The sequence below is a fragment of the Leiobunum rupestre genome, chromosome 2 (genome assembly GCF_980474605.1).
Source record: "Leiobunum rupestre chromosome 2, qqLeiRupe1.1.hap1, whole genome shotgun sequence".
Lineage (NCBI taxonomy): Eukaryota > Metazoa > Arthropoda > Arachnida > Opiliones > Sclerosomatidae > Leiobunum > Leiobunum rupestre.
In genome coordinates, this window is record NC_143385.1 from 57,738,631 (window position 1) to 58,012,788 (window position 274,158).

General features: G+C 32.0%; 2 protein-coding genes and 1 long non-coding RNA gene across 3 annotated transcripts; 1 reads left to right on the top strand and 2 right to left on the bottom strand.

Moving 5' to 3' along the window:
- Positions 1 to 78,751: 78,751 nt before the first annotated feature.
- LOC149958540 (uncharacterized) lies at positions 78,752 to 79,440 on the top strand. The gene is made up of 3 exons (XM_090167210.1): positions 78,752 to 78,762; positions 78,821 to 79,376; positions 79,432 to 79,440. Coding segments are annotated over exons 1-3 (567 nt in total). The 5' UTR covers positions 78,752 to 78,760.
- Positions 79,441 to 85,951: 6,511 nt separating this feature from the next.
- On the bottom strand, positions 85,952 to 86,762 carry LOC149958541 (uncharacterized). The gene is made up of 2 exons (XM_090164969.1): positions 86,674 to 86,762; positions 85,952 to 86,613 (listed from the first exon to the last, which is right to left on the bottom strand). Exons 1-2 carry the CDS (start codon positions 86,744 to 86,746, stop codon positions 86,078 to 86,080), a joined length of 609 nt encoding a protein of 202 aa, XP_090021095.1. The 5' UTR covers positions 86,747 to 86,762; the 3' UTR covers positions 85,952 to 86,077.
- An 18,744-nt stretch (positions 86,763 to 105,506) lies between these two features.
- On the bottom strand, positions 105,507 to 231,558 carry LOC149958542 (uncharacterized). The gene is made up of 2 exons (XR_016478299.1): positions 231,235 to 231,558; positions 105,507 to 105,610 (listed from the first exon to the last, which is right to left on the bottom strand). It is a non-coding gene; the product is annotated as an uncharacterized LOC149958542 (long non-coding RNA).
- Positions 231,559 to 274,158: the final 42,600 nt, after the last annotated feature.

Sequence of the window (274,158 nt, forward strand, 5' to 3'; positions counted from 1 at the left end):
ATATATAACTTAAATAACTAATAAATAAATAATAACTAATAACTAATAAATAACTTAAATTACTAATATATAACTTAAATAACTAATAAATAAATAACTTAAATAACTAATAAATAACTTAAATAACTAATAAATAAATAACTTAAATAACTAATAAATAAATAACTTAAATTACTAATTTATAACTTAAATTACTAAGATATAATTTCAATTACTAATATATAACTTAAATTTCTAATATATAACTTAACTAATAAATAACTTAAATTACTAATATATAATTTAACTAACTAATAAATAAATAACTAATAAATAGTAAATAATAAATTAATAAATAATAAATAACTATATAACTTAAATTATTATTAAATAACGGTTACATAAGTAACTAATAAATAAATGAATAAATAACTAATAAATAATAAATAAATAACTAATAAATAAATAATAAATAAATAACTAATAAATAAATATTAAATAACTAATAAATAAATATTAAATAACTAATAAACAAATAACTAATAACAAATAACTAATAAACTAATAATTAAATTAGATAAAGTTCCGACAAGGCGTACAAACGCCACCATTGCAATTACGGCTATTACAAGCGCCTTAAGAATAGTGACATGGTTTGAGTAAATGTGAACCGCTGTCGTTGGAGGGCAAGACGCGCGATCATGCTAAACGACTCAATCGAGGCGCCATTAACGGCAATAGAGCTATTGACGTCAGTTGACCTATTAGGACATTGCACGCGGGGCATCAATGGGGTCTCGGCTCGTGCGTATTATGACTAGTTTCGCGTTGGCTCAATTCTATCTGGCAGACAACGTACTTCACGGATTGGGCCGCACTGGTCCCGGATTAAGGGTCATTTATATCCGCAACACCAATTGATTCTTCAGCCGCTTCTACTACTACTCCTTCGATATCTTCAAGCGCCGACTTCGAAACAATTTAGACCTATTTCGAGACGGCTTTACCATAATCTACGTTCGAGATTATTTGCATCCATGATAATTTCGGTAATTTATACCGATATTACTGAGCATTATTCAATTTAAGCGTGTTTTTGTTTGGAGATATCCTTAAAGGCCTAGGTTTTTTCTGCCTGTCCCTCTTTAAATTAACTTAGTGGGGCACCCGATAAAGAACTTTTTTAATAAATTTATCGTGTAGTTTATAGGTCTGTGGCTGAATCACACAAAAAAAATTGTGATTTAAGTGACTAACAATTTGACGAATAGTGACTAAAAAAGGTTTAAAAAGTTGAAAAAAAAATGCAAATTCTGATCACATTTTGACTAGTTTCAAATAACACTCAAACATAGTAACTATTCAACACTAATACTTTTGTTAAAATTAGGCTTTTTTTTTCTATTTTCAGCGTTGCCACAGTTTTTTCACAATCAAATTCCTTGACTTTTCCAGGTTTTCCCTTATTTATTTTGTGGCCCGATTGCGTGTTTTCTAACCTATATTTCAGAAAAAGTTTCCTATTTGCAACCGAAATTAAATTCCCTGACATTTCCCTAGTTTTTAGACCAATTTTTAATTTTCCCTGATGTTATCCTAATTTTTAATCTATTTATAAAATTCCCTGACTTTTCCCTGATGTTTAGACTAATTTATAAAATTCCCTGACTTTTCCCTGATGTTTAGACTAATTTATAAAATTCCCTGACTTTTCCCTGATTTTTAGACTAATTTTTTAAATTCCCTGAATTTCCCCTGATTTTTAGACTTATATATAAAATTCCCTGACTTTTCCCTGATTTTTGGACTAATTTTTAAAATTCCCTGAATTTTCCCTGATTTTTATACCCAAATTCAAATTCCCTGACTTTTCCAGGAATTCCAGGTTTTCCAGGGACCGTGGCAACCCTGAAATTTTTTTTCTGAATAATATCTGCAGATTTAAAAATAATGTTTTCCCTCTAAATAACATGGAGCTCGTTTCAGTTTGGTTTTTATAGACAATTAATATTAAAAACGCCAAAATCCCAAAAAAGTGATAAATAGTGACGAATTTTCGAAAAAGTGACATTTAGTGACAGAATTTAAAAAAAAATGACTTTTAGTGACAGAATTTTAAAAAAGTGACTTTTAGTGACAGAATTTTAAAAAAGTGACTTTTAGTGACAGAATTTTAAAAAAGTGACTTTTAGTGACAGAATTTTAAAAAAGTGACTTTTAGTGACAGAATTTAAAAATTATGACTTTTAGTGACAGAATTTTAAAAAAATTACTTTAAGCGACATCACGGCATTTATTAATTAAATTTTGTACACTTGATTACCGATTTTTGCCAATGGTATTAATTCAAAATGCATTCTCACGCATTTTTGTAACTAAGTGTTTAATTTATCTCTTAAAAACCGATTACTTGAGTAACTAGAAGATAACTTTACTACGATCCCTTCCAGGGTTCATACAACTATTGGGAACCCGATTTCCCTGATATATCTAGGTGTTCCCTGGGATATTTCCCTGATTTTTCCAGGTGCAAGATAACCTTAAAAAAACGAAGATTTAAGAGTAAATTATTTCATAATCGTCGAATTAGTTAAATTGCAATAAAGTCAAATCTTGAATAAGAAAAACTTATTGGTGTAAATTTGTATTCATCAGGGAAAAGTTTCTGAACCCTCCTAAATTTCCCTGATATTTCTGTCGACAATCCCTGATATTTCCAGGTTTTCAAGGTTTACCAAACCTGTATGAACCCAGCATTCGTAGCAAAATAGTGACATATTAAAACCAATAAATTGCAGATCGAATATTTCAACGCTTAGAACTGTGGCATTGGCAAAAATTTTCCTAAAAGCGTTTTAAATCTACATATTAAAACCATTTACATAAATTAGTATTAATGTATAATAAATACCTATTTAAATTTGACAATAGAACATTTTAAATAATAAAATGTAATACCATCCACCGGACAGATTTAATTAGCTATTCTTCGAGATAAAAATGAAGAAAATTAGTTTTGAATATAAAATCAAAAACGTTCTATTAGCAAACGGTACAAAATGGGAGTCATATTATTTCTAATTAATCGACACATTACTCGCGGGTTGGTGGTCTTTTGTATTTCACCTTAGCGCCCTGGGCGAACCCTGGTTTTAAACGGACAACGCAACAGGCAGACCGAGGCTAAAAGAAATACATCTGTTTCCCGAATAATATTATCCCCGTTTTATTGAACGAGCGATTGCTAGAGTCTTAAACGAAGTTTGACTTTGCAGCGAAGCTAGTAAATTTCGAATCGTTTCGGAAAAGGTCGGGCGGAGATACTAGACTTAAATGTTCTAATAATAATTATTAGCTGGCTTTACAAATCTCTTTAGATATTTAGTGTTCCGGCTATTCGGACGATTAAAGCTATAATGTTAAAACTATAAAGGATTGGAACAAATTAGGGAAAATACTGTCCAACTTACAACGTGAGTATCAATTATTAGTAGGCGGTTTTACGGAATGGTAAAATTATCTAGAAATTCCATAGAATCAGAATTCTATATGAAAAAAAAACTCTTTTTTTATTAGATCTATAGAAAATTTATTAAGATTTTCTATTGGACCTAAATAGATATTATCCCAATTTTCAATCGGATCTATAGAGGTAATATCCCATTTTTCAATCGGATCTATAGCGATAATATCCCATTTATCAATCGGATCTATAGAGATAATATCCCATTTTTCAATCGGATCTATAGAGATAATATACCATTTCTCAATCGGATCTATAGAAATATTATAAAAATCTCTATAAAATCTATATAGAAATATGGATAGTTTTACTATAGAGGATGGGAAAAAACTAGAAATCAGGACCTTTTCATTTAGAAACTTCTAATAAAATTTTATGGAAATATATATAGAAATTTTATCGAATCTTTATAAATAAATAAATAAATCTTTATCTTCTATATACATTTGAAATCTAGCCTTTTATGGTATTTTCTAACGAATATTTTATAATGCACTCAATAGAAAATATAAAACCTTAGAATTCTGTATACGGCCAGGCTTTAAAAATGTTTTGTAACAACGGCGTATAGTCAAAAAGGATTACAGTTTTTCCCATTATCTAAATTGCATCCATTAAACTAATTTTCACGTATATAGAAAAAAGTTTAAACAACATTATACTCAACAGTTAATTGGTTGCAACGTACTAAAGCAAAGAAGTATCCCAAAACACAGTCACTAAATCGTCTAAAAATGAAAACAATTTGAAAGCACCAGAGGAAAGTTTGATCATTACGTCCAAAACTACTTTTGGAGAGCAAATGTTAAATCAAAGTGGCTACAATTAGATTGTACTCTTGAAAATTAACATTTTCATTTTACTGTTAATTTCGAACACCAAATAAAAGTTTTAATTTTAAAAAATTTAACGCTCCCCAATACCAAACATAAAATAAAATTAGACAATGTAATTTACTACTGTTTTATCTAGTTTAATAATACATAATTATTTATTATAATATAATATAATATAATATAATATAGTATACTATTTTAATAAATATTAATACGCGTTTATTGCAATACCTTATTGCTATAGAAATGTCATCGATATCACACAGAAAAATGTAATAAATATAGAAATTTTGGTCGTGTTTCTAAAGACATTCCAAAAAAAAATTTTAAATTTATGTTTTTTATTGCAGAAATATTTATTGACCATTCTATAGAATATAGAAAACCTTAATATTTTTATTTAATTAATAGCAGCAATTTTTCGGTCTCGGGGGCTATTTATAATTTATTTGACCACTTAATGAGGTGGTATTTTCAGAAGCTAAATTAAATTTTAAAACCAATCAATTTCGATAAGTAATTAAGGATAGCATTTACCGGGAGTGGACGTATCTACCGTAATTACGGCTATTAATTATCCACTAAATTGCATTTCAACGCTGTTGTTTATTCATATAGGTATGGCCATGTTTTTAACGACTGAGTTACCGTTAAGTACCAAAATATTTACATCATTATTTTGACCAGTGGTCCAAATGCGTGAAATTTTGACCAGTGGTGCAAATGTACGAATTTTTTAAAAGTGGTCCAAAAACACGAAATTTTGACCAGTGGTCGAAATACCCGAATTTTTACCAGTGGTCCAAATGCGCGAAATTTTGATCAGTGATCGAAATACTCGAATTTTTACCAGTGGTCGAAATACTCGAATTTTTACCAGTGGTCCAAATGCGCGAAATTTTGATCAGTGGTCGAAATACTCGAATTTTTACCAGTGGTCGAAATACTCGAATTTTTACCAGTGGTCCAAATGCGCGAAATTTTGACCAGTGGTCGAAATACTCGAATTTTTACCAGTGGTCCAAATGCGCGAAATTTGACCAGTGGTAATACTCGAATTTTTACCAGTTGTCCAAATGCACGAAATTTTGAACAGTTGTCCAAATACACGAAATTTTGAACAGTTGTCCAAATACAGGAAAATGTGACTAGTGGTCCAAATGCACGAAAATGTGACCAGTGGTCCAAAAGCGCGAAATTTTGACCAGTGTTTCAAATACACGGAATTTTGGCCACTGGTCGAACAAAACGTAGCGTCTTAACAAACTCACATTGGGTTGGTCGAGTTCCAGTGGACATCGGCCAGTTTGGTACACGTGATAGGGGTCGGCAGGGCATCCAAGACGCTCACGACCAGGGCGCAGAGGCACAGAACCCTCAAAATGGGACCCCACGTCATCTCGATTCGGATATTATAAAAGTGTACTTGCAAATCCTCGATACAATTGTCGCGTTAAGATCCAAAAAAAGTTGACGCGCACCAAAAACTTAAAAATCGTCTAAGAACACGCCGTTTATTTTTCAAGAACACATCGGTAGGCTTTCTATACTGTTTAGAACACTTCCAAAACGTGACGTATGAACGCCAACCGTCAAAAACTTTCAGCGGGACCCTGGGCAACTTTTCCCAAAAAATCACTTTTACCGAAGAACTTGAACCATTTTTGCTAAACCGGGTACGTTTAGCAAAAAACGTAAAAACATAATATGAACTAAAAATGGAAATTTCGGAAACACCACGCTCGAAATTTTGTTTCGATTGAATACGAACGAATCTGAGATTGGAATTAAAAGAATTTATTTCGCTGCGAGAGGCACGGAGCCAGCCGACGACATAACCGCTCCGCCAACACTTTGAGAGTGAAAATATCGCGGCCCAAGTTACGTTTAGTTCGGCGAAAATACGCTAGGGGGCACCGCTTTCTCCGGCCTAACGACGACGCGCCGAAGGTGGATACGCTCCCGAATTCGAAAAACTAAAGCCGAGGGGGGCGTCATATTGGGGAGGCTTAGCGTGGATATTAACAGGGGGGTAACGGACGGAAAAAAAATTATTATAACCAAAGATTCATATTTAATATTTCTGGATTTTATAGAATCGATAACAATAGTACGGATATTTTCTGGTGTTTTGAAGTTCTCCGTTTCATGAATATTTCATGAATAGAATTTTCGAAAAGTGGACGATTGATTCGAATTTATCCACTGAATTATTTTCCTAACCTAAAGAGGAAAAATAATCTAGCTTATTTGTCAAAATGCGTAATAGTTATTTAAATTTAAATCGCTTAATTAGACCATATTTCAGTGTGATTTGTTTATATTTTTCCGTAAAAATTTTAAATTTGATTAAATTGATGAGTACTTTTAGATATTTCCTATTTATTTCCATATTATTCATTCATAATGATTTAAATACTATTTAAATAAGTTTTATTTAATATTTAAATACGATTTAATTTTATTTAAATACGATTTAATTTTATTTAAATGCGATTTAATTTTATTTTAATAAGTTTTAATTATTATTTAAACAAGTTTTAAGTAATATTTAAACAAGTTTTAATAACTATTTAAATAAGTTTTAATTAATATTTAAACATGTTTTAAGTAATATTTAAATAAGTTTTAATTAATATTTAAACAAGATTTAAGTAATATTTAGATAAGTTTTTAATAACTAATTAATTAAATGTGTTTTAATGACAATATAAACTATTTAAATAATTGCCTTAAATATGATTTAAATGATTAACATAAATATGATTTTAATGATTAACATAAATATGATTTAAACGATTAACTTAAATATGATTTAAATGATTTATTTATGAAATTATTTCTTACAGTAAAGTGTTTAGGTAAATAATAATAAATTTCGAATACTTTAGAATAATTAGAAATCTCAAAAGTTTTATTACAAAATATAAAATATTTATTTATATATTAAGCACAAGATGTTTGAATGGGGCTTCCAGTGCTTTGCAGATGTCTAATCAACATACGTCATTGGGAGTAAATTTAAGAATTGTAATAAAATTAATATTTCAAAAACCGATACTTTCTAGCGAAATATTTTTATAGAAACATTTAGGAATAGACTTTTTCGTATCCAAAAAAAGATCATACTTTCGAACGACAACTAATTTCTAACGCCGACCCTTTGCATCATCGTTATGGTGAGCTTAAACGCCATGCATTGAGACTAAAAAGGGCCCAAAGACATGTTATTTAGGGGCCCATCGCTTTGCCCTTTACCAGCACCATGCCTTAGTATTTGCCCCTGGGCCCGAGCGCGTGCATGAAGCCGTTATAACTATCATTAATGATTAGGACTAACTGCCACACTTATAATAGCTCTAGACTTATGGTACTACTCTTTAGTAAATAACATTAAAATATTCCTGGTATGACGTAAGCTCTACGTCACTCCACATAACTATCATTAATGATAACGACTAACTGCCACACTAAAATAATTATAAACTTATGGTACTACTCTTTAAAATAACATCAAAATATTCCTGGTATGACGTCAATACTTCGTCACTCCACATACAACTATCATTAATGATTTCGACTAACTGCCACACTTAATATAATTATAGACTTATGATAATACTCTATAGTAAATAACACTAAAACATGCATTTTATTCCGCGACTGAATAAACGAAATAAAACGGACACTGACCACAAGTCGACTCGTGTGGTCATTTAAGCCCCGACCAAAGTGTTCAACGTGACCACTCAATATTCATCCAGGTACATAAAAAACATACAAGCGGTCAAGCGAAACTGACCAGGGAGGAGAAGATCAACCGAGAAAACACGTCCGGTAAAAGACGAGACCGAAACACTATCTATCGGCTAATAAACATCGCCATTCTCGGCCGGCACTAACATCAATCTTTGGGAGTGGTCGGGAATCCATCGGGGTGTCAGAGGAGAGGTGTGGTCCAAGTAGGTTTCCCTTCACACGTCGAGAAGCGACACCTCTATGGTTCGACCCCTCGCCGCCAGGGGGGGCTGGCGAGACCGGCTCTCCCAAGTCTAGTCTAACACATAACCTGGTCGGCTCGGTACAACTTCAAAAATAAAAATTCCATCCAAACCCACCTTACCCGACAGCGCGTACAAAGACGGGGATTACGTAATATTAAGCCCGTCGACTACTAAAGCCAGGTTCACACTTAGCCCTCAAATCGCTTCGTTTTGGATAACTATTTTAGCAACTCGTCCAAGTCGGTTCGCTTAGAATAATTTTCAAGTAAAATTGCTTGTATTTTCCAAAATAATGGGAATAAAATTCTAAATAATGTCAAATAATATTAAAGTATGCATAATAAACATGATTAACAAATGGTTTTGGGATACATTTTAGTATTTTCAAAATTCTTGTCAAACGTTAAGCCTTAGTGATTTCGCGAACCCAAGAATTTTCATCAGCGGTCAAAACTGGCATTCAAACTGACTTAAACTATGTTTTAAGCTCTAGTGTGACCCTAGTTTTAGAATCGCTTTCAAACGACAAAGCGGGGAAACAAAATTGCTCGTATTTTCCAAAATAATGGGAATAAAATTCTAAATAATGTCAAATAATATTACTATATGTCGAGGGGCTAACCACTTCCTGAAATTCTGTACACCGATCACAGCGAGTACAGCCTGTAATCGATTACGTTATCACTTTAGTATCTCAAATAATATTACCGTATGCAGTAGCGTAGCCAGGATTTTGTTTCGGGGGGGGGGCACACCATGGAAAAAAAGTAAAAAAATAAAACTATTTGTACGTACGACCATACGTTTCGGGGGGGCATGTGCCCCCTGTGCCCCCCCTGGCTACGCCACTGACTGTATGTATAGTAAACATAATTAACTAATTGTTTAGTAAAACATTTTAGTATTTTCTAAATTCTGGTCAAACGTTAAGCCTTAGTGATTTCGCGCGTGTGAGCCCAAGAATTACCATCGACGGTCAAAACTGGCATTCAAACCGACCTAAACTAGGTTTTCAACTTTTAATCCCTAGTGTGACCGTGGCTATACCGTACCGACTTCAACGACGGTACTTGGTGAGGAAAGATTGGCAAGAAACGGGGGGGAAAGGGAAAGGGGGTCTTCAAGGTAAAAGCGTAAAATGAATGGGGGTCGACAAAAAAGGGGTGGAAAAATCTAGCGTGAGTCGGGAGGGGGAATGCAGGGGGGCTGAAACGAGCCGAGTGGAGAGAAAGGTGGACGCTGAAGAGGGGTGGAAATTACGTGTGGAATCGTTGCGCGGGGGGGAGTGCAGTTGGAGTGGATTGTGTGGAAGCGGTAGGATAAGAAATGCTCGCGAGGCGTGTGGGGGGGGGGGGGGTCGACACGCTTTCTATCAAAAAGGGTGGAAGGGGGGGGGGGATTCTGGCCATACATATATACCATCCATTTTCAGGGATCATCTAGATTATAGGTTACGGATTGTCGGGGTCTTCCACCACGGGATAATATTTTTAACCGTAAAATTCTTTCTTATGAATAAGAATTTCGCAGGTATAGTTTAGGTTTGAGGTGGCAATAAATATATTTTAAAATAATTTTTGAAATGTAATTTTAAAATAATTTTGGGAATATAATTTTAAAATAATTTAGAGAATAATTTTTAGAACATAATTTTAAAATAATTTAGAGAATAATTTTTAGAACATAATTTTAAAATAATTTAGAGAATAATTTTTAGAACATAATTTTAAAATAATTTAAAGAATAATTTTTAGAATATAATTTTAAAATAATTTAGAGAATAATTTTTAGAACATAATTTAGAGAATAATTTTTTGAACATAATTTAGAGAATAAGTTTTTGAACATAATTTAGAGAATAATTTTTAGAACATAATTTCAATATAATTTAGAGAATTATTTTTTGGAATATAATTTTAAAATAATTTAGAGAATAATTTTTTGGAATATAATTTTAAAATAATTTAGAGAATAATTTTTTGGAATATAATTTTAAAATAATTTAGAGAATAATTTTTAGAACATAATTTTAAAATAATTTAGAGAATAATTTTTAGAACATAATTTTAAAATAATTTAGAGAATAATTTTTAGAACATAATTTAGAGAATAGTTTTTAGAACATATTTTAGAGAATAATTTTTAGAATATAATTTCAATATAATTTAGAGAATAATTTTTTTTAATATAATTTTAAAATAATTTAGAGAATAATTTTTTGGAATATAATTTTAAAATAATTTAGAGAATAATTTTTTGGAATATAATTTTAAAATAATTTAGAGAATAATATTTAGAATATAATTTAAAACCAAAAATTTTGAATATAATTTAAAACAAAAATTTTAGAATATAATTTAAAACAAAAATTTTAGAATATAATTTAAAACAAAAAATTTAGAATATAATTTAAAACAAAAATTTAATAAATTTTTTTAGAACATTAAACATTTGAAAATATAAATTAAATAAAATTAAAAATACAATTTTAAAATAATTATAAGGAAAAATTTTTAAAATGGTTTTGAGAATAAGTTTATAAATATTTAACAATACAATTTTAAAATAATTGTAACGAAAAATCTTTTAAATAATTGTAACGAAAAAATTTTAAAATAATTTTGCTATTATAATTGTAAAATAATTTTGCTATTATAATTGTAAGATAATTTTGATAATATATTTGTAAAATAATTTTGATAATATATTTGTAAAATAATTTTTATAATATAATTGTAAAATAATTTTTATAATATAACGAGTTAGTGCCATTTTCGGATCAATAGTTTTGTAAATATAAGGCCAAAACTATTCACTCGCTTTGGGACGAAATGAGTACACCTTTTACCCCAAACTACCAACTTCTTCCATACAATAACAGCCAAACTGTATTTTGAAGTTACTCGCTGTTTCCTAAAAATTACTCCAAAACTAGCGAATAGTTTTCGCCTACTATATACGAATGGTTAAAAAATTTAATGGTACTATTTGCGGGCGAGGTCTTTTTTATTTTTTTAAGCTCTTTTTGAGATATATATATATATATATATATATATATATATATATATATATATATATATATATATATATATTTGCAAAATAACCAAACCGATTCTAACCTTTTTCAACCAACCCAACCTAACCCAATGTTTAAGAACATTGGCTTACGTCCAAAAACAACAATACATTTTATATCAAAATAAGAATAAACAAATAAATAAACCGTTTGTCCGCAAATGGCACTGCTTTTCCAAAATCAATTAATTTTTAAATTAACCAATAACATACAGTCCGCATATGGCAGGAAAATTGACCTGTCCCAGTGGCGTAGGAACGGGTGGTACAGGGGTACAATGTACACCCCTTGAAATTGGAAAGGGGCGCCAAAGTGGTATGAAAAGTGCGCCAAATTGTTTTAGAAGGGGCGCAAAAAGGATGCTGATGAGGGGGCGCCAAATTTAGCATCCAAGCTGTACTCCCCTTAATCCAAAACATTCCTACGCGCCTGAGTCCTGTCCGCAAATGGCACGACAATTGACCTGTCCGAAAATGGCACGTCTTCAAATGGAAGGACACCATTATTACAACTACCAAAGAGGATTAAAAATGTATTACGAATAAATTTTCGAAATTTCTAATCAAGTTGAAATAATTCGTTTCAATAGCGACTTCCTGTTGATCCCCGGCAATTCATTCTTGGAGCGTTTAAATATTTACGTCAATTGTCGACTGAAACGCAAACTCCGTTTAAAATTAATACTTTTATCCACTAAAACGAAATCAATACGCTATAAACGCGTTTCAAGTTTCAAACTCCTTTATATATATAAAATTTAACGACCCAATTAAATATTTAATATCACGCTGCAAACCGTAATTAAATTTAAAAATTAACGCGAATTTTACCTTTCCAAACGTTTGCGGTTAAGAACTAAAATTATTTAATCTTAGCGAAGCAACAGACGAGGAAATATTTGACATTTATTAAATATTAAAAAAACAATTATCAGTAGCAGAACTAAGCTTGCAGTTAAAATTAATAATTAAAAGCGCGGAGAAAGCGCAACTCCCGGTGGATCCCTGGAGAAATATTTGTTCCTTAGGGGACGAGCCCCCCAGATCAGTTATTTATGAACAGGACGCTATTGAGTATCGGTCCCCCTCTATCTCTGGTGGCAGTTGTAGGATGGAGAAGTTCGTCTCATCATCGACGCTTTCACGGGTCTTATAATAATAATAACGGCGCCGTTGCTATAGACGAAAAGTCAGTTTCTATAGAAACACGAAGTTCAGCTCGCTCGAACTAATACGGGGACTTCTCCGCGAAGGTGCACTTTTAGAAAAGAAATATTTGTCTGCCTTCGATGGGATACAAACATCAGTGTTGGCGATTTTAAAATGGAGGAACATATATAATTTTGTTTAGAACAATTCGACGAATGTAGATTTGTAGTATATTTATACTGTTAAAATAAAAAATACGCTCGAAAAATTTCATGTTTTAATTATATTTAATTCAGGTTTGCCACAATAATTTCATATTCAAATTCCCTAACTATTCGCTGTTTTCTTTGACCATTTTAAGAGATTTGTCCCTGACTTTTAAAAACCAAAATTAGACCAATTTTAATTTTATAATTTACTTTAATCACAAGTTTATAAATTGAAATGAATCTACATTTCAGTAGAAAAGTATTATTGCAACGTTAAAAAAAATTAGCAAAACTTTAACGGAACTATAATAATAATAATAATCATAGAATTTGTCAGAGATAACTAGTGTAAAATTACCTTCAAAAAATGTCAAGATAAAATTGAATTCCCTGACTTTTTAGGCCCATTTTTAAATTCTCTGTGTGAAAACCCGGTAAGTGAAACTAAATTATTTCGAATATATAATTTGTTTCTAAATTTTCCGTACCAAAAGTCGGGGATATATGAAATTAAATATATAAAATTAAAAAATATTGCGCACAAAGATCAGAGTCGCAAAAGGGGTCAGGGGTTGGGAACTATTCAAAATAATATGATAATATGCTTTTTTACTGCAAAAGAACTTCAAAAGTAAAATTATTAGCAACATCGTTGAACTTGCAAGAACTATTCTGTGTTTGGTTGTTGGGTAATTTAATTTTTTTTACCAATTAATATTTATTCTTGAAGGGATTTTCATAAACTTTATTTTTACGACCTTGTCTATTTTGTTGATGCAAAAAAATACTACATTTTGATCTTAGTCAAAGAACGAATTACCTTATTGCGAGTGGATTATTGTTAAATATCTACAAACTTTATTTTTACGAACTCTTCTATTTTGTTGATGCAGAAGTACACTTGTAAATACAACACTTGGATTTTAGTTGATCGACGAAAAGCCTTACTTTTAAATTAAAAAAAATGTTTAATAAGTAACAAAGTCTTTTATTTCATACAAAATATCCACAGAAAATGTTGAATAAAATTTTTAAAAAAATGATTTATACGGAGTTAAGTATTTTGTTTAAAATATTCTTTTAAGTATGCTACAGAATTTCACAAAAATGAAATAAGGCCAAGCAAGTTATACTCATTGATGTATCGCTAAAACCAAACACAGAGAAACCTTTAAAAGCTAATAAAATAAACTCAACTTCAAAGACATAACTAATCAAATCGTTATAAATAATATCCCGATAATAATTTTAGTACCAAAATAGGATTATTTTTAAAAGTTTATTTCAAGTCGTAAAAAATGACTTCAAGCCAGACATAACCTACTTTCTCTCAGTTTCTTAGAATCCCCGGAGAATAACGAGCAATTCGAGACAGAAGACAACATCATCTTAAAAATTCCATTTGAACAATTTCTTTCGGGACGTTATTGAGTTTCAATGTGGGCTTTTTGAAAAAAGTCGAAAAAAAATCGATTTATTTAACTTAAATCAGATTTTATTTTACAATTTAAAAGATGTTGTTATTTTATTGATTGTTCAACATTTAATTCCTCTATTTCTTGATAAATTGATTAATACGTTACGTGCATCGGTTAGTAAAATTTAAAATAATTATAAATAAGTTTAATTATTAGTTGTCATATTGTTGGCTTCGAATAGACCCATAACAAAAGAGGGGCCGCAGACGAGGCTTAAGTGAGACCTGTGGACGGAACATCCTGTTTGTGACGTTTTGAACCACGTGACCGCCATTGAAATATACAGGCGGAAGTAAGGGAACGGATGTTCCGTCCAAATGCTGAGTTGCCAGGTAAAAATGTTAATTTTCGGCCCCCCAACTTTCAACATGGGTCTATTGGCATTGCAAGGTTGCCACCAAATTTTCAGATTCAAATTCCCTGACTATTCCCTGTTTTCCCTGACCATTTTAACAGATTTTCCCTGACTTATTAAGGCCAAAATTTTTCTTTAATATTTTACTTTTATCAGAAGTTAATAAATTAAGATGAACTTATATTTTAGTAAAAAGGTTATTTCAATGTTGAAAAAATTTGCAAAACATTCAAGGAAATAAATGATAATCATAGAATTTGTCATAGATCTAGAGTTGAATTACCTTCAACAAGTGCCAAGATAAAATTGAATTCCCTGACTTTTCCCTGAATTTTTACCAATTCTTAAAATTCCCTGACATTTCCCTGACTTTTTAGGCCCATTTTTAAATTCCCTGACTTTTCCCTGATTTCCCTGTTTTCCCTGACGTGTGGCAACCCTGCATTGCTAAAGAAACTTATTTCGTACATTTTAAAGAGTTTCAGAAATAATTCAATCACTACAAAATATTTCATGGAAATATTAAATTTTCACGATGCTCAAAAAGTACACCTTAAACAGTGTTTCAACAAAAGTTTAAAATATTTACACGAAATGTCTTTACTAAATACTAAATACAACAAATAAAAAAGTGTCCAAAACCATACATATCAATCCTTCATAAAGAGTCCAAACCATGAATCATAAATTATCCGTAGCAAAAACTCCAAAACCATAAACATGAATCCTCAATAAAGAAAAGTCTAAACAATAATTATGATCCCTCCATAAAGAGAAGTCATATCCCATAATAACGGATACTTCATAAATAAATGTCATAACACAAAATCATGAATCCTCCATAAATAAAAGTCATAACACATAATCATGAATTATCTGTAAAGAAAAGTTATAACCTTAACATCAATCCTGCATAAAAAATGTCATAAACCATAATAATGGATACTCCATAACGAAAAGTCATAACAATCATGAATCCTCCATAAAGAAATGTCATAACACATAATCATGAATGCTCCATAAAGAAAAGTCATAACCCATAAACGTGAATCCTTCATAAAGAAATGTCATAACACATGATCATGTATCATCCATAAAGAAAAGTCATAACACATAATCATGAATTTTCCATAAAGAAAAGTCATAACCCATAATAATGGAAACTCAATAAAGAAAAGACATAACCCATAATAATGGATACTCAATAAAGAAAAGACATAACACATAATCATGTATCATCCATAAAGAAATGTTATATAATATAATCATGAATCCTCCATAAATAAAAGTCATAACCCATAAACATCAATCCTCCAACATTTCTAACACAACCAAACTTTATAGAAACACCGCCACGAAAAATAAAACCATCCTGAAAATATAAGTCAGTCTGCCTGTACATATAATACCGAGGAAACAGTAAATATAGTTGGTAATGTTGATTGTAGGGGGCGACACCGGCGTCGCTGGCCTTATTCCACTGAAAGTGAAATAACAATCGGGGTAAACAAAGGGGTTCGGACCAGAGGGAGAGAGCGGCAAATTTCGCATAGATCAAAACGGGGTCGTCTACACTCCGCGGCCCAAGACCCTCTTCAGCGAAGTCAAAGGGCTGCCGGGGACACAATGGAACCCAACACGGTGTCGGACACAGTTTGAGATTGCCAATGTCAATTTATACCATAGAAGTTTACATTGGACTAAGAGGGGTTTCCGGAAAAAGAGGGGTTTCACCCAGCACTCGACGCCTCGGGACTAAAAATGTCGAGCCCGCCATCTATCGGAATTTATTTCTTAATTTTTTTATCTTTATCTCTTTGGAAAAGGTTTGTGTTTCGTCGTTGACACATTTTTCAACTCGCGTGACCCCCCCTCCCTTGCGAGCGTCATATAGCGACAAGCCTTTCCACTTCTCAGTAAATCTCTCTATTTTTGGATTACAGGGACGGTCCATACAGGCTTGCTTCGATCCGGAATGAAGCAACATACTTCGAACGGTCGTACAGATATCAAATTGTGGTAATTATGGTAAATTTAATAATTGCAAATGATTTATACGGGTTACAATCCTGTACGGGCGTTCAATAACTCGGTAAGTTTAAATTAACACGTTAAAGGCCTAGATTTTCTTCTGCCTGTCACCCTTTAAATTTACTTTCCTGCCAAACAAATACCCTGGTGGTAGGCCAACGTGTTCTGCTGTTGGCCTACCACCAGGGTATTTGTTTGGAAGGAAAGTAAATTTAAAGGGTGACAGGCAGAAGAAATTTTTTTTCGGGGTAAAAATTTATTTTTAGTGGTAGAAATCATTGTTTTATTATAAAAGGTATCGGAGTATGGGGTGCAATCTAACAGAAACAACTTCGTCCCAAAGTTACACAGTTTATGCAATGAAAAATACTTAATATTCCAAAGTTTTTATAATTTTAATTTAATTGTAGACAGGTTATATACGTTCCTAAAAATATTTATTATTCCAAAACTTTTATAATTTTAATTTATTTAAAAAAAAAAATTTGATACCATTATAATTTTAGACCAGGTCACGTTACCAAATTTATTTATCATCAAAAACAAAATTGAACACTATGAAATTTTAATTAAAAACACTTTCATGATATGTACCAAAAACAAACTAAAATTTTATTTTAATTTTAGATAGGTAACGTTGTTAAAAAGTACTCTTTAAATTTGCTAAAAATAATTCAAATTAAAGGATATTGCAATCGATGAAACAAAAAACAAAATTAAATTTTAATTAAAATCAATTAAAACCACCTCCAAGTTACGTAGAAAAATTAAATTATATTTTATTTTAATTCAGGATAGGTAACTTTACCAAAAATTACTCTTTAAAAATGCTAAAAATAATTTAAATTAACGTATATTGCAATCGATGAAACCCAAAAGAAAATTGCGCACTTCGAAATTTTAATTAAAAACCATAAAAATCAACACCACCTTCATGTTATGTACTTAAAAGAAATTATTTAATTTAAGATAGGTAACGTTATCAAAAATTACTCTTTATATATGCTAAAAATTAATCAAATTAACGGATATTGCAATCGATGAAACGAAAATCAAAATTGAACACTATGAAATTTTAATTAAAAACCATAAAAAATAAATAAAAACCATAAAAAATCAACACCACCTTCATGTAACGTACCAAAAATAAATCATAATTTTATTTTAATTTAAGATAGGTAACTTTATCAAAAATTACTCTTAAAATATACTAAAAATAATTAAAATTAACGGATGAAACTGAAAAAATTGCTGAAATAATCCCTTCAACCAACGAACCGATATGGGCGATCCCTGGTCTAACTTCATAAGCAACTTTTGGTGTTTGAAGGAGAAGTCAGCACTTGAGACACGGAATCGGGGGGAGGGTGACTCCTCATCCCCCCCCCCCAATGAGCTCGGAAGGGGGAAGAGACGAAGCAATAAAGTTAGGAGTCATCTTCGAGGATAAAAGATGGTGCGAGAAGCAAGTACACAGTGACGGATTGGACGAGACGGGACTTGGCGGGGGTGCAAACCCCACCTTCGGGGGATGGGGGGGGCGTTAACGGGGGAAAAGCGTCAGTAGGGTTAAGGGATGAGACATAACCGGGGGAAGGGAGTGCGCAGTTTCCCCTTAAGGACCCAGAAATGATAAAAGAAAACACTCGTAACTCTTTAACAATCTACTCGGACAGCGTGCGGGACTTGGCCCTCTGAATTCGTCTACCGTGATATTTTTATACATTTTGGATTGACCGTTCATAGGTTGTTGCACCGTTGTTATGGCAACAACAAAAACATCGTGCTTTTGGTTGGATAAACTTTTATCATTCTATGAAATATATTTAAAGAAAAAGGATCGTAACGACAAAGTTTCATTTTATCGCTACTCGGTACGGAAAAACAAACTCCCCTTTCTGATGATAAAATTATAGAACGTTTATGGTAATGTAGAATACCTGACGGCACGAAACTAATTTTAGACTTGACTAAACGATTCATGTTAAATTGAATTATAGCGTGATAAAAGTTTAATTTATTTGAAATTAACGTTAAAATTTTGCTAAATATTTATTTCTATGAAAAATTGTTTCTGTTGCAATTCCGCTTACAAAATTAAATATATATTTAATATACACATACATATATATTATATTTATATAACATTAATAAATTAAAATATAAAAATTAACGCATGAAAATAGCACAATTTTAATAATTAAAGCGTGAAAATAGCATCATTTTAATAAATTTAAATAAATTTAAATGAAATATATAATATTTTGAAAATCATATTATTATTAAATAAATTTTTGATATTATTTTTAGTTTATATTTTAACATTACTGCCTTTACTTAAGAGTAGATTTTAATATAAATTATTATAATGAAAAATATTTGACACTGTTTTTAGACTATAGAGATCGGGAAAACGGATAAATTAACCACCAAAATTCCAATTAATCATAAAAAATTCCATTAACTGTTTAATTATGGATATTATTCACGACTTTTATACGATTTAATATACAACAAAAAAGATTTTAATCGGAAAATTTTCGGATATGGACCTAAAAGAAATGAACTGGAAATTTAATTTAATTTAATTAAATATTAAAACAGTTAAAACATTGTAAATATATTTTACCTTAAAATACTAGTATTGCAGTTGAAACCATTTTACTGGGGCTCTATACTACTCCTATATACTAACTTCACCCTGAACACCAAAGCGTGGCAGTAGAGGGTCCCTCTACATAAAAAGTCCACTTATATACATACCAACCTACATTTCAAGCGAAGATAATTTAGCAAAAGAGATAAATTACAGAAATTACTTATCTAAGAAGTCTCTAATTAACGCAGAGACTGCCGGGATGAAAAAAAAATTAATCCGCTATAGGAAAAGCCCAAAAAAAGGGGAAGTTAAATTTTCGGGAAAATAGCCTCGCCGGTCGTCGCTTTGGCGAAATTTATTCAAATTTTATTCCTTTAAGGATCAAAGTCTAATCAGTGCGAACGCGAACTAATCAAGCGCTTAAAAGCGCCGTCGGGAAACGGCCAGCGCCTTTTATCAAGCTTTCAAACCTGTAATACTTAGCGACTCGTTCAATTGGCTAGAAAAAGAAAAGAATAACTTTGAATCATCCCGAGTTCGCACTGCGCAGTCAACTAACGTTGTCACTAAAGACGGGTAAAAGGTGGCCGGTGTCAATGGGACTTTGCCACGGCTTTGGGTAGCTAGTCCAGGTTATAGCTTAAATAAGCGCCTTTTGCCTTATGGTGGCCATTGTAATTACCGAGCCACCAAGAATGTATTCAGGTGAACTGAGAACACGCGAGAATCTCCTTATGATTCCCGTCAGAAAAACCACGCCCAGACAATGATTTAATACCACTATTAAACATTTTATATTGCCTTCAGATTTTTTATTATTAGATGTTTTTTCGACGAGACTCATTTCCGTAAGTACATCATAAACTCTTGAAATATGAGCGCCTTAAAATCACTTAACTTCCCAAGAAACCCTTATTGGTTTCAACTCCAAATTATAACTTTTCTTTATTACTTTTTAAATTAAATGCGTTTTTTTTAAACTTCTAATTATGTTCTATAGGATTTACGTTATGTAATGTAATTTGTTTGGCTTAATTATTTGTTTAGATATATTTAAGGTACCAGCTTATTAAATATTAATATTATTAAATAATTATTAATATAATCAATTAATTATTAATATTATCAAATTAATTTTTAATATTATCAAATTAATTTTTAATATTATCAATTAATTTTAATATTATTAATTAACTAATTATTAATATTATTAATAAATAATTATAATTATTATTAACTAACTAATTATTAATATTATTAAATAATTACAATATTATTAATTATTAAATAATTATTAATATTATTAAATAATTACAAATATTATTAATTAATTATTAATATTTTTAAATAATTACAAATATTATTAATTAATTAATAATTACAAATATTATTAATTAATTAATAATTAATATTATTAATTAAATAATTAATATTATTAATTAATGACTAATTAATATTATTAATTAATTAATAATTAATATTATTAATTAATTAATAATTAATGTTATTAAATAATTACAAATATTATTAAATAATTACAAATAGTATTAATCAATTATTAATATTATTAAATAATTTTTAATAATAATAATTAATTAATTATTATTATTAATTATTAATTAATTATTACTCTAAAAATGGTCAGCATTATAAACGTTGCATTTGGAAGCAATTGGTTAGATTCCTTTTGTTGATTTTCACTATTTACTAAATTATTATATTTAAAATAAAACCTGATTTTAATAACAATATTACGGTTATTGAAAATCACAACTTAAAAGCTTAAAACGGTTAAATTTTAAGCCTTGGTTTTCAATCAAGGTTATTATAAATGTGTAAATATAACCAAGTTTTGGTTTTCAAAATTTAATTACTTTTAACCCTACTAGGCCTTTTAACCCGGCTACATCAACTAAAAGCATTAAAAGTCCCTTGATGGCCTGGGCCTAAGGTGGTGGCCTTGAATATTAGCCTAGGTGATTATAATTATTTTTAGTAAGAGCATTCTATAGAGAGAAAGTTATTGCAAACGGTTTCAACACCACCTTAAAACATTCCTAAATTTTATTACAATTCCACCTCTATAAATTGTTAAAATTATTAATAATTTCTATTTAAAATATTCTATTTACCGTTTTACACTAACTACACTTCACCGTCAACTATCATCTAAATTGTAGTTTGCTATAGAAATACGTTTGATGTATCCCGTTGAATAAGCTAATGCAACAAAATAACACTTTTAGGTAGTGAAATACTTTTGGTTAAACTTTGACGTCATTTTGGGAACTATATTTGTTTGAGAATAGTCAAATCAGACGACAGGTAAATATTTGAATTTCGCGTTTACGTTTGAATTAATACATTTATTACGGGGTTTGCTAAAACTACATTAAATCGCATCTTCGACTAATGAGCCTTCTCATTTTAAATAGAGCCACGTAGCGGCCAACCCGATTAGTTCATAAAAAACTGCATATTCGTCTGCTAAGCTGATAATTCGCTTAATCAAATTACAAAGCGTCCGCAGACGAAAATATTTACAGAAAAAAAAAGGAAATTTGCAGTTTATGTTTAGGATTTTATATAGGAGACTCGGAGAGATTAATGATAATTAGGGTTGAAAAGACCGGATAATATGCGATAATATATGATAATTTAAGTTGATATTACAACAAAATATACGAAAAATTATTTTTGAATTATAGGACAATATTGGAAAACATATGTTGATATTACAACAAAATAAAGGATAACATATGTTGATATTACAACAAAATATAGGATAATTTACGTTGATATTAAAACAAAATATAGGATAATTTATGTTGATATTACAACAAAATATAGGATACATTATTTTGGAATTACAGGATAATATATGATAATATAGAAAAATTAATGTTGATATTACAACAAAATAAAGGATAATTAATGTTAATATTACAACAAAATAAAGGATAATTAATGTTGATATTAAAACCAAATAAAGAATACATTATTTTGGAATTACAGGATAATACATGATAATGTATGTTGATATTACAGGAAAATATACGATAATTGAGTTTGAAATTACGGGATAATGGGATAATTTATGTTGAAATAGCAAGAAAAAATGTAATAATTTATGTTGAAATTAAAGGAATATATAAAATAATGTATATTGAAACTACCCGAAAATATGTTCAAACTAGCGGAAAAATATAGGATACTGAATGTTAAAATTTCAGGAAAATGTAAGTTTAAAATACTTATGAACTGAAAAGTAAACGTCTAATAGCTGAAGTAACTTGGTTCGAACCGCTTTTTAGCTTTGAATATTTTGAAAAATAGGGTAATGTATTTTTATATAAAGTAATATATAATAATATATACAAATATTAAAATAAAAAAGGCTAATTTTGAGACCTCCAAAAATCAAAGCGTGCGAAAAGAAACCAAAACAAAGTGATTAATTTTGCAAAATTCATTACATACAATGGACGTAGGGGTGGAAGATTTAGGTGGCGGGGGGGGGGGGGCGCGATTGTAAAGAGGGGCCCCGTTAAGGGGCGGTTCAAGGGTGCCTTTTTTCACACTTAGGGAACACGCACCCCCTCCTAGTACGTTTTTTTTAAAATTTGTCAGGTTTAGCGTCTTCGCCAGATATTCTTTAGTGTAGGTGGGAGGAGTGTTTCGCTTCAAAAAGAGGCTCGAAAAAAATTAGAGTTTTAGGGGGAGGGGGGCAAAGTAGTCTTCTAATAAATAAGCTAATGAGGCGGGGCCCTCGCTCGATTCTACTTCCCTCTGGCGGATTTACCGGCGCTAAGGAAAGGAGCTAGAAGTGTTAAAACTTCAGTTTTTACAACAGGTAATTTTTAATGGTGGAATTTTCTTAGCGAAAGTATGGGGGTTTTACGTAAAGCTATTTCTGAATATTTTAATTTTGTTTTACCATAAGTAACGTAATATAAATAAGTACGACGCTATTATCCCCAGGCTAACGTTATTTTGTTCTATCGTAAGTAACGTGATATAAATAAGTATGACACTATTACCAACATGCTAAAGTACTTTTGTTTTATCATAAGTAACGGAATATCAATAAGTATGACATTATTCTCCCTATGCTAACGTAATTTTTTTATCATAAGTAATCTGATATAAATAAGTATGACACTATTATCCCAATGCTAACGTAATTTTGTTTTATTATAAGTAACGTGATATCAAGAAGTATGACATTATTATCCCAATGCTAACGTAATTTGTTTATCATAAGCAACGTGATATAAATAAGTATGACACTATTATCCCAATGCTAAGGTAATTTTGTTTTATCATAAGCAACGTGATATAAATAAATATGACACTATTATCCCAATGTTAAGGTAATTTTGTTTTATCATAAGCAACGTAATATTAATAAGTATGACACTATTATCCCAATGCTAAGGTAATTTTGTTTTATCATAAGCAACGTTATATAAATAAGTACGACACTATTCTTCCTAGTTTTTCAACCTGTGCCACAAGCTGTTATTGCTTGGAATGCTTATCCTGCCGTATCGCGTATGGTAAGATCACTCTGACGGCTTTAGCCCCGCCTACGAGAGACAAAATCCCCTTTGCGCGCGCTCCCCTCTCACGTTGTTGTTTGTTAAGTTAACATTGTGACGTCAACAAAACCGTCAGGCACATCGAGACGAAAATCTGTCGCGATAAGCATTCCAAGTAGAGCTATATGGATTCTTGCCAAGGGTAACGTCATGAACCCAGAAAATATAGTCTACCTATTCTCCGTTTAGATAAATCCATTCTTGGTAAAACCAACGCAATCTATTGAAAAGCCCGTCGCTATAGATACTTCCAAAACCTTCAGAAAACAAAATTCTGCAAAAATTGCATTGTTAGAACGAAGCGAGTGCTAATGGGAGATTTAATTTCTAGCAGGCCAAAGGTGGTGGAAAGCTCTCCAATATAATGAAAAGCGAGCGAACTAAGTGCTCTCTGGTGGGCGTCGACGAAACAGATAGTCCAAAAGGATCTTTTAAAACCTTTAAAATACTAGCCCTATTGTTAAAGCTAATGAAGTTGAAAAATACATTAAGAGAACTCCACCTGAACCAGGTTCTTCTGACCGGAGCTTAGAGGAACAGGTAGAAAAATTAATGAAGACACAAAAGAATCTCCCCCTCACGCTGTTTTCCCCTCGACAAAAGGTTTTAATTGCTATACCCCGAAGCGAACGTTTCCTTAGAAAGATGATTTTAATTATATATTCCATCAAGTTTTTAGGGTCTATTAATTATTATTTTTATTTCTTACCACCTATGATTATTTTTATTATTTTATATTTCTGTAATATCGTAATTCAAGTTCTTACAAACCATCTTTCTAAAACGTTGGCCCTGGACAGATGTTCCGAACTTCATATACAAGGATGAAAATATCTTCATTTGTCGTGATGGTTTTTCGTGGTATTGTATTTTTCTCGGTATTATTATGATGATTATCTGCGGCTGGGATTCCCTCAGTTGGTGTCGGCCTTAATTGAATGCAGGGTGTTAATGATAATGCTCACCTGGTCTTTTGTGTTGAGTTACCCGTTAAAGAATCGGAAGTTTTAGACGTTTCAAACGAACCCCTAACGTCTACGCCTGAGTGATTTATTGAAATTAATTGAGAATAAGGATAGATTATGGTTGTTAGGTTTAAATAAAAATTGGTTTGGTTAGGGTTAAATCAAATTAAGTTAGTATAGGGTAATATAAAAGTAGGTTAGTATAGAGTAGTATCACCTCGTAGCTTTGGCCATGGCCGCCATTTTAGGCGCTTTTTTTTCTCTATAGGAAAAAGCATGGGTGACGTTGCGTGATGTAGCACTGACACTACTCTATAGGATAATATTAAATTAAGTTAGTATAGGGTAATATCAAATTAGGTTAGTAGAGGGTAATATCAAATTAAGTTAGTATAATGTAATATCAAATTAGGTTAGTATAGGGTAATATCAAATAAGGTTAGTATAGGGTAATATAAAGTTAGGTTAGTATAGGGTAATATAAAATTAGGTTAGTATAGGGTAATATCAAATTAAGTTAGTATAGGGTAATATCTAATTAGGTTAGTATAAGGTAATATCTAATTAGGTTAGTATAAGGTAATAAGATAGCTTAGGGTAATATATAATTAGGTTAGTTTAGGCTATAGAAATATTAGGTTAGTTTTGATTATAAAATATTTAGGTGACATTAGATAAAATTAGGTAAGATTAGGACCAAATGAAACTACGTTAGGTTAGATTTGGACCAAATGAAATTACGTTAGGTTGGATTAGGAGCAAATGAAATTACGTTAGGTTAGGCTTAAACAAAGTCAGGTTAGTTTGCGCTATAAAATATTTAAGTGACATTAGGCCGAGAAATAAAGTTGATTTTTTTGAATAAAATAAAGTCAAGTTAGTTTGGGTTAAATCAAAAAGAGTTTAGGATAGGTTTTAACAAAATTATGTAATATTAGGTTAAATTAAACAACGCGACTAGGATAAATTAAACAGTTTAATTACTTTTAGATAAATCAGGACATCTGAAGCGATATTTCGATATTTTAGATCAAATTTGAATGCAATTTCGATATTTGCAACAATATTCAGAAACTTAAATTCGAACTTACGATAATAAATCTTCAAATGTAACGTATGGATTAATGGAGGAAAATGATAAGAGCATAAATTTGTTTAAAAAATCAATTAAGATAGCGCCACCTAGCAGCCAACGTCAGAACTTCATTAACATTTTAAGTTGTAAAATTTTCATCTGCTAAACAGACTTTTTTTAAAAGTTTAAACCGTCCGCTTAGCAGACGACAATCACGCAATCAAGTGAACTCCACGGGTTGGCCGCTAGGCGGCTATAGGTTAACATGTTTTAGCTAAATTATTAAGAAACCCATTGTTTACATTGTACTTCTAAAAAAATTAAGCGTTTTTGTAATATTCTAAAGAGTAATTAAAATTTAAATAAAAAGTACGCAAAGTATAAAATTTGAAGACTTTACTTCGCAAATCCCACCGACGTATCCGAGATAATTGAAAATTTAAAATTTAAACGGATTCTTAACACGTCAGCAATGTGCCAAAATGAAATATACAACAAAATAGTAGCCGTATTTAACAACAGAAGGCGCTGTCATCTAGCCACGGAGAAGATAATCTAGCAGAGATTAAGAGAAATGATTTATAAGTCGGAAAATTATTATTTCTACGAAAGGTCCTCGCTAAATGTAAAAGCGAGTTGAATTCGCGATCTTTTCCTTATTTGCAAATGAGGGCAGAGTCGTACCACGGGGGGGGGGGGGGGGGCTACCCCGCGGCGCTACGGTCTGAAACAACTCCACAGGATGTCTGGCTCGCTAGATCCCCGGAGAAACCCCATTTAATGAATTGTTAATGAAGGAGTGTGGCGCCCCCCGACGACGAGCAACGGCACTTTGACTTTGTATCAGTTATGGCCATTTTCGTTAAACATCCGCTCAGCTCGCGTTGGCTGGTTTGATGTCAGCTCACGCGAACGCATTTTTGAGGGGCGAAATATTGGAGCTCTTTTCTGACATTTTTGACGTTGAAATTGGTGCTCTTATCTTTTCGCAGCTTTATGAGCGACGAAATATTGGAGCTCATCTATTTGCACTCTTCCTTGAGCGGGGAAATAATGGAGCTCCTCTATTTGCAATCTCTTTATTGAGTGTCTCCATTTGAGATCCATTTTAACGCTTATTTTGAGCGGGGAAATATTTGAGCTCCTTTATTTGTGCTCACTATTGAGCAGCGAAATTTGTACTCCATTTTAATTCTTCTTTTGAGCGGGGAAATAATGGAGCTCCTTTATTTGTGCTCACTATTGAGCAGCGAAATTTGTACTCCATTTTAACACTTCTTTTGAGCGGGGAAATATTGCAGCTCCTCTAATTGTGCTCATTATTAAGGGTGAAATTTGCACTCCTTCCATTTTCCCTTTTCATTTGAGAGGAGGAAATCGACGCTCCTCTTTCGTTTCGATCTCAATTGTACAGCTCAAATGAGAGGAGAAAGCGCCCACCACCCTTCTATGAAACCGGAGATATATTAAGTCGTTAAAATTAAAAATATTTTCAAGATAAACAAACGTACAATTCCACGGACCAATTAGCCTTCAAAGTTTTGGACGGCCGCGATTTGAGCATTTCCGTTTCTCGAAATGCAAAGTAACTTTAAATATTGAATATTTAGGTCAGAGGCGCCGCTTCTAAGGGCTCTTTTATGTTTATGCGCGAAATTGTTTAGATTCGAGACTTTTGCCAAAAAGGAGTTTCACTATATTTATTTTTCTAAGCTTTATATTTTAACGCCAGGGAATTTAATTTAATAAAATGTAAAATTTAGTTATTCACAAATTACGTAAGGGGAAAATCCACATGGGGTCTTTCAACTGGTTACGTTAACAGGAAAGATTCACTACCTTGTTGCAAGTTCTCTCTCTCTCTCTTTAATGGTTAAAGGCCGACTACATAAATCTTCGGTTTACTCTGTCTTTCACTGGAAGTAGGCCGACTGCATGGCACACGTGTATTGCAGTAAGCCTACTTCCAGTGAAAGACAGAGTAAACCGAAGATTTGTGTAGTCGGCCTTTAAAGGGGTTTTCACTCGAGTTCTTCGGTTTATCTTTTCATGAAACCTTGTAAATGTTAACGGTAATAGTTAGTGTAGGGAGCTGTTGGCACGCGTAGCATGAAGCATTGTTGGCTGATTTAAATTAATTTGATTTAAATAAAGTGATTATTAAAAACAAATCATTGATTTAATTCACATAATATTAATTTTATAAGTTAAAATACAAAATTAAAAGAGTTCAGCTTGAAATAGCGCGAAATTAGACAATGGCCACTGTAGTGGGTGGGGTGGTAAGCGCTTTCGCCTCGCAGCAAGAGGAGCCGGGTTCGATCCCAACTTGTAGCACTGGGTGAAAACTCGAAACTATACTCCTTCCGCGTTGAATTTGCAAGTTCTCTCCCCACTGGTTTAAGGGGTTTTGCCCCGTGTTCTTCGGTTTCCCCTTCCATAAAAACTTGTTGAGGTTAACGGTAATAGAAAGTGTAGGGAGCTGTTGGCTCGTGTGGCATGAAGGGCTTGCCACCACCCTCCTACGCATTGTAACCCGGCCACCTGAATTAATGGCTTTAAAAGTCGCTCGATGACTTGGATCTAAGGTGGTGCCTTGGGTATTAGCCTAGCTGATTATTATTTTTATTATTATAAATATCCTTGATTTCCCTGATTTTTACAGAAAAAAAGGTGAATTTCCCGGACTTTTCTGTCAAAAATCAAATTTTCTGATATTTCTATGTTTTCAAAGTTTCCCAGGTCTGTATGAACCCTGATAATGTATTTCAATGCAGAAATAAAAAATATATAGATTCTTAAAAATTAAAATACATGGAAAGTTATTAAATATTAATTAAATTTAAATCAGATTTCATTTAATTCAAGATTAGCTAACTCATAAAAGTAAAATATCAATTTATTATACAGAAAAAGAGCCATTAATTGTACAAATATTAAGAAATTCAATAAACAAAATCAGATTTATATAAAAAAATCGATTGATTTGATGTTTATAAATAATAAGGACAACCTGAATAGAGGTCGGTAACGGTTAATCATTATCCATGATTAAATAGATTTTTTTGGGGGGAAAATGTAAACAAAACATTTACCGGTTAATATTTCGGAAAATGATTAAATAATATGTATTATTCGTAAAATTTGAGCTTTTTATCGAAAAAAACGTCGGTTTTCCGATTAATTTTACTAATTTATAAAAAAAATAATCGGATAATACATAAATATAAATTACTTGATCAAAACGTTTTACGAAAAACTTTGAGAGCTTTATCTAGTGAATAAAAGTTAACCATCCCCGACCTCTAACCCTGAACTTGGTTTTCCAGCATAACTATTTTTAAAACCGAATTTAAAGAAACTTACACGAGTTTGTGTTTGTCAATATTATCGGCAACTTAAAACTATTTAATATCCCTTAACATCGACCACAGTCGTTTACAATATAATATTAATATTAATATACATTTCAAATATTTATTTACTTAAAATATTTCTAGAACTGCCCTATTCAATCCACAACCCTGAAAAGGTTCGTTGAAAAAGTCAAAGAACAAATCCCCCTCCACCACCAAAAGAAACAAAAATTGCAAAATCAAATAAAAGGGTTTGCCATGAACAGAGAAATATAAAATAACAAAAAATGTTTGCTCGTAGGAAATAGAACTTCGCGAGAAGAGTTGGAATATAGAAGAAATTTGTGAAAAGTTCAATTTTTTATTTTCCGATATTTTTTACTGCCTCTTTTTAGTCCGGCACCTCATAGATGGCGCCAGAATTATACTCTGATAAATGGACGAAATTCCAAAATTTCGTTTGTATCTGCAAACTGGCTTTCACTGTATAAAGTTATCATAGCTGTCTGCTCTAGGAATATGGTGCCCTCTATTTAGTAGGGCGGTTGGTTAAAATTAAAATTTAGTTTGAAATTAATTTTCAACTAAACTTATGAATTAAATTAATACTAATCTGAAAAATTACATGCTGAAAATTTTCCTCAAATCGGAAAAATAGAAAATTGAAACATATATTACTTTTTAAGGGTTTTTATTCTAGACTAGTGTAAGTATAGTTTTACTTTTGGATTCCTCAAAATGAGACGAAAATGTCGCGAAATTTAAATTTACGAACATTATTAGGCTAATCATGGATTGAAAACTATTTTCTTTTTTCTGGAATAAAGACCTCTCTAAATGAATATCAATCAGAAATTATGAATTGAATTGAATATTAATCTGAAAATAGGAATTGAATTGAATATTAATCTGAAAATAGAAATTTAATTGAATATTAAGCTGAAAATAGGAATTTAATTGAATATTAATCTGAAAATAGGAATTGAATTGAATATTAATCTGAAAATAGGAATTGAATTGAATATTAATCTGAAATTATGAATTGAATTGAATATTAATCTGAAATTATGAATTGAATTGAATATTAATCTGAAATTATGAATTGAATTGAATATTAATCTGAAATTATGAATTGAATTGAATATTAATCTTAAATTATGAATTAAATTGAAAATTTATTTATCTGAAATTATGAATTAAATTGAAACTTTATTAATCTGAAATTATGAATTTAATTGCAAATTTATTAATGTGAAATTATGAATTTAATTGAAAATTTATTAATCTGAAATTATGAATTTAATTGAAAATTTATTAATCTGAAATTATGAATTTAATTGAAAATTTATTAATCTGAAATTATGAATTTAATTGAAAATTTATTAATCTGAAACTATGAATTAGATTAATTTTAGTCTGATATTATGAAATAGATTAATTTGAATTTCAAATTCAATCAATACACTAAATTAAGAATTAAATTAATAAACTAAATTATGAATTAAATTAATATAAAATTAAAATTAAGAAATAAATGAATACTGAAATAAAATTAACAATTAATTAATATAAAATAAAATTAATATGAAATGAAGAATTAATTTAATATAAAATGAAGAATTAAATTAATATACATAAAATAATTTAATATCAACGAATGTAAATGGCGACTTGAGCGCCGCACTATAAATCACCCTTTCGGCTACCTTGTTTTTCTATTTGGTCAAGCTGAGAGCACGAGCCGCGGTCGGGGTCGGAGTTAGGGGCAGTCGTAGGTTTTCTCGTAGCGTTCTATTCTTGATGATTTGCGCCCGGCTACGTGCCCCGAACGAGGTTAGGGCCTCACCAGGTTCTCGCTCCGCAAGTACCAGCAGAGAGGTTTCCCAATTCTACAGTTGTTAGGCGCTCGGGGGTCCCGGGGTCGTCTATTGTATCGCGGATTTGGCGTTGGGTCAACCCTCAAAAAATATATATATTTTTTCGGGATTATTCTAACAAGAGGGTTATAAAATGGGCCATTGTGATCGTGATCGAAACGTAGATTAAATTTTTAAATTTAAATAGGAAGGTGATTTCAAAATATTCAAAATAGAACTGCGAAAATTTAACGAAAACGATGTACATTTTTTTTAATCCCACATAGATTTGGAAAATTTAATACTGGTTTAAAATTTTGAATTAAATTTTGGTAATAGTCAGTACGATTTGGATACGTATTTCAATTTGAATATTTTAATATTAATGCCTTTTTCATTTTAGTATAGTCTAAATGTGTATTCTAATAATCTTGAGTCCTATCGCAACTCAAACGAACAGTCCATTGCGAGGAAAAATATGTAGATTTTGTGCTTAATAGTTATTTGGTTTAGTATAGTCTAAATGAGTATTCCGTTATTCGCGAGTCCTATCGCAGCTCAAACGATCGACCCATTGACCATGGTGAGAAAAATATGCAGTTTCTTTTATTTGATAGCCATTTGGTTTAGTACAGTCTAAATTTCTATATCTTTAGTCGCGAATCCTACTGTTCCTCAAATGAACGCCCCATAGATCATGGTGAGAAAAAATATACAGTTCATTATTTTATAATTATTTGGTTAGTGTAGTCTCAATTGTGTATTCCGTTAGTCATGAGTCCTACCGCAGTTCAAATGAATAACCCATTGAGAATGGTGAGAAACATATGCAGATTTTGTGCTTAATCGTTATTTGGTTTAGTATAGTCTAAATGTGTATTCCGTTATTCGTGAGTCCTATTGCAGCTTAAACGATCGACCATGGTGAGAAAAATATGCAGTTTGTTTTATTTGATAGTCATTTGGTTTAGTACAGTCTAAATTTGTATACCCGTCAATCGCGGGTCCTATTGCGGCTAAAAAGAACTACTCATTCATTAACCAGTGCTAAATTTATTAATTTTAAATAACTGCAACTACAATAAAACGCCATAAGTCACATAATATTAACTAAGATACATTTTCAACTACATTCTTCACAGTGACGTCAAAAACAATAAAATAGCGCCATCCGGTAACGACTTCATGAACTCATTTTGATTGGCTTGTTTAATTCATCGCAGAACTAACATTTTCTCGAACGTTGTTATATTAATAATTTCTAGCTCGCGTAATTAATATCATCGCATCCCCTTGCATTTCGCCTTTAGGGTCAAGGCTTAGCGATATTTAGAACTCTTTCAAAATGAAAACTAACGCTAGCAAAATAATTATAAATTTTTGAATAGGAAATATTGGTTATCACAAACACTCGCTTCGTCTCAGGAGGGAGTCTGTTTGAATTTCAGAATTAACCCGGAATTAGAATTACTAAATTTCCGGGTTGTTGATTTGCGAAATCTGTTATCATTCGACCTGGCAATACACCAATAAGTGATTTTTAAATATATTAAAGAGAAATAGATGTACCAAATCATGTGACCACCAGATATTTTTGGAATGACTTATATATAGATTTTGTTTAAATTTTGTGTGGTGAGCAGTTTTAGCACTTTGGCCTGGCAGCAACCAGCAAGAGGAGCCTAGTTCGATCCCAGCTTGTGGCACTGGGTGAAAACTCCGAACAAATTCTTCCACGTTAAGGTATGTTAAATGGATTTTCTCTTGAGTTCTTCGGTTTCCCCTTCCCATAAAAATATTAACGTTAACCTCGTCAAATTAAGTGTAGGGAGCTGTTGGTTCGCGTGGCATGAAGGGCTTGCCACCACCCTCCTACCCAATATAACTCGACCACCTGAATTAATGGCTTTAGAAGTCGCTAGATGACTTGGTCATAAGTAAGGTGCCTTAAGTATTGGCCTAGCTGATTATTCTTATTATTATCATAAGTAACATAATAGACAGAAGTATGACACTTCCTATTCACCCATTGCAAATTTTTAAATGATAGTCTGTTTCGCCAATGACAACGTAAACCATTTCGTACCGACGGACTGACAACTCTCCACGAACTGCTTCTAGTATTTGGAGGATGACCGGTAAATCGGCGATGTCCCGGCGGCCACCTTTTCGACGGACCAGCCAAGGCCTATGTTTTCAAAAGTGTTCATAGCGCTTACTTTTGTAAAATAATGATTCATTATTGAATTGGAAATAACTATTATAAACACTGACACAATTTCAGAAGTTAGTTCTTTTTAGAATTTCAAACCTAAACGCGTGTACGCTCGTATTTCTCGCCATCGAACTAACCAACTATTTTGCCAACGGAAAGAGTAGGAAGGAGCGAGCTTCCGGTTCGGAAACTTCCTATTTCGCCACCACTCCACCATCATTAACCGAAGTCATTCTGTGCCATACTTATATTTATTACGTTACTTAAGTTATTATTAAAAATCTGATCAGTTGGCCGTCATACAACCGTCATACTTATAATGTTTACGTTACTTATGAACACAGCAGGCCCAAAACAAGACAGAGTTGGCAAAAAACCGCCTTTTTTAAATTTAAAAATACAGTATGATTAAAACAGGTTGTAACCGGTCAAGAGGTGCTCACGCTTGATTTGAAATTGTCATTTTTTTTTCTTTTATGTTTCAAGGGTCTGACACCGACGTCACGATTTAAAAAAGTTGTATTATGTCCTCGGATTATATTTGCTCTGACTTTTGACTACCTAATCAATGTATTTTTGATATTTTTAGCGTACTTTATTACCTCTGAAACTCTAATCGATTGTTTTAGTGACGTAGTCGTCAGACCCTACCACTTTCTTTTTGTCTCGTATTTCAAGGCTTCAAAAACGTCCGCGCGAGCAAACCTATATTAGCGTCTCTAGCAACCTTGGTAACCGGTGGCTTAAACGGTTACAACCATTAATAAAAAATGGTCAAATTGCTTATATCTAGCCATCATTAATATCTTCTAAAATGCTCAAATTGACCGATTTCAAAATTAAGTTTTTGCGCGTGACAGTACCTTTACATAGTGAGGTATATTTACCCGCTTTTATACCCTAACATGGCGGCGTATTTTCACGCGCAAAATTAATTTTAAGATCCCCCAATTGCCTATATCTATCTCTCATTACTTACGACAAAAAGTGAAGGTTAAGTTTTAGTTTTTTTCAATATTTCTAATTTATTTCTCAATTTGTTTAATAAAAAAAGGATTTATAACCCTGGATTTTATTCGGTGGTTTAAACCAGTCTGGCTGGTTCTTTCCAACCCCGAAACAAGCACTGGGTGTGTTCATGGTCGCTCTGCGCGAAGAAACTTCTGGGGGAAAGTACGGTAGCGAGGAAATGTTATTTAGGGTCGCAACTCGCATTAACTCGGATCCGGGTCGTCACCACAATACAGAGCCCGCGTGCACCCGTCCCTTGATTATTTCAAGCATTAGGCCTAAAGAGCGGGACTCGTGACGACCCCACTATCAACTTAATGAAAGTACCGACGTTAACCAGCAGAGGGCGACACCTAAGGCCTCCTTAATCCCAAATAGTCATCGTTCCAGATCGCCCACCTCCCTATAGTTCCCTTCGCCGTTTGACCCAACTCCTAGGACCCCTGCCTTCCCCAAAGCTAACATTCTACGTTCACGAAATAGCGAGAAACGTGTGACTTTCTGCTAATAGAATTGCCTCGCAAATGACAATTTTACCGACACGACCTAACCTGACACCAAACTCCCATAGAAAACCGGTTTTTACAACGTTAATACGGTGTCAGGTGACGTGACGGGTTATTTTAAGGTTAGGGACCTACTGAGAGACGTTCTCAGAAAGTTTTTTTTCGTTTCGAATCTCGCTATTTCGTCAACATGCTTATATAAAGATGGTCTTTGTTCCAAAAAGTTAAATCGGGAATAGACCAAAACATGCCACGAATCAAGTCACCAGGACTTGTCCCCTGGGACTCCGGCTAATGAATCTCTAGTTTAAGCCTCGATTTAACTGCCCTGGAAGACTGACTAACTCCCGTGTTTAAAAACATAACTGAGAGTAATCCTCGTGGCGCGCGCTCTTGACTAGAATCCAACGCGCTCAACCGTGAAGCCAACCTAACTTGTCCATATTCTAACGTTGAAAAAGCAGGGTTATGAATGTGATATTTCGGACCGGTGTGCCTGTCTCGAGTTCCCTAAACCCTCATTCAGCTCATACCATGCCATAATTAAGTCTGCAATAATAAGGCTAGAAAATTTCCTATAATTCTCAGGACCGAAAGTTTTAGTTATCAGGATCGAAATTTGTTATTCGTTATAAAGCTAAGAAAAATTTAAAAATAATTATCAGAATTTAAAATTTGTTAAAAGTTATAAAGCTGTAATTTCTCAGGATCAAAAATTATAAATAATTTTTCAACTAGAAAATTTTAAAAATAATTATCAGGATCGAAAATTATAAATAATTTTTCGACTAGAAAATTTTAAAATTAATTATTAGGATCGAATTAAAAAAAGTAATCAAACCCGAATATGTAAAAAAAACAATTATCATTAAGGGAAATCTGAAAAGGTTATAAAGCTCTATAATTTTTAAAAAAAGGCCATCTGAACATTTTCAGAAACGTCAAGCTGAAGAATTTGTAATGTTATCTGTCTAAAGAGTTGGTAAATGTCAGTCCGAAAAATTGGCAAATATCAGCAACCAAAATTGATAAATATCAGTTCGAAATACTGGTAAATATCAATCCGAAATATTGGTAAATATCAGTCCGATAAATTTTAAAATATCAGTCCGAGATATTGGTAAATATCAGTCCGAGATATTGGTAAATATCAGTCCGATAAATTGGCAAAATTATTAGGCTCCAATTTATAAAGATGGGAACTTCAATTTGAAAAGCAATAACAACCGCGTAAAGCAAACAAAATTATTTCTAAAGACCTCCGAAAAGCAAGGAAAACCAGGATCCGTAAAAACCTGATAGAATTCGTAACATCGAAAAACCGAAACCGATGCCGATTAGGAGCGAAAGTTAAAAGCGAATTCCGAGACGATCAAAAAGAGGAGAGACGCGACTAAAGAAAAACTGAAAGCGGGAAAAAAAGGAAGAAATCTTTCAAAGAAAAATCTTGTTTCAAATCCAAACTCACTAGACTCGAACCTTTGGGGAACCCCGACCAAGGCGGGAAAAAAAGAATTTTGCTTGGAACCCTTCAAGAGAGCTGGAGCTATATTTAAGTACTTAACCTTACTCGCACTCAATAATGAGAAACGAAAGAATAGAGAATCTCTTTCACGGACTAAAAAGCTCCCACTACACTCGCTAAGCCTTGGTCTACAATCGCCAAGGCTTAGGAAATCATCTACTAGTACGGTCGCGAGTTACTCGAGAGGGTACGAGCTAAATAATACAAGCGTATAGTAACGGAGGGAGCTTTCGCGATGGTAAAGATCGTTTCTTCTATTTCGGACTCGGGTCACTTAACAGAAATGGTGGACAAAAAATACGTCAGGAGGCGCTGCGATCATGAGGCGGAACCTCGACGGGTAAGAGGAACCTCCAGGGGAATATATGTTCTATTCCCTCGATAGACACCAACTTATTTTTTCACGCTTTCCTCGCGAAAGTCGGAGTGTGGGGGTGAAATTCTTGTACCAATCTCCTCCCCCTTTTTTTGAGTTATCTCCGAAGAGGGGGAAAGTATGTTTACGATACGGGCGCGGTTTTACCGAGTAAACGCACGTGGAAATATTTATTTTAAAAAGCGCGCGCTTATTTCGCGCTTGATTTCCCACCAATAGCCGTGTACGTAGTTGGCGCCATCTACCCGTTACCTGGGTTTAAATTGAAAACCTTCGCTATGATGGACTCTTTTCAAAGGACTTAATATAAAAAAATACAAAATGTTTACCTTACTTTAGGCCAAAAAGTGCAAAATCGAATGTACTTACCTGCAAAATAAAAATAAATTATCATTAGAAATCTACTTTGAAAAAATAACATTAGTTTAAAACATTTATTGTTTTCGTTCGTGACTGGTTCTTAAAAATTTTCTTACTCGGTATGGAAAAGGTAGCGCCATCTTTAGACGAACACTTGAACTATTTATTTTAATACTGATTAAGTGGTGGTATTTATTAGAATTTAACGTGTAGCTTTTTCAATATATAATTAGTTTTGACCTAAGTTTATAATTATGTTTACTCATAAGTATGTTACTTATTTATCATCACTGTGTTTAATATTTACACTTTATTTTGGTTGACTTTGAACTTAGGCCGTTGTCATAGTGACCGAGTAGAGTGAGATCGGTGCGTGAAAAATAGGTTTTTTAGCGTACTTTTTTCGTTAGAGTCGCTTATAATAATAAATAATCAGCTAGGCTAATACCCTTTTTAGGTATTAAGTCACTCTACACATAGTCGAAATAATTATCGATATCTAAGTGTCACACTTATTGCGATTACTTATAGACTTATGGTATTATAATTAAGGATGAAAAAACATAAAACGTGTAAATGCAGTTTCTCACTGACTTTTGAGGCTGGAGTAAGTTGTAAATTATTTGTAACCAACTTAATTTTGTTATTAAATGAAGCGCTTTCATTTAAAATACCCAATTATGAAGTTTCGTTGCTTTCCGTGACGTAGTGAATTAGAAATAATTAGCAGAACGACCAAACAATTTGAATTTTATCTTGGTGATTGACGTCATTGACTACTCGTTATTTATCACTGGCCGCTATCCCCAACATTGAGTTTAGGCTTGCGTATAAAATGTAGATGCTACTGATTCCGGGGCCGAATCCGAAAAATCTCCAACAGAATTGACTGATTTTACAACCGAATTATGTACGTGGCTGCTTAGCAAAGCATTAAAGTACGTTTAGTGCTCGGAATTGTTTATTCATTATCCACAAATTTTCCGATTTATTTAAAAAACTTTGGTAAAAAGAATATCATTTTAACTTATTTAATTATGTTTTTTACGCAACCAAGCATTTATTTGAATAAAAGTGGCATTTAGTTAAATAATTGTTTGTTTTATTTAAATAATAGGCTTATTCACTTTCGATTATTTAAACATTTTACAATTTTTATTCAACTATTGGTTATTTAAATAAATATTATTTAAATATCGCCGAGCTGATTTTATTCATGGATAAAAATTAATCGAAATCCGAGCACTAAGTACGTTTGCAATCGAATTTTAACAAATTGCACACTTTTCGCTATAAACCGCGTTCACACTAGAAACTTTGACAACGTTTTAAAACGGTTTCGAAATATCAAATTGAACATTTTCGGTGTCAATTGTATACATAGGCCTACGATAAATACTAAACAAATTTGTTTAGGGTTTAGCTTTATTATCCCTTTTAATAATGGACTAATCTACTTATTCGCTAATTTTATCATCCTTTACAATGCAGTCCATAAGTGGTTCCTTTTAACTTAAATTAAAATTTTACAATTTGATCTTTCGAAACCTTTTCAAAACGTTTCCAAAGTGTCTATTGTGAACTCGGCTTGAAAAACGTCGTTTGAATTGTATTAAAACAGGCGTTATGTTTGGATGTTAGTGTGGTCGAAACACAATTATTTGTATCTTCGTGTGCCCGGGTGCACCTCAAATGTTTCACATTGTAGATTCGTTCTTATTTCGCCAAATTCTTCTTAATTGTACAATTCAAACAAGTATTTACGGTTTTTAACCAGTATGTTGTTATATAAATAATAAGTTTTCATAACTCTGTCTCGATTTGTTGATTTGGAAAATTATAATTATCAGTATTTCTATTTAAACACTATAAATATATTAAGAAATATGGTGTGGTTTTGAAGTTGTTAAATATTCGATTCCGCAAATCATAGTTTCTCTCTTTTCTCGCTCATGGCGCTAGTTTAGAACTATAGTAGAAATATCCAATTCTATTAGAGGAAGCGTGCCCGCCCTGAAGAGGTTTTCTCACTTGAAACCTTTGTTGTTTCATACTTAGTGTTTCTTTTTTAAACGCACCCTTAATTAACGTATAAAAAACAATATCCGAGCTAAAAATTTATTATTTTCATTATAGTTTGGATATTTATTCAAATATAATTCCTTAATAATGAGGTACGTGGTTTTAGGCTTGGATACTAAATGTAGATGCTACTGATTCAGGGGCCGAATCCGAAAAATCTCCAACAGAATTGACAAATTTTAGCCATGAGAAATTAAAGCAACATAGCAGAGATACTATTAGTGGGATAATTCCCTAAAAACCACTATATTTCACACTACGTATAACACATAGTTAGTAAAATGAGGGAAGGGAATTATGTATTACCCCAAATTCCTGAAAAGGTTATATTCCCTTTAAGAAACTATAACGAGTGCCATACTTACGGTTATTACGTTACTTATGTCAAAAAAGTGATATATACGGCGTGCTACAAAACGTAGAGACACATGTAGTAACGGCGCGCGACATCAAAGACGCTTGTAAAGGCAAATTGCGCGTGCAAAATTAATTATCAGGCGGTTGTACCGTCTCAATCTGTCGACATCCTTCCCAGCCCCCCGTTTTCCCGTCATATTTTAATTCGGCGCGAAAAAGCTCGCGCCAATTCGAACATGCGGAAAATTGAGGCGCGCGCGTTCAACCCCCGTAAACCCCCCCCCTCCCCGAAGAAACCATATTTAAGAGTAAAAAAATATATCTTTCAAGCTAATCTCGGTCTTAAAGAAATAAAAAAGAGGTCACCTGGTGGTGTACTCGAAAGCTAGCGATGGGGTAAAGTAGACGTGAAATATAGGGGGACACGGCGGCTTTAAGGGTTGTCTTTTAATCGACTGCCGCTTATCTGGAGATACGCCATATGTCCACCAGATGGCGCGGTTCTCTCTCGCTCTACGAACGACAATCACGAGTCCGTGTCTCCTTCAGGGGTTGCGTCTTCTCGCCGCTAGGGGCGCCGGTGAGCGAACATCATCTTTGAGAGTCGTGTTTCGTCACGGACCGTCAACAGCGCCGCCAAAGGAGAAAAATTATACCGCGCATATTTAGGAGATAGTTCTCACTGGAAATGACGACCGCTCTTTTAGTGACATAGTCAAGTATCTGACAATTTAAGCCATATTTCAACGATTGATACAATATTTTCCGGTTTAGATTCATCAAAACGTTTTTAGAGACTTTCCGTGACATTTTTACTATTACAGGTTTTAAAATTTTATTAAATTTATAATTTATTATAATGGCGAGTATTTAGGTAAAGTTTAAACTAAATTTGTTTTATTTAATATCGAATTTAATTATCAAAATATTTAAGAAATTTTATAATAATCAGACCTATTTTAGACCAATAGAATTACTTTTTATTTTACTATTAAATGTTATTGAAATTATTACAATTTATAATTAATTACAATGGATACTCTATTGGCTATGTTTGAACTTAATTTGTTTTATTATATATCGAATTTAATCATCAAAATTATTAGGAAACTTTATAATAATCAGTCCTGTTTTAGATCAAAATTTATTATATTATATGGTATTTTACTAATAAATGTTACTGAAATTAATTCAATTTATAATTTATTATAATGGATACTCTTTAGGTAAAGTTTAAACTAAATTTGTTTTATTTAATATCGAATTTAATTATAAAAAATTTTATAATAATCAGACCTATTTTAGACCATTATTTATTATATTATATGGTATTTTACTATTAAATGTTACTAAAATTAATTCAATTTATAATTAATTACAATGGATACTTTAGGCAACATTGGAATTACAACGTTTAAAAATGACCAGAAACTTAACGAACCAAAATGGAATAATTATATCGGAATAAGATTCATTTATGAAATTAAGGAGTTACGATGCTTAAGCCTTGGAGAAAATATGAAAAAATGGAACTCAATATATCTAAATCTAAAAAAAAGTATTTTATAAATAACGTAACTTTTATGACTATGCTGCAAATAATTTTACTCTGAAAAATAATTTAATGACACGTGATAAAATTTAATACCGTTCAGAAATATATTTTTACTTTCATTAACTAAATATAAATATAAGGCTTTAAATAATTTGTTCTTTTTTAATATAATCGACTTTATAACGGCATCCACTTCTCTATTGAAACTCTATGGAATGGTAAACGGAATTTTATTAAAAAATTACCTACATTTCTATAAAGCTTACCGAAATTTTTATTTTTTGATAGCAATTGCAATAGAACATTACAGAATGAACAAAAACCCTAGATTTCCATAGAAAGTCTATAGAAATGTTAAAACCATACGTACTAAAGAAATGTGTAGACCACTCTTTATGATTATACAGAAAGTCTATAGAAAATATTTGAGTGTGCGTAAAACATGGATTTCTATAAAAACATTTGATAGGGAAATTTCTAGACTTTTTATAGATTTTTATATGAATAAAAAAGAACCTTTAGAAAAAGAAAATCATAGAATTTATTCTACAGACTTCTATAAGATTATATAAAAATCCATAGAATATATTTGATTGGGTTTGCCTTAAAACATGAAGTTCTATAGAAGTATTTTATATGGAAAATTGTAGACTTTCTATAGAATTCTATAAGATCCTACAAAAATTATATTAAAAGATATAATTATAGACATTACTCTATAGACTTCTTCAATTTCATATAGAAAGTCTTTAGAATATTTTTGAAAGAGAGCGCGTTAAAACCATAAAATCTATAGAAATATATTTAACACTTTAGAGCGGCGGGAAAGGCTATTTCGGAGAACTTATTACTCAGCTGTGAGTGTTATGAATAAACAAGAGATGGCGCTAGAATAGGTCCCATTAATGCAGGTGTTTTAGTGATACTTTTCACTTTGACCCCTTTGCCCAAACATCATTTTAGTTCTACTGATATAACAGCTTATGCCCCAAAACCCAAACACAAACAGATGTACGTTAGAGCATAAGTAACATAATAGTCATAAGTATGACACTTCTTTTAAGAATTGTATTATGATCCACTAATAAGGATGACATTTTATAAACCAATGTTTAGTTTATCTTGATTTTAGGTCTAGAGCCCCATCTCTTGAAATAATACGAAACATTATTCATAAGTATTAATAAAATATTAGAAATATATAAGTTTTTTTAAATACGTTTTAATTTTGTAATAATAATATACAGAATATTATATTTAATTCATATTATTTTGTTGCTTTTAATTTTTTATGTATAATTTAATTATAATAATTAATTATTAATTTTATAAAAGTACTCATTTTCGATAAAACCTCATCGTTATTGTATTTTCCAAAAGCAAATTTAGTATTTGGTATTTATACGAGTCTTTCAAAAATAATTAATTTTTTTGCCGGTTCCGTAATTTTGCCAATGAAGAGCATAGTGACCAATATTTAAATCAATTTGATCTAAATTAAGGGATTGTTATTTCAACGAAGTAATAAAAATTGGCCAAAAGTTAAACAAAATACAAACCACATCTGAATAAATTAAAGTAAAATAATATAAATAATAATTCAAATTAATTCATGTCATTAGAAATCATATAACCTAAAGAACCAAGTCCATTATTTTAAGAAATAAATAAAATAATATAAGAAATTGAAAAAATAATTTAAGAATTTAAAAAAATAATTTAAGAAATTGAAAAAATAATTTAAGAATTTAAAAAAATAATTTAAGAAATTGAAAAAATAATTTAAGAAATAAATAAAATAATTTAAGAAATAAATAAAATAATTTAAGAAATAAATAAAATTACATTGGAAATAAATAAAATTACATTAGAAATAAATAAAATTATTTAAGAAATAAATACAATCCGAAACGGGAAATTTCCCAGTGTCATACTTAGGCGTATTACGTTACTTATGATGGACTATAACAAGAGCAGAATGCGGAACGACGGGGAGAAATCTTTATTAGAAAAACATTGACTCGGCGTAGTCTAAACAAAAACCTCCCTTTGCCGAGTCGTAAAAAATAATAGATTGAGATGCGAAAGGGACTAAAAACCGAAAAGGAATCCAGCCGACGTTAATAACATCATCCCGTAGCGTCACTCGCTGCCGGTGGCGCCATCTATTACGACTAAATGGAAACAATACGGCCGCAGCTGTCGAGACTTTTACCTAGAAAGTGAAATATTAGTAGCGACGCTACTTTTACTAACTTAACACGCCAACCTCGCCTTTTTGCGGGAACCAATAAAAACGCGTTTTTACTGCCATCTATAAATTTTAAGAGGCGCTTTTAAACTTAGAGCGGGTTGTTTTTGGCAAAGTCAAACCTATAAAACTTCTAAAAAAGTACTATTATTTTCCTATTATTATCGAAGTACCGCACGTGGTGTCATTCTAAGTAGCGCTACTGTTTTAGGCTTAGCGAGAAAAAAATTAAAAAAATTAAAAACGAAGACCACGTGGTGGTAAGACCACGTGGGTTTCTAAGACCGTTTACCTTTTCAAGTTTATGAAGCACCACGTAGCGGCTAACGCGAGAAGATCGAAAGTGGAATTTTAGTCTCTTAAGCATAAGCTTTGGGTCTAAAGAAATTATAGGAAATTTATCAGCGAAATATAGGAAAATATAGGCAGAAAATTGGTAGAAAAAAAGAAAAATAGTAGAAAATGAATTATACAATATTAAGATAAAACGGTTGTCGAAATTGTTCAAAGGTGGTATAACCTTTAAAATAAAGTTGGTAAGCGATATAAATAGACGAAAACTATCGGCGAACAGTGTTGGGAATAAGCATCTTTAAAAACTAGGACGTTTTAAAGACTTTTAAGGGTAAAATATCAACTATCTTAATTTCTTTAGACTTTTGAGTTAAAATTTAGGCTATTATAGGAAATTTTATGAAATTATAGGAGAACGTTAAATTATAGGACAAAATAGGAAGTATAGGAACTGTGGTCATCCGATATAACGTTGAAGCATTCTTTCCAGTAATTTTTATTAGAAAAAGAGTAATTTAAATTTGGTTAAAGGCTGTTCGTAAGTAATTAATTGGGGTTTATTTAATGTCTAACAATTTCGTTGAATATTTTTGGTTATTTTCTATATTTAATTTTATTGATTAGTTTTTGGTCGAGGTCTAATGATAATAATAATAATAATCAGCTAATTCAAATAACGTATGTTATTCTACGGTTTAATTTTTTATATTTATATTATACCATTGTAATTTACCGATTTCAAAATTACGTTTTTGCGCGTGACAGTACCTTTACATTGTGAGGTATAGCAGGCTTATTTACCCGCTTTATACCCTAACATGGCGGCGTATTTTCACGCGCAAAATGAATTTTAAGATCCACCAATTAATAAGTTAAATATTTATGCATTTAATTTCATAAAACTTTATGGAAGCAACCAGGTATTTGACTGCAATGATTGATATTTATATAAATACATACTTGATCAAACAAAACAAGTTTGAACACCGACCACAATTTTACCAACACCTGAAAAACTTACAGCAAGATATAAATTTATATTTGTCTACTATTTTTTAGACTGTCGTTCTACAAGAGAGTATTGAACGGAAGCTTGACCTTCCCCCGCTAGGGTTATAGTCCCTTTAAGAAATTAGATAATCATAGTATACATCGAACAAGAGGCACAAAGAATCCCGCACTGAAAGTCCTTAAGCCATCTAATAGCAGGGTTCGTACAAAATTTCCGGAATTAAATTCCCTGACAATTTCAGGTTTTCCCTGACCAAATTGCCAAATATTCCCTGACCATTTTTGTATTATAAATGAATGTTTTGAGGTACAATCTTGAAAAATATTGATAATGTATTTTTAATGCATCTTTCAAAAATTTATTTGCCTAATTAATTTTGGGGTCATTTTAAAGTTATCTTACTTTTTTTAATTATTTTTAAATTCCCTGACTATTCACTGACCATTGGGAAATATTTTCAAATTCCCTGACTTTTCCCTGACCTTTTGGAAACATTTCCAAATTCCCGGACGTTTCCCTGACCTTTGGAAACATTTTCAAATTCCCTGACTTTTCCCTGACCCTTTGGAAACATTTCCAAATTCCCGGACGTTTCCCTGACCTTTGGAAACATTTTCAATTTCCCTGACTTTTTCCTGGCCTTTTGGTATCATTTCCAAATTCCCTGACTTTTCCCTGACGTATTGGAAACATTTTCAAATTCCCTGACTGAAAATTCACTGACCATTGGGAAACATTTTCAAATTCCCCGATCTTTTTGGAAATATTTCCAAATTTCCTGACTTAAGCAGTTTTTCCAGTTCGTGTACGAACTCCGTATATTAGAAAATCCGTTACTATGACAACCACGTTTCTGATTTTGGGTTTTGACGGGAAAGAATGTCGTTCGCAAATTAAGAAACTGGATATTCCATTTTGCAGGAATAGGAAGCTCGCGTCGGAACCGAATCCAAGGATACATTTGATCCCCGGCAGGTTAACGCGACGGTCAGGGCCCTAAGGGGGGGGGGGGGGGCTGGTACTAATACAAGGGAATGGGAAACATTGGAGGGGGGGGGGGTGAGCTGATTTGGTTTTTCGGTACCATGCAGAGGGGTCAGGTTGAGTGGAAGGCAATATTTGCGGAATGAGTGGATCCACTTGAAGGAGCCCAGATGCGAGGAGCGAAAGGCGTCGAACGTATTTACGAGAAACGACGACCGATGGCGCCACGTGTCAACCAGACTAAGAGAGACAGAGACATACGCATTCCACCGCCAGGGCGATTCGAACCTTTCCTATCTCTTCACTCCACTCTACTCTACTCCTCTGTCTAGGATAAGAGGATCGTTTCGACCAAAAAACAGGAGGACGAGTTCGCACTGGTTTTAACCCTAGAAAAATAATTTTCTTGAAATCGGCTTGAAAATCTCCAAATTTGGGGGAAAATCAGTTTCAAAATCTTGAAATCAGTTTGTTTAGATTTATAGTTTAGAGATATAGTATTTTCTAAGCTCTATAGTTCATATAAAATTTTAATTATATTTTAAGCTCTATACTTCATAGAATTGTTGTTCTTAAGCTCTATAGTTCATTAAATGTTGTTCTGAAGGTTTATAGTTCACAGAAAGGTAGTTCTGAAGCTCTATAGTACATTAAATGTTGTTCTGAAGGTTTATAGTTCATAGAAGGGTAGTTCTGAAACTCTATAGTTCATAGAAAGTTAGTTCTGAAACCCTATAGTTCAGAGAATTGTGGTTCTGAAACACTATAAGTTCATATAATTGTGGTTCTTAAGCTCTATAGTTCATAGAAATATTGTTCTTAAGCTCTATAGTTCATATAAATATTGTTCTTAAGCTAAATAGGTTTGCGTAATTGTTTGTTTGAAATGGTTTAACTTAAGTAAAACTAACTGTAAACATTTCAATATAATATTAGAATCCTAACCACTAATCGAAAAAATGTTTTATTAAATTTTTTTAAAAGATTAAATAAACCCAAAGACCATTTCACAACTGAAAAAAAAACAGTCGAAATTTGGTAATAAAGCCTACAATTTCAATACGAAGAAACACGACAATCATAAGCGAGTTACAATTTACAATTTAATATAAAACAGAACGCTAGAAGCGTTAACAAGAATGTCGTGTAACGCTCGAAAGATAGCCTCAAGGGGGAGATAAAGATTAGCTTCCTGCGGGGATGACGTCACCGCGCGCCTCGATTCAAAACAGCCCCGCTAGGAGGCGCCACTCGTCGATGAGGAGAATGCACTCCAAGAAGGGCCCACTCGAAAAGGCGCGAGGACTTGAGAGGTTTGATTCGCGCGTGTGGTCGCCTCCTCAGTCAATCTATTTTCCCTCCACTTTTTACAATATTGCAATGGCGAAATACCCTCACGGAACATTTTCGATGTACTTTGTATAAAATTTCGTATAAATATGAATAAAGTTTAAGGTTTTATATGTCTTTAAATATTCTTTTAGAAAACACCTCGACTTTTCTAGTTATTTTCTATATAATACTTTATAAATCTTTCTATAGGAAATACCTCGACATTTCTGGGTAAGTTAAATAGTCGGGTATAAAAATAGTTTTATAGAAAACACCTCAACATTTCTAGTTAATTTCTATGGAATACCTTATAAATATTTTTATAGAAAACACCTCGAAGTTTCTAGTTATTTTCTATATAATACTTCATGAATATTTCTTTAGGAAATGCCTCGACATTTCTGGGTAAATTAAATACTCGGGTATAAAAATAGTTTTATAGAAAACACCTCAACATTTCTAGTTAATTTCTATGGAATACCTTATAAATATTTCTATAGAAAACACCTCGAAGTTTCTAGTTATTTTCTATATAATACTTCATAAATATTTCTTTAGGAAATGCCTCGACATTTCTGGGTAAGTTAAATACTCGGGTATAAAAAAAAGTTCTATAGAAAACACCTCGACATTTTTAGCAATTTTCTATAAAATACTTTATAAATATTTGTATAGGAAATACCTCGACATTTCTGGGTAATTTATATAGTCGGTTATTAAAATATTTATATAGAAAATACCTCGACTTTTCTAGTTATTTTCTACGGAGTGCTCTATTTATAATTCCATAAAAAATCCTCCACATATATCTAGTTGTTTTCAATAATGTGGTCTAAAATATTCCTATAGAAAATACCTCGAAACGTCTGGGTATTTTCTTTGGTGTACTGTATAAATATATCTGTAGAAAATACCTAGAAATTTCTGGATAGTTTTTATAGTGTACTCTATAAGTATTCTTATAGATAATACCTCGATATTCCTAGGTAGTTTATGGAGTGCTCTATAAATATTCCTATAGAAAATACCTCGATATTCCTAGGTACTTTATGGAGTGCTCTATAAATATTCCTATAGAAAATACCTCGATATTCCTAGGTATTTTATGGAGTGCTCTATAAATATTCCTATAGAAAATACCTCGATATTCCTAGGTACTTTATGGAGTGCTCTATAAATATTCCTATAGAAAATACCTCGATATTCCTAGGTATTTTATGGAGTGCTCTATAAATATTCCTATAGAAAATACCTCGATATTCCTTGGCATTTTATGGAGTGCTCTATAAATATTCCTATAGAAAATACCTCGATATTCCTAGGCATTTTATGGAGTGCTCTATAAATATTCCTATAGAAAATACCTCGATATTCCTTGGCATTTTATGGAGTGCTCTATAAATATTCCTATAGAAAATACCTCGATATTCCTAGGCATTTTATGGAGTGCTTTAGAAATATTCTTATAGAAAATACCTCTAATTTTCTAGGTAGTTTTATGGTGTACGCTAAAAATATAATTATTTAGAAAATAAGTAAAACTTTCTTGGAATTTTCTATGGAGTGCTCTATAAATATTCCTGTATAAAATAACTCGAAATTTGTAAATTTTCATCAATGCCTATAGATAACATTAGGCGAGTGGCGTAGCCGGTGGGGGGTCACGTGTCCCCTGGGCGTTAGGCCTATTTTACGACCGGTTAAGACTTTAAATAGTAAAAAAAGGAGACCGTCTGATAGGGAAGTTTCTGCAAATACAGAACGAAGAAACATCTCGAGGGAATTCAAATAGTTCGCTTATTTGGCAGAACGAACTCGGACTGGAGGCTAATGACCAAGGAACAAGCAGCAGACAGAAAGAGATAGATACATAAAATTGGACCCGGGACTCCCACGTCGACGCGCTCTTGGCCCGAACTATTAACGGGAAATTAATAACGAAAATGGCCCGGGGGGGGGGGTGTCAGGGGGCCACCCCGCAGAGCGACACTTCAAAATTCTCTCGCCTCAAATAATAACCATAAAATTCACGATGTATTAACGGAAATACTCAATTGGTTGATTGAGTTACCATTAGCGATAATCACTCTTAAGTATGTCATAACAACATTTTATTTATTGTTTTTATTGTTATGAACTTGTTTACGGGATAGAAGAGAGATGTGATTAACTTCTGATATGACGAATATTTAAGAAATTATTAACTTTTGATAATACGAATATTGAAGAAATGGTTAACTTCTGATAATACGAATATTGAAGAAAATATAAACTTCTGATAATACGAATATTGAAGAAATGATAAACTTCTGATAATACGAATATTGAAGAAATGATAAACTTCTGATAATACGAATATTGAAGAAATGATAAACTTCTGATAATACGAATATTGACGAAATGATAAACTTCTGATAATACGAATATTGAAGAAATGATAAACTTCTGATAATACGAATATTGAAGAAATATGTGATAAACTTCTGATATTACGAATATTGAAGAAAATATAAACTTCTGATAATACGAATATTGAAGAAATGATAAGGAAATCCTATAGGGATTCCATCGAATTATAAATGAAATCCTATAGGGATTCCATAGAATTATAAAGGAAATCCTATAGGGATTCCATAGAATTATAAAGGATATCCTATAAGGATTCCATAGAATTATAAATGAAATCCTATAGGGATTCCAAATAATTATAAATGAAATCCTATAGGGATTCCATAGAATTATAAATTAAATCCTATAGAAAAATACAAACAACATTTCTCTATAAATATTAGAAAAACCAAAAAATTTGGCTTTTGTCTATAGACTATCAATTTCCAATAAATTTTTTAAATTCCAGAAATATATACTTTTTCGATATCAATATTTATAAAGCACTCTATAGGCTATAGAAAACAATAGACTCAAAAATAAACTTCTATAAAGTTTTATAGAAAAGTTAACTTAGAGCCAACGGTAAGTAATTGAAATGATATTTAATATGAAGAAGGGGTTCAAGAGACGACCCTGTGACACGGCGGGATGACCCTTCGTTTCGGTCAAAAGCGGGTAAATGGGAATCGCGAAGATATATAAATCCTTTCTTTGACATTGATTAATCAGCCCGGGCTAAGATAAAGAAAAAATAATAATTTTTTTACCCAGCCGATGCCACTAGAACAGAGTTTACAGAAAAAAAAAACTCGAAAGAGGATCAATGCAGGAAACGGAGAAATAACTTTTCGTGTAATTACATCATTTAAAAAAAGGGCTGAACTCAAATTTGTACGAACATATGCCCGTGCACCCAGAAACAGGTATCATTGAATGGTTCAATGGCCTTCCAAACGAGACCCAAATATTGAAATTGAAACAATAATTTTTTATTTCATTCGCGCGATAAAATTGTTAATAATTTGTAATTTAATTAGAAGTTTTGGATGGACGTTTTCGGGGTATATTCCCGTTGGATAGAATCCTATTGGGTCGAATTCCCAATGAATCGAATCAAAAAATATACTTTCCCAATTGATCGAATTCTAATTTTGCAAATCCCATTGGGTCGAATCCCATTTATTCGAAAAAGTTTATAGAATATTTTTACCTATCCAAATTGAAGTAAAAAACAATACCCGAATAATTCGATATAATACAAAAGTCAATAAAGAAAGCAATATAAAATTTAAATATGTTTATTTCGTTAGGTTAAGTTAGGTTACGATAAGTTAAGTTAGAAGAAACCACATATGGACGGTGCGAAGGATGATAAAATACGCGAAAAAGTAGATTAGTCCATAATTAAAAGGGATAATATAGCTAAATCCTAAACAAATTTGAAGAAATTAAAAAACTTACTAATAACTCGTACCAATAGGTCTTCGAGCAAACAAAAAACGCGAAACTCGGATCAAATAGATCGAAGACCTACGAGTTATTAGTAAGTTTTTTAATTTCTTCAAATTTCTTTAGGAGTTAGCTATATTATCCCTTTTAATTATGGACTAATCTACTTTTTCGCGTATTTTATCATCCTAAGTTAGGTTAGGTTTGGTTAGGTTAGGTTAGGTTAGGTAAGGTACGGTTAGGTTAGGTTATGTAAGGTTAGTTTAGGTTTCATGCTTTCACTTGTGTGCAAACAAAATGTCGGTCGAATGGGATTCGGTTAAATGAGAATTGACCCAATGGGCACCTACCCAATGGGACAAAAGCATTTAATTAGACGTTTTGGACGGACGTTTTCGGTATATCCGCTATATACCAGATTCTAGACTTTGATCTTAGCCAAAAGACAGAGTTTCTTAATTATTTAGGCATACACACTAAAAAAGCTTAAATTATAGCAATTTTTTTTAAAAGCCTTCTTCCATAGACACTAGGCTGTATAATAAAAGGCGAATTATTATGTAATCAACGTATAATTGGTTAATATTGTCATTAACCAGTTGGTTATATTGGGTACGGTGCCATGCGTGGAAACAGTTACTCCAGCGTTCTATTTTTAGGTTACACGTGTCGGAATTTATAATTTAAATGTATATAAACAAACCAACCAACCAGCCAACAAACTAATTAAATTTAAATTATAAAATCTGTTAATATTGTCATAAGAAGAAATATTTGCTCGGGAAATATCGGGTACCCCAGCTAATATAAAATATAATTAGCGCGACAAAATTTTTACGTTATTAGTAATTTAATTAGAAGTATAGTTTCCATTTTTCAATTATTAACCAGTGAGGTTAATATAAAATCGATCGAAATTTAGTAAATATCGTTAAATTGGAAAGAGCCCTTTGGTTTTCAAAACATTTAACTTATAATTGGTGACTGGCGATAATGGCTAGGCCTAACGTTTAACAATTTCTAATTTTCCATTACATCGGTTCTTAAGGTACAATATTTATGGAAATTCGACCAGTAAGTAAAATTTTATAGCCAAATCTACCAAGTTTCTCGATAATAAAATGTTTTAATCCCCCTTAAGCCTTGGTGTAAGTTTGTATTTTCCACTTACGATTAAATCAAATATTTTTATTCAAAAGTCTACCTTAAGTTTGGAAAGTAATTAATTTTAAAATATAACCAGACTTCATTTAGCCAGCTGTACCACATAAAATAAACATTTCTTTTTGTTTAAAAGGACCTCTGTCCATACTATTATGAAATTACTTTCACTTTTTTGATTTCCTAATTTTTCGATTTTGGGAAGTAGAAAGATATTAAACTTCAAAAAACGTTGAAAAAGTCTTGTAATTTAAAAGTATTTACAATTGAGATAAATTACTTCACGTGTAATTATTTTATTTAATATTTTACCAATTTATTTATTTCTTACATGGATAATAATAAAAAAATACATTATTTCTTTATATTCTATTAAAAATTTAGTAATTTTTCTATAGGATTCATATCACAATTCTATAGAATATCTATAGAAAAATCGCCAAATATCTAAGGTTTTTCAATGGCTTTAAAAAATTGACATAATTTTCTTATATTCTACAGAAATTTGGGTTATTTATCTATAGGATTTGAATCACAAATTCTACAGAATTTCTAGAGCCAAAAACTATAAAATTTCCAGGTTTCTTCCAATGGCTTTAGAAAATTGTCATAATATTCTATAAACATTTGGATCAATTTTTCTATAGTATTCAATATCTAAGCTTTTTTAAATCTTTAAAGAAATTGTCTTTTTGCTTATGCTCTTCATAAATGTGTTATTTTTCTAAAGGAACCGAATCGGAATACTATAGAATTTCTAAAGCAATAGTTTGTACGGTAATATCCTATACGCAGTCTAATTATAACATTTCTAACTTTAATAAAATGCGTATTTATGTACTTCTGGTATAAACGATTATCTTAATAACTTTTAAAATTAAAACTCACCACTTTCTAAACAATACATATACCGTCCCTTCAACCCCAAAAAAACTAAGCAAAAATGTAAATAATAATATTTAATATTATCCAAATATTTCACGAACACTGCGATAGATGTCGCCACGTACTTCGTAAAGAAATCAATACCGATGGCGAACAATGGGAATCTCCAGTGCGAACGAAACTTTATCTCTCTCTCTCTCTCTCTCGATCGAGGAGGAAAAAAGCAAGTGAAAAATAACAATAAAAAAAGTAAAGGATCCACGAATAAACGCATTATTATGTAACAGAAGTAACGCATTCAAAAAGGTGTGTGTGCATTTCTCGGCTTTTGTGTGCAGGCGATATTTGGAACAGATATAACCATCAGAGCCTACGTTATATCAAATACGTGGCTTTTCAAAAACGACCTACGACTCACCTTACCTGGTATTTAGAGGACTTGATTTGAAATCGTTTGTCTGCCGCATTCTCGGTAGTGTTAGGTAAGGTGCCGAGTTTTAGCGGAGCAGTGTGGGTGTCATTGAAACAGCGCCGCCTGCTGGAATTAGCGGTCGCTAGATCTAAAGGGAAAATTACCGGGGGAGGGGGGCGACGAGGGGCAAATGATACACCCGCGATTCGCGCCGAAACCAGTTACGAGAAACTAACCCTTTATTTATTGCGTTTCGCGGACTGCAATTTCATTTTAAATAAATTTGATTTTTGGAATTTAAAGCGACTATTCTTGTAGATATTTTGTTTTTAAGGGCGGCGTGGTTACGAATTATCTTCAAGGAACACCGTGAGGGTTCGGGATTGTTTGGGACGGTTGGTAACACCGCGAGAGGGTTCGGGATTGTTTGGGACGGTTGGGAACGCCGCGAGAGGATTCGGGATGGTTTGGTACTGTTGGGAACACCGCGAGAGGGTTCGGGTTGGTTTGGGACGGTTGGGGACGCCGCGAGAGGGTTCGGGATTGTTTGGGACGGTTGGGAACACCGCGAGAGGGTTCTGGATTGTTTGCGACTGTTGGGAACACCGCGAGAGGGTTCGGGTTGGTTTGGGACGGTTGGGAAGGACACGATAGAGTTCGGGATTGTTTGGGACGGTTGGGAACGCCCCGAGAGGGTTCGGGTTGGTTTGGGACGGTTGGGAACGCCGCAAGAGGGTTCGTATTGGTTTGGGACTGTTGGGAACGCCGCGAGAGGGTTCGGGTTGGTTTGGGACGGTTGGGAACGCCGCGAGAGGGTTCGGGTTGGTTTGGGACGGTTGGGAACACCGCGAGAGGGTTCGGGTTGGTTTGGGACGGTTGGGAAGGACACGATAGAGTTCGGGATTGTTTGGGACTGTTGGGAACGCCCCGAGAGGGTTCGGGTTGGTTTGGGACGGTTGGGAACGCCGCAAGAGGGTTCGTATTGGTTTGGGACGGTTGGGAACGCCGCGAGAGGGTTCGGGTTGGTTTGGGACGGTTGGGAACGCCGCGAGAGGGTTCGGGTTGGTTTGGGACGGTTGGGAACACCGCGAGAGGGTTCGGGTTGGTTTGGGACGGTTGGGAACGCCGCGAGAGGGTTCGTGTTGGTTTGGGACGGTTGGGAACGCCACGAGAGGGTTCGGGTTGGTTTGGGACTGTTGGGAACACCGCGAGAGGGTTCGCGTTGGTTTGGGACGGTTGGGAAGGACACGATAGAGTTCGGGATTGTTTGGGACGGTTGGGAACGCCCCGAGAGGGTTCGGGTTGATTTGGGACGGTTGGGAACGCCGCAAGAGGGTTCGTATTGGTTTGGGACGGTTGGGAACGCCGCGAGAGGGTTCGGGTTGATTTGGGACGGTTGGGAACGTCGCGAGAGGGTTTGGGATTGTTTGGGACGGTTGGGAACGCCGCGAGAGGATTCGGGATGGTTTGGGACTGTTGGGAAGGACACGATAGAGTTCGGGATTGTTTGGGACGGTTGGGAACGCCCCGAGAGGGTTCGGGTTGGTTTGGGACGGTTGGGAACGCCGCGAGAGGGTTCGGGTTGGTTTGGGACGGTTGGGAACGCCACGAGAGGGTTCGGGTTGGTTTGGGACGGTTGGGAACGCCACGAGAGGGTTCGTGTTGGTTTGGGACGGTTGGGAACGCCACGAGAGGGTTCGGGTTGGTTTGGGACGGTTGGGAACACCGCGAGAGGGTTCTGGATTGTTTGGGACTGTTGGGAACACCGCGAGAGGGTTCTGGATTGTTTGGGACTGTTGGGAACACCGCGAGAGGGTTCGCGTTGGTTTGGGACGGTTGGGAAGGACACGATAGAGTTCGGGATTGTTTGGGACGGTTGGGAACGCCCCGAGAGGGTTCTGGTTGGTTTGGGACGGTTGGGAACGCCGCAAGAGGGTTCGTATTGGTTTGGGACGGTTGGGAACGCCGCGAGAGGGTTCGGGTTGGTTTGGGACGGTTGGGAACGCCGCGAGAGGGTTTGGGATTGTTTGGGACGGTTGGGAAGGACACGATAGAGTTCGGGATTGTTTGGGACGGTTGGGAACGCCCCGAGAGGGTTCGGGTTGGTTTGGGACGGTTGGGAACGCCCCGAGAGGGTTCGCGTTGGTTTGGGACGGTTGGGAACACCGCGAGAGGGTTCTGGATTGTTTGGGACTGTTGGGAACACCGCGAGAGGGTTCTGGATTGTTTGGGACTGTTGGGAACACCGCGAGAGGGTTCGCGTTGGTTTGGGACGGTTGGGAAGGACACGATAGAGTTCGGGATTGTTTGGGACGGTTGGGAACGCCCCGAGAGGGTTCGTATTGGTTTGGGACGGTTGGGAACGCCGCGAGAGGGTTCGGGTTGGTTTGGGACGGTTGGGAACGCCGCGAGAGGGTTTGGGATTGTTTGGGACGGTTGGGAAGGACACGATAGAGTTCGGGATTGTTTGGGACGGTTGGGAACGCCCCTAGAGGGTTAGGGTTGGTTTGGGACGGTTGGGAACGCCGCGAGAGGGTTTGGGATTGTTTGGGACGGTTGGGAAGGACACGATAGAGTTCGGGATTGTTTGGGACGGTTGGGAACGCCCCTAGAGGGTTAGGGTTGGTTTGGGACGGTTGGGAACGCCGCGATAGAGTTCGGGATTGTTTGGGACGGTTGGGAACGCCGCGAGAGGGTTCGGGATTGTTTGGGACGGTTGGGAACGCCCCTAGAGGGTTCGCGTTGGTTTGGGACGGTTGGGAACGCCGCGATAGAGTTCGGGATTGTTTGGGACGGTTGGGAACGCCGCGAGAGGGTTCGGGATTGTTTGGGACGGTTGGGAACGCCCCTAGAGGGTTCGCGTTGGTTTGGGACGGTTGGGAACGCCGCGATAGAGTTCGGGATTGTTTGGGACGGTTGGGAACGCCGCGAGAGGGTTCGGGATTGTTTGGGACGGTTGGGAACGCCGCGAGAGGGTTCGGGATGGGTTTGGGAGGGTTGGGATCCCGTACCAAATTGAGTTTGCCATGTTTTACAGCATTTGACTTACCAAGTTTTACAGCGCTTTTTTTATGCTATAAGATTGTAGTATATTTTTAAGATACACGTTTTGTACGTATACTTTAGATCACCAAGTTGAACACCCCTCAGTTTCCGAAACTGAGTCCTAAGATCGCCCAAAACACCAACATGGATTGCTCAAACGTTCAAACGTAACCAACGAGAAATCTTTTTATTTTCAAAAGGGATCACGGAGCCCTTTGTAAACGGTAGCTAAGATAGATTTGATAATGCGAATAGATCCCGTTTAATCGCTTCTGAAAGGCAAACGAGTTACGGCTGAGGGGGGATTGAGCAGGGGGAGGGAGATATTTAAATATTGCTTCGGGGGAAGGGGTAGGGAAGGCTAGAAAGAAACTTGAAGATAAATCCCAGTTCATCCCTGCATCGAGGAGACGTTTAATAGCCTCTGTTGGTGAGCGGGAAAAAAAAAGAAATTAAGGAAAAACTATAAAACAAGAAAAAAAAGAAGAAAAAAAAAAGAAAAAAATAAAAGAAAAAAAAGAAAAAAAAAGAAAAAAGAAAGAAAAAAAGAAAAAAAATAAAAGGAAAAAAAGAAAAATTCGTAGAAACCAGCCGCCCTTTTATTTGATACAAGGGGTTTTCTTTTGGAAGAAAAACCCGCCAAAGGGGCGGAGTCAAACATCGCGCCGTAACCGTCCCTTCTAACTTCGCCGCCATTTTAAACGGTACAGTCATTTCCTCAACACCCACCCCTTCACGGAGCACGCTTTATCACATTCCCCTTTTCTTAAAACGAATTACGTAAAAATATAGAAACGGCGCGCGCGCGCCTTTAGGAGAAAAAGCACGTGCGTCTATCGCCAAAAAATTAATGAAAAGAGAAACAAGATGGCCCTTGGTTGTTTATTGTTTACGGATTTTTGTATATTTTGGGTTTATTATCTAGGATTTTAGTAGATGTTGGGTTTATTGTCAAGGATTTTAGTACATTTTGGGTTCATTATCTAGAAGTTTAGTATATTTAGGGATAATATCTAAGATTTTAGTTAATATTGACTTTATTATCAAGGTTTTTAGTAGATTTTGGGTTTATTATCTAGGATTTTAGTAGATTTTGGGTTTATTATCTAGGATTTTAGTAGATTTTGGGTTTATTATCTAGGATTTTAGTATATTTTGGGTTAATATCTAAGATTTTAGTAAATTTTGGGTTCATAATCTAGGATTTTAGTAGATATTGGGTTTATTATCTAGGATTTTAGTAGATATTGGGTTTATTATCTAGGATTTTAGTAGATATTGGGTTTATTATCTAGGATTTCAGTAAATTTTGGCTTTATTATCTAGGATATTAATAATTTTTATAGGTTTATTTCCTAGGTTTTTGATTTTTTAACGTTTTCAGTAGATTTTGGGTCTATTTTCTGGGATTATAGTTTTATTTTTAGTTTTTCGTTGGATTTTACTTCTTGGTTGGTTTACCTAATTTTCTATAATCTCATTATCAAATTCGGGTTGGAAAGAGCTTTGAAAAATTCTCGAATTTATGGATTTTTTAATTTTCCTTATTTTCAAAACCGAAATAAGTTTTAAAAATTATCGGAGTTCAAAATACGCGGGTTTTTATCATTATAATTTTCCACTTTTTTCCCAATCCCCTGTAGCACATGAAGTCGTTTTAGGGTCGGGTACGGTCGACCAAATGCCGACCTAAAAACGTTCGAACATTTTTCGACACTAAAACCGCAAATCCTTTTTTTGGGACTATTTATGGTCGGTATGCCGACCATTATCCGACTTAAAATAGACCTTGTAATGTATTATTCGTAAAATTTGAGCTTTTTATCGAAAAAAAAGTCGTTTTTCCGATTAATTTTACAAATTTATCAATAAATTAATCGGATAATAAAGAAATATAAATTACTTGATCAAAACGTTTTAAGAATAATTTTGAGAGCTTTATCTATTGAATAAAAGTTAACCATCCCCGACCTCTAAATTTGCTACAGGGGATTTTGTTTTAAAAAAGACAAAATTATTAGTGTTAAACCCAAACTAGCCACGTTAGAAACAGTTGGTATTTTTTTTAAATATTAAAAAATACGCCGTCGACAACACCCTACTCCAATCCATAAACATTCCATAAAAGTATAAATTTAAAAAAATGTTTCAAAGGCTAAATAAAACATAGATGGCGCTCTTTACAAAAGCGATCGTGCGCGAGCGACGCCCGTTTAAATCTGCGAACTCTTCAAGTATCAATTTACGCCAAAAAGTATTTTTTTCCTTTTCATAGGCGAAGGGGAAAAATAATAAAAGATACAAAATTCTTCTCGGAATAATATATATATATATGGTAAAAGGTGGGAGATATAATATAATCACACCTATTATATTATATATACAGGCAGATATGAAAGTAAGAAAATTCGTGACATCGCGGATAAAAAAATATTATCAACAACAATAGCGGTCGTGGATTTAAATTCAATTTCCAAGTCAGGTTCGAGTCATTATTATGCCACGTAATCTTCTTTTTCCTTTCCAGCCTTGGCCGTGACTATTTTCAAGGTGCGCTGCGGAATAGCGGACAGGTAAAAAGCATCAGTGAGGTTAAGCTGACGCTCGCGTTACACGTCTACGGGAAAGTTTTCAAAAAATAATTTAAATATAAAATTTCAATTTAATTTTTATAGGAACTAGCAATATTTTACTATCGAATTAAAATAGTGAGTCATAGTAATTAATAATATTCCCGTGAATTAATTCAAAATTAATGGCTTCAAAAGTCGCTTGATAACTTAGGCTGATTATTATTATTATTATTATTATTATTATTATTAAATTTATTCTCGTGAATTAGTTTAAAATATATTGCTGTGAATTAATTCAAAATATATTTAAGTGAATGTATTCAAAATATATTCCCGTGAATTAATTCAAAATATGTTCCCGTGAATTAGTTCAAAATATATTGCCGTGAATTAATTCAAAATATATTCCAATGAATTAGTTCAAAATATATTGCTGTGAATTAATTCAAAATATATTTAAGTGAATGTATTCAAAATATATTTAAGTGAATGTATTCAAAATAAATTCCCGTGAATTAATTCAAAATATATTTAAGTGAATTAATTAAAAATATATTTAAGTGAATTAATTCAAAATATATTCCCGTGACTTAATTCAAAATATATTCCCGTGAGTTAATTTAAAATATATTCCCGTGAATTAATTCAAAATTTATTCCCGTGAATGTATTCAAAATAAATTCCCGTGAATGTATTCAAAATAAATTCCCGTGAATTAATTCAAAATATATTTAAGTGAATTAATTAAAAATATATTTAAGTGAATTAATTCAAAATATATTCCCGTGACTTAATTCAAAATATATTCCCGTGAGTTAATTTAAAATATATTCCCGTGAATTAATTCAAAATTTATTCCCGTGAATTAATTTAAAATATATTCCCGGGAATTAATTCAATCTATTCCCGTCAAATAATTCAAAATATTACCGCCAATTAAATCATTGTATTCCCGTCACTTAATTCATTGTATTCCCTACTATTAATTAATAATATTCCCGTCAAGTAATTAATTATTATTTCCGTCAATTAATTATTATTCTCGTCAATTAATTATTATTCCCGTCAATTATTTCACTATTTTCCCGTTAATTAAAAGACGATAAAGTTTTGAATACTCTTAAAATATTTCGTAGTGGTGTCTTTAAACAAATTCTACAAAAATAACTAAAGAAATCCTATAGTTTCAGTCATTTTTTTAAACAATATTTACTTAAGAATACCTTTAGAATAACTTAAGTTTTGTTAAAAAATGTCCACGAAATATTTTATTCTGTTTAGAGCTCTAAAAGTTTCTTTAAAAATTCAGTTGGAACATTTTGTTCCAAAGATCGAGATTTCTACTGAACTATGACCCTCATAGTATTGAGTTCAGCCACTAAATTTAAATCCTTTATAAGAAAATTATGATAATTTTGGTTAATTTATTAGAGTATACAAGGCAGAAAAATTTATCATATAAAATAATATTGAACAAAATTTTCTCAAATAAAGAATATTTTTTGCAAATTCCAGGTTAGAAAAGCGCAATAATGTTTAAAAAAAAAACAGAAATTTAAAGTCTAGTTATATTTTGAATTATTTTTGTCACCGAACCGAGCATAGATGGCGCTTACAATCGTCGACGTTAGTTGGCAAGCATCACGAAATACGAAACTAAATTAGTAAATATTTTCAGAAGCATTCTAACTAAAACTTATAGAACTTAAGAGAACATTTCAAGAAATGGAAAGATAATATAGGATAGGTTTAAAAAGGTAGGATTATAATGGAATTCATATTTCAGTAATATATACCCCCTCAAAGTTTTAGGACTTTATGAGATATTTCCAAAACAATAAAATTTAATATAGGATAGGTTTAAAAATATAGGATTATAAAGGAATTAATATTTCAGTAATATATACCCCCTCAAAGTTTTAGGACTTTATGGGATATTTCCAAAACAATAAAATATAATATAGGATAGGTTTAAAAATATAGGATTATAAAGGAATTAATATTTCAGTAATATATACCCCCTCAAAGTTTTAGGACTTTATGGGATATTTCCAAAACAATAAAATATAATATAGGATACGTTTAAGAATATATGATTCTATAAAGGAATAGGCGACAGCATTAATTATTTTGTTGTTAGCTAACTTGTTAAAATGACCTCGGAAAATGGTCATAATACTGCCAACTTCAATAACGCACTTCCGCGATCGGGGTTGGCCGTGGTACAAAAAATAGTGTTTAATTTTTTTTGCAATTTTCTAGTCAGAGACTGTTAACATCACTATCACAATAATAATACTAATGACCAAGTCATCGTTAAATTAAGTGAAACGAATTAGTAATTTTGATTAAAAAGTACAAATATTTAAAAAATAACTTACCACCAAATTTTAAGTATGACTTTCTTTAAAAGTTAATTTTTTAAAGATTTATTTAACGGTAAACTTTAAAGGAATTTTATAACCACGTGACTATTTTTAAAGGTTTCTGCCGTTTGAATGAAATTTTACCCAGTATACCAAGAATGTATTGAAGTTACTAAGAATATTTCAGCATCGCATTAACCTCTGGTACCATCCTCACAGCTTTTGTGGATAAAGTTCGTCTGCATTTAAGGGGCATTCAAGGTCATACCATATAGCAAACTTAGTAACTTCAATATATTCTTGAGTATACCTAAAACAGGGTTGCCACAAAATTTTCAGATTCAAATTCCCTGACCATTCTCTGACTATTTTAACAGATTTTCCCTGACTTATATTAAGGCCAAAATTTTTCTTTAATATTTTACTTTTATCAGAAGTTAATAAATTTACATTGACTTATATTTTAGTAAAAATGTTATTGCAATGTTGAAAAAATTTGCCAAACATTCAAGGAAATAAATGATAAACGTGGAATTTGACATAGATCTAGAGTTAAATTACCTTCAAAAAGTGCCAAGATAAAATTGAATTCCCTGACTTTTCACTGAATTTTTACTAATTCTTAAAATTCCCTGAAATTTCCCTGACTTTTTAGGCCCATTTTTAAATTCCCTGACTTTTCCCTGATTTCCCTGACGTGTGGCAACCCTTAAAAATGTCTGTTATCGCCTATATTAGAACCGCTGGTCTGCCTGCTGTCAGCCGTTCACGTTCACGTTCACAAGACGCGCATTCAACCTCGAGTAAAATATGAAAATTACCAAAGATAATATAGGTGTATATAATAGTGGGAAGCGCATCTACTCAAACCAGGATAAAAAAACGGAATGGGAAAATTACGTGTTCCGCATCCTAGATGGCGTCCAAACAGTTTGTTCGCACCTTTACAGGGCATCAGACACCATTTTTCCCCGACGCGCCACCCCATTATTTAAGCTTTGGGTGAATTTAGTTCGGTTAAACGCCGGCAGATGTCACTCCCTTCGTATACACGACCCCCCCCCCCGCCCCCCCCGGTTAATGTATTTTGTCGTTATATTTTTGGGGTAAAAATTACTACGCTATTGGACGAAGACTAAAGTTTTTAAGGCGCAAGAAATGCAAACCACGATTTGACGCCCAATAATTTTGGGGGATATTTCGTCTGTCGTTTCGCGAATTGCCAAAAAAACATGTTTAAGATGATTGGCTTTTGATGGCTTCCTTCAGTCACTCATTTTTCGAATTAAGTCATTAGTCAGCTATTGGGTGTTCTTCGAGAGTGCATTTTCATTGTGAATTCAGAATGAAACTGTAACGCCTTGCTATTATGGATTCCGGTGGTTTTTTTTAAACGCTGTTTCACTAATTTTCCAAGAACACTAGAGCCGTTGATTTTTGAACAGTTACCCTATTTAGGATAATTTACAGCGAAATGACTTCATTTCTGACAGATTTCTTTCTACGTATTGGTGGAGCCCATATGATTTACTTCTGCGCGTCAGTCCTGGTTGTTTTCGAAATAATCGAAAATATTGATTTATTTTATTTAAGTCGAATTTTATTTAATCGTTTTTAACTAATATTGCATTTTAATAAATCATCATTTATTTAAATTGCATTTAATTAAATCATCATTTATTAAAATTGATCATCTTTTATTTAAATTGCATTGAATTAAATCATCTTTTATTAAAATTGAATTTTATTAAATCAATTTTTATTAAAATTTCTTTTTACTAACTCATGTTTTAATAAAATGGCATTTTATTAAACAATTAGATTATTTAAATGACATTTTATTAAACAATTAGATTATTTAAATGGCATTTTAATAAACAATAAAGTTTATTTAAATGTCATTTTATTAAATCATCTTTTATTTAAATTGTATTTTATTAAATATTTTTTATTTATGTAAACTAAAATTTAATTAATTAAATTTAATTAGTACTGGTAATGTAGTTAGCTTTGAATTAGCAACTACTGATACTTCTTTTGTACGTATTCGAAAATATATTGAGAAATCAGAGGCGATTTCAATTAATGATCATTTAAAAACATTTCATTTAAATTGTTTATTTAACTGAAATTGAAAGATATAAAAAAATCGTTTTAAAACAAAACGGTAAGAATCTTAAGTAACAAGTTCAGCCACTAGATGGGGTAAGAACTCCATCAGCATTTCGTCACGATAAATTAAGCTTTAATATCGGGATAATTTGCCGTTCAGGTCAAAACCAAACAAGTATAAAATCATATTTTTTAATCGATATTGGTAAGTCTGTAGTTTCAGTCCAAAATAACAGAATAGTTATATCTTCAGAATGACCTGTTAACTTTAACAGATAACAATTTATGAAAACTACTACATCAATAAAATTGATTTAAATCAATTTTATCCATGTAATAGTTTTATTATTTATAATTTTAACCAGTTAAAATATTTAACATAGAACGTGATTCACGGATAGTTTCAGTTTTAACAATTATTTTTTTTGATATTTTAGGTACTATATTTTTTTTATCTGAATTCCGCATTTATAAACTTTTAATTCGTCAAAATTTATAATATTTGAGCTATAGTGTTTTAGTTTAAATAAAGCGTAACTTTATTATCCTTGAACAAGCTTAGTTTCTTCCATGAATAAACATTAAAAAGTTACTATTGAATTAGGATGAATCATTTTTCTAAATGAATTTTATTTAGAATACCTTAGATAACTATAGAATAATTTGATATCTATAGAAAAGTTTTAGAAACATTCCAAAGAGTTTTTTTCTAAAGCTATACATTTCTTAGAATTATCTATATATTGCTTTAAAATTAAATATTTAAATCAATTTAAATCAAATTGTTTCACATTTTCGACACCAGGTTTAACTGCCGCTAGTTACTTTATAAAAACAAGTCTGTGTTGCGTATAAGCAGACAATTATTTCAGACTTAAAATCTACTCCCTCTTGAAGAATCTCTACACCCAGCAATTAAAATATTTAAAATATAATATAACAAAGTCAGTAATATGGTTTGATATATTGTAATAACAAAAAAATTGAATTAATGAGGAAAAAAAGACAATTTGAGAACAATGTAAAAAAATGGAATTTTAACCCTAGCGTTACAAAAAGGTACTGTCTATCCGAGCAAGCAAAACCACGCCTACAATAATGATACCCCAAAATAAAAAAATAAAAACGATTTAATAATAAAGAAACAAGAAGAAAAAATATGGTATCAAAAGAAAGTAGCGAGCAACCTGTGTGGTCGAACAGAGCACCCTTAAATTTCCACCCGCCCTCTGGTGGCCCTCGAATTTTCCCCAACGCGCCTTTCGGGACGTCGATTCGACGCCGATAAGGGCTGCGGGGTGGCGCTGCGATCGCTTAATGACCACTTTCGACGAAAGGAGATCGAGGACGCCTCCATTAGTATTCGACAGCGCCCCCTGTTGCCGATAAAGAATAACACCGAAATGAAATGTCGTATTATCGCTTTCTGATATAAATGCTTTTAAATGGAATTTTAATTTTTTATGTTGAAAATCTTGCTACTGATAATTTAAGTTTGTAATATCATTGTTAATTTAATCTTTTACTCAATAATTTAGGTTTAATTTTTGTAATATCATTGCTAATTTAATCTTTTACTCAATAATTTAGGTTTAATTTTTGTAATATCATTGCTAATTTAATCTTTTACTCAATAATTTAGGTTTAATTTTTGTAATATCATTTCTAATTTAATCTTTTACTCAATAATTTAGGTTTAATTTTTGTAATATCATTGCTAATTTAATCTTTTACTCAATAATTTAGGTTTAATTTTTGTAATATCATTGCTAATTTAATCTTTTACTCAATAATTTAGGTTTAATTTTTGTAATATCATTGCTAATTTAATCTTTTACTCAATAATTTAGGTTTAATTTTTGTAATATCATTGCTAATTTAATCTTTTACTCAATAATTTAGGTTTAATTTTTGTAATATCATTGCTTATTTCATATTTTACTCAATAATTTAGGTTTAATTTTTGTAATATTTATCATTGCTAATTTAATCTTTTACTCAATAATTTAGGTTTAATTTTTGTAATATCATTGCTAATTTCATGACTGATATTTGAATTAAATTCGTTCCATGTTAGTATATATAAAATAAGTAATAAAAGCAAATCTTCAGTAAGCCAAATTCATTAAATTAAACTTATATTGAATGAAAAGAAAATATTACATTTCTACTTTTTAGGGAAAATTTAATTGAATGAAAAGAAAATATTAAATTTCTACTTTTTAGGGAAACTTTAATTGAATGAAAAGAAAATATTAAATTTCTACTTTTTAGGGAAAATTGAATTGAATGAAAAGAAAATATTACATTTCTACTTTTTAGGGAAAATTGAATTGAATTAAAAGAAAATATTACATTTCTACTTTTTAGGGAAAATTGAATTGAATTAAAAGAAAATATTACATTTCTACTTTTTAGGGAAAATTGAATTGAATGAAAATAAAATATGATATTTCTACTTTTTAGGGAAAATTGATTTGAATGAAAAGAAAATATGATATTTCTACTTCTTAGGGAAAATTGAATTGAATTCAAATAAATTTCCCCTGATTTCCTGGTTTTAAATGTAATTTTAAACTTTTATATAGAAGACTTGAAACATGGATTATCTATCTTGCTGTTGATAATTTATTTATAATGTTTGTAATATTAGATATTTTAGTTTTGTCGAGAATGCACAAGATCAAATTATCTACTGCTCTAACGCTTTGTTTAGAAACGTTTCTATAGAGTTTCTAAATATATTTTTTATATAATAAATTAATATAATATAATATAATATAATATATATATATATATATATATATATATATATATATTATAAATAATGAATTTTTTCAAATTTATTTTAAGTTATAAGAATATTTTCTATTTAAATAATAGATATGTTTAAGGTTTGTGGTTTTCATCGTATTTTTTTAAATATTTCTATTAGTTAAATTAGATCACGAGTTTAATTGTATTAAATAAGTTATGTAATGCGAAATATATTAGTTATTTTAATTTAGCTGAACATTAAAAATTTTTATAGCAGGTAATTTAACTTAATTCATATTTCGACAAAATTAACTTAATCCAAATTTAGACAAAACACCAAATTTAAACTTTAACAAAATTAAAGCCTTTTCTTTGGAAATATTCGCTGGACGAGTATTTCTGTGATAAATTTGCTATTTAAGCAGTGTTTAACGTTTCCATAGCAAATGTTTAAAATATTATAATTAACCTAGTTCACGATTTTAATTGTGTTGTAGCGAAGAAAACTAATCTTCTTCGACGCTCTATAGTTAAATTTATCGAAATAGAAACGTTTATATTCGCCCTGGCGTCGATTTCAAGAACCATAAAAGTAAAACCAAATACACAGGGATTTTTGTTCAAGCCGACTTCACTTATCTAGGCAAAAACCATTAGTTTCCGATAAATATTGCAAAATAAGACCATAATAACCTTCTAAGTGGCTCCATCTAGAGAGTGATAGTGCAACGAAACCATTCACGTTCGATTTATCGATCTCCCTTTAATTCCACCAAGGATGGATTCGGGTTAACGGAGAATGTGCAACTACGGACTTCAGTTTTGTACTCCGCCTTTAGGGAGGGAGTCTGCGATCGTAAGGGAGTGGCAGAAAGTGAGAACGATTACACAGGGTTGCCACAATGTTTTCAACTTAAAATTCGCTGACTTTTACAGGTTTTCCCTGTCCATTTCCTGAGAGTTCCCACGACTTATTTTAAGCCAAAATTAGGTAATTTTTAACTCATATTTGAGTAAACATTTTCTATTAGCAACCAAAATTAAATTCCCTGTTTTTCCAGGAGTTCCCCAAAGGTTCTTCGGTTTCCCCCTTCCATAAAACTTGTCCAGGTTAACGGTAATAGTGAGTGTAGGGAGCTGTTAGCTCGGTTCATCACGATCCTGTATATTGTAACCTGGCCGAATGAATTAAAGACATTAAACCTCGCTAGATGACTTGGGCCTAAGGTGGTGCCAAGGGTATTAGAATAGCAGATTATTATCATTATTACCCTGTTACAATAATAGTAGAGGGGCGTGACCCTGTTAAAATAGTATTGTTGAAAAAATTTATTTTAGTGCTACAACTAGCTTTTGCAACGGGAAATTTAAGTGAATATTTAAACTCAAAAGGAAGCCTGGAGCGTTCCGAAACTGATATCACCAACGGGGAACATGCATCTACAGGCGCCATCTAACTTTGTTACCTCAATTAAGCCTAAATAACTTTGGAAAAAATCAAGGAAAATATAAGAATAAAATATTAAACGAATAGTAAAGAACGATATCGGAAAACCAACGTGAACAAATTCAATCGTATTGGAACCAATGACATACAAGCTGATTTGATTTTACTTACATCTTCAAAATTATCAAATTTTTAAATACAAACAACGCTTAAAATCCAAATACAAGTTAAAACTAAAATCGTACATTTCTATTTTAATTTGCCACATTGGCAAATCGATTCATCAGTTTTCACGCAGGTATTTGATTCAAATCTAGTAACTCAATAACACAATAATATAATAATAAAATAATAATATAGCCAATTGTATAACTGCAGTATTATACGTGAAAATTCGTTAATATAATAATATAGTAATATAATAACATAATATAATAATATAGTAATATAATAACATAATATAATAACATAATATATAATAATAATATAATAACATAGTAATATAATAACAGAATATAATAATATAATAACATAATGTAATAATGTAGTAATATAATAACATAATATAATAACAATATAATAATGTAGTAATATAATAACATAATATAATAACAATATAATAATGTAGTAATATAATAACAATATAATAATGTAGTAATATAATAACATAATATAATAACAATATAATAATGTAGTAATATAATAACATAATATAATAACAATATAATAATGTAGTAATATAATAACATAATATAATAACAATATAATAATGTAGTAATATAATAACATAATATAATAACAATATAATAATGTAGTAATATAATAATGTAGTAATATAATAACAATATAATAATGTAGTAATATAATAATGTAGTAATATAATAATGTAGTAATATAATAACGTAATATAATAACAATATAATAATGTAGTAATATAATAATGTAGTAATATAATAATGTAGTAATATAATAACATAATATAATAACAATATAATAATGTAGTAATATAATAACATAATATAATAACAATATAATAATGTAGTAATATAATAATGTAGTAATATAATAACATAATTAAATAAAAATGAAATGTGATTTGAATGTGCGCCAAAACAACCCTTTTTTACAGTGTCAGCTAGTTGGTACACAGTTTAATTCGTACATATACATATTTACATAATAATATTATAATAACATAATAACATAATAATAATGTATAATAACAATAATAATAACATAATATAATAACATAATATAATAACATAATATAATATTAAATCAAATGGTGGTTTAAAGTGTATCAAAACAAAACAATAAGTATTAACTTTCTGAAACTCATTGTGGTTTTAAGGTATTAATATTAAAAGAAATATTTACATATTCGAAAACTAAGTATTTGACATTCTTGGTAAAAATAAAAAGTCCACTCAAACATCAAAGGTTTGCGGGTATGATCTTAAACTATTCTTGAAGTAGACAAAACCAATAAAGACAAACCGTGAGAAAAACCGTTAAAAGATATCGGCTACAGGGATATAAAAATAACGCATTTTTTCCTTACAATATAAAGACAATTATAATTACCGTTCCAAGCCGCCCCTGCAATGAAAATCGAAAGTATACACTAAAGCTCGCTCACGCAACCCAATCGACGCATGCGCTCAGGACAAACGGTTAGTAGCCAACAATGGACTGAAAGGTTTTTTTTTTTAAAAAGCGACCAATCAACGGCGTAGTGAGAACTTATTAGCTCGGGTACACGGCGTAACGCTTAAGCGGTCTTGCGTGCCCAAACTATTTAACTTCATTACCATGACAACGCTTTTTTAGACGAATAAAGGAAGCTTTTCGTTAAGCCTATTGTGTCGATTAGAGCCCCCCCTACTTCTACCCCCTCCCCATTCACGCGCTGTAATTTTTTATTCCCGTAAATAGGGTCTCGCGCGCCACTACGTCACGGACTAACCGGCTTTTCATGGCTTTGTTCGGCAGGGATTTAGCCAATCGCCGCCTTTGTTGCGTACCTGTTAATTAATGGCGGCGATTCCTTATCCGTTTTCACGGCGATACGAACACGCCTATTTCAACAGGTCGTTTTTAGACGAAGTTTTCAGATTTTATTGTAGTGAAAGGATTTCAAAGGAATTACGTATGCCATATCGTATTGAAATTATTTTTTTCTAAATATGTTTTCTTTAACTTAGGCGTGGGACGATACGAAAAATTGGATTTGATAATTTATTAGCGTTCGTTATTTAATTATTGAATTATTTAATTCTATAGATTAAAGTTGTAATTTCCAATTAAAACCACATGTGATTAAAATAATTGTAATAATTTATTTTGTAAAAATTATTTAATTGCATACATAAAATTTAAAATTTATATTGAAAACCAAATGTTATTAAAATAATTGAAATAATTTATTTATTAGAAAGTGTTTTAATTGCATAAATAAAATTTATAATTTAATATTAAAAACAAAATATTATTATAATAATTGTAATAATTTAGGTATTAACAAGTGCTTTAATTGCATACATAAAATTAATAATTTAATATTAAAACAAAATGTTATTAAAATAATTATAATATTATAAAGTGTTTTAATTGCATAAATAAAATTTAAAATTTATAATTTGAAATAAAATACAAAAGCTGATTATAATGAATTAATTCAAACGTTATTATAATGAATTAATTCAAACGTTATTATAATGAATTAATTCAAACGTTATTATAATGAATTAATTCAAACGTTATTATAATGAATTAATTTAAAAGTTATCAATGAAATTTATAAACATCATTTCATCAGAATATGATAAAATTTAATGTGATCAAATAAATTAAAAAAAAATTTGTAGTCCCGATATTGAATTCATTTAATTTTTATTTGACAAAAAATATATTTGATTAAGTTTTTGGGTCCAATTTTAAATAAAATCATTTGATCAAAATTTAATCAACCATTTTTCGTAAGGGCTACTTTTCCAGCATGTAAATCTTTCCCGACAGTAGAAATGAACACATTCTTGATCAAATATTGAAGAATTCTTAAAAAAACCCGGACTAAGTCGAAATCGTGTCCATACAAATTTTATTCCTTTCTCAGACAGACATTTTTGGACATAAAACTTTTTTTAGACGTCAGTCAAGAACGAATTCTTTTTGTCGGCCGTAGTTCGTGCCGTCGCTAAGAGATGGCTCTGTCGTGACGAGATTATTCACTTTCAATGGCAGAGAAGAGCCCAACGGATTTCGTGCTCCCGGGAGAGCGCACAGAAAGGTTTTGACTTTCTCTTTCAGCTTCGGAAATGTCAAAAAGCGACATCACTTCGAGATTTCGAAGATCATTTTAAAAACCCATTCCACATATACTTAAAGTTCGATAATAAACTTCAAGTTGGCTTTGGAAAATGGTTTTCTGTACAGAACGGATTTAAGCGTATACATTTTATATATTGAAGGACATATCGATACTTCTTTAATCGGGGTTATCACAATTCTTCCAATTAAAATTCCCTGACTTTTATAGCATTTCCCTGAAAATTATCAAATAATTTACCTTATTTTTAATCCAAATTCATTTTTTAAAATTCCTTGCCTTTTATAGAAATTTCCTAACAATTTTCAAATAGTTTACCTTACTTTTAATCCAAATTTCTTAAAATTCCCTGACTTTTATAGAAATTTCCTGACAATTATCAAACAGTTTACCTTATTTTTAATCCCAATTTATTTCTTTAAATTCCCTGCCTTTTATAGAAATATCCTGACAATTATCAAACAGTTTATCTTATTTTTAATCCAAATTTATTTCTCTAAATTCCCTGCCTTTTATAGAAATTTCCTGACAATTATCAAACAGTTTACCTTATTTTTAATCCCAATTTATTTCTTTAAATTTCTTGCCTTTTTTAGCATTTCCCTGACAATTATCAAAAAATTTACCTTATTTTTAATCAAAATTTATTTCTTAAAATTCCCTGCCTTTTATAGCATTTCCCTGAAATTTATCAAATAATTTACCTTATTTTTAATCCAAATTATTTTTTTTAAATTCCTTGAATTTTATAGCATTTCCCTGACAATTATCAAAAAATTTACCTTATTTTTAATCAAAATTTATTTCTTAAAATTCCCTGCCTTTTATAGCATTTCCCTGAAATTTATCAAACAATTTACCTTATTTTTAATCCAAATTATTTTTTTAAAATTCCCGGACATTTCACTGACGTTTTCAATATTTCTTAAAATTCCCAGACATGTTACATAGTTAAGACTCCCTGACGTTACCCTGAATTTTGCAGGTCCTACAGGTACTGTGAAAACCCTATTAATGGTTAACGTAATTAGAAAATATACTACACTTTCTTGAATTTAAAAATTTTGTTCCATGGTTCTATTTCAATTTGTTGTAATGATTTATAATAAAAAGTACTGCTACTTCATGGAATTTAAAAAATGATTTTATTAAAATAAAATGATCGAGAGCTTTCGGACCGTAGAATATTGTAGCAGCTGACGAAGGACTACGGTCCGAAAGCTCCCGATCATTTTATTTTAATAAAATCATTTTTACCTCTCCGAGGGGACAAAGTCCCCTAGGAGGGGTTATACAACCACCGTGTCTGTCTGTGGGTCTGTGGGTCTGTGGGTCTGTGGGTCTGTGGGTCTGTCAGGCCTGCGAACGCATTTTCGGTGCAAAGTGTAATCACTGCGTACGCAGTTTCTCAAAGGGTTGGCAAAACCACCGTGTGACGGTGAGCGTTAACGGATGGTGTTTTTTCGCTCACCGTCGTGACGGTTTGGTGTATTACGTTTTTGTAATGTTTATGCGTAGGTTGTGAGTGTTGAATTTGTTGTGTTTGTGTTCTGATGGTTGTGCATGTTGAGTCTGTTGTGTTTATATAGGCGTTTTCTCTCCAACTTCTTCTTAATGACTTTGGGACGGACCGAGTGCTGAGTGTAATGCTACCTCTCAACGTCCAATGGCAGGGTTTCCACCAGTTGTACACGGTATTCGTCTTAGTATCAATTTGCGATCGCATCGGACGGGATTTGAACCCGAGACCTCCGGCTTGACAGGCGGACGTTCTACCACAGAACCACCGACACTTGTTACGCCTTTTTGAAAATTAGACCTTCAGCTTTATCGGAAGCGTATTTAATAGAGTACGAAATTTTGGTTTAATTGAAATAGAATTGAAATTGAAATTATTGCATCGAAGAAATTCTAATTTAGCGTTTCTCTATTGATTAAAAACAAATGCGCCACCCAGGTTTCGAACCCAGACCATTCGGCTTGGCAGTCGAGCGCTCTACCACAGAACCACCGATAGCTGCTTAGATTCACTGAAATTAAGACAGGCATCGTAAGCATAATAGGTAATAAAGTCTTTTTTTATTAATGAATTTATGAAGGCCTAATCTGGTTTTTTTTTAAATTTTAAATCTTGTTTTAGCGCAGTCAGCCGAGATTAGAGGGTTAAAGGGTAGACCCTGTGGGTGGTCCACTTTGTTAGTTTTTTTTGTTATTTATTTACGGATTTTTTAACCTATATTTTAGTAAAGGTTTCCTATTTGCAACCGAAATTAAATACCCTGAAATTTACCGGTTTTTAGACTAATTTTTGAAATTCCCTGACTTTCACACGCATATTCAAATTCCCCGACTTTTAGCGTAATTCCAGGTTTTCTAGGCACCGTTTCCACCCTGAGGCTGACGGTAATAGTACGCATTGTAACCCGGCCACCTGATTTAATGACATTAAAAGTCGCTCGATAATTTAGGCCTAAAGTGTTGCCTAGGGTATTAGCCTAGCAGATTATAATTTATATACATATATAATTGGGAATGGTAATATATAATTGGGAATGGTAATATATAATTGGGAATGATAATATATAATTGGGAATGATAATATATAATTGGGAATGGTAATATATAATTGGGAATGGTAATATATAATTGGGAATGGTAATATATAATTGGGAATGGTAATATATAATTGGGAATGGTAATATACAAATTTAAATGGTAATATACAAATTTAAATGGTAATATACAAATTTAAATGGTAATATACAAATTTAAATGGTAATATACAAATTTAAATGGTAATATACAAATTTAAATGGTAATATACAAATTTAAATGGTAATATACAAATTTAAATGGTAATATACAAATTTAAATGGTAATATACAAATTTAAATGGTAATATACAAATTTAAATGGTAATATACAAATTTAAATGGTAATATACAAATTTAAATGGTAATATACAAATTTAAATGGTAATATACAAATTTAAATGGTAATATACAAATTTAAATGGTAATATACAAATTTAAATGGTAATATACAAATTTAAATGGTAATATACAAATTTAAATGGTAATATACAAATTTAAATGGTAATATACAAATTTAAATGGTAATATACAAATTTAAATGGTAATATACAAATTTAAATGGTAATATACAAATTTAAATGGTAATATACAAATTTAAATGGTAATATACAAATTTAAATGGTAATATACAATTGGTAATGGTAATATACAATTGGTAATGGTAATATACAATTGGTAATGGTAATATTCAAATTTAAATGGTAATATATAATTGGTAATGGTAATATTCAAATTTAAATGGTAATATATAAATGGAAATTAATGAATTAAAATGTTCCTCTCTACCTATGATCACTAGACATATTTGGCTCAGTTTGATCCAAAGAACTCGCCCTTGAAATTAAGAGTCAGACACCAAAACATTAATTTTAAAAGACGTAATTTTTCGATTTACGTAATATTCGCTTTTAATAACATCCCTCGCACGCGCACGCGCGAGGTACTTTAGAAGCAAATCATATTTAACAGATCCCCGTTAAAGAATATTTCATTTTTTCATACCCTCTTCATGGCCGTCTCGAGTTTTTTTTGAAGGTTATGAAGATGAAGATATTAAAAAAGTAGACAATGAAACGCGGTATAGTAGGGGTCCAGCACCCGTGAAATTTTGACGGTTCCTGTCACCTAAGGCGGCCATCTCTCGGGGGTCATGGACCGATGTTGCGCCACCCGAAATCGCCAAAAAACGTACGTCACTCAAACGGCTCGCAATTTACCCATCGTGTTCTGCTATCTCGCGGGGGATTCAGTTTCCAACCCCCCTTTTTGGTTGGGCTTTGTCACGTTCTCCGCGATGTGAGAGGCGACGCCCAACGGATTCTTACCGAACTTGAAAATACCTGTCAGTATTCCTTTAAGATTTGATTTTTTTCCCAACTATTAAATTACTGAGAAATTACGCAATATTGGAAATGCCTTAATAGTTTTGAAATGGTTATATAGTAGGTTTTTCAAGAGTTAGAATTATCTGTCAATACTTCTTAGTGTTGTTAATTTTCCGGAAAAATAAAATGCGTAAAAATTTCCGTAAAATTTTCCGAATTGCGGAAAAATAAAAAATTGAAACAGAAATTACTTTTTAAGGGTTTTTAATGTTTCTAACTTTTTATCGATATAAAATGTCTAATATCAGTAAACATACTACAAAACATTAATAGTGTTACATTGTTATTCAGTTTAATCTAGTCTAGAGGTTTAGTTTTACTTTCAGATTCAAAACAATTCAGCGAAAATGCAGCTTTATTTAAATTTGCAAACAATGTATTAGAGTAATTACGGAATGAAAACTTGTTTTTATTTTTTTCGGAAAAATACGGAAAATTTTCCGGCAAAAAGACCACTAAATTCATAAACACCCCACACAGTAGTAATAATACCAAACCGGGAAAATTTCCACCATTAACTCACAATCCAAATCAACATAAAATTAATAATACTGCTAAATTCAAAGACACTCCTCACTGTTGTAATAATACCAAAATGGTACTTTTCCCACCATTAACTCATGATTTAACCGTTGCCATCCAAATAAACCCTAAAATTAATAATAGCCCTAAATTCATAAACACCCCATACAGTAGTAATAATACCAAAATGGTACTTTTCCCACCATTAACTCATGATTTAACCGTTGCCATCCAAATAAACCCTAAAATTAATAATAGCCCTAAATTCATAAACACCCCATACAGTAGTAATAATACCAAAACAGTACTTTTCCCACCATTAACTCATGATTTAACCGTTGCCATCCAAATAACCCTAAAATTAATAATAGCACTAAATTCATAAACACCCCATACAGTAGTAATAATACCAAAACGGTACTTTTCCCACCATTAACTCATGATTTAACCGTTGCCATCCAAATAAACCCTAAAATTAATAATAGCCCTAAATTCATAAACACCCCATACAGTAGTAATAATACCAAAATGGTACTTTTCCCACCATTAACTCATGATTTAACCGTTGCCATCCAAATAAACCCTAAAATTAATAATAGCCCTAAATTCATAAACACCCCATACAGTAGTAATAATACCAAAACAGTACTTTTCCCACCATTAACTCATGATTTAACCGTTGCCATCCAAATAACCCTAAAATTAATAATAGCACTAAATTCATAAACACCCCATACAGTAGTAATAATACCAAAACGGTACTTTTCCCACCATTAACTCATGATTTAACCGTTGCCATCCAAATAAACCCTAAAATTAATAATAGCACTAAATTCATAAACACCCCATACAGTAGTAATAATACCAAAACGGTACTTTTCCCACCATTAACTCATGATTTAACCGTTGCCATCCAAATAAACCCTAAAATTAATAATAGCACTAAATTCATAAACACCCCATACAGTAGTAATAATACCAAAACGGTACTTTTCCCACCATTAACTCATGATTTAACCGTTGCCATCCAAATAAACCCTAAAATTATTAATACCACTAAATTCATAAACACCCCATACAGTAGTAATAATACCAAAACGGTACTTTTCCAACCACAAACCCATAAAAAGGACTATAAATTTAAAACTAAACGCAAAATAATGGACTTTCTTTAAAACATGAATATAAATTACAGCGATAAAACACACCTAGCCTATTGTAAGCGAGGTTGGGCGGAAAAACCTTTACATGAAATTTCATGATCTAAGGTAAAAACGGCCAAGGAGGGGTGGTGACCCCCGCGAAAGGGGGGGTTTTCAAACCACGACTCAGATGAGGCAGATCCTCTTTTGGGGTAATAGGCGTTCATAAACATCAGAGGAAGAAGTTAAGAAGAAAAAACCGATTGCTATATATAATTAGAATGTAATCTTAGAGTGTTCAGGGCGGAGTGCTCTTAATATTTCTATTAAGTTATAAATGGTGTTGCAGATAAGACGCCGCCAGAGCTAAAACGTGCCTTTTGGGCGGCACGATAAGAATGCACGCGGGTCCACGGAGAATACCTTGATCGCTTCGTGATTAGAATAAGGGCTATAGTCGCGGCTATATATTCTCTGTTGACACAAATACATCCTTGCATTCACGCCATGTATGAGAGTTTAAGAAGAAACGATTTGGAGAAAAACGTTTAAAATATTACCGTATTTTTGGTACTTCGCTTAAGCCTAACTAAAAGTACGTAACATTTTTACCCGTTTCTCGTTACTCGTTTCGTCACTCGGTGCTTAAACTCTGCGCGGTCGTAAATATGGAGCATCAATTCGAAACGAGAAAACGGTCTGGGATGGGAAGAAACAAGTTGGCTCCCGGGGGGCTTAATACGTTTCACAGAAACAGAAACAAACCGTTCAAATGGAATAAAGTAATCAGTTAAACACACGTAAAGCTTGTTTTCCACTGGCGCGCGCAACGACGCGTTTCTCAGCTTTGAAACGTTCAAACGTTTTTACGCGCGTAAAGAAAATAACATTATGACGCGCGCTAGTGGAAAACAAGCTTTACAGTTGGGAACGTCAAGGACGGTTTTCGTATAGTCCCGGTTGTGAAGAATAAGTTCTGTATGGTCCCGATTGCCACGAATAGGTTCTGTATGGTCCCGATTGCCACGAATAGGTTCTGTATGGTCCCAATTGCCAAGAATAACTTTTTTATGGATCCGATTGACAAAAATAGGTTATGTATGGTCCCGATTGCAAAGAATAGGTCCTGTATGGTCTCGAGTTCCACGAATAGGTCTTTTATGGTCTCGAGTGTCACGAATAGTTTCTGCATGGTCCCGAGTGCCACGAATAGGTTTTGTATGGTCCTTATTGCCAAGAATAGAATCTGTATGGTCCCAATTGCCAAGAATAACTTTGTATGGATCCGATTGACAAAAATAGGTTCTGTATGGTCCCGATTGCAAAGAATAGGTCCTGTATGGTCTCGAGTTCCACGAATAGGTCTTGTATGGTCTCGAGTGTCAAGAATAGGTTCTGTATGTTCCCGATGCCACGAGTAGAAGGAAAGTGAGGGTGTGGCATCGATCCCGGGTTCGGGTTTGGGTTCGGGATCGAAATCCGGGATTTAAGGGATGAAATGGGGGTAAAATCGTCAAAAAGTCAATGTATTTAGGGTATTTCTCGCGACGATTTGTTTTCCCGTATATCAACATATTGTGTCCAGGCCAACTTGTTCATTTATCTACGCTTATCTCGAAAGATACTTGAACGTATATCTTATCAAGTTTTATCGTACGGAATAAGTTGAAATGATGTAAAAATTGATAACCTAGGCGGCGCGTGCGCAGATTACCCCGGGGGACGCGGTTAATTTGAATTTAAGAGTTTTTTGACGTCATGGAATATGGGACGCGGTTAACGTGCGCGGATTGGGGCGCGGTTAATTTGAATTTAAAACATAGATTTGAGTGTTTTGACGTCATGGAATATTCGTTGTTAAAATGACGTAGAATGGAAATATTTTTAAACTTAATTTTAATATCATTGTAGTACTTAAATATGCTTGACACTTGAACCTTTCTCACGAGTATTTCAAACGAATATCTAAAGTTTAAGTATGAGAAACGTATCGTTCTCAAGTATTGTAATTGTACACGTGATTCCGTATGAGAACCGGGTAAATTCCTATATACGTAACGCGATACACTTCAAAATGCGTATACGTAGAATGGAATTAATTTTAAACTCCATTTTAAAAAATAAGATATCGAAGATAAATAATTTCAGAGTATAAAAAGGGAAAACCGTATAATAGTAAGACCATATTTAGAAAGTTCACCATCTGAATTGTATTGGAAGTGACTTCGAGGAACCTTAAAATGTAAGTAGGAATACTCAGTGATAATTCTTAACTTTGTCTTAATGTATTTATTTTATAGGAATTGTTCATTTCCTGTGTCTGCTGACAAAGGGTTAATCGTTTATGCAGATGAAACCATCTACTGCGGTCTATTAGATTTAACAAAGGGTATCAAACTAACAGAAGCGGAACTGCAAGAGCTATGGACAAAGAAAGATGCCATTGAAGCTTATTTCAATAACGAAGCTGAAACTTCGTGGGTTTTCACAGGTTCTGAAACTAAACGGTTTTCGGTTCATAGATTTGCCGAACAAAAGGTTTTAGATGTTAGACAAATGTACCATGGTTATGGAGTAAACTATGGAAAACTGTTACCGACTAAAGAGGGGGTAGCTTTCGCTCAATCTTCTTGGTTGAATTTCCTCGACCAGTACAAGTCTATTCAGAAGTGTTTAAAGAAAATCAAGGAAATAAAGGAGGCGATGACTAACGTTGTAATTAAACAATTACACGAAGCTCTTAAGAAAGCGTGCAATGGCTGTCAAATTGATCATCCATCTCAACTCCAGCATGATTGTATCATGACGGATTATTCTAAGCGCGTAGATTTGCATTTTTATGAAATAATTATGTCGGTAGATTGTGAAAATATTATTGAAATGTTTACTATTCGCTGTGAATTGTCGAAAGAAATTTTAAATAATATAATGTCACTAATAATATGCAATGCTAAAAACTTGTTAAAAAGTTAATAAAATTGATTGCACTAATGTTCCGATTCTCATTTACCATTATGGATTTAAGCTTACAACATCCAATGAATGGGCTTGTAGCCGGGTCCACCCAATGCGGAAAGTCATTCCTGGTGGGACGGTTGATTCAATATAAGGAGACCTGTATATCCCCTCCTCCGGAGAGGATAATATGGTGTTATACCGAGTATCAGCCGAAACTATTTCAATCAATATTAGAACACACACCTTCAGTCGAGTTTCACGAAGGTTTACTCGATGTTAATATATTAAACCCGCAAATTAGGAATTTAGTTATTTTAGACGATTTGTTATGCGAGATATCTAATAATAAAGATGTAACTAATTTATTTATTCGTGGATCTCATCACAGAAACACCTCCGTACTAATTTTAATGCAAAACCTTTATTACCCCGGAAAAGAAATAAGAACTTTAAATTTAAATGCTCATTATCTATTTATTTTTAAATCACCACGAGATAAATCAACAATTTATCATCTCGCGAGGCAGATATCTCCAACCAATAGCAAATACGTTATTGATGCGTTTCAACAAGCTACGTCACGGAAATTTGGGTATTTATTAGTTGACTTGAAACCTCACACCCCAGATCAGTATTTACTACGAACAGGTTTAATACCGGGTGAAGAATCGGCTGTCTTTATTCCAAAATGAAGTGTATTATAGAAGGGAATTTTTTTAGGGTTAATCGAGAGTGGATTATCAAAGAATTAGCTTACGTAGTATTAGAAACTGAAGAATCGGAAGTGTTTACTTTCAAATCTCCATGCCCTTTCAAAGAGCTTTCAAACGAAAATAAAAGACAATGCAGATGGATATCTCATAACATTTGTCATCTTCGATGGGATGACGGCGAACGTCCTTACAGAACGAGACGTGACATTTGCAATCAGATAGCGGAAAAAGCTACTTCGTTTTTCACCAAAGGTTTAGAAAAAGCTGCAGTATTATCGACACTCCTCGGTGTTCCAGTAACTAACATCGAAGATACCGGTTGTCCTAAATTATCAGAACTAGAAGACGTTGAATTAAACTGCCCTTTTCATTCCGAAACTGTTCATTGCGCTTTAAGAAAGGCTAAGAAAATCTCTAAATGGATGTCTCAAAACGAGTAAAGGAAAACCTAGACTTTCTACGTTTCCTGACATCCTGTAATCTAAATCAAAGAAAGACAGCTATTAAATACGCTAGCAAGGAAGCTATACTGGCTCTCGTTGAATGTTGTATAAATGTATTACACGGAACAATTGAACTGTCAGAACGTCATCGTAAGCGGTTAAAGAAACATAGCGCGGTTATACGAAACGTGTCGAAGAAGAATCCTATATCAAAACGACGAAAGATACTGGTACAAAAAGGTGGTTTTCTTCCATTTTTATTAGCGCCACTGCTATCTATCGTTAGCTCAGTCGCCGGAAGTGCAATAAGCCGAGCTATAAACCGATGATGGCTCGAAAAATGCTTCTAGTACCTGAAGATGTAATGGAGAGATTAAAAAACACTCCACCTTCCAAAACAGAAGAAACACCTGAACTTCAAAAAGAGAAGACACTCGATGATGAAATGAAATCTATTCTAGATAATCCAGATTTAAACGAATCAGAGAAATTAGCATTATACAATCAAACTCTCCAACGACGGTTAACTTACGTACGTAAAGAGCAAATCTCTCCCGTTATTGAAAACTCTGAACGGCCTAAAACCTGGTTCGCGCAAATATCTTATTCTCTACCTGCAACTTATGTTAGTGATGCGATTTCATTATACCGAGCGACTACGGAAGATCCGAGATATATTAGATGGACTAACTCAGGAGAGCTTTCTATTCGAGGACAAGTGATTGGAGGATCTAATATAATCGATCTTTTGTATGACGCTGTGAGAAAAACGCCTGGAACAGCGATTGATCCTATAGGAGTTACAGAGTTTTACGAGGGCATTCATAAGTCAAATATTTCAAAACGTTTAATTAAAAATCCTGTAAGATTGACACTGTTAAAAACATTCGCTGTATTTCATACACCACCAAGTAGTTCAATGTTATCATCATCTTCACCTAGTCCTCTAAGATCTTGGATACATACTAAATAAAATATATTAACCTGATAATTTTGTTCTCATTTCATAGTATAAGCCTACAATGGAAGGTTGTACAGAAACGGTCTCTTTAGGACTTTTAGCCTATTTATCACAATCATTTTCAAAATCACCGAAAATTATCACAGCTGTATTAATTATCATAGTTATTATAATATTAGAATTATTTAATTTCCTTTTTTGGCGTTACATGCCATTACATCAAAATATTACCCAATATGGAGAAAGAACTTGAGCAGATCTATACTAACCCCGCAGACCCAGGGTCATTCGCTGGAGTTCAAGCGCTCTATAATTCAGCTCGACATAAAGGTTTAAAGGTTTCATTGGAAAAAGTAAAACAATTTCTAATAAAGCAGGATACATATACGCTGCATAAACCTGCTAGAAGACGATTCAAACGAAATCGAACTATTGTTTATGGAATTGACGAACAGTGGCAAGCGGACTTGGCAGATTTTCAGAAGCTGTCTAAATATAATTCAGGATCTCGCTACGTATTATGTATTATCGACATATTTAGCAAATACGCTATGGCTGTAGCGGTTAAAAATAAGAAAGGTGTAACAATTTTAGAAGCGTTACGTAACGTTTTTGAAAAAGGCCGTCAACCGAAAAGAATTCAAAGTGATCATGGAAACGAATTTGTCTGTCAAGAAGTGCAGAGTGAATTAGAAAGAAGGAACATTAAATTTTTCGCTACCCGATCGGAAATGAAAGCGTCCATTATTGAAAGATTCATTAGAAGTTTTAAATCTCGTTTATATCGCTATTTCACGCAGAATAACACCCTTAAATATATCGACGTTTTAGATGATATTATAAACGCTTATAACAATAGTTATCATAGATCAATTAAATGTAAACCCGCGGAAGTTACTCTAGATAACTCTGCTAAAATATGGAAAAATCTTTACGGTTCGGTAAATTTTTCTCCTCCGTTAACATACGCGTTTGAAATTGGAGATATTTGTAGAATAAGTAGAAATTTATCAATTTTCGATAAGAAATATAACCCGAATTTTACTACAGAATTGTTTAAAATAGCTGAGAGACTACCACGTGACCCACCTGTATATAAGCTGATGGATTTAAATTCTAACCCCATTTTAGGAGTATTCTATCGAGAGGAGGTTCAGATTGTTGGTCGAGATTTAAAAGACTGTTACTTCATAATCGAAAAAGTAATAAAAAAGAGGAAAAAATCGGACGGCCGCGTAGAACTGTATGTCAAGTGGCAAGATTACGACCCTACATTTAATTCTTGGATACAAGAAGTGGATTTAAAATGAGTTTTTACGTAACGCTACCTTCAGATTCCTCGTCATTATATTACCAAGATAATAGCGTTGGTAAATTTCGAACGTATTTAGCTGAACCGTTAAGATTTGAGGAACAGTACGAAGTTGGGTTAGCGGAAATAAGCTATCCTCGGACATGGCATAACGTTCGAAAACCTAATCTATTGGTTATTAAAGACCCTCTCGAATATGATAAAATGACTGATAACCCTCTAGTTAAAGACCCTCTCGAATATGATAAAATAATTGAAGTTCCCGCGGGTTTTTATAAAACTCCGGAAGAACTATTACATGTTATGAACGTCCACAACCAAGAAGAAGAACAAGTTACATCCGCTTATTTAAATTATTCTAATCGAATTAAAGTTAAATTGCAACCGAAAATCAGAGCTGTAATTGGCCCCGATCTATCGATTTTACTAGGTTTTAAGGATAGAAGAGATAATGATTTCACCATTTTAAATTCAATGATAACCCCCTACCCAGTTGATATGAACGCTGGGTTACATTCCTTATTCGTTTATTCCGATCTGGTTGAAAATAGCGTTGTTGGGGATAGTTTAGCACCTCTATTAAGAATCATAAGCGTCGAAGAGAAAGCCGAGTCTAATGGGAAAACAACTACAAAAATATTTTCACAACCTCATTACCTACCAGTCGTGTGTAATAATATTAAGACTATAGAGATTAATATAACAGATGATTTAGGTGAGCCAATACAGTTTCATAGTGGAAAAGCTCACGTTGTATTACATTTTAAACCCCGTAAAATGTGGACTTCACTATAAACCTTTAATCATTCAGGACACACCTTCATTCTAGCTTAAGAGAGCGAACAGTTAACATCATGAGGTCTGAATATTCACCTTCAAGAACTGATTATGAAAGTTACTATTTAAACCAGGTTGGTTTCGGTGGAATACCTGTATATAGAGGTTTAGCCGTGCAAAGAGGACATGGACTAGGAAATATATTATCTTCAGCGTTTAGATTCGCGGTACCTTTACTGAAGAAAGGCGCTACTTACTTGGGAAAAAAACTTTTAAGTACCGGAGCGAAAGTAGCGACCGATGTTGTTAGCGGAGTCCCAATTAAAACAGCGCTTAAATCGCATTCTATTAACGCTGGAAGGGAAACTTTAGCTTCAGCAGCTGATGAAGCCATGAGACTAACATCTTCAGCTACGGATCATATTAAAAGAATGACGGGTTCCGGAAATAAAAGGAAACGAACTCAATCGAAAAGCGCCATTTCAACAGCAGGCAGGATAGCGAAAGGACGGTTCCCTAAACGTTCCGATATATTCTCATAATGTCCCTTTTACACCCGCACTCAGTTGAGTGTATAAATTCCGAGCTAGATTTGTTTCAAGTACCTATGACACAATCTTCGATTATTGGTGGAGAATGGGTTGAGTATAATCCAATATCAAATATAGTTGATAACGCATCAATTACATTTTCTATCAACGGTAACTCTGAAACGTATATAGACCTTTCACAAACTTTGCTGCACGTTCGAGTTAAGGTAACTAAAGATAATGGTCAACTACCGCAACCCGCGGTTCCAGGTGTTGCGGGTGGGGCCGCCGGAACTCCAGCCGACAATATCGCCCCCGAGAATTTGTTTCTTCATTCGCTTTTTAGCGACGTCCACGTATTTCTTAATGAAAGATCAGTAACACCTTCCAGTCAAAATTACGCTTATAAAAGTATGATACAAACTTTATTAACGTTCGGAGATTCTGCGAAAAAAAGTTATTTAACGAGTTCACTTTTCTATCGGGATACGCCTGGAAAGTTCGATTCATTTTTCGATAACGATGGTTTCTCTAAACGAGCGAGTTTAGCGCAAAAAGGGGCGATTGACTTGTTAGGCGTAGTCCATACTGATTTATGTCAACAACCACGCTTTTTATTAAATATGGTTGATTTGAAATTTAAATTCGATAAAAATAGAGCAGCTTTTTGCGTTCATTCCGACGTAAAATGTAAAGTGGAGATTTTATCAGCTTCCCTTTATCTGAGGAAAGTTAAAGTGATACCGGAACTATCGCTCGCTCAAGCCAAGGCGTTACAATATGGAACCGCTAAATATCCTGTAACTCGTTCGGAGTGCACCTCATTTTCTATACCCGCTGGACTTATGGCTAGTGTGCAAGATCATTTATTTACCGGACAAGCACCTAAGAAAGTTGTTATCGGGTTTGTGGAACAAAAAGCGTTTCTAGGAGATTTGAAAAAATCCCCGTACAACTTTCAACATTTCGATTTATCAAGCATTGGATTGTACATTGACGGTAGCAGCGTCCCTCATAAGGCGTTATCTCTAAACTTTGAGGAAAATCTATATATTCAAGCGTATTGCAATCTTTTCATTCAAACTAATCAGTGGAACGTAGATGAAGGGAATCAGATAAGTCGGGAAGATTACCCTAACGGAAATTGTTTATTCGCGTACAATTTAACCTCGGATCTTAATAACAACGCTAATCACTTGCATCTTGTAAAAAACAGTAACCTGAGATTAGAATTAAAATTTGCAAAACCGTTACCGGAGACGATTTCCATTCTAATTTACGCCGAGTTTCAAAATTTGATTGAAATTGATAAAAATCGAACCGTGATTTTCGATTACAGTAATTAATGGATTCGCTACAGATAACTAAAATACTTGAAAAAGATTTAAGTACTAAAAGTATATTTCAAGGCGTGTTCGCGGCTGACAAGCTACCTAAATACGTAAAAATATTCCCTTCTCTATTTATTGTAAATACCGATACGAGTGCTGAACCTGGAGAACACTGGGTTCTAATATATTTTTCTAAACATAAAAATTGTGAATTCATGGATTCCTTTGGAAACCCGCCAGATTATTTTAAATTTAATGACTTTATTGAACGAAACAGTAAAACTGTAACTTTTAATTCTAATCAATTACAGAGTAATTCTAGTAATACGTGTGGAGCATTCTGTATCTATTTTGCTATAAACAGGTGTAAAGGAATAGAAATGTATAACATTGTGTCTAGGTTTAAGAAAGATAAATATGTAAACGATAAAATGATTAAAGAGTTTATGTGCAAAATGTATTCAATAAAATAATTTTTTACAATTTATAGCAATAGCAGTTTTTTTTATATATACATAAATACAAGCATTCATTATAATTTTTCAATATCTTTATGACCGTGCGCTAATGTACGAACCCCGCAGGGTAGAATGTATCTCTTATCATCATTTGGTGATAAACAAAGTTTTCTAGTATTTATAGTAAATAGTTCATGCTTGAAACTAGCTATACGCATCATCTCGGCTGACATGGTTTCTTGATTAAAAAGACAACGTTCATAGTCTTCGTGGCGGATGACGTTTCTAATAACGTTCATGGCAACGCCCTTACAAACCTTTTTATGGTTTAAAATTGACTCTAAAGATTTCCCCAATCGCAACTCCTTTTCTATCTCTTCAGCGGTCTTAGACTCCCCGTACAATTTAATAGAATAAAGCTTTGGACGAAGTCCTACAAAGCTTTGAATTAACTGCGAATTTGTCTCGTCTTTAAAATAACCGAGAGCTTTTTTATTCTGATTAGAATGAAGGAAATGCGAAGGTGGATAATCAGAGAAGTCAAAGCGGTTTTTATGAACTTCAAAGTCTTTATAAACATCATCCGTCTTAATGTTGTACGTTAAACTGTCTGTAAATATTTTATATATTAGTACTATTTAAATAAAAAATGCATATTAAATTAAATTACCAGTGTCTGTAAATAATAGTGATGCTTTGTCCCCGTACGTATTTTTTATGAATCCATAATGGAACCGATACATGAGCTCCTTGGATAAATCTAGAATGGTGAATCCGGTAAATATAGGCCGGTTAAGAACAATTTTAGCTCTCTTCTTATGAGCGCCGGCTAACTCTTCATTAAAGATGGTAAAGTGTTCAAACTGCGGGGAACTTGTAACTTTTAACATTCTTTCTGGTTTATGAATCAACTCGAAATTTATATGCTTCCGTAAATTTTCCATTGTTTTTCTAAAGAATTAAATGAAGTAAGGGGAAAAAACAGCAATAAATTATTTAAATTGATTTACCCGAAAACAGAGTTAACCATTAGTTTCCAGAAATTCTTTTCAAATGAACTCTTGGATAATTTCCTCTGTTCAGTGTTGAATCTAACATATTTTTCTAACCATTTTCCTTGAGTGAAGGTTAGAGCTCGATGAACCTTGGTTATTTTCAAACCTAATTCTACATAATATTTTAAATTGCGGTAATGTACTATGTATTTCTCTTTATTATTTAAATTAGGAAGAAGTTTTGGTAGACTTTGATTCTCCTTAATATTTAATTTTCCTAAGAGATCTTTGGAGTATGGAGATAGCATATCATGTGTAATAACTTTAGATTCCGCCGCTACTGGGAGATCGTTATGTAAGTCATGCAACTCTGGAGGATATTCAAGATCCACCTGCAAAGGAAACAATTCTTTAAAAATATAATTCAATAATTATAACACTTGTTATTTACCTCTAAAATGTATCCGTTTTCAACGTTATTGGGAATACTCAGAATATTTTCACTGAGTGTTTGCAAATCATCCTCCTGAACCCACTGGAAGTCGCCTAGCGGTAGTGGTTCACACATAACAGCACCGTACAAATTATTAGCATCTTCAATTAAGTTAAATTAAGTTAATTAATATAATAAAAATAAAAATAATTAAAATAAAAAAAAATAAAAATAAAAAAAATTATTTATTTTTTTTAAAAATGTAAATTACCTAAATAGCATATATAACTGCTCTCTTTAGACGAATCATATGTGTCGGCCATATATTTGTTATTCGCTTCAGAATAACGAGTTGAGATCATTGAAACACCGCCTCGAATCCCTAAAAATTCAATGTAAATACAATAATATTTAAAATATCACAAAAGCGTTACCCTTTTCAATAAATAAGTGTTGATCTATATCAAGTATGAGATCGAGGCGAACATCGGTCATCTTCAAAGCTGCTTGCCAGGCTAAACCTGGTGCGGTGTAAGCGTGAGCGGGATCTAATTTATAATGGGTTATAGATAATGTTCTAAAATTTTCAAAAACGTCGGCTAAGAGCAACGCATCGCTTTTCACATAGAGGTCGGTGTATTCCCCTACGAAAACCGAGGTTAAGAGATTTGAAATATTTATACTATAGTAATTTTACCTAATGTTTGAATATTAAACGCTGTCCAAACATTTTGGGCGTGTAAATAATCAGATTCTAAAATATTTTGATTTTTCAATGAACTGAAAAACGCTTCTCTAGGTGGCAGCATCGTCTCGTCAAATTTCTTTTCATCGTCCATATACTCGTATGGGTAGACCCCCTTCCGCAAAAGCAGTTGAACTTTCTCACTTTCAAAATATTTCTTAACAATCTGGAATTTACTGGCTCCTTCCAAAACGAGATTAGATACTAGAGCATCGAGGCTATCACTTAGAAATCGATAAGAGTCTAAAAACCGAAATCTCCCTAAAAAACAATAAAATTAATGTTAAGGTTAAATTCATAATTAAATATATTTTACCTAGTTTCAGCGAAATATAATTTTCGCTAGTGGAAGGAATACAGTCAAGTGTCTGTTCCTTAAAATGACCAATCTCCTGACATATAAGATGTAAATCGTATCTATGAAGATTTATTATTATTAGGTTTATTTCCTGGTTAATTAACTTAATAAATTCACCTGCTAAGGTTATGAAGGAAAATAGGGATAAATTCTGGAACTTTCTTTTGAAGATTACAGACGTTATGCGCTGGCCCCCTATATTTGCCGCTGAAATGGCAATGATCTCGAACAGCGGGCATATTTCCCTGATTTAGCTGCTTCTGACAAATGTAGCAATGCGTAGCAGCTTGAAACTGTTCCTCCTCCTCCGGGGTAATAATCATTGGTACATTTGTCTCAATGAGTTCCATCAACTCCTTCTCTAATTCCAGAATAGACTCCAGAAATCTTCGAGTTGCATCTTGTCCTCGATAGCAATCGGTTCGAACAGGTACACCTATAAGTATCCTATTGTAATATATCTAAAAGGGAATTTTGTCAAATAACTTACCGTCAGGTCCAACAAACACCCACGAATACGCACAGCTGATGTGCATGTTTACTTTGCTGGTATTTATATCGGGATCTAGATCACATCCTTGAACTCTCGGTAGGATTGCTTCAAAATCGGCGTAAAATACATACTGCACCTAATAATTTCATTTCATTAAGAGTTAAATTAAATAATTTTTATTTTTACCTTTTCTGTCCACTCATATTTATCAAAATAAACCGTCTTCTTCTTAGTAGGGAAAACTGTTTTTTGGACGCCGTGAGTGGCGCATTCTTCGATATGCGCATCACGTCGCTGTTCAGCGTTGCTTCCACTGAATCGGTGAAGACACATTCTAATACAGAAAATAATTAGTATATTTCAAACTAATATATTGGAAACTAAATTACCTGCAATAATAACTTGTATTTCTGTGTTTTGTTAGATGCTGTAGCAGTTTTCCTAGGTCTCGTATAAGACAGTAATGTCTATTCCCATCGTCAATATCTTTAGTTTCGTCGGTGATGTATAGCAAATCAACCTCCCTTTCCTTACAACACTTGTTAGCGCTTACGTAAAGGGGGAATATGTCTCCCGAAAAGCCGAACACAGATATTGATAAATTATTCATTAATTCAAATTTTTTAAGTTCCGTAGCGTTTAATTTGAAAGGAAAAGATATATCACTGGTATCAAGTTCATTTTCATAAGGTGTATATTTGGAAACACGATTAGCGTTTTGAGTCCGAGGAACTGGGTGAAGTTTAGCGAGAATTGACCAGAGAAAACATTTCTCGTCATTTTCGTTTCTAATATTAAGAATCGCGTGACGTCGAGATAGTTTTTCAGGTAGTTCCATATACGATGACCCTCGCAACGGTTGGTAAGATGCTACATTTAATTCTACATACAGAACACGGTCAATTACCCAACCCGATCCTATCAAAAATATAATGTTTTAGTTCAAAATATAACTTATAAATTTTAGTACATACCTGTCGCTTCAAAGTTTTCCGCTGCTGACTGTATTGTTTCAAGACATTCATTCAGCTGGCTTTCAATGACATCGGGCGTTAATGTTGTTTGCATAGTGCTCCGGAAATAGGGTCGTACTTCCGCTCTTTGTTCCTCACCCCCTAAAGGTCTCATATAAACAGATCTTACGAGTAGGAACCATTTAATTCCACGTTTACTGGTGAGTCTTTCCATTAGAAATTTACTGAAAGCGGCTCGGTAACGTCCGATAAACATCCCCGCATCAATATCATAGTCTTCAGCATTGTAACGGATAGATGCTAACGTATCATTCAAGGCCTGGACCATACTTGGAGATGCTGGTGGTGTTTCATCAAGTATTGATGAGGCGGGAACAGGTGATGGCGTTGGGTTGTTGGGTAAATCCGCTGTAGATGGTTGGATAGATTCCAGTTGAATTTCTTGAAGCAGACTAGGTGAAGGTGGACGGTATGGCGATGGTGGACGGAAAGATGCTAGCGAACGTTGCATTGGTGACGGTGTGCGAGACAGGTCCATGGGTTCGGAAGGGCCGGGTGCGTTCAAGTCATGAGTTCGTTGATGGCTCTTGAAATGTCCCAATCTAGCAACATTCTTACCACATACTTCACAGACAAACGTATGTCTATCACCGTGTACTTCTCTAACATGCCGATTTAAGGAGGACTTGGTAGCGAAACTTTTCGCGCACGTAGGGCAAATATGTTGGGCTTTAGGCATCTTGAATATAGCTACCGCGGTTAACCGTGGAATGACCTCCTACAACGCTATACAACCTCTTTTATAGTATATTCAAGTATCATTTGAGAACAATACGTTTCTCATACTTAAAATATTCGTTTGAAATACTCGTGAGATAGGTTCAAGTGTTAAGCATATTTAAGTACTACTTACGCGTTAATGCTATTAAAATGAAGTTTAAAAATATTTCCATTCTACTTTAACAACAAATATTCCATGACGTCAAAACACTTCAATTCAAATTAACCGCGCCTCCCGGGGAATCTGCGCACGCGCCGCCTAGGTTATCAATTTTTACATCATTTCAACTTATTCCGTACGATAAAACTTGATAAGATATACGTTCAAGTATCTTTCGAGATAAGCGTAGATAAATGAACAAGTTGGCCTGGACACAATATGTTGATATACGGGAAAACAAATCGTCGCGAGAAATACCCTAAATACATTGACTTTTTGACGATTTTACCCCCATTTCATCCCTTAAATCCCGGATTTCGATCCCGAACCCAAACCCGAACCCGGGATCGATGCCACACCCTCACTTTCCTTCTACTGCCACGAATAAGTTCTGTAGGTTATATCCCATACAACCGAATTCCCATTAGACCGAATCAATATATAACCAATATATTTAAAAAAAATAGCACGAAAGTTGGCGGGGTCCCATTCAACCGAATTAAGTCATAAGGTTAGGCTGGATTAATATCGGATTGGACAATACTAGGTGCGTTTGGCTAGGTACTGTCCTCTAGGTTGCGTTTCAGACGGCCAATCGTGATAGCAAGAATGGGGATGGGGTGGCGCTGCGCGGTGCCGTCAGGCGCCAACACTTAGAATACATGGCACGTTTTCCGACACTAAAGACATAGTATAGGCTATAGTTCTGGTTGAGCTTAGGTAAGTTTAGGTTAGGTTAAAATCCCTCAAAATCGTATGATTCGGCTGAATGGGAATTCGGTCAAATGGGAATTCGCTTGTATGAGTTTTCCCATACGACCGATTTCCCATTTGACCGAATGTATAGTAGTTGTATGTATTGTATCTTTTATATATTTATATAAAAATGTATCCTTAAAATTAAATCGACCGAAAAAGTGGTTTTCGGTCGATTGGAATGCGGTCCAATGGTATACAATCAGTTCTGTATGGTACGAATGCCAATAACGCGTTCCGGGTGGTCCCTCGATAACCGATCTTTGACTACGTAAAAAGGGATGCCTAGATATGTTATAGCTCCTATGACGCCATCTATCTAAACGGTGTTGGTCCATTTGATCGAAAAATATGTGATCGACAGTCGATCATTATACGTTGCAATTGATCGATATTCCATTTGATCGAATCCCATTTGTCATTTGTTTCATAAGATCGAACCTTCAAATGATCGAATACTATTTGATCGAATTCAAAAGTATTTTTAGAACCAGTTGGTATGTTTTTATTTTACCGAATGTCAATATGAAGTGCAGAAGGAATAATGATGGAATAATTCATTGCTTAAGTGCAGAAGGAATAATGATGGAATAATTCATTGCTTAAGTGCAGAAGGAATAATGATGGAATAATTCATTGCTTAAGTGCAGAAGGAATAATGATGGAATAATTCATTGCTTAAGTGCAGAAGGAATAATGATGGAATAATTCATTGCTTAAGTGCAGAAGGAATAATGATGGAATAATTCATTGCTTAAGTGCAGAAGGAATAATGATGGAATAATTCATTGCTTAAGTGCAGAAGGAATAATGATGGAATAATTCATTGCTTAAGTGCAGAAGGAATAATGATGGAATAATTCATTGCTTAAGTGCTGAAGGAATAATGATGGAATAATTCATTGCTTAAGTGCAGAAGGAATAATGATGGAATAATTCCTTGCTTTAACTGTATTAAGCCACAAAGATGAAGAGATTTTTACTTTATACACTATATGATGGAATTTTTTATGACATCGACGATAACGGCCCGTTGTTTTTGATATATATAAATAGGGTCAGGTTAGGTTAGGTTGATGTACGCGTGCCGTAGGCGCGTATGCACCGTTGCCTTTTCAATTTACTCCCAAAAACTAGTAGTTTTACCCTACAGTAGCTTTCGATCAAATTTCGTTCGATCAAATGCCATTCGATCAGATGCCATTCGATCAAATGCAATTCGATCAAATGGAAATTCGATCAAATGGGACCCGTTCGATCATTTGGGAATCGATCAAATAGACTCAAACCATCTAAACGTATCCCAATAATAATAATTAAAATAAATTCAAATTTTGCTGGATGGGTCGGCATTTTTACCTACCTTTAAATATAGGCGTATAGTATAACTAATAGTTGTACGATGCATAATGTATCTACAACAACAGCAACGTCGTGACACCTCCATAACCTACCTCCCAAATTAACCAAAACAAACCAGGCATTAGGTGGAAAACGTTAAAAGCCTCGAGAGCGAGATTCTACGAGAGAGAGAGAGAGAGAGAGAGAGAGAGAGAGAGAGAGAGAGAGAGAGAGAGAGAGAGAGAGAGAGAGAGAGAGAGAGAGAGAGAGAGAGAGAGAGAGATTTCGAAGGGAAAACTAAGCCGGGCATATCTTATCACGCGTCAGTCCTCAGAAGCGGCAATCTCCCGCCAAGCGAAAAGTTGATGAGAAGGGATGTTGAACGTGATCCCGACGCCAGAAGAACTACACAACATTTTTTTTGGAAAAAGCGCGAGCTTTTAAAAGTAAGGGGGGTTACGTAAGATAGGTTTTTTTTGCCATTTCTGGGGAAGAATTTTTCTTACTCATAAGAACGTGTCAATGGGGGGAGATGAAATCCTCCCCTCCCCCTTTTTCTCGCGCAAATATTTCCCCGTTTTTACACCAGAGGGTTCCGCGGACGTGATTCACTTGGGCGCTTAATAGCGTAGCCAGGCAGGACGCTTACGACAGTGACACTTGTCCTTTCTTACTTTTCTCTAAAACAAGCGATGATTGTTCTATAAATGGAAACCGGGTGACGTCACGCGTAAGTTGAGAAAATTAGCTTGTAATGGGTCTTTATTCGAAAAGAGATTATTGCAAAAGGACTAATTGTATTGTAGAAAGTCAATCTGGTGAAAATGTCATTAAACTTTGGGTTGAAATCTAGTTTGTTTATTATTAAAAGTTTCAAAATTATTTCTTGAATCAGTTACTCGTTAAAATAAAAAAATTCATTTAAATATAATATATCAATATAAAATTCAAATGACCAAGATGTTTGTTAAAAACAATATATGCGCCCTAGAAATTTTCGGACATTTATGACCATTTGCATACACGTCAAAGACGATTACGAACCTCGACGACCATTTGCATACGAGTTAAATAAGCTTCACTGATGACCATTTACATACGGGTAAAAGGGCTTACGGACCTCGACGACCATATGCATACGGCTAAAAAGGCTTTGGACCTCAACGACCATATGCATACGGGTAAAATGGCTTACGGACCTCAACGACCATTTGCATACGAGGTAAATAAGCTTAGGATCACCGACGACCATTTGCATACGGCTAAAAAGGCTTACGGACTTCGACGACCATTTGCATACGGCTAAAAAGGTTTACGGACTTCGACGACCACTTGCATACGGCTAAAAGGGCTTACGGACACCGACGACCATTTGCATACGGTAAAAAGGCTTACGGACATTGACAACCGTATGCATACGGGTAAAAGGACTTGCGGACATCGACGACCATTTGCATACGGGTAAAAAGGCTTACGGACCTCGACGACCATATGCATATGGGTAAAAAGGCTTACGGACCTCGACGACCATATGCATATGGGTAAAAAGGCTTACGGACCTCGACGACCATTTGCATACGGGTAAAAAGGCTTACGGACCTCAACGACCATTTGCATCCGAGTGAAATAAGCTTAGGATCACCGACGACCATTTGCATCCGAGTGAAATAAGCTTAGGATCACCGACGACCATTTGCATACGGCTAAAAGGGCTCACGGACCTCGACGACCATTTGCATACGGTAAAAAGGCTTACGGACATTGACAACCATATGCATACGGGTAAAAGGGCTTACGGACATCGACGACCATTTGCATACGGGTAAAAAGGCTTACGGACCTCGACGACCATTTGCATACGGGTAAAAAGGCTTACGGACATTGACAACCATATGCATACGGGTAAAATGGCTTACGGACATCGACGACCATTTGCATACGGCTAAAAAGGCTTACGGACTTCGACGACCATTTGCATACGGCTAAAAAGGTTTACGGACTTCGACGACCATTTGCATACGGCTAAAAGGGCTTACGGACATCGACGACCATTTGCATACGGTAAAAAGGCTTACGGACCTCGACGACCATATGCATATGGGTAAAAAGGCTTACGGACCTCGACGACCATATGCATATGGGTAAAAAGGCTTACGGACCTCAACGACCATTTGCATCCGAGTGAAATAAGCTTAGGATCACCGACGACCATTTGCATACGGCTAAAAGGGCTCACGGACATCGACGACCATTTGCATACGGGTAAAATGGCTTACGGGCCTCAAAGACCATTTACATACGGGTAAAAAGGCTTACGTACCTTAACGACCATACGTATACGAGTGAAATAAAATTAGGAACACCGACGACCATTTGCATACACGTCAAAGAAACTTCCGAACATCGACCACCATTAGAATATTACCCGATTCTATCACGAACCACGCTTCACGGGTTCTCTAAACCGTGACGCAATCATCCATTAAAAAAACGGGAATTTTGGCTAAACAATTACCGCCCCTCGAGCCATCACCAATTGAGCCGCTTCTAATCTGAATATTAAAAAGTATACGATGCCAAATGCCACCTTCACTTCCAATCAAATGTAATGTCTTAAAAACCCGCCAGAGGGGGCTGCTTAAAAGCATTTCGGAGAGAGGGCTGGAAGTGTTATACCGAATATATCCGAGCCGCAAAGTAGGAGGAGCCGCGAGTGCCATGCGCGCTGAGAGCGGATGTCAAAATACATATTCCCGGATGACGTGCGGCTCAACGCGGATTTGACCCCGACACAATTTAACCTCGTCTTTAATTAACACTTCAAAATTCAATTCAGAGGGTGGAAACACACTCGCATTTTACCGTCAAAAGATTCATCTGCCCATTTCAGCCCCCAACGATAATTTCGGGGTCTATGGTGCTCTTTCTTTTAGCTATTTTATATTCTCCATTAAATTATGAAATCATCGGATACAACATTTTATCGGCCTCCGAAAATTTCCTACAAATTTATCGGGCTCGAACTTTTCAACATTTTATCGGGTTTGAAAATTTGCAGAATTTATTCCGGCTCGAAAGTTTGCGGAATTTATTCCGGCTCGAAAGTTTGCGGAATTTATTCCGGCTCGAAAGTTTGCGGAATTTATTCCGGCTCGAAAGTTTGCGGAATTTATTCCGGCTCGAAAGTTTGCAGAATTTATTCCGGCTCGAAAATTTGCAGAATTTATTCCGGCTCGAAAGTTTGCAGATTCTATTCTGGCTCGAAAATTGTCAAAGTTTTATCAGATTCAAATATTGGTAACACTTCATCAATTTATCGGGTTCGAAAATTGGCAGCATTTTATCGGGTTTGAAAGTTTGCAAATTTATTCCGGCTCGAAGATTGACAACATTTTATCAGGTTCGAAAATTAGGAGCGTCTTATTGGTTTCGAAAATTGGAAGCGTTTTATCGGGTTCAAAAATTAACAGCATTTTATCGGGTTAAAAAATTTACATTTTATCGGGTTAAAAAAATTAACAGCATTTTATCGGATAAAATTTTTTTCATTTTATCGGGTTAAAAAAATTAACAGCATTTTATCGGGTTAAAAAATTTACATTTTATCGGGCTAAAAAAATTAACAGCATTTTATCGGATAAAATTTTTTTCATTTTATCGGGTTAAAAAAATTAACAGCATTTTATCGGGTTCAAAAATTTACATTTTATCGGGTTAAAAAAATTAACAGCATTTTATCGGGTTAAAAAATAGACAGCATTTTATAATAATAATAAATAATAATATAGAAAAGTTTGAAATCGGTCTATTTTGCAACAATAATTTGTGACAATAAGAAAGAATTAGTAATATCTTGTGTCTTTGAAAGAATGGAGATGATAGAAAAGCCCTCCTCCGAAATGAATCATCGCGGAACTACCGAAAAGTGACATTTACGAGGGCGACGACGATTCGAGCTCGTCTATCAGTTGTCATCTTTTCATTGCGCCATGAAAAGCGTTGCCATGACGACCCGTTTCACTTTCAAAAGACGACGTACAAAAGATGACCAAAATACAGCTCTTTATTATATTTCTTTGGCCAAAATGAACGCTAGGGTACTCTTCGCTACCACCCAACGCGTCACCCGATACTATTGCCCGATATTGACCGCCTTCACCGTATGTCGACTACAAGTACCAACTAACGTTGAACGAAAAGGAACAAAAACTAGTTACACGGATCATGAGGTAATAACATTAAACTACAAAAAGAGAAAACAAAAAAGGATTGTTTTCAATTACATTCCAACAAATCCAAAGAGACTCGCGGGGAAGCTATTTTAGACACTGTCCACTCTCTAAGCTTTTTAGGATTTTTCCAATCTGCCTTTATACACGCAGCCCCGAAAGCAACCAAGTATTTGGCCGAAGTTGGGTTAGCTCAAATACAGTTTGGGTTCTAGTTTTTGTTTTGTAATACCGTCATCAAATACTAGATGGCGTTTTAGACGGATAAATTGGGTGATTTTAAGCGTGTCTAATTGGATCGGAGATACTTAATTCTATCCATTATACTCGCATTCTGTGGGAACTAAATTCTAAGTATCTTGCAATAGAGTTTTTGGTCCGATATACCGCGTGCAGTGTTGCCGGGCAGTTAGGGCAATTGGAACTAATTGTAATGATAAAAATATTTTTCTCTTCGTAAAAATTAAAGATACCGATTATCACTTCATTTATGCTTGAAAATAAATTGCGCAAAATTTTCAAATTCAAATTGTTTGACTTTTTTCCTAACCATTTCTACTGATTTCAAAATGAGGTTCTTCCAAATTATAGAAAAATGGGAATACCTGTTTTATAAAATATTTTTGTTTTCAAATACGCCCGGAATAAATTTTACTTTATTACTCATTAATAAAAAAATGTATCTAGATTTTACGCCATAAAATATATGATTTTGAGTTGATTCGTCAAATTTTAGATTTGTTTAAAATATAACTAGTAGGTTAATTTAAAAAATGCACCAATCTAGCAAAAACCATCGCCTTTAAAACTGTTTCGAAAATGACCATATTAACACGTTTAAAAATTGTCGACTATGTCTCAAAAACATGCCTCTTAAAAGTAAAGATAATTATCACAATAATTTAACGTCAACTCATTTTCTAGCTAAAATTTTAGTTGGTCAAAATTAAAGAAATACTAAATTTTATCCCATCGCTATGGGGGAAATAAAATGAAAAAAAAAACACACTTTTGGGAACCCCTGTATGTTTGAGATATTTTTAAAAAGTCATTCGAGAAACGTTTTACGCAGCATTTTTATTCCGAAAAGTATTTTGAAGCATCATTTGAACCCTGCAAAAGCGTTGGGTGGAGCAAGATGACCCCGGGTTCGATCCCAGATAGTGGCACTGGCTGAGGACTCGGAACTTCTCCTTCCGCGTTTAGTTTCTGAGTTATCTCTCAAATAGTAAAAGGGGTTTTCTCTTCAGTTCTTTGGTTTCCCTTTTACATTAAATCTTGTTAAGGTTAACGGTGATAATGTTTCAAAGGAATTAAAAGTCGATAGAGGGCTTTGGCGAATCCCAAACTGATAAAAGCAGGGTGACCACAGAAAACCCTTCAATTTATTTATAGGAAATATAACAAATATTTAATCATTTTATAGGAAATTCTACAAATAATTTTTACATAAATATAGGAAATTCTAGGAGTAACTTGTATATAAATATAGTAAATTCTACGAGTCATTTTTATATAAATATAGTAAATTCTACGAGTCATTTTTATATAAATATAGGAAATTCTACGAGTCATTTTTATATGTATAGGAAATTGTACGAGTTATTTTTTATATAAATATAGGAAATTCTACGAGTCATTTTTATATAAATATAGGAAATTCTACGAGTTATTTTTTATATAAATATACGAAATTCTACGAGTTATTTTTTATATAAATATAGGAAATTCTACGAGTAATTTTTATATGTATAGGAAATTCTACGAGTTATTTTTTATATAAATATAGGAAATTCTACGAGTCATTTTTATATAAATATAGGAAATTCTACGAGTAATTTTTATATGTATAGGAAATTCTACGAGTTATTTTTTATATAAATATAGGAAATTCTACGAGTTATTTTTTATATAAATATAGGAAATTCTACGAGTAATTTTTATATGTATAGGAAATTCTACGAGTTATTTTTTATATAAATATAGGAAATTCTACGAGTTATTTTTTATATAAATATAGGAAATTCTACGAGTTATTTTTTATATAAATATAGGAAATTCTACGAGTAATTTTTATATGTATAGGAAATTCTACGAGTTATTTTTTATATATAGGAAATTCTACGAGTTATTTTTTATATAAATATAGGAAATTCTACGAGTTATTTTTTATATAAATATAGGAAATTCTACGAGTCATTTTTATATAAATACAGGAAATTATTTGAACGTCCAGGGGAATTAATAAGAAATTATAGGAATAATTTTGAATAATGATAAATCAAATGCTTTTAAAGGAACTTTGATTGAATAGAAATATTACATAAACATTAAAGTTTTTATTTTGATCCAAGGAAATATATAATGAAAAAAATTTAAACGGAGTAACACATGGATATTTAATTATTAAAGATTTTTTAAGTGAGCTTTCAACCCTTAGGTTTTCGTCAAATTAGAAATATTACATTTAATACGAAAACATTACAGACTGACTAGATAAATCTATTAAAATAATAATACATTTTCATTTTAAAATACCAGCCAGCCGTAAAAGCCAATGAGATTAGTACTTTAGTAGAATGCTGGCTTCTAATGAATTTTAAAACTATATTGAAATCAAATACGAAAAAAAGGAAAATATAGTAAAATTGTCAAATTATAGGAACTTAATAATCAGCTAGGCTATTACCCAAGGCACCACCTTAGGCCTAAGTCATTTAGCGACTTTAATTGCCTTTTAATTCGGGTGGCCGGGTTGAATTGCGTAGGAGGGTGGCGGCAAGCGAGCCAACAATTCCCTACCCTTACTATACTAACAATTGTAAGTTATAGGATAACAATCAAAATATAGGAAAAATTCTAAATTATAGAAATGTGGTAACCCTGTAAAAGATGCTCTTTCAAACATTTGCAATATGAAAATTATTTCTTTTAATGGTATTCTATTTATTTCTAAAAAAATGTAACCGTACGCAATTAAAATAATTGCGGCACCCAAGTTCAAACTTTAAAATAAAGATTTGATTCCCATATTTTATATGTATAAAAAAAGTGCGTATGCCAATCATTCGATGTGTATCAATTCAATTAAGGTGCTGGGCGTTCTAAAAATTAATTAGATCCATCTACCACGTACCACGACTGAATTTTAAACAGGACTAATTTCTAAGAGGGGGGTGAATAACAGGAGAAAAGGAGAACATCTCGACCAGAACTTTTATCGTTCGGTCTGTATAATTAAGGAAACTATTTCTAGATTTTTTGGGGATGGGGGGGGGGGGGGGGGGGTTGGTTTTCTGAAGTCTAACGAAACCGGCTCTGGGTGAATAATTTTAATAACTGAAATTCAATTAGGATATCCGCGAAAATAAGGAAAATTTAAATCAATAATAAATTTGAAATTTTGAGGGAAGTTAGTTAAAAGCTAATATTCCAAAAAGATTATCTGGATAGGAAGTTAGTAAATAATACTTTTTTTTGCCCAACTTTGTAGGTGAGCACAGTTTGCGTCTCGACTTTGTAAAACACGCTTAATTTTCGTTCATACGCTCCACGAAAAGTGGCGTTAGCCGGGAAATTAAATTGTATCTTCTACTACAAAAATGTCAATTTACATTATATTTTATTCTAACATATGTACAAAAATATTTAAATTTACATCATATTTTATTCTAATGTATGAACAAACATATTTTATTCTAATGTATGAACAAAAATATGTCAATTTACATTATATTTTATTCTAATGTATGTAGAAAAATCTGTCAATTTACATTTTATTTTATTCTAATGTATGTACAAAAATATGTTAATTTACATTAAATTTTATTCTAATGTATGAACAAAAATGTGTCAATTTACATTATTATTTAATAACAACTAGTTAATTTTCTTTAATAACCACTAGTTGATTTTCTTTAATAACTACTAGTTGATTTTCTTTAATAACAACTAGTTAATTTTCTTTAATAACCACTAGTTGATTTTCTATAATAACAACTAGTTAATTTTCTTTAATAACAACTAATTTTAAATGTATCAAAATCAGACCAACCATTTTTTGAAGAAAATCATAACATTAAAATCAGCCGAATTTACAATCTATTTTTACACCGATTTATTAGCTCAAAAGGTAAATATAACGTTTACTTTACATGAGGTAATGCGTTTAATAAAAAGGAAATTTATACTAAAATTGAAAAATTGTTTTTGATTAACTGATTAGCAGATCAGTTAACGTATTCAGATAAAACTAACATATAATCTTATCAGATAAGATACAGGGTTATGAATGTTTTTTCTCTGCCATATCTTCTGTATTCAATAACAAGTATGAGAAGCAAATTCAGATATTTAAATTGATAGAGGTCAGGGATGGTTAACTTTTATTCAATAGATAAAGCTCTCAAAATTATTCGTAAAATTTTTTGATCAAGTAATTTCTATTTCTGTATTATCCGATTAATTTTTTTATAAACTTTGAAAATTAATCGGAAAAACGACGTTTTTTTCGATAAAAAACTCAACTTTTACGAATAATACATGTTTTTTAATCATTTTCTGAAATATTAACCGGTAAATTTCTTTGTTTACATTGTTATCCCGAAAAAAATCAATTTAAACATGGATATGATTAACCGTCCCCGACCTCTATAAATTGGAACCACATGTCACTTATGCTACAAACAATTTAAGGATAATAATAGCAAATTTTAAATAAAATGACCAAAAATGTAATTTAGATCCTTATCACGAATATATTTATACTTGGAAGAATGTTAAAGCGATTTCTAAACCCATTCTGGTTACAAATTACATTAATAATTCTGTGAACCGCCTACTCAATACGGGAAGTTTTCCCCCAAAAAAGGCCCAGCCCTCATTTTAGAGTTAGAAAAATTCCTCATCCGGTAGAATTGCGATTACTTAAAAAAGGCCCTCTAATGTGCTCATTCATTCCAAACGAAACAGAAAGATCAAAGACACGAAGCCGCTTATAAAAAGTCCGGAAGTACTAAGAGTAGAAAACGGAAGTGACGCCGAATACCGGAAGCGTTTGGTTTTAATTTAAAAAATACGTAAAACTATTTTGTTTTACTCATCAAATTAAAATACTACCAGAAGTAATGTTGATAATAGGCTGTCATAGACTAATCGGAAGTTTAAGAACCGGAAATTATATTTATGTCTTATTCAACTTGTTAAAAAAAGTCCCACGTGCGTCTTGATAAATTTTAGCGTAAACGGGCTCGAGCGATTTCGCGCGAGCTCCCTAAAATGAAAAAAAAGTGCGCGAGCATTTTACACGTTAGAAAAATATAAGTTTTTCTAGCGCGCGTGCGAATCGCTCGTGCGAAAAATATACTAATAAAGCTGTGCCTTGTGACGTAAGAGCAACATTTTAACAAATTGGGCAAGACCACTTTTTATTTTATAAAATTAATTATTTCCAATAGGCATTGGCTAGTGAAGTGTTTAGTTTTTAGGTAGATATTGATTTAAACAGTCATTATCGAAACAAACTACATTAAAAAACATGAAGAATCATATTAGCCCAATATCTCAAGGGTTCACCTAAATATCACTTAAATCATATTAGCACAATATCTCAAGGGTTCACCTAAATATCACTTAAATCATATTAGCCCAATATCTCAAGGGTTCACCGAAATATCACTTAAATCATATTAGCCCAATATCTCAAGGGTTCACCTAAATATCACTTAAATCATATTAGCCCAATATCTCAAGGGTTCACCTTAATATCACTTAAATCATATTAGCACAATATCTCAAGGGCTCACCTAAATATCACTTAAATCATATTAGCCCAATATCTCAAGGGCTCACCTAAATATCACTTAAATCATATTAGCCCAATATCTCAAGGGTTCACCTACATATCACTTAAATCATATTAGCCCAATATCTCAATTGTTCACCGAAATATCACTTAAATCATATTAGCCCAATATCTCAAGGGTTCACTTAAATATCACTTAAATCATATTAGCCCAATATCTCAAGGGTTCACCTAAATATCACTTAAATCATATTAGCCCAATATCTCAAGGGTTCACCTAAATATCACTTAAATCATATTAGCCCAATATCTCAAGGGTTCACCTACATATCACTTAAATCATATTAGCCCAATATCTCAATTGTTCACCTAAATATCACTTAAATCATATTAGCACAATATCTCAAGGGCTCACCTAAATATCACTTAAATCATATTAGCCCAATATCTCAAGGGTTCACCTACATATCACTTAAATCATATTAGCCCAATATCTCAAGGGTTCACCGAAATATCACTTAAATCATATTAGCCCAATATCTCAAGGGTTCACTTAAATATCACTTAAATCATATTAGCCCAATATCTCAAGGGTTCACCTAAATATCACTTAAATCATATTAGCCCAATATCTCAAGGGTTCACCTAAATATCACTTAAATCATATTAGCCCAATATCTCAAGGGTTCACCTAAATATCACTTAAATCATATTAGCCCAATATCTCAATTGTTCACCTAAATATCACTTAAATCATATTAGCACAATATCTCAAGGGCTCACCTACATATCATTTAAATCATATTACCCCAATATCTCAAGGGTTCACCTAAATATCACTTAAATCATATTAGTCCAATATCTCAAGGGTTCACCTAAATATAACTTAAATCATATTAGCCCAATATCTCAAGGGTTCACCTAAATATCACTTAAATCATATTAGTCCAATATCTCAAGGGTTCACCTAAATATAACTTAAATCATATTAGCCCAATATCTCAAGGGTTCACCTAAATATCACTTAAAATATTCTTGATATTACGTTACGCTAAAAAAATTCCAAAAGAATTCCAATGAAATATATACCCAGTGACCAAATAACTCCAGACTGAATAATTCCATATCAATAATAAGAAGCCAACGATTAAGAAAAAAAACTTAATTTCTGGAGTAATAGAAAGTCGTAATTATACGAATTTTGGGGTGCATTTTTAATCATAATGGCCCGAAGGTAATTTTGTATCTTTCGGTTTAGAGAGGTGTCTGTTAATATCAAGAATTTATTTATCACTAAGAGAGGATGACTATATTGAGCATCATGAACTAGAATGTGTCCTTTAATAGAATACGTCATCCACGTGATCTTCACTAGCGTTTGGTAGACGTCAGTTATAGGGAACCAATGAAATACAGAGCTGATTAAATTTCTTTTAGGGGATGGAGTTTACTCTTCGAGTGTGAAGTGGATTAGGAGCCACATATTACCATAAGTAACATAGTAACAATAAGTATGACACTTCCTATTGCTTTAATGGTAATTTTCTAACCGAACCTTTTTTTCGGCACTGATACTCTCAAGGTGTGACTTGGACTCGCGACTTACCGTTTTGGATGACTACTTTTAATCCTAATATCGGAGAGCACGTTCTGGAGTCGCGAGGGGCTTTGGCTTTGTTTTGAGGCCCGCGTGCGAATCACGCGTGATAAAAAAACGTGAGCTCGTGGCGCCGAGAAAATCTTTTTTAATTTTTATCATATTAGCCTAATTGCCCGATTTCAAAATTACGTTTTCGCGCGTGACAGTACCTTTACATTGTGAGGTATAGCAGGCTTATTGACCCGCTTTTATACGCTAACATGGCGGCGTATTTTCACGCGCAAAATGAATTTTAAGATCCCCCAATATTCCGCCTATCTATCGGAAACCAGATATTTCGGCTTAGCGGAAGTCTCGCGTATTTTAAACACTAGAGGGCTCTGGACTGAGAAAACATAGTGATTACGCAGTAACTAGGAAAATCAGTTGGGTTGTAAATCTCGTTAATTGTCATACTTACCGTTATTATGTTACTTATGATATTATAAATATATTCATTCTTGGCAATCTCAAAATGAAACTTGAACGCTGCAGCTCGAGACTATTGAAATCACAGACGGAATAAAGTGTCTTAAATAGTATCCATGGTTTTAATGGGCCGTTGCGGGTGGCCACGAACAAGAATTTTTACGAAAAAAAAAACTCGAAGCAATTATATAATTTCTGGCGTTTTTATAATTGTTAGCTACCGTGAATTATGACACCGCATTCCGTTCGTTTAAAATGCAATCCGAGTTTTCTCATTATAATAGCTACAACACGAAACAGCGGGTAGACTTAAAATTATAAGGGCATCCCGTCTATAATTAAATATTAATTATTTCGCTTACCATAGTTTTGAAAAAGCTACCAGCGTTTTAAGTGTGGATTATTTTTTCAAATCCATATTAAGAACCAGTAACGAAGCCACTTTGTAATTTGAAAGACATTGAATACTTACCTAGAAATAGAAAAAAATTATTAATTTAAATCTCATGAATAAATTTAAAAAAAGGATAGGCTTAGAGTATAAATACCGCGTTACGCAAGCGCTGTTTTTTTTTTTATAAAATTGATAGTTTCGTGAAAATCATTTTTGTGATACATAGCAATTTGTTTAATTAATTCAAACTTAATTTAGAAGATTTCCCTTCTGTCCATGGAAAATCCCAAAAAAATATGTATTATAAATCAACAAAACCCAAGATAAATCCGTAGATTTCTAAATACAGATTTTAAGACCATAAACCCGTAGATTTCTAAATACAAATTTAAAAACCGTAAATCCGTAGATTTCTAATTACTGATTTGAAATCCATAAACCCGTAGATTTCTAAATACAAATTTAAAAACCCTTAAATCCGTAGATTTCTAATTACTGATTTGAAATCCATAAGCCCGTAGATTTCTAAATACAGATTTTCAATCTATAAATCCGTAGATTTCTTAATACAGATTTTAAATCCATAAATCTGTAGATTTCTTAATACAGATTTTAAATCCATAAATAACAACTAGTTAATTTTCTATAATAACAACTAGTTAATTTTCTATAATAACAACTAGTTAATTTTCAATAATAACAACTAGTTAATTTTCTACAAAAACAACTAGTTAATTTTCTATAAAAACAACTAGTTAATTTTCTATAATAACAACTAGTTAATTTTCTTTAAAAAACAACTAGTTAATTAATTTTCTATAATAACAACTAGTTAATTTTCTTTAAAAAACAACTAGTTAATTTTCTAGAATAACAACTAGTTAATTTTCTAGAATAACAACTAGTTAATTTTCTATAATAACAACTAGTTAATTTTCTATAATAACAACTAGTTAATTTTCTATAATAACAACTACTTAATTTTCTATAATAACAACTAGTTAATTTTCTATAAAAACACCTAGTTAATTTTCTATAATAACAACTAGTTTTTAAATCCATAAATCTGTAGATTTCTTAATACAGATTTTAAATCCATAAATCCGTAGATTTCTTAATACAGATTTTAAATCCATAAATCCGTAGATTTCTTAATACAGATTTTAAATCCATAAATCTGTAGATTTATAAATACAGATTTTAAATCCATAAATCCGTAGATTTCTTAATACAGATTTTAAATCCCTAAATCCGTAGATTTCTTAATACAGATTTTAAATCCATAAATCCTTACTTTTTTAGATTTCTAAATACAGATTTTAAATCCATAAATCCTTACTTTTTTAGATTTCTAAATACAGATTTTAAATCTATTTTAGAAAAAACACCCGAAATTCCACCAAAATTACAAAATAAAGATAAAAAATCCATAAATCCAAAATCAATAAAAATCGATTATTTTATAAAAAAAAATAGTTTGATTTTTGAGAAAAACCACGAATCCAGAAAAAGTCCCCATCATCGCCTGAATTTGTAAGTTTTTTTGTTCTGAACGACCTACTTTTTCTTCTTAGTAAAATATATTATAATGTACCAGTAAATATTTTACTGATAGGTATTGTTGAAAGTTGTAAAAAAAAACTGAGTTTATAGAATTAGTTACAACTATTGAAAAAATCTCCATGTCGTAAAACCGACCGTTATTCAAAAGTGAAGCAACCCAAGCCAAGAAATGTAGACTTAGTATTTCAACTTACGAATAACCAAAAAAAAAATAAGCTGGATGAAGGCAGATAACTTCGGATTAAATCGTACACAAAACTAGAAAACCCTCCATGAAATATCTAAATCCAACAAATACATCAAAATGTAAAAAAATAAAAATAAAAATTTAACCCTTATATTAAAAATAAAATTTATTGCGATTTGCTTATACTGTATTATTCTGTTTATTTTATTGTTGAAAATCAAGTTTGGTATATTTCCAGCATTTACCTCCCCTCTATAAATCAGGATATGGAAGTTTTTGCGCAGGCGGTTTACAAATTTCACGAAGGGTTATCTCTCCTTTGTTTTGGACCACCCTCTCGGTCTCTTGTTTATATCCGGAAAGGGACCATAAATAACATTAGGGTCAAGTAGAACCACTCCGATATATAATACCAGACAAATTTATTACCTTGTTTTATATTTATATTCCAGATCTCAACCTCCAGGAAAAGGAGCAGGTTTCTTCAAATGTGTGAATGTTTAATTAGACCACGTTGAAATTATCATAAAAGGCAAGAATAATTTAATCATATCGAAAATTAATTCGTCGTAATGTAAAAGTACGGACAAAGTACCCCAAAAGGGACTCGTTACCCAGGTATAGGAGCTAAGAATATTTATGTAGACCACTTTGAAATTATCACAAAAAGGAGAATAATTGAATTATATTGGAAATATCATCGTAGAAACATTCGTCATATAAGAAGGACAAAGTACCCCCAGGGGGACTAGTTACTTGTGAATACTTAAATAGACCACGTTTATTATTATCATAAAAAGATTGAATGATTTAATTTATATTGGAAAAATAGTGGTAGAGAAATTTATCGTAACACAAAACCCTGCTACAAGTCAGAGTAGTTGTCAACGATATACCGTCGCCATCTGTTGACACGCAATAAACTTAAATCGGTAAAAAATAAGTCATCGTCTACAGATTTTGAATTTTAGTTTCTTTTCTCCAATTGACGCAATAGCAAGAACATACTTAAATATAGTGAGAACGTATAAGTCGTTTACTGAAGTAAGTACTACCTAGGCGAAACTGAAAAGTAATATATGATAATCTCCTAACTATTTTGATATGGGACCCTTGGAATCGGATCCCATGTTATTTTCAATGGGAAAATTTCCATTTTATGTTGTCAAAAACATTTTTCGTTGCCATAGTAAAACCGTTGCCCATTGAATAAATTCCCTTTAGGATTTTTCAAGTTACATGAAGGTCTACCAATGCCCCGAGTTTGAACAAAATCGGTGTGTAACACCAGGGGTCGTCTCCTTGTAAGTACTACCTAGGCGAAACTGAAAAGTAATATATGATAATCTCCTAACTATTTTGATATTTATGATTAAAAAAATTAAATCGTTAAATTTAGTTTTATTATAAGTGTGAATCGAACATTTCCGTAACTAATTATTCACGTTTTCTCGAAATATAAAAGAAAACGTTGTTAAGACCGATAAAATGAATGATTTCCTTTCTAATTTTTAAATATCATACTTCATTTCAATAGCTGAAAGCAAATTGTCACCATTAAGGCGTTCGGAGCTACACCACTGCCAACTTTTTACATTCAGTTTCAGCAAAAATAGCTCGAAATTGTCCGTAAAAATATTTGCCCAATTGATGCTAATTGGAAAAGTCGAAAGGTTCTATTTCGCTGTATTAATTTTTACTTGGAAGAAATTTATAAATGGATGTGCTACAGTAACTAGTGCCGTTATTTATTCGCGACCAAAACGAGTCTAGGCGGCAAAACGGCATTAGTTTCTCCGAAGTAGCGCCTATAATCTAGCGTCTGCTACGGACAAATTAAAAAGTCATATGAACGTTTTATCTTAAATAAACTTATCAAAATCTAAGCATACGATGTAAATATTATATATAAATGCAAGTATCTTTATTTATTAAGTCAAATTTACTAATAACGACGAGGAATAACTAATAGCGTCTGCTTAAGCCGTTACCTAACTAGGTTTCAATGGCGAACTAAAGGGGGCGTAGCGATAAACAAATAAATAACGCGATAAATATACCGTGTAGCAAGTCCCTATGGAGGTAATTTGTCCATGATAAAAAGCTATTAAAAAAGCACGTGTGGTAGTTTTCAGTCGCAAATAATCCGATAAATGTACAATGTAGCAAGTCCCTATGGAGGTAATTTGTCCATGATAAAAAGCTATTAAAAAAACACGTGTGGTAGTTTTCAGTCACAAATAATGCGATAAATGTACAATGTAGCAAGTCCCTATGGAGGTAATTTCTCCATGATAAAGGTCCGCTATTTAAAAAAAAACGCACGTGTGGAAAAGCGTTTCAAATCGGCGCGTGAAATCGGCGCGCGCTCTCTGGTTTTGCTCACGCGCCCAAACTCCGTATCCAATCGAGCTCGCGCGAGGGGAAGGGGGGGGAGACAGAGGGGTATAAATTTGTCAACAGAGAGAAGAAAGATTCAGTAAGACGGATTTCCTTGACAACACACGTACGTATACAAACGTTAATAGTAACGGAGCAGATAAAAAGCCGCTACAGCGCCATCTATGATTAATGAATAAAAGGAGCGAATCATTAAGGGACTATTTCGGCGTGACCAATAAAATCGATGTCCGGGGCCCATAACCCTCACTTTTTACGGACACGCTGCTGTCTTTGCAATCTGTTCTGCCGAGTTAATTGAATCTGGATTCTTATCTTCGGTCGTAACGACGGGCTTAATTTAGACACGGTTTTTTCTTGACCCAATTAGCTTTGTGGGGCTTCTTTTTGATATGTTTTTATGACGAATTGTCCAGTGCTTCAATTTGTATGGATTTTTCAACTTTAAAAATAAGAAAAGGGATTTTTATTTGAAAAAAGGGAAAAAGGGAAAAAATGGGATTTTCCTATTTTTCTGGAAAACAATGTAAGGCTATTTTTAACAATAGGTACTTTCCGTTTTATTTTGTTTTTGTTTTTTTTGGTTTATTATTTGTCAAGGATTGCAATAATGCAAAAAGGTTTTAACCGCAATTTATTATTTAGAAAGATGTGATAAATATAAAATTGTTGCTTGTCAGCAATTTTTACCTCGGGAAATACGACATATTTCGAGACTTTTGTATACTTGTTGGATGAGGTAAGACTGATGACGAATTAGATTTAACGACAAGATATTACTAAATTTTTAAAACGTGTGCAAACCGAAAATGTGTTTTTTACGGCGAATTCAATTCGCTGGATACTAGGTACGATTTCACTGTATACGATGTCCGTCGGTGGGGTTATATTTAACTCGTATTATGTTAGAAATCAATAAGGATATTTTGAGGGAATTTCTAACATCAAAGAGGGGGAAAAAAGGGAATTTTTTGTTTACCTAATATAGAAAAAGGGAATTTCAAATTTCCCAGAGTGGAAGCACTGGAATTGTCTTACGCTCTCAGGGCAATCCGGGAACGCCCCGAGAGTGGTTAAAATAATTCGCCGTTGTGTATCTTATCGGCGGAGTTAAACGTAGTTTATAGTGCTTCGGGATTTCGGAGTAGGGTAAGGAGAGTAATTCTATGACGTCATTTTACTCCGATTCTGGGGTGGCGAATAGTTGGAGTCGGAGTAAAAACGTTTTTACAAAATGGCTGCCTGTGGCCTTTTTAGGAGATAAATTCTGGCTAGCAGACGACCAAATTTGATTTACTCTCTTGACACCTCCTTTTCATAAGGAGAAAAAATAGTAGCCCTAATACTCCGGAACCAGCGAATAGTTTATGGAATGGAGTAATTCTTATCCCGGAACAGGCGAATAAAACGTTTTAGTGTAAAAAGAGTACACTTTTAGTCCGAGAACAGGCCAAAAGAAACCACCGAGCAGCGTAGGCACACAGTTGGTTCAACGGGGCTCACAGTTAAAAAAAAAAAACAATTGTACAAAGAATCAAACTAGACAAATTGCATTATCAAAATCGCCTGCTAGCTAAGAGCAACAAACACAGCACCCCACTCAAGGAGTACGCAGCCCGTCCAAAGTCGTGCAATTTCTTGTGTACAGTTTTCATTGGACTTGACAAAAATCGCCTGAAAACAGCCAAATCTGCGCTTTATAATAATAGACAAAATAAAACGTATCTATCCAAATACATCACCAACAAAAACCGCTAAGAAAATGACTAAAATTAGATAGCAGACAAATTCATTAATCGTAGTCTTGTCTAGAATCACATCATTTGTAACGCAGTGAATGTTCAAAAGCCCCCAACCCCGAAAGAGACGAGAACCAAATAACATTTAGGGGGAAAGCAGTGGCATGACAAACAAGCATTTGGCACGGTTATATCTTTTAGCGGGTCTTCCAAAAAATTGTCCTCCCTCGTATCAACGCCCGACATTGTTTGGGGTGTTATATTTAACGTCGTCTGCTACAGCGCCGAGCCAAAACCGAGAAAATTCATCACTCAAAAGCGTTTCTTCAACAAGGATGACAAATGGAACATTGTCGACTGAACGTACGTTATACCTATCAACGCCGCGTACTTTACCCGTTTGAGCGGGCTTAGATACGGTGAAAGGTTAGATTGTGACAGTCGTTACGAGGCCAAGAATATGGCGTTAAGTTTACGATTTTTGAGGGTAAAAGTTAAATTTAGAGTTCCCCTCGATGATGAGAAGCTATTCGGGGGGCTATTCATTTGGTTTTACAAGCGCTTGTCTACCCGACCGACAATTATTCTCTTTCGTCGTAGCCTACAATATTTATTGGATTTGGTTTTTTCGGGGTTATTCCGAGAAGGTAGAAGTTGTTTAAATTGGTTCAAATACTTCAATTTTTATGGAAACTTAAAAAAACGTAATTTTGAAATAATCAGGGTTGCCACAGTTTTTTCTCATAAAAATTCCCTGACTTTTCCAGGTTTTTTCCTGACTATCTCCCGAGATTGTCCCTGACTTATTTTGTGGCTAAATTTTGTATTTTTAACCCTAAATTTTAGTAAAGGTTTCCTAATTGCAACCGAAATTAAATTCCCTGACATTTCCCTGATTTTAGACTAACTTTTAAAATTCCCTGACTTTTCCCTGATTTTTAGACCCACATTGAAATTCCCTGACTTTTCCAGGAATTCCAGGTTTTCCAGGTACCGTGGCAACCCTGATAATGGTTGCTCTATGGTTGGAAATAGCAATTGAAGTAAGTTCTATAGACAGGGTTTAACATTGAATATCAACTAAGATTATGGATTTAACTTAATAAATTCCGTCAATTATAAGCTAGAAAATAAATTTAGTTATATTCTTTTATAAAATTCGTCAATAACATCTTACTAAGAAAATTTGTCATAAATGTTATCAATAACGACCAAACTATGTAAAATGTAATTAATCATATTCTATTTTATGTTATCAACAACGAACAAATTAAATAAATTTATCACCAAAGACCCAATTAAATGAAATATCATCAAAAATACCTAAAATAGTTTAAATGTCGTCAATAACGAGCAACATAAACGAAATGTCGTCAATAACGACCAAACTAAACGAAATGTCGTCAATAACGACCAAACTAAACGAAATGTCGTCGATAACGACCAAACTAAACGAAATATCGTCGATAACGACCAAACTAAACGAAATATCGTCGATAACGACCAAACTAAACGAAATGTCGTCGATAACGACCAAACTAAACGAAATATCGTCGATAACGACCAAACTAAACGAAATATCGTCGATAACGACCAAACTAAACGAAATATCGTCGATAACGACCAAACTAAACGAAATATCGTCGATAACGACCAAACTAAACGAAATATCGTCGATAACGACCAAACTAAACGAAATGTCGTCGATAACGACCAAACTAAACGAAATATCGTCAATAACGACCAAACTAAACGAAATGTCGTCGATAACGACCAAACTAAACGAAATGTCGTCGATAACGACCAAACTAAACGAAATGTCGTCGATAAAATGTCCAAACTAAATAAAATGTCGTTATACTACTTAAATTTAGCAAATTAAAGTAGGTACGCCAATAAACATCTTACGGAATGAGCTAATAAAATTCAACTTGGTCTAAAACAACCAAATAACTCTACCCGCATTTTCACCCCAAAAGACGCGAAGCCCCCCAAACCATAAAACCTATAGTTGAAGCACTCGACTAAACACGACAAACACCATTTGAAAAACGAAAACAAAATTCAAATAAAACAAGTTAATCAGGCATCGACTAAACACTGAAACACCCGAAAAACAAGGTGAAAAAAATTTCCCCTCAAAAGACAAGACACAAGCGAAGGATCAAATAAACGCAACTAGACACCCCCGAAATTTCATCAAGTGACCCATCGGTCGAATCACGAGATATCAGCCCAGATTGGCGCGGCCTACTCAGACGGACCAAGTTATTAGTAAGGAAGCTTATAAGCAATCGGGGCCAACGCCATCTCGCGGACGCGTAGATAAGCATCGTTTCCGTTTGTCGTTTTGCGGAGGAGGGCTTCCAAAGGCGGACTTGACACCGCGTATTAGCTTAAACCGGTGAGTGCGGTACGTTTGGCGTTAGCTAGCGTTTACGTTAGCGAAGGTTCCAAGATTTGGTATTTTGGCTCGGGATGTTTCTGGGATGTCGTCGACGACGGTGTATCAAACCGCTTATCGTCGGCGAGGATCGCGGCGGTTCCGTGTCCTCTGGTTTCTTGGCTTCTGGCGCGAGGGAAGCGTTGTCCCTTGTCCAAATGCGTCGAGAAAGCCTCGCGTATAGTGACTAAGGGAGCTTCCAAAATACTTACTCCTCCGTCGGATACCGCGCCGACAGCGACACAGACATATCTCTGTATAGAATGGCTCCCCCGAAGGGCCACGGAGGAATGGCGGGGAGGACATGTCACTAAACGTAGAAGAGCTATTTTCTCATCTTTAGGAGTTTCGGTTCACCCGAGAGGTTGCGTTCGAATCTTTTTGTTTCGACGCGTAATCTTTCAATTGAGATGAAAATAGGAGAGGTCCAATGTAAATTGTGAAAAGTCTAAATCGGTGCAAATTTTCATTGAAATCGGTACAAAGTTTAATCGAAATCTGTGCAAATTTTCATTGAAATCGGTACAAAGTTTAATCGAAATCTGTGCAAATTATTATACAAATCTGATTAAATATTTATCGAAATCTGTGCAAATTATTATCGAAATCTGTTTAAATATTTATCGAAATCTGTCTAAATATTTATCGAACTCTGTCTAAATATTTATCGAACTCTGTCTAAATATTTATCGAAATCTGTCTAAATATTTTTCGAAATCTGTGCAAATATTTATCGAAATCTGTGCAAATATTTATCGAAATCTGTCTAAATATTTATCGAAATCTGTCTAAATATTTATCGAAATCTGTCTAAATATTTATTGAAATATGCCTAAATATTTATCGAAATCTGTGCAAATATTTATCGAAATCTGTTTAAATATTTATCGAAATCTGTGCAAATTTTCACCGAAATCGGTACAAATTTCCACCAAAAAAGGTCTTAAGTTTATCGAAATCGGTGCAAATTTTCTAAATAAACTTCTGCTAAAAAATTCTTTAGTTTAACATTAACCTTTACATTTTTCTAAAACCATTCTAGAAAATAATTAAGTTGTTAATTTTATGATGTAAAAATCGTTTTTGAAACATTCTTGAATACTAACTACCAAGGAACAAAATTGTCTACACATTACATAATCGTTTTTTGACGTAAATTTTTATGGTCATTGTGATTTAAATTAAAAATTTTAACAGCAATAAATGCAGAAAAACGAAGACTAAAATTGGACCGACAAGTGAATAATTTCTTACGTTATTTATTATTAATTTGTTTCTGGCGAGCTTTAGTTATCAATACGTAAATTGTAACGTCGTTGTTAAAGAAATTAAAAAATAACAACCATAAATGCAGAAAAATAGATAACGAAAACCGAGAAATTGAACTTACAAGTGAGGAAATTAATACGCAATTTCTCATATTCTGATGAGCTTCAGTTAACAATACGTAAATTGTAACGTCGTTGTTAAAGAAATTAAAAAAATAACAACCATAAATGCAGAAAAATAGATAACGAAAACCAAGAAATTGAATTTACAAGTGAGGAATTTCCTACTTAATTTATCATATTAATTGGTTTCTGACAAGCTTCAGTTAATTGTAAGGTCTTGGTTAAACAAAATAGAAATTTTGGCAACAATGAATGCAATGAAACAATAAATTAAGTGTGAATAAACAGAGAGAGAGAAAATTTCGTATGATGGGAACTGGGCCAGAACTATCATAGGATCTGTCAGTGGGGTTGATTCAGTCAATGTTTCAACTTCCTAACTGCCGAGTGTCGAAAGAAATCGAATCTCTCAGGGACAGTAAAGCTAAAGAGAAAACATTCCACCACCAACACACACCGCAGAAGCAGTTAGAAACGCGTATAGGAAGTGTCTAAATGCTCGCAAGATAAGAAGGAACAGCACCCTCTAGCGGGTTGCGAAGGAAAATACATTTTTCGATACGCTCAATATACAAACTTTAATACCACTGACGAGTTACATCGGCTACCGAGATTTACTTTCCGTTATAAAACCGACATAGCTTTACGGTTCCGATATTTAAGACGTATTGGGTCGTATCATAAGTAACGTAATAACCGTAAGTATGACACTTCCTATTCTCCCAACACGTTCATTTTGTTACTAGTCGATGCCAATTGAAATTGAAATAATGTTTAATTTACCAAAACAATATTGAATTGTTGAATCTGAAGGTAATAATATTGAATTGAGTCTGAGGGTAACAATACTGAAATGTTCAATTTGAGTGTAATAATATTGAATTGCTCAATCTGAAGGCAATAATATTGAATTGTTCAATCTGAAGGTAATAATATTGAATTGTTGAATCTGAAGGTAATAATATTGAATTGTTGAGTCTGAGGGTAACAATACTGAATGGTTGAATTTGAGTATAATAGTATTGAATTGCTCAATCTGAAGGTAATAATATTGAATTGTTGTGAATCTGAAGGTAATAAAATTGAATTGTTGAATCTGAAGGTAATAATATTAAATGGTTGAATCTGAAGGTAATAATATTGAAATAGAAGGTAGTTATAGTAATAATGATAGTCCCAATATCCTGGCAGTTGCTTTACCAACGACGGAAGATCATTAATCTGAATCGTTGAGTATCATACTTCAGGATGACCATGGGAAATAATAGGAAATTTAGAGCCGAATTATAGGAAAATCTGAGAAAAATAATCAAAATAAAGAAATCGTTTTGTACGCTGCTGTAGCGAAAATATTATAGAAGTACAAGTGCAGAACCACTTTCCCACTTTTTGGCAACCATGTACCATGAATTAAAAATGGTGAACTTATAGGAAAACTATAGGAAAATAGGTGAAATTAATGGAATTTACAAGAATATACAGGGTGTTTCAAAACATGATGCAAAAATTTGCAACAAGCGCAAAACCAAGCAACAGGGACTTTAAATACTGTTTAAGTTTACTTTTTTACACTGGTTACCTCAATTTGTTTACAAAGTCCTTTTTTACCTATCACACGAACCCAAACCTTAATGTTCGCGTTTCCCTGCTGCTTGGTTTTGCGCTTGTTGCAGCCTAATTCCAGGGGCTAGTAGGGCACACTTTGAAGCTCTCTGGCGCTCTTTTCACTCGTCGTTGAAAAATGGGGAAAAACAGGCATACTTCTCAACTCACCCTCTACCACTCCTTCACAATTTGGCACAACGTTTTGAAACGCTTTAGTCCCATTCGACCGAAGGCGGTTTTTGAGGTGTCTTATTCGACCGAATTCCGCCGAAACGTGCGGTTTTTATGTGTCCCATTCGACCGAACGCTTTTATGTGTCCCATTCGACCGAACGCTGCTATATAAATTGGCTTTTGCTATGTTTTCAATTTAGTTACTGAAGTCGTTTGCAATGGAGCGGATAGCTAATAAAGGAGGGTATTTATACATCAATAATAATTATTTATTCCGTCTTAATAAAAAGAAAGATACAAATTGCTATTTTTCTTGCCGAAACGCGATGTGTAAAGTCAAGAAAAGTAACTGAACCAAAACTGAAATAGTAAACTTAACCAACTCTAACCCAACCTAACCTAACCTAACCTAACCTAAACATGGATCTTCGATAGTACATACCTTATGAATAAAATACCAAATCACCCCGCCAATTGGGCTACATTTTAAAATTCTTTCGGTCGAATGGGATTTCGGTCGAATGGGAATAAACGTTTGAAACACGCTGTATAGAAAACTGAGCCAAATATTTGAAATAAATGAAATTTATGGAAAAATTTTAAATATAGAAAGTCAGATCACCCTGATACTTCTAACTATTACATTACTTATGATTATAGCGATAAGAAACCAAATGGGAAAAAATTGTCAGCGTCTCAAGATTTGTGGATGCCAACAAAACGCTTATTAGTCGGGTGGATGATGGATTTCCGAATGGGGGGTGCCCTGCAAAGGGGGCACGTTAGCCCCTGCCCCAACGGATTCGGGAGGGGACCCTCAGATGATCCTGCGAGGCGTCAAAAGCAGTAACAGAAGCTACTCGGATGAAATGTAAACACGGAGCATGTCGCTTTTCGGCGCATGTGGCAAAATAATTAACTTGTTTATAATAAACTATGGGGACCCTCGTTGAACGCCGATGACGTCATTGTTTAACCATTGCCCGTGCTAGGGGCCAAATATAGAGCAAAGGCGGGGACGGCGACGTCACAGACTGACAGTGCCCTTAGCAGCGTATAACTCCCCTCAAAATAGAAATGCACCGTAGCGTTGATTGAAAATAAACATACAAATGTTTTTGGGTGAAAAACATTCTACTTATGCTTCTACGCGAGTGTTTGTCAATTACCAGTAACGCCATCTATAAATTAATTAAGGTTGGCCCAAAATATCTCTGAAGCAAAACAAAATTACTAAAATAACGTAACTCGAAAACTCCAGTTTAATTCAATGAATATAAATAAACCTATAATAGTAAAAAAGACTAACAACGTTTGGGGAAACTAAAATATATTTATTTAATAAGTTAAACTAGTGTTGTGAGTCGGACAATTTTCCAGAAAATGACCGAAGTCTTTTTGCCGGAAAATTTTCCATATTTTTCCGAAAAAAAAATTTAAAAAGTTTTAATTCCATGATTAGTCTAGTATAGTTTGCAAATTTAAATAAAGCGGCATTTTCGCCTAATTTCTTCAAATCTAAAAGTAAAACTTAACCTCTAGACTAGTTTAAACTGATTAATAATGTAGTATGTTTACTGTTATTAGACATTTTATATCGATAAAAAGTTAAAAAATAAAAAACCTTAAAAAGAAATTTATGCTTCAATTTTTTTCCGATTTACGGTTACTACACCAAAAATACACTATACAAAAAAATTATCATATCTTTTATTCCAAATTACGAAGAAGCTAATTATTAACTTAAAAAGCATTTATTTTATATGAAATTTCTTTTTAAAATATTTTTAAAATATACATCAAGTATGTATTTATTTTCAGAGAATTATTTAAGAAAATAAATCAATAATTTGATTGACTTGAAGCCTCTTATTATTGACAAATTCACTAATAATTTGCATGTAGCGATAATGCAAAATTTCTACTTTCAATTTAGTTCACTCCAGACCTACTTTCGTACCTTGTCATAAATACATTGAAGTTTTAAATCACGGGATTTAATCGCAATAAGCGAGTTTCAATAATCGTACCGGCATATGTGGGCTTTAAAAATAACTATTAGGTCTAAAGGGGAGACGTCATAGGTCACAGAGGTCACGCTGGGGTATGCTTTTCGCCGAACTGCGCGTGTGACACATATGATTGAAACTCACTTACACTGAATAGCTAAAATTCCAGCCGTTAATGTTCTACTAAATAAGACTACAATATATTTTTAAACCGGTCTTATTTTGATACTATAAATCTGTGAAATATCCTATAGATTTCAGTTAGTATTTGTCTCCCGAATTCTTAAATAAACTATCGCTTAATCGGTTGCCGATAATTTTGATCCAAAATAATCGTCAACTCCTTATAAAAGATTTGCTCTTCTGAATTTTTTGAAATCATTATTCCGTTACTGTATTTATATTATAATTATCAGAATATGATACATTTTAGTCCTATATTTTTCTACAATATAAAACGTCATGTCATTGAAAAATATAATAATATTTTTCCTACAAGAAATTTTTCCTACAAGAAATTTTTATTTCTGTGAATTAAACGACCTTGGCTCTAACAGTTTTTATTTTATTGTAACATTTAAGGTGTTGTCGACTAAAAAGCTTGTTCATTGTTTTGAGAAGAAACAATTTAGCGAAGTCGGATCAAATTTAACTCAATTGTTCCGGCGATTTTGGTCGATTGAAAGTCGACACTTTGTTTCCAATGCAATGTCAATATTTGTCGCGCTCAATCGAGGCCTCCAAATTACAGATCTCCCTTCGCCGCCTTTTGTAGTTTGCCGCCCGGCTTCGTTTTATTCCCCCTCCCCTCCCGTTGCGTTCGGTTCTCAATGATAGACATTTCAATTGTGTCATTTTGTCACTAATTCTCTGGAAAATAGCTATTTCCCGAAAGAACTACTAACGCCCATAACAGCTTTTGAAAGAGGGGCCCATTTTTAAATCAAATTAGTGAACTTTCACTCCATATTTTTGTTACAAATGTGACTTAGTATTTAAAAATTATTTTGGTGCTATGTAAAATTAATATTATACAGGGTGTTTTTCAAAAGGTTATGTAAAAATTTGAAGGAGTTGTAGGGGGTGAGTTGAGAAGTATGCCTGTTTTTCTACCATTTTCCTACGATGAGTTAATAGAGCGCCAGAGAGCTTCAAAGTGTGGCCTACTACATCCTGGAAGTAGGCTGCACCAAGCGCAAAACCAAGCAGCAGGGAAACGCGAACATTAAGGTTTGGGTTCGTGTGATAGGTGAAAAAGGACTTTGTAAACAAATCGAGGTAACCAGCGTAAAAAGTAAACTTAAACAGTATTTAAAATCCCTGCTGCTTGGTTTTGCGATCGTTGCAGCCTACTTCCAGGGGCTAGTAGGCCACACTTTGAAGCTCTCTGGCGCTCTTTTAACTCATCGTAGGAAAATGGGGAAAAGACAGGCATACTTCTCAACTCACCCCCTACAACTCCTTCAAATTTTTGTATAACCTTTTCGAACACCCTGTATACCTTTATCCCTTATTTTTACAAATACGACGTTCTATTAACAGTATTAATAAAATACTAAGTAAAGTAATTATGTTTTTTATCCTAATTTTTACAAATACGACGTTCTATTAACAGTATTAATAAAATACTAAGTAAAATAATTATGTTTTTAATCCTAATTTTTACAAATACGACGTTCTATTAACAGTATTAATAAAATCCTAAGTAAAATAATTATGTTTTTAATCCTAATTTTAACAAATATGTTTTAGTTAACACTTTCCAAAAACACACGAATATTTTCCAGTGTCGTGTACTAGTGCGCGATACTTTGCTCAAACAGTTTGCTTTCGGCGCAACAGTAAATTTAAGTGATATAATTTATCACTGGGGTACTTCGGGACTTAAATATTTTGGAGCGTATCACTTGGAAAAAATCTTTTGAATTTTTCTTGCATAAGCTGGTATCTTTCAAAATTTTGAGCTCGTGACAGAATATATTTTTTTTTCAGATAAATAGGGTGGGGATAGAGCCTTCACTTTATCGAATTCTGGGGTAAAACCTTTTAAAACGAGATAAATATAAGACTAGTAAAAAGCGTAACCTCTTAAACTAAGTCTTACGAAGAATGCATCGTCTTATCTGTGGCCTTATGTCGTTTTTGTCTTAAAAGCCGTGTACGACTTCTTACGCCGAATGTTAAAACCAATCTTATTTCACATTCCTTAAGCCACTTTTAGTTCTCAGTGATAAAACTATTTTCAGATTTTGACATTCAATTTAGTTGGGCATATACACACCGGAAGCGATCCTGAAATTTTAAATAGTTGCGCCCAAGCCCATACCGTAAAGCTATCTTTAAATCTAAAATGTTGGTACCACTTCTATACACCCAAAACGATTTTGAAATCTGAAATAGTTAGGCCAAGCCGTTATTATTTATTGTACCGCCATCAGTTTTTCTTGCACAAGTAGCTAGATATATTTCTTAATTAAGAATCTTTTGTCATCAACAAAAAAAGATGACTTAATACAAAATTATCTTCATTTGGAAATTGTTTGGAGTATATTTAAACTTGTAAATAAAATTATACCATGAAGTAGCAGAACTTTGTTTTAAATTCTTTAATTAGTATTGTTTTAATAAGTTTCTTATTTTGGCTAAGATCAAAGTGTGGAATCTTTTCACATTATTAAAAAAGATGACTTAATACAAAATTATCTTCTTTTGAAATTGTTTTTTAAGTTTCTTATTTCGACTAAGATCAAAGTGTAGTATCTTTTAGCATTACCAAAAAAGATGACTTAATACAAAATTATCTTCATTTGGAAATTTTTTAATAAGTTTCTTAGTTTTTGTAAGATCAAAGTGTAGTATTTTTTCACATTACGAAATTAAATAAATTCGTAGCATTAGCAAAGACCATCCCCCTCTGGGACGACTCAGTGAAAAGGAAAGAGAGTCGACCCTTCAAAGCCTCTGTACCCCTCAGATACCCGTAGCTTGAACCCACGCGTTCTGGGGATAAAACGCGTTGGGTAAAAATTTAGAAACATCAAAAAATCAAAATAAGTGAACAAAATAAATCCAAATATGACAGCGCATTTTTATATTTTCTGTTAAAAGAATTTTCGCCCCAATAAATTTATCTAGAAAATGAGGGAATAGAAAAACTAAAAGCTTATATAGAAGAAAAATATTTCACATTTTACATATTTCTTATGATTCTTAGACATTTCGGTAGAGGATTACAAATATCTAAAAAATAATATAAAATTTTGTTAAATATTACAGATTGGTTTTAATAACGAATATTTTGTGTAAAAACTATTTTATTGGAATTTCTAAATAGTTTTATTTTGTAATTTTGAAATTCCACGATTTTCCCAGCTTTCCGCTGACCATCTAACATCAATTGACCAATCACGGTACTTCGTCCAGAAATACCTTCAAACCGGTATTAAATTTTATAACTACACCTAACCTAGGAGCCAGTGGCGTAGCTGAGAACTCAGAGGGCCCCCCACAAAAATCTCTATGAGGCCCCCCTTTTTAATTTTTTTATGGGTAGCGGGGCCCCCTTGAAGCTCGAGTCCCCCCCCCGCACCGCGGTCCCTGCGGACCATCAGCTACGCCACTGCTAGGAGCAACAAACACAACACCCCACACAAGGAGAACGCAACCCGTCAAAAGTCGTGCATTTTCTTGTGTACATTTTGCATTGGTTAAACGATTTAGCACCTGCTGCCGTCGGAAGGGGAAAATTCGGAAATTGTCTTTCCCCCTTCCGCAGCCTTAAGGCTCACCCAACGAAATTTGTACACAACACTGCCTTATCGTGTTTAAAGGCTGGCTGCGTTCTCCTTAGGTGTGTTGCTCCTAGGCCTAACATTTGAAATATAACTCCATTTTTAATTGAAAATTAATGCTTAATTGATAAATATTATACCGTCATGACTATAGTGGCTTCATTAATTTCTCAGATAACAGTTAGAAAATTCGCGACCGAAACGAGTCTAGATGGCGTAACGGCGCTAGCTTCACCAAGGTAACGCCTAAGATCTAGCGTCTGCTACAGACAAATGAAAAAATCATAAGAACTTTTTTTCTTAAATAAACTTATCAAAATCTAAGCAAGCGATGCACAAATTATATTAAAATGCAAGTATCATTATTTATAAAGTCAAATTTACGAATAACGATGAGGAAAAAACTAATAGCGTCTGCTTTAGCCATTACCTAACTAGGTTTCAATGGCGAACCAAAGGGGGCGTAGCGATAGTTTTCGGTCGCGAATCGATTTGATTTATTATTAGGAGGGGGAGCATACTATCAAGGTGGGGTGGCGGAGTGTTTAGCACTTTCGCCTCGCAGCAAGAGGAGTTGGGTTCGATCCCGGTTTGTGGGACTGGGTGAAAACTCGCATTAAGTCCTTCTGCGTTGAGTTTGCAAGTTATTTCCCCGCTGGTTGAAGGGGTTTCCCGTCCCGTAAAAACTTGTAAAGGTTAACGGTAATAGTTAGCGTAGGGAGCTGTTTGCTCGCGTGGCTTGAAGGGCTCGCCACCACCCTCCTACGCATTGTAACCCGGCCACCTGAATTAATGGCTTTAAAAGTCGCTTGATAACTTAGGCCTAAGGCGGTGCTTTGGGAATTAGCCTAGCTGATTATTATTATACATGATCTCTAGGCTAATACCCAAGTCACAACAATAGACCTAAGTCATCTAGCGACATTCAATACTATATATTTCAGTTTGCCAGGTTACAATGCACGCGCAATTACGTCAACTTGAACAAGCTTTTATGCAATGAGCAGAGAACTTGCAAACCCATTATCTCCTAAATATAAATAAATACATTATTGGTTTTATTAAAGATGCGTTGAGCATTTTGTCTAAATCGTTGAAAGGAACTGTAGAAAAACCCACAAAGTTTTCCGTTTCACGATTAAAAACTATCCCATTAATCACCCTGAACCCATAACAAAAAAGGCACCTTCACAAGCCCTTGAAAAGTGAGACGTCACATCTTTATATAGGTAATTTGAAATAGCCGTGAGAGTTCGTGATGGTTATTCAAGAGCGTCATAGCGCGTGTCAGACGAAACAGCTTTGACGGACGTGAAATTTATAGAACGCTCGTTGCGTTAAAATGCCTTTACTCAGACAATAGCCGAGGCCTCCGATAGATGTCTCTCGCGTCTTTCTACGTATCTTCAATATAGCTACTTGACTCACGATTACGTTACTTTCTTTCAAATACGCTTCGAGATCCTCTTCCAAGAGGCGAAACTATAAAATCCAGGGGGAATGGAAAAGATGGTAGTCACGTGACTTTGTGGAGAACTGCAGCGCCATCTATCCTAAGAACCCTTACAAAAATTGTCTATAAATATTCTATAAAATCTTATAGAGCCTTATGTAAGGTCTAGGTTTTTCTATACACTATAGACTTTTCTATAAAAATTATATTGAAAATAAAATATTTTTAAATCATAATTTCTATACAAATTTTATAGAATTGTTGCTATGGAATTTCTACAGATTTTCTACATAAATTATATATCTTATAAATTAACTTTCTATAGAATAAAAATAACTTAAGAAATTATAAATACATATATTTTTCTATATAAATTATGTAGAAAACACCAATAGTTCTATAGAAGAAACATTTGGTATTATTTTATTGACAGAAAATCCATATTCCTTCTATAGAAAAAATAATTTTCTAATAAAAATACCAAGAATTTCTGTAGAAAAGCAATATATTTTCTATAGAAAAGCTATTGATAATCTTAGTTTTATATAAAATCATAATGTTTTTTCTATAGAAAATATATAGAAAATTCTTGAGAATATATTTTATGTTCATAGAAAATTGACCCAATTTTCTATATAATTTATGTAGATAATTCCATTTTCATTTCTATAGAATTTCTCTAGAAAAATTTTGTAAGGGAAATACGAACTATTATTCATTTTATTTTGCTAATGGCGGTTTAAATTTTGATAGGTTCGTCAAAATTATCTATTTATTATTATTTAAAACATTTTGTAACAGAAAAGTGGAAGTTAATTATCTGTCTGCAGTATCTGGAAGGAATAATTTTTTCTTTTCCGTCGCACGGCCAACTATGAACACGAGTTACCGAATCGAAGTTGGCTGTGAAAAGGTAGTCACGTGATTTTGTTTTCCCATTTTACATAAGTAAAGACCAAATTTACTTTATAGTATCTCCTATTCACTACACAACGTTTTATTTGCGAACAAAATTAATTATTCTTTTTAAACGTAGATGGCGCGTTCGAATGCTATTTCTTTTTATAAATATTGACCTTATAGCGCGTCATTGGATATAGCATGAGTAACATAATAAACATAAGTAGTGTTGTAAGTCGGAAAATGACCGAGGCCTTTTCACGAAAAAATTAAAAAAACGTTTTCAATCCCAGTGTTGGGCATTTTCGGCAAAGAGCCGCTCACGCTCACGTCTTTTTGAGCGGTAAAATTGGCGCGCTCTCATTTTTGTTTTGCGCTCTTTTAAAAAGATATTTTACCGCTCATTTTCGCTCATAATAACAAATCCGCTCACAATGAGAGGAGCGGTGCCCAACACTGTCGATTAGTCTAATATATTGTTTGCAAATTTAAATAAAGCGGCATTTTCGCCTCATTTTTTCGAATCTAAAAGTAAAACTGAACCTCTAGACTAGTTTAAACTGATTAACAATGTAACGCTATTAATGTTTTGAAGTATGTTTACTGATATTAGACATTTTATATCGATAAAAAATCCTTAAAAAGTAATTAATGTTTCAATTTTAATTTTTCCGATTTGCGGGAATTTTTCCGCACTTTATTTTTCCGGAAAATTACCAACACTAAACATAAGTATGACACTTCCTATTCTCACAGCACTAACAAGGAGACGACCCGAAGTGATTTTCACTGATTTCGTTTAAATTCGGGGGTTTTAATTGGCTATAACCGGTTTTTATCGTGTATAACCGGCTAAAATATAACCAGTACCTTTTACTTATTTAAGTAGAAATTGTCTGCAGTTATTGTCGTAAATAAGAAACTAAACAAACAAAGCGAAATAACTATATAAAATAACTGAATTCTTTTGATTTCCTCGGGAAATTCCCCCCAGTTTTTGTGTATGACGCGCCGACAGAAGCGAGGCAGCGAACTTTCGAACTTTAAACCGACCAAAAAACTGGCCAAAGTAAACTGGTTTCTAAATATGAAACAAAAAATAAACTAAATTTCTAAATAAAAACTATTAATTTACTAAAATATTTATATTGTAATTTTTTTTAAAAAGCCAAAAAAATCCGGATTTTATCAAGTGGCTATAACCGGTTTTAACCAGGTGGCTATAACCGGTATGGCTGGTTATATGCCAACCCTAATGTATAGACCTTTATATAAATGGAAATTTCCCAAAAGGAAAAGGTTCGACGGTCTTTAGTTTTGCCATGACAACGAAAAATGTCTATTAGATTATATAGTCCCCACTTTCCTACCAAGATGATTCTTGTAATATCCTTGCTAGATAATATGGCGATGCCTATTTAGCGCGCGCTCTAAAACCATGTAACCACCCCCGTACAAAGTTCAGTATTATAATCCCATATGGTTCTACAGGAGATTTTTTCGGATTCGGCCCCGGAATCAGTAGCATCTACATTTTATACGCAAGCCTAAACTCTATGTTGGGGATAGCGGCCAGTGATAAATAACGAGTAGTCAATGACGACAATCAGCACACTAAAATTCAAATTGTTTTGGCGTTCAACTAATTATTTATAATTAACTACGAAACGGTAGCAACGAAACTTTATAATTGGGTACTTTAAACGTAAGCGCTTCGTTTAATAACAAAATTAAAGCGGTATAACGAATAATTTTTCAACTTACTCTTTAATCGATTTTAAAGAAGAACTACCAACGTTGTTTTTGAAACTTCTAGAGCGCTTTGCTTATTATCTCTTATAAGTTACGGGTCTACGAGTATTACATCAGTTTCTACTTAATAAAAGAATTCGTACACGACCTGGAAAACCTGGAAAAGTCAGGGAATTTCAAAATGATCCCAAAAAAAAACAAGTAAAAAATATTTTTTAAAGAAAATATTTTTCAAGATTTTTATCTCAAAACATTCATTATTCTACAAAAATGGTCAGGGAATATTTGGCAATTTGATCAGGGAAAAGCTGGAAATGTCAGGGAATTACAAAATGACCCAAAAAAAACAGGCAAATAAATTTTTGAAAGAAAATATTTTTCAAGATTTTTACCTCAAAACATTCATTTATCCTACAATAATGGTCAGGGAATATTTGGCAATTTGGTCAGGGAAAACCTGGAAATGTCAGGGAATTTAATTCCGGAAATTTTGTACGAACCCTGAATAACCTCCCAATATAACCACAGAAAAAGGTCAGGTTAAAAATATCTCTATGATAATTAAAACATTCGCGTGCTCATACAAAAATAATTTTGAAATTTTGCCAATCGTAGGTTAAAAACCTCGGATTGCGTTCAAATGCAAAAATATTAAAATGCTTCAGATAGCAGCAACAAAGTATTTATTCCAACTTCGTGAGAATGGCAATCTTGAGACAATTCCCGGGAATCAGTGTCGAATAGAAGGGGGCTTGGAAAAGGGGGGAAGGAAATACGTCACCGGCGTTCGCTTCAATTTCGTCAGTTTAGGGAGCCTATGAGATACAAGGCTGATATAATTTTTTCTAAGAGGGCAGTTGCTTATTGTTAGAGCGTGAGTTAAATTTGGGGAAAACGCTAAAAATCATCTCCCAGTTCGTCTAATTACAGTTCCTTTTCATAATTCGTGGTTAATTATAGTCGTTTTTGTGAAGATTAATATATGGGTAAAAAGTGGAGTCGTTTAAATTGAAGTACTGCCAACTGCGCTCTTAATGACGCCATTGTTTGAAGCGAACAGAAAATCCATTCATATATTTGTTTATCAAGTTGTCATTAAGAGAACTTTTTCCTACAACGGCGGGTACCGATGAGAATTGCAGAATAACTCATTAAAATGTCCCTAGAGCATAGCCCTTTAATGGCGCACTTTTCCGCACTTCCGGCGAAGAATTTATATATATTAAGGGGGAACGGGGAAATTGAAATTTGTTAACGCGAAAGACTGTTGACCCGACTTGCTTCTTAAATTCATCATTTTCCTGAACCGATAAATTTATTTTTATATTATTTAAATGAATTATTTATTATTAGCAATATTATGCATCGGCATATTTAGATTTTATATTATTTAAATGCATCGGCATATTTAGATTTTATATTATTTAAATGCATCGGCATATTTAGATTTTATATTATTTAAATGCATCGGCATATTTAGATTTTATATTATTTAAATGCATCGGCATATTAAGATTTTATATTATTTAAATGCATCGGCATATTTAGATTTTATATTATTTAAATGCATCGGCATATTTAGATTTTATATTATTTAAATGCATTATTTATAATTCTTTAAAGGATTTATTTATAATTATTTAAAGGAATTATTTATAATTCTTTAAAGGATTTATTTATAATTATTTAAAGGAATTAATTATAATTATTTAAAGGAATTATTTATAATTATTTAAAGTAAATATTAATAATTATTTAAAGTAAATATTTATAATTACATAAACGTATTATTTATAATTATTTAAACGCATTATTTGTAATTATCTGAATGCCTTTTTTGATAAAATTTGCCACAATTTACCAGACAATAAAATTTGCCACAATTTACCAGACAATAAATTTTGCCACAATTTACCAGACGATAAACTTTGCCACAATTTACCAGACAATACAATTTGCCACAATTTAACAGACAATAAACTTTGCCACATTTTACCAGACGATAAACTTTGCCACAATTTACCAGACGATAAACTTGGCCACTATTTACCAGACGACAAAACTTTGCCACTATTTAGCAGACGATAAACTTTGCCACAATTTACCAGACGACAAACTTTGCCACTATTTACCAGACGATAAACTTTGCCACTATTTACCAGACGATAAACTTTGCCACTATTTAAAAGACGACAAACTTTGCCACAATTTTAGACGTGAAAAGTTATGAGATTAGAATCCCGTTCAAAAGTCTGTCGTTAAAAATAATGGTATTCGGCACCAATCTGTATACAGTAGCTCACCCAGCAATGAATTAAGGGGGACACAGCTCCCCCCGGAAGTACTGCGGTCACCGTTTCGCAAAGCTAGCTTACCATGAAAACCATCCTATAGAATATCTATTAACATTAAGCTATCTATTACAAAATTAAAAGTTTATTAAATAGAATCAATTAAATGGTTAAAACGGAAAATATCGAGTCTATAAGTCGGCACTCTTTGAACCTGACGTTTTTTCGGGGATGGTTGAAAAAAAAATGACTTAATTTCGTCTCTAAACTATAATTATTTTAGCTACTAATGCCGTATGGCCAATTTCTCGTACGAAAAAGTTCAGCTTTGAAATGGCGTTGGCTCCAGGGTAGAAATCTTTTCTCGATCTTAATGCAGGCTACCGTTAGAATGACGCGTCAAGAGGGGGGTTAAAAGGCGTCATCAGAAGGGTGGGGTCGGTAATGACACCTCCGAAAAGAAGTCACTCTTTTACGAAATATAGGAAACTCTTAATGCTTTCTCAGAAACTAATGTATGTCTCTTTGTGATGAAGGTCACCTATAACGGTTTTAATAGATTCCTGATTGTCACAGGTCCCTTCTTTGTCGAAGTTTAGTTCCATTGACGAGCAATTTATTTTGATTAATGACGACTGTTACTCTTAGAAATATTTTCTGCAGACTTTCTGTGAAATCTTACAAAGGTCTATAGAACGTCTACGAATTTATATTAATCTTTAAATATTACTGAAGAAAATAATTAATTTTCTAACGTATTTTCTAATGGTTATAGAAAAATAACAATAATTTCAAAAGATACCAATCATGTTTCTGTAGAATTCCGATTGCAATTCTGTAGAAATTTTCTAGAATATTTTAATAATGGTATGATAGTTTTCTAATTATTATAGAAAAATAACAATAATTTCAAAAGATACCAATCATATTTCTGTATAATTCCGATTGCAATTCTGTAGAAATTTTCTAGAATATTTTAATAATGGTATGATAGTTTTCTAATTATTATAGAAAAATAACAATAATTTCAAAAGATACCAATCATATTTCTGTATAATTCCGATTGCAATTCTGTAGAAATTTTCTAGAATATTTTAATAATGGTATGATAGTTTTCTAATTATTATAGAAAAATAACAATAATTTCAAAAGATACCAATCATATTTCTGTATAATTCCGATTGCAATTCTGTAGAAATTTTCTAGAATATTTTAATAATGGTATGATAGTTTTCTAATTATTATAGAAAAATAACAATAATTTCAAAAGATACCAATCATATTTCTGTATAATTCCGATTGCAATTCTGTAGAAATTTTCTAGAATATTTAATAATGGTATGATAGTTTTCTAATTATTATAGAAAAATAACAATAATTTCAAAAGATACCAATCATATTTCTGTATAATTCCGATTGCAATTCTGTAGAAATTTTCTAGAATATTTTAATAATGGTATGATAGTTTTCTAATTATTATAGAAAAATAACAATAATTTCAAAAGATACCAATCATATTTCTGTATAATTCCGATTGCAATTCTGTAGAAATTTTCTAGAATATTTTAATAATGGTATGATAGTTTTCTAATTATTATAGAAAAATAACAATAATTTCAAAAGATACCAATCATATTTCTGTATAATTCCGATTGCAATTCTGTAGAAATTTTCTAGAATATTTTAATAATGGTATGATAGTTTTCTAATTATTATAGAAAAATAACAATAATTTCAAAAGATACCAATCATATTTCTGTATAATTCCGATTGCAATTCTGTAGAAATTTTCTAGAATATTTTAATAATGGTATGATAGTTTTCTAATTATTATAGAAAAATAACAATAATTTAAAAAGATACCAATCATATTTCTGTATAATTCCGATTGCAATTCTGTAGAAATTTTCTAGAATTTTTTAATAATGGTATGATAGTTTTCTAATTATTATAGAAAAATAACAATAATTTCAAAAGATACCAATCATATTTCTGTATAATTCCGATTGCAATTCTGTAGAAGTTTTCTAGAATCTTTTAATAATGGTATGATAGTTTTCTAATTATTATAGAAAAATAACAATAATTTCAAAAGATACCAGTCATGTTTCTGTAGAATTCCGATTGGCACTTTGAGAAATTTTATAGAATATTTTAATAATGGTATGATAGTTTTCTAAGTATTATAGAAAAATAACAATAATTTCAAAAGATACCAATCATATTTCTGTAGAATTCCAATTGCAATTCTGTAGAAATTTTAAAGAATATTTTAATAATGGTATGATTATGGCAACCAAATGAGTTTACTAAATGTTTAAATAATAATAATAATAAAATTTATTATTATCAGAAGAAAATAATATTTAAGATATAAGTATCTAGGTAGCGCTGAGGCTACAAAGCTTACTTGTTTTCAATAGTTTTCTGGCTATAAGTAGCGTCTGTTTAAACCGTACATCTCGAACACTTCAACATTAACTAATATCGTAAGTAAATAACTATTTTTTAATAAGTGTGCCAGTTAGCTAAGTGTGATGTGACGTACAACTGACGTCATCCCATAATTAATAACCACGCATAAACCAGGGTTGGCTGATTTCAATCAAATTGATTTAAATCATGATTAAAATCAACATTTAAATCAAGTTATTTTAAAAAAACGCTGATTTAAATCAGTGCGGAAATAAAAATTGGCAAAAATAGGTTCTTAAAAAAAATTAAAATACATAGAAAATCTGAGCAAACTAAAATATTAAATAGTAAAATGAAAAACAAAAAAAATATAACCACTATTGCACAATAGTTCTATTTATAAAATAACCTTGGCCATCTTGTTGAAATGTTGCCTACCCGCTTCAGCTGTGGATCCGTTTTCTCTCCCACTAAAGAGTTTATGAACTCATTCTTAGACATTGGCTGAGCTATTCCAGGGCAACATTTCAACAAGCTGGGCAAGCGTAAAGACATTTTATAAAATCAACTATAAAAAATTCCATAGTGCAATAGTGGCTATATTATTTTTGTTTCTAATTTTTATGCACAAGCGAGCCGGTAAGAATTTCATCATTTTAATTAAAAAGAAATTAAATTTAATTAAGATTTAATTTAATTCAAGATAAGCTAACTGATTACAGTAAAATATTCGTTAATTATACAATGAAAGGGCTATAAATTGTATAAAAATCAATAAATTCAATAAAATAAAATAAACCAATTGATTTGATTGTTATTAAAAAAATAAAAAAGTGGCAACCCTGCTATAAACGGGCTTCATGGTATAATAGAACACTCTATAAAATCGGTGTGGTGTGCTTTCCCCCTTTTGAGTTCGGAGGAGGTGAAGGTTTGGCCGGTTTTTCGTGTGAGAGAAAAATATTTATCTGGCAAACCCGTAAGAAATTGAGAGCAGTCGATTTTTAGGAGTAGCGTAGTTGCTTGCCTAGGCGTCACTAATTTCCGGCTTTCCGCGCCGTTTTTCTTATTTTAAATGATTTTTTGTAATAAATGTATTATGGCAAATAAGCAAAATACTAGTCTCAAATCCACGGGTTTAAAAATAAACTTAGATCATGAAAATATTCTTAACCCCAAACATACTTCAACACCTAGGGCCCCTCCTACAACTCCTAAAAGGTTCTTCTCTAAAATATTGATATAAAGACAGGATATATGCCGAATTCTCTTAAACCAAGAATAACAAATGTTGTTAGTCCTGCTGAACTAGCTCTATAGCTTGTATGAAAAGTTTGGCCGGTTGTGGACCGATTTAATAGAACGCTCTATTTAACGCAGACACGAGAAAGGGGGGAAGGAAAAACGACACCAAGGTGCACCTCAATAACGTCGGAAGATGTGAATTTTAGGGAACGGATTGATCAAATCAAAATCAAAATTAAATTAAATTATTTTATTTATTTGGATTCCGTTTCGAGCACAAGGTGAATAATTATAATAATACAATCTTGCTTACGCTTAAACACAAAAATTGAAGTTTTCGAAGACCACCGGAAGAGGGCATAGCGATCGGTTTTGAAGACCACCGGTAGAAAGGCATAGCGATCGTTGTCAGTCGCGAATACCGAAAATTACCAAAATTTTCTAAAGGGGTTAGCAGAGCTACGTGAGACGACCCACATTTGGTCGAAATTATACCTTTGACCGCCGAAAACATCGAGAAACAAATGACTGAACCATCGATAGCACCAACCTCTTCTTTATCATTCTAATCTCGTCTCTAAAACCCTGTTATTTCCAGCGTCAAGTATGGAAAATGCACTTGTCCTACACATCTATAGAGCTAATAGAAAATTACCCATACACGATATTCGGCCGTTTCAGAATTATTTTTTTCCTGGAAAATGAAAAACCATTTGGAAGGGAAGAAAAACAAGTGCCCAAAAAAGCAAAATATAGTTCGGCGCTTACGACGCCATCTACATTTGGTGAGAAGAGCATATATGTTCATTTTAGTTTAATTTAATTAATCGTTATTTTTAAATTAATTGAATTTAATTAATCGTAATATTTAAATTAATTGAATTTAATTAAACGTTATTTTTAATATTTATTTAATTTAATTAATCGTTATGTTTAATTTCACATTAATTAATAATAAATAAATTAATTTTAATCGTTATGTTTAATTTCACATTAATTAATAATAAATTAATTTTAATTGTTATGTTTAATTTCACATTAATTATAGATTTATTTTAATCGTTATTTTAAATTTAACATTCATTTAGTAATAAATTAATTTTAATCGTTATTTTAAATTTAACATTAATTTAGTAAAAAATTAATTTTAATCGTTATTTTAAATTTAACATTCATTTAATAATAAATTAATTTTAATCGTTATTTTAAATTTAACATTCATTTAATAATAAATTAATTTTAATCGCTATTTTTAATTTCACATTAATATTGATTTAATCTTAAACACGAATTTAATCTTAAACATTAATTTATTTCTAAAATTCAAAATTAACGTTAATTTGTTTCTAAAAATCAAAATTAACGTTAATTCGTTTTTAAAATTTTAATTTTGAAATAAAGCCCTACTAGACAGAATGATCCATATTCCTAGAACCGACAGCGACGAAGCGAAAAGCCCTACATATACTATCCCTCTACACCCTGGGAGCCAGTTCGCAAATATCCAAGTGCAGCTCCTACCTTTGTCAACGGTGTCAGTCATCACGTTAAATCTACGAAACGCGTCTCTTTAATCAGAGTATAATTCGGCGCCATCTACGCGCGGCGCCCTAAAAGATAATCAGTCGGCGCGCGGAGGTCACGTCGTGACAGCACGCGCTTCATGGCGGAATGTTACCCGTTGTCGGATGCGCGCGCTCCGTAAATTGCGGCGGACGAACCGGGCAACACAAACACACCGCCGACGGCTGTCGCGAGAAATAAACACCTTTAATATCCATGAATTCCAAAAGAACTGACTAATAACTGTTCTTACGGACTGGGCGGCATGGACTCAAGGGGTAATTGCAGACGCTGGAAATTAGAGGAGAGAGACCCTTCTGTAGGGGTGCGCAGGGGTACATTCCACCCTCGGCAGATTTCCGTTACGGGGTACAATCTATGTTTCATTAATCCGTCCCAAATCAGGGAAAAAGTTAAGGCCGATATTCAAAATTCATCAAAATAGGCACAAAAAAGTGGGTTACTACTACACTCTAAAAAATAAGGTGTATTTCAAAACCTTTTAGAGAACATTTTTTGGGTCCAAATTTGTTCTGTTTAGAGGTGTTAACTCACACCATTAAAGGTGTTAAATTACTTATTTTTACACTATTACCCAATCTTTAATACCTGTTTTACACCTTTTTGGTATATTTATCCTTCTTAAGATGCACCTTTTACTCCATTAAAGGTGTAAATAATAGTATATTCTTTTTTAAAGGTGTAAGTTTCACCAATTAATTTTGGCATAACATAATTTAAACAAATTGTTTTACTCTTACACGGCATATTAACACCCTTATGAGAAAACGTTAAATTCAGAGAGATGTAAGGTGTAAGTAAGGTGCGATTGTAAAATTACACCTTTACGACCCTATTTTTAAGAGTGTATAGATTCAACATTTCAGATTTTTCAGAAATTCTATAAAATAGTAAATCCTAAAAAATTCCCTGCCTGTTCCAGGTTTTCCAAGTCCAGGGCTCCCAGTGATTTTTTTTAAATGTTATAGGAATTAAAGGAAATTTCATAGAAAATATATTGATTTATATGAACATTATTAGTCAAAAAATAGGAATTTATAGGAACATTTTAGCTAAAAATAGGAATTTATAGGAGCATTTTAGCTAAAAATAGGAATTTATAGGAGCATTTTAGCTAAAAATAGGAATTTATAGGAGCATTTTAGCTAAAAATAGGAATTTATAGGAGCATTTTAGCTAAAAATAGGAATTTATAGGAACATTATTAGCCAAAAAATAGGAATTTATACGAACATTTTACCTAAAAAATAGGAATTTAGAGGAGCATTTTAGCTAAAAATTGGAAATTATAGTAGTATATTGAAATTATAGGAATTTATAGGAACTCTGTAAGCCCAACCTTTGATGTTTTCGGGAACACCGGACCTAAGCCAGAGCTAAGCTCTATTTTTAGAAGGCAAATTTTTCCCAAACGTTAAGGCTGTTTTCTAATACATTATTTTTAAAATTATAGGAAATTCGTCATCCCCAGCAAACGCTATTGTAAGTCAAATGGGCCAACGTATAAGCAAAAGAATGTATTTAACGGCACCAACGTTGGCTTCAAACCCGTCCAAAGACGTCACTCCTAAACCAGGTTCACACTTACCCCTAAAGTCGGTTCGCTTAGAATCGGTTTCAAAATGACAAGGCGGGGAAGTCAAATTGCTCGAATTTTCCAAAATAATGGGAATCAAATTCTAAATAATGTCAAATATTATTACTGTATGTATAGTCAACCTGATTAACTAATTATTTTGGGATACCCTTTAGTATTTTCAAATTTCTGGTCATAATTTGAAATGACGTTAAGCCTTGGCTATAAGTGAACCGAGGTGAAGCGATTTTACACGTGTGAACTAAGAATTATCGTTTGTGGTCAAACTGACATAGTGTTGTTAATTTTCCGGGAAAATAAAATGCGGAAAAATTTCCAGAAAATTTCCGCAAATCGGAAAAATGAAAATTGAAACAAATTACTGTTTAAGGGTTTTTAATGTTTTTATCTTTTTTATCGATATAAAATGTCTAATAACAGTAAACATACTACAAAACATTAAAAGTGTTACATTGTTAATTAGTTTAAACTAGTCTAGTCTAGAGGTTTAGTTTTACTTTCAGATTCGAAAAAATTAGGCGAAAATGCCGCTTTATTTAAATTTATATTAGACTAATCATGGAATTAAAACTCCTATTTTTCGGAAACTTTCCGACTTACAACACTAATATGAATATTAGGAGAATAGAGTAATTATTCTTCTGAGCAGAATAAAAATTCAAGTAAAATTTGTCTACAAAATAAAAATAAGAGAATAAATCAGTGATTTTTCAAGTCTCGCGAGGCTGAAAATTTTAGCCAAAAAATATTCCGGTTGGGCAGAGAAAGGAGGTGTTTTAAATTGAGCGTGTATAACTAAAATGATCTAAACCGGGTTTTAGGCTCTAGTGTGATTAGTGTTCGGAATTGTTTATTCATTATCCACAAATTTTCCGATTTATTTAAAAAACGTTGGTAAAAAGAATATAATTTTAACTTATTTAATTATGTTTTTTACGCAACCAAGCATTTATTTGAATAAAAGTGGCATTTATTTAAATAATTGTATGTTTTGCTTTGGTCCCATTCGACCGAAATCCCATTCGTTCGAAAACGATTTAACATTGAGTCCCAATGGATTGAAAATACCCCAATTTTGCCAGTTTATATTATTTTTTATAGTACATCAAATTTCGTTTTTATGAGACGTTTTTTAAATAGGTTTACTTCTTATATAAATAAGTGTTTCGAATTGTTTGAATTATTGTATTCTTGATATAAATAAAACGTTCAAAGCATAAATATATTTATAAAAGCGCGCCACCCTAGGGAAGTGAGAGACTAACCCAACCTAACCTAACCTAACCTTACCGTTAGTACACCTGTAGCAATTTTGTTTAGGTATAACGTTTTTTGCGTACCCTGCTATATCTCGGGGCAGAAGTAAAAAACAAAACAAAAGGTCCCAATGAACCGAATCCGCCTTTTGGGCTATATTTCGGAAACATATTGAATTCGGTCGAATGGGATTTCGATCGAATGGGAATATACCGTTTGGCTTATTTAAATAATAGGCTTATTCAGTTTCGATTATTTTAACATTTTACAATTTTTATTCAACTATTGGTTATTTAAATAAATATTATTTAAATATCGCCGAGCTTATTTTATTCATGGATAAAAATTAATCGAAATCCGAGAACTAACAATTGTAAGTGTGATCGTGGTTAATTTGATTTGGTCACACGGGGAAGCGGCTTGCTGTTAGAGCAGGAGAGGGTCATTCTGCAGACAGTAGAAATGAATAAATTCCTGGCCCAAGTATTCCCTTACGAGCGGGCCTCCTTGAACGCGAGAAGGTCCAAAGCGCGTTCACTCTTCGCACCTTCGAAGAAGTCAATTACTCGAAGACGATCCGAAGAGCGCCCGCGGCACATCGCCGCAGTTTCGGGGTGGTCCGACGGCTCTCGTCGTACCCACATAATAGGACTATGGCTTTGTGAAGAGCGTCATATATACAGGGTGTTTCAAAAGTGTATGCAAAGATTTTAAGGAGTTGTAGGGGGAGTTAAGAAGTAGGCATGTTATTTTCTCATTTTCCTACGATGAGTTAAAAGAGCGCCAGAGAGCTTCAATGTGTGGCCTACTAGCCCCTGGAAGTAGGCTGCAACAAGCGCAAAACCAAGCAGCAGGGAAATGCGAACATCAAGGTTTGGGTTCCTGTGATAGGTGAAAAAGGACTTTGTAAACAAATCGAGGTAACCAGCGAAAAAAAGTAAACTTAAACAGTATTTAAAGTCCCTGTTGCTTGGTTTGGCGCTTGTTGCAGCCTACTTCCAGGGGCTAGTAGGCCACACTTTGAAACTCTCTGGCGCTCTTTTCACTCATCGTAGGAAAATGGGAAAAAACCGGCATTCTTCTCAACTCACCCCCTACAACTCCTTCAAATTTTTGCATTACCTTTTGAAACACCCTGTATACTCTTTTTTAAAAGTAGCGCGCTTTCTATTAAACCCATTTTCAATATTTGATAAAGTTCACGCAACCAAACTAAGAGCAAAAGTGGAGTTTGCAAGTTCTCTGCCCACTGGTTTAAGGGGTGTTCCCCCGAGTTCTTCGGTTTCTCCTTTCCATAAAAACTTGTTGAGGTTAACGGTAATAGTTAGTGTAGGGAGCTGTTGGCTCGAACGCGTGGCATGCAGGGCTTGCCACCACCCTCCTACGCATTGTAACCCGGCCACCTGTTCTAAAGGCATTATAAGTCGCTAGATGACTTAGGCCTAAGGTGGTGCCTTGCGTATCAGCCTAGCTGATTAATAATATTATTTTTTATTGTACATCGATTATGGTCAGTGATTAACCTCATAGTTGTACACCAGGATTTTCTTTGAAGGGAAATTATAGTATTATAGGAGTTGTGTATTTTTACACACATTTTCTACGGGATTTTGTCAAATGTTCGACCACTCGAATGAAATACGGGATTTGGTGAAATGTACTAACACTATAAAGGCTAGAATGTTAATACTACCGCAAAGCGACTATATTATTTCGCAAACAATGAAAATATTTAATTTTGAAAATCAACAGTATCCAGAGAAGGCACAGGTTTGAAGCGAATAAAATAAAAATAAATAAATAAAATAATAAGAAAGATACTAAGAAAACCAAAAATTGCTATATGTCTTAAAATTCAGTTGAAAATCCCGAAATCAGGGTGAAAATCGATAACTCAGTTACGGATTTCGGAAATCACACCAAACACAGATTAATCGATTTCTCAGGGTGATGAATTTAATGTTAATTAACTACAAATAAAAATAAATTAAAATCTATTTTCATTGACGTTAATCAACCTAAAATACTCAGAAATCAAAACGAAAATCAGTTAAAAAATATCCAAATCATCTTAAAATCCGCATTAATCAACACAAAAATAAATTCTAATATCTCCAAACCAGCCTAAAATTCGCAGATATCAAGACGAAAATCAGGTCTAATATTTACAAATCAGCTTAAAATACGCATAAAGCAACACGAAAATCAGATCCAAAATCAGTCTAAAATACGCAGAAATCCCTACGGAAATCAGATCCAAAATCACAACATAAACCTAAAATATACAGAAATCAAGACGAAAATCAGATCCAAAATCACAACATCACCCTAAAATACGTATAAATCAACACGAAAATCAGATCCAAAATCACATCACCCTAAAATATACAGAAATCAACACGAAAATCAGATCCAAAATCAGTCTAAAATACGTAGAAATCAACACGAAAATCAGATCCAAAATCACATCACCCTAAAATACGTAGAAATCAACACGAAAATCAGATCCAAAATCACAGCATTAGCCTAAAATACGCAGAAATCAACACGAAAATCACGCTCTAAAAACCTTAAAATAACTTCTATTATTTCAATAAATTGTTGTCGTGGCGAGAGCGAGAGAGACTCCGTAACGGCAGCCACAAACGTCGAGGGTTTCGCTTCCATCCCTCATCCCAGTAAATTAAGACGTTAAATCTAAGAAGGGGAGTTTTTAATGTAAGCGGCAACTGTAACTACCAGCAGCGGCGTGGAGGTCTAATGAGGGGAGCCCGAAACCGGACCCCGGACGAGTACACATTTCAGGCGGGAAAACGACGTTTGCCGCGGGACCCGTTTCTGGCGAGACGCGAAATTCGCGTTTTGCCGACGCTATTTGGACGAAGCATCTTCTGCAAACTCTTATATACACACTCTATATCTATACCTTATGGAGTGATATAGGAAAAATCATATTCCTATAGAAATCATCCTATTGCTAAAGAAAAAAATCCTAATGCTATAGAAATTATCCTATTGCTATGGAAATTATCCTATTTCTATAGAAATTATCCTATTTCTATAGAAATTATCCTATTGCTATAGAAATTATCCTATTGCTATAGAAATTATCCTTTTGCTATAGAAATTATCCTTTTGCTATAGAAATTATCCTTTTGATATAGAAATTATTATCTTGCTATAAAAATTATCCTTTTGCTATAGAAATTATACTTTTGATATAGAAATTATCATCTTGCTATAAAAATTATCCTTTTGCTATATAAATTATCCTTTTGCTATATAAATTATCCTATTTCTATAGAAATTATCCTATTTCTATAGAAATTATCCTTTTGCTATATAAATTATCCTATTTCTATAGAAATTATCCTATTGCTATGGAAATTATCCTATTGCTATAGAAATTATCATCTTGCTATAGAAATTATCCTATTGCTATAGAAATTATCCTTTTGCTATATAAATTATCCTTTTGCTATATAAATTATCCTATTTCTATAGAAATTATCCTATTTCTATAGAAATTATCCTTTTGCTATATAAATTATCCTATTTCTATAGAAATTATCCTATTGCTATAGAAATTATCCTATTGCTATAAAAATTATCCTTTTGCTATAGAAATTATACTTTTGATATAGAAATTATCATCTTGCTATAAAAATTATCCTTTTGCTATAGAAATTATCCTATTGCTATAGAAATTATCCTATTGCTATAGAAATTATCCTTTTGCTATAGAAATTATCCTATTGCTATAGAAATTATCCTATTGCTATAGAAATTATCCTTTTGCTATAGAAATTATCCTTTTGCTATAGAAATTATCCTTTTGCTATAGAAATTATCCTTTTGCTATAGAAATTATCCTATTGCTATAGAAATTATCCTATTGCTATAGAAATTATCCTATTGCTATAGAAATTATCCTATTGCTATAGAAATTATCATATTGCTATAGAAATTAACCTTTTGCTATAGAAATTATCCTTTTGCTATTGAAATTGTCCTTTTGCTATAGAAATTATACTTTTGCTATAGAAATTATACTTTTTATATAGAAATTATCATCTTGCTATAAAAATTATCCTTTTGCTATAGAAATTATCCTATTGCTATAGAAATTATCCTATTGCTATAGAAATTATCCTATTGCTATAGAAATTATCCTATTGCTATAGAAATTATCCTTTTGCTATAGAAATTATCCTTTTGCTATAGAAATTATCCTTTTGCTATAGAAATTATCCTTTTGCTATAGAAATTATCCTATTGCTATAGAAATTATCCTATTGCTATAGAAATTATCCTTTTGCTATAGAAATTATCCTATTGCTATAGAAATTATCCTATTGCTATAGAAATTATCATATTGCTATAGAAATTAACCTTTTGCTATAGAAATTATCCTTTTGCTATTGAAATTGTCCTTTTGCTATAGAAATTATACTTTTGCTATAGAAATTATACTTTTTATATAGAAATTATCATCTTGCTATAAAAATTATCCTTTTGCTATAGAAATTATCCTATTGCTATAGAAATTATCCTATTGCTATAGAAATTATTCTATTGCTATAGAAATTATCCTATTGCTATAGAAATTATCCTATTGCTATAGAAATTATCCTATTGCTATAGAAATTATCCTTTTGCTATAGAAATTATCCTTTTGCTATAGAAATTATCCTTTTGCTATAGAAATTATCCTTTTGCTATAGAAAGTATCCTTTTGCTTCAGAAAATTTATCTTTATTTACAAAAAATCTATAGAAAATTATTCTTAATTTTCAAATATATTTCTATAGAAAATTAAACCCAATTTTAAAATATATTTCTATAGAAAATTAAACTCAATTTTCAAAAATATTTCAATTGGATATTTTTCCTAATTTTCAAAATATTTCTATAGAAAATTATTCTTAATTTTCAAATATATTTCTATAGAAAATGAATTTTAATTTTCAAAAATATTACTTTAGAAAATTAATCTTAATTTTCAAATATATTTCTATAGAAAAATTCGAAATTTCCAGGTTTTCAACAGTGCCTGTAGAAAATTTACCTGAACTTCTATAAATATTTCTGTACTAAAAGTCCACATCTATAGATTTTCCACTAATTCTATAGAAAATAGTTGCAAGGTTTAAAATATATCTATTCATATAAGAAAAAGTCCAAATTTCTAGGTTTTTCGGAAAAAAATTAAAGTGCTTTTTCAGAGATTTTAGAAAATTGTCTTTCTTCAAATATTTCTATAGATAAAACATAAGCATTTTCCTTACAAAACATTTCTATCGATTAAATATAAGTCTGTAGAAAGCCTAAGGTTTTCAATGGTGCTCTATTGAAAATATCTCAAAATTTCTAGGTCAATGTCTATAGAAACAATTATATCAAATTTCTATAGATTCTACAGACATTTGGGTTACTTTTCACAGGATTACATTTCTGTAGAATTTCTATAGAATATTTTTGGTAAATATCTCGTTGAACTTTCTTTACATATCTTATACGTCTAGACTCAACAACCTCCTATCAACAATTCCATTATGCCAATTCCGAAAATATAGTTATTTTAAGATATAACGTTAAAAATATTTCCTTAACAATGCATTTCAGCCACACAAAAAAAAACATTATATTTTTAGCAGAATCATCACGAATTTCCGCGAATACGAATATTACAAACAAAAAAATTATAATATAGAGAACTAGTTCTTCAAAGGTATTCTTAAAAAACATCTCAATAATAATTAAGGCCGACTTTCCGTCTACAAAATAAAATCGAATTTAAGGCTATTGAAAATCACGAATGAAATTTCCTCTAAAACACGCCATTCGAACCAACCATAAAATTATAAAATATCTTTTCAAATTCAAATATTATTTCGATTAAGTTTTCTTTTTACTGTAAAGTCGGCCTTAAAGAACACCATCGCGAGGTCAAACCTTTATAAAAAAGGTGTCACATTATAAAACTTATATTCTTAACTAATGACTTCTAAGTAAAAACAGTTTTGGCCTCTTTAGGTTAATTTTGGTTCCTCCGAGTCGCCCCTAGCATTAACCGCTGTCCATATTTTTATAAACTGGAAACTTTAAAGATTTCTTTCTTTGGGTTGGTTGTTGGTTCGTCAGAAAAAAAGAGCTTTTAATGGAGCTATTAAAACCACCGAAAGCGCCTCACAAACTTTAAATTTTACACGCTCAATTTAAAACACCTCCTTTTCTCTGCCCAACCGGAATATTTTTTGGCTAAAATTTTCAGCCTCGCGAGACTTGAAAAATCACTGATTTATTCTCTTATTTTTATTTTGTAGACAAATTTTACTTGGATTTTTATTCCGATCAGAGAAATATCCTATTCTCCTAATATTCATATAAGTGTTGTAAGTCGGTAAATTTTCCGTATTTTTCCGAAAAAAATTAAATTTTCATTCGACGATTAGTCTAATATATTGTTTTCAAATTTAAATAAAGCGGCATTTTCGCCTCATTTTTTCGAATCTAAAAGTAAAACTAAACCTAAAGACTAGTTTAAACTGATTAACAATGTAATGTTTTGTAGTATGTTCACTGTTATTAGACATTTTATATCGATAAAAAGATAAAACATTAAAAACCCTTAAAAAGTAATTTATGTTTAAAATTTTTATTTTTCCGCAATTTATATTTCCAAAAAATTAACAACTCTAATTCATATTCTGATAACATCTTTGTATGCATAATTATTACGATCTTGTAATAAGAAATAAACCAAACAAATTTTGGATTTTAAACCTTTAAATTACATTTTGAAATATTTCTCAAAAGTTGATTTATCAAAATTTATTTATGTGTAATCGGAATATAAATAGTATAAAATGGCAAAAAAAGTTGAAATCTAAAAGCAACTATTGAAATTGTGGATAAACAATTATATATATATATATATATATATATATATATATATATATATATATATATATATATATATATATATATATATATATATATATTCTATAGAAATTTGGAATAATTTTCGGTAGCCGTATTTCTAGGGATGCCTATTTTTCTAATATTGGTATCGACCAATATAGAAAATATGTATCACGTAAAATTAAAAGAATTATATTCGGATATGATGAACTTTTTTTCACGAAAAATGACAATAAAATGGTATGACAGTGTGATGATTTTATCATATACACTACTATTATGATAGACAACTTTGTTAATATCGGCCGATATATCAGCCACGAATAGCCAATATATCGGCTGTACCCATATTGGTGCATCCCAATAAATAAAAACAGAATAAAATGGTCGATAGAAAAGGTGCACGCGCTCGTTGGGAAATTAATGGTATCTATGGAAACCATAATTTAAAAGTTAGGTCCCTCCTCCGTGATTTGAGCCCGGTCCATGTACCCCGAAATTATTTCGACCTTGAAGCGCCCAACTCAATGTTCGTCGATTAAAATCTCCAGATAACACAACACATCTTCTCCGATGAGAAGAAAAAGCGGAAAAGATCTTAGGTAAATTTTAATTAACGAAATACAATGGACCGACGGTAGCGGTTTGCACAAAGGAAATTTACAAATTTTCACTCGACACATTCGATCAACGTAAACTTCACTCGGTTTCGTAGCTTTGCTAAGATTGTTAGGTAAGATCGCGATTAATTTCGCGGATAAACAGCATATACCAATGGTGATAGTTCCTAAATTGGAGTTCCTAAAATTATTTTAATTCGAACCGATTTTAGTTTTAAAACAATTGAAAACGTGATCGAAATTTTTATCTTTAAATATTTTTATTTATAATTACTCTCGATTGCTAATTATTTTAATTGCTGATAGTTAAAAGAAACGTGTAGATGTTAATTGTTGCTATTATTGAAAAAAATTAACTCTATACCGATATGCACTAACTAAATTTAAAAAATAAAGACAGAATTTAAAATTTATTGAAATTTAAAACACGTATTCCTAAATTTACAAAAGAAAAGATTTTATCATTCGAATCTTTAAAGGCTGTAATTTTGCTGATGAAATTTGAAGGAAATTATAGAAGCCAAAATTGTTAAATTGTCAAAAAATATAATAGAATCGAATAGTGCAATTTTCGTCAATAATAAATTGCCCATTTAATTTAAAATACGATTTAAATTTCAAAGAATTGTCCAGTAATATAAAAAAAATAAAAAATAAAATATTCTGTCTGATATTTTTATTTAAAACATAATTTTTCTATTTAACCTGAAATACTATTAAAATACCAAAGATTGTGCCATTAATTTAACAAATTAACATTTTCAATCATAAATTATTTATTTAAATTAAATTGCGAATCAAATATCGAAAAGAATGAGCAATTAATATATTATTCTATAAAAAGTTAATTTAAAGTTGAAATTCCAAAATACACCGTCTGGTAAAACAAAGGTACTTTTTCAATCATAAATTATCTATTTAAATTAAATTGCGATTCAAATATTAATAAGAATGAGCAATTAATATATTATTCTGTAAAACGTCGATTTAAAGTTGAAATTCCAAAATACACCGTCTGGTAAAACAAATGTACTTTTTAAATCATAAATTATCTATTTAAATTAAATTGCGATTCAAATATTAAAAAGAATGAGTAATGAATATATTATCCTATAAAACGTCGATTTAAAGTTAAAATTCCAATATACACCGTCGGGTAAAACAAATGAACTTTTTCAATCATAAATTATTTATTTAAATTAAATTGCGAATTAAATTAGGAAAGAATGAGCAATTAATATATTATTCTATAAAAAGTTCATTTAAAGTTGAAATTCCAAAATAGACCGTCTGGTAAAACAAATGTACTTTTTAAATCATAAATTATCTATTTAAATTACATTGCGATTTAAATATATACAGAATGAGCAATTAATATATTATTCTATAAAACGTCGATTTAAAGTTAAAATTCCAAAATACACCGTCTGGTAAAACAAATGTACTTTTTAAATCATAAATTATCTATTTAAATTACATTGCTATTCAAATATTAAAATGAATGAGCAATTAATATATTATTCTATTAAACGTCGATTTAAAGTTAAAATTCCAAAATATATCATCAAATAAAACAATTTATTTTGTATTTAAGGACCTGTGATTTTATAAGCAATTTCATCGGTAATTTTCAAAAATAAATAGGGCAAAATCATTAGGTATGAAAGGTATTGCAAAATATCGATAGAACGTAGAAGGGGTTAGCATTTTCTTTAATAAAATATAGAACCATTCAAATACGGCAAAAATAATAAAAAATATTTCTAAAAATAAAAAAAAAACGGCGGTTAGCAGACGGCGTCAATTAAAGGCGTGGTAGTTCTGCGATTCGTCGCCTGGGGGCGCTTTCGGATTCGCTTGAATAAAAATATGTATCTCGAGAGAATGCATTAAGGACTTTTTTAATTTTGATCCCCCTTACTAGAAAAAAGTCCAAGTCGTTTAATTCTTTTAACTTTTTTTTAAGAGTTTTGTAAAAATCATTAGTAGCATCTGTAGTGGCGTTTCTACTAATGACCAAGGCTTATTTTCCCTCCTTTTGTAAAGCTTTTTACGTCATTTTTTCATCTTAGCTTATAAAGATTTAAGAACGAGGAAAATAAAAATAATCGATAAATTTAAATGACGGTTACTCTTTAAAGGTTTCCGTGAGAGCTAGATCATTTCGATTATAAATGCATTATATGTTTCTTAAACGAATATTTAAGGTTAAAATTTTGGATAGCAAAATGCGATGATAATATAGCGCCACCTAGTATCAGGAAAAGGGATTAGCTTGGTATGTAATTTGCTATTGCTACCGTTTCTTTGGGAAAAACAGCCGAAGATGGTACTTCAGTGGTGCATTAGAAATAATATTCGACATTTCAACTTTATATTTTGAGAAGTCAACCAAAATATATACAAACAACACCGAAATCAGGAAAATATTATTTTCACGACAAAATTGAGAAAAATACAGATCAAATTTCTGGAAAAAATAACAAATTTTTTGGAAAATAAAAAAATTGAGGAAAAAAAGGAAGCAAATTTTTGGGAAAAAAGGAAACAAATTTTTGAAAAAAAAAAGGAACCAAATTATTGAAAAAAAAGGGAACCAAATTATTGAGAAAAAAGGGAACAAAATTTAAAAAAGGGAACCAAATTTTTTTATAAAAAGGAAATGTTTTGGAAAAAAACACTTTTTTAGAAAAATGTTTTTGAAAAACGACATTTTTGGGAAAAATTGAATATTTTTTTGCAAAATAAAGCATATTTTTTTTTAAAATGAAGCATAAATTTTTTTGGAATAATGGAACCAAATTTTTGGGAAAATAATGCACAAAATTATTGAAAAAAGTAACCAAACCGCACCACAATTTTGGACACTTTCCCACAGTGCTCTTCTATGAACGACATTTTGTAAAATTATTTACCTTATTGTAAAATTGTATCACATATTTTAATAATTTTAATAAACATTTAATATAGTTTTAAATGAAACCAATGTTAATCAAAATGAAAATCAGTTTATAATTATCAGATCCCGATAGTTGATATCGTTTGTAATTATCCCTAAAAAATGTGTTGTAAGTTGTAACTATTGCGTATTTGAACCGATAAAAAAATATGTATTTACTTAAATTGAGGAACTTTATGAACAAAATTTAATTAAGGGTGTCTTAAAAATATTATATGCCAGTGAATTAAAAAAAATCCCAAGTTCTCTATGATAAAATATTATATTCTTTCTCATGCCCGTATGTTAATTAAAACCGTTAATTAAAAATTACATAGAACCGTGACGAATTCCAATTTTCTAATAATTTAAGAAAAATGAGATTTGCATATCCCAAATACTAGAGAATTCCTAATAAATAATAACCCTTCATTAAATATTCATACGAAAAACATCGATTATTCTTACAGAATCGTACAGAAACAAAAAAACGATTTAGGTATCTTCTGTTATAATTTAAGAGGGCCCCCGGGGAGAAATAGGGCCCGGCCCCGAGGCAAAACTAATAACGGATCTCTCGCGTAATAGCCGTTGCGATAAACGACTTAAACTACACCGAAAAAAACAAGTTCGCAAAAGTCATTTTATAGTTCGACGCTTATGTCGTGAACACTGACATTTTGATCGAAAACCACGGTAATATTTTAATATTTAATTAATTTAACATTCATTTAATTCTTAATTTTAATCTAATATCAATTTCTTTCTGAAATTAAGCTTGTAAGTTTAACCTCCTGCGCCATATTCCTAATTTTTAATTTTAATTTTTTTGTTTAATATTAACTTAGTTATAAAATAAGAAGTTACTATTAATTTAATTATAAAATTACAATTCAGCATTAATTTTATTATTTAATTAGATGTTACCATTGGTATATTCCCATTCGATCGAAATTCCATTCGACCGAATTCAATATGTTTCCGAAATATAGCCCAAAAGGCGGATTCGGTTCATTGGGACCTTTTGTTTTGTTTTTTACTTCTGCCCCGAGATATAGCAGGGTACGCAAAAAACATTATACCTAAACAAAATTGCTACAGGTGTACTAACGGTAAGGTTAGGTTAGGTTAGGTTAGTCTCTCACTTCCCTGGGGTGGCGCGCTTTTATAAATATATTTATGCTTTGAACTTTTTATTTATATCAAGAATACAATAATTCGAACAATTTCATTTTTTAATGTGAATGGTTAAGTTTGTAGCAATTGCGTCGAGTAAGGCTAACGCGACGAAATTTGATGTACTATAAAAAATAATATAAACGTGCAAAATTGGGCTGTAAACCGCACAATTGGGGTATTTTCGATCGATTGGGACTCAATGTTAAATCGTTTTCGAACGAATGGGATTTCGGTCGAATGGAACCAAAGCGTTACCATTAATTTCAATTATAAGATAACAATTTAGCATTAATTTTTTTATAATATTACAATTTAGCATTAATTTAATTATAACATTACAATTTAGCATTAATTTAATTATAAAATTACAATTTAGCATTTAATTATAAAATTACAATTTAGAATTTAATTATAAAATTACAATTAAGAAGTAATTTCATTATAAGATTACAATTTACAATTAATATAATTATAAAATTACCGTTTAGAATAAAATTCATAATAAATTACAATTTAACATAATTTTAATATTACTCTTCAAGTTTGACATCCATCGCCACAACATTCGTAGAACAGACAGCGCCGAAGCTTTTAATACCCAAGCTTGCCGCTCTTTCTTCGGCGATAGTGTCAACCGAAATAAAATTTAAGAAATGCGTCTATTAGTCAGAGTATAAATCCGGCGCCATCTATGACGCGGCAGACTAAAAAGCGTCCCAATATTGAAATATAATTGTTTTCGGGGCAAACTGGTTTCGAGCTTCCAGCTATTTTGGACAATTTGCCACTGATGGCGTCTGAAATTACGATATCAAACCGCTCGGTAATTATTCCCACCGCTTCCCGAAATTTTCTTTAATTAAAATTATTTAAATTTCGCCCCGTCCACGAAGACGCGTTATTTTTCGTATAAAAATTCCCGTTCCGTACACAGGTGTCGCTAGAGTCGTTTATGGTTAGGTACGATATATTGTATCGTTATTTTTAAATATAACTATATATAATAACTGTAATTAAAATAATAGAAAGTTATGTCTCCATGGTATTAGTTAATTAGAAATTAGAAAATTGATTAAAAAGTCTGTGGCATTATGATTATTTTGGGTTTTTCAGGGCCGTCAAATTTTATTTCGCGATTATGCAAAAATGGTGTTTACGGACTTGGACCGATAATAAAAACTAATTTAAGAAATAATTTAAAAATCGCCAAAGATTGGTCAATTACATTTTAACCAAACTTTCTATGCAATCGAATAATAATATTTTGTTAAAGGTGCACAAAAACGTTTAAATAATTTTTATCGAATTTCTGGTAATTCCTCCTATCAGGCATACCTTTCCATTTCCTTATCACCCAAAAATGCATTGACCCTATGTGTCCAATTCCAATTATAATCTTGCTATACATTTAGCCAAAAATGTATATATTCTTAAAAGTATAAAAATAATGCATTCTTGATTAAACCAAAAAACCAAATAACTATAGAATTGGACACAAAAATGTAATTTAATTTAATTAATTTAATTACCAACATTCTCGATCAATTAGTATAGACTAGCAGTGATTTTAGATGGTAATTTTGTTAACTTTCTTTCCATGGTCCTACAAATCATTGTATTCTGCTTTTGAGCATGGTAGTACCACAAGTTTTGATCAAATTTGAAATGAGTAGGTTTTAGCGCAAAACCCTTCTTAATTATTATAGTTAGTTTTTTAAACTAAACCATTACATACAGTGGAATAACAATATCACAGTGATTGTGTTAATATTCCATACGTAGTATTGTTATATTTTAGAAAATGCACTATTAACGTGGCACACCTTAGCTTTATACAAACAATATAGGTCCATAACTGCTCACTAAGAGAATACCAGCGTTGCCAGACGTACCATAATTATTGTACAAAACAATAATTTTAGCTAAAAATTTTGGTCGTACCATAATTTTAGGCTTGTACAATATTGTACAATATTGTACGCTTATTTTCAATAATTTTAAAGTTGTGTACCATAATTTTAATAATTTTAGTTTAAGATGTTGTTTCATGTATCGTCAGTTTTTTATTTGATTATGGCAGTTCGGAGAACTTTGGCTTCGGCCTCGCCCATAGATCTAAGATGTAGATATATTTTGTTCGAAGACTCGCATTCCTATTTTAAAAATTTATATTTGTAGTTTTTTAAATATGTGCAATAAATTTTGGAATACTTATACTTTAGCGTTATAGTGTAAAATAAGTATAATGCTTGTTTTCCACTGGCGCGCGCAACGACGCGTTTCTCAGCTTTGAAACGTTCAAACGTTTTTACGCGCGTAAAGAAAATAACATTATGACGCGCGCTAGTGGAAAACAAGCTTAACGTAGATAGCTGAAATTTCAATATTTACTCTATTTTATTTTTGAATTTCCCGCGGCTAACGCTAAAATTGGCCGTGTGAGAATTGCAATAATTTCTCCCAAGAATCAATAATTTTTAAGCAAGAATACAATAATTTCGTTTTTTAAGTCTGGCAACGCTGGAGAATACTCTGTCGGCCCAGATTAAGGCCAAGTCTTTCCTAACTTACCCAAATTTAAATTTAGCAAATTAAACCAATATTTAAGCGATATTTAAATCTGAAATCAAAATTAAACTCCTAAACTATCCCATGTCAGTACCCATTTCTTGAAATTGCACGAATAGCCATGACCATTTAAAAAGTTCGTTGGCTGTTTACAAAACCAAAAATTGGGAAATATTTAACAATATTATAATAAACCTTATTTACATTTCCAAATAAAATGATAACTATTTCTTAAAATTACAAGTCTTTCACAGGTACTGTATCCTACTTCAAAATATTTGATTACCGGATACACAAATTCTAATATCAAAGAGTTGTTCACTGTATACTTTTAAAAGTAAAACATATTTTTAACATCAACTTTTCGTCTAGTTTCGGGAACCATTCAAATTACAAATAAAATATGAAAACCCGATATATTCGTCACAACGAAAGCGCGTGAGTTAAGCCCACTCGAACACGTATTCCGTTTTGAATAACGTCCTATTTTGAGAGCGCGAGCTTACGTGAAAACTTAATAATTTTGCCCACGTGTCCAATATTGGCGGTCACTTCAAAAGCCCTTCAACGGGCCGCCGAAGCAATTGGATGGAGGTTCCGGGGGAACTTCAGTGGTGTTAAGAAGGGATTGCTAGGGCCAAAATGGAGTCTTTTATATTAGACATTCTGCGTATGTATATAAAATTTTGGCAATATACGAGCAGTGTATAAAATATGTGAAGTGATACGCCAAAAATTCACAATTTTTGGCGGAAAAGCACGAATTTGTTATAGTTGTCATAATTTTATAATTAAAATTTCCTGACTTTTCCAAAATTCTGAAATTTTTTACGAATATTTTACTTTACGTTTTCCATTTGCAACTAAAATTAAATTATCTAGACTTTCTTTAATAGTTCTTAAAATTCCCTGACTTTCAAATACATATTTAAATTCCCAAACTTTTCCAGGTTTTCCTGACTTTGAATCAAAATTTTGATATTTTTTACGTATATTTTAGTTTGCGTTTTCCATTTGCAACTAAAATTAAATTTTCTTGACTTTCTTTAATAGTTCTTAAAATTCCCTGACTTTCAAATACATATTTAAATTCCCTGACTTATCCAGGTTTTCCTGACTTTGAATCAAAATTTTGAAATTTTTTACGTATATTTTACCTAACGTTTTCCATTTGCAACTAAAAAGTTCTTGACTTTCTTTAATAGTACTAAAATTCCCTTACTTTCAAATACATATTTAATTTGCGTTTTCCATTTGCAACTAAAATTAAATTTTCGTGACTTTTTTTATAGTTCTAATATTCCCCGACTTTCATATACACATTTAAATTCCCAGACTTTTCCAGGTTTTCCAGATAATGTGGCAACCATGTGTAAGCCCAAGTCTACATAGTATTCATCTTGGGATAGTTTATATTAAATGAAATCAAATCGAAATTTTTTATGTTAAATAATAATAACAATTTGCTGTGTTCAAGTTTGTTTGACATTTTTTAATCCATTTATTATAATACATAATGTTATTTAAATCAATGTTTGTATTTAAAAGACTACTTGATTTATGACATTTATTTGAGTCAGCCTAATTTATAAAATGAGATAATATTAAATATAAATTATGTTAGTTATATTGCTTGACACTATAAGGAGTAAAAACTTTATAAGACCCATTAATAAATTAACGAAATATAAACATTTTGGAATTTAAATTTAAAATTTAAGTAACTCCAAAAAAAACATGCGCTTTTACGTTAAAAATAAAATATTAATTCCGTTAATTACCTACACCCGATCAAAGTTTCAAAATGTACAGAAAACGTTGAATTTTTATAGTTAAAAATCCAGATTTAATTTTCCTTCGCGAGATTGAGTCGTCGAGGGTGACTATTTTAATGATAAATGCTTTTAACAACTTATAACCATAAAATACAGTTTAATTTAAAGCGAAAAATATCATTTAATTGTAACTCGTCTTAGATCGGCCATTTTGGTTTCAAAACTAAAACCTTTTTAAAACTTCCTTGACCGTTTGTAATATTCAATTCAAATACCCCGATTTTTCCCTGAGCCGTGTTGTCAACCGAGCTCTTTAAAATTCCCAAATAAATATTAAAATATCTACATTATTAACCGCAGCTTTCGAGGCAGCTTTTACGTAAAATTAAAACCTGTTGCATATCGGCGTTCCAATAATTTCACCTCTAAAAAATCGCCGACACGAGGGGGCGTGGGCCTAAAAGCGAGACGCAAAAAATAAATTGCCCTAACTCTACGACGGACGCGAAATAAAATAGCCCTACCTCTACGACGGACGCGAAAATTTGTCACCCGTAAACCAATGGCGGTAAATCTAAAAACTTTAGCGCCTCGATCGGTAAACTTTTACGTAAACTGAAACTCACATGGAATTTGTGCTGTTCCAATAAATGTCGAAAAGTTTCTTGGGTTGAACGTAACAGGGTCCGAAAGCCAAGTAAACGGTCAGTAGGAGGGCCAGATGACAGGTCAGACGTCGTAATCTCATGTTGATGTCCGAAAAAGGGGTTCCCAATCACCCGAGGCACGAATCCCAGCCGTCGTTAGAAAAAGTCACACGCCGATAAAGTTGTTTCCGTAGGTACCGGGTCCCGCGTAAAACAAAAACGCGTCTTTCCAAGTTTTTCGACGAAGTTTGATCGGTATAAATTCGAAATCGAAGCCGTAATACGACGCGGTAATGCTTATTCCTTAAGCCTCGGTCATTCGGCAACGTCAAATTAATGAAAATTCCTTGGGCAAAAACGTTGTTATTTCCTGGGGGGAAATTTTTGTAAGGCCAAACCGTAAGCGAGCAACGCCGGCTGTTGTGTTTTTTGGAACGCCGGGTCCGAGAGCGCTGAGAGACGGGTACACTTGGCCGCTTCGGAAGCCTTGAGCGAACTCAACGCAGAAAGCCGATGACGTCGGCGGCGCGAGCGTTTCGAACCGAGATTTTTTCCTCGCGCGGGACGGGGCAAGGGGGGGGGGATACTTCTTAAGGTGGCGGTAAGAGGGGGGGGGGCCGCGCGCTCGCGCCAAATGAATAGGGTGAAAACGCGCGCGGAGGGGAGGGGGGGAGGGAGTGGAGTGGGGAGTCGAGAAAGTATTAGAGGAAAGTAAAAGCCCGGAGGAGGGGGGCGGGAAAGAGACTTGATTTTCTTTGGGGGAAAACGAGACTGAAGTTTCAAAGAGGGCCGGACGCCGAAGCCGCGCGTGAAAAAGGCGGATGAGGAGGAGAAAACGACGCCAGCGCCTCCGGTGAAGAACGTGAGAACTACCAGGGAGGTGTTTTTTTTATGAATATCTCTTTTTTTTTAAACTTGCCGTTTTTCAAGATACGGGTCCCTTTTTTTAATATTAGACTTATTAAAAAATAAAACGTTGCATGGGAAAATAATTTTAGGGTTTATTTCAGGTTAGGTTTAATGACATGCAATTAATATGGGAAAATTTTATTTTGGTTAATTAAGGTAAATAGAAGTTGTGATAAATAAATTATTGTTTATTGTGACTTCGTATTAAGGTTCTTTAAATTAAGTACCTAGTTATGTTTTATGGCTAAGAAAAAGTGTAGGATTAGCTGTTAAAGATATTAGCAATTATTTTAATCGCACATAAAATTTATAATATTTGTTCCCTTCAAAAATTTCTAAAATTGGTTCCATTCGAAAATTTATGAAATAGGTTTTTCAAAAATTTCTAAAATTTGTTCCTTTCGAAAATTTATAAAGATTTTCTTCATTAGAAAATTTAGAAAATTAATCACATTAGAAAATTTAGAAAATTAATCACATTAGAAAATTTAGAAAATTAATCACATTAGAAAATTTAGAAAATTAATAACATTAGAAAATTTAGAAAATTAATCACATTAGAAAATTTAGAAAATTAATCACATTAGAAAATTTAGAAAATTAATCACATTAGAAAATTTAAAAAATTAATCACATAAGAAAATTGGTCAAATTGATGATATTCAAAAATTAAAAAAAATTCACTAGTAAATTTATGAAATTTATTGCATAAGAAAATGTATTAAATTGATTACATAAGAAAATGTATAAAATTAATCACATTAGAAAATTTATTAAATTGATCACATTACAAAATATGTCAATTTAATCGTAATCGAAAATTTATAAAATTTGTTTCATTCGAAAATTTATGAAATTGATTACATTAGAATTTACAAAAATTGTCACATTCGAAAATTTATAAAATTGATTACATTAGTAAATTTGTCAAATTAATCGTAATCGAAAATTTATAAAATTTAGTACAATCGAAAATTGATATAATTTAGTACAATCGAAAATTTATAAAATTTATTACAATCCAAAATTTATAAAATTAATCAACATCGAAAATTTAAAAAAAAATCAGTCAAGGAAATTTGACAAGTTTATTAAGACTTAATTTTTTTAAATATATTCATATTATTTATTGCTTGTTATTAAAAAAAGGACCGTCCAGTTCCCTTTAGATTCTTGATTCGTATATTATAGAAAAACAAAACTATTAACAATGTCTATTATGCAAAGTCAAGACATCCTAGACTCGGTACATCCTTATTGAAAAATACCATTGTATTGTAAGTAATAAAATGACATTGACCTGTCTAAGCAAAATCAACCAAATTGAAGAATACCCATAGTTAAAAAGAAAGTTAACCCCCCTTTTCAAATTTTAAATGGAGTATAAAAACATCTTAAAAAAATGAGTAAAGCTATTAATTTGAGTACAGAAAAGAAAATTCAAATATTTCAATGTTGTCTTACGGAGAGAATTTCATTATTGTTACGTAAGATTCGCGGGATAAAATTCTGCCACAAAGAGGGGGGGATAGTAAGTAGGGGGGTACAGTCGACGTTTGATTAATTTCGCTTCTTGGTCATAGGGGGCGGGACCTACCTACAGGGAAAAACGAGTTTACGATATAGACGCGTTTACGCTTTGCAGGAATGATATCTAAGAAACTAATTAAGGTTTTGAAGGGGGGTTAGACGTGCATTGCTTCCTTTTAAATTAAACACAAGACGATTGTCTATTGATGGGGTTGGAAACTGTTTCTTAAGACCGCCTATCCACCCCCCCCCCCTTAACAGTGTAAGTAGCTCCATCTGTAGACTATTAATGTCAAATTGAGAACAACTAATGATTGAAGATTTTCTTCTGCTTGATCGTTTTTTATTATCCTATGGCCCCTTTGGTCTGTTTTATGCGCGTGTCGTCAGCGTTATGAGGGTAAGCTTACAGTGTTCCACTTGGTTTTCGTAAGGGCCAGTGGCAAAAGTGGAAAATATGGTGAATTGTGGAAATTATGGCAAAAACTGGAAAATGAAGGGAATAAGTAGAAAATTCGGGCAAAAGGTTAAATTTATGGCATTTATAAATTAAAAAGTTTGACAAAAATTTAAAATAATATCAAACAGTGGAAATATGTCAAAAAGTGAAAATATTGTCTCTAATAGAGGAATATTATAAATAAATATAATTATATATATACAGGATGTTTCAAAAGTTGAGAAGTATGCCTGTTATTTTCCCATTATCATACTATGAGTTAAAAGAGCACCAGAGAGCTTCAAAGTGTGGCCTACTATCCCCTGGAAGTAGGCTGCAACAAGCGCAAAACCAAGCAGCAGGGACTTTAAATACTGTTTAAGTTTACTCTTGTACGCTGGTTACCTCGATTTGTTTACAGAGTCCTTTTTCACCTATCACACGAACCCAAACCTTGATGTTCGCATTTCCCTGCTGCTTGGTTTTGCGCTTGTTGCAGCCTACTTCCAGGATGTAGTAGGCCACACTTCGAAGCTCTCTGGTGCTCTTTTAACTCATAGTATGATAATGGGAAAATAACAGGCATTCTTCTCAACTGATCAACTACAACTCCTTAAAATTTTTGCATAATCTTTGGAATCACCCTGTATATATATATATATATAATATCATTATAATAAAAGCAATATCATTATATTTATATTTGCTATAATAGAACAAAAACAATATGAAAAGTACAAGTTGGAATGCAATGTATTAAAAACCTCTGATTTAGATTAATTTTAACGATATTTTCCTATATCACACCGTAACTGTGGTTATCACTGTCCAATGGGAAAAAGCATGAGTGATCAAAATATTTTATCGTGCACCTATTTTATTTTCCAACTGAATATTTCAACTACGAAACCACTAAGACAGTAATCGATTAGATAAAATACATAGTGATGAACGTAAGATGACGTACAGGCGGCTAATTGCAATATCGACTTCTCCCTGAAATTTCTTAAATTGCAACCACTTTGTACTTTAAAATAGGTAATGAAAATTAATTAAATTTATATGTCAAAATTAACATTAGTTTTAAAAGAGGCTCCATTATTTTTTTATTAAATTAAAAAAATAAAATGGTCCTGCTTAGGGCCCCACAACTTCATTTGATGCGGTTTTACCGGGCCCGATAAATTTGATTTAGTAGCCCCAAAGTATTTAAGTAAAAAAATTATAATGAAAAGTTAACGTCATTATCAAGAAATAACAAATTTAATTGAACAGGCTTTACCAGGCCCTTTAAATTTGAATTTTGGGCCCAATATAAAATGAAAAGATTTATAATGAAACGTCAGTGCCATTATCAAGCTATAATTAGAATAAATTAAAAATGAAAACAATTTATAGAAACTGATACTGTATTGTTAAAAAAAATATTAAAAAATCTTTGAAAACAAGTTTATTTTTTACCATACAGTGCTATTCTCTTTAAATTTGTTATTTTCTAATTTATGTATAGTTTTCTTATGGTTATTTTTTAAATAATGTATAGTTTTTTTATGGTTATTTTTTAAATAATGTATAGTTTTTATGGTAATTTTTAAATTATGTATAGTTTTTTATGGTAATTTTTAAATTATGTATAGTTTTTTAGGGTTTTTTTTTAAAATTATGTTTAGTTTTTTATGGTAATTTTTAAATTATGTATAGTTTTTTATGGTTATTTTTTAAATGATGTATAGTTTTTTATGATAAGTTTTTAAATTATGTATAGTTTTTTATGGTAATTTTTAAATTATTTATAGTTTTTTAACACATTTTAATCTTAACTAAGGCAAAATTAGTCCTAGAACCTCAAATTTTGGCCTTGGACCCACTGATATATGCTTTGAAGTGTACGTTTAATATTTAAATATTTTGAAATCACACAATTACTTTAAATCGGTTTGCAACTGCTGTAAAATAATACTTGTGATTTCAAAATATTAACGAAGTTGAATCTTATTCTCGAAATTTATTTGAGACATTAAATTTATGTAGGTCATCTTAGCTATTTAAGAAAATCTATTTTATTATTTTATTTATTTTCTGGCTGGCCGTAAAGAAATACTAAATTAAATTTTACTTTTCTCGTTGTGTCTAAATACTCAGATACAGGCTACCTTGAAGTCAAAGACAATATAAACCTTGTATACCCTAGATTCGAAATAACTGCCTCGCGCGAAGTCAGCAGCGTTTAATTCCATAGTTACCATGGCAACCAACTATACAGATAAGACCACGGCCAACTTTGATGAAAATTGGCCATGATACGATTATGGCAGCTAGGAGCAACAAACACAAGGAGAACGCAGCTAGCCTTTAACGCAGTGTTGTGTACAAACTTCAATGGACGAACCTTTACGGGGGAAGACAATTTCCGTTTTTTCCCCTTCCGACCACAGCAGGCGCTAAAGCGTCTATCCAATGAAAATTGTACACAAGAGAATGCACGACTTTGGACGGGTTGCGTTCTCCTGGCGTGGGGTGCTGTGTTGGTTGTTTCTAGATGGCAGCGACCACTGGAGGCCAATTTTTCGGAGGTCACGTGCTGGAAGTGGGTAAACGCTTCGTTACAAAACCGTCCACCAGATGGCTCTCAGAATTCGAACCTAGGCTATACGGAGTTCTATATTATATTTCTCTGAATATAACAACCATAATAGTCGGGATAGGATTTAAGATTTAAAATTTTTTTAATGACCTGTATCAAAAGAATAAAGCCATTTGGTAACAGGGCGGCGCACTTATTTAGTTAGGGAGCCCATCAAGCAAAACATCATACAAGAGCTGTACAATATGGCGGTGCGAAACAAGTGGTGTATGTCGTAGCAAAAGTGACGTAGTTATATAAGTATGTATATTATCACCGGAATGATTTTCAATAGTTATTACTACAGTGACCCCTAGTATCTAAAATACGCATAATCCGAAAGAGCCTAATTTCATAAGTATCATAATAGATATTAATAGGTTAATTAAATAATTAAAACCATAATGATTTTCAATAGGTATTACTTCAGCGACCCCTAAAGTCTAAAATACGCCCAATTCGAAATAAACTAATACCATAGGTAATATTATCACGATAAGTAGGTCAATTAAATAATTAAAATAAAATGAACAGTTTAGGTTTAGTTCTCAGCACAGAGCTCCATAGTTTCTAAATATGCATGATACGAAATATACTCAGTTCTAGATTATCAGACTGCTATACTCCCCATGTTGGAGGCGTTTTCCTTTGAAGTTACATTTTGACCTCGAATTTGAAATTTTGCGCGCTCTTAGGTCGAAAAAAAAACGTTTTGGTTTTTATGAAACCATTTTTAATTCATAGAAATAACTTTACCCACAATTCCCAAGCGCAATTTATCGCGTCAAAAGACGGGGATGGAAATTAACTTTTATTTGACTCGATTTTCTGATCATTTTCATCAGGAAAACGCAATCCGATTCTGAGCGCTATTTCGATAACTTCGGTTCATTTACTTCTGGTTCTAGTGCAAGAGAATCTCAGTGTCGAAAAATGGTTCGGTTAGAAAATAACCTTTAGATCAAATTAAATCAAGATTCACGGGCCCAAAGTCTTTAGCTTTATTAGGGCCCCATTGACCTCGCTACCTCTCACCTTGTCTCGGGCCCCTACCTATTGGTAAGATCCACGGACCTCAGGGCTTGGATTTTATTAGGGCCCCATTGACCTTGCCAGCTTTCACCTTCTCTCTGGCCCCATTGTCTCGGGCCTACTGCTTTTTAGGCAAGTTTCACGGGCCCCTAGGGTTAGGCTTTATTAAGGCCCCTTGTTTCGGGCCCCATGATTTAAGCAAACTCCACGGGCCCCTAGGCTTAGGCATTATTAGGGCCCCATTGTCTCAAGGCCCCTTCTTTTAGGCAAGGACCACAGGCCCCAGCACTTAGGCATTATTAAACCCCCATGGCCTTGGGCCCCCGCTTTTTAGGAAAGGTCCACGGGTCCCTCCCTAGACTTAGGCATTATTAGGGCCCCATTGTCTCAGGCCTACAGCTGTATATAGGCAAGGTCCACGGGTCCCTAAACTTAGGCATTATTAAACCCCATTGCTTCGGACCCCCTGCTTTTTAGGCAGGGTCCACGGGTCCATAAACTTAGGCATTATTAGGGCCCCATTGTCTCAGGCCTACAGCTGTATATAGGCAAGGTCCACGGGTCCATAAACTTAGGCATTATTAGGGCCCCATTGTCTCAGGCCTACAGCTGTATATAGGCAAGGTCCACGGGTCCCTAAACTTAGGCATTATTAAACCCCATTGCTTCGGACCCCCTGATTTTTAGGTCCCCTGCTTTTTAGGCAGGGTCCATAAACTTAGGCATTATTAGGGCCCCATTGTCTCAGGCCCCCTATATTTTTGTCCGATTGGTCAATCCACCACTAGCGTAAGTACACGTTTCATTTTTATAGCCAAGATTAATGAAATAAAATTCAAACTAAGGGTCACACTAAACTTCGCTATATTACTTATGGTTGTAGAAATGGAAAGATTTAACTGTATAAAGGCATGTACGCGAGGCTTAGCGTTAAGCGAAGGAGGTCTGTAGCGCGCGCCTCGTGTTCGTGCCCGCAGCTATTTCTCGCCTTTTAGACACGCGCCATAATTTTCGAATCTATCGTAGACACGTGCTTAGCTTCTCCGTACAAAAAAAGAATAAGATTATCATCTTTGCAGTGATAAGGGCGCCCAACAAAAAATAGTGTGAAACACACACACACGCAGAAGAGAAAGTGGACCTAAAAATTTATCAAAGGGTATTTTTTGTTTTACGCTTTTCAAATTATAAGTAGATTTTTCTAACTGCGGAGTGGAGGTTATTGTGAGTGAACCGCGTAAGAGAAGAGAAAACAAGCTGCTCAATAGGCCAAATATTTAGTCCGGCGCTTAAATCGCCATTCGCATTCGTGAAACCGAACATAGGGTGAAAATAGCAAGGTATTATTTGAAAATAATTTAATTTAATTCTTTATTGAATTTAATATGTTATTTTTTATTTCTTTTATTGGATTTAATATGTTATTTTTTATTTCTTTCATTACATTTAATATTAATTTAATTATAAAATAACAGTACAATATTAATTTAATTATAAAATAACAGTACAATATTAATTTAATTATAAAATAACAGTACAATATTAATTTAATTATAAAATAACAGTACAATATTAATTTAATTCTAAAATAACAGTTCAATTTCAATTTAATCATTATTTACGTAATTAATCAGCAAGGGCTTACTAGTCAAAAATGACTTAGCCCTAATCCCCTATGTAAACATACCCTTTGAATTTAAAATAAATTGAACTTGATAATAGTTCAATGTTAATTTAATTCCAAAATTACAATTTAATATTATTTTAATTAAAAAACAATTTAATATTATTTTAATTAAAAAACAATTTAATATTATTTTAATTAAAAAAAACAATTTAATATTATTTTAATTAAAAAAACAATTTAATATTATTTTAATTAAAAAACAATTTAATATTAATTTAAATATAAAATCAATTTAATATTAATTTAATTATAAAATAATTTAATATTAATTTAATTATAAAACAATTTAATATTAATTTAAATATAAAAACAATTTAATATTAATTTTATTATAAAAACAATTTAATATTAATTTAAATCTAAAATAACAATTTAATATTAATTTAAATCTAAAATAACTATTTAATATTAAATTTATTTCTAAAACAACTATTTAATATTAAATTTAATTCTAAAACAACTATTTTATATTAAATTTAATTCTAAAACAACTATTTAATAATAACTTTAATAATAAATTTAGGCCTTTAAGTTTAAAATTCATTCTACTAGATAATGTAAAAATATTTTATGCTGAATTTAATTTAATTAATTTAATATTAACCAGAATATATGTATTTATACTATGGCTGATTTTATTGATACGATCGACTGTCATCGTGGTTTAGATTTGCATCGGTACTAGAGAGGAAAGGAAAAACGGCACCTGCGTGGGCTTCAATCACATCGGATGACGTCAGTTTTAGGGGACCAATGAGATTCCGGGCCGATTTGATTCTTTTTAGGGGGAAGTAGCCAGTGACGCCGATCCCATGGGGGCGGCGGGGCCGAAGCCCCCATTGGGAAAAATCAATGGGGGCAGATGTTAAAGGCGCCACTGGAAGTAGCTTAGTGTTATAGTGCGCGAGGCGGATTGGACACAACGCTAATTATCTCTATGTATAAATAATTACATATTATTGGTATTAATATAATTATAAATAACGCTATTATGTTTAAACTCTAACCTTGAAATTTTAAAGGGGTTGCCAAATCCTAACAAGGATGCTAAAATTATTTTAAATTTAACCTTTAAATTTCTTAAAGGGTCTACAGAACAATATTACAGGTAGCAAAGAAATTTAAATTTTCTAATTGTCCAAAACTTAAAAAATTCTGGTTCCACCCCATTAGATTGAAGGCTACACATTCCTAGAACAGACAACGACGAAGCGAAAACCCACTATATAGTCTATCAGGAATTCATATCTCTACTTGGAATGCTTATCCTGGCGTATCACGTATGGCTAGATCACTCTAACGGCTTTGGCCCCCCCTACGAGAAAAAAATCCCCTCTGCGCGCGCTCCCCTCTCACGTTGTTGTTTTTTAAGTCAACATAGTGACGTCAAAAAAACCGTCAGCCACATCGAGACGAAAATCTGCCGCGATTAGCATTCCAAGTAGAGGTATGGATTCCTGAGTCTATCTCTATATCCAAACTTGGCGTTCTACCCATTGAGTTGGGAATAAATAGAGGTACAACTAAATCTGGCTGGCGCAGGACCAATTTCGTTCAATATGGAGACTTTATCAACTTTATCGTTCTACCGTGGCGGCATCTGTCTCTAGTGGTGGCAACTATATTTCAATTGAATTTTTTCGCGAATCTGATGCGAAATTGAAATGTATGATTACTCGTAACAAACAAACCTTTGAAGTTGTTTAAAAATAATTTTATTCTGTCAACACGATCCTTTTTAACTCAAGTTACGGTGAGTTAGCTATTAATTATTTATTTTTAGCCATATAACTTTACAAAATATAGATGGCGCTACAGCCTAATTATAGAGATGAATTTCGTACAGTCTTATCAGAACAGGTCCCGCGTAACCATGGCAACGAAATCGTAAGTGTAATTCTAGCAGTATTATTCCCAATTCAATGGTTCTACCTTGTGGCAATAGTGTGCCAACCAAATGGAAAGTCATGAAATTGGTCTCTTTATCAGAGTATAATTGTGGCGCCATCTATGACGCGCCGAACTAAAAAACCTAACGCTCTCCAAATTTGTTGGGTGACTCTATCCAGGCAACTCTCGTTTTTATAAAAAGCCACTTAGAAGAGAAATGGGTCGACGGATTTGGCGAATATTGCGGGCTGAGGGGTCCTATTAACGTTGTTTTGATTGAGGTGCGCATATCTGGGACGACATTCTTCAGGGAATTAATCATAATGGAATTTATATTTTTCTACTCTGAATATTTTTTTTTACTTTAAAGCAGTGGAATCGCCTTGTTCGTACTTTTCCGTACTGTGATCCTATTGAAAATTATCAAATTCAAAAACTTAGTTAGATGCTCAATAACTTAACATATTTTAAATTTTTACGTATAGATGCGAAATTATTTTAAATTTATCACATTAGAAATTATTTGATATTTATCACATAAGAAATTATTTGATATTTATCATTGTATTAGAAATGATTTTAAATATGTCACATTAGAAATGATTTTAAATATGTCACATTAGAAATGATTTTAAAATTATCACTTTTCAATTTTTCTTTTAAACTATCACTTTACAATTTTTCTTTTAAATTATCACTTTACAATTTTTCTTTTAAATTATCACTTTACAATTTTTCTTTTAAATTATCACTTTTGATTACTTTTAAATTATCACTTTTGATAACTTTTAAAATATCACTTTTGATTACATTTAAAATATCACTTTTGATTACTTTTAAAATATCACTTTTGATTACTTTTAAAATATCACTTTTGATTACTTTTTAAATATCACTTTTGAATACTTTTAAAATATCACTTTTGAATACTTTTAAAATATCACTTTTGATTACTTTTAAAATATCGCTTTTGATTCCTTTTAAAATATCGCTTTTGATTCCTTTTAAAATATCGCTTTTGATTACTTTTAAAATATCACTTTTGATTACTTTTAAAATATCACTTTTGATTACTTTTAATACATCACTTTAGAATTTTTTTGAAATTGATCACATTAGAAAGACATTTTAAGAACTCTATCTCATTTGAGAAATCGTAAAATTAATAATATTAGAAAATTTATAAGAATAAACGCATTAAAAATTTCCTGAAATTAACAACATTCAATAGTTTGTAAAATTTATTAAATTAAAAATATTATAAAATTTATGGTACTTAAAGACTCTCAAATTTGGCAAACTAAAAAATTAATTAGGTTTTTCGAAAATGTGACACTCAAGAAAATCTTAAAATTTGTCGTTAAAGGTTTCGAAAATTCGTGAAATTTCATCAAATTATAAAAACTTAAAATTTGACAGACTAGAAAATTTGCATATCGCAATTTAAAATTTTAAGTGAATGTTTAATTCTAAAATATCCCCGCATTTGTAGATCAAAATAGCGCTACATAACAGCTAGGATAGTATAGATCAACATGTGGTAGGCTTTCCCTGCGCTCTCAATTCAAATAAATCCTGTATTTGAAAAAAAAATCGTATCTTGAAACGTAAAAAGCGTATATAATATAATAAATAACGCCGTTAAAACCAAAAGTCGAACCGAGTTGGGGGGGGGGGGGGTGACAAATATATAGATAAAAACGCGAGTGGGGGGGGGGGCGGAGGCGTAAGGGGGAGGAGTTCGAGACACCTGCAATGAAGGAAGAAGTAGACAAGATTAATTTCGCCTTTTCGTGTTCTTAAGAGCAAGAAACAACTCACCGCAAATTCAAAATCTTTTTTATTCAGTAGTATTTATTTCCGTACAGGGTGATTTCGAGTATAACCGAATGTAATTTCAACTCAGACCACGTATCTCCCTATGGGACTCGTTATTTTACATAAAGTAATTCACCTCGAGTTATGCGACATCTGTTGTCAATTTCTACAAGGCTCTTATTAATTTAGTATTAGTTTAAATATTAAATATTTAACGAATTATTACGAATAAACATTTGGAAGATTAATTTTTATTAAATTAGTATTTAGTTTACATATTAAATATTTAACGAATTATTACGAATGAGAGTTTTAAAGGTTCTTTTTAAATTAGTATTTAATTAAAATATTAAATATTTAACAAATTATTACGAATAAGAGTTTTAAAGGTTCTTATTAAATAAGTATTTAAATATAATATTAAATATTAATTATTTGACCAATTATTACAAATAAGATTTTTAAAGGTTCCTATTTATTTAGTATTTAGTTCAAATATTTAACAAATTATTAAGAATAAAAGTTGTTAAGTAATTTTTTTGTTGAAATATTTAACGAATTATTAGGAATAATTATAATTAATAGGCACACCATAAAAGCTTACATTAACAGGCAAACGATGGCGCCACCAAACATGTATCCGCTGTTTTAAGGCTATGAATATTATTTTCCCACGTGGCGTTTAACAATTTCTTCTAAATAATATTTTATCGACCAAGAAGAGTGTGGTATTACCCTGTATTTTATTAGATATATATTTTTTGCCCATCATTTGAAAACTGTCTAGAGTGTAAATTAACTTTTAATATACTGCGCTTCTCGCCATGGTATCTTTGGTATGAACTTTTTTATATTTTAGTTTTAACTTTTATGTGGCCAATGGGGCTTTGTAATTGATAATTTAAATGCACAGATATAGACAGTATGTAGCGTTAGTTGCGGTTTAGTTATGTTTGATGACAAAATGCCATAAGTTACTTTTATAAATTTTACATGTTTAAATTTTTTAAATCCAAAATAATTCTTTTAAATGTTTTTTTATATATATAAATGTATATTTTATAATGATTTGGTTAGGGTTTTTTTTTTTATAAAACTGGTTATTGAAAGCTTTGTTTTTTGCTTCGATTAAGGTGTTGAAAGGTAAAATAGATAATCATTATTTCAAATATTTATAATAATATCTTAAATAATATTATGTGTCTTCAAAAGTAAAGAGATTTAACGTTAGACATATTGGAAGGAGTGTCTTATGAAATTTTCAGAGTCAGAGCTTTTTTCGAATAATTTTGGGTAGTTGGCCAATCGTAGTTTGATTTTACCCAGTTGACTAATTTCGGTCTTTATTTTTTCATTTGTCAAATCGAGGGCTTATTTTGATGAGTTACCAAATATAAATTTTATTTTGGCCAATCGGAAAATTTACGTTCTTTTTTGGTCACCTGGAAAATCGAGGTCTGATTTTGGTCACCTGGAAAATCGAGGTCTGATTTTGGTCACCTGGAAAATCGAGGTCTGATTTTGTCAGTAGGCAAATCGAAGTCTGATTTTGGTCAGTTGACTATTCTAGGTCTTATTTTGGAAAATTCGTAATCGAGCTCGAAATTTGGTCAGTTGGAAAATCAAAGTCTAAACTTAAAATTTAATATTACTCCAATAATCAATAAACAAAATTGAAGTTGGATACGCTACATGTAATTGTAATCACAATTCAAGCATTTCAATCATTATTAAATTTATGGAATCACAGCTTAAGCATTAAATCACGAATCGATTTAATCGCATGAATCACAATTTAAGCAATTGTATTCAATCACAAAGTCTTAACTTGGACAGTTGGCCAATTAAAGTCTGAATTTGTTCAGTTGGTCACTTGAAGTTTGATTTTGTTCAATAGGCAAATTGAAGTCTGATTTTGTTCATTGGGCAAATTTAAGTCTGATTTTGTTCATTGGGCAAATTGAAGTCTGATTTTGTTCAGTTTTTCAAGCGAAGTCTGATTTTGTTCAGTTGGTCAAGTGAAGTCTGATTTTGTTCAGTTGGTCAAGTGAAGTCTGATTTTGTTCAGTTGGTCAAGTGAAGTCTGATTTTGTTCAGTTGGCCAATTGAAGTCTGATTTTGTTCAGTTGGTCAAGTGAAGTCTAGCTGATTTTGTTCATTGAGCAAATTAAAGTCTGATTTTGTTCATTGGTCAAATAGCTGTCCGATTTTGTTCAGTTGGCCAATTGAAGTCTGATTTTGTTAATTGGGCAAATGAAGTCTGATTTTGTTCAGTTGCCCAATCAAAGTCTTATTTTGATCAGTTGGAAAAAACTAGGTCTAGTTTTGGTCACTTTTGTTGGATTTGAGCACCTTTCATCAAGTTATGTAACTTGCGGTAGCACTCTCCACCGTAGGACGTGTGCTCAAAATCAACACAGCTTTCAGTAATGTCAATGACGAATACGTGTCTTTTTTTTTTGGTTTAAGCTAACGAAGTAATGCATCTGAATTTTCTTGTAATATCTGAAGATACCAAATACGTTTAGAGAGTAGAATCCAACTCGGATATAAAAATGAAACATGTACGTTCACAGGCTCGAGGTGAATTGTACTTCTAAAACCTTCTTATCAAAAATCAACGGGAGTCTGTGATGGTACCTATTCTAAGCGAATAACAGTAGCAGTATATGGAGGTACCTTTACCGTAAAAAGTAAATTATATACTGTTGGTTATATTGAAATTAATTCAAACCAGTAAAATTTTAACAAATGGTAATTTACCGTGGTACAAAAGTTTAATGTATGTAATTAATAAATATTTGATCAGAAATCGGAATTGAATACTTCTTCGGTAATATTCTTTTGGTAGTATTCAAAAGGATACAAACCAGTACAATATTAATAAATATTTCAGCAGTATACGGAAATGGAGACTTGTCTTGCAAGACGTATATTATATTATTTTGGTAATATTGAAATTAATTCAAACCAGTAAAACATAAATGTTTTAGCACTATTTGGAAGTTTATACTTGTCTCTTAAGAGATTTAGTAATATTCAAAATAATTCAGACCGTAAAATAAAATATTAATAAATATTTTAATACATAACTTTGGGAAGTAAATTATTAAAATTTTAGGCAATCTATCTTGGTCAAAATATGGTTCGGGGGGCTTGGGCGTCGTATATAATAGCCCTCAGGTCTAAATATAATTATTCAAATTGAGTCTTTCAAGAAGAGTACTGACATTGGGAAACGAATGAGATTCGATAGTTTGAAGACTACGAGAATAGAAGGGCTCGCAGTCCTATTTTCGGAAAATCGACCCTCATTTTATGGAATAACTTTAATGCGAAGTCTTTTAGCTATTCGCCGCTTATCTGCCAAATTACGCCTCATCAAACTCTCCAAAGTTTTTTCTCCCTATACTTAAAAAAATGGCCCGGGCCTTAGTCACATTCCCGCAGGGTGAGGGCCGTTCCAAATATATTTCGTTTTTTCACACTTTTCGCTCCTGATTTAAATTTGAGCGAAAGTATCGAAATGAAGGTGATTGTATTTCTGGAAGATTCCATTGTAAACATGCTATGGAAATTGTTCTCCAAGATTTATTAATCCTTATTGAGATTTATTTGATCTTTATTACGATTTATTAATACTTATTAAGATTTATTTGTTCTTTATTACGATTTATTAATTATTATTAAGATTTATTTTTATGTGTTTTATTACGATTTATTAATACTTATTAAGATTTATTTGTTCTTTATTACGATTTATTAATACTTATTAAGATTTATTTGTTCTTTATTACGATTTATTAATACTTATTAAGATTTATTTGTTCTTTATTACGATTTATTAATTATTATTAAGATTTATTTTTATGTGTTTTATTACGATTTATTAATACTTATTAAGATTTATTTGTTCTTTATTACGATTTATTAATACTTATTAAGATTTATTTGTTCTTTATTACGATTTATTAATACTTATTAAGATTTATTTGTTCTTTATTACGATTTATTAATTATTATTAAGATTTATTTTTATGTGTTTTATTACGATTTATTAATACTTATTAAGATTTATTTGTTCTTTATTACTATTTATTAATTATTATTAAGATTTATTTTTATGTGTTTTATTACGATTTATTAATACTTATTAAGATTTATTTTTCTTTATTACGATTTATTAATTATTATTAAGAATTATTTTATGTGTTTTATTACGATTTATTAATACTTATTAAGATTTATTTGTTCTTTATTACGATTTATTAATTATTTAGCAATTATTTAATAAATTTTTAAAATTATTTAATAAGATTTATAAATTATTTAATGAGATTTATAAATTATTTAATGAGATTTATAAATTATTTAATGAAATTTATAAATTATTTAATGATATTTATAAATTATTTAATGATATTTATAAATTATTTACTAAGATCTATTAGTTATTTACTAAGATCTAATAGTCACATTGTAACCCGGCCACCTGAATCAATGGCATCAAAAATCACTTGATGACTTAGGCCTTAGGTGGTGCCTTGGGTATTAGCCTAGCTGATTATTATTAGTAATTTACTAAGATGTATTAGTTCTTTATTAATATTTATTTACTATTTTTTATTTTTTATTTATTACAATTAATTAATTAATTAATTAATTCTTCATTACGATTTCTTTAACTATCGTATTCTATTGACAAAATTCGGAAAGACGATGAACGCATTTAAGTTATACTGAGAACGTATGAATGTATACGTAAGCTTCAATCTGACACTTTCTGAATTTTTCCAAGGTGTAAAAGGAATTAGATATTTTAAAATTTTTGAAAAAACCTCGATTATTTTGGCCCAATAATAAACGTGAAATCGAAGTGTCGGAATTCAATCCAACGTTTACGGGCGAAAATTGAATCAAAAATAAATATTTATGGACACCAGTAGGGGGCGTCGTCGTTGTGGGTGGTCGTTTTAGAACAGCCTATGCCACTACCGGGTTTCCGCGTGATTAGGTGTTTTTAAGCCTTCAGCATTATTATTTAATGAAGATTTATAAGGTAGAGCACCATTCAAGGGCCTTCTTATTATTATTGTAAATAAACAAGGTGCGAGAATATTAGACAAGACGCGTTATTTCATTTCGCCCTTATTTCAAAAAAAATTAAACAGGAAAACTGAATTTTAAAATCACATCCGTCAAAATTAAACCTTTTCTAACTATTTTTTCTGCAAATTTTGATCACGCGTTTTCACTGGTCCTAGTTATAGTTGACGATGCTGTTGTAGTTTAACGTTCTACTTGGTGTAAAATAATAAATAAAATAATTTGAAATTCAGCGACGTACCGAAGTGAACTCTTCTCTAATATCTAGTGTTTCTTTTGACATCTAACCAATAATATCGATTGCAATCTTTTGTATATTTGAATAATTTATTTTATATTTTATATTTTTATTTTTCTTAATTTTTTATTTCTAGAGAGCACCTACAATATTACAATGAATACTTGTGCTCGGAATTGTTTATTTATTATCCATAAATTTTCCGATTTATTTAAAAAACGTTAGTAAAAAGAATCTCATTTTAACTTATTTAATTATGTTTTTTACGCAACCAAGCATTTATTTGAATAAAAAAAGGGAAATTTATTTAAATAATTGTTTGTTTTATTTAAATAATAGGCTTATTCACTTTCGATTATTTAAACATTTTACAATTTTTATTCAACTTTTGGTTATTTAAAAAAATATTATTTAAATATCGCCGAGCTTATTTTATTCATGGATAAAAATTAATCCAATGCCGAACACTAATGAATACGAATACTGTACTTCTAAAGAACATATTGTATATTTCACGTTCATATTAAGATTGCATTAACATTTAAACTAAAAGAAAATGAATCATTAAATATTACTACTGTAAAATATTAAATAATTCTTAAATGAACCTTGGATATCTTTAAATATTTTTAGAAAATACTGATAAATTGACAAATATATTCCGGACCAACGGAAACCCTTCCAATTCAATCTTGGTACAAACCAGTTAAATCAATCTAAATTTAAGGCACACCAGAAGGCGCCTTAAAATTACCGCCGTTACAGTTCGATTCAAAGTGGGTAAAAATGGCGTCGAATGTGAAATCACGACTTTGGAAAATGACCGTTTCAAAAATTCAAAAAAATAAATAAATAAAAAAACCGGGTGTCAAAAATTTCGTAACAAAATTTGACGAGGAAAATAATATACTAAAATTTATATTTTATCACTGTATAGAAACGGACAACGAAATTTAAAATTTAAAATTAAATTTTAAACAATGAACTTAAAAGATTGCGTTAAAAATATCAGTAGTAATGTCTTACCGAAAAATGCCGCTATTAATGCGCGTAAGAGGGCGCCGTCGGCGGCAAAGAGTGTTTAAAGAAAAGTGGCGAACGGCACAGCCAAGAGGTGGCGCGGTTGGCAGAATGATTTATCTCCATACTAGTCCGATCTGACAAGGTCATCAAAGGGGTGAGCTATCTACCTATCCACTACTAGCAACCCCCCTTCCAAAAAATAAGTATTACCCCTACCCCCCCCCCTCCTAGTAAAAAGATATTTTTTATCTTTCCTATATTTCTTACATAAACCCATCAAGATGCAATATTTTCTAATCTTTTGGAAAATAGTTGGATTTTTTTCATGTTGGGGTTTTAATATGAGAGATAAAAATATTTCGAACTGTTTTACGACATCTAATACTTTAGGGTGTCTAATGTGCCTATGTTCTAGTTTATGGGATTTATCTCAAAACTGCAAATCAGATTTTTATTAGTTAAATTATGGACGTGGAAGCGGAAACCGGTTCAATGATTTCGATTTTTAAATACCCACGCTAATAACAAATTTGTATTTATAATAAGTATTGATCTTTTTACGCAACCAAACTAAGGTAAAGTTATAGTTTATAATAATTGAAGAATTTATATTTATTCACTGAGAAAGCGATTATTTTTAAATAATTCCTTCAAAAATATTAGACTAGCCTATGCAAATAAAAAATGCCATCACAAATTTACAAAAAATGCCTCATAAATTAAAAATATCAGCTCAATTTCCAATAACTAGCCCAAATTACTAGCAGAATGTAATAAATTACTAGCAGAGAGTAATTAATTACTAGCAGAAAGTATTAAATTACTAGCAGAAAAATATTATCGCATTTTAAAATTACTAGCCAAAGTAAAACGTTCCAGCTCAATTTCAAATTACTAGCAAAAGTAAAACGTTCCAGCTCAATTTCAAATTACTAGCAAAACAAAAATATTCCAGCTCAATTTCAAAATACTAGTAAAAATAAAACTTTCCAGCTCAATTTCAAATTACTAGCAAAAGTAAAACGTTCCAGCTCAATTTCAAATTACTAGCAAAAGTAAAATGTTCCAGCTCAATTTCAAATTACTAGCAAAAGTAAAATGTTCCAGCTCAGTTTCAAATTACTAGCAAAAGTAAAAATATCAGCGCAATTTCAAATTACTAGCACAAAATAAAAATACCACCACAATTTTACGAAAAATTATTTGAAATTTTTCAAACGTTCTTTACAATTATCCAAAAACTCTTTACAATTTTAACAAAAATACTTCAAAAACTAAGTAAAAAATGTTTAACAAATTAACGAAAAATCCCTAACAGAATTCCCAAATAAAATGGAAAATATATTAAATTAATATACAAAGCCAAAAACCTTCCTAACACCCGCAAACCTATAAAGAAAAACTCGTCCTTAAACTATCCATAGACTCTGCGAAACAATTTATTTTACGCTAATTATAAAAGACATCAGTTAAAATTAATTAGGAAACATTCGCACTAATAAACTAGAAAACGGTGCTTCATCATTTTCTTCCACACACAAAAAAAAACCTCCGGGCTGTGGGTTAGCGATTCAAAGATTCAATAATTTATTACGAATGCCTCCTTATAACTCTGGGAGGCAACCACGGTGCAGTGGGACACACGAAGAAAGAAAAAACAAATTATCAACTTTCTCATCGTATAAATCAAAAAACTCGAAACGGAGAAAAAAAACGAGTATTTTTACAAGAATCATCAGACACCTAAAGATCGTCCGCAAGGGTTTTTCCTCCAAAATGGATGAGGTTTTTTTCAAACCGGGGGAAGGCCTCCGAACGACGCGCCGCTAGTGGTCGAGATAGGAACTAGGGTGGAGTAGCGACCCCTTCAACTTCTTTTAAAGGCAGCGCGCGCGCTTTCCCAATTACGCCGTCTGTCGGTGAGTTTTTGAAACTTTTTTTGCTTTATCTGTTACGAGGGACTAAATGCCCCTTTTAATGTCCTGTACGGTGTCACTCAAGCGCCCGACCACGCCCCTCCTTAAGAGCCTCTTAAGTCAAAGCGACATCTACAGCTTATGTACGGTTTTATTTTTAATTTACTTTGTACGACGGGATTGAAATGAACGAAAATTAATCTTGGGATGTTTTCGTTTTGGAATGTAAAAATTTTATTTCTATCGAAATTGATGGCTGCGTATTCCAGGTACATTCAAATTTGTTAGGTAAAAGGATATTAATAATAATTATCAGCTAGACTAATACCTTAGGCACCACCTTAGACCTAAGTCATCTGCAACTTTTAATGCCTCCACTAATAGATTCGAAAATTTAAAATATTGTCAGAATCTTAGATTTAAAATTAAAAGATTTAAGAATTTAAAAAAACCGATTCGAAATATCAGAAAGATTCAAATTCCAAAATGTAAAGAAATTACTGACTCGAAAATTTATAAATTTTACGAATACAAATTTTATAAACTTAAGATTGAAAATTTTAAAAAAAAACATTCCATAATTTAAAAATATACGATTTCAAAATTCGGAAAAAAATATTATGTTCAATAAAATTTTGGGACTTGAAAATTTCAAAATATATATAATATTAAAAATTAAAATCTAAATAAAAAATTAATAAAAATATATAATATGTTTAGTAAAATGATGGGATTATTTTTTTAAATATAGAATATTTAAAATAAAATAAAATTTTAAAATATATATTAAAAATTTAAAAAATATATTAAAATTTATGAAAAATATGAAAACAAATTTATGAAAAATATGAAAACAAATTTATGAAAAATATGAAAACAAATTTATGAAAAATATGAAAAAAATTTATGAAAAATATGAAAACAAATTAATGAAAAATATGAAAACAAATTAAGGAAAAATATGAAAACAAATTTATGAAAAATATGAAAACAAATTTATGAAAAATATGAAAACAAATTTATGAAAAATATGAAAACAAATTTATGAAAAATATGAAAACAAATTTATGAAAAATATGAAAACAAATTTATGAAAAATATGAAAAAAAATTTATGAAAAATATGAAAAATATCATATTAAAAATATGAAAATTGTCAGATTCCCAAAATTTAAAAAAAAATCGGATTCAAACAGCAAGAGTGCAGCACCACGAGTAAACATTTTCAGAGGCGAAAGGGTGCGCAAGATCAATTGAGAAAACAACCTGACACTTAAGGTACATTATTCCGTGTATAGTATAACATAGAAAGAAGATAAATCGGCTTATTAAATTCATTCGGCAAACTGAAGTAGCTTATGAATAGAATAACAATAGACCGTTTCAATTGAAGTAGACGGCAAAAAAACAATTAAGACATTAGCAAGAGGGTCGTTGAAATTAAATAGCAATAAAATAAATTCCAATGAGAGAGGAATGGGGGGTCAAACAAGCGTAATAAAATCTTCATTTGGGGCTGGAATTCCAATTTGAAGGCGAGAAAAAGAATATTTTTTTCTAATTTGACAGTTTATGTCACTGGTCACGTAAAGACGTCACTGATAGAGACGTCATATTGTATCTGTCACTTCCACTTAACGATAAGCGCCATCTATCCATTGCGCCGACAAAAACGGACCATTTTGGAATTCAAATTGCCGCGGAGATTTGACACCCTCAGCACTCGGAGGAGGTTCGATCTAACACGCCCCATTTTATCGCGCCTCCTGGCGAAATTAATCGGAAAGACGTTTCAATGACAATCAGAAATGCGTAATTTAATGATTTACGCGTTGGCTAGACAACCTTTCTTCAACCCTAGATGCCAAAAGGCAACCCTAAAGTCGCCTGCTTACTATTTTATTTTAAAAAATAAAATAGATTCACTCGAGTTTGAAAACAAATATAATTACAGCTAAATGTAATAATTTAATAATGCTTCGTAATCACAATTAACAGATCTGAACAAGTCCACTATATCCTTGCGTATTAGCCTAGCTGATTATTATTATTAATTTATATCACCAGATTCAGTTATCTGATTTATACATTTAGTAGATATAAAATTTTGTCGAAGCAAATCAAAATAAAGTAATTGAAATTTGTAAAAAGATCTATTTGCGAGGTATATTAAATCTATAACTGTGAGACCTTTAAGGGGTTTTCCCCCGAGATCTTCGGTTTCCCCTTCCATAAAAACTTGTTGAGTTTAACGGTAATAGTTAGTGTAGGGAGCTGTTGGCTAGCGTGGCTTGCAGGGCTTGCTACCACCATCCTACGCATTGTAACCCGGCCACCTGAATTAAAGGCTTTAAAAGTCACTCGATGACTTAGGCCTAGGGTGGTGCCTTGGGTATTAGCCTAGCTGATTATTATTATTATTATTATTATTATTTGAAAACTGCTTACTTTCTGTTTGTCGGCTTAAAATGAATTCAGATTAATATCGTGTTTAATCTATCTGGTTTGTATTTTGCCCAGATGATTTGATAGTAGATTTTCTGCATTAAGGTTCAGATGTTATCTGATTTATCACTACTCAGATAACGCAACTCTAATCTGTTAATCGGTTTGAGGCATTAGTAGATCCAACAATTTGGCTAGCTATGATTTGGAAAAAAACCATTTTAAATAATGAAGTTAAAAGTGACATCATTTAATTTTATTAAATATAAGTTGAATAAGATTTCAGAATTTACACGAATTTCTTGGTAAATAATGTTACTTCTTAATACATGCCAAATGTGTATCGTTTTTATCATAGTGGTATTAACTTTCCATGGTAAAACCTTCTATAAGGATAAATTACATCTTGTATTACATTTTCTGCTTTTGGAAAATCAAGGTATATCAAACATAATTGGTTTCGTCATGAGGAAATTGAAGATTCTGTTTTAGCCAAACATGGAAATTCCGAATATAATTGGCTTTAGCACGGAAATATTTATGGTTTAGTAAGCTTTAGCAATGTTAAAACCAAGTAACTTATAAATATTTGGTTTCGCCATGGCACTATTGCATTTTTCGTTTAGTTCAGACAGTATAATTCCTACATAATAGGTTTTACCTTAAAAATTAAAGATTTTTACTTGTAATTTCAATGGTAAAACAAATTTATAAAGGGCTAAGCTAATGAGATTTTTAATATGACTACGTTGAAGATTTGCGCTAAGCAACATTAGTGAACTTAAGAACTCACGCTCGGTGCATGGACCAAGAATCTAAGGGGACCCACTGTTTCCGATATTTTGACATGGTAGGCGTGGCCTAAATCGGAAGGCTTACTGAGGTACAGCAGCCGCTTTGAAGCGCCTCAAGAATTCGGTTCAACTATAACCACGAGAATCTTAGTCGGGGCTTAGGCGACAGTACTCGCAATAAAGTTATGTTAGGTTTAGTTCATTTAAAGTTCAGAAATGAAATGAATTCCAGTGAATTTGATAAAAAAATCCTTAGCCATACGCGGCTTACTGGTTATTTTTAATTAACACACTGGTTAATTACCATTACTTAAACTTTAAAGAACCAATTCAAAAATAAAAGGTCTAAAACTTACTAAGCCTAATCATTTAACTGACAACAACGGCGCCATTTTGTCAAAATTGAACGTTCCAGCTTATCTACGAAACTACGCCAGAAATGGACTACAATGACGCCAAGTTGGTCCTTATTGAACTAAAATTAACCGCGATTTTCCTCTTAGCAGTGTTAACGCGTGCTTGGTCTATATAGTCGGAGAAAATATCTTCCTCAATTCATAATCAGCTCGGCTAATAACCAAGACACCACCTTAGATCTAAGTCATCAAGCGACTTTTAATGCCAATAATTACGTTTACTAGCGCCATCTAGTTTCTTGTATCAGTAATTATTTACATGTACGACTTGAATTATTTTAAGCCAAAAATTAACCAAATATAAATATAAAAAATTTAAACTTTTGGTCGTTCGTAAGATTTTGCCCGAATTCTATTAGCTACCTGGTATAATACGGGGTATTCGCCACAAATTGGACCATATGATTGGACCATATCTCAAGCCAAAGATACAGACGAACGCCATCTATGAAAAGAGCTCGAAAACGTTTCCGCGTAGAAACCTTTAACAAAAGACTTTCGAGTTAATATTTACTTTAAACGGGCCAACTGATCAGTCATTTTCAATTTTTTTGTTCCGAGGGGGTGCCCGGAGTATAGGGCGAAAAATAAGATTTTAAAGTGGCTCTCTATATCTCACGACGGGCTCCCCCTGGAGGGACTTTCAAGAACTAACCACTCGACCTCTGGCGGCAGCAATATAGGGCCCTATAAAGTCGCATTGTCTAGCATTGAAAGAAACGTTGAAAAAAATGAACTGCCAGTTTTTGTTAGTCGTTACCCCTTTAAAAACGGGAAAGGAAGGTTTCATCGAGTTGACTTTCCCGTCTAAAAGGGGGCACGGCACGACGGAGTTAAGGGTCACGTGCGATTCTCTCCAGCCACCATCAATTCTACTTTTTTTTTTTTCACTTTTATTTCTATATTTCGTAAAGGTGGCGCGCGAGCGAGCAAGAAAAAGGCGCGAGATTCCACGCGCCCGTAGCCCCGCCAACGAAAAATGGAAGACGTACGCTTAAAAAAGGAAATTCTTTTTCTTTCTAACTCGGCCGTGATTAATAGTTCGGTGCCGACCGACAGACTGATTTTATTTTTTAATTTTGTTGGTCGGTGGATTTGTAAGAAACGCGGCGGTGAGTTGGGTCGGGAAGGCAATTTGTTTTTGTTTTTCTTCGGTTGATTCGTTTCGGTTTTATCGGTTTTCTGGAATTTTTTTCATAAGGTGAATTGTTTATTTGTTTTGGCAGGGAGTACCATAGGAAAACAAATATTTAAATTTTACAATGGCTATATAAATTTGGTGAAAATTTAAGTTGAATATTAAAGAAAATTTTAAATGTTATCTGGAAATTCAACTATTGACGATATTTGTGATTTCGACTTGAATTGAAGTGCCAACTAAAGTTGATTTCTTTAGTTTGAACTTTATTTGAAGTCCAACTATTGTTGATTTTTAATATTTGGACTTTATTTGAAGTCCAAATATTGCTCATTTTTATGGTTTGGATTTGAATTGAAATCCAAATATTGCTAATTTTTATGGTTTGGATTTGAATTGAAAACCAAATATTGCAAATTTTTATGGTTTGGATTTGAATAGAAATCCAAATATTGCTAATTTTTATGGTTTGGATTTGAATTGAAATCCAAATATTGCTAATTTTTATGGTTTGGATTTGAATTGAAAACCAAATATTGCTAATTTTTATGGTTTGGATTTGAATTGAAAACCAAATGTTTCTAATTTTTATGGTTTGGATTTGAATTGAAAACCAAATATTGCTAATTTTTACCTCTCCGAGGGGACTATGTCCCCTAGGAGGGGTTATACAATCACCGTGTCTGTCTGTCTGTCTGTCAGGCCTGCGAAAGCGTTCGCATTTTCGGTGCAAAGTGTAATTACTGCGTTCGCAGTTTCTAGAAGGGTTGGCAAAACCACCGTGTGACGGTGAGCGTTAACGGATTCATTTGCGGTTTGGTTTGGATGGTGTTTTTTGCTCACCGTCGTGACGGTTTGGTGTATTACGTTTTTGTAATGTTTATGCGTAGGTTGTGAGTGTTGAGTTTGTTGTGTTTGTGTTCTGATGGTTGTGCATGTTGAGTCTGTTGTGTTTGTATGGGCGTTTTCTCTCCAACTTCTTCTTAATGACTTTGGGACGGACCGAGTGCTGAGTGTAATGGTACCTCTCAACGTCCACCAGTTGTACACGGTATTCGTCTTAGTATCAATTAGCGATCGCATCGGGCGGGATTTGAACCCGAGACCTCCACAAAAACTTGTTGAGGTTAACGGTAATAGTTAGTGTAGGGAGCTGTTGGCTCGAACGCGTGGCATGCAGGGCTTGCCACCACCCTCCTACGCATTGTAACCCGGCCACCTGAATTAAGGCTTTAAAAGTCGCATGATGACTTAGGCCTAAGGTGGTGCCTTGGGTATTAGCCTAGCTGATTATTATTATTATTATTATTATTACCTCCTGCTTGACATGCGGACGTTCTACCACAGAACCACCGACACTTGTTACGCTTCATTGAAAATTAGACCTTCAGCTTTATCGGAAGCGTATTTAATAGAGTACGAAATTTTGGTTTAATTGAAATTGAAATTATTGCATCGAAGAAATTCTAATTTAGCGTTTCTCTATTGATTAAAAACAAATGCGCCACCCAGGTTTCGAACCCAGGCCTTTCGGCTTGGCAGTCGAGCGCTCTACCACAGAACCACCGATAGCTGCTTAGGTTCACTGAAATTAAGACACTCATCTAAAGCATAATAGGTAATAAAGTCTTTTTTTATGAATGAATTTATGAAGGCCTAATCTGGTTTTTTTACGAAAGAAATTTTAAAGGTTAAATCTTGTTTTAGCGCAGTCAGACGAGATAAGAGGTTTAAAGGGTAGACCCTGTGGGTGGTCCACTTTGTTAGTTTTTTGTTATTTATTTACGGGTATTATTAACGACCTATATATAGTTGTGTTAATTCAAAGAAGATAATTTAACGTTTATTGCTTTAAGAGCTGGCGGTTAGTCAAGTTGCTCTCTGTGCTTTGTTGATGGTAAGGTTTTTGCTTCTTGTAAATATATTTGGTGTGGATATTTGGATATCTACGATTTCTAACGCAGTCAATGATTTCCTGGGTGTGTGAGTCATTATATGATATTGGAAATTGGACGGCATTGGTCTTTTTCATGCGGTATGTGTCACAACGTCAACTGGAAGTCTACGAGTGTTGAAATAAAATGAGCGTTAAAGATGCGACAAGTATTTCGTAAGCGAGAAAAATACAATTACCATCTGTAGATATTTCTTTCATTAAAATTTGCTTAGTATTATATTCAACTGATAAACATGTACTGTAAAAAGGGTTAAATTCAATTGGGCATTGTTTTAGTAAGTCTAACTCGCTGTTTCGCTGTTGTAACTACTTAATTTATAATATTCTGAATAAATTAAACTCGATTGTTTCGTCTCAATTATTTAAAACTAAAATTAAAATTTTATACCGGGCAGGGTTTGAACCGAGAATACGTTTTTCGTAAATAACCCTGAAATGCGGAGATATCTTTGGGGGTCGTGTCGAGAAATTAATACCACTAGGGACCATTCTTCCGAGGAGAGGTATATTTTGGCTTGCCAACTTGTTATGGTTTGGATTTGAATTGGAATCCAAATGTTGCTAATTTTTATGGTTTGGATTTGAAGTGAGGTCCAAATATTGCTCAACTTCATGGTGTGGATTTCAATTGAAGACCAAATATTGCTCATTTTTATTAGTTGGATTTGAACTGAAGTCCTACTATTGCTCATTTTTATGTTATGGTTTGGATTTGAATTGCAGTCCAAATATTGTAAATTTTTTGGTTTGGATCTGAACTGAAGTCCAATTGTTGCGGATTTTTGTAATTCGCCACTAAGTTTAAACCCAAAGATTTGTGATTTCCTTGATTCGCAACTCAATTTTTTTAATTTCTTGAGAGTTGAATTCAAATTAGACAACATCATCAGGTACTTTATAGTCTAATTATCCGTTCAATTAAGCCAAACATTTCCGGCTTCGGCAACTGAAGTTGAAGTGAAAGAAGCAACGAACATTCCATGGCGGGTAATCGAGAGTACCGCCTCGAGACCATTTAGAAATCGACGGCCCGAACTCCCCTCCCAGTACGCCATTCGTCTTGGCCATATCCAGCGCGGGGGTCAAAAGACTAGACAATTTTCGTCGGCTCCTTATATAACGTATCACCCTCGCTTTCACTGAATAGAATGGGCTCTCGGTTCGACCGTCCGAAAGAACGGAAGTCACCGAAAGCCGGTTTCCGGTCTACGGTGTTAAAGGCAGAAAGGGGATCCTAGTGGCTCTTAATGTCCGTTGAAAGAGCCGTAGAGCCTTAAAAAATGACGACTAAAAGGAAGGGTCAAAGAGTGACGCCTACCGCCGAACTGAAACCCCAACAATGGCCGCCGCTACACACTTAGGAAACTACACAAACGGTACAAAGACAGAAACTCGACAAAAGACGCCCAAACTTTTCCTTCAAAACTCTATCCGCCAGCAACAAAGATCCGCTCTTCGAAATGTGTTTCTTTAAGTCATTAAATATAGAGATTTATTTTATTATTCTTTCTACCACCAAAACTAGCAAATGCACGCGCGCGTTAGAAAAAATAATATTTCGTAAAATACCACCTTCTTCAATTTAAAAGGAATTCGACGTCGTTGAATATTTTATATTTTATACATATTTCGTGACTCAAGCAAAAGGATTTTTCCGGATTATTTATAAATATTTTTTTGGCCATTTTTTTTCCGAAGGGGATGAACGTTTTTAAGTCATTTTCAAACTTGTGAATTTTTGGGGAGGTTGGCATGGGCAAATGATGGTCAATTTAAAAAAAAAGACCTCCGCCCCCCGGATTTGGGTGGTCGTTTACAAATTGTAATTTAAGAAATATTTTTAAATCGCCCAATGACTGTAAAAAATGCAATAATTTTAATAAATATAGGTTTGGTATTAGACTTCAAATTTACAAAAAAAAAATTCATATAAAAAAATCCTTTTTAGTTAGAACATCTATTGCATAACTTTATAATTGTTAAATTTTCTTATATTCTTAACAATAATTTAAATAATATCTATAGAAACTCTCTATAATAATAAATAATATAATAAATACATATAGAATATAACATAGACAAAGAACCCATACAGTCTCTAAAGAAATCTTTCCGATTCTACATAATTTCTATAGAAAGATGCCCGGCTATAACCTCATAAAATCTCTTAAGAGCTCTAAGCGATCCCCAGCTAAAGAGTTTATTTAGAATGTCTATAGAAATATTCCCAGCTATAGACCCCGTACAGTCTACATTAAGCTATTAAAGATTCTTAAGAATTCATATAGAAAGATCCTTCAACTATAGACCTAGTAAGGTATATATGAAACTCTGAAGGAGTCTTAAGTATTTCTATAGAAACATTCCTATTTATAGAGCCCATAATCTATAAAGAGCTGTAAAGGATTCTTAAGAATTTCAATAGCTATAGATCCTGTAAAAATTTTACATAGCTCTAAATTATTCTTAATAATTTCTATAGAAAAATCGCAGGCAATAGACCCCATAAAGTTTCTAAAAAGCTCTGAATAATTCTTAAGAAACTCTATAAAAAGATTCTCCAGTGTTGGTGTTTCTTAAACGTTACTTATCCTCAGCATGCCGTCTTTTACCCAAATGCAAATAGTCGTCGATAGCCCAAAATAATTGTTAAATCCTTTAAATCCACATCGTTTTAATACAGAAATTGAACTAGCTTTTAAGACTATAAACTCTAACCCATAAATATATCTTTAGTTCGGGACTTTTTTTAACATACAGCGTATAATTTTCGCATAACAAAAGGACAAAAGAGTGCGTTTCAAATCGCGATAAAACAGTTTGACGGATAGTTAGAAAAAATCTCTTCTCAAGTGATACAGCGTACATCGTCGACAAAAAGGGTTGAAAGAATATTTTAGTAACGCTCGTCATAAGAGCGAACGCCTATCGAACGGAACTGCAGCATTCAATACGAATTAGACACGGATCAAAACTAAATGGGTATCCTTTGGCCTGCCAAAAAAATCCGTTAAGGAAATTTCCACTTCCGAGAACAATTTATTTTACGGATTGTTTCAGTTTCAGGAAAGTCTTTACAGTTATAGATAATTTAAACCCCAAACTAATGAGCAGTTTCAGATGTATCACAGATTTTACTTATCCCACGATTACATTCCTTCCGAAATTTTAATCACTGTTTATTTGTATTTGCTTCTACAAGTTAAGATATCTACTAGGCTTAAGGGTATTTCACAAAGTCAATTATGGCTTCAGGATAGTCCAGTTAGTCAATAAAGGCTTCAAGATAGTCCAGAAAGTCAACAATGGTTTCAGGATAGTCCAGAAAGTCAATTATGGCTTCAGGATAGTCCATCTAGTCAATAAAGGCTTCAAGATAGTCCAGTTAGTCAATAAAGGCTTCAAGATAGTCCAGAAAGTCAAAAATGGCTTAAGGGTATTTCACAAAGTCAATTATGGCTTCAGGATAGTCCAGTTAGTCAATAGACGCTTCAAAATAGTTCAGTTGGTCAATAAAGGCTTCAAGATAGTCCAGAATGTAATCAAAAATCAAAGTTCAGGCCATCATAATAAAGAATAACGAACAGAAAATTTATTTGGACGGAGCCCAAGATTTATGGCAACGAAATTGATCTCATAATTTACCTGTCCGTAAAGAAAAATGTAATCTTTCAGACATTTCGACATATCTGCATTGGAGTGGATCATCATCCGGTAATTAAATGGCCAACCCCGGGTAATTAAGTAAAGGGAGCGCCAAAAGATACAAGAGCTTTTCCTAATGAGTGGAAAAATGGTCGGTCGCTTAATGAATCTTGCGGACTTTTCATGTTGCGTCTTCATTATTAAAAAGACCGAAAGGAAGATAAAAGACCTCTAATTAGGTAGCTATCACACCGACAAAAGAGATGACCCCCCCTGTGGCCTCGCTAGATCCAGGTGTCTATGGTTAAAAGGGAAGGCGACACAGCGCGCCCCTGGGGTTAAATGGGCTATGTCTTCTCTTTGATTATGCCGCCTATTCAACTGTTAAAATATTATTAAGACGCCATATCCGCTACACATTTTCCCGTGCCGTTCAAATTCATTGTTTTGACAAGGATAGATTTATCGCTTTATTTCGGGATGGATTGTCAACGCGTAAAGGATCAGAGGTTAATGTAATATGTGTTTATTGTTTTTTTTTTGGAGATTAATTAATTTTTTGAAACATAAAAAAATACCGTTTAATTGTTTATTTCCACTAATAGAAAAGTAAGTAGTTCGAGCGTTAAACGTTTTCAGAAAATAATTGAGATTAATTGTTACAATTAAATTGATAGATATAATATATTATATAGAAAAAAATTGAGGATAAATTTATGATAATATTAATTAACTTATAATTATTTACTATACATATTACAAAACGTTTTTATTAAAATCTTGGTGAACCCTAAATATATATCTCTGTTTTGAGATATGAATTCCATTTTTAGAATTAAATTAATAGAGAGAGATAATGTTGATTCTATAGAAAAAATTTGAGGATAAATTTATGATAATATTAATTAACTTATTATACATATTACAAAATGGTTTTATTAAAATCTTGGTGAACCCTAATTATATATCTCTGTTTTGATATAGGAATTCAATTTTTAGGATTAAATTAACAGAGATAATTTTGCTTCTATAGAAAAAAAATCCAAAGTAAAATTTATCAAGAAATTATTTATAATTTTTTTATGTATAAATCTTAAAAGTTTTTTGTACGAAAGGCCTTAGAAATCTTTTAGTAAGTGGTTTTTAACTTTCTTTATAAAATCAGTAGAATGCGTTGAAAAGGGATAATTTTCTAATTTATTTCTTTGAGACTCTTTAGTGTTAACTGTGCACTTGGCTGAAGAACCTTCTCTAAAGGTTTTGCATACAAATATTTATAGAACCCTTACCAAAAGATTCCATGGAAATTCTATAGAATTACATTCGGAATAGTTAATATAATTTCTATAGAAATTTGGGTCATTTTTCTATAGAGCTAGAATAATTACTATACTGAAAAAAACCGGTGATTTTTATAGAAAGTGAGCGGAAACACGAGTTTTTTTACAGAAAGTACAGGGATGGTTTTATAGAAAACCTAGGATATTTTTAAATTTTTAAAGAAAACCTAGGATATATTTATAGAAAAACTAGAATATTGTTATAGAAAACCTAGGATATTTTTATAGAAAAACTAGAATATTTTTATAGAAAACCTAGGATATTTTTATAGAAAACCTTGGATATTTTTATAGAAAACCTAGGATATTTTTATAGAAAACCTAGGATATTTTTATAGAAAACCTAGAGCATTTTTATAGAAAACCTAGGATATTTTAATAGAAAACCTAGGATATTTTAATAGAAAACCTAGGATATTTTTATAGAAAACCTAGGATATTTTTATAGAAAACCCTAGGATATTTTTATAGAAAACCTAGGATATTTTTATAGAAAACCTAGGATATTTTTCAAATTTAAATATCTGTAGTACATCAAAGTTAGTCACTTAAATTAACCATAAAAATGTTGAGAGTTTTCACTCCCTGGTGCCGATTTATACTTCTATTTGGCAAATCTTAGCTATTCGGGTGAATTCAAACCCATATTGGGGTGTTTTTCACACTGAAATAACTATAGTACACCAAAGTGAACCACTTTTATCATTCCCCATTTAGAGTTTCCACTAATTCGTTGAAAGGACATCGCACTTCTTCTATGGGATTTGGCTTTCGACAGATTTTTTTCAAAATGAAATATGTTGCTAAGCTTGACCAAAGGATCAAAATTGTCTCGTGCCATTTTTCCCTAGCTCTTATAGTTTGTCCAGTATCAGCGGTCAAAAGTGGACAAAACTTAGTATAGTCTATTTGTTAAAAGGAGTCACGGCCCATCGGTTAGCGCTCTACGCTCGCGCGTCGCTAGTCCGGGCTCACTATCAATAGAGCTTTCTTTCCAATATGTTTACACCTCTACTTCATTATTTCTTTTCTCGCAACTTATTATTCGATGAATTTTCGTACGTGGAATTATTTATTAATCAATATTTTATGAGTAATAATAAAATAAAATAAATACTAAAGAAATCAGAATATATATGATTAACCATTTCGTTGAATCCCACATTCAACACTCGCTCATAGGTCACTCAACAACAGATCAACCACCTATTTATCGATGCAGCACATACTCGGTTAAAGTCACGGTTACGCGACGGTTAAGACTCAATACTTAACTATTTATCTACTGAGTTCGTTCATCGTGCGATCAGAACGTCGTACGAACAGAACGAAACCAAGTACGACGCTCGGTTTTGGGAAGCACCCGTAATTTCGGCAAGAGACCTCTATTGATAGTGAGCCCGGACTAGCGACGCGCAAACATAGAGCGCTAAGCGATGGGGCAGGACTTCTTTTAATAAATAGACTACACTAAGTTTCTTCCACTTTTGACCGCTGCTACTGGTCAACTATAGGAGCTAGGAAAAAATGGCAATGGACAATTTTGCTCCTTTGATCAAGCCCAACAACATGTTTCAATTTGAAAAAAATCGGTCGAAAGCCAAATCCCATAGAAGAAGTGCGTTGTCCTTTATAAATCAATTTTGCAAATATAAACCCTTTGGGTGAACTCAAACAACATATTTGGGGTGTTTTTCCAATTAACCATAATAATTTTGAGCTTTCACTTCGGTGCCAATTGATACTACCATTTGGCAAATTAATCTGGAGAATTCAAATAACCAACAATTTCTATAGAAATAACTGGTATATTTATATATAACTATTGTAGAAAACACCATAGAAATCAATCCATTTAATTTCTATAGAAATAACTGGTATAATTTGATATAATAAATGTAGAAAACACCATAGAAATCAATTCCTATAATTTCTATAAAAATAACTGGTGTATTTTGATATAACTATTGTAGAAAACACCATAGAAATCAATCAATATAATTTATATAGAAATAACTGGTATATTGTGATATAATTATTGTAGAAAACACCATAGAAATCAATCCATATAATTTATATAGAAATAACTGGTATATTGTGATATAATTATTGTAGAAAACACCATAGAAATCAATCCATATAATTTCTATAGAAAAAATTAGTGTATTTTCTATAGAAATATTTATAGAGCACTCTATAGGACATAGAAATCTATAGGCCCTCTATACGTTTCTATAAGATTTCATAGAAAACCTATAGAAATATTTTGTAAGGGAATACTCTAAAACCTATAAATCACAGGACTTTTATTAATTCCTACAGAACGTTTCGTTATAATTTTGCTTAAACCGATACTTTTAAGTGACATGATTCTTATAACGAAACTTTATACCATATTTTACACCGAATATTTATAGAGTATTTCAAGAATACTCTAAAAGCTATAAAATCACAGACTCTTCTTTTTAGAACACTAAAGGAGTTTTCATATTTTATATAAAACGTATAGTTAAGTTTTCTTAAATTCTATAGGATTCGTTAGAATTTCTAAACACATTTGTTTATAGAAATGCTTTAGAATTACGTTTCTAAATAAATAGCGCTTCATATAGACTCTATAAACATGTATAGGATTCTTTAGAATTTCTTTAAACGATTTGTACTACCAATAAATTATAAAACAATTTTCAAAAAAAAGAACTTTTAAAAACATGGGCGGAATGTGTACCGAAAATACCGAATTTTCCAAAAACTAATATAAATTTAACCTATTATATAACCATCACGAAATACCGAATAACAGTGTCTTTAGAATACCGCTAATAGCCCAATTTATAACAAAACGGTATATTTTTCTATTGAAAATAACCGTTTGAAAAAGTGGAGGCCTTATTATCATTTCGTTAAGTACTTCAGTTCGAAAGCTTTTCAAATTAGACAACTTCACGGGTAATTATCGGGTTAACCCAAACGCACGAACATTCGTATAAAGGAATTATATAGAAGTTCCAAACCTTTGTGTCAAGCGAAACACGTTCCTCAAATTGAAAAACCACGTGTTGAACCGTTCTTAGCGCTCAGTAAAGGCATTAGTGGGACATATTTAGGATATCGCCAATTTTTCTTTTCTTCAAATACAAACGCGTAATTATTTTCGGTTGCTATAGAAACCGTTTATAAGAGTTCTGTTTGAAACGGTTATATACGTGCGAAGTAAAAAAAAGGCGAAAATTTAGGAAGAATTAATGAAAATAATATTAAAATTTAGTTGTCCGTCGGGCTTAAAAAAAATTGGAAATTGTTGGGGAGGTAATTATTGAATAAAAAAAAACTCACCCCACCGTTTGGTGAAAAAAATATACAAGGTGTTTCAAAGAAAAAGGAAAATTGCATGGAGCAATTTAGGAATATACGCCAATCAAGCTTAATTTTTTTATAAATTTCAATCGAGGGTTGGAAAGTTTTAAGCCAAAATTACAATAATTAAAACAATTTCAAGTAGTACTTTTCTTTGTAAGGTAATTTGTCAAGATTATTATGAAGGAATATTTTAATTATATTTCATTTTATGCGAAGTTATAAAAAGATCAAGAGTTTAAAACACGTTTAATTTTTTTTAATTTCGTATTTTAAAGTAAGCTAATTTCTAAAGAATTACCTTGTTTTTTCATAGGAAACTCAAATATGTTTAGAATTCCTTTAGAATTGTTTACATTTTTTTAAGATATTTTTGTTCAAATAGATATACGTTTTAGAATAACTGAACATTATCTATAGAAACCTTTTAGAATTATTTTATCTAAAGGGGTTTTCTTAAAAAATATCTTCAGAAAACAGTAAGTCTTTATTGAGCTCTAAAGAGTTATTTAGAAATTTTGCACTAGTTAAATCATAAAAAAATCCAACACCGACAAAGTCTTTAGGGAGTTCAGAAAAGTTATTTAAATTTTTAAAATAACTTAACAAGAAACCAATCAGTCATTTTCGAGCTACATAGTGTTAGTTTAAATTTCTATATAATCGTTTATTTCTTAAAGAAATTAACATGAAATTCAACGAATAGTTTTTATAGCGCTCTAAAGAGGTATTTAGAATTTTTTTAGAACCGTTTCGTAAAAGATAACGTAAAAAGAAACTAATCAGTATTTATGGCGTTATTTAGAAACTCTATAGAAAAGTTTCCCACAAAAAATTAACAAGTAACCAATCTTTGTAGAGCTCTGAGTTATAAATAATTTCTATAGAAAGGTTTGATATGAGGGAAAATAGCCCAAAACCAGTCAGTGTCTATAAAGCCCTACATATATATTTTGAATTTCTATAGAACCGTTTTGAACTAGAGAACTTAACAAGAATCTGTTTACAGTTCTATAGAGTTATTTAGTAGTTCTATAGAAGTGATTGGTACGAGTGATATTAATAATTAAGTAATGAAACATAGAAACATACATTACAGAACTCTGAGGAGTTATATAGAATTTCTATAGAAAAATTTCGTAGGGGACAAAGTGACAAGATATCCAATGCATCTGTTATATGAATTCTAGGGATATATTTAAAACTTATATTGAAACATTTGGTACTAAGAACTTAACAAGAAACCAAACACAGTTTTTATAGAGTTCTATAGAGATATTTAGAATTTTAAAGAGTAATTTTGTTCGAAACAAAGCAAAAAGAAACCGAACACAGTCTTTATAGAGTTCTATAGATACATTTAATATTTATATAGAAACATTTGATACAAAAGAACTTAATTAAAAATATAAGTCTTTGGATCGTTCTATAGAGATATTTGGAATTTCTATAGAAACATTTGGTACAAAAGAACTTAGCTGATTATTATTATTATTATTTTAGATTATATAACAGTCTATATAGAGCTCTAGAGAGTTATTTCGAATTTCTATAGAGAAATTTCGTACGGGTTAAAATTAAAAATAAATCAAACGCCCTGTACACCTTGAATCGTTCTACCACTTCCATCTCTCCAAGTGATAAAGCAGATGTTACAGCTGTAGCCAAGTAAGAATTTGGCGCTTGAAATTTTAACTTATCACGCGTAATTATCTATTATACAACACCGTTGCACTCCCCCCCCCTAGAACTTTTTCGATCTTCAATTGCCACTTCGTAGAAGCGGTTCGTGTTCCCTACACAGGTATAAAAGTCAGCGGCTCCATTTGAAAAATAGCCAAAATGAAAAGGCGGATTTTGTTAGGTAAATTCAGAAGGTTGAGGTCCTCCACTTAAGAGAGAGAGGTGACTTTTAGGGTGCTTAGAAATGCACCGCCATGGGGCGCCGCTGTAATCAATTTCAGGGTGACGTAATGACACCCTTAACAACAGATGTCCAAGGCGAGAATGTACCCCCCCCCCCCCCCACCAACAGACAACACGCTATTCCGTTTCGGTACCAACTAAGCAATTGAAAATCAAACCGAATTTCGAAGCTTCTATCGCCTAAGAGAGGTACTAAGAAGTTAACTCGACTAATTTAACGTTATAACAACGGTGTAGGTGACAGTTTAACTCGGTACTGGTATTCACGCGAAAGATCGACATTAGTTTAAACTGATTGTTTCTGAGGTATTGTAATTGTGGGAATAGGAATTGACCAACCTCCAAGTTTGGCCCGTTTTTGTTATAGAATCTGAACCCGTGTATTTATTCAGTTTAAGGCTAATATTTAAGCTGCTGAGATGAGTTGTGAGTTTTTAATGCATGTATTTAATAGGGTTTCCTTATAGCTGGATTTTCTGAGGGGGAAAGTCAAGTTTTTTTTTACGTTGTAACAAAAGCAAAAGTTCCCGGTCAGAGAGAGCGGTCAGGCGTGAAAAATTATGTTATCAAAATATACAATTTTGTAAAAATGACAGTTAGAAGTCCTAAGAATAAAATATTTTGATATTTTAATTTTAATTCCGCTTTGTTTTTCCCCTTTCTAGCTAATATGTCTTCAAAGAACGCATTAAGATTACTGAGGACGTACGAGGGGAACCGTTTACTATTATTTGAAACAGTAACGCCATCTGTCGAGGACTTGTTTTGGAATATATTTCTTGAAAGGATAATTGAGAATCTTCCCACTATTTTACTACTCGACTTCATTAACGTTTACTCGAGCGATACAAATAGTTCAATCGACTTGTTTTAATTATTAATATTATCTCGAAAAATAAAAATGTTTTGTACAATATTTTTTATTATTTATTATTAATTCATATATTATATTAATATGTAAAAATATAAAATTTATTAAATTATCCAAAATATAAACTATTTAATGGTAAAACGTACGATATTTCGGTATTATATTTTTATTATCTTGATAGTTAATTTGTTAATCATAATAATTTATTAAAAGTCATAAAATTAGACTACTGAAATTCATATTTTAAAAAGTACGATTTTTTGGACATTATATAGCTTTTTTCTTAATAATTAATTTGTAAGTCATAATAATTGATGAAATAGCCAAAATACGATATTTTTGAAGGTATAGTATTATTTTATATATTCTTTTATTAATTTGTAAATATTTAATAGTGAAAAATGCTATAATTTAATCCTATATTGTTAGATTATATATTGTTTTATTAATTTGTAAATACCAAATAGAGTTGAACGATTTTTTATTGTTAAATTAATTATTATTTTATTTATTCTTTTTCTAATTTGAAAATATTAATATTTTATACATCATTTTATAAATTTGTAAATATTAAATAACCCAAAAAATATATTTTTAATCCTATTTTATTTTATATATTATTTTATTAATTTGTAAATATTTAATAGAGAGAAATACGATATTTTTATTGTTATATTATTATTTTATAAATTATTTTCCTAATTTGAAAATATAAATATTTTAAATCATTTTATTAATTTGTAAATATTAAATAAGGAAAAATACGAAATTTTTATTTTGTTATATTGTTATTTTATATATTGTTTTATTAATTTGTAAATATTAAAAAGCCCAAAATATTATATTTTCGATGTTTTATTATTTTACATAGTCTTTTATTAATTTGTAAATATCAAATAGTCAAAAATACTATATTTTTTATGTTATATTATTATTTTATATATTCTTTCATTAATTTGTAAATACTAAATAGAGAAAAATTTTATTGTTATATTATTATTTTATAAATTATTTTCCTAATTTGAAAATATAAATATTTTAAATATCATTTTCCTAATTTGAAAATATAAATATTTTAAATATCATTTTATAAATTTGTAAATATCAATATTTTATATATTCTTTTACTAATTTGTAAATATCAAATAGTCAAAAATACTATATTTTTATGTTATATTATTATTTTATATATTATTTCATTAATTTGTAAATACTAAATAGGGAAAAATACACTATCTTTAATATTATTATTATTATATATATTATTTTATTAATTTGTAAATACTAAATAGGGAACAATACTATATTTTTAATATTTTTATTATTATATTTATAATTGTATATTTATTATTTTACGCGAATAAAATAGATAAAATATTTATTTTATTTTCGAAACGATCACTGGTGATGTATTTGGAAAGGTCTTATCAAGTGGCCCACCATTTAAAAATAGTTGGCTCTTTCTTTTTAGGTATGCTAAGTATTATATCTTCGCGGTGACGTTAATACAGGCGTGATCCGAAATGGGCGCATTCTTTTCTCGATCGCAATTCGAGCGTTTCTTCGCAAACTGTTCAATTTCATCGCCAGCCGCGCCAAAAACGGAATATCCCGAAAAACGACCCTGCGAAGAGTTCCTGCCAAAGAATCTGCTCCGCGGGTGTCAATGAAATTCACTTCAATCCGAATTTGGGAGGGTCCCTATATGCTTAGGCCAAAACCTCTTATCTCCCTTTTAAGCGATTTCCTGTTAGGCGTTTATTTAATTCTATTAAAAGAAACGCAAGCAATCATTTTACATGTTATTTCTAGAGAATCCAAGAATGCTTTACAACCACTATGGTTATTTTATTAAAACAAAATCTGCGGGCTTCTGTTTTTATAAATTTCTATAAAAAAAGTTGGGTTTTGAATACTCCAAATAAATCTAAAATATCTATAGAATACCTTGACAATCTTTAATTCTCAAAACAAATTATATTTAGTATACTCTACAGAATACCATAGGTAAAATATATAGAAACCTTTAGAATGATCTTAAGGCTATAGAGAACTATAAAATATCTAAAGTATTCTTTAGAATCTCTATAGAAATAATTCTATATGAATTTTTCGAAGCGTTTCATACATAACATTTTCTTAAAACATCCATATACTTAATTATCTATAGAAAACATTTACAATACTCTAAAGGCTTGTAAATATCATAATTTGTTTTTATAAAACTGTAAATATTTTTTAGAATTTCTATAGGGAGCTAACAGTTCTACGTCACACGACGTCACCCAGGTTTTTTCCTATTGAAAAAAATTCTACCCAACATGGCGGCCACAGCCAAAGTTACGTAGTGTTAGTTCCCTATAGAAAATGTGTGTACGCAATGTAAATATTTTGTAGAATTTCTATAGAAAATATTTGTACGCAATGTAAATATTTTGTAGAATTTCTATAGAAAATGTGTGTACGCAATGTAAATATTTAGTAGAATTTCTATAGAAAATATTTGTACGCAATGTAAATATTTTGTAGAATTTCTATAGAAAATGTGTGTACGCAATGTAAATATTTGGTTGAATTTCTATAGAAAATGTGTACGCAATGTAAATATTTTGTAGAATTTCTATAGAAAATGTGTGTACGCAATGTAAATATTTTGTAGAGTGAATTTCTATAGAAAATGTGTGTACGCAATTCGAAATTATTTGTTTCAACGGGAATGTAATTTGCATAATTTGTCAGTTACGACATTTTGGCCTGGAGGGTGTGGACAAGGGCGAGCTAGGCAATATGGAGTTCTTTATTTGATGTTTTGCCCATTACCTCTCTGGCCAAGTTACGTGTTCCGTCTGACTTTGAAAACCCCCTTTCGCGTCTTCTGGCAGTCTCGTCTCGTGGGAGGGGGCTCTTCTGAGATATGCGCCCTAACTTAAGCCCCGCACCCCCGCTGTTTTGGGTTTGTAGCTAAAGCGTCCAAATATTCCCGCCAGAGCGCGCCGCGATCATGGCTCCAGGGAGGCCACCCGAATTAAAAAATGAAAAAAGCCCATGTTCCCTATTTTCAAAACGTTTCCCATTAGCGCCCTCTGCATTTTGTTTATTTGATTAATCAGTTTTCCAGTTTATTGAAATTTTGTTTGTCTATACTACTCAAGATTAAATTATTCAATATTTAGTCAAAATTATTCAATAGTTAGCCAAATGTATCCAAGATTAGTCAATAGAATTCAATATTAGTCAACATTATTAAATATTAGTCAATAGTATTCAAAATTAGTCAATAGAATTCAATATTAGTCAACATTATTAAATATTAGTCAATAGTATTCAAAATTAGTCAATAGAATTCAATATTAGTCAACATTATTAAATATTAGTCAATAGTATTCAAAATTAGTCAATAGTATTCAAGATTAGTACTATACCGTATTCATAATTAGTCAAAGGTATTCAAGATAAGTCTCTATCGTATTCAAGATTAGTGAAAGGTATCCAAAATTAGTCAAAGGTATTCAAAATTAGTCAACGGTATTCAAAATTAGTCAATAGTATTCAAGATAAGTCTATATCGTATACAACATTAGTCAAAAGTATTCAAGATTAGTCAAAAGTATTCAAGATTAGTCAAAAGTATTCAAGATTAGTCAAAAGTATTCAAGATAAGTCAAAGGCATTCAAGATTAGTCAAAGGCATTCAAGATTAGTCAAAAGTGTTCAAGATTAGTCAAAAGTATTCAAGATCAGTCAAAAATATTCAAGATTAGTCAAAGGCATTCAAGATTAGTCAAAAGTATTAGAGATTAGTCAATAGTATTCAAGATTAGTGAATAATATAACCATTAATATTAATAATATTCAAATTTACTCAATAATATTACCTTGAATATTAATAATATTCAAGATAAATTAATAGTATTATCTTGGATATTAATTAATCATATTCAAAACTAGCCAACATTATTCAAGCCTAGTCAAGATTGTGCCAAACCAGACGTGGCAATTCTACACGGTCCTACGTAAAATACCTATAATAACCGTACTAAAATTTTGCGTGATATTTTAAATGTATTTCTTTTTAATCATTTTTGATCGAATTTTTGTTGTATTTTTTTCTACCTTTATAAAATTTTTTTTGTCCGTTGGTGTCGTGAATGGCAGGTTTCGTGTAATAAAAATCCTATTAATATTACGTGTAAGAACGCCCGCGCCTCTTACGAATCATTTTGGAACTATTAGCCGACCTCAGATATTTTTTTTCATCTTTTAACTGGTCCTTTTTTACGTAAGAAACATTACTCGGTGTTGGAGGAAATTATTTTACGGGGATGGGCCACATCAAATCGTTTTAATGTTATTTTTCGATTTATTCCCAAAGATATTTTTTTCAGTAAAAAAAAAGGTTAGAATCGTGACTTCGTTTTTTTGCGAGAAAAAAGAAATATAAAATTCAAAAAGAAATATTACGTTTGAAGCGAATATTTTACGATCATTATTGAAAATAAAATATTCGACCGAGGAAATTTTAAAGCTCACATAGTAGTGATTGTAAGTGGTGAAGATTTTAAATATATAGATACGCGTGTGATCATAAGTAGCGTAATAACTTTAAGTATGTCACTTCCTGCTGTTTTAATGCTTATTTTCTAACAGAACCGTTATTCGACACTGACACTCTGGACCATCTCCGACTTGGACTCTCGAGCGACTTATTTTCCCCAAGTTAGTTATGGTGCGAACACTACTCATTTGAACTGTTAAAAGAAACCAATGTTGTCCGTTAATATTCATAAAAAAATAAATAAATTAATAAATAAAATAAAAAATTAAAAATAAATAAATTAAAAAATAAAACCATAAATAATATATAAGTTAACAAAATAAAACAATAAAAAATAAATAAATTAACAAAATAAAACAATAAAAAATAAATAAATTAAAAAATAAAACCATAAATAATATATAAATTAACAAAATAAAACCATAAATAATATATAAATTAACAAAATCAAAACATAAATAATATATAAATTAACAAAATAAAACAATAAAAAATAAATAAATTAATAAAATTAAAAAATTAAAAATAAATAAATTAACAAAATTAAACAATAAAAAATAAATATATTATCAAAATAAAACAATAAATAAATAAATAAATAAATAAATTCTAAATAAAATAAAATAACAAAAATAAATTATAAATAAATACATTCTAAATAAAATAATAAAAAATAAATTAAAAATAAATAAATAAAATTAATAAATAAAATTAATAAATAAAATAAAATAAATAAAATAAATAAAATAAAATAAAATAAAATAAAATAAAATAAAATAAAATAAAATAAAATAAAATAAAATAAAATAAAATAAAATAAAATAAAATAAAATAAAATAAAATAAAATAAAATAAAATAAAATAAAATAAAATAAAATAAAATAAAATAAAATAAAATAAAATAAAATAAAATAAAATAAAATAAAATAAAATAAAATAAAATAAAATAAAATAAAATAAAATAAAATAAAATAAAATAAAATAAAATAAAATAAAATAAAATAAAATAAAATAAAATAAAATAAAATATAAATAAATGAATTCAATAAATAAATAAAATAAAATTACTAAAATAAAAAAAAAATAAAAAAAAATAATAATTAGTGTTCAACAAAGAAAGAAAAGAAGAATATCGATAAAATAAAACGTAGATGTCGCTGTCGAACAAGCAAATAGAGTTTCTAAAACGTGACCTCCGCAACGACCTCCGCGGTCATTCGTTTGGAACTTTCGCGCAAAAGCTCATCTCATCTCGAACGATTTATTTCGGCATCGGAAACAGACAGCTTCACCCTCTCGATCACTTTCGCCGCAATCAGACGCTTAAATAAGGCTGTAAATTCTTCTAGTGGCTTATAAATCTGCTCCCGACCATAAAACAGGGTTTTCTTATCGAGGCGCTGGTATTAGGCGAAGTTTGCCCCGTTTTCGACCGGCGAACGCGGCTCCTTCTAGCGGCGGGCAATTAAACTAGACGCTGTTACCTATAGCTTCCACCGAACTTAACCGCTAAAGAACTTTCCAACGTAATAAATTCACCAGTGGCATTTCGCTACTAAACCTTCCTTAAGTTCCTTCCCCCGTTTGTTTCTCGTTGGCACCCCTTACAACCTTTATATATATATATATATATATACATATATATATATATATATATATATATAGACACTTTGATTTGGTTTATCTGTGATATGGATGGTCGATTATAACTCTTCGTACCTGGAACGCTATATTTTATTAAACGAATTTTATATAACGAATGTCATAATTATTTATAAGCGTGTGCTTTATCCGTGTCAATTTTTAAGTTCTATGTTAACACGTTTTGTGATTTTAGGTTATGTAGATGTTTAGATATCATAACATAATTTGTTAGTCAGGTCAGTTTTATATTTTCCATTCCCTATACCCAGCAATCTGATATGAATAAGGTTTCAATTTATTCAGGTTGTCATTTTGAGGTACCTGAAGATGATCAATTAGACAGATTGGGATAGAGGTCGGCGGAACGAATAAATTAACCGGCAAAATTTCGATTAACCATAAAAAGTTGGATTAATTGTTTTTATGAACATTTTATACGAATAAACAACGATTTAACATGCAAAAATAATCGTTTTTTTCTTATATTCTTTGGATAATTTGCGGTTATGAATAAAAATAAGTAATTGGATAATTTCTTATTCAAACGCCGACCTCTAGATTGGGAAGGGTATTCTGCAAATATTAAAAATGACGAAAAATTCGCATGTGGAGAATAGGCGGATATCGAAATATCAAACTATCGATTGTGTAAGTTCAATTTTAAGTTGTGGCAGTATGTTACCCTATATCCGTTATTTTAGTCAAATCATAAACTAAATGCATAAGCGGACGTAAAATAACTGTTTATTTTTGGTGCTCAAGACTTAAATTGGCACCAACGACCGTATGTCGAAGAATTTCATTAAAACCACTTACGTCGGCAATACAGACCGCAACGATTTTGAATTCGATGAATACTATCGATAGTTTGATATTTCGATAGCAGCCTCTTCTGCACACGCGCTTTGTCATTTTTGACGGATCATAATTTCTTTGTCATTTTTTATATTTTATATTCCCTATACCTAGCAATCTGTTATGTAATGTGTTAAAAATTATAATTTTGTCTTTCCCCACAAGCAATCCTACTAGAAATTGCCGCTAGAATTTACCTCATCAGATTCAGATATTAACCCGAGGGGCTAACCACTCTTAGAAAGTATGTACACCGGATTACGCTTAGATTAGCACTGCCAAAGGCAGGGACTTCAAAGATTACGCGTAATACCATTAGTACAGTCAAAGGTACGGCTCTGTACACCGATTACGCGGAGTGATTAGCCCGTCGTATTAACCGAACAGTTATCTGACTTAAACGTTTAATAGATATATAATATTGTGGAAACAAATCAAAATGAACAATTTTTAAAATTTCGAAAGGATATTAAACGTAAAAAAAGTCAAATCAATTTTCGCGCTGAAAATTGACGCTCGCGAATAAAATTTGCGATTTTTTCAAATTCGCCGGTAAAGTCGCGTCTCCGCGGTATCTAGCGAATGTTCTAATTTTTGACGTCCACACCTTGGCGATAAAAAGCTTCAGCCAATCAGAAAACGCGTTCCCTCGATCTCTTCCGCTCCCGTCCTTCACTTATTAAGCCTAGGTCTTTAGAAAAGCGGCTCAGCCAACTTGACCAAGATACTGAAGTAAAGGTAATTATCTCACGAATAGAATCGTTTATTTATTGAAATTATCAACAGGAACATCCATTCGGTTCATTTTGAAATGATGTTTTATGTTAGGCCTAAAACATTACTAAACCCCCCCCCCCCGAGTTGTTTTCAGCGTTTTTAAATTCTCGCGCTAAAGTGAGAACCGCTTAACCAGCGACCGAAAAACCGCATCTTTTTTCGTTGTGCGAAAATTTTATTTGTCTCGAAAATTCGACAAGTGGGAACTAGCCTTTACGGTTTAAAATGAATTCAGATTACTTTCTGGTTGAAACTATCTGATAATATCTAAGAAAAGCAGAACAATGGAATTTGTTGATTATAAATAGTAAAATCCTTAATATACTGGCCAACGTTATCGACAATAACGGTATCAAAATTGGTGCTTCTGAAAAAATTTCGTTTTCCTCCCTACAGCGACGGGACATAGTACCTACATACGTTGTTTAGTTCTGGCAGCATGTTCGTAGGGAAGCTTCCACGGGACTCAAACTACCCTTAAAATTTAAAAAAAAACCCTTCCAAAATACATACGCTGACTGACGGAAAACGAATAACAAGTTACACAACGCCTCCTAGCGTCAGACCGACGAACCTTTAATTCGAATGAAATCCAAATGCGTTTTAAACGAGTTTGCGCATGCGCAGACCCGTCTACGTCACTGAGCCCCGCCCCTATGACAAATGCCTAAAAACGTTTCACCTAAAAAGTATTTCCACTCGATATTTTCGTTAAAATAATATTTTTTCGCGTTTTGATACGCTTAGTGCCAAAAAATATAATTTTTTCTATTCGCAACGCTACTTTTTATTTAAGTGAAAAATAATGGTTCTAATTTTTAACGCTAGGAGGAGGCTTATATGGCGGGAAACCGTAGTACCGGTGTCAGAAACCTAATTGAAAATTGTTTTCGGAACTAAAGTTATTAATGTTTTTTCTCCCAAGGTGCTTATAATAAACTTGAAAAAATATTTTTCGTTATTTAAAGGATAGACGTATTTTCAATAGTTTTTTTTCTCCCAAATCGGGATTGTTGGAAACATTCGGTATGAAAAATGACAACGTACTTTAAATCGTAACATATAGAGGGCGGTGTTAACTTGACCGCTCGTTCGTCCGCGGGGTTATACCCAGGAAACAAACGACTACGGCGCTTCCTGGTGGCGAGCTATAGAACTAAAACCGCGGGATATCGCCATATACTCAAACCGACTTAAGTTAACCAGGCATTTTGATAAGATACTTTCGTATACTTCCCCGCCTTTTGCAACGCTACCAAGTAACCAGGGTTAATCCAAAGGAATTTCGATTTTACTACGATGATGGATGGGTACTTACTAAAAATAGATAAAAACCCCGCGTATCCCACTCCACGAAATCAATACGTTCAAAGGCAGTTGCGCCTTCGTCGTTACTGTTAAGTAAAAGGACGTTCTTGTAACGTTATTTCGTTCATCATCGACCTACTTAACGTCACAGTACGTCGAAAGAGATCCCGAAGCGTAGTTAAGGGTGCATTTGCAAATGCGAAGACGAGGGAAGTCAGAAATGGCGGATGACAAGTTTATTTGTCAGCGGGAGATGATGGCGGGATTTAGTCGATGATATATGGTCGTTTTCGGACTAGCTCTCCTGTCCCTCCTTCGGGAATATACTATAACCAAAAAGGAATTGATAGTATTCCTAATAGTTGAGATTTGGTTTTGGTAAGGCTACTCGGAATTAAAGCTGTTCATTCGATTATTTAACCACTATAGTATAAACGTAGAAAAGATACGATTCTTGTTCGAAATGCCGACAAGAGGAAAAATTTCATTAAATAAACATTGGATGAAAATCATGAAAGTCTTGATAAATAAACATTTCATTTTGTAACGTACAACACGCGTTTTAAATACATTCCCATTCGAATAACGTGGAATTCTTATAAAGGGATCAGATCGGACTTTTTTATTGGGTGTGTTTTAAGTAATAAATGACTTCCCTTACAATGATTTTCGAAATTCAAAAATTTTAACACTACAAAGATATTTCTTAGATATTTCTATAGATAAATTATGCATAACACTCACTTGTCAGTGTCATAGTCAAAAATCTGTCAAGGGTAGTTAGCTATGTAAAGGTACAGAAGGGTTCAAAGAAATCTTAATTTATTACTTGAAAATACGAATTAAACAGACCAAAAATCACAAATTATCTGTCTCAAAACTTTTAATTAATCAGACTCAAAACTTTTAATTAGTCAGACTCAAAACTTTTAATTTATCCGAATCAAAACTTTTAATTTATCAGGCTCAAAACTTTTAATTAATCAGAATCGAAACTTTTAATTTATTAGACCCAAAATGTTTATTTATTAGACCCAAAATGTTTATTTATTAGACCCAAAATGTTTATTTATTAGACCCAAAATGTTTATTTATTAGACTAAAAATTTTAAATTTATCAGAATAAAAAATTTATTAAAATGATTGATGTCGAAAATATTACATAAAAATAATATTTATTTTCGTAGCAAAATTGCTAAAATTATAAATCAATAATTTACTTATAAAAAAACCTGTTATAAATCATCATATCGCAAGTTCAGTATAAAAAAAAATGGTTTAAAATTATAATTTTACGGTTGTCATAGTAACGCATCCGGATGGAAAAAAACTTTACAGCGGCAATTTCCACACCTTGTAGATTCAATATTGTCCTACTACATCGGGCAGCGAATGATCCAGAAAAGGCGCATTTCGGAACGCCAAACGTATACGCTAAATTATAATAGTGAGGCTCACTCTACGGTGGCGCCCCCACCGTGACCATCACCTAACATTCCGCTACGTGGGATCTCGGTGATTTACGAGAAAAACAAGAGCCGGGTTTTGCTTTCCCCTCTTGGTTTCCTTCCCCCTATTTCCTCCCCCTCCGCGATGTAGCCTGTGATCGGAAAAGTGCACCTTTATCTTTCTCGTTCGAATTAGTTACGCCATAGAACAACGATAATGTTATCTCGCTCATGTTCAACCAACCCCCATTCGCCCTATCCGCTTTAGAAATCGCACCTTCACCGTTGCTCGCCCACTCCAAGTATGCATAGGCGTTCGACCACTAGAATGCCCAAATTCGCGGTTTCATATTATAAAAAAGGCTTCCTAGCTCTAGACGAACGTTTTTGACTTAACATCGGACAGTTTTGTTTTGTTAATATTATATATTTTTTTAATTTCATAATATTAACTTAAATATGGATATTTATATTTAATTTATTTTTAATATACATTAAGAGTATTCATTTCATATTATATTACTTAATTATGGTTCTATTATATTATTCCATTACTATATTATTGTTATATTCCATTATTCCATTACTATATTACTGTTCTATTACATTATTCCATTACTATATTATTGTTCTATTCCATTATTCCATTACTTTATTATTGTTCTATTCCATTATTCAATTTCTGTATTATAGTTCTATTACATTATTCAATTACTGTATTATTGTTCTATTACATTATTCAATTACTATATTATTATTCTATTACTGTATTATTATTTTATTACTCCATTATTATTCTATTACTGTATTATTATTCTATTACTATATTATTATTCTATTACTGTATTATTATTATTCTATTACTACATTATTATTATATTACTGTATTATTATTCTATTACTGTATTATTATTCTATTACTACATTATTATTATATTACTGTATTATTATTCTATTACTGTATTATTATTCTATTACTGTATTATTATTCTATTACTATATTATTATAATATTACTTTATTAATATTCTATTACTGTATAATTATATTAATATATTTTAATATATTATTTTATTACTGTGTTATTGTACTATTGTATTATTGAATTACTGTATTAATATTTTAATATATTTAATACATTATTTTATTACTTTATTACTGTACTATTGTATTATTGTATTACTATATTAAAATTTTAATTTATTATTATTGTATTATTGTAATATTGTATTAACATTGTATATTTTTGTATAATTATAATATTTATATTTATTTATTTTTAAATTATAATATTGGAAAGCTCGCGAATTAGCTTTTGCTAAAACGTTAATGTGTAGCGCGTGTTTTTAAAAAAAAAGTAGGGTAATTTTGGAAATTTCGGGTGTCCAAAGTCGATAACCAAATCCCTTAACCTTCGTGAAATTTATTAAGCGACTTTTAAAATACATTTTGAAAGTTAAACGTGTGTAGAATTTATTTAAGTTAAATGGCTATTTCAATTTGAACGTCTGCATTCGGAAATTTCGATAACGGGGGGAAAACTGTCAATTAGGCTAAGAAGTTGGTAAATTGTTGCAAAATGCTAAAACTGAACTTTTTTAACTAAAAACTATTTTTATAGTTTCATATGAAATAGTTCCTTTACTAATTAATTATTAATTATTAATAGGTTAAATGGTGCTCCGGTGGGGTTTATCTTATTAGGTTATAATTAATTAACTGAAGCATTTAAACTGAACTCGACAATTTAAATTGAATTAAAGAATTTAAATTGAATTAAAGAATTTAAATTGAATTAAAGAATTTAAATTGAATTAAAGAATTTAAATTGAATTAAAGAATTTAAATTGAATTAAAGAATTTAAATTGAATTAAAGAATTTAAATTGAATTAAAGAATTTAAATTGAATTAAAGAATTTAAATTGAATTAAAGAATTTAAATTGAATTAAAGAATTTAAATTGAATTAAAGAATTTAAATTGAATTAAAGAATTTAAATTGAATTAAAGAATATAAATTGAATTAAAGAATTTAAATTGAATTAAAGAATATAAATTGAATTAAAGAATTTAAATTGAATTAAAGAATTTAAATTGAATTAAAGAATTTAAATTGAATTAAAGAATTTAAATTGAATTAAAGAATTTAAATTGAATTAAAGAATTTAAATTGAATTAAAGAATTTAAATTGAATTAAAGAATTTAAATTGAATTAAAGAATTTAAATTGAATTAAAGAATTTAAATTGAATTAAAGAATTTAAATTGAATTAAAGAATTTAAATTGAATTAAAGAATTTAAATTGAATTAAAGAATTTAAATTGAATTAAAGAATTTAAATTGAATTAAAGAATTTAAATTGAATTAAAGAATTTAAATTGAATTAAAGAATTTAAATTGAATTAAAGAATTTAAATTGAATTAAAGAATTTAAATTGAATTAAAGAATTTAAAAGGAACTAAATATTTTAAAATGAATTAAACAATTTAAAAGGAACTAAATATTTTAAAATGAATTAAACAATTTAAAAGGAACTAAAGAATTTAAAATGATCTAAAGAATTTAAAAGGAACTAAAGAATTGCAAATGATCTAAAAAAATTGAAATGAACTTAAGAATTGAAAATGAACTACAACAAATTAAATGGACTAAAGCTTTTAAAATGTACTAAAGCTTTTAACATGAACTAAAGCATGTAAAATGAACTAAAGCATTTAAAATTAACAAAAGCATTTAAAACTAACTAAAGCATTTAAAACTAACTAAAGCATTTAAAATTAACTAAAGCGTTTAAGATTCACTAAAGAATTTAAAATTCACTAAAGCATTTAAAAGCACCTGGTAAATTTAAAAGCAGCTAATTAATTTAAAAGCAGCTAAAAAATTAAAAAGCGGCTAATATATTTCAAAACAGCTAATAAATTTAAATCCAGCTAATAAATTTAAAAGCAGCTAATAAATTTCAAACTACCTAATAAATTTAAAAGCAGCAAATAGATTTCAAACTACCTAATAACTTTAAAAGCAGCTTATACATTTAAAAACGGTTTATCTTTAAATTATATAAAAGGAGTATATTTCTCAAAATTATGGGTTTTAACAAAGATACCGACACTTTGTAGCACTTGCTAGCAGACGATATTTCGATATATATTTTACTCTATAACGAAAACGTGCTTTTCGAAATAAATTTCAAGAAATCTTCTATCGTCTCCTCTTCTAACTATTCCCCGAATAAAACTATTATATATTCGTAGTGGAAAATCTAGATAGTATTATGGTAATTGCAAAACGTGTTGGGAAGAAGAAAAGACAATGGAGTTTTCAATTTCGTAGCAAATTTTGGCGGTGCGGGGCCTGAAAGCGACTGGGAGGGCCATGATAAAAAGGAACACACCGAAATCAAATTCCTTTTGTTCCAAGCCGACGTGGTTCCTTATCAAAGGGTGCCAAAAAAGAACTCGGCACCCGGGCCACCTGGTGTAACCCCATACCTCCCTTCGCTACCCGGCCTCGAGTCAAATATTTCACGGTCCAAATTGGAACACAATTTATCTGGGTGCCTCCAAGTGGTTTTCCCTCCCCCGACATTAGCTGCCTTGGCTCAGGCCCCGCGTTCTAATTTCATTCAATGCTTTTTTAAGTTACATATATTCCACATACGCACAGGTTAGATTCTGAAAAATATATGAATACCCATACTATTATCTATTTAAAGTAAAATAAATATTAGTGAATGTCAATTTAAAATAACATTAGTTAATGTCAATTTAAAATCAATATTAGTTAATGTCAATTTTAAATAAATATTACCTAATGTCAATTTCAAATAAATATTAGTTAATGTCAATTTAAAATTAATATTAGTTAATGTCAATTTAAAATCAATATTAGTTAATGTCAATTTAAAATCAATATTAGTTCATGTCAATTTAAAATCAATATTAGTTAATGTAAATTTAAAATAAATATTAGTTAATGTCAATTTAAATTAAATATTAGTTAAAGTCAATTTAAAATAAATATTAGTAAATATAAATTTTTAATAAATATTAGTAAATATCAGTTTTTAATATATATTAGTATTTATCAATTTTTAATAAATATTAGTATTTATCAATTTTTAATAAATATTAGTAAAGATAAATTGTTAATAAATATTAGTAAATATAAATTTTTAATAAATATTAGTAAATATTAATTTTTAATAAATATTAGTAAATATCAGTTTTTAATAAATATTAGCAAATACCAATTTTTAATATATATTAGTATTTATCAATTTTAATATATATTAGTATTTATCAATTTTTAATAAATATTAGTAAAAAAAAATTTTTAATATATGTTAATATTTATCAATTTTTAATAAACATTAGTAAATATTAATTTAAAATAAAAATTAGTAAAAGAAGCTAACTGCAATCCATACTCAAGCTTTATTCCTTATTTTTTGTTGTTGTAAAGTAATCATTGATACTAAAGGCCTACAAGTCACCCATGACTTGGCCTAGATATTGTAAACGCCGACCAAATCTGATTTTTTTAAATAAACCTTTTTATTATTATTATTTTTATTATTCCCAGGTTTCTCGGTTAGGCCTAACACAATTGTTTAGCGTCGACGCAAAAACTCTCCGTCAGGCCTAAAATATTTCGTTTCTCGTCGACGCAAACTTTCGTTAGGCCTAAAATAATGTTTTCTACTGTAAGAAAAATAAAATCTGCGTTAGGCCTAACACAATCGCGTCGCGTCGACCAAAAAAATCTTCGTTAGGCCCAACACAAAAGTTTACCGTCGATTTAAGGTTTTTTGCAACCGAAACAAGTCTAGGCGATGTAACGGCGCCTATGATCTAGCGTCTGCTACAGACCAATTAAAAAGTCATAAGAACGTTTTTTTCTTAAATAAATTTATCAAAATATAAGCCAAAATTATATGAAAATACAAGTATCAGAATTTTTAAAGTCAAATTTACGAATAACGATGAGAAAAAACTAATAGCGTCTGCTTTAGCCGCTACCTATCTAGGTTTCAATGGCGAACCAAAGGGGGCGTAGCGATAGTTTTCGGTGGCGAATAGATGATGTGCCTTTTATTTATTAAACACCTCCCAAACCATTAAAGGTAATTTTCGATAAAATTAATCGACCCATCTTATCCAAAATCGAAAAATATAACTAAGTATAAGTTTTCTGTAGCAATACTTGTTAAATGTTAATTTTAAAAACGTAAAGAGAAAATGTGTATACTAATACATCATTTTACAACCGCAGGACTGGATAACAATTTGCAACCCACGCCACCAAAAAAAAATAAAAAAGTTACCAAGCCCTCAAAAATAGTAAAAAAACAAGGATAAAGGGTAAAAACGGACAAGACAGTGATTTCAGCGCCACCAAGGGAGTAATAAATGTACCTAATATCCCTCACTAAGAAAAAACTTTGCAAAATATATATAAAAAAAATATCGTACAAGATACAAATATAACCTGACAATTCTGTCAAAGGTAATATAAAGGAAAAAAATCCATTACGCGAGCTGTCAACTAACCTTTGATTGAATAGTCAATAGAGCTATGTTAGAAACTGAGTTAATAATAAAAAAGCACAGCGTTGGCTAGCGAGGGGGGAGCCCTCTAGCGGGGGAAAGCAAAACTATTCTAATATTAATATTTTCTTATTTTGTCATAACGAAGATGGATTAGACAATCAGTCAGATATTTGCTTGTTAGTGCGCCACTCGTTATAGACGTTCCCGCTAGGGGGCTCTGACCCTTTACCGGTGCACCCCCCGCCTCACAGCCCATCATATCAGGGGCCCTTTTTTGGTAGCAGGGGAGGGGGGGCAATCGTTCAATGACCATTGCTTCCCTCCCCCCTTAAAATGTCAATTTTTTTATTTGAAATAAATTTGAAAAGAGGCGAGGATTGAGTGACTTTCAAAAACGTAGTTTAGAGGGCGCTTTGTTCGGTTTTGGCGTTAATGGAATATTATCATTGGAGTACAGCGGAGGATAAGGTAGCGACATCTTCATGTTGTATCGTGGACTGAAGGTGCCATAAACTTATAAATTGACCAAACTTTTTAAATTTATGAAATTATCAGAAATGTAAAAATTTTTTAAATTGGCCAAAAATGTAAAAATTTTTAAGATTGGTGAAAAATGTTAAAATTTTCAAGATTGGTCAAAAATGTTAAAATTTATAAGATTGGTCAAAATAATAAAATTGGAATATTTGCTGAAAATATTAAAAATTAAAAAAAATACCATAATTGAAAAATTATCAAAATATTAAAAAAAATTTATTGGCCCAAATATTAAAATTTATATATTGACAAAAATATAAAATTTTAATAATGTAAAAAAATTTAAAATTTAATAAAATGCTAAAACTGTTAACATCTATAACATTGGTCAAAATGTTAAAAATAAAAGGTCAAAATATTGAAAATAAAAGGTCAAAATATTGAAAATAAAAGGTCAAAATATTAAAAATAAAGGGTCAAAATATTGAAAATTAAAGGTCAAAATATTAAAATTTATTTATTGGTAAAATTATTAAAATTTATATATCGGCAAAAATATTAAATTTTATATATCGGCAAAAATATAAAAATTTATATATTGGTAAAATTATTAAAATTTATAAATCGACAAAAATATTAAATTTTATATATCGGCAAAAATATTAAAATTTATATATTGGTAAAATTATTAAAATTTATATATTGGTAAAAATATTAAAATTTATAAATTGGCAAATATACCAAAAATTTAGTGCTCAAATATTACTATTTTAAGCTGCTAAAAATTATATTTGGATTTCGAATACAACGTTCATTGGCTGGTCAATGTGTTATTAAATTTGAAATTACTAGATCATTTTACTGAGGAAAGTTCGTTTTTCCCAAGAAAATATAATTTTAACCATGAAAAGTCTTAGCTTACTGGTAATGGTAAAACTACCATTTCATTGAATTACTTGTTCAAATATTTTTTTAAGTAACAGAATTTGAAATTTAGTGTTTTCTCAGGCAATACATATATCATTTCAATAATACAGTTTGCCTAGTGCAGTGACTGACGCGCCACGTGCTATCAAAAAAGAAAAATGCTTTCGTAAAACTGCTGTAGATGCCGCCACAATAAATAATGATGTGCCGTATTCACGTTGAAATGAATATGTACTCGAATTGTTTGCTATTTACCATTTTAATGAAACCTTTAATATTTTAGCTAAAAACTTATTTCGTTGTTCCATCTCAATCATAAATTGATTTTTTAAAACCTTTAAAAATTGGAACAAAATAAACTTTATTAACACATATATTAAAGAACACACATTTTAACATTGTTTAATAAATTATGATTGTGAAAAATATTAGCATATTTATCTAAGTTATAATGACAAAAGGCCCTGAAGAATAAGCATCAGAAAAGGACGAATGGCGATTATAAAATAGGACAAGCTGTAATTAAAAAACGATCATGTTAATAATAATTATGCATTTGTATTTATAATATATTACTTAATTATAATTATAATGCAAAAATTATAATTATAATTATAATTATAATTATAATTCTATATTTATATTTATAATATATTACTTAATTATAATTATATTTCATTTAATAATATTTTACTCAATTATAAATATATATTTATATTTATAATATATTATTTAATTATAATTATAAATTTATATTTAAAATATATTTCTTAATTATAATTTTATATTTAAAATATATTTCTTAATTATAATTTTATATTTATATTTATTATAATTATATATTTCTATTTGAATATATTACCTTAATATAATTATAATTTCATATTTATTATTGTGATATATAACTAAATATTATTAGTTTATATTCAAAATATATTATTTAATTATAATTATATATTTCTATTGGAATATATTACTTAATAATAATTATATATTTCTATTTGAATATAATACTTAATTATAATTATAATTACACATTTATATTTAAATATAAAACTAAATTATAATTATAATTACACATTTATATTTAAATATAAAACTAAATTAAAATTATAATTTTATTTTTCTATTTGAATATAATACTTAATTCTAAATATAATTTTATCTTTCTATTTGAATATAATACTTAATTATAGTTATAATTTTATATTTCTATTTGTAAAATATAACTGAATATTATAAATTTATATTTATAATATATTACTCAATTATAATTTTATATTTATATTTGTAATATATGACGGAATGTTATAAATTTTTATTTATAATATATTACTAAATATTATTAATTTCGTATCACGTATTTATATTGAATTTTACATGTATAAATATAATTATATATTTGGTAATTAATCTTACGAATTTAAGGCTCTGAAAAAGTCGAAATTGGCGAAAGCTTTCGGAGAGTGAAGAATTTTAGCGACGTTTTTACTAAACTTCAAACTGGTCCGCTTGTTGACTAAATGATATTTAAAATTCGCTGAATATAAAAGTAAAATTTATTAGAAATCAAAAGCTTAAATTAATAAATTAAGTAATAAAATCATTACCATCATTGCAGTTTACCGTCAAGAATACGTGGAACGTGAAGAGAAAAATCAGAATCCACGCGTTAACATGCATAACTAGACGAAACAACTACACTATTTTCACGTTGTGCAGTACTAGTAAAGTCAAAGGTTGACTAAATCAGTTTCAATAGCGTTGACAGATTTCACCAACACACGCGAGAGACTTGTTAATACTGGAGGTCTATGATCTGGTTCAAAAACCACCAGCCGAATTCTGTTTACGGAAACTAAAGCGATTGAAAATTCATATTAACCGATATTAACCCACTGGAAAAATTACACTCACTTCTCAGTTTAGTAATAGCAGAAGTAGATAATATATATTAGAAAGAAGTAATCTTCACAGGCTCCAACAGAATTTTCATTATACATTTCGGTAGAAATAAATAATATAGTTACTTACTAAAACTATTGTATCAGGAAAGTAATGGTTTAAAATTAAGAAATATTCCTACGTAGTGGAACTTTTAATATTTTACATTATTACAAGTGGTAATTTGATAGCCATTAAGATATATTTTATAATATAATACCCGATTTAATTTTATTATGATATAAGTTAAAAACAAGATGTCGAAAAAAAATATTAATTTATTTTGATTATTAATAAGTTGAATATATAAATAAATTTACTTAATAAATAGAAAAACCACTATTGTACAATTAAACATTTATTTAAAAACTGCTACAGCCGTTTCGACGCTATTACCAGCGGCGTCGTTAGGCAAAATTACAAATTAATTTAAATTTTTTTAGCCTAAATGGATACTTTTCTCCTTAGATATTTTATATGCTTCTGATAATACTAGCTTTCATATTCAACAGAATTTATAAACAGTAAATTAAGAAATTTAAATTTACATATTGCAAAATAGTATCGTGCGTAAAAAACTAACGATGGTTGATTGGAAACGAAATAATTCCAAAGACAAACTAAACAGAAAAATAATTATTTATTAATTACCATTATATTAGTTTATTTATTCTTAGTGAAAATATAATTCTTACGAATGTATGATAGCGGAAATATCGTAGGATCGTTTGGAACGTCTATGGTGCGAGATCGAATTTGGAACAATTCTCAACGGGTTTCGCCAGTCCAATTCCAGACCAGGTCGCCATTCTTTCGACCACGAATGACCATTAAAATGTTAAATATTACTTAAAACGTAATTGAGAATCCTAGCGAGTTAACGAAAGTAGCTAGACATAAGTTTACAATTATATTCCGACAATGTGTGTCAATTTTTAATAGGTATGAGTGGAGTCATACCCGAAAATTGTCACGAAATTAACATTCTAAAAATTATCTTTTCCACCCGAAACTGATACACTTATGTCGAAAAATAATTATTAACTATGAACTATACTATTAATTAATTAATTTTATCCATGAATATAGAACCGCTCTAGATATGTTTCTATCTCGGTCGGATAGAGGCGGAACTATAAGCTCCGCCCCTCTTACACGTGACGGATATACTGTAGTTACAACCTCGTCCAGTGAGTTGCGACGTCATTTCCTCTAGCTTTTAATTGGCTAAACAATTTGACGTAGTAGCGACATAGCTTCGTAAGCCCTGCCTTCTACCGGATCGGGATAGCACCATACAGGTAAGGTACAGTTCTATATTCATGGGTAAAATGAATAAATTCATGACTATACTCGAAGTCACTGTTACCTTCGACCACTAACAAAGGCGGGGATTTTTCGGACTCAGCCGGAAATAAAGTCCCCTAACTAAAGTGATCTATGTGAAATATTATTAGACTAGACTTAGGTGAAATTTAATGTCTGCCACTAATATGAAGTAAGAGCTTATAAAAAATTGGTATTATTATAATTATATTTTCCCAATTAAAAATATAATTAAAAGTACCTCAACCACCGTCATTCGTAATAGCATCCGCATCATACAGTAAAAAGATTATGGCAACCCGGTTTTCAAAGATTTTACAACTATGAACTAACGATTGTACAAAAAAAGAGAAATTTTTCTACGTAAAAAGCACGACGATTTTTTACCGTGGGAGCTCGAGTGCAAAGTCCGTAAGTTAATAATTTTTAATCTGTGAGTGCTCTTATTTGAAAATTGCGCCTTTACGAAATGAAAGAGTACTAAGGCCATCTATTGATCAGATAATGAAGTTAGAAACGGAAGAGTACTAAGGCCATCTATTGATCAGATAATGAAGTTAGAAACGGAAGAGTACTAAGGCCATCTATTGATCAGATAATGAATTTAGAAATGGAAGAGTACTAAGCCCATCTATTGATCAGATAATGAAGTTAGAAACGGAAGAGTACTAAGGCCATCTATTGATCAGATAATGAATTTAGAAATGGAAGAGTACTAAGGCCATCTATTGATCAGATAATGAAGTTAGAAACGGAAGAGTACTAAGGCCATCTATTGATCAGATAATGAAGTTAGAAACGGAAGAGTACTAAGGCCATCTATTGATCAGATAATGCAGTTAGAAACGGAAGAGTACTAAGGCCATCTATTGATCAGATAATGAAGTTAGAAACGGAAGAGTACTAAGGCCATCTATTGATCAGATAATGAAGTTAGAAACGGAAGAGTACTAAGGCCATCTATTGATCAGATAATGAATTTAGAAATGGAAGAGTACTAAGCCCATCTATTGATCAGATAATGAAGTTAGAAACGGAAGAGTACTAAGGCCATCTATTGATCAGATAATGAAGTTAGAAACGGAAGAGTACTAAGGCCATCTATTGATCAGATAATGAATTTAGAAATGGAAGAGTACTAAGCCCATCTATTGATCAGATAATGAAGTTAGAAACGGAAGAGTACTAAGGCCATCTATTGATCAGATAATGAATTTAGAAATGGAAGAGTACTAAGGCCATCTATTGATCAGATAATGAAGTTAGAAACGGAAGATTAGTAAGGCCATCTATTGATCAGATAATGAATTTAGAAATGGAAGAGTACTAAGCCCATCTATTGATCAGATAATGAAGTTAGAAACGGAAGATTAGTAAGGCCATCTATTGATCAGATAATGAATTTAGAAATGGAAGAGTACTAAGCCCATCTATTGATCAGATAATGAAGTTAGAAACGGAAGATTAGTAAGGCCATCTATTGATCAGATAATGAAGTTAGAAATGGAAGAGTACTAAGGCCATCTATTGATCAGATAATAAAGTTAGAAACGGAAGAGTACTAAGGCCATCTATTGATCAGATAATGAAGTTACTCTGATATTTATTAATGTTAAATGCGTTTTACCTTAGTTGTCTCAGGTAACATTGATTTGTAGTATAGGTCAAAAAATTGTCTACTACCACGTGATACGATTTGTTTTTAAATTAAATTACAGAAATAAAAATAAATTAAGAATCCGGGAAGAGAAATGGCAAGCAAATATGAAGCGTTAGAAAAATCCGATCAACGACAGGTTTCAATCGACTTAGAGCCAAAGATAAACTTTAAATGAAAAATAATATAAACGTAATCAAAATTAAATTAAATTTAAAATAAGATTTGTGAAGTGAAGGTCTTACGCATTTATGATTGAAGCGGAAGAACTAGCCGAGGGATTAATTTCCAACGCGGGATTCTTAGAAAATCTCAACCAAGTCGGCTCCTTCCAGTTCAACTCGTAACGATTACCATCTTAAATTTATGTACGAAATCGCGTTTAAAAAGGAATATTTAATCCAACCACCAAAAGCAAATTTCTTAACAATATTTTACAATAAAAATACTCACTGTATATAAAGATATTTATAAAAATACTCACCGCATATAATGATATTTAAAAAGCAGATAATTAAGAAAATAAGTATTTTAATTTTGGATGCAGGCATTTTCGAGTATAAACATTTGGATGTCAGGCTAGCGTGTTTTACACTGGCTAAATCGTTGTAGCAATTTCCGTCAATATACTAACCGGAAATCGGGTAATGGCACTTCCGGTTTTGACGTTATTTACCATACAAGTATATTTGAGGGGGGAGGAGAGGAAGTTGGTACAAATTATCGGTGTCACCAGGTGCCTACGTTTTTCATTCCAATTAGGGCTGTGCGAGTAGTGTAGTGATTTTAGGCAACTTTTTAGTCGAGTATCGAGTTGGGTACTATATTTGTCGAGTCGGGTAATCGTGTACTCGATTAAGCCAAAAAATATTTCGTCGAGTAGTCGAGTAGTTAAGAAAAAACGTTCGAGAACACGATCAAGTTTTTTTTTCGGGTAATTTTCTTTAAAGGGGAACGGCCAAGCTTTTCCATATATTAAGATGTTAAAGTAGTAGGTTTATCGCAGTTGGTGTTTTGGTTAACATGAAATGGGTTAGAAGTTCGAAGAATCGTATGATGTCGTTATCTTTTTGGGATAAATAAGATTTGGGTGAAATGGACTTGGAAGAAATGATTTTGGACTAAATGGGACTAAATCCAGTGTATTTCTAAACAAAATTGCAATTTGATTTAATTGTGAAATGCGTAATTACATTAAATTCATAAGAAATTTGGTTCTTTGCAACGCGTTAGCGTCGTTGATACTGTGCATCAAAGTTTCAGGAGAGTGTTCGTTGTGCAAAGGCCTCAAATTGGAAGGGGTCGCTTTCAAGGTTTCGGACGTTGTGACCAGAACTCGGTGATTCAAAGGCAGAAGCATCCTGATCACTAACATTAATTTGGGATTAAATTAATTAGGTAACTAATAGCTAGAGGTCGGTAACGGTTAATCATTATCCATGTTTAAATGGATTTTTTTTCGGGAAAAAAAAGTAAACAAAGAAATTTACCGGTTAATATTTCGGAAAATGATTAAAAAACATGTATTATTCATAAAATTTTAGCTTTTTATCGAAAAAAACGTCGTTTTTCCGATTAATTTTACAAATTTATCAAATAATTAATCGGATAATACAGAAATATAAATTACTTGATCAAAACGTTTTACGAATAATTTTGAGAGCTTTATCTATTGAATAAAAGTTAACCATCCCCGAACTCTACTAATAGCGATAAATTATTTATCCTTACCAGTTCGAGAGTTGCATAGAGCTAAAACGGCGCATAACACGAACGAACATCGCCACAAAGACATATTTAATCGATGATGAAATTGCACTGGATCCGAACTGAATAGCCAGGTTGAACGAACGAGATTACTAACACTTGTATGTTTTTACCCGTCTATCAAATAAATGCACTTGTACATCGAATGTGAATGACATCGAATATTTCTTTTGCATTTTTCCGTTTCCGGATCTGTCGTGGCCAGTTTAGAAATCAACCATAAATTTATAATTGGGTTTCACAAACGTGCGTCAGTTCAATATCTCCCGAAGGTTCAAATTTGTATTGACAACTATATCTAGAATGACCAGAGAATAACTTATACTCGGAATCCATCTTACCCGCGAGAGACTGACCACTTTATGTCAGGGTTCGAAAATAAAAACCCGACCCAAAAAACCCACCTCAGAAAAAACCCACTTTCAAATCTCAGATTTTAAATAAAAACCAGCTAGTTCAATGTGCAATGGCCACTTAAATAAATATCTTAGGCCGAATTGTTACGTGATACAAACTTTACAAAGTTAACTGGCTTGTTAACTTGAAACTTATAACTTTGTACTTCAGCCAGTCCTTTGGTTCAACTTTGCAGCATCTGTATACTAATAATAATAATACCCAAGGCAGCACCTTAGGCCCAATTCATCTAGCGACTTATTATGCCTTTAAACCGGTGGCCGGGTTACAATGCGTAGGAGGGTGGTAGCCAGCCCTACATGCCACGCGAGCCAACAGCTCCCTACACTAACTATTAACGTTAACCTCATGTCGTCTAATACAAATATGGAAATTGTATTCTAAAATAAAAAAACCGGGTTTTTTCAAACTCCGCTTTATGTAATCGGTGTACAAGCCTGTAGCTTTGACTGTACTAAAGTGATTACGTAATCAATTAAAGACTATGCACTACCAGAGGCTGCAGTCACTGTAATCGGTGCACGGAATTTCTGGTTAGCGATCGGCAGTTAACATTAAAAAATATCCAAGCAACTTCATTATCTGATCAATAGATGGCCTTAATCCTCTTCCGCTTTATAAAGGCGCACAGATAAATTATCTCGCAAACTACGGACTTTGCACTCAAGCTCATTCATAAAAATCATCCTGCTAATTTACAGGGTTGCCATGATCTTTTTAAAGTAGAAGTGGATGTCATTACGAATGACGGAGGTTAAGGTACTGAAAATTCAATTTTTAAGTGGGAAAATATTTTTATGAAAATACTAGTTTTTTACAAGACCTTTCAAGAGACTCCCTAATTATCCCTCTTCATCCTGTAGTGACCTCGTGTGGCGATTCCTTGTACTAGCACGTGATCATTTGTTTCAACGTTAAAATTGTGTCAGTAATTATTTCAATTTACACACTGATGGAACGTGGTTATAGACTTATGAAATCAACTTTACTTTCGGAAATATAATATGGAACAGCCAAGAATGCAGTTATGAAGTTATTTTCGTGAGTTCTTGCTATAGCTAAATAGGTGTTTCGATAAAATATAACAATGAAACATTAAAAGTACAAAATGTTTTTACACGAGTTACGAGCTTAAACTTCTCAGTATTTTATTGGCGCGAGCGTTTCGCACGTGGACTTCGAATTCGAAAATCTTGATCGACTGCAGCGCGTGCTCTCCATCTTCAATAACTATAGCTAGTGACGTAGAAAAACATTTGCACGTGACCCACCTTATTTTATAGAAACTCCTATTGAAAATAAACTTGGAAAACAAGTTTTTCAAGTTACAATGACTGCTGATTTTAAATTACAATAACTCTTGACTATATAATTTAAGTTAAAGTCCTTATAGTATAGGATAGATTCTACAACGAAAAGCTATCTAATATTAGGTTTAGACTAAGTACGAAACTTAATGTAATTCACGAAAATGGGTTTAATATAAATATGATTTTATTTAAATAGATGACAAATTCATAATTTTCTAAATCCGACACAGATAAAACCGATTATTTACCGGAAAGATCATCCAAGAAATCAAAAACGCCTTCCGTTAAACCCAAAATTAAATCTTGGTTACGAAATCCTGCAAGTCCCAATCTATGCGGAAAATGTTTTAATTAAGACTAATAATTTATTATCTTTTAAAATTAACTTACGAATTAATAACAGATGGTAAACTAAAACTTCGTTTCGCTCTAGATCGTAGGGCACCATGATTTTTGGTTAGCCTCTCTCGCCTTGTAACTAATTAAATTTATTAATTAATAAACTATCAATTGGTAGTTAAATAACTTCACTCACTGACTCTGGCTTGGCAGTTCGTTAACGATAGAATTAGCAAAACAGCGATGATATTTAGAAGAACGTTCATTGTTAACTAATTTATGATCAGGACAACGCTGTCACATTTACAACGGACACTGTACGACCACGATGACTGTTTGTTTCGTATTGCACATGTGCGTGTTAACCCACTTTTACCCGGAAATATCACGATGAGATATTGCGAAAAATATTAATGTTTACCGTACGGTTTAAGTGACTAAAATCAGAACATAACTTATTACTGAAATTTACAAATTTGTACTTATTTTAATTCGAGAAAAACGAAATTAGGCGTAGCTTTAAATTTATGACGCAATTAAGTTTTGTGACGTAATTTTTTGTGACGTAAGTTTTGTGACGTCATTTTTTGTGACGTAAGTTTTGTGACGTAATTGTGACGTAATTTTACAAAGCAATGTCTAGTGGACAGTAGGAATTGTGTGATTACAAAGGTTACGATGTAATACACTGAAATTCCGTAATTAATCACAATGACAATGTTTGGGCCAAACGTCATAGCTACGTCACCGATGACGTTACTGAGGCTTCCCCTTCGTTAGTTACTACTAAAGTCCATAGATGGCGGTGAGATTATTGAAACTCCTTAATTACACAAATGGAAATATTATTACTTTTAAGGCATAAATAGGTTAAGTTTAGATTAAGCTTTATCAGTAGTTTATAAGATATCTCTTACGAAAGAAGTAGGCACTAAAATGAAAAATGTAGTACTGTAGTACCTGAATGTTACGATAGGTGTCGTTTACGGCAGTTCGTCCAATCTAGTGTATTAGTTCAGAATTATTGGCTCTAAAAGTCACTTGATGACTTAAGCCTAGCGTGGTGACTTGGGTAATAGCCTAGCTGCTTATTATTAAAAAAGATTGGTTGAGATTCCCAAAGCTTACAAACTAGGACTAAATAACTGCAAAGGGGCGCGTGCGTCGACATTATTCGAGTACTAGGATTAGGCTCGCGAATTCAATACGTTCACCGTCTTATGAACGAGGCTTAGCGTCAAATTTTAATCGTAAAATATAATAATTATCTTTTCTATTAACCCAAAATAGCTGAAGTTATGTAAATCTAGAAAGATTTAATTGATTTGGTTAAAGAGTTAGGCGTAGCTTTCTTAGCCCGTTAAACCGATAAAAATGTAAATATATAACGCTGCAGCTACGATAGAGGGCGACACTTTACGGGGTCTTCATTGTGTAATAAGGAAAATCATTTAAGGGGTTTTCTTTGGAGTTTTCACCCACTTTAAATTAGAAATTTGAGTAGCTCTGTTTTTAGAGAAATTTTCCAATCATACAGCTAAGTCGTGATCATATTACAACTGAATTAAAGGCATTAACACGTAGCAAGCTGATTTGGGCCTAAGGTGGTGCCTTGCGTATTAGCCTAGCTTATTATTATTACTAAATGAACAAATATAATTATTTATTAATTTAATATAAAAAATTATACAAATATAAGTATAAATTTTTGTAACGAAACGTTCACATTGGATTTCCTATAGAAGTGCCTGCAGTGTTGTAGCCGTTTTCGTGAAAACTTCGCGAAAATTGTTGAGAGCCACTACGACTGTATTCCCGGTTAAACGTATCACCAGGTCCATTATTTCCATACCCTGAACCACCTCCGTGACCTCCATACCCCTCACTCGGACCACCTCCCATACCACCACTGAATTTTTCAAAGAAGCTGCCCAACGTATTGAACAGTTGAGGAAGGTAACCGAAAAGCTTAGGCAAGAATTGAAACAATTGTTGAGCCACTCCCAAAATCAGCTCCTGGTTACGAAACCCAGCCAAGCCGAGCCTGTAGAAATGCAATTAATTCGCAATTAATTATGCGGTATTAAATAAATTTAAATATGAATTATTTAATTTTAAATTAATTACAAGATATGTTACATATCAAAAATTATAAAGGCTCGTATTTAAAATAAAACTTAATTTAAATACTTTTTAAAAACACAGAAAGAACGTTTATTTCATGAATTAATTATCTTTAGGGCAAATTTTATTAATTATTCATCAATTTAATTTAAGTTCATTTATTTCTGATCGAATTAAATAAATTAAAACACGAGTTGAAATATGGTTACGGTTAGAAAATATATTTACGGATGTTTTTAGTTCTAAGGAAAAAAAGACAATTAATTAAAAGTAATCGTAAACGTTAATACATTTCTTAATGAAATTAAATCAACTTAAACGCCACCATAAAATCAGTGAAATATGGTTAAATAAAACGATTAAAAATAAACGTGATATGTGTAAAAATATTTTAAAATTAATTTGGAGATGTGGATTTTTAATACAAATGTTTTTAATTACAAACGACTAATTACGTTTCAGTAATGATTAGTAAATTAAAGTTGCTTACGAATTAATTTCTGCGCTCCTCCTAGACCGTTTCAAATGTACCTCTTTCTCAACCAGATCAAGCAAAGAATTAATATTGGCGTGTTTTATGGCTGCTCCACCAACTATTTTAATTAAATTATAACTAGTAAAATTCTACGTTAAATTATTATTATTATTATTAATAATTATTAGTAATAATTATTATTAATAATTATTAGTTATAATTATTAGTAATAATTATTAGTTATAATTATTAGTTATGATTATTAGTAATAATAATTAGTAATAATTATTAGTAATAATTATTAGTAATAATAATTATTAATTGTTACTATTAATTATCATTATTATTAATAATTATTAATAGTTAAATCTTGTAAAACTAACCGCATTTTATTTGTTGTGATAAGATTCCAATCAAGCAAATAAAACCGGCGAAAATGAAAATAATTTTCATTTTAAGTCCCGGTGCAGATCCTACTACTGCCAATTCGAATTGAATATTACACGGCGCTCATCGTAAATACATTAATCCAGTTCCAACTTCCGGTGTGTTGGCAAACGCGAATGTACGGGCTAAGTCTGATTTTATTTGCTACTAGATGGCATAGTTTGTCTGCCAGGCCAAACAATTAATAACGAAAGTTTATAATATAAAACTCAGAGTCATTTGTTAAAACGCTGATTTTTCAAAAGAAGTTTCAGAAGAAAACCAATACGATATTATATTGATTTTATAAAATTACTACAGAGGGAAAATGTAGTTTATATAAAAGAATCTATCAACACGTCATCGAAATACAATAATGTTGTATATATGTCGTTCGAACACTGTGATGTACGCTTTAGTAGCGGTGAAATCTATTAGAAAAAATAATATATATATATATCTATATATATATATTTATATAGTTATATAAATTAAGGTTATAGCTTATGAAAATGGTTTAGTTAGACTTCCTATTTATTAGACCTTACTGTATCTTCGTGCAGATAACTAGCGAATATGAAATATTATATATTATATATTAATAACTTAATTAATATTAACTTCTAATATATCTTAATATTGCTTTGAGTTATAATATTAATAAAAATTATCAAGTAAAATTTATTCAAACTACGTTAAGCGCTAATTATGCAGAAAAGTAGGTTTTGAAAATAAATGTTTAATCACTTCACCCTTAAATTCGGCAACTTAATTTACATTTTATCATGTACCTGGAATATATGGGAATTCTATGGTATAAAAAAAATAGGCGTTCTTATTGAGAATTGGGATATTATGGCAAATATTCAGACAAACTTGGTGTCGCTGTGGTTTTTTTTACCACCAAAATTAGTTATAATTGAACAAAATTCAACAGCAATAAGCTTTCTGATTAAATCAACGCCTACCCTGGTAAGTTCATTTATATTTGCGCCCCAAAATCAAACGTTGATGCCAACTGTTCTGCAAAGTTGGCATTAAGAAAAAATTAAAATTTCCATCCCATGATAACATTACTTCATCTCAAATCCTGTGTTTTTGTAACGACGACATTAATGACATTATTTAATCTAAGCCCATTATTGCAAATTACCTATTATGAAACCATACCCTGAAGTTTTCTCCTAAGCCAGAGTATAAATAAAAAAATCTATAAGAGTTAAAATTCCCAAGAATTTTTAGTCAATGAAAATACTTTTGAAAAATTACTAATATCATAAGTTTATAATATACCTAATAAATCGTATATAAATTTATAATACGCCGCTTTACGATTATGTAAGTATTATATCCACTAAAAAAATTACTTGTTTTTATTTACCATGGTTTAAAAAAATTTACAATTGGTTAATATTAGTGGTTTTATTTTTCTATTATTTATATAAAATGGAAAATAGAAATAAAAGGTAAACCACGAGGTAGCAGTAACATTAACCAATTTTAAATATTAATTTATTTATTTTAATAGTTTAAAAAACCTTATGAAATTTCAGCCTGTGAAATAAGGAATACGATTAGCGATGTGGGGTACTTTTAAGGATAAAAGTACCCCACATACAACTTATATACAACTTATATACTTCTAATGGCACTGAATTTTTTTAAACAATTTTTATATAGGTACTTCGTAGATTTAACCTTCTTTCAAATGAATTTACATGCTGCATGCAAAAAACGATAATAATTATTAAACTATTAAGAATCATTTAATTAAAGATTTCCTTTTAGGCATCAATTTCGGGTAAATAATAATTATAAGAATCTCCCCTGGAATATTAGTCAACCGACGAAATCTTTTTTTCTACTAATAGTTATAGTAAACAGGTTACCGAAAGGCATATTATAGTCCGGCGCTTTAGTCACCATCTTAATCCGTGTAAACTAACATTTATCAGACAAAAGCCACAGTAATAATATTTTAATTAGTTGAAATTAGCGTTTATCTTGTTTATCTTTAAAAATTAAAAATTAAAAAACAACGAAAACTTTAAAATGGTTTATTTAAAATCTGACCTCAGCTTAGTTCACCTTCGTGGCGCCATTTTCAAGGGGGAAACGTTAGTTAAAATATTAATTAATTTAAGATAATTTTAATTTATTTTCTTCATTTTAATTTCATCATTATTTAATTATAAAATTATGCTATTATGTTTAATAAATCCCCACTAGGTAGATGGCTCCATATTCCTAGAACAGACAACAACAAAGCCCTCTCTTCTGTGGGAGCCATTTTGAAGTTATCCATACAATATCAAATCCATTAGCGATGATGTCAACCAAAAGTAAATTAATTCAATTATAATGTTTTATTTAATAATTATTTATTTATAAAATTACGCTGTTAAGTTTATTCCCCACTGAATAGAGGGCTCCATATTCCTAGAACAGACAACGACAAAGCCCTCTCTACTATGGGAGCGCGTTTGAAGATATCCAAGCAATATCAAAGCCATGTACCAGATATATCAGAGCAATATCAAAGTAATATCAAAGAAATATAAAAGCAATATCCAAGCAATAACAAAGCGATAACCAAGCAATATCAAAGATATCGAAGCAATAACAAAGCAATGTACAAGATATCGAAGCAATAACCAAGTAATAACAAAACAATAACAAAGCAATAACCAAGCAATATCAAATCAGTGCCCAGCAATACCAAAGCCATATCCCATAGATATCGAAGCAATATCCAAGCAATATCTAATTGCAATAGTGTTAAATATACACGAAACTATTTAAATAAGTCCTTCATCAGAGTATAGTTCTGGCGCCATTTACGATGCGATGGCTTATAAAAATATCTGCCGGGGACCCAACATAACATCTTCCTAGAGTCGAATGATTACCGAGGTGTTCGACTACATGACAATAACGCGAAGCATTTTAAATTATTCGGAAGTAATTAGGGTAATGATTACGGTCCGGGCTGTGGGCCTTTCTATCGAGAAACTAGCGAAAACAATTAGGACAATTATCGGGTCGGGCGTTTGCGGTTTTTTGACGTCGCTTAATGTTTTTGTCCCTTCGAGGGCTATTACGGCACCCAGAAATTAAGACATTTTACTTTGAATGACAAAACACGATCGCTTACCAAAAGTATATTACTGTTTTCACTAATGAAGTTTTACGCTCCAGACGAACTTTCAGAATGTTAAACAACGCAGTTCAGTGGATATTTCCATAATTTCGTATTTTGTTGCTGGATTTGAGGTATTTTCTTAGATCTCAAAATGCAATAGAATTATAAAATAGGGATTTGAGGTTTTTTTCTTAGATTTCGAAATACAATAGAATTATGAAGTAGGGATTTGAGGTTTTTTCTTAGATCTCAAAAAGCAAACGAATTATGAAATAGGGATTTGAGGTTTTTTCTTAGATCTCAAAAAGCAATAGAATTATGAAATAGGGATTTGAGGTTTTTTCTTAGATCTCAAAAAGCAATAGAATTATGAAATAGGGATTTGAGGTTTTTTCTTAGATATCAACATATTTTAGAATTGAAAAATAAGGATTTGAGATTATTTCTTAGATCTCAAAATACAATAGAATTGATAAATAGGGATTTAAGGTTTTTTCGTAGATCTCAAAATGCAATAGAATTATAAAAAGAAAATGTAAGGGTTTTTAAATCTTAAAATGAAATAGAATTATAAAATAAATTTGTTTCTAGTTACATCTCAATCTCCCATGGGATCTTTGAAAAGCTTTCGATATGAATAATTTTTGTATTTGTAGATTTTTTAGATTTTAAAATTCAAAATAATTAAATCAAGACTTGAATGATTCCTATTGATTTTTGAAATTTGATTAGGTCTGTGAATTTTTAAGTTATACCCAGAAAATCAATCAAATATTTTTAAAATAAGAAGTTGAAAGATTCAATAACCTAATTTGAATATGTTGATTTATTTAAATAACTTTTTAATTTTTCATAACACCTCAAAATCGAATGATATTAAAAAAATCCAATACAAATAATTTGTTAATTTGTGAATTTTTTCAAATATATTTTCATCAGATTTTAAAATCCAGTACAAATTTTATACATTATCTTAGTGTTGTAAGTCAGAAAATTTTCCGAAAAAAATAAAAAAAGGTTTCATTCCATGATTAGTCTAATATTGTTTGCAAATTTAAATAAAGCGGCTTTTTCGCCTCATTTTTTCGAATCTAAAAGTAAAACTAAACCTCTAGACTAGTTTAAACTGATTAACAATGTAACACTATTAATGTTTTGTAGTATGTTTACTGATATTAGACATTTTAAATCGATAAAAGTTAAAAACATTAAAATCTTTGAAAAGTAATTTCAGTTTAAATTTTTTTATTTTTCCGATTTGCGGAAGATTTTCCGGAAATTTTTCCGCATTTTATTTTTCCGGAAAACTAACAACATTACATTATCTATTTACAGAATTTGTGGATTTTAGCGATTTTTGGTAAAGCATTTCGCACAATTTATCACGATGATTTAAAGTATTTCATTAAAAAATGAGATTATGAGATTCCTATAGTTTTGGAAAAGCTGCAAATCTCAAAACGTACAATAAGGAATTTTTGAAATCGCATTTGGAGGTCATTTTGGTCTGAAATTAATCATCTAAGGAAGAAAAACATTTATGGGCGTCGTGATATCATCATGAGAGACCCGAACTACCCCGAGAAAACAATTCAAACTTAATTTTCAAATTAAGATATTAAAAAGAGATAAATGTAAAATATTCTTCAACGTATAAAATTTCCTCGAGATGGCGTGAGAGATGATTTTCCGTCGCGTCGTCATGGTAACGAGTAATACCCGTATCGAGGTATTATATAAGGTAAAAGGGGGGAGGAGAGGTAGTGAACGCTTAAATTACCATGGAAACAAATTAAGAGGAGCGAGTGTGCGCGTGAAAGCATGGCTGCCAAATCCGTTACGCGAATACCAAAAAAAAACCCACCTCCCTTTCATGTAGACCGACACTCGGAAATTCGCCAGTTTAGCCAGAATTAAGAAATATAAGCTAAACCATTAGAGACGCATGGCTAGCCTCCCGTACAAGCCCTCCCTCGATATTTAAAAAGGTGTCCACTAGACAGCACAGTTTTCGAACCCCAAAACGATGTGAATATCTCATTATTGGCATTTTAAGTTCTACTGAAAGCATTCCACTCAAAATATAAACTATCGGTTGTTACGGCCTCGGTGTTTTGTAGAAAGAAAAAATTTTGAAGAAATTTAAAAAAAATTAACTACAAATTACATTTTGAAGCGAATTAGCTTTTCGTGTTAGTGTCTAGTAAGCTTATCTACCTGCATTTTATTACGATGTAAATGTATTTCCACATTTCCACGGGCGAAATTAATTTTTTAAATCGGTAAATTTAAGAAGACTGCCCAGGCCTAAGGTGATACCTTGGGCATTAGATTAGCTAATTGATTATTAAAGATAGCTTTAAAGTAGAGGCTATAAAAATTAAGTTAAGAAAATTATAATTCAGAAATAATTATTTAATTAATTTGAATATTAATAAAATTTAAATATTTTTTGTGTGCAAACCTTAGGTGGTAGATCACTCGGTAATTAAGTTCTTAGTTGTACTTAAATTAGTTCTTAATTGTAATTAAATATGTTCTTAATTGTAGTTAAATAAGTTCTTAATTGTAATTAAATAAGTTCTTAATTGAACTTAAATAAGTTCTAAATTGTAATTCTAATAAGTTCTAAGTTTTTACTCTAATAAGTTCTTCATTGTACTTAAATAAGTTCCTAATTTCAGTTAAATAAGTTCTAAATTTGCATTTAAGTAAGTTCTAAATAAGTTCTAAATTTGCATTTAAGTAAGTTCTAAATAAGTTCTAAATTTTCATTTAAATAAGTTCGTAATTGTACTCAAATACGTTCTTAATTGTACTCAAATCCGTTCTTAATTGTACTTAAATTTAAGTTCTTCATTGTACTTAAATTTAAGTCTTCATTGTACTCAAATACGTTCTTCATTGCACTCAAATACGTTCTTAATTGTACTCAAACACGTTCTTAATTGTACTCAAACACGTTCTTAATTGTACTCCAATACGTTCTTAATTGTACTCAAATACGTTCTTAATTGTACTCAAATACGTTCTTAATTGTACTCAAACACGTTTTTAATTGTACTCCAATACGTTCTTAATTGTACTCAAATACGTTCTTAATTGTACTCAAACACGTTCTTAATTGTACTCAAACACGTTCTTAATTGTACTCAACTAAGATATTATTTGTAAACAAATAAGCCCTTAATTGTACTCAAATACGATTTTAATTGAATCCAAATTTCTTCTAAGTAGTACTTAAATAAGTTCTCAATTACACTTAAATACGTTCTTAATTGTACTCAAATATATACATTTTTAACTTAATTCTGCGCAATGTATTAAAAACAACAGACGGAATTTTCATCGATGACTTCACTTTAGAGAAATACGGTACTTCACATCAAGAGGTAAATTTCGCTTCTCAAATTTCCCCAAAAACAAAAACTAGAAATCGGCGACGGCTGTTTCGAATACAAAGAGTTGAAGAGAGAGTTTTGGCCAATGATTAAAGACAAATTTACCGCGCATTTAATGTTGTGGCCGTTACAAGCGCTTCAAAAAATTCCTTCCAAAATTTCTGGGAAGTGTTTATGAGTCAACGCGATACCCTTTACAAACATTTATAGAAATTCTATAGATTAATTTATACACTTTCTATCGAACAGTTTATATAAATACTAAAGAAAAATTTAAATAATTTTTAGATAATTATTTCCATAATTTGTATCGAAACATTTCTATAGTTTCTATAATTTCTTGAGAATAATTTATAGAAGGTCTATAGACTAATTTATAGAAGGTCTATAGAATAATTTATAGACGTTCTATAGAATAATTTATAGGTCTATTGAATAATTTATAGAAGGTCTACTGAATAACTTATAGAAGGTCTACTGAATAACTTATAGAAGATCTATGGAATAATTTATAGAAGATCTATAGAATAATTTATAGATCTTTAGAATAATTTATAGAAGTTATATATAATAATGTACAGAAGTTATATAGAATAATGTATAAAAGTTACATAGAATAATTTGTAGAAATTCTATAGAATAATTTGAAGAAATTCTATAGAATAATTTGTAGAAATTCTATAGAATAATTTGTAGAAATTCTATAGAATAATTTGAAGAAATTCTATAGAATAATTTGAAGAAATTCTATAGAATAATTTATAGAAGGTCGATAGAATAATTTATAGAAGGTCTACAGAATAATTTCTATAATTTTTACAGAATAATAGGTATATAGTTTTATAAATTTTTTTTTTTAATTATTACATAAGCGTTGAATATTTTATAGAAACATAGATTTATTTTTTTAAGAAATATTGGTATCACAATTTAAAGTATATAGAAAACGTTACAGATGCTACAGACCAATTTCATTAGTGATTAAATTGTTTAACTTTGATTCAGGAAACAAAATACCATTACCACTTTCTCTGTTCTATTAAGAATCCAGGTTTGAATTGAGAAATGCTTAAAAAGCTTAGCTTAATAATAACCCGGATATTTTGTCGACTTACGGATACGAATCAAAACAATTACGAACCAAACTCATAGTTCAAAGAATGTAGTATACAATGCCAGATTTAGGGTTCTTAATTGTTTTTCTATTCGATACAGTAGCGTCATCTGCGTTCAGAAATTTGAATTAAAAGCGTTTAAATTTTAAACTTATTATTTACCATGGTGAATATTAGTAGAAATTATGTTTAATTCAGAGAAAACGGCATGGTATTAGAAGATAAAACTTATTTTATACAAGACGTTTCGAGCCGAGGCTCTTCTTCAGTCGTTCGTTAGTTTTAATTAAAGCTAACGAACGACTGAAGAAGAGCCTCGGCTCGAAACGTCTTGTATAAAATAAGTTTTATCTTCTAATACCATGCCGTTTTCTCTGAATTAAACATAATTTCTACGTTTAAATTTTATTTTATTAATTCCGTCATGTTTAATTTTGTTCTTTAATTTTATAAATTAATTCATATTTATCTTGCGGTGGTAATTAAATTCAGTATTATCTGTGTATCTGTATTATCTTAGCTTTTACGACCATTTTCCAGTCTGAATGTATTGGCATTTTGGTATTGTTTCGAAATAAACAAATTTTAACTAAATATTTAAATATCGAGTTAGATAATCAGTGAAGTAATTGAATCTTTGAAAATCTTCGCCACTTTTCTTGATTACCTTTACAAATATTTCTTAGTTTTTATAGATTTAATAAAATATCATCTAACTTTAACTATAATACATTATATATTAAATTATATATATACATATATATATTATAATTATTAATATATTATATATTAAATTATATATATATATATATTATAATTTTATATATATTATATATTAAATTATATATATATATATTATAATTATTAATATATTATATATTAAATTATATATATATATTTATAATTATTAATATATTATATATTAAATTATATATATATATTTATAATTATTAATATATTATATATTAAATTATATATTATTTTATAATTATTAATATATTATGTATTAAGTTATTTGTTATTTTATAATTATTAATATATTATGTATTAAGTTATTTGTTATTTTATAAGTTTTTTATATTTCATTTCATTTATAATTATAATATATTTCATTTTATTTTATAAAATATTATATTAAATTATAGTAATTATATGAAATATATAATGTGCTATATACTATAGAGTTTTCTAACTAACTTTCGGTTGAAAATATCTATATATTTTAAGGTACTTTCCTATGGCTATTAAAAATGACCAAAATGTTCTATAAATTATACTGACATTTGGGCGAGCATTTGGTTCGTATTTTCTACGGGATTCAGTTTAATGTTCTAAAGAATATTAATAGAAAGTGTTTATAACGGTTCTCCCGTAGCTTTCCTATGGGTAATGGAATCTCTCTGGGTTTGAATTTGTTAATTAATTTAAAAGTTGATTTTACTAATAACTAATTCAAAATTCATTGATCTATGAGTTTATGTTTAAAACCAGAAAAATAATACTTAGTTAAATAGTTTAACGTCAATATTGTATTTTGGTTAGACATTGATCTCAGAATATAATACAAAATATTAAATTTTCCCATTGAAAATAACATTGGATTTTGACCTCAAATTGATCAAAAGTTGATCAATTTTGATGTTTTTACTGTCAAGTTTTATTTATTTTTTCTTTTTTTGGCATTTTCAAAATTTTGAAATTTGTTTAAATTTTTCACAAGGGCCTGGGAATCGGTCAGAATCCCATGTTATTTTCAATAGGAAAATTTCCATTTTTTGTTGCCAAAAACATTTTTCGTTGCCATGGCAAAACGGTTGCCCATTGAATAAATTCCCTTTAGGATTTTTCATCACACATGAACGTCTACCAATCCCCCGAGTTTGAACAAAATCGGTGGGTTACACTTCGGGATGTCTCCTTGTTAGTGATATTTGAACACAGTACTTCATTTGCGAAGTCTTTTTTTACACAATTTTCTAAATTTAACAGAATCAAAAGTAGAGTTTGTCTCTAATGTCACAGAAATGGTTGGGTTTTAGGGAAGCATAATCTGATACCCTAAAAGGTTAAATAACTAAAAGACCGCCGTTACCTAAAGAACCCTAAATTTCCAACATGGTCAGTTGAGAAAACGCGCGCAAACAAATTGGGTGGTCAAAACACTCACATGTGATTTTCGGCGTTCCATCGTATGGGATACTGTTTCCAGCCGTTGACCAGTGTCCAGACTTGAAGAAAGACCGTCGTCCAGGCCAGTAACGTCCATTTGGACAGTCGACGTAATCTCCACGGGAACATGGTCGATGTAATCCCAATTGAACTGAGGTAGACGATGTCCTCGTAACTAACCCACGTGGCTATTGGTCAACAAAAACAAAATCGTTCAAGTTCTGGTAACGCACGCGAACTGGCAATTGTCAGCGGCAAACAGGGACCAAAATTGCGCCCTCCGAAACGTTTAGGACATTTTTCGGCGACTCAGAGTTACAAAAGCGACTCGTTCCAACCGACGCAAAATTAAAATAAAAAGTGAAATATAAAAAAATTCCCAAAACTCCGCCTGTCTCGCATGGCTCCCCCCAATTTTAGTTACAAGTTTAAGTCCCCCTAAATCTCTCTCTCTCTCTAGAGAAATTTGGTGCAGGTAAGAGGGGGTGTCTACGTTTCAGGATATTTTAGAGCGACAGAACGCCACCTTACGGTTACCTCCCAAAACCGAATATTTTGTTTAAGAACAAGTTGTCTAGAGGCAAAATGTAATCCGCTGCTTGTGAATACATCTTTATTCTTGAACCGTGCATTTCGCGATAAAAGAGCGGCCATAATATTTAATTTCATCATTTTAATATTTAAATTAATGTTGTTAATAACTTTAATTTAATAATAATTTGTTTCTTAATTTTATTTTAATAATAATTTGTTTCTTAATTTTATTTTAATAATATTTTCTTTCTTAATTTTATTTTAATAATATTTTCTTTCTTAATTTTATTTTAATAATATTTTCTTTCTTAATTTTAATATAATAATAATTTCGTACTTGATTTGAATTAAATAACAATTTATTTCTTAATTTTAATTTAATATCAATTAATTTTATTTTATTTTATTTTATTTTAACATTATTTTATTTATTTACGTTTCTAATATTTCATTCTTTATTTAATTTATTGATAATTTTATACTTTGTTTAATATTAATTTCATTCTTAACTTGTATTTAATATTAATTTCATTCTTAATTTGTATATAATATTAAGTTAATTCTTAATTTGTATATAATATTAATTTCATTCTTAATATGTATTTAATATTAATTTCATTCTTAATATGAATTTAATATTAGTTTCATTCTTAATTTGTATTTATTATAAATTTCATTCTTAATTTGCATATAATATTAATTTCATTCTTAATTTGTATTTAACATTAATTTTATTTTACAAATTACATCTTTAGTTTCACTAGATAGAGGTGTCCATATTCCTAGAACATACAGCGACGAAGCGAAAAGTAAGTAAGTTTGTCAACATCCGATCTATCTTTAGCGTGATGTTAACCATATGAAATATATTAAACCCGTCTCTTTATCAGAGTATAATCCTGGCGCCATCAATGATACGACGGCTTAAAAAAAATTCGAGCTAGAAAGAAGGCTTGAAATTGAATCGGAATTTAAGAGAGGAAACTAAAAAATTGTCCAAGATTCATTTGCTTTGGCTTTTCGCGAAGGAGTATTTAAGGCTTGTAATTGAGGCGTTTTTTATTGCGTAACGTCTAGTCTTTCGCGTTAATCGCAACGTCTTAACGGGACGTAAGCCTTCCTATGAAGAAGGATATATGACGTTTCGAAGTTGCAAACGAAGTACCATGTAGCGTTGTTTTATTTTCACTGATAGGTCTTTTGCGATGGGGAAAAAATATTTAAGACTGACTGTTAAAAACTAATTGAAATTCGTGTGAACATTTGCACGATAGACGAATTCAAATGATAGGGCCTGTAATTTTTTTCCTCGTAGATGGCGCTAGAGGCGTGGTAAGAATGCGTTATAATTTGGTGAGTGCGTGAGAAATGTTTCTTATATCCAGACGAAGAGTAGCTGAGATTTTTCATATAATAATGTAATTTGCCCAGTTTATATCTGAATTTTAAAACGTGATATTTATTTTAATAATAATCAGCTAGGCTGAAACCTGAGGCACCACCCTAGGCCCAAGTCATCTAGCGACTTAAATGCGTTTAAACAGGTGGCCGGGTTACAATGCGTAGGAGGATGGTGGCAAGCCCTTCATGCCACGCGAGTCAACAGCTCCTTACACTCACTATTACCGTTATCTTCTGCAAGTTTTTATGGAAGGGGAAACCGAAGATCTCGGGGGAAAACCCCTTTAACCAGTGGGGAGATAACTTGCAAACTCTACGCAAGAGTGGTTCCGAGTTCTCACCCAGTGCCACAAGGTGGAATCGAACCCGACTCCTCTTGCTGAGAGGCGAAAGTGCTAACCACTTCGCATAATTTTTCATAAAGAAGTAATTACGATAGAAATACGAAGTTTAAAAAATCAATTTATAAATTGAACAAAGAAATAAAAAATTGCAAATTCCAATAAAATAAAATTAATAAACTTAAAATCGAAGTAATGTATTTGATTTGTAAATATGCAACATAATTTTATAAATTTATTTATAAGTTTCTTCATGGTTTGGCTAAAATAAAAGTGTGACCATCTTTTCGCAACAACCAAATCCATAACTCCATTAATATTTTTCAAAAATTAATAATAAATATTTTCATGGTTTGACTAAGATCAAAGTGTAGCATCTTCTGGCATCAACAAAACTCATTACTTTATAATTATTTTTCAAAATTTTATTATAAATTTATTCATGGTTTGACTAAGATCAAAGTGTAGCACCTTTTCGCATCAACAAAATCTATAACTTGATAATTATTCTTAAAAATTTAATAATAAGCTTCTTCGTGGTTTGGCTAAGATCAAAGTGTAGCATCTATTCGCATCAACAAAATCCATTACTTCATAATAATTTTTTCAAATTTAATTATAAATTTCTTCATGGTTTGACTAAGATCAAAGTGTAGCACCTTTTCGCATCATCAAAATCTATAACTTGATAATTATTCTTAAAAATTTTAAAATAAGCTTCTTCGTGGTTTGGCTAAGATCAAAGTGTAGCATATTTTCAGATTAAAACGATATTTAATTAAATACCGTATAAACTTTAATAACCGAGAATTTAAAATAATATCCCTGTTAAATAGCTACACGCCATTTTTTATTGATCGTGCCTTGGAAAATATTTATAAAAAAGCGATAATTTTCATAAAAAAAGAGGCAATTGGTGCAGCAAGCACCCATAACTAAATTATCTTTGAACGTTTCTTAAGAGTTATTTTCTTACTTTTTCGTTATATATAAAAGCAATTAAAGATAAAATTTTCGAAAGAACCGGATATTTTTCGGTATTTTAAAATATATCCGTTGCCCACCAGTTCTACGGCGTCTATCAATCCATAAATTGCGCCAAAAGGAGTCAACTCAAAAGATAAAATGCGAATTGAAAAAAAATCGTGTAAAAAAATATCAAATTTGGAGGAAGAGCCGAACCCCAAAAACACATTTTATCCTAACTCTTTCCCCGAGAGAGTTTTCGGCTATCTAAATTTACGGGTTCGTTTAATGTTTATTAGCTCAGGATCATTTTTAATTTATTGGCCGAACGTCATCTTGGAAAATGGTGGATTAAAAACACTCTAAACGTCTTGACGATATAACTGCAGTAATTTTTGGTCGATTTGGCTGAAAATTTCGATGTTGATTGGTTGCCCCCAGCAGATTATAATGTTCTGATATAAATACGATGCCATCTTAGAAAATGGACGATAAAATACTTTAAACGTCTTGATGATATAACTGCATTAATTTATTTTAATTTAATTTGGCTGAAAATTTCGCTGTTGATTGGTTGCCCCCAGCAGATAATAATGTTCTGATATAAATACGACGCCATTTTAGAAAATGGAGGATAAAATACTTTAAACTTCTGGACGATATAACTGCAGCAATTTTTAGCTGATTTGCTTGAAAATTTCGCTGTTGATTGGTTGCCCCCAGCAGATTATAATGTTCTGATATAAATACGACGCCATTTTAGAAAATGGACGATAAAATATTTTAAGCTTCTTGACGATATAACTGCAGTAATTTTGGGTTGATTTGGCTGAAAATTTCGCTGTTGATTGGTTGCCCCCAGCAGATTATATTGTTCTGATATAAATACGATGCCAGCTTAGAAAATGGACGATAAAATACTTTAAACGTCTTGATGATATAACTGCAGTAACTTATAGCCGATTTGGCTAAAAATTTCGCTGTTGATTGGTCGCTTCCAGTAAATAAAACTCGTTGTTTTTTTATTGAAATACAGTGCCATCTTAGAAAATGGCGGAAAATAACTTTAAAAATCCTGACTAGATAATTTCTATATATTTCAGCTAATTCGTCTGATATTATTGGTATTGGCTGGTCGCACCCAGCCAATTAAACTCATTGTTTTTATTGGTATACACACCATCTTCGAAAATTGTGGATGCAAACTCTACTGAAGATAATTAACGTATTGTTAGTCGATTTGCCAGAATTATCCGATGTTGGTTAATCACACCCGACAGCTTAAACCTTTTTTTTAATTAAAATACGACGCCATCTTAGAAAATGGCGGATAAAAAACTTTGAAGGTACTTGACAAGATAACTGCCGTAATTTTTATCGTAGTTTCCTGAATTATCCGATGTTGCTTAGTGGCACCCAGCAGATTAAACCCATTGTTTTTCAATTGAAATACGACGCCATTTTAGAAAATGGCGGATAAAAAACTTTGAAGGTACTTGACAAGATAACTGCCGTAATTTTTATCGTAGTTTCCTGAATTATCCGATGTTGCTTAGTGGCACCCAGCAGATTAAACCCATTGTTTTTCAATTGAAATACGACGCCATTTTAGAAAATGGCGGATAAGAACTCTTTAAAAATCCTGAAAATATCACTGCCGTTATTTTTAGCTGAATTATCCGATGCTGCTTAGTCGCACCTAACAAATTAAACGCATGGTTTTTCTGAAATACGACGCCATCTTAGAAAATGGCAGATAAAAAAACTTTAAAGATGACTGCCGTAATATTTATCCGATTTGTCTAGAGGTCGGGGATGGTTAATCATTATCCATGTTAAAATTTACCGGTTAATATTTCGGAAAATGATTAAAAAACATGTATTATTCGTAAAATTTGAGCTTTTTATTGAAAAAAAACGTCGTTTTTCCGATTAATTTTACAAATTTATCAAAAAATTAATCGGATAATACAGAAATATAAATTACTTGATCAAAATGTTTTACGAATAATTTTGAGAGCTTTATCTATTGAATAAAAGTTAACCATCCCCGACCTCTAGATTTGTCTGATATTATCGGTGTCGGTTGGTCACACCGGGCACAGTTTTCGGTTAAAATCCACCATCTTGAAAAATGGCGGATACCGTAGGCAGCGGTAATTTAAATCTTTTGATATCAGCTTACAACTATCAGCTAGGCTTATACCCAAAGCACCACCTTAGGCCTAAGTCTTCAGTCGTTTCAAAAAGTTCCTACATTAATTTAGGTAGTTAAATGAAAAATCCTTGATCTGTAAATATTTCTAAAATTTAAATTATTTCGCCTTCTAAATAGCTGCGTTACGGACCAAATCATAGATAAATCTTTCTCTACGAACAAATGGGAGGGTGTGTATCAAGAGTGAAAATGAAAGAAGATTATTTCGTGAAAGGATCAAAAAAGGGTTCATTAAAAATTAGAAATTAATTAACCAGTGTTTAACGCACGGACCAGCTATTAATTTAACACCCCAATTTTTTTTAAATCTTACCCAAATGCGGTTTATTTCGTTAGAAGAAATACCTATACTAAAACGTTTAAAAAAAATAGAATTCAGTGGGAGCAAACGCGGCCCAAAACAGACAACGCAGCTCGAGAGCAGAGAGTTCGTGAGTTGCCATTCTTCGCTAAATTCGCTAATTTTCGGGTCTAAATTAAAGATTCCCCTCATCTCTTAAACTCTTCCCTGAGATGCCATTCGGATCATTAATCTAAGAAATTTTATAGACCCCCCTTTATTTTGATAGATTGGTGGGCGGCTGTTCTCGATTTTTTGGAGAACTTATTTTTTAATTTAATTTTTATTTTAAAACAAAATACTTTTTTTTAGTTTTTTATATCTTATTTGGGGCATTCCCGGATGTTATTTTAATATACTAAACTCTTCTATTAATTATTAATTATTAAATTAATTTAATTATAATTGGTGAATAGCAAAGTTTAAATTGCCAAATAGAGAATCGTAAATACTATAAATTAAGCGTTATATATTAAATATTGTAAGGTAAATTGTTAATATTATAAATTAAATATTGTAAGGTAAATTGTTAATATTATAAATTAAATATTGTAAGGTAAATTGTTAATATTATAAATTAAACATTATAAGTTTAATCATAAATATTATAAATTAAACATTATAAGTTTAATCATAAATATTATAAATTAAACATTATAAGTTTAATCATAAATATTATAAATTAAACATTATAAGTTTAATCATAAATATTATAAATTAAACATTATAAGTTTAATCATAAATATTATAAATTAAACATTATAAGTTTAATCATAAATATTATAAATTAAACATTATAAGTTTAATCATAAATATTATAAATTAAACATTATAAGTTTAATCATAAATATTATAAATTAAACATTATAAGTTTAATCATAAATATTATAAATTAAACATTATATGTTAAATATTGTAAGTTTAATCATAAATACTATAAATTAAACATTATATGTTAAATATTCTATGGTTAATCGTAAATACTATAAATTAAACATTATTTATTATAAATAAAATATTATATTAAATATTGTAAGGTAAATTGTAAATATTATAAATAAAACCAAGAATGTATTTATTTATACTCAGGGAGAATGAATATGTCGAGATTATTTTTAGCGTTTCTCCAATTCCACCCGTTGGGCCCCCCGGTATGCTCCTCCGCTTTAATAAAATCAAATAATACTGCAATCTCATTGGTTCTTAAAAATTACGTTTTTTGACGCGTTAACGCTGCTGTGAGGACGCAAAAAATAAGACCGCCTCCTTTTTTCCTCCCCCCCCCCCTTAGCGTGACGGGGTTAGGGCTTCAACGTGTCCGTCGATTGTCTCGACATATTCATTCTCCCTGAGTAGAAATAAATACATTCTTGATAAAACATTATATATTAAATAATGTAAGGTAAATTGTAAATACTATAAATTAAATATTACACATTAAATATTGTAAGTTTATTTTTATAAATTATAAATTAAATATTGAAAGTTATCAATTAAAAACATTGATAAAATGTAAACCTTTTTGGTTAAACCCAGCCTTAGTTACCACATCAATACAAACACATAAACCCAAAGATTTCGAGTGAGTCTACCAGTACTCGCTTATCATTTTGTACTGCAATCATGGTTTGCAGTAGAAATACTACAGTTAAGTACCATTTTAAAATGTTGCAGTAAGAAAAGTAACTTTTATAAACGTACAGTGAGAACAGTAGCATTTCAAATTGGTACCGTAAGAAAAGTAACATTATAAATGGTACAATACGAACCATACCATAAAGAAATGATACAGTAAGAACAGAACCATTTGGAAATGGTACAGTAAGAACAGTACCATTTAGAAATGGTACAGTAAGAACAGTACTATTTCAATTCGAATTTTATAACTCATCAGCTCATTTTTCTCAAAATTTAAAAATTTAGTAATGTAATATTAATTCAATCAATGGTATGTTTTAGGAAGAAATTTTGCAAAATCACAACCTAAAATCACAGCTAAGTTAGCGATAATGGCGGATATAGTTAGAGGCAATGGCGGCATATCCGGCATCCATGTTTTCCCGCGAAACAAAATTTACACCAGAAAAAAGTCCAAGCTGTCGGTCTAGAGATATTTTTTTAAATAACAATGGGAAAAATTATTTAAAGTATTCATATTCCCGAATGTTTTAAAAAATGGTGTATTTTGATATCTTCGTATACAGCTGCTTTATAGTGTCATTAAAAAAATGGAACCCCTGGTCGGATATTTTGAGAAGTTCTCAAAGGGAAAGGTCAGGAGAGATAAAGAAACAAGAGTATCTTTATAGGAACCAAGGGCCCCCTGATATTTTTCTGGGTGACATCGTTTAGAAGAAAATTTCCAGGAACCCAAAGCGAAAAATAAAAATTGAAACGTCTTAAGTATTTAAAAGAATAAATCAGGGTTTAGTGAAACTTTAGAATTCCAATAAAATATATCGAAAAACGTGACGAGAATAATTTTAACTATTTATCGCTAATATTGTTGAATAAAGTGCTACTACCGTGTAAGTTTTGCATGAATGGGCTCTTTTCTGCACATCGGTGAACTCTCAAGACAAAATCATTTCGATATTTATTTATTTAATTATTTATTTATTTATTTATTTATTTATATTTATTAAATTAACTTTAAATTTCCCCGCTATATGGTAGCCCTTAAAGAGGGAGGAGTTAAGATTGTAAAACCCGGTCTTAACTGGGCATTATTAAATAATCAGAATATTTTTATGAATATCTACAAAAATTTTATTTCATTCGTGATTCATTAACTTTCAATTTTCCCGCTAGATGGTAGCGCTTAAAGAGGGAGGAGTTGAGAATAGACCAGGACCATCATCTCACAACTGGTAACTTTAATTTATTTTAATAATGTTACTTAATTGTTAATTAATCAGCATTTTTTATTAATGAAAAATGGTACTTTGTATATAGAAGCCGTCATTATCTACAAAATTTGGAGATTATCTCCAGTTCATTTCGGTTAAATTAATTACAATTAAATAAATTAAAATAGGAATGAACGTCACGTTTTGATTTGTTTTAAAGATGAATGAACTGGTAAACTATGAGCTACATAAATTTTAATCAAAACCTGACGATTAAATTCGTATACTAAAAAGTGCGTTATAAATGAAATTTACCAAACTACTCTTATTAAAATAATTAACTTTAAAAATGGAAAAAATAATTTGTTTTTAAAAATTAATAAATTTTCTTGGTTCAAACCAAATTATTAACTCTTATTAACTATATTTTTATTTATGGATAATTGATAAACTTTCAGTAATTTAAATAATTTTTCCTCTATAGCATCCAGATATATAAATACCTTAATATCAGATAGCAAATATAATTTTTTTTTCTTAAATATGTTATAACGGTTTTACTAATACCACAACCTGAAATTCTAAAAAGGATTCTTAAAACCTTTTTTGTAAAAGCAGCTAAAGATATCCTTGTTTTTCTTAAAAGACAGACATTTTTTAAAAAAAACCGCGCCGGTAAATTAGCGAAACCAGAGTTCAAATGATACCATTACACCTTCAAAAAAAATCGTCTAAAACCAAACATTATATAAAATATCGTAATTAAGAAAAAAAGTATAAACTGACACTCCACATTACTCTTAATAAGAAATATTACATTTCGCATTACAGACAACGTTAGAAAAAAAAACGAATTTAAAATATTTACTTGTACATTAGAACACGCCCATTAACGAAAAAGCGAGAAAGCAGCGCCACCAGACGGCCGCTATACCAAACGAATAATTCATTTTTTTTACATCAAGAACGAGCCAACAGTCTATTTGTAATTTAAACGTCTATAAATTTCGATTTGGAATATCCTCTCTCCAAAGACAATTGATCATTTCAAACTTGACAATGCTTTAATCGAATCTCGACTCACCCGATGTTTAACGGAGAAGCGGGAATAGGGTACGATCTACGGAGTAAATTCTATCAACTAAGGCGGGATCTAGAAGCCTAAATATTTTAAATGGAGAAATAATAACGTTTGGTACAGGAGTCTTTATAAGTTAAGAAGCGAATAGTCTTAATAAGTTTTTCTCGTCTTCTGTTTTTTCCCGACCGGTGAAGGGAGTGTTAAGACAGTGGGAAAAAGTTAATTAGATGACAATCAGAATTCTGGCCCTTCGCACGCGAGCCGCTGGAAAAGAAATATATCAAATATTATATTTCAAGAGCGAAAAAGGATGGATAGGTTAACGCGATGAGAATGGGTAAGCTCAGGTTTTGGGGTGTTTAGGAAAATGCGATAGTAAAGCTCCAGAACAGGGTTTTAATTCGTCTTTTGAGCGAATTAGGAGGTGTTTATCATTACCAGTAATCGGTGTACACCGAGGTATTGATCATTTAACGTAATCAGTGTACAACGAAGTGTTGATCATTACTCTAAATCGGTGTACAATGAGGTGTTGATCACTTACCGTAATCAGTGTACAACGAAGTGTTGATCATTACTCTAAATCGGTGTACAATGAGGTGTTGATCACTTACCGTAATCAGTTTACAACGTAGTGTTGATCATTACCCGTAATCGGTATACAATGAGGTGTTGATCAATTAACGTAATCAGTGTACATCGAAGTGTTGATCATTACCCGTAATCGCTGTACAACAAGGTGTTGATCAGTATCCATTATCGTTGTACAAAGAGGTGTTGATCATTACCCGTAATCAGTGTACAACGACGTGTTGATCATTACCCTATTCGCTGTACAACGACGTGTTGATCACTACCAGTAATCGGTGTACAATGAGGTGTTGATCACTTAACGTAATCAATGTACAACGAGGTGTTGATCAGTAACCGTAATCGGTGTACAAAGAGGTGTTGATCAGTAACTGTAATCGGTGTACAACGAGTAGCTGATCAATCTCAGTAATCAGTGTACAACTAGAGACAAATCACTTCTCCTAATTGGTGTACAAGTAGAGGTTGATCACTGACCATAATCGATGTACAACGAGTAGCTGATCTATCTCAGTAGCCGGTGTACAACGAGAAGCTTATATATCCACGCAATCAGTGTGCAACGAGGGCTGCATTAGTTTCTACTATTGTTATTTTGTTTAACAGCTAACACACGAGTGTGAGAACTTGGTTTATATAAAGAAACTTTATAAAATATCTTTAGAATACTTATAAATTTAAAAAAAAATTCATGGAATATTTAAAATAGTAAAAGGTTTAAAAAGAAAACTGTTACTTCATGGAGTTTAAAAATCGTACTTATTTCAAAAGCACGGTCCTCAGTTAGTCCTTATTAATGACTAGCAAATCGACTGCCTAGCAGACGAAAATTCAGCAGCTAAACAACTCCTCACGTTAGCCTACATAAACCAAAAAATATAATAAATATATAAATATAATATAATATAAATACTCTCAGAGGCTATACAGAAAAATAATAATTGCGTTGGAGGGACCGCAATTAAACAATAATTATTTATTATTTATACGCTACGTAGTACAAAAAATGAAATATCTTCAAAAACGGCGTAAAATGGTTATAGGTGTATAGCTCCTTCAAGTAATTGCAGGCTTTCAAAAACTAACCTTAATCGATCTAAATTTGGGGATGAAATAACACCTCTTCAGATTCGATACGAAAAAAAGAGCGACATTTTTCGATATAAAAATAAAAAGCAACAGAAATGAAGGATTACTTCGAAATAAATGTTTTGAAACCGCGCATTTGAGTGCCAAACCGATTCCAACGCGAAATACACACCTTTCTCACTTATAACGGATTAGGTGGTAAAACTAGTATTCGCTCAAAATAGCTTATCTTAAATCTCCCACGGTGGTCCGGAGGTAGGGTTTTTTTCATCGTAAATAATTATTTATTTATTTATTTATTTATAAATTAAAATTAATTTAGAATGGACACAAAAATCAATTTCGAAATTTTAATAAAGCTTTGTTGGAAAAATTATAACGGGTTTCAAATTATAATTTAATTAATTTAGAACATGCACAATAATCAATTTTGAAATTTAATAAACCTTTTCTGGAAACAGTATTTTGTGTTTCAAATCATAATTAAATTAATTTAGAAGGAGCACAATAATCAATTTTGAAATTTAAATAGACCTTTTTTGAAAACATTATTTGGTGTTTCAAATCATAATTAAATTAATTTAGAACGAGCACAATGATCAATTTTGAAATTTGAATAAAGCTTTTTTGGAAACATTATTTTGTGTTTCAAATCATAAGTAACATAATAACAGGAACTTAAAGAAGTAACTAAGAACTTTGTACGATAACATTATTACATGTTGCCATGAGCTTTTAGTCGTATAATAGTCGTGAATAATATCCATAATTAAAAAGTTTATAATTAATTGAAATTTTGGTGGTTAATTTATCCGTTTCCCCGAGCTCTAATTATAGTCCATAGGTGGATTTTATAAACTTTATAATGGTTGTTGGAACATGGTAGGTTATTTTCTTAAATCACCACCTACAAACATGGCAATGTAATGGAGAATAGTGTATGCTTTGGCGTGAAAGAAAATTTCAGTGAGCCCAAATAATTGACAAATACCTTTCAAGAATTCTCACACCAAGCTTGTGAGCCAAAATCATCGTGTTAATTTACATAAACAATCGTCAGTTTATAGTCCGATTATATGGTCGGTGTTACAAAGAATTACCAATCTATGTTCTACATTTTACAAACAACGACTCTCTAGCATTAGATTTTATTTTTCATGCGCGCTGGAGTAAGCAGTCCGTAACCTAAGAAGTCGTTGTTATACAAATTTAAAATGTTAGCAGAAACAAATGCAGTATATTCAGAAATCGTAAAATAAGTAGAATCATAAGGCAATGATTACACACAGCACGTATTAGACCTGATAACTAACAAGTATACTACACCCGAGGTGTTTATCTCCGATTTCGTTCAAACTCGGGTGGTAAGTAGACTTTCTTGTAACTTGAAAATACCCAAAAAGGGTACGACAAGAATGGGCTTTCGTATTGCCATGGAAACCGAAAATGTTTTTAACAACTTAAAAACTGATTTTCGCCACGGAAATTAACGTGTACTTATTTACCCATATTTAAACACATTTACACATATTTCAACAAATTAACCCAAACTTACCCATTTAATGTGTATTTACCCAAATTTATCTATTTAATTTGTATTTACCCAAATTTATCTATTTAATGTGTATTTACCCTTTACCCAATTTTCAAATATTCTGAATTTTGTTTTTAATTAATTAAACTTTTAATTTCCGTAAAGGAAATCAGGATTTAAGTTGTCAAAAACATTTTCGGTTACCATGGCACGTCAAAGCTAGAGAACTGACATACTGATCAAAACCATAATTACAATTTAATGGTAGGATTATTAAAAATTTCCAAATAAACTAAACCGTAACAATTAATAATTTAAATAAATTACCTAAATGTAAAGTTAAACTTTACGTCGTCTTGAATATTCAATTGTTCTGTTTGAACCTCGGAATAACTCGTTTGAAATTGAGTCAACGACAAAATTTTTTAGAAGGGCAAGAGATAAATTAAAAGCTGTGCAGGTACCATGAGGATGCGTGAAAAATATCATCAACGATGACTAGCGGGGATAGTAGGACTTAAAGTGGGTCAGGCACGCCAAAAGAAAAACCAGAGGGTTCAAATGTCAAGAAATAACAGGTAGAAAAAGTGGTTTAAAACTCCTGGTTTTAGGTTCCTCAAGGCTTACCTCCTTCGTAATCTAGAAAATGGAGAACTTAACAGCAGTGATTAAGTTCTTAACAACATTATTTTATGTGGTAAGAACGTTCCCTATGTAAGGAAAATAATAATTTGTATACGATTAGTTGTAGTTACATCGCAAATACAGGTTTCCCAACTTATGGCATTTACAATTTTATTTTAAAAACTTTACTGTATTTCTAAACAATTAGAGAAAATAATCATTTTAATTTACGTTGAAAAAATTAACCGTTTTCTGTCCTTAGTTGTAAAAACTTTTAAAACAGGGTTGCCATGATCTTTTTACGAAAGACGGTGGTTGAAGTACTTTAAATTCAATTTTTGAGTGGGAAAATATTATTATGAAAATACTAATTTTTTACAAGCTCTTACTTTATTAGTGGCAGACCATAAATTTCACATAACTAATTATCTAATTGTAATATTTCATATAGACTATTTTAATAGGTGATTATATTTCCTATTTCCGGTACAAGCCGAAAAATCCCCGCCTTTGGGTATAAAAAATATCTTAACCAACCATGAAATGAAGTAAAAATCTTAAACCCTTAAATTTATTAAACATTTTTATCAATTGTAACCTCAAGAAGAGTTCTTTACAAATCAGAAACTTTTAAGTCATAGCATTCACCAACTACAGCCATATAGTAAAGGCTTAACCAACTGTCTATGAATCAATTATATATTTTTATTGTAGAATTATGAATCAATTGTTACACACTGTAAACTTAAACCAACGATAAACATTACCCAACTAGAATTATTTTGTATAATTCTTAACCAATCATAACTTTTACACTTAATGCTTAACCAATCATAACTTTTACACTTAATGCTTAACCAACCCTAAACCTGAATTTTTAAGCAACCATAAGCCTTAATTCATAGCCAACCAGAAACCTTAATTCGTAACTAACCATAATTTGAACCTAAAATTTTTAACCACCATAAACTTTAATTCTTAATAAAAAATTCACCTTAATTTGTAACCAACCATGCATAAGCCTAAATTCTTAACCAACCATGTATAAACCTTAATTCTTAATCATCCATAAACCTTAATTATTAACCAACCATACATAATTCTTAATTCTTAACCATCCAGAAACCTTAATTCTTAACCATCCAGAAACCTTAATTCTTAACCATCCAGAAACCTTAATTATTAACCATCCAGAAACCTTAATTATTAACCAACCATGCATAAGCCTTAATTCTTAACTATCCCGAAACCTTAATTCGTAACCAACCATAATTTGTAGCTAAAATTGTTAACCAAATATAGCCATAAAAACGTTACCATATACAAACCCGCAAATGTTATGTAAAAATCTTAACTTTTGCGCGTAATATAAGCCAACCACATCCACAAATCTTGTATAAACTTGCGTATTAAATATCTGACTAGCGAAAAATAAAACTATCATTTATTCAACTTGGAGAAAGTTTAGATACAAATAAAATCGCGGGTTTAGCCGTACATAAATATTCTTGTAAATCTAACAAAAGACAACGGATTTGTTTCGTACAACATGGAAAACCACGGGCAGAACTAAAAACATGGTGTAAGAAAATAAAATAGATATATTGCAATATAATAAATTTGTAAAGAGCACTGCATCCATTCGAAACGGGTTGTTAGTACTTGTTTCAGCCGCGAGTGGCGCTGTTAGCGTGGGCTCACGATAGTCTGCCACGTTAAAACTGACCATTTATAACAATAATTTCTCATTCTCAATTCTTTCAGTTCGAAACCTGGCATTTGTCTTACGACTACGAAGAGGGGTAAAGTGAACGTTCCCTCGATGCACTAACGACCGCCAGAAGTTCGTGTTTTTGATTCCCGCAGGGGGTCGCCTAGCTACGGGGGATTCGCTTATAAATGTTGATCATGTTTGAGCTTAGGAAATTGGGCGCTCGGTGGCGCTGACCGAGATAAAACAGCCAAGTTCTTACAATGAATACAGCGATACCCCGCGGGTTTATAAAAAATGTTTGTTTCTTTACCTACAGCTATATTTCACGCGTATTCAGGCGCCTATGAAGCCGAATTAGGATAGCGACCCCTGGCGGGGAGTTGCGGCCATCTTCTTTCTTAGCGCGCCCTCTACACGCCAACATGAAAAAGTGACATTCGAGAAAATAAAATCGATAATTTACGATTGGAATACTTCATTTTTTTATCTCTTTTGGCATATAGATAATATATAATTATAATATAATATAATATAATATAATATAATATAATATAATATAATATAATATAATATAATATAATATAATATAATATAATATAATATAATATAATATAATTAATATAATATAATATAATATAATATAATATAATATAATATAATATAATATAATATAATATAATATAATATAATATAATATAATATAATATAATATAATATAATATAATATAATATAATATAATATATATAATTATAATATAATTATAATATAATATAATATAATATAATATAATATAATATAATATAATATATAATATATAATTATAATATATATATATATATAATATATAATAATTAAAGCGAAACTGCGTCATTTGGCAGCACTATCGGTGGGCGGAGTCTCTAATGTCGGAACCTGCCTCTAATTGTATAATTGCTTAAGAAAGCGAATATTTCAGGGGTTTGTCACAAACCACGAAAATATTTGCATTCAAAAGGGTCATAATTCAACCTACCTCACTTTGCTCTGACCATTTCTTTACGAAACATTTCTATACAAATTCTATAGAACTATAATAAGAATTTTATAGAAATGTAATAGAGACTTGGCACTCCGTAGCTTTGGCCATGGCCGCCATTGTGGTCATATTTTTCTCCCCACGATAAAAACTGTGACGTAGCACTGCCAAGTCCCTATAGGCATTTTTCAGAACTGTAATAAGAATTCTATATAGCTGTATTAGGAATTCTATATAACTGTATTAGGAATTCTATAGAACTGTATTAGGAATTCTACAGAACTCTAAAAGAAATTTTAAAGAACTGTAATAAGAATTGAACCGAACTGTAATATTAATTCTATAGAACCGTAAAGGGAATTTTTTACAACTGTAATTTTTTTTTAATTATTTCTATAGAACTGTAATCTGTAATACAAATTTTAGTTATTTCTATAGAACTGTAATATGAATTCTATAGAACTGTAATACGAATTCTATAGAACTGTAATACGAATTCTATAGAACTGTATTAGGAATTCTATGAAAAATATAATATCTAATCTGTTCAAATATGGGTCATTTGTTTCATAGTCAATGGAAAAACTAATAAATATTAAAATATATTCTATTGAAATATTTAGATATTCTACAGCCTTCTGTCAGATTTTATAGAAAGTCTATAAAAATATTTTTATAAATAGGTTGCTAAATATATTTTTCCCGGACGTAATTGTTATCGTTAATAAGACAACTTTCACTTGCTTATTTCACTGAATTTTAGAAAGATTTCAAAATTATCGTAATTTTCTAGAAGATGGGGTGATTTTACAAATTTCAATTTTAACAACGTTATTGAATGTACAAAAGCATTGGAAAGTTTGCTCGATCTATTTCGATCTAAATCAGCGAACGCATTTATTTCTGAGGTTAAAAAAAAACATTTTCCAGTGATTGGGAAATTACATCAAAATTTCAAAGCGCTGATTTATTTAAATTACCCATAATCTCAAATTTTCAAAGCGCTTATCCATTTAAATTACCTATACACTGAAATATTCAAAACGTTCATCTATTTAAATTACCTGTAAACTAAAAATTTTAAAGCGTTAATCTATTTAAATTACCAAAAATCTAAAATTTACAAAACGTTAATCTATTAAAATTACCAAAAATCTAAAATTTACAAAGCGTTAATCTATTTAAATTACCAAAAATCTCAAATTTACAAAGCGTTAATCTATTTAAATTACCAAAAATCTCAAATTTACCAAGCGTTAATCTATTTCAATTACCTGTAAAATGAAATTTTCAAAGCGTTAATCTATTTAAATTACCTGTAAACTGAAATGTTCAAAGTACTTATTTATTTAAATTACCCACGAACTAAAATTTTCAAAGCGTTCATCTACTTAAATTACCTGTAAACTGAAATTTTCAAAGTGTTAATCTATTTAAATTATCCGTAAACTGAAATTTTCAAAGCGTTCATCTACTTAAATTACCCGTAAATTTAAGTTTTCAAAGCGCTTATCTATTTAAGTTACCTGTAAAATGAAATTTTCCAAGCACTTATTTATTTAAATTATCCGTAAACTGAAATTTTCAAAGCGTTCATCTTCTTAAATTAAACGTAAATTTAAGTTTCCAAAGCGTTCATTTATTTAAATTACCTGTGACCCGAAATTTTCAAAGCATTTATTAATTAAAATTACCCGTAAACTGAAATTTCCAAAGCTCTTATTTATCTATTTAACTTGAAATAATGTTTTTAAGTGTACATAGAGAATTTAGCCAAAAATTGCTAAAGGGGCTAGCCATAAGCCCGGGGTACATTGGCCGTCTTGGCAAGTGGGCAAGATGGATGCTTGACCTTCGCGGGGGTCAAGCAAATGATGGTCGAAATGACAGTAGGAGGCAGAGAGAGAAAAACGAAATGAAAACTATTTCGAACATTCCGGATTCTGCCCCCTTCCTCATAAATCGGGGAAAGTGTGAAAGTGGGCGTGGCTGTTGATAAACCACGCCCATTGGGGTGGAGCCTACGCCCCGTCAGCTATCGCTTCGTCCCTTATCAATTTAATGAATCTTCAAATTATAAGCGAATACAGTTGGACACGCGAGTTTCAAAAATGTAAGTGAAATCATTTTAATCTATTTTTTTTCGAGAGAGCTTGCTACAAATGCTAATAGGGACTTGGCAGTGCTACGTCACAGTTTTTTTCCAATAGTTTTTATCGTGGGGTTAAAAATATGACCACAATGGCGGCCATGGCCAAAGCTACGGAGTGCCTATATCTAAAATTATTTTACATTTTCCCACGCTTTGGAAGTCCGTGAATAAATTTTATGAAGAACGTATTTAGTTTTTAAGAACGTACGACTGTATTTTCCAAAGGAGGACTTCCAAGTTCCTTAGCGTGATATACTTAATAAAATATCTCAAGTATTTTATCTTTTGAGAAAACTTTTACAACTAGTTATTGAAGAGTGCTTTTTAATTTTAAATTAATTTAAAAGCTGAGTTTAGCGATTTATTTAATTTAATTAATAAATATTAAACATAAAATCATTTTGCAGATTCTCAATTATTGTGTTAAGAATTTCAGTTTGGTTTAGGTATTACTACTTGGTATTTTACACGCGTCGGTTTGTACGTTTTCGGTTATCTCAATAAATTCTTAACGTTATAGCAGAAGTAAATAACTCCCGAAAGAGGAAAGTGTTCATCCTCTGCTGATTTTTCAAAATACGTTTCGAAAGAAACAATTTGAAGGGTAAAAGCAGTTATATAGACCATAAATGTATAATAATCAAATCAAATCATTTTTATTATATTTTTAAAACAATGTAAATTATTGATATATAGGTAAATATCATTAATTAATATTCATTAATGTTCATTAATGTTTAGATTTCACGTCGTCAAGTGGATTTATCGTGTCAGATATGTTATATTCTTTTGGTTTATTTTGTCTGTCAAAATTTATACGTTAAAATTGTAGAATTATTATAATATAATTATAATTATACAAGATGTACTTATTTTTGTGGTTTTTTTTAAATGAACGGGTTGAAATTTATTTACAGAAATGGGTGAAAATTTCCTTACACTATATCATGTGAAGACAAACTTCCCCTACGTCATAACGTCGTTTGTCCCTTAAATGATTTTCCGTAAAGTATCTTGAATTTAATTAAATTACTCCCAACAAAAATACTTAATCTACTATATCCTTTGTTCATAAACATTTTGTAGCTGCGTACTTTTTAATATTTTAATTTATTTTGTACAATCGAAAAGAGGTTTAATATAATTTACGATGGGCTGATGAATGTGGTAAACTCGAGATACTAGTACTGGCTAATATACGTTAGTTATATATCTCTTATTTAAGAAGGTACATTTTTCATTTTTGTGCTTCTTCTTTCGTAAGAGTTATTTTAGAAACGTCTGATATAGCTTAATTAAAACTTCACCTATTTATGCCTTTATAGTAATAATATTTCAATCAATAATATCACCGCCATCTATTGACTTTGGTAGTAACTAACGAAGTGGACGGCTTAGTACGTCATCGGTCATTGTACTTAATAGGCGCATAAATAAAACGTCTTCAAAGAAATCACCAAGAAATAATATTTCCGAGAGCCAGGACCTGCAAGTTATTTTTTATATATTGCTTGTTAAAATAATGAAAACTTTTCACCTGTACGGTACGCAATAAGTGTTTAATTTTAACCAGGTAGCTTTTTCTGACATATTAAGGCTTAGCAAATGCACGCCGTTATGTTTCCATTATTTCAACCAGCACTTTATAAATTGTAACTTGAAGGTCCTGGCTCTCGGAAATATTACTTCTTGGCGATTTCTTTGAAGATGTTTTATTTAAGCGCCTATTAAGTTCTATGAACAATAACGTAGCTAAGCCTTACTCTTCGTTAGTTACTACCAAAGTCAATATATGGCGGTGATATTATTGATGGAAATATTATTACTATAAAGGCATAAATAGGTGAAGTTTTGATTAAGCTATATCAGACGTTTATAAGGTAACTCTTACGAAAGAAGTAGGCACAAAAATGAAAAATGGACCTTCTTAAATATGATCTAAATAACTAGCGTATATTAGCAAATAATAATCTCTCGAGTTTACCACGAGGCTTAGCTTCAAATTTTATTCGTAAATTTTGATAAACCTCTTTTCAATTGTACAAAAATAAATTGAAATATAAAAAAGTAAGTGGTTACATTATGTTTATGAACCGAAGCTGTAGTAGATTAAGTATTTTTGTTAGACGGTAGGGAAATTGACTTAATGGCTTTAAAAGTCGCTAGATGACTTAAGCCTAAGGTGGTGCCTTGGGTATTAGCCTAGCTGATTATTATTAGGGCAGAATTTATACAAAGTCAACTGCGTATTAATTGAAAACCATTTTTCTTTGCTATTGTTAAACTAGCTAAGGTTCTAACTAAGTAAAGACATTTTAGGAGGAACTATACAAAGAGTCACCAGCTTAAAAAGTCTTTTTAAGTATCTAGACAAGAGAATTAAGTGAATAATAAAATTCAACTAAAAGCATATTTCACGGATAAGAGATTAGAATGCTTTTTTCCCAGAGAAAGTTACGTAACATTCAACTTAAATCGTTCTTTTCTCTCTTTCAGAAAAACTTTACTGAAAAAAATGGCTTAAGTCCCTTTTTTCTTATCATAAACTTCCAAAATTGTAAAAAGACCAAAACAAGTTCGTCGTGGCTAGACAAAAGAGATTCACGCAACGGGAATGCCATATTAAACCCTCGCCACTAAAAATTATAAGTTGCTGGAAAAGCTAGCGGTTATTCAAATCATGGGTAACCAAGTTTGCCATCTTTAAAATCGCTTGTTTGAAGGTCGAAATCACCACTCTCAAGGTCGAGTTCACCTTGTTTATACTAGTTATTTTTAATATTATAATATTTAAGTGTTTTTTCAAGATAATAGTTTTAAAGGTCGAGACCACCATTTTCAAGGTTGAAATCACACGTTTATAATAGTTACTTTTAATATTATAATATTTTAGAATATTCTCGATAAGCAATCGATAGAGTGTTTTCTTCTAGCTCGTTTTGGAACCTAGCGTAAAAATTTGTTAGTAATCTTACCTATGGCAGCATTACAGTTATATGTTTGAAAAATAACGTAAGTATATTACTGAGAACGTACTATTCGACGCCCAATGTCAAAATATTTTTCTGGACTCAACATTTGAGAATCTATCCACTATTTCGCTACTTATAATTATAAAATTAAATAATTCATTAATTTCGGCTTTTATTAAAGTTGTGCCAACTAAATTAAATGTTAGCGTTTAACTTATACCATGATTAAGAAGTATACACGTTTTCTCGATCAATAAAATATTAATTATAATAAAATAATAAAAGCTATTGTTGCATAGTAAAATTTTAAATATTTTAAATTTTACTATGCAATTACGTCCTTTATTATTAAAATATATTAAATTTTACAATGAAAAAAAGGTTTTTATTATTAAAATAAATTAAATTTTACAATGAAAAAAAGGTTTTTATTATTAAAATAAATTAAATTTTACAATGAAAAAAAGGTTTTATTATTAAAATAAATTAAATTTTACAATGAAAAAAAGGTTTTTATTATTAAAATATATTAAATTTTACAATGAAAAAAAGGTTTTTATTATTAAAATATATTAAATTTTACAATGGAAAAAAGGTTTTATTATTAAAATATATTAAATTTTACAATGAAAAAAAGGTTTTTATTATTGAAATATATTACATTTTACAATGAAAGAAAGGTTTTTATTATTAAAATATATTAAATTTTGCAATGACAAAAAGGTTTTTATTATTGAAGTATATTAAATTTTACAATGAAAAAAAATGTTTTTATTATTAAAATATATTAAATTTTACAATGGCAAAAAGGTTTTTATTATTAAAATATATTAAATTTTACAATGAAAGGAAGGTTTTTATTATTAAAATATATTAAATTTTACAATGAAAAAAAGGTTTTATTATTAAAATATATTAAATTTTACAATGAAAAAAGGTTTTTAAATTATTAAAATATATTAAATTTTACAATGAAAAAAAGGTTTTTATTATTGAAGTATATTAAATTTTACAATGAAAAAAAGGTTTTATTATTAAAATATATTAAATTTTACAATGAAAAAAAGGTTTTATTATTAAAATATATTAAATATTACTATGCAACAGTGGCTTTAATTTTTAAAATATTTTAAATTTTACTATACAACATTGGCTTTAAAGCCAGTGGCGGCTCTACCCAAAATAGTGTACCAAAATGTTTCTGAAAGCGCTTCTAGGTGGCAGCACCTTCCGGGACTTAAAGCGAAAAGCGATTTGTCTGCCATCTATTGGCTTCCCGAAACGACGTGTTTAATAAGTAAATAATTACGTGTTTCCGAAGAGCCAATCAACGCGAGAAGCTCCCAATTTACCACACCTTTGAGGCTAGGTTTTTATGCTTACTCAACTTGTTTTGATTAGTACACTAAAGACATCTAGTGCGAGCGAATGTAATTAGACAGAAGCCGCCATTTACTTTAAAGCAAGTGGCGGCTCGACGTGAAGTAGCTCTTTTTTCAATATATGTCGAAATCAAATAGGCGGTACTTATAGGTACCCCTCGCGTTGATTGGATAGTTTGTAAATTGGTTAATAACATAAATTACAGCAATTATAAACAAATTTTTTAAATTAGGTTAAAGCTCACTAAATAGAGTATAAGTTGTCTAACTATATAATACTCTGCAATAGCTCCCTAACAATGTTATCATTTGGTTATTTTGAATTTTAGCTTCCCTCGTCATTAATAGATGGCACCATGCTCTCCAGTAAAGTCGCTTTTCTCGAAGAATCGGGTAGATTCATGGCCACCTCTAATAACAGAGGCCTTTTCATAATGCAGGTGGCAATGCTATAACTATCAAAGAATTTAAAATTTTAATATGCAACAATGGCTTCTATTATTAAAATATTTTATTGTTACTATGTAACAGTGGCTTTTATTATTTTATTATAGCTAGTTTTAATGATATTTAAACCCACTATAGAAGACCTTAAAGGAAGACTCGTACGTTCCCGGTATCCTAAAACGTTCTTGGTTCGGCCTCACTTCAAGAGAAAACGATATATTCGAATGATACCGCGTTATTTCCAGTAAATAAAGCGCAGTTTTTTCCGCAAATATTGTTGATCTTTTTACTTCTTGGAGTTCTTTGTCGTTTAATGACAGTTTGACGCAGAGCAAAGTTTCGGAACAGGAACTCGTCAATATTTTCTTTACATTGATATATATTAGATTGATAATGATAATCGAAATAATATATTTATTTATACTTCATTATTTTGCCAATGCAAGCGTTATTTTTCGTTGTGGAGGCGTTTATTTTTTATTTAAGTCTTGGCTGCTCCGTATAAAATTACTATACAGGGCGTTTCAAAAGGTGATGCAAAAATTTGAAGGAGTTGTAGGCGGTGAGGTGAGTTGAGAAGTATACCCGTTTTTTCCCATTTTCCTACGATGAGTTAAAAGAGCGCCAAGACTTGCGCCTCGCAACAAGAGGAGCCGGGTTCGATCCCAGCTTCTGGCACTGGGTGAAAAACTCGGAACAACTCCTTCCGCGTTGAGTTTGCAAGTTCTCTCCCCACTGGTTTAAGGGTTTTTGCCCCGAGCTCTTCGGTTTCCCCTTCCATAAAAACTTGTGTAGGTTAACGGTAATAGTTAGTGTAGGGAGCTGTTGGCGCGCGTGGCTTAAAGGCCTGCTACCACCCTCCTACGCATTGTAACTTGGCCACTTGTTTAAAGGCATTATAAGTCGTTTATTCCCATTCGACCGAAATAATTTTAAAATGTAGCCCAATTGGCGGGGTGATTTGGTATTTTATTTATAAGGTATGTACTATCGAAGATCCATGTTTAGGTTAGGTTAGGTTAGGTTAGGTTAGGTTAGGTTAGGTTAGGTTATGTAAGAGTTGGTTAAGTTTACTATTTCAGTTTTGGTTCAGTTACTTTTCTTGACTAGGTGAAGATAAAAATATAATTCATGCTCATTCCATTTTATTTTCAAATAAATGCATAGTACAAAGATATTAAAATGGCATAGCTAAATTCCTTTATTAGCTATCAGCTCCATTGCAAACGACTTCAGTAACTAAATTGAAAACATAGCAAAAGCCAATTTATATAGCAGCGTTCGGTCGAATGGGACACATAAAAACCGCACGTTTCGGCGGAATTCGGTCGAATGGGACACCTCAAAAACCGCCTTCGGTCGAATGGGATTTCGGTCGAATGGGACTAAAGCTTATAAGTCTCTAGATGACTTGGGCCTAAGGTGGTGCCTTGGGTATTAGCCTAGCTGATTATTACTATTTATTATTAATGTATTACCTCCTCAACAAACCACTAAGCAGCGCCAAAAATATCAAAACCCATAGGGGCGAGCGGACAATATTGGAACCATTTGGAAAGCGACCAATATACTAGAGATCATATTCTATTAAAAGCATTTGATTTCACAGGAATAGGCCCCAGTCATCTAGCTAGCGACGTTTTAAGTACCTTTTTTTTTCAGGTGGCCGGGTTACAATGCGTACGACTACTATGACAGGCAGCACACATAATTGTTTATAAGTAGGCACATAATTATATAATATATATATGGTTTATCAATAGGTAAAATTGCATATGGATACTTCTGTGATAAGAGAGATTTTATAAGCTTCTGGTAAATAGTATAAATGGTACCGTAAGAAAAGCACAATATGATTTGGTATTTTAGAAATCACCAGTCCGAAGGTTGAACTTTTGTACATGGCAAAGGTGAATAGAATATTGTTCCATGTATAGGAATATTATAAATGTTTTATTAACACAATCAATTAGAGATAGTTATTGCAATGCGTACAATTGTTTCTTTTAAAGGGAATATAACCTCAGGTATTTGGTGTGGAACACCAACGTTTGCAACTCGGGCCGCTCTTGCCTTTGGCTTTACAAATCTATGGCGCCACTGTACAGGCTAAATTGAAAAATTTAAGGGGTCCTCCAGAAAGATTGTTTTGCAGGTTATATTCCCTTTAAAATAGTTAAATGAGTTCGATTTCGCATTCATAACAACTTATTTAAAATCTGTTGAAACACCTTCAAACTGAAAAGGTAGAACTCAAATAAAGAAAAGGTGTAGTCACATAAAAGGTATTTTCGAAAAATCATCACTTTCAATTTCTGCTTGGCGGATATAGTGAGGGAAAATGTCGGATACCATGCGTTGCTATTATCGACCAAATTCAAATAATTAACAGTATGATTATTCTTTTTTCTGAAATCGATAATTCGTTTCTCAAATCGATATTTTTTTTTGAAATCGATAATTCTTTTCTGAAATCCATAATTATTTTCTGAAATCGATAATTCTTTTCCGAAATCCATAATTATTTTCTGAAATCCATAATTATTTTCTGAAATCGATAATTCTTTTCTGAAATCCATAATTCTTTTCTGAAATCGATAATTCTTTTTCTGAAATCGAGAATTCTTTTTCTGAAATCGAGAATTCTAATTCTGAAATCAGCAATTCTTTTTTCTGAAATCGAGAATTATTTTCCTTAAGTCGATAATTCTTTTTCTTAAATCGATAATTCCTTTTCTTAAATTGATAATTCTTTTTCAGAAATCAAGAATTCTAATTCTGAAATCAGAAATTATTTTTTCTGAAATCGAGAATTATTTTCCTCAAGTCGATAATTCTTTTTCTTAAATCGATAATTCCTTTTCTTAAATTGATAATTCTTTTTCAGAAATCGATAATTATTTTTTCTTAAATCGATAATTTCATATTCACAATCTTACCATCGTTGAAATATTCTAATAGTAGATAAATTATCTTTATAAATTATGTTATCGGAAAATACTGCCACCAAAACTATACTGATTATTTTGGATGTTTTCCCAAAACACGAAATCTATACTAGACAAAAAAAAGATAACTATTCTGTGCATTTCCAAGGTGGGGTCCTTTCTTAATGGCGTTTAACGTTCGGGGACCAACGGTTGGAAACCGTACGAACACTAAAAAGTAAATTTTTTCCCTTCCACCGTCGGGTACCCCTAAACTTTCTCCCAGTTTTTTCTCGTCGGTAAATGCACGCTGGAAGCGAGCCTTCGTTGGAAATCGTAAATGTCAAAAATGTAGCCCTCAGTGAGTACTCATCCTAACACCTCTTAGATTATTTAGGACCGGTTTAGCCGCGATCCCGAACCCGGGGTCATCTCTAATAAATTCCCAAACCTGGCGGCAGCACGTACGGAACATATTTAATGTCTACCTTAAAGTTGTATTCGCACAACATATTTTGGATAACCTAGTTGGACAAATGATTTAACGAACATTTAATTAAATTTAAATTTTATTATTTAATTTGAAGAACGGTCGATTTTCTGATCAAGGTTTAGCTCCAAATATTTAAATTTGATTATTTTCTTACTCATTCTTTTAATTGAATAAAACTAAATTACTATATTAATTTTTTACAACTTTATCAATGTAAATTGACATATTTTGTAGTAAAAGATTTGTTTTTTTAAAGTATTTCGGCTAATTTTCTTTGCCGGTTAATGCCTGAAATCTCAACCAACATTTAAAACTAATAATTTTCGTTCACTTCTCTTTATTGAACCAAATTAACTTATAAAATTAAATACCTTTATTAATATAAATTGCCATATTTTGTTTTTATTTTTTAATAATACTAATTATAATAATCAACCGTAGGTAATTTAGGAACTTTTAATTCCATTAATCCATGGTTATACTGCGTGGAACAAAGTTATGGCAAGCCCTTCGTGCCAAGCTAAGTTGTTAACCAACAGCTCAATACACTAACTATTACCGTTAACCATCAACAAGTATTTATGGAAGAATAAATCGATAATCTCGAGGGAAAATCCCGAAATGTAACTAGTAATTATCCTAATTAATTAATGCGTGAAATCTTTTCATGCAGCGTGTGACCGAATACGCAGCGTTGGCCAAAATTATTGACTAGTGTGAACAGGAGTTTACTTTCGAAGCGCACTATCAGCCAGATTTTTTCGTACCAACTATTTTCTTCGTAAGCGCGTAATGCCTTGAAATACACTAGTTCCAACAGTGGCGCACCCAGAACTTTATTAAAAGGGGGGCTTAGATAAGGGGATACCATGACTCCCTTGAGGACGCCACTGTCTTCACATGCACAGAGATCGACGCACCATCTGTTATCAGAAAAGAGAAATGCTCTAATATTTTATTTTATTTTTGTTTTTTTTTATGTAATTTAATTTTATTTTATTTTACCCGTAACTGTGATATTTATAAAAGATAAATTTTCAAGAAACTCTTGTAGATGGCAAAATTATGCTAAGGTTGATAAACTTGACACAGAAAATTTAGGAATTTTGAAACTATTATGCTCTTTATAGATAAAGCGTCGCCATCTAGTGTCAAAGTTAGAAACCGAGAAATACAATATGAGCCATAATCGTTTTATTTGAATTTACTCTTTTTACGGTAAAGCTTCGAATTATTCAAAAGTTACGGTTTTAAACGCATACAGTTCCTTATTCGGCTCAACTCAAAACTGTGGGAGCACTTACCCCATCTAGTGTTAAACTCCAGTACCACACATACGAAGCATTTCACTTTATACCATTAATTTTCTCCAATTAAATTACAGTTAGAATTAAACAATAAACATTTAAGGGGCGCTGATAGAAATCGCTCCTCGAATTTTGAATATTTCAGGATTAAAATTAATTTTACGGCTCACTAGCGCCATCTATGGAGCACTCATTGAATTACAGTTATTAACGTGGCATTGCATTTACCAATTTCTTTACATAAATTAAAATATTTTGAGAGAAAAATTAAGAAATTAGATTCTATTAATGATATCCGGTAATTAATATATTGAATTTGCTTTAGTAGTACGTCTAGGAGGAAATAGCAGATTGACCACTCCTCCGATATTTTGTAATTTATCCTATACTAGCCTTAATACCCCGCTTCACCCGGGGTATTTTTGATTGGTACGTAATAAAAGTACGGTACCATAACAAAACCATCTTCAGAAAAATTCGTATTTTTATTTCCTTCTGATGATTCTTCCTAATAACTTTTGGGAGAGCTAATAATACTCGAGTTTTAATTTCCAAATGAGTTGTGTTGAGTCCGTTGAAGAGCCCCCAAATTCGACCCCTTCTACCGGTCCGTCAATGTAGTTTATAAATTTTCCGATATTCTATAATTTTTCCTTTTTCTATAAATTTTCCTTTATTTTATCATTTTTTCTATATTTTATAATGATTCCTATATTTTATAAATTTCAATGTTTTATAAATTTTCCTATATTTTATAAATTTTCCTGTTTTATAATTTTCCTCAATTTTATCATTTTTCTTTTTATATAAATTTTTCTTTTTTTAATTTTTCCTTTTATACAATTTGGTTTTTTCCTATATTTTATAATTTTTCCTATATTTTATAAATTTCCCGATATTTGATAATTTTCCTCAATTTTTAAATTTTCCAAAATTTTTTAATTTTCCTATATTTTATAAATTTTCCTACATTTTATAAATTTTCCTACATTTTATAAATTTTCCTATGTATTATAAATTTTCCTATATTTTATACATTTTCCTATTTTTTATAAATTTTCCTATATTTTATACATTTTCCTATATTTTATAAATTTTCCTATATTTTATACATTTTGCTATATTTTATAAATTTTCCTATATTTTATACATTTTCCTATATTTTATAAATTTTCCTATATTTTATAAATTTTCCTATATTTTATAAATTTTCCTATATTTTATAAATTTTCCTCTATTTTATAAATTTTCCTATATTTTATAAATTTTCCTATATTTTATACATTTTACTATATTTTATCATTTTTCCTGAGGGAAAGTTTCACAGCTAAAAAATCGATAAGAAAGAAAGAAAAGTGTAACCGCTCACAAAATCGAAAGAGAAAAGGTAAAGTTTATTCGCTCACAAAATCGAAAGAGAAAAGGGAAAGTTTACACGCTCAAAAAATCGAAAAGGGAAGCGCGAAATTTTAACCACTCAAAAATTGAAATAAAGAAGGAAAAGTTCAACCACTCAAGATATCGAAAGAAAGAAAGAAAAGTTTAACCGCTCAAGATATCGAAAGAAAGAAAGAAAGAAAAGTTTAACCGCTCAAAAAATTGAATGAAAGAAAGAAGGAAAGGTTTAACCGCTCATAACAAAATCTAAAAGAGAAAAGGGAAAGTTTAACAGCTCAAAAAATCGAAAGAGGGAAGGGAAAGTTTAACCGCTCAAAAAATCGAAAGAGGGAAGGGAAAGTTTAACCGCTCAAAAAATCGAAAGAAAGAAGGAAAAGTTTAACCACTCACAAAATCTAAAAGAGGGAAGGGAAAGTTTAACCGCTCAAAAAATCGAAAGAAGGAAAAGTTTAACCACTCACAAAATCTAAAAGAGGGAAGGGAAAGTTTAACCGCTCAAAAAATCGAAAGAAGGAAAAGTTTAACCACTCACAAAATCTAAAAGAGAAAAGGGAAAGTTTAACCGCTCAAAAATCGAAAGAGGGAAGGGAAAGTTTAACTGCTCAAAAAATCGAAAGAGGGAAGAGAAAGATTAACCGCTCGAAAAATCGAAAAGGGAGGAGCGAATTTTAACCGCTGAAACAATTCAAAAAGAGAGTAGGTTAAATGTTTGCGCTCAAAGAGAGGAATAACTAGTACTTTGCAATGCGTACGATTTCATTACCTCCACCCTTTTCTACGAGGTTAGTCGTCAGTGGTCTTCGTCAACGGGGGTAAGCTGGTTCGTTTCCACAAAACGCAGAATATCTTCCAATTAATCAAACTTGTTCTTCGCTTAGGAAAATAATTTCTGGATAAAAATAAAGCCTAATTAGATCGAGTGTAGCGCCGCCATTGATTACTAAGCAAATACTTTAATCATTTGTGTTTTGGTGGTTAGGTTAGGTTAAAGTTGTGGTTAGCCTTATGTTAGATTAATTCGGGAGGTTATATTATGTTGAAAAATATAAACATATTTATTCTAACATAATGTACATTGAATATTAGATATTGTTTTTAATAATTTGTATGAAATCGTTTATTTTTTATTGATCAAATGAACTTGTTTTGTTCCTTGAATATAGTTGTCTTAATTTTGGAATTGTTTATTCAACATGGTCGCAGAGCGTGGTTACTGGTAGGCTCAAAAGACCTGCAAGCCCTGTTCCTGTATCAAATCATTATGGCTCCTGACTGCAGTAATTCGTCAGTTATACTGTGATCGTCATTACTGAAGGTTTATAATGGCAAATCAAGACATTTCTCGGCCCTCAAGGTTACAGGGATCATCGAATTGGACAAACAGGAAGTTTGGATTGGAGATCCCGTTGATGGACAACAGTAGAACTTATGAAGCAGAGCATGCCAATAAGCAGTCCATTTGGGAGAAAGGCACCGTCCTCGCAGCGAAGATTCTGGACTCGCTCGATATTTCAATAGTTCACAGATATTTTAACTATGGGGGTATAAAGCTATTTTGCGTGAACCGAAGACGGAACAGAAAAAGCTGAACTTGCAGTTCGAATAATCGAAGCAATATATGAAAAGCCCAGTGTGACACTTCCTATTCTTCACATGCTGAGAGCTATTCACAAGACAGACTGCATTCGTCGCCTTTTTGCGCCCGATTGCTCATGCGTCACACGTAATTTTTAACAGCGCCTCGCTAGGGGGAGATTTTCTTTTGGTGATGACATCACTTCGTTACTAGCTCTCAGTAAAATATTCCTCAAAGTGGCAAACTTATGAAACAATATTATAGACTTATACCATGTATAATCACGAGTCCTTTATCAAATGGACGAATATCCAATCAAACTGAACGGGTGAAGATTCTCAATGGCTAACGTGTAGAATTCAACACAATCAGCGAGCTTTGGTTCACCAAGCCGGCAGCTGATTGCCCTTCTCGAGAACCTTAAAGTTCACATCGGTTGCAGTGGAGAAAAGGCATAGTCGGAGGACAGCTCAACGAGCAGAAAGTATTGCTACTGCTGAAATCTAGAAAACGACTCCCTTCGGCTACGAAACGACTCGTACGTTATAACCTTGGGTGCTAAAATAGCCAGAAACTGGTTCTTCGACGTGATCTCGTCTCCGAGAAGGATAATTTAAGAACTTTCTGTGAACTGACCGATTCTCTTTACCAAACGGTTAGTGAGGCTTTGAGCTTGTTCGTTCATCAAACAATATGATTTTCAACTGTCTGTGAGACACTAAGGCACGTAAAACGTATCGGCTCATACCCGGAATAGCAGTCGATTCTAGCATTCAAGGTGATTATACCTGTGGTTACAATACCCAGTGATCTGGAGTTCTTGGAGAGTGAACGCGCCATACGGTCAAAGGGCCTATCATTCGTCCCAGAGAAATGTCACCTTGACGAATTTCATTGGCTTCTTGACCTTGAAGCATTTTAAAGGCGTCTTCTACTTCGTTCACGGTATTTCAGAAGATAAAGCCTGCGTAAAATCGACGTTCAATCCTACGGCATCGACACATTAAGTCTTGGATCTGTAAAGGTTAAATCGAAAATCTTCACCAATCGAACAAGCTACTATCCATTCTCTTAAAGACAGACATGACATTGTTATCAAACCTGCGGAAAAGACTACCATCGGAACCCACTCCTGAATTTCAAAAACTAGTGAATTTCTAATTTCTACCTTTTACCAAAAATTCAAAATCCCGGAAACACATACCTTTTAATTGCATCTGCCTGCTCTTGCCAAACAGAACTAATATCCTTTGGTCACCGATACATACATAGTTACGTACGATTTATAATTGTTCCTTTGAAGGACAACACCGGTGGATTATCATTTTGGGACATCACGCTACCTTAGAGCAAGAGTCAAGCAAGTCTGAAAACCCCTATTTGAGTATTAAACCAGTTTTAGGTTCGAAATCTAGCATGCATAATAACAATGATAATCTAATAATGAAAATTGATAAAAATAGAGTGAAAATATATATTGAAAATTTTGTACTGAGTCATTTTAATTTAAAAACACTGAAGGATTCTAATTTTGAATATCTTTCAATAGTCACGTATCTCGACTTACTTGACTTTTGCTCTCAGGTAGCGAGTTATATCTTTACAACGATATTCCCCACAACGATGGTCTCCGGAATGTGCAGCGATACCTCAACAGCCGGGCAGACCGATACCCTCCACCATATATAACATAATTATTCACAAGTATTGTTAATATTATAAAAAAAAAATTCAATTCAACCTTGTTTCACACGAAACATACAATAAGCGGACACAAAAATGCAAAAATTCTTATAATCCTGGGGCTATTGAAAATGTTACCATGGAAACGAAATCTCGTGATCGCGAGGTACGAGCTAAACTGTAGATTATCAAAGCCTGAAACGCGCGAGGAATTCAAAATCAGCTTCACTAACTTCCGTTTCCCATCAGTAAAGCTGATGACGCGTTTTTCGTCACGGAGTTGAAACTGACGAAAATTACGTCATATCCCGTGAGCAAGGTTTCAGTAAAGAAAATGGTTTTTTGGCATACTTATGAAAGATTATGTTACAAATGCCTCCACTAATACGGGAAGTGGTTAGCCCCTCGGGTAGTAGTACCCTACTACTGATGGTCTCACCTTTGACGCAAGCCACTCAACCCAGCAGAAGGTGCAGCAATGGGTGGACCAATCCCCACTTCGCACACATCAGTGGGATTAAGAGTGGATGCTGCAGCAACTCCAGTCGACACCCTACCTACGTAGGTAAGGAGTCAAACCCTTTGGAGAGAGCTCCTAAAGGGGAACGACGGGCACACAGCAGCCCAAGTAACCCGGCACAGCTGGCACCGGAGATCCCGGTGTGGCTCCAAAAGGCCGGGAAACAGGACCGCCGTGCCCTCATACGGAGGCCCGCCACCCCACAGCAGGCTACCCAATCCGCCGAAGCGGCCAGTTCGCACGGACCCTCTCCGTTAGCCTGAGCCGAAGCCCAGTATCCAGCCCAAACCTGACCGAAGTCGGAGGTGGAGATAGGACCATTTGATCGAAGCTAACATCTCCCAGTGCGCCACCGCCCTTATGCGTTACAAGAGCCGGACCCCGACTCCCCGGTAAAGCCACCAGTTATTGCACGCTCCGACTCATTTAGGGCCTAAAGTTAACTACAGCGGCCTCATTGATTTTTATTTTGCTTGCGCCTGATAGACCTTGTCACGTGGATAGCGAGGGTATTTTTATATTGGCCGCAAATGATTTTTTAATTTTTTAATTTAATAATTCACATTTTTGGGCATTTTTACTTTTTTTGTTGTAATTATTTCCGTCGTGTGTTTGCCGACACCATAGTTTTGGTTGCCGACACCACGTGTTTTTCAGTCCTCATAATAAATTAAAAGTGTTGTTAATTTTGGGCAATTTCTAAGTGTTCTGTATTTTTTGGGTGCAAACTCTTATTACATTTTTTAATTTAATTTATAACTTTGCACTTTTTTTTGGCCTTTTCACGTTTTTTGTTGTTAATATTTAGATAATTTAAAATTATATACTTGATGCATAAGGCTTGGTACTGTCCTCTAGGTCGCGTTATAGATGGCCCATATAGCTTTATTTAGTATGGGATTTGGGAGGCGCCGCGCGCCCCCAGCGCTTGAGCGAAGTGAGTGCGCGGGGCCGTCAGGCGCCAATACGGGGAATTTTAAAGTTTTGTAAATTCTTCGAATTTAGTAACGTCTTTAAGGTTTTTGGATGTAATTATCGTCGTCGTGTTGTCGCCTACGCCGCGGCTTGTTACTAACCGTTTGTTTCGGTTTTCACTCTTTGTTTCAGTTAGTGTAACTTTTACACGTCTTAGTTTTGAGTCCGTGGGATTTTTTAATTATAGGTCCCTGAGCCCAAATTTTTTTATTTTATTTTAAAAAAAAGTTAAAGATGCTAGGGATTCAATGGTGCAAAAAAATTTTGTCGGAAACAATTATTCGTGGAGTTATGGAAATTCAAAGTTAAGCCTTTGTTCCCTATGTTTTTGAGCATTGCACTGAGTATTCAAGTGGGGATTTTTTAACAATAGGTACTTTTTGTGTGTTTTTTTGGTATGTTATTTGTCAAAGATTACAGTAATGCAAAAAGTTTTAACCGCAATTTATTATTTAACAAGTTGGCAAGTTTGCCAAAATATACCTCTCCTCGGAAGAATTGTCCCTAGTGGTATTAATTTCTCGAATGACCCTTAAAGATATATCTCCGCAATTCAGAGTTATTTACTAAAAACGTAATCCCGATTCCATCCCGCTCGGTATAAAATTTTAATTATAATTAAAATAAATGAGACGAAACAACCGATTTTAATTTATTCAAAATATTATAAATTAAGTAGTTACAAACAGTGAGTTAGACGTACTAAAACAATGCACAATTGAATTTAACCCTTTTTACAGTACAAGTTTATCAGTTGAATATAATACGAAGCAAATTTTAATGAAAGAAATATCTACAGAGGGTATTTGTATTTTTCTCGCTTACGAAATACTTGCCGCATCTTTAACGCCCATTTTATTTCAACACTCGTAGACTTCCAGTTGACGTTGTGACACATACCGCATGAAAAAGACCAATACCATCCAATTTCCAATATTATATAATGACTCGCACACCCAGGAAATCATTGACTGCGTTAGAAATCGTAGATATCCAAATATCCACACGAAATGTATTTACAAGAAGCAAAAACCTTACCATCAACAAAGCACAGAGAGCAACTTGACTAACCGACAGCTCTTAAAGCAATAAACGTTAAATTATCGCCTTTGCATTAACACAACTATATATAGGTCGATAATAAAACCCGTAAATAAATAACAAAAAACTAACAAAGTGGACCACCCACAGGGTCTACCCTTTAACTCTCTTATCTCGGCTGACTGCGCTAAAACAAGATTTGAACTTTAAAATTGCATACGTAAACAAGTTGGCAAGCCAAAATATACCTCTCCTCGGTAGAATTGTCCCTAGTGGTATTAATTTCTCGAGATAACCCTTAAAGATATATCTCCGCAATTTAGAGTTATTTGTTAAAAATATTAACCCATTTCTATCCCGCCCGGTATAAAATTTTAATTATAATTAAAATAATTGAGACGAAACGACCAATTTTAATTTATTCAGAATATCATAAGTTAAGTAGTTACAACAGTAAGTTAGACGTACTATAACAATGCACAATTGAATTAAACCCTTTTACAGAACAAGTTTATCAGTTAAATATAATACGAAGCAAATTTTAATGAAAGAAATATCTACAGAGGCTTTTTGGAATTACTCGCTTACGAAATACTTGCCGCATCTTTAACGCTCATTTTATTTCAACACTCGCCCTTGATGAAGATACCGTAGATATCTGGTAGTGGACGACTCGTTCACTTCCTGTTGACGTTGTGACGCATACCACATGAAAAAGACCAATGCCGTCCAATTTCCAATATCATATAATGACTCGCACACCCAAGAAATCATTGACTGCGTTAGAAATCGTAGATATCCAAATATCCACACCAAATGTATTTACAAGAAGCAAAAACCTTACCATCAACAAAGCACAGAGAGCCACTTGACTAACCGCCACCTCTTAAAGCAATTAACGTTAAATTATCTCCTTTGAATTAACAGAACTATATATAGGTCGTTAAGAAAGTGGACCACCCACAGTGTCTACCCTTTAACCCTCTAATCTCGGCTGACTGCGCTAAAACAAGATTTAACCTTTAAAAAATACCAGATTAGGCCTTCATAAATTCATTAATAAAAAAAGACTTTATTACCTATTATGCTTACGATGCCTGTCTTAATTTCAGTGAATCTAAGCAGCTATCGGTGGTTCTGTGGTAGAGCGCTCGACTGCCAAGCCGAATGGTCTGGGTTCGAAACTTAGGTGGCGCATTTGTTTTTAATCAATAGAGAAACGCTAAATTAGAATTTCTTCGATGCAATAATTTCAATTTCAATTCTATTTCAATTAAACCAAAATTTCGTACTCTATTAAATACGCTTCCGATAAAGATGAAGGTCTAATTTTCAATAAGGCGTAACAAGTGTCGGTGGTTCTGTGGTAGAACGTCCGCCTGTCAATCAGGAGGTCTCGGGTTCAAATCCCGCCCGATGCGATCGCAAATTGATACTAAGACGAATACCGTGTACAACTGGTGGAAACCCTGCCATTGGACGTTGAGAGGTAGCATTACACTCAGCACTCGGTCCGTCCCAAAGTCATTAAGAAGAAGTTGGAGAGAAAACGCCCATATAAACACAACAGACTCAACATGCACATCCATCAGAACACAAACACAACAAATTCAACACTCACAACCTACGCATAAACATTACAAAAACGTAATACACCAAACCGTCACGACGGTGAGCGAAAAAACACCATCCGTTAACGCTCACCGTCACACGGTGGTTTTGCCAACCCTTTGAGAAACTGCGTACGCAGTGATTACACTTTGCACCGAAAATGCGAACGCGTTCGCAGTCCTGACAGACAGACACACCCACAGACCCACCCACAGACAGACACGGTCGTTGTATAACCCCTCCTAGGGGACTTTGTCCCCTCGGAGAGGTAAAAATTTAGACTTTAAAAACTATTAATATACTCTTCCGCTAAGCTGAGTTTATAATTTTCAAAGATGCGTAATATCTATCGGTGGTTCTGTGGTAGAACATTCGCCTGTCGTGCAGGAGGGCTCGGGTTCGAAACCTGGGCGGCGCTTTCGTTTTTAATCAACAGAGAATACGCTACAGTAGAATTACTTCGATGCAATAATTTAAATGGAACACGAAATTGCGTTCCATATAAATAAACACCGAAATTAAATATTAACTAGCAATATTCGCTTCCGATAAAGCTGAAGGGCTAATTTTAGATTTTAAAAGCGAAATAAGTGTCGGTGGTTCTGTGGTAGAACGTCCGCCTGTCATACAGGAAGTCTCTGGTTCAAATCCCGCCCGATGCGATCGCAAATTGATACTAAGACGAATACCGTGAACAATTGGTGGAAACCCTGCCATTTGGACGTTGAGACGTGTATCGTAACCCTCAGCACTCGGTCCGTCCCAAAAGTCAGTAAGAAAAAGTTGGAGAGCAAAGACGCATATGCAAATTCAACACTCACAACGGCCATAACACAAACTCAACACTCACAACCGCCATAACAAACAAACTCGACATTCCTACACTACACATAAACATTGCAACAAAGTCCCAAACCGCACCCTACGCAACCGCAACTTTACCCGTTAACCCTCACCGTCAGACGGTAATTTTGCCAACCTTTAAACACGATTTCACGACTTTTCACCGGTAACGCGTATTGGACTTTGCCCCCGGTAACGCGTCGCAGAATATAGACACACACACACACACACGCACACACACACACACACACACACCCACATAGACAGACACACGCACAGACAGACACACACACACACACAGACACGATGATTGTAAAACCCCTCCTAAGGGACATAGTCCCCTCGGAGAGGTAAAAAGATATGACCAATGTAAAATTGTTACGAGCCAGCAATTTTTACAACGGAAAATACGACATATTTAGAGATTTGTGTACGTGTTGGATGAGGTAGGACTGATGACGAGGACGATTCTATAAATTCCTAGATTTTAATCCTTTTTGGATAACGTAGGGCTGATGACGAAAAAGAAAAAGGCTGAAATGCAAAACAGTACTAACTTTTAAGGGTTGGGAATTTTCCCCACATTTCAACGCTTTTTAGGCTTTTTTAACCATACTATGTCATATTATATGTCTTCTGTGTGATGTTGACTTAAACAACGTCGAATTTATTCGAAGTATTGGCGCCTGACGGCGCCACGCACTCACTTCGCTCGAGCGCTGGGGGCGCGCGGCGCCTCCCCAACCCCATACTAAAAAAGCTATGGGCCATCTATAACGCAACTTAGAGGACAACACCAAGCCTGACGCATCAAGTATCGTCAACCCGATATAAATCCAACCAACTTAATAATATAAATAACCTAACCTAACCTAACCTATTTTCCCCGCCAAAACCCCTAAAATGCGTTGAAAAACGGCGAAAATACCTAAATAAAAAAATAAGTTAGTAATGTTTTGCATTACCACATTTTTTTTCGTCATCAGCCCCACCTTATCCAAAATCTACGAATTTAAAGAATCGTCCTAGGGAAAATTCACTGCAAAAGGCCAATGTTTAAAAATGCATATCTTTGTAATTATTCATTTCCGCCAAAAAAATAACATTAAAATAATCCCCATCTTGCCCTCTATCCAAAAAAAATATATATAAAACAAATAGGGTGGGGGCAGCTATTCTACACTTCACCCAAAATGGGCTATTTTGAAGAATAGGCCAATTATATATAATTATGAATTAATTATATCTCCTTAAGTATTTATTTCCGACAAATAATTCTAACGGCAATAGATTCCTTGCGAAAAATACAATATTATAGCACACTCAAAACAAATATATAGGAGAGGGACCTATTCTTCAAAATAGCCCGTCTGAGTTTTGAGTCCTAATTGATACGATCTCACTAATTACGATGCCATTATAGGTACGAACTACGATTCCAGTAGGCCCACCGTGAATTATCAGAATGGGGCTGGGGGGCGTCAAAAATGTGGTGTCGGCGGGTACACGACGCAACTATTTTTCAGTAAACCGTTACTAATCCCCTAAAATTACTACATTTTTAAAATTAAGTTAATTAAAAAAATTATAATTTGCGGCCCAAAAAAAATAACTTCGTTATCTACGAGTCAAGTTCTACATTCTCCGCCAAAAAAAAAACAAAAAAAAAACATGAGGCCGCTGTTAGGGATTGCAATCCAGCAGGGTTTTCAATCCAGCTGGATTTTTGCTGGACCGACATCAATCCAGCTGGATCCAACGCGGATCCAGCAATTTATATATTTTTCAAAAAACAAAAGAATTTTATCAAAAATGCACGCCAAAATATACCTCTCCTCGGAAGTTTTCCATGGATAACTAACAGGAGTTTTTTTGAAAGGCGATACTAGCGTCACCTGGCGGTCGTACTGTACTAAATAGCGTGACAAATTTAAACTTATCCTGTTATTCCTCCATGGTATGTCTACGATATTATTTATTTGCAATCAGCTGTAAAAGAACGGTTTTGCCCTGATGAACCTTTTACAAAGTTCATGAAACTGCCAACGCGGTGAATACATTTTGTTAACAGACACTCCAAAAAATTGTAAAATCCCTCCTAGGGAACTCTCTTATGGTAAAGTCTTGTTAGAAGGAGGAGTTATATAATATTAGTCTTGAAGTATTTTAAAGGATTAAATCGATCACGTTTGTATAATTTGTAACGCACGTGGGTTGGGGGTATCTATCTACACCTATTAGTTAAGGAGATTCTTGTTGACATCTTGGAAGAATAAGGCAGACAATTACCAATAAACCAGACTGTATTGTAAATACTGGAAACTAGCTACATTTTATTAAATATTAAACCACTTGCATTAATATAAGAGCCTTTTTTTACTTTTCTGGAAATACAATCTTAAGAAACAAATGGTATTGATGGTCTTGTCTCACGCAGGGCAGTAGCAAAGCGGCAATGTCCACGTTTGTGCCATTCGCGTCACGCGAATCGCGATTCACGTGCCAATTATTTAAAAGTTAATTACTTGCGAATCCGCATCGCTGGATCCCGCACGTGGTGCTGGATCCAGAAGACCGAAAAATGTGCTGGATCCAGCTGGATTGCTGGATGAGGGATCCAGCAATTGCAATCCCTAGCCGCTGTAGTTTAATTTTGCCAGAGCTTGATATATTTCTCCATGTTTTTAGTAACACGCAGCCCTCTTTGGAGTTTATTGCCAATGTACCTGAAGCTTCCATTACGTTTCTGGACATGACCATTTCAGTCGATGGCGACGGTGTTTCCACTAGCATCTATCGTAAGCCTACGGATAGTCACTCCTATCGTTTACTATCGAAGTTTCCGCGTTTGAGACGTAAAATTATTTTAAAACCAAAGCCGTGGAAATGCACGATAGTTTTATAAAAAAGCTACGATGAGAGTAGCTTAACATCAGCGCTTGAACGAGTTTCCGAAACCACCAGCAATGAATCTCTCCCAATGAAACAAATACCGTCTAACAACCTCACGACAGTCCTAAACATACCACCCTCAACTCCGTAAGGTGGAAAATGTAAGGCATTAAAAGTCGCTCGATGACTTGGGCCTAAGGTGGTGCCTTGGGTCTAAGGTCGTGCCTTGGGCCTAAAGTGGTGACTTGGGTCTAAGGTGGCACCTGCCCTCCAAATAACTGAAGAACGTGCTTGTCTGGCAGACCCTGGTAGGTCATCACATACGCCTTGTTACTGGGAGGGCAGGTACTGCATGATCTTGACTTGAGCTTGCTTCTATTATGGAGAGTAGGTCCGCCGGTACTGGTAAACTCGACCGAACCACTCTTTGCTGACGGATGGACGGCTCTTTTTGGCACGTTCGACATTATCCTGACAGGATTCTTATCTTCAGACCTAGAACTCTATGTCTCTTCAGATCTTGAAAAATCCTCGTCGGTTTAATTTCCATCTTTGCTGTCGTCGATCATAGCTCTCCCTGACTCGTGACTTCGTCGTCAACTGGAATCCACGATGATGACTCCATTACGCATTTCTCAGGATCAATTTATACGTCCCGAGACCGGATATCGTCGTTGAGTTCTGGTACGTAGATCCTGTAGCTATCTGCGTTGTCTTCATACCCGACGAGAACGCCTTTGTAAGCTTTCTTCGATAGCTTTTTCCTCTACTCTTTAGGGATATGATAGACGGATTTGATTTTCCTGTCCACAGTTCATAAGGTGTCTTTCCAGAAATTCGAGTTGGTACTGTATGATTCAGGATATACGTAGTGGCATTCGCAGCTTCAGTCCACAGTTTTGGTGGTAGATGCGGCATTGAATGTAGCATGGATCGCACGGACTCCATAATTGTTCGGTTCTCCCGCTTTGCAAGGCCATTTGGTTCCGGAGTGTAGGGAATTGATATCTGGTGCTTGAGTCCAACTTCTTTATTTACATATTTCATCCCATTGTCTCGTACGACGTGATCGCAGTTTTGGCACATCGCAAGAAGGTCCTTCAACTGATCAACGATTTCAAATTTCTTTACCAGAAAACATACGACTCGGACTCCAGATTATTGGTCCTTGAAAAGCAGGTTATATCTTTTGCCTTTCATTGACGGTGTTGGAGACGGCCCCCAGAGATCGGATTGAATGCGCTCTCCAGGACTTGTTGCCTTCCAGACTTGAGTGCCAAATTTGTGTCTCGTCATTTTGCCGTAAACGCAGTCTTCGCAGTGCTTGTCAATCTTCTGATCGATCACTTCATAGCCTAGGTTCCTCAAAGTAGCTACCACTTGACGTTTGTCTTGATGACCAAGACACTTATGCGAGACTTGAATATCTGCTTTCTTATCATTCTTGGGATCGGACCCAACATGAGCGAAATTGGCGGGTTGCTCGACTCTGATCTCAAGCCGATACAGATTCTCGACTTTTCCAGGAAGGCGTAGACACTTCTTACTCTTGACTCTTTCATATAGGCCGCAAGAAATCGCTGTAGCCGTAAACTCCAAGCTGCTGTTTCGCTTCATGGCGCTTCTCAGGGAAACAACGTTGCAGGCGAATCCAGCAATGAGCCAGACGTTGTGGATTATTTCCTTCTGGAGTCTTTTTCCGACATAGAATGAGATTTCAATGTCTCTACCCCTTAATTCGGCAGACATCTGGGCGTTGTTGCCAACTTGAAGACTAGTCGGAGTATTGAACTTTCGGTAGCGAATAAACTTCATAGAATCATTTATGATGTGTTGGGTTGCTGCTAAATCGAAGTACCAAGTGGATTCGGATTCTGTACGGGCGACAAGACCATTAGCTGCGAACAGACTTCCGTCATTTTTCCAGGTAAAACTTACTTCTCCCGGTGCTTCCTTCGGCTTCGTACAGTTCCTCAATATATGTCCAACTTCGTCACAGTTGTAACATCTCAAGCTATTGCGTCTCTAGTTCTTCTTTTTCGGGCGTTTCATGGTAGCTCCATTCAAACCGGTTCCCGAAGTTTTATGAGCCATAGGTCCGGAAGAATCCTCAAAGACTTCCCCGTCTAGTGTCGCACGGCTGATTAGTAAACGCTCCAGTTCAACTACGGTCTGCTTGTCTTCCGACAAAGTGTCCCATAGCGTTCCGAATTCTCGATATTCGTTCTGAGGCAGCGACTAGAAAATGTACGGAATCAGGATAGAGTCGTCGAACGAGACTTCCTTCTCTTTTTAGCGGTCGTTAGAATGTCCGCCCATAGAGAACGCATATGACCGAGATGAGTGGCCATGTCGACGTCTGTAGGCTTCGAAAATATCACCAACTGAGCAAGTAACCTCCATAA

Excerpts from the sequence above, each read along its gene's own strand:
- LOC149958541 (XM_090164969.1), bottom strand. The coding sequence starts at position 86,746 with ATGTATCGGTTCCATTATGGATTCATAAAAAATACGTACGGGGACAAA. Across the intron at positions 86,614-86,673 it reads ACTATTATTTACAGACACTG|ACAGTTTAACGTACAACATT; the intron begins GTAATTTAATTT and ends AAATATTTACAG.